We start from the raw sequence: 288,358 nt of genomic DNA on the forward strand, positions 1-288,358 counted from the left end.
AGATGGCGTGTCAGGGCATTCGACCATCTTCTTGTGCTGCTTTCATAAGCATGACCCCCACCATTTCCTATCCCATATTTTTCACAGGTGGACAAGCCTTGTCAGGCTTCTATTTTTGTTTAATTATTATTTAACAATAATGCTATACTTATCCTTTTTTGATGATCAAGAAAACCCCTCTAATTCATCCCTCAGGCCCATCGGCTTCGACTCAACCACCTAGAGTCCCTCCAACCAATAATTGAGGCCATGTTGCTGCTTGAGCATGTGAATGTTGAACTTATCGTTAGTTCAATTGCACCTGACGCTTTTCTGATCTTTTTTTGAAAGATAACATGGTTCGAATTAGTATTTTTTAAAGTTTCATTAGTTGTTTGATTGAATCAGCAAACACATCCCCATGATATTAAAAAAATAATTATAACTAATGATGCAAACAGATCCATATTGGCAAAGCATGAACATGGTCAGGATGACCTCCTCCAAATGTGTCGTGATGCCCACATTTTTCTTTTTCTAGGCTTGATTGACCAAGACTTTTTAATTCTTTTCGAGATATGTCATTAGATCTCAAAATCAAATGCATCAAAACCACCTTAGCATCTATAAATGAACTTGGTGTGCGTGCTTCTCCTTAGAAATTTTGAATACAATAATAAAAGGAAACTTATAGAACTTGCCATATGATGATATGATGATGATATTAGTAGTTTTGGGGTGTTACAATGTCAATTATCGATCCACCTTGGGGCTTAATATCTTCCTTATCGAGCCTATCTTGAGCATGATTGCTTGCTTTGGTCGACACCACCCACAAAATTTCAACTCTCCGCATCAAAAAATCACGATTTCTTTTTCCTGTTTTTTTCAATTACTCCCAATTCAAAACACGTAAAAAGTTATGAAATCTCAAAAAAAATTGACGTCTCAAGCAACTTAAAAATAAAAACACGGAATTCCGATACCATTGAAAATCTTCTACAAGTTATCCCAAATTAAAAAAAAAAGATTTAAAAAATGAATAGAAAAAGATACAGAAATCACCCGCCCATTACTCACTCCGACTCGTAACAAGACCCTAATTTCGATGATAAAAAGGGAGGAAATATGCGAATTTCATCAAAAAAGCCACCTAGAAATTCAGTGTATCGCATGATCTCGAGCACACATTCAAGAAACCAGGATCAAATCAACGCCGGAACACGCCGATTCCCGAAAACCCTAGTCCCTCTCAGCGATCGAAATCTTACGCTTGTAACAAAAGAAGGGAGAGAGTTTCACGGAAATCCGAAGGAAATATCACCGCAACCCCAGAAATGAATAACAGGAATTTACGACGATTTCAGATGCGGAAAGCAACAACGCAGGATCAGAGACGCACCAAAACCTCCGAGCTTGCGGAAGAGAGGATTTCCGAGAGGTTATAGGCGCCGGAAAACCACTTTCTAGTGTGGTAGATGGGGAAATGGTGATTTTCCGGCGACGCTTCGCGCTCTTTGTCCGGTTGGCCGCGGCGGGAATTTTGAGACAACGTATTTAAAGGAGAACGGAGCTCGTTGGGTCTGTGGAATTACCAAATGTTCATCATTCCATGGTCATGGACATACAAGGATTTCATGGGATGAATTTATGAAAGGGCAAGAGTTGGCCGTAAATAACGAACGTGTTCCTTAGTGGGTTCGGATTTCGGAACCTTGAAGCTGTCACAAATCTTGTCATCGGGATTTTTTTCGGCAAAATTTAAGAAAATATCTGCATATTTAAAATTTAAGAACATATAAAATATTTAAAAAATAAATATATAAAATATATAAAAATATAAAAAATATAAACGTCGCGTTAATACCAGATTAATATTGCCATAGAAACACTATTTAAAAAAAATAGATGATATTTGGAAAACGACACAATTTTTAAATTTTATTGGTTTTTGAAAACCTTATAATAAATAGTGAGATTTTAAAAAACTGATTGATATTTATGACCATGCCTTTGGAGTAGGATGGTGAGCCTCACATGGATACATATACGAAGAAAGATAAGACTTTATGATGCAGTGAACAATGAGATCGTTCCTAAACCCGATAAAGTTAATTGATACTCTAACTAAAACTATTTTTTCATGAAAATAGAAATAATGCAAAAATAAACCAAAAATCACCAATAACTCCTTCAGGAAGTTCTACTCATATTCTCTACACAATCAATATATATAGCAAACCCAAAGAAAACACTAGAAATCATAATCCTAATATGCATTCGAGGTAGATCACATACCAACTAAAATCTAAAACATGATGTATAACGCTCCAGATTTCCAAAACAATACTAAGTTGAAAATTCATGAATTTCTTTTTTCTTTTTTGCAACAAAACTTAAAAAATATTTTTAGTAACGAAAATAAACGATAATGAGTCATCAATTTTAGAAAACACCAGGCAAGTCACATGTATGTGGCTAAACACTTATTGACCACCAAAATGTTTCATTTATAAAAATGAGTTATTTATTACAAACATTACTGCTTAAAAAAAATAGTATTCTATAAAACTGGTTTTAATAAAAAAAGTAGTACAACATTGTTTGGAGAAATCCTAGAACTCGATGTCCTCTTGGTACACATATCACATCACGGGTTCAATACCTGTATTCTCCATTAAACGGGGTTAGAACTATCGTTGGTATATTTAGAAAGCATTCAAATCAAATCAAGTATAAACTCATGAAAATATACAAATCACTTTGGGTCGTAGTTCGCATCAACAACGCTCAAGTCTCTACGACTTAGAGTATATCATGAAAGCCTCATCAGGCCACGATTAGAACATTACACGCAAGTCTCCAAGACTTGGCATATATTACGTGAGTCTATTTAAGGCCTCAATTGAAACATCAAGCTCAAGTTCCCAAGAATTGGCACATTCGTATCTCACGAATCTAAGTGAGAGCTTCTTGAGCGTAGCTTAGTCGTGCAGATACAACATGGGTTTTTGCCCTATCGGTCTATTAGTATACTGAACTCAACACCTTCCATAAGGTTATGCAAGACTTATCAAAACAACACACATTCATTCATGTATTCATACATCACTGAACTTAGAACTAATGCATTGTTTCGATATTAATCGTTCACCCACTGATATACGGGAGAAGCTTGAACTTTGACATTAATGCGACATTCTGAATGTTTATTATTCTATATATTTTAGATACTTCAAAGGCCTAATGACCCTATCCATGGTAGGGAAGTAAAACTCATACCTGGGTAACCCTATTAGGTCATTTCAGATGCATCCTCTACTGTAATAGTGGGGTTCAATCATCAGATCTTAAGGATAACCTGACCCCCAAACCTCTTGAGTGACGGGAGGTCCCTTGAACTCTATCGGTTCATCATAAATACATGTCACTCGCGGTTGTACCATCATCGTATGCCATGGTGAGCAATAGTCTTGAAGAGGTTCGACAATATAATCGTTCTTTATAAAACATTTGAATGCCATTCAGGCAACCAAGAGAATATGTACCCCAACTCCATTCAATATTTTGAAGCACAATCCAACTGTGTGGTCTATGGACTATCATTAAATTTTATTCATATGCATGAATGACTCTGCTCTTTATATTTATAGCCTTCACGAGCACTTCACCTCTTTCGGGTGGACAACGAACTTCGACACTCTGGCCCTTACGAGTCTAGTTGTACAACAATATTTCATATGAGCATGCATATACCACGATCACATCAGATCGATTGCTCGGTGTATGTAGTCGCAACGAGCATTTGGCCTAATCAAGGCACAACAACTACTTTGACGCATCGACCCTTACGAGTAGTGTGCCCTTACAGGTGAAGGTAGAATGAGCCATTCCGGCAGCATTCCGACAGCAGGAGCATCATCGTGTCATTCAAACTAGTTCAGACAAGTATTTTGCCAAACATTTCAGCAACACTTTCTCTGCTTAACTGAGGAAGTGTGAAGACCCTTTCTACTTACAAAAAGTACTTGTCAGAAATTGGGCGACACCTCCTCTCTTTAACGAGTATGTGCTATGCTCTTTCAAAGCTTAGTTGAGCTTATTTCATAAATTATGGTAGCATTTTCTCTCTTTGACAGAGGAAATATTACGCTTAACTCGGGGATAGATGCACATCGTTGTACATACTTCACACCTATCATGGTTCGTTGGAACCTTAGGCCATATGTAAGTGACTTAGGTTTTTATGAAAAAGCAGTTTTGCGCAAGGACGAAGCCTTTCTAATAGGAGCTTCTTTCATCAATCAGAATCTTGATCGAGGAACAACATATAGAATCGTATTGGCAATAGGAGTTGAGCTCCATTTGAATGCTCATTTATGCACAACTATATATAATATAAGTAGGAGCCTCTGCGATATAACGCGGCAGCGTAAATGAAAGCATATGTAATGTTCGGTGAGAGAAACTGAACTAAATAACTTGCAGAAAGTAATTACATATATATTTGTAAAAAGTATGAGCCTTGGCATTATCGGCGCTACGACAATCTTAAAAGTATAAGCAAATACATATATATGTAATATGCGAAAAATAGGAGCATTGAAATCGTTCGACGTAACGACAATCTTAAATACATAAGCAAATTACAAAAAACTGGAGCCTTAGCATAGTGATTTATTTCATTTGATTTTCAAAATTCCAAAATCTACAAAAATTCTTTTAGAAAACCCTGATTTCAAGGTCATCATGGGCATTTTGGTCATTTTGACCCCAATTTCGAATTTTCAAGTTTATTTTCGAAATTTATTCATTATTTATCATGTTTATATTAAAGGGGGTATGAATTTGGGTTTATATCTGAATAATATCCGATAATTTCCAATATTTCTGGATAAATTCAAAAAAACCTACATTTTTGTGCTAACCTTGTTTTCTAGTTTTGCAGGACATTCAAGAAGAAGATTTTATTTTCTTATTTCATTTCAATTCAATGTAATATCAAATGTAATAATTTGGAATAAGAGTTACATTTTCTGCTTAGAATAGAGCTGCATTGCATATAGTTTAATTTCTGCAAATTTCAATATTTGATGTATGATTCATGTGCATTTATTTCGAATTCACTATGGTTGACACGAATGACACGTGCACAAGCTCTTATGGAGTTTATAAACTTGGTGGAATTTGTATTTTTGGCCATAGTCAGAATACGAATGAAACCTAGATTTATGATCTTCGTATTAGCCACATTCAGCCTAAACTCTTAGGATAACTTAAAAAATGCACTACATTTCTTAAAGTTTCAAAAGGATTTCTCAATTCCTCAATTGAAATTCCCTTTCAAATTCATATTCATTCATTCATTTCATTCAAATTGCATTATTTTTAAAATTCATTTTTCAATTTCAATTTCAAGAAAAATCCATTTTCTCAAGGATTTACCAAGTTTTTCTCAGGATTGGATTTTCTCAGAATTCTAAATGTTCAAATGAGATTTCAAAGCATTTCTTAAGTTCAAATAAAGATTTTCCAATGTTTTAAAATTCTCAAATTTCAAAAATCCCTAGTTTTTAGAAATTGATTTTCTCAGAGTTCCCATTTTCCTGAGAATCCATTTTCCATTTCAAGTAATTTTCCAATGAATTTCTTGATTTTCTCAGAATTCTCAAATCCATTTTTTTAGAAAAGAAAATTCCAAATCTCAAAAATCGATTTTCCCAAGATTCAAGTTTTCCTGAGAATTCATTTTCCAATCCACTTTTTGATTTCCAATGAAATTCAATGATTTTCCCAGGAATTCTAATTTCAAGCACTTTTCCAATCATTTTTCCAGCATATTTCAATTTTCCAAAGCAAACATCATATTTTCTCAAACTTGCATCTTTTCAAAATTTCATAGCACAAGCCCGATTCTTTGTGCATTATAGGAAAAATAGAGCATAATTTAGATATTTGAGTCAAGTTAAAACACGTAATTGATCCTTGGTTCAATTACCCCTGGTAAAGGCGTCAGGAACGGTTGAACCTCGTACCGACAGGCGGATCCCATTCCACGGAATTTTCCCACAAATTTTCAAAACAGAGGCGAGTAATTTTCAAAAACAATTTCAAAACTTTGGTCGAGTTTGACTCAAGAAATTCGTTTCTCTCTCGCAAAAGGGAGGAAAAATTTTGCGATGATAACATTGTTGTCCTGTTGAACCTTTTTCTTGCTGATCGTGACATGTTTCTTTACTGGCTTTCTCTTGATCTTGTTCTTAGAGGATTTATTCTTTGAATCTGCCCCAGCTTGTTCGAACATCATTTTTGCCATCATCTTTTGAAATATTTTGTACATTGCCGGGTCAACATCATCTTCCTCTGAATTATGTTTTCGGGACAATCTAGGAGAGTTCACTTCCTCCACCTCACTGTCAACGTGTTGCTGAGCTGCCCTTCTTCCGGCTCTCATTTGAACCATGATGGAATCTCGATATTTTTTGAAGAATAAATGAAGGGTTCAAATCAAAGAATTTTTTAAAGGAAGAGAGATAGTGAAAGAAAATTTTAAAAGATTCGAAAAGAGATCTCTCGATAAAAAAGGATTTTATATGAAGATAGAATATACGAAGAAGAGTATTTTGAAGATGGATGACAAGACCTTGAATACTTTGAAAAAAATGCAGGCAAGATCAAAAGAATTGAATAAATCAGAAGAGAAAAAAGGAAAATACGCCTGGACTTTTGAAAAGATAGAGGGAAAAACTTAAAAGAATGTCCAGGGTTTAAGAAAATTATGAAAGAATAAAGAAATGAGAAATATATAATCCTAGATTTTTGAGAAAATAAAAGAATTTTTTGTGAAATAAACATCTAGGGTTTTGAAAAATAAGAATTTTCAACATAATATCTACAAAAGAATCAAATTATACAAGCAATGATACACAGAATAGCACTCCTTAGAAGCTGACTTTAAATGCAATATTTGAAAAGGCTCGTAGGACCTTAATCCTAACTCTAAGATTCAAATCATCTGATTTCAATCAAGATACGCCGATATACTCAAGCCGAAGCTCGAAGTACGTGGCATAAGAATATTTCTCTGGTTCTAAGGTAATGGCTTCCCAACATCCTTGAGCACCTACCGATATACCTCGTACTATGACCCTTAGGTACGTGGTAGAGGGGCGCTAACCCAAATAAGTGGCCCAGTTGTGAGGCTCTCTCCCAAACTATGGTTCAGTGAGACAGCCCAGCAACATGAAGATCGGGATAATATAGGTAGGGATGTTTTAAAAAACATGTTCAACATGCAAGAAATCAGATGGCTCTAATGCAAGTCCTAAATAGATAGATTTAAAATGAAGAGAAGCATACACTTGCATGCATTGTTTGCATTCAATCCCTAGAATTGAGGAGAGTTGTATTTCAGACCTAAGTCTAATGTGAGCATGGAATAATCTCCTCAATATGGTCCTACAAAACCATACTTAGATCCTATATGCATTATGTCAGCTAGGACAGAGTCTAGGCTCCTAAGGTTTATATGAAAATGAAACTGACATTTTGAAGAATAAAGACTTAAATAATATCAAAGTAAAGCAAAAGGCACAAATTTGACCGGACGAAGACGAGTCTCATCTCGATCGTCAAAAGTGTGATCATCGCAAAAAATTTTCTCTTGTATTATTCTCTCTCTTCCTTCTTTTTTCCTTTCTAGCCTCTATTTCTCCCTTTTGAAAGGAAAAAGATAAAAGACAGAAAAGAAGAGAGAAGATAAAAGAAAAGAAAGAGAGAGAGAGAAACTCTTTTGCGAGGGGTCTCACTTGACCTTAATTTTGAAAAAGATTTTAAAGATTACTCGCCTCCGTTTTGAAATATTTACGGGAAAATTGGGAGACGGGGCTCGCTCGTCAGTACGAGGTTCGACCGTTCCTGGCGCCTTTACCAGGGGTAATCGAACCAAGGATCGAATTTATGCCTTTTTGCTTTGCCTTAATATTGTTTAAGAATTTATTCTAAGTCTAATAATGCACAAAGAATCATGCTTTGTGAAAATGCAAAAGATGTATGCACTCTTGAGAAGAATTTGAAAATTTTATCTAAGTGATTTATGAAGAATATGATGAAGAAATGGTTTTTGAAAGTTTGAAGACTTACTTGGAGAAGTTAGATCTTCTAACTTAAGATTTAGAATAGATCTTGAGTTTTGAAATAATCAAAGATTGAGATGAACCTGAATTTGAAGAATAAATATAGACTTAAAAAATGGATTGAAAAGTCAAGATAGAATTTTGAAAAATAAAGTGAAATTATAGATTTAAAGTTTGAAATCAGAGTGGAAGGTGGATAATATTTAAGAAATCTAAATGGGATTAGTTTCTTTGAAATACAGATTTGAACTTGAATTGGGATTTTAAATCTGGATTTGAAACTGGATTGGAATTCCTTATGGAATTTAGAAATGGAATTATCTAAAAGGATTTTGAGAATAAAATTGAATTTGAAATCTGACCTTCAAGATGACATTGGATTTTGAGTTGGGTTCGAGAAATTGAAAATGGGAGTGGATTTGAGGAATCCAGATAGGATTTGAAAAGTAGAATTGGATCTAATATCTAGAGTCCTAGATGGAGTTGGATCCGAAGTCTGGAGTCCAAGATGGAGTTGAATCCGGAATCTAGAATCCTAAATGGGATTGGATTCGAAGTCTGGGATCCAAGATAACGTTGTATTCAGAATCAAATATGGAATTAGAAGATGGATCTGGATTTTGAAAATCCAGATGAAATTTGAAGATGGATCTGGATGGGATTTGGTTTTTGGGAATCTAGATAGAACTTGAAATTAGATTTAAGAAATCCTAGATCAATTTTCCAAATTTGGGAAGAAGGATAGAGAATGAAACTTGATTTTGAAATCAGGAGATGAATCTGAAAATTGCAAAGTTAAATTAAATTTTGAACTGAAAGGTTGAATTGATTTTGAATTTGATATCTGAAGATGAATTTGGAATTTCAAAGTTGAATTCAACTTTGAAATTCGACTTAAATGGGAAATTGAATTTTTGAATATAAAAACGAATTTGAAATTTCAAAGTCAAATTGGACTTTGAAGTTGAAATTTGAATTTTAAAATGAGATAGAATTGAGAAAAGAATTTGAATTTATAAATGAGAATTGATTTAAGAAATGAAGAAGGTATTTGAAGAATTATTTCAAAATCACTTGGGTTTTGAAAAAGAATTTTGAAAACATGATGTGATTCTATGTTGAAATGAATTAAAGAATTTTGAAACTGGATTTGAAAAGTATATTTCATTCTTGAAGTGATTTAAAATAAGATTGAAGATATAATACATCCCTGACTATGGTCATTGAATGTATTATATAGTAATCATATTTAAATTCAGGTGAAGGATAAAACATATTTTGGTGCTTTTATAGAGTTTAAAATGAAATTAACTCTCAATATATCCTGACTATGACCATTGATATATATCTTCAGTTAATTTTTAAATTAGAATCTAATAAAGGAAGAAAATATTTGAAAATATGATGATTTTTGAAAGGAGATCTAGTGTGGATCAAGTGTTATTCCATAAAAGATAAAAATCCTAAGCATTGTCCACATTTTGACTATGGCCATCAATGTGGGTCATTTGCTTAAGATTAATTACCTCTTATTAGAATGGTGTATATCAAATTTTTGTAACAGTCAAACACAAATTGCACTAAAAAAATAAATCTGCAATACATATGCATACAAAGGAGATAACAAATAGATACAACAAAGCGAGTATATTATTGAATATGTTATGTTATCATACTAGTTGTTTGAGGTTTTTATCTGCTAAATATGTGTTTGTCATGAAATTGTATAACCTAAAGTCCATTTCTTTTATGTCAATTTCTCAAAGAACCTAGTGTTCGTTGCCCCAGTTGAACGGAATTAAGAGTATAACATAAATCTAGTTTAACGTCCGTGTGTACGTAAAAATTTATTTGTAAGCATGCAAAGTTGTGGCCAATGATACCTTATCAGTGTCAAGGAAATGATACCGCAAGTCATTGTTTTCCAAGCAAACAATTGCCCCACTTCACTGCCCTTTAGTTGCGACCATTTGTTATGAATGGATAAAGTTTACCAGTTAGTTCTTATTAATTGGTAGTAAAACAATATAAACATCACTTTTCAAACTCAGAGAGATATACGAGGTAAGGCAAAGGGTCTTCGGCAAATTATGTCTTTTTCTTTCTTTGTGGGCTAGTTGGGGTTTATCTATGAATCTTGCTAGATGCTATATAGTATATAAATCCATTGTGGTGACAAAAGAACAAACAAAATAACATACAAATGTAAAAAAAAAATATGCAAAACTAATATTTTACTTGTCAACAATGTTTTCTTTGCCAAACTCATACTCTTTTGGCTCTTTTGTGTTCTCTTGTATAACTTTTTCTTTCTCATTAACCTATTCTTAACAAAAAAATAAATTGTATACGATTAACATACATGTATAGTATATTAAATATACACACATGATTCAGGATATTGATTATACATGATATACCACAATTTGTTTCTTGTTCTTTGAAACTCAGAACAGTTTGGTTCCCCTTATGTTGCGAGAATGTGTACGGCTATACATCATGAACTATCTAAGATATACACATAAAGAAGTAATTCATTAAACATTACTAGATATACACACAAAGAAGCAAGTCATTAAACAACACTAGACATACACGCAAAGAAACAAGTCATTAAACAACATTAGATATACACACAAAAAAGTAAGTCATTAAACAACACTAGATATACATACTGTTATTTGTGCTTCTGCCTGTTGTGACCAACCTCGCCACATATATTGCACTTGTATGGCATAACATCCTTGTGCTCTGTTCTCTGTCTATTAACCTTAGGTCACCCTATTTTTTGAATCGCTTTTGGTAGATAAACAACTATAATAGTAGATGGAGCGTTATGTGGGATTTAACCACCATTAGGAAGAATGAATATTGATTATATGCACCTCGATATGATTCAACTATGAAGAACTTGTCGCAGTAATCCTCTGGTAGGTTGCTCTCATACAAAATGCATATGATCGTATATTCACAAGGAATCCTGCTAACCTGTCACTCATCACAAGAGCACAAGTGACTCAGAAGATCAACATTGTAATCGTGAGATTGGTCGCGGGCTTCATACTGTTGTCGGAAGCAATGCACTACTTGCACACATATTTGTTGTGCATTTTCTTCAGTTCTTTTAGCTTTTCTTTTACCTTCGACACCACAACACATGTCATATATTGTCTAACATTCTTTCTTTTCTTAAAAAGTTTCATCGACATGAGAAAAAGTTTTTTAATAAGAGAAATTAGGGGCTTGTCATGTATGTCAAGAATCTATGAATTGAAGCACTCTACTATATTAGATGTTAGCCATATCTTTTCGTTGGAAAGTGATTGTTAGCCCAATGTTCCAATTTCACGTCAGTCACAACATAATTGTATGCATCTTTGATTTGTTTCTTTATTTTGTCAAGAAAATAATTGCACTGTTCTTTCGTTGCACTCCACCAAAGTGCACTGAGTGGTGAACCAAATTTCTTTGAAAAGTTCTCAAATAAATGCTTTATGCAAAATCCAATATGACATATAGGCTATGTATGGAAGATAACATATTTTAAACCTTTATGCCTCTATGAGATAACTGTCAATACTTTTTTCTCTCTAAACTCATTGAAGTATATGAATTCATACTTTAGACGCTTTAAAAACCATACCCATGAATCATTGAACTCCTTGTCAACAACTGCAAATGCTACCAAAAATATCTCACCACATGGATTAATTCTATGGGCTGACAACAATATACCCGTGTATCTTTCTTTTAAGAATGTGACATCTACCATAAGAACTAGAGGGCATCATTTTAAAACCCCATCGATATTTAGCTGGAAGGATAATAACAAATACTGAAATCGATCTTAATATACACTAGCGATCCTCGATTAGCCTTCGTTAGATGATCTAAATAGGTAGAAAGCATCTTGAAGGATTCTTCGAATGAACCATATAATGCCGCCTTAATATATTCCTGTCCACACCATGCTTGTTTGTAAGTAACCTTCACGCCTTCCTTACGACTGATGTCATTCATAATTTCTCTTGGAATTATCTTCAGGTTATCATGCATGCATTTGTAAATAACACTTGAAATCCAATTTGAAGATACTTTCTCCACTTGAAGGTTACCCAGCGATCTTCATGTATGCTCACTTTCATACTTCTTTACTTAAAAGAAACTTGCTCTGCATACCTTTGTGTAATGGATCTTCTAGGAGCAATCAACCATCATATGTGAGTTTTTCTTTGTGCATATGACAATAACTCTGTTATTGCAGCTCTTTAAGAATTTTGCTTTATAGTTATTATTGATCACATAATCTTTCAAAAACTCGCGGCAATACTAGAGATCATTAAACCTTTTGCCCAAAGCATTTTTAATCGTTTGAATATGATGTTAGCCATTGGAATGATTCACAATCATTAAGATTTTCATTACGTAATTAGTCATATAAATGAGATGTCTCTACTTCAATGATTTTTAATTGCTCTTCATTATATTAGAACCTATGCAACCACTTCTCATTAGTGTAAAAACATAAACAAGTTGTATTGCCTAACGAATGTTCATATAATTATACAACATACCAAGGGTTCACATTCTCAACTCTTATTGACATGATATACTCATCATCATCGATATCATTTGATTTTTCACTGTCAACATGATCACTGCTACCACTAATTGACTGTTCAATTGCACAAACTAAATCAAAATCCATTATATCTATTGCTTCATTTGCTTTCATGCATGCATCATTCATGGATTTTCAACATTCAAGATTAACTATCAAATATCACAATTAGAAGTTTACCTACATCTCAACCATAAATCATATCAAAATCACTTGTACCAAGCATTGTCGTATGCCTGAAAAGACTGCATGGCATTCAAATTACTGCGATAAAGATCACTGACACTGGTTTGCCCACGTGGTTTCACATCCTTTGCAGTGATCCATTGATCATGTACAACATCAATATCATCTACTGTTTAGGACAGTTGGATAATCAACAAATGACTATGGTGTTTGAGATACATGCACATTTTTCATGAGATTCACATTATTTCATTTATCAACTACTTGTTTAATTGGGCCTTGATTAACTTTGCATACATCCAAGTAAACATCACTACTAAATAACATCGATTTTACATCATCATCGTCTCCAACATCTACCCACATTTCTTGGTTGTTTAAGTTTGGAGAATAACTATACTAGAGACTCAAAAAGTCTTTCGCATATCCAGTTTTACAAAATATCAAAGTTGTAAATTCCTTAAGGTAATGTTTTTGGACACCACTATACATCTCCAATTAATATAATCAAACTTACGATAGTGTATTTTAGCACTTTCAAACGCCATCATTGATTGCCTACAATAACAAGTATAGATCTTCAATGCTGAACCCTATACCCATTACACCAACACAAGAACAACAAATATTAACTAAAGAATAAACAAACAATCATAAATCATCTACAACAAAAACAAATATATATTTATATGAAAAAATAGTAAACATAGTAAACCCGAAACAAAAAATCTTGTGGCTAAGGAAGTCGATGACAACACAAGAAAACATTAAAAAAACATCGATAACAACAACCAAATAGAAATATGCATGAGAAAAATGATCACGAGTTGGATCAATTTGCATGCCTGATTATAGGCTACCATATTAAGCAAAAATACACATGGAGATATAGATGTATATATTGTATGAAACTCACCTTTTAAACCCGTAGATGTGAAAGTCAATGATAAGGATGATCCCGCAACCTCGAAACGCAAAGCTAAATTACACGAAAATCGCTACAAAGGTTATACAAGAAAGTTCTTTGCATACACAAATGAAAAGAAGAAATCCTAGGTAAAAAATGAATATATATATATATATATATATATGATTCGAAAACTCCATAAATATATTAATAAATTCATAAATATTTAAGTAGGATATTTGTGATTTTGTTGTTTTTCTTTAAATAAAGCTTTGCACATATATTTATGTGATTCGTAAAGTATATATGAAAAAGTATGATATTTGAGAGTGGGGGTTCATAAATATATTTATGCAATTTCATGAAATATATGCAGACAAATATGATATTTGCGATTTTTGTGGTTTCAATTCCACTAAAAATTCACAAATAAATTTATGCAAGTTCATGAAATCCGCATAAAAAAATGTGTAATTTTAGATTTAAGTGAAAGTTTGAACTAACCAACTAATAAGCCATCAATTTGTAGTTGTGAAGGGTAAAAGGGTCCTAACGATGTTGGATATTTATGAGTTTGGATATTAAGAGTATAAAAAATTAGAAGTTTTTAGAGAATCATGTCAAATTATTCATACAATATGGTTATTTTTTATAAAATATATACAGACTTCAAGTCCTTATATATTTTATGTAGACTTCCTTATCCTTGCATATATTCATTATTTGCATATTTACAAGAAACAATCTATCTTTCAGATGATATTTCTTCCCAACCGCTCATCAAATCAAGATGATCTTGATGATAGTAAAAGCTAACATCTCAATCTATCTCTTTCTTTTTTTTTTTGGATTTCAAGTGCAAGTGAGCAAAAAATAGCATAGGACGGATGAAAAATGCACAACCCTAGAGGATGCATGTTTCTATTCCGATTTTGAAACTATGAAATGGAAACCAAGAAGGGTTTTCCATTCTAACTCAAAACATATGTTGTAAGCTTGTGTCTCAGCTTTTCAACAAATGTAAAGACACAAGTTTTCGACATTTGATAAGAGAGATACGGATAAAAGAACAGATTTGTTCTACAAAAAACAATCACATATTTGAGAGGAAGTTCACCTATATAAGAGAAGTTCACATGTGCAAAGGGTAAAAAGGTCTCTTTATATCCAGATATTTGTGATTTTAGACATGAGGAGACTATAAAAAATTATAGTTTTTTTAGAAAAATACGTCAAATTACCCATATAGTACGTTCATTTTCTGTTTAATAAATCCATTGCAGGTATAACTTACTTGAAATCTCACTAGGTAAGTTGTTTTGACTCAATCTAAAGTTGTAGATGTGTTCATCATGCTTGATTTAGTGGGAATCGATCCTTGGATCAATCTTTTTTTGATGAAAAGACTTTTTAGTTGAAAAAAATCAATGCATTTACAACTGTTGATTTTTGCATTGCCGAAAAAACATGTACGCAGATCGGATTCCGGCAATTCAAAAGTCAGTTCTCACTAAAAACATGTACAACAACACATCCATGGAGTCAATTGGACCAAAAAAGCAAAAAATAAATGGAAATTGCTAAGTCGTTTGTACATGCAAACAATTGTAACAACTTTTAAGCCTTACATAATAAAGATACCTCAGATGAAAAAATATGAGTTTGCAGAGTTGCAGTTGGTGCAGACATCATTCATGCAGAAAATAAACCTGATGGCACCTCAACGTGGGGTAAGGTCGGGCATGGTACCACTGTGTAAATCGCTGCTAGAGACATCAGAAGATACATAGGGTTTTTTAGTTTTGGTAACTGATGATGGATTCAGACTTTCAGTGATTCCGGCATCAGTTTGCACTGACTTTGAAGGTGGGTACTGAGATTGTGGTGTCTTTTGCCAGATGTTTTCAAGCTCCCGAACTACTTCAGACACATGAGGGCGTTGGTCAGGTTCATCCTGACAGCATCTAATGGCCAACTCCACAAACTGTTCCACACATTCACACGGATAGGAACCCATCCGATTATCTATAATGGTCATCAGAAGCCCAGCTTGGTATGCATTGTTCACCTGTTGTTAAATCCGCCATGAGATTCAGACCATCAAAGAATAGTAACAGCAACTTCTAGAGAATAACAAAGAACATGAATCTTAAACAGTCCTACAAAAATTGAAAAATAAGCAGAAGAGGTCCTCATGTAAGATGCTTCCTCACAGACTTGGTGTTCCTTAAGGAATTCAAGATGATAGAGGGATTCCTAGAATAGAAAAGCACTTTATGCACTGCTAGTAGAATATCAAAGTGTGCCTCATGACATCAGTGAAAGCCTATGACGGACATCCTGGTCATTCCTTGTTCTACAATTCTGAAAATAATTGATAGTGCAACGATATGGAGAGAAGAAATTCCTTTCACATATGAAAGTAAATCGCAGACAAAAAGTATCATTGTCCAGAATCCAACGAACTAATTCTTCACTTCTTTTGCACCATATGAGAAGAGGCATATAACCCCGTTTGCCACGAGAGTTGGATTCAACTAGATCAAAGCTTCCTTAAGTTGGATTTCACTTTGGATATAAACTCAACATGTTGGACCTAAATGTCATGTAGATCACATCTGTAAGGTTGGTTTCATGAAAAACAACCAAAAAAATGAAAACAAAGGGGAATTTGTAGGCAATGTCGACAATAGCATATAAATCCCCAATATATATATATACATTTTAACAATGTCATCCATTAGCATCATGAATAAACTATTGAGCATAAGTATGATTGATCGTCCATTTGCAAGAAAATACAACAAATAATAAGAAAATAAGTGAAGATTAGATAGTGAAAAGAGATTACCTCACGGACAATGTTTTTACCGTGTGAGATGGGATGCATTCCTGTCAAGAGTTCAAGAAACACAACTCCAAGGCTGTAAACATCACTTTTATCTGTCAATTTGTGGGTTAAGAAGTACTCAGGATCAAGGTAACCCTGCAAAGGAAGAACGACTAAGATTAATGGGTGTCTCTTTTACAATATATTAAACATATTTACATTGAACTTATGAAGAAACAAGAATCACACACACACTATAACTATCCACATCAAAAATAAGAACCACAATCTATTTCCAGAAAATAAATTATCCCCCAAAAAGAATTCTGTAACGCTCGCTTACCGGAGTGCCTTTAACCACAGTAGACACATGACCTGGTTCAGTTCCCTCTAGTTCAGGAACAGGTGCAAGCCTTGAGAGCCCAAAATCAGCAACTTTGGCAATGAATTTGGAGTCCAGTAATATATTGCTGGCTTTAATATCACGATGGAATATTGGTGGATTTGCTTCATTGTGAAGGTACTGAATGCCCCTAGCAGCACCCAGTGCTATCTGCAATCTCATGCCAAAATTGGGAGGATCTTGTGCCTTAGCTGTAAAGAGAAGTCCACATTCAGCAATCGAATAATTAGTGCAAGCAAATATTCTGTAACTAGGTAAACAAAGTTTACATCATATTGCATGTGAAGTTCACTCTGTTTACTATAAGAAAGAGTAGATTGATATAAAAGTTTTTCCTGGGTCACTTAATGGGCCTGCCCCCTGTGAGGTAAACCCCGGGTGGGGTCACCGACCCAAGCACTTATGGAGCCCAGCAGTCAAAGGCACTCGCACACCCGGTGGGAGTCGAACCTAGGACCAAGGGGTCAGCACCTTCTCCTCAGACCCGCTGACACTCGGGTAACCCAAGCAGGTGTGATATCAAAAATTAAGAATAAGTAATTGCAAAAAAAAAATGACGCATGAAACACACCCATGCTGTTTTTGGCAAGAATTATCATTAAATAGTTAAACATGTTTCATAAAGAGGATGTATATTGCATTACAAGTGATGGATATGAGCTAAATCAGCAAAATGAGGTCAAGGATACCATTTCGCAGTTTTCTCAACGGATGGTGGATAATTTACACAATTTATCCCCTGAAGGACTTGGTTAAAAAGTCAGAAGACCTTGCATTGTTCGTTAACACCACAGAGAAAAGATTATCTATTAGCCCATGTTGATGACATGAACATAACTGGAGATCAATCCGGCTAGAAGGCACTTTGATTTTTTTATCTCTAGACATGAAATGGCTTATGCAAAAAAGGGGAAGAGAGAGAGAGAGAGAGGCTCATGTTTCCCAAGGCAAAAACTATGGACAAAAATCAAAATTTAATGGTGAAACCACCTTGTGAAAAAGAGAAGAGACCAGCAGATTATTGCCAACCTGAGTATAACAAATGATTTTAATATAAGAACGGTAAAAATCAGCAAGAAATGGTAGGTTTTACTCATTTAATGAGTTTATTGGTTTTTTATGTTGAAAATGGTAAACACAACAGCAATTATGAAGATGTTAGTAACTTGTCCCTGCATAGTCCTAAATAAATCAGATACTTAAAAGCTCACAAAATTACAATAACAAAAAGGAAAGAAATGCAAGAAAAATAAAAACTTCCTAAATTTTGGAACTAAAATTGGATTACAATCTTATTGAAAGTTGGGCGCACAAATCTAAAACTTAAGATCACAACCCATGAAGGCACAAACAGAAATTAAAAATAAAAATGTCATCTTATTATTTATGGGTAGTGTAGCCACATCAGGCACAAAAGCAAAATATATCTTATGATTTACACCCAAAGTGTAGCTACATCAAGAACAGAAGCAAAACTATAGAGCTCTAGTATAAAATCAGAAATTTTGTAGATTAATAACTTCTTTACACAATTTGAGAGCCCATGAAGCCAACATTTATTAAGATAACAAAAGTGTGTCGGATTTGGTTGTAAATTCAGTATTTAATGATAGATCTAAGCATGTTCAGATTGATTATCATTTTGTAAAACAAACAGCAGATTTCGAAGAAGTCAAGGCAGTAGGTGAAATTAGATGTGCAAGTGGCAAATATATTCACAAGAATCACAACAGTTCTCTAAAGACAGATTTAGATTATTGAGAGGCAAGTTGTGCATGTTGGAGATGAATGCACAACTTGAGGGGAAGTATTACGCCCAGCACATTATCAACACAAGGGCATTTTTGCCATTTTGTGTTATGAAGCACCTCAAGATGTGATCAGCAGTTACATATGGAATATTATATTGTTTTAGTTGCTTACTTGTATTGTATTAAATTGGTTTATTTCAATTTTGTACACGGTTTGTATGCTACTACTTAGAGTGGCATAATTGTAATACTTGTAATGATGTTGACTTTTATATACTTGTTAAAGGATCACATCTAGACAAGTATCCGTATCCAAATCCAAAGATGGATGGAGAAGATCCAAGATCGTTGAGCACTCTAGAAGCTCATGGATGAGCCTCAAGCAAGCAATTGATGGAGCAAAGGAAACTACTAAAAGACGTTGGGAAGTTGTGACTCTGGAGGAAAGTTTTCTCAAAATAAAGAATTTGTATCCAAATCAAAAGAAGAAACAAAGAGAGATTCTAAAATTGTAAACAAATCATTCATATAAGGTAACCTCTTCTTCACATTAGTGTTGAGAGAGGAAGAGAGTAAGTTGAGGGCCGTGTGAAATGAAATGGGGATCTTCGAAACACGAGCTTAGATTAACAAGAGCAAGTGTCAAAAATGACACTAAAGCATAACCCTTAAAAAGGGTATAACTGAAAACAAAATAAAAATAAAAATGTATTCTTTATTGATATGAAAAACCAATTGCTTAAGAAGCATTGGAGTAAAATACAAGAGGGGCTGCACCCCTTTATATACACAGCTGAAAGAGGACTCAATAGAGCTGTTGGGCACAGTCCAACAGCTCTATTTAGAGCTGTTGGAATGTGTCAGTCCAACAGCTCTATTAAGAGCTGTTGGAATGTGTCTGTCCAACAGCTCTATTGCTAGTCAAGTCTGGACAGGACTTGACTAGCAACAGTCATTCTAGTTTAATCTGAACTAGATGACATAAAGACAAAAAATAAAAATAAAGGAAAAAAATTACAGAAATGAAAAATATATTTATATATATAATAATATAATATTATTATATATACATATATGTACAGTTTTACATTTTAACACTACCCCTCAAACTTACGGTACAATGAGCGAAAGTTTGTCTAAGAGAAAGTGAAATCGGGGAGCAGCAAGAGGCTTTGTAAAGAAGTCTGCTAACTGATATTCTGAAGTGACATATGGCAGATCAATTATCCCGTGTAGATATTCCTCTCTGACGTAGTGACAATCCATTTCGATGTGTTTGGTGCGTTCGTGGAATGTTCTGTTACTGGCAATATAGATCGCACTTTTGTTGTCACAACACATTTGTGAAGCCTTTGTTGCTTCAACTCCCATGTCAGCAAGCAGTCGTCGGAGCCAAACTACTTCCATGGTCGTGGTTGCCATGGCTCTGTATTCAGCTTCGGTGGATGAGAGAGATACCTTCTGCTGCTTTTTACACCTCCACGAGATTAATGATTCCCCTAAAAAGACACAAAAGCCAGTGGTTGAGTGTCTGTTATTGGGATCACCTCCCCAATCAGCATCAGTATATGCAATTAAATCAAGAGAAGAGGAGGAAGATAAGAAAAGTCCTCGTGAAAGAGAGGACTTGATGTATCTGATAATACGCATGACTGCTCCCATATGAACAGAAGTAGGAGCATGTTGAAATTGACTTGCTGTATGAACAACATGTGCTATATCTGGTCTGGTAATGGATAGATAGGAAAGTGCCCCGACAAGCTGTCTGTAAGGAGTAGGGTCTGCAAGAAGTTCTCCATCATCAATCTTCATTTTAACATTAACAACTTCTGGAGTGTCGACTTTCTTATCATCAGTAATACCAGACCTGAAAACAATATCAAAAGCAAATTTAGTCTGAGATAATAAATATCCTCTAGGAGAATAAGCAACTTCAATGCCTAAAAAATATCTCAACAAACCCAAATCAGTCATTTCAAAATGAGATTTAAGAAGTGTTTTGATTGTTTCAACTCCCTGTTTATCGCTTCCGGTGATGATCATATCATCCACATAGAGAAGAAGCACAATGATCCCTGCATCAGAATTCTTAATAAACAAAGCAGTGTCAGTTAAACAGAATTGAAAACCAATATCAATCATAACACGACTAAACCTATCATACCAAGCTTTTGGTGCTTGTTTAAGTCCATAAAGAGCTTTTTCTAAGCGAAGGACTTTACCCTTAGGAATACTTAGACCAGGAGGGGATTCCATATATACTTTTTCAACTAGCTTTCCATTTAAAAAAGCATTTTTGACATCCATTTGAAAAATAGACCATTTTTTGATAGAAGCTAAGGCAATTAAGGTTCGGACAGTAGTCATACGAGCCACCGGAGCAAAGGTTTCTTCATAATCAATCCCATATTCTTGGGCATAACCTTTGGCTACTAAACGGGCTTTATATCTTTCAAGAGTACCATCACTCTTGGTTTTAATTTTATAAACCCATCGACATCCTATAGTTTTCTTCCCTGGAGGAAGATCTTGAATATTCCATGTAGAAGCCTTTTCAAGTGCATCTAATTCAGCTTTCATGGCTTCTATCCATTTGATATCATTTTTTGCTTGAAAATATGTGAATGGTTCTTCATATGAGTGAATTAATGCAATAACTGCCCTATATGTGGGTGAGAAAGACTCGTATGATACAAACTTTCCTGGAGGCCTCGAGATTCGGGTTGATTGTCTAGTTGGAATGTTAGAATATTTCTCAAGTGCACATGGAGGATTAGACTCTTGTCGCCTGGAATATTGAATACTAGTATCTCTATGAACTTCTTCATTTTCAACATTAAGATCAATAATTCTTTGATCATCATCAAAGTTACAGTCAAGGTCATATTCATCAGATGTTGATGTTAGATCTAGCAAAAAAGAGTACTCAGTGACGTCTTTTAATTTTCTAAAATCAAAGAAGCTCTCCTTTTCAAGAAAGGAAACATTTCTAGACACATATAGTTTATTATTTTTGAAGTCAAAACATCTATAACCTTTCTGGTTTTCAGCATATCCTAAAAAGGCACAGGGAATCGCACGAGGGGAAAGTTTATCATTTTTGTCAGTAAATATGAAACATTTGCACCCAAATATTCTTAGTCTAGAGTAGTCTGGAGAAATGTTCATAAGTTTTTCAATGGGAGTGATATTTTGTAACGAAGAAGATGACATCCTATTAATGAGATAGGTGGCAGTTAAGGCAGCTTCTGCCCAAAAGTCTTTCGGGACTTGATTTGCTATTAATAAAGTCCTAGTGGTTTCTATAATATGGCGATGTTTTCGTTCTGCCAGTCCATTTTGTTGAGGTGTATAAGGACAAGATCTTTGATGTGTGATGCCATGCAATTTAAGATAATTTTGAAAATCTGTGGATAAAAACTCTCCCCCTGAATCTGTGCGAAAAATAGTAATATCATTTTGAAACTTGTTTTTAACCATATTATGAAAAGTTTGAAAGTATGAAAATACTTCAGACTTATGTTTGAGAAAGTACATCCACGTATGTCGGGAGAAATCATCGACAAAAATAACATAGTAAACAAATCCTCCTTTAGAAATTACTGGTGCAGGACCCCAAACATCCGAGTGTATTAATTCAAGTGGTCTTGAAGAGAAAAAGGTTCTGTTCTGAAATGGTAATCTTTTCATTTTGCCGAGAATACAATCTTTACAATCAAATGATTCAGAGTTACAAAATTTCCCTAGATTTGGAAAATGTTGGATTTTGGCTATATGTGGGTGACCAAGTCTCTTATGCCACAGTTCCAACTCTATTTTTTGAATATTATAACAAAAAGCTTTCTTCGGCATTTCCAAAAAATCCATGTAATAGAGTCCTCCTTCTCTATGGCCTTCCCCAATCAGCTTGCCCGACTGGCGATCCTGTACCCAACAACCATGAGAAGAAAAAGAAATATTACACCCATAATCAGAAATTTGAGATACAGATAAAAGATTTAAATTTAATTTGGGAACATGTCTAATTTCTGGAATAAATTTTTTTTTTTGTTTTATAAATTTTTTCAAAATTTCCTATTCCTTCTATTTCAAGAGAAGTCCCATCAGCAGTAAAGACCTTTGACACACTTGTTTTATTTTTAACACATTTGGATAGACTTTGATTATTTGGGGTCATATGAAAAGATGCACCAGAGTCAAGAAGCCAAGAAATTCTACCTAGATCAGAAAAAGATGAGGCTGCTGCGCCGGTTGAAGCTTCAGATGAGGAAGAGGCACCTTTGATGAGAGGCTGAAGAATCTCCATTAGTTGGGTCAGGAAAACTGGTGCATCCTGATCTTTAGGCTCCGATCCAGCAATTGCAGCTCTTTTTTCTCTCAGCTCCTTAAGTTTGGGACATTGTGGCCTGTAGTGTCCCGGTTCATGAGAGTGATGACAAATAACTTTCTTCTTATCATAGTCACCATTTTGTCGGTTAAAGTGAGGAGGCTTATATGATCGAACATGATTCCCTGGTCTAGACACGGCTAAAACGGAATCATCTTCAATTTTTAAAGAACCTTTCCGGAGACGATTTTCTTCCATTGTTAACTCTTCAATAGTTTCAACAATAGAAGGAATTTTTCCCCGATGAAGTAGGGCCGATTTAGTGGTTTCAAATTCCGGCCTTAATCCAGTGATAAACTGGTAAAAATGTTCAACATCGAGTTGTTTCTGACGAAGCTCGATGTCTTCGGCACAATGCCACTTTGGTTCTAAAAGGGAAAGTTCTTCCCAAAGTTCGGACAACCCATTGTAATATTCACGAATAGTTTTGTCTCCTTGTGTCATCATTCGAACTTTTTCTTGGAGGTTGCACACGTGTGCAATATCTTTAAGGGAATACATATTCTTAAGGTATTCCCATGCCTTATCAGCATGATCAAATTTGGCAAGACTTGAGGATTTTTTAATGTCAACGCTATTGATAAGCCATGACATTATCTTCGCATGAGATATTCTCCATTCTTTCCATTTCTTCTCGTATGAGGCAATAGCCTTGATTTTCTCTTCTTCCGATAGAGGGACCTCTTTATCTCCCTCCTTTTTAGTAAGAGATAGCTTAGGTTCCGAATCGGAACCATCCACAATCCCCCATAAGCCTTTTCCCCATATATGGTGTTTCATGATTGAAGCCCATGTTACATAGTTCGTATCACTTAGTTTCATAGGCATGATGGTGACTTTATCATTGTCATCCATCGATTACAAGGAGAGAAAGAATAGGGATAGAAGAGAAACAAGAAGGAAAATGAAAAAGAAAGAAAAAAAAAACAATACAACAAGATGTGAAATCCTCTCCAATGAAGTGATAAAACACTTCTCTTCAAGTGGCGAACACTTTTGCAAACGGGCACGGAAACCGAGGCAGCTTTTCCTCAAGATTTAGTACTTCTGCGGCTTTGATACCATGAAATGAAATGGGGATCTTCGAAACACGAGCTTAGATTAACAAGAGCAAGTGTCAAGAATGACACTAAAGCATAACCCTTAAAAAGGGTATAACTGGAAACAAAATAAAAATAAAAATGTATTCTTTATTGATATGAAAAACCAATTGCTTAAGAAGCATTGGAGTAAAATACAAGAGGGGCTGCACCCCTTTATATACACAGCTGAAAGAGGACTCAATAGAGCTGTTGGGCACAGTCCAACAACTCTATTTAGAGCTGTTGGAATGTGTCAGTCCAACAGCTCTATTAAGAGCGGTTGGACTGTGTCTGTCCAACAGCTCTATTGCTAGTCAAGTCTGGACAGGACTTGACTAGCAACAATCATTCTAGTTCAATCTGAACTAGATGACATAAAGACAAAAAATAAAAATAAAGGAAAAAAATTACAGAAATGAAAGAAATGAAAAATGTATTTATATATATATAATAATATAATATTATTATATATACATATATGTACAGTTTTACATTTTAACACCGTGGACATAGGTATCTTTTGCCGAACCACATTAAACCAGTCTATGTCAGGCGATTGCATGTGTGATTTCTATCATGTGCATATGCTCTGATTTTAGCATGGTATCAGAGCTTTGGTTCTGATTTGTGTTAAGATTGTGTTTTTGGCTCTCCCCTTGACGTCAAGATTCGTCTTCTGGCCATAGTGCGGCAGACTGTCTATTGTGCATCAGTCTTGCTGTAGTTTGATCGCTTACAGCCTTGTTTTCAGCCATGTCATCTCAGCTAAGTGCCTCTTTAACTCTACTGCCAGCACCTACTAATTTGCAGTATTTTTTTAGCACTAAACTTACTGTGGACAACTACTTGTTGTGGGAATCACAGTTCACTCCCCTTCTCTTGTCTTACGGTCTCTATGTGTAAAACCCTCAAAAAATTTGTTGGACCCAGGTCGAATCCAGATTTGGACCCGACCCGGATCCAAACGGAGACAGGCGGTCGGGCACCGCCTCACCGCTCACTGCCTGCGTGTTTTAAAGATAAAACATGCAGGAGGAACAGTCGGCGAGCCCCTCCCCCATGCGTCGACCACTGCCCTCCCCCTGGCAGCGATCACCACTCCTCTCGCTCGTCTGCCAACGCACGTCGGCGACCTCCAGGTACGCTCCCCTCCTTTTCCTTTTGTCTCTGTCTCCCTCACTTCTCCGTTTGCGCAGGTAGGGATTGAGCCATCTCCCTGTCTCCCTCGATCGCAAGGGAGGGGCAAAGCCCCCTCCTTGCTGCCTTAAATCGCAGGGGAGGGGCAGAGCCCCCACCCTGCGATGTGTTTTGCGAGGGAGGGGCCCAACCCTCTCCCGATGCCTCTGTTTGCAGGGGAGGGGTCGAGCCCCTCCCTGCATGCCGTATTTGGCAGGGGAGGGGTCGGTCCCCCTCCCTGCGTCTCCTTTTGGCAGGGGAGGAGCCAAGCCCTCCCTGTGCTCCTTGTGGCCAAGGGAGGGGTCGAACCCCCTCCCTGCACCATCTTTAGCAGGGGAGGGGCCCAACCTTCTCCCTGCTCCCTGTTACGGCAGGGGAGGGGGTCGAGCCCCTCCCTGCTCCCCTTTTTTCGGCAAGGGAGGGGTCGAGCCCCCTCCCTGCTCCCTCTTCTCTGGCGTCAGGCAGGGGCTTCACCCCCTGCCTGTTCGCGTGTTTGTTAGGCAGGGATCAGGCTCATGCCTCTTTGCGTATTCGGCAGGCAGGGGTGAAGCCCCTTGCCTCCCCCTTTGTCGCTAACGGGCAGGGGCAGAGCCCCTTCCTCTTCCCCGGCATCAGGCAGGGAACAAGTCCCTACCTCCTTGCATGCTCGACAGACAGGGGCGAAGCCCCCTGCCTCTTTTCTGCTTTGTCAGGCAGGGGCGCAACCCTGCTTGCCCTCGCTTTCTGAGGGCAAGGGTGCAACCCCCTGCCTCCTCGTAGTTTGCTGACAGCAGGTCAGTAGGGGCTCGCAGCCCCTGCTTCTTGCGCTTATAGCAGGTGCGCAAGGGCACGATGCCCCTGCCTCTGCTTTCTTCACGTCAGGACAGCGACAGTGCCCCTGACCTTCTATTTTTGGCATTAGCTTGCTAAGACTGTCGCTTTTGTAGCTCGTCGGATCTGAAAATGTGTGTTTAGGGTCCTGATATTAAGACCCAAGTCCATTTTATGCACAATTTTTATTTTTTTCTCTTTCGGGTATGGACATTATACCAGACTCGGACCCATATTGTACACTTAAGTATATTAATACAATGTTTAGGTCACGATTTCATTTTAGAAATCGTGGCAGCCGCAACCTCTATTCTTCTCTTCCTTTCTCTTTTCACAAAACAGGTTCTCAGAAAAACTTTCATGGTATCAGAGCGGAGATCCACCTAGAGATTGAAGGGGCTTCAAAGAAGGGTACGACCAAAACTAGAGGTTTGAGGTTTCTATTCTTCACCCCTCTTGTGTTTTTCACTTTCGTTTCTTCATCTCTCGTTTCTCTTCTTTACTTCTTTTCTGGTGTATTCACGGTGTTAAGATTAGTCGACCTTTTGAGGTTTCAAGTATTATTTATTCTTAAAGGTGGTTATTTGATATTTTATATATAATGAGGGACCCATATGTAATTTTTCCCTTTTGGCTGACCTCTATTTAAACAAGAGGTGATTAGCCTAAATGAAATAACGAGTTACATTCTTTCTCAGCCGATCTCTCTCTCTCTCTGCCTCGGTTCCTGTGTACCCCATTACAACTTATCACATGGTATTAGAGCACCAGTACTAGAATAATATGGAATGGACTCCAAGAAAGTTACATCCGCACTGACATACTCTCGTCGAGAAATAGGATCATAACATCGATACCCCTTTTGATTTTTTGGATAACCTATAAACATACACTTAGTTGCTTGAGCAGCTAATTTATCACGATCAGGTTCAAGTTTGTGCACAAAGCAAACACACCTAAATACCGTGGGCGAGAGAGAGAAAAGCGGAGCATTAGGATTTAGGATATGTAAAGGAATTTGATCTCTCACAGATGATGAAGGCATGTGGTTGATCAGATAACAAGCTGTGATAATCGCATCACCCCAATATAAAGCAGAAACATTGGATTGAATCATAAGGGTACGTGCTACATCCAGAAGGTGCTTGTGTTTTCGCTCAGCCACCCCATTTTGTTGGGAAGAATAGGCACAAGAGGTTTGAGGTTGAATGCCACGGTCTTGATAAAATTGCAACAAAGCTTTGGTTTTAAACTCAAGTGCATTATCAGTGCGAACAATCTTGACAACAGATTCAATTTGAGTTTTTATTTCAATAACTAATGATTTGATAATACTAGAAACCTCATATCACCCAAGACAACTTAGAAAAATCATCAACAATAACAAGATAATATCGACACTGAGTCTTGGTAGGAATCTTACTAGGATCCCATACATCTGCATGAAGAAGTTCAAAGACCTTATGACTGGACTGACTCTGAATAGAAGGAAACGAACTCCGATGATGCTTGGCCAACTGACAAGCTTCACACTGAAATGATGTAGTAGACAAAATTTGAGGAAAGACATAACGAAGCTTTGACAATGAAGGGTGACCAAGACGACAATGCCACTGAACAGGACTGGAAGAGTAATCTACAGCAGCATAAATGCCCCCCATTGGATGATGCAAGTAGTAGACTCCATTTTCTTTATAGCCACCACCAATCTTCTTCCCAATCAGCAAATCCTGAAAATGACAACCCACAGGATCAAATATCACTCTACAGTTTAGCTCTTTTATAAGACAACTCACTTATAGTAAACTCTGAGGAAATGAAGGAGCATGAAGGATATTTTTCAACTGCAAAGAAGAAGATATAGAAATATTTCCCTGACCAACAACAGGAGAACTCCCATCTGCTAATGAGACTCCCCAATGAGCAGTAATATCCTTTAGATCTGAAAAGAAATTAGAATTTCTACACAAATGTCTGGAGGCACCAGAGTCAATAATCCACTTACTATCATTTTTATGAAGATGATCCCCTGTTGAGTAGGCAACACCAGCTACAGGAGAAGAGGAGCTTAAAGGCCGACGGGCTATCAGTTCATCATATTTTGCTCGCCTAAGAGTGATACAGTCGTTGGCAGGAGTAGTTTCATTTGCATTTGCGACCTCTAGTGTTGTAACATTAGCTTTTGGAACATTAGGCTTTGATGAAGAGAAGGTTGGCCGTCTATGTTTATCCTAGCAACGATCTTCTAAGTGTCTTGATTTTCCACAGAAAGTACATTGAAGTCTACCTCTACCTCCCATACCTCTTCCACGACCTCGTCCTCTAATATTTTGAGTATTTCCACGTTCATAACCCGATGAGACAACTAGAGCAGATGTCGGAGATATAGGATGAGATTGTGGAAGAGAAAAAATAAGTCTACTCAAGCGATTGTATGCATCAACAAGCATAGGTATATCAGATCCAGTCAACATTTGGACTTTAGCAACAGAGAATTCTGAAGACAAGCTTGTAAGAAACTGAGCAACCATAGTGTGTTCTTGATGATCCTTTTGCTTCGAACAACAAAGAGGCATGTGAGCATTAAGTCTTTCAAATGCTGCTTTGACGGAGGCATAGTACTGGGCCAAGGTTTGATCTCCCTGTTGCAAATTATATATCTCTTGTTCAACTTGCAGGATACGACTCACATTAGTCTCTTGAGAGTATGTATCTCAAATATTGTCCCACATCTGTTTAGTTGTATTATAGTAAATTACACCATCTGCAATATGGGGTTCGACACTATTCATGATCCATGACATAACAATGTCATTATCTTCATCCCAAGTGATATATTTTCCCACTTTATCATCTAGTTCAGTTTCCAATAACATGTGTTTTCTACGATGTCCAGATACCGACATCATAAAAGTTCTGGACCACCTGACATAATTTGTTTCATTCAATTTCACATAAGAGTCATACGAGAAGGGATTTGCAAATGCCTTATATTCCTCAATAGTCTCGTTCTTGGAATAGAGTTTCGAAGCTTCACCCATAATGAAAAAACACTAGCCGATAATACTGTTGCAATAAATGACAAAAGAAAACTTATCCCAGATTCACAAAACAAACAACGATCAGATTCTCTCTTTAGATCACTCAGAGTTCGAATCTGAATATTTCACAACCACACTAGGTTGTTCAACACATAGCAAAAAATGGTGATGAGTCACGACAGCAGATCTGAAAACAGATCTGAAATAGCCAGAACCACTTCAAACATGCCATCTAGGTCCACGACCAAAGCAAAACAAAGGATCATTAAATCTATGATCTGTGATAAGCACATCCCAGATAAGATATTTTCCACGAAACAGAAATCACGGCAGCATCAGATCAGTAAAAAAAATCCTCCTCATACCACAGGATTCACAGCAACCTCAGATAACACAAATATGTTTTTTTTTTTTGACATCCAGATTCTTGAATATCCAGATCTACGACTAAGCAGTATAATTTTTCTTCACTTCCACTTAGACCCATAATCAGAAAAGAAAATTTTTTGGCTTTTGCACATCACCCATGGCGGCCGATACTCGATCTTGTTGACAAAAAAATTATCGTGGCCTTTAGATCTGATTACAGATCTGTGTCATGACACTTGTCAGACATCAGATCTGTTATCAAATCTATGCAACTCTTAAAAAAACCAAAATACTCACACCTTTTTCCTTTACTCGAGCTTTGGTGCAGACAGCACGTGACGCACACCTTTGGTGCAGACAAAACACGTGCTCACGCTCCCAAGACCTACTGCTCTGATACCATGTGATAAGCTGTAATGGGGTACACAGGAACCGAGGCAGAGAGAGAGAGAGATCTGTCTGAGATAGTATACATGCAACAATCTCTTGGGTTCGAGATTGAGGGGGAGTGTCAGAAGGTGTGCAGATTAAGAAAGGCGATATATGGTCTGAAATAAAGTCCTCGTGCATGGTTTCAAAAGTTGTTTGAAGTGATGTCACAGTTTGGTTTCAATAGGTCAATGTCAGACCATACATTATTTATTAAGAAAACTAACTCAGGTCTAGTTGTTATGGTGGTATATGTGGACGACATCATCCTTACAGGAGATGACATGAAAGATATTACAGCTACAAAGGCTCATCTTCAAAAACACTTTGTTACAAAAGACCTTAGTCCACTTAGATATTTTCTGGGTATAGAAGTTGCCAGGAGCAGTGAAGGTGTGGTTTTATCTCAACGAAAGTATGTTCTGGACTTATTAAAAGAGACATGAATGTTGGGAGCTAAACCAACGAATATTCCCATGGATCATAAAGTTCAGTTGTTCGAAGAGGGGTCGAAACCTGTTGATAGCAAAAGCTATCGCTCACTGGTAGGAAAGCTACTATATGTGACTGTGACTAGACCGGATATTGCTTTAGCAGTAAGCAAGGTTAGCCAATTCATGGACAAACCGACTGAGGTACACTGGAATGCTGCAATAATGATACTCAGATACTTAAAATCTTCTCATGGAAAGGGGTTATTATTAAAGAAAGGAGGGACCCTAGAAATAGTTGTTTACTCTGATGCTGACTATGCTGGATCTGTAGAGGATAGAAAATCTACCACAGGATTCTGTGTTTGTGGGAGATAACTTAATTTCATGGAGAAGTAAGAAACAAAACATGGTTGCTAGGTCGAGTGCTGAATCAGAATATAGGGCTATGGCCCAAACAACAGTTGAATTGATATGGGTTCGAACTGTTCTAAATGATCTTAAAGTGAAGGTTTCATCCCCTATGGTAATGATGTGTGATAACAAGGCGGCTACATATATAGCAAATAATCCTGTATTTCATGAGAGGACAAAACATATTGAGGTTGACTGCCACTACGTAAGAGATATGGTTCAAGTTGGTCATATCGCTACCAAACATCTAAAGTCGGAGGACCAAGTTGCAAATATTTTTACAAAGCCTCTTGCTAGATCCAGTTTCTCAAAATGTTGCGGCAAGCTGAACATGATTGATATCTATGCTCTAGCTTGAGGGGGAGTGTTAAGATTAGTCGACCTTTTGAGGTTTCAAGTATTATTTATTCTTAAAGGTGGTTATTTGATATTTTATATATAATGAGGGACCCGTATGTAATTTTTCCTTTTTGGCTGACCTCTATTTAAACAAGAGGTGATTAGCCCTAAATGAAATAATGAGTTACATTCTTTCTCAACCGATCTCTCTCTCTCTCTCTCTTTCTGTCTCTCTCTCTGCCTCGGTTCCTGTGTACCCCATTACATCTTATCACACACGGCTCACGTAAAACCTTAATACCATCACGTCTAACGTGAATCTCTGAAATATCCAAAAAAAGGAGGAACTTTTCACGTGAATCCCTAAAGTCGATCCCTCTTGGTATGATCGTCTGGTATTGGAAATCACCTCAAATATTTTCCAATATTCGGTCCTTCTTCTTCTTTATCTGGTATATCCAGATCTGACCGTGTCTTTGCAGCAGATCTAGGGCACTTCCCTTCTACGTATTCTCTTTCTTCGACTGAAGCATAACTTCATTTCTATCCAGCGTCTCGATCTCCATTTTTAGTCTGCCTCTTCTGACTGTCGCAACTGACATTCAGATAACAATTGTCTGCCCACATTATTTTATCTGTGTTTTGTCTGAAAACACAATCAATTTAAAATTTTTGTTCAACATGTAAAAAAAAATCCTTATTACTTCAATCACAAACCTTATAAAAAGAGGAACAAAAAATTCTGATCTGATTCCTCTTTGGATCTGACAGTCTCAGACCATTAGTCTCTGACCAGTACTCTTCTCGGGCAACAAACTAAGCATTTCACTTCGTGAATATCCTTGTTTATTTTTTTTTCTCTTCTCATTTCCTTCATGGATTCTCATTCCTCTCAATCGAGTCTTTCTTCGAGTTTTCTCAATCAGCTTGTTTCCGAAAAGTTAACCACCTCAAACTTCTTGATTTGGAAGAGACAAGTCATCCTTTTATAAGGAGATAAGGTCTCTTGGGTCACCTAGATGAAACCACTCCAGTACCACTAGAATTTGTTACGAGAAAAGAAAAAGATGACAAAGGGGCAAGTTTAATTGTGTATGTCAAAATTGTAGAGTACCTCAACTGGGAAAGGAAAGATCAGTCAGTAGTTGCATATATCACTTCTACCATGTCCCAAGAGGTCCTTGTTGCAATTCCCGACAATTGTACAACCCTGCAACTTAGGGAGAGATTGGTTCAGACGTATTCACAAGTTTCACAGGCAAGGATGGTTTTTCTCAAAAGGGAATTTCAGTTGCTGAGAAAAGATTCCATGACCATCATGGAATATCTAAACAAGATGAAGACTATCACAAACCAACTTGCAGTTATAGGATGTGCGGTGAGTGACAGTGATATGGTGCAACAAACTCTGAGTGGATTGGGATCCGACTTCAATATGATCGTCACTTCACTATTGTGTATGTCTGCCCTTCCTACCTTTGATGAGTTACGAGCTAAATTAATTCAGTATGAAATGACTCTAAAGGATTTTTCTGAAGAAACTCATGTTCATACAAATTCCCAAGAAGTTTTTGCCACAGGGGTGACTTATGGTCGAGGACGAGGGGGACAAGGGCGAAGTGGACACGGAGGACGTGGATTGCTTCACACTCCAAATCTGTTGACTCATGCACAAGGACAAAGATCCCTCCCCACTTGCTTCCTTTGTAACAAAAAGAGGCATATCAAGGCGAATTGTTGGCGCAATCCAAAAATAAAGGAAATACTCCACAGACAGAACCCAAAAGAAAGCCCACCAATATCAGAGAGAGTGGAGAGATTAAAGATCTGTTGATATCCGTCTTGTCAGAATTGAAATTAAAGCAGAATGATCAAGGCACTTGGTTTGTTGACTCAGGGGCAGCAACTCACGTGACTGGTGATGCAGGTAAACTTTCTAACCCTATTCTTTTTTTTGGCAAAAGTAAAATTGTCACTGACGATGGATCCCACCATCATGTTTCCCATGTTGAAAAAATTGTCATTCCCATGTCGCATTTTACTCTTGAACATTCTGATGTCCTTCATGCTCCCAACATCAAGAAAAATATTGTCTCTGTTTCTAAACTTGTTAATGATAATCATGCTTCAGTCGAATTCACTCCCTTCTCTGTGCAGGTCAAGGACCTTCGCACGAGGAAAACGTTCGCTGAAGGAAAGAGACAAGGCAATATGTATGTCTTTCAAGAAGATCCATGTCATTCGGTCTGCTCTACTCATCTGGATTTGAAGTCTTTATTAGTTATGTTTTTTCTCTTTAGCAAATGTTTTTAGTATTTCTGAATGTAATAAGCCTCTCCTATGGCACAGTCGGTTAGGACATTGTGGGAGTCATTTGATTAAGAAACTTGTTTCTAATAATCTCATTCCAAAAGAAAGTCTCAATGTGGATGAGAGAAATCAAAAGTGTTTCAGTTGTCTTTTGTGCAAAAGTCATGTATTGCCTTTTCACTCTGTTAATAAGAGAGCTTCAAAGCCTTTTGAGATAATATGTTCTGATGTATGGGGGCCTGCCCCAGTTGCCTCTCGATCTGGAAGTAGATACTACTTAATTTTTGTTGACAACTACTCTCGATACACCTGGATATATTTCATAAAAAATAAGTCGGAAGTTTTCTTTAGTTTCAAAACTTTTCTTTCCTTAGTAAAAAATCAATTCTCTAAGTCCGTCCAATTTTTCCAATGTGATGGAGGAGGGGAGTTCTCATCTAGTGACTTCATTTCTTTTCTTCAAAATAATGGGATAGGAAGAAGGGTGTCCTATCCATACACCCCTCAACAAAATGGGATTGTTGAGCGAAAACATAGGCATATCGTTGAAAGTGCCATGAGTATGCTTCATGACAGTAACCTTCCCATCAATCTGTGGACAAAAGCTTTTCATTCGGCTGTACATGTGATAAATAGGCTGCCTATGGTTGTTCTGGAAAATAAGTCTCCTTATTACTGTCTTTTTGGAGCTCATCCTAGTTATCATGATTTGCGTGCCTTTGGATGTGTTTGTTATGTGCACATTGATCGGTCCCTGAGAAACAAGTTTCAGGACAAGGCTCAAAAGTGCAGATTTGTGGGATATGCAGACGACTACAAAGGATATAGGTGTTATGACCCTGCCAAAAGACGCATTAGAATCTCAAGAAATGTTGTCTTTGATGAGCAAAATTTTGATCATAGAGCTGGCACAACGAACATGTTCCCTAACACAACCGAAGTTTATTATCCTTGGCTGAATTCAGAACTTTTTGCTAGTTCCAATGAAGTCGGTCCTCCAGATTGTGTGCAGCAAGAAGAAGAAACGTTTGAGACCACTGAGACATCAGGATCACAGAATAGAGAAGTATCATCATCGGTACCGGGCAAATACAAGGGCATTTCCTATTCTAGACAGAGAACGACAGCGTCAAGCTTTCTAAATCGCGCCCCAGCAGCCGATCCTACTTCCTCTCATACTCTTGAGGTCAGAAGATCAAATCACATACGACATCCTATTGATAGGTGGGTCAGCTATAACTTCTCATTGGATTTTCAGCTCTTTTTAACTGTTCTCAATAAGGAAGATGAACCTATTATGTACTATCAGGCAACCACTTCTGCCAAATGGGTAGAAGCCATGAATGATGAAATGCAAGCCTTACATGAATGTGGAACCTGGGAAATTATTCCCAGACCACTTGACAAAAATGTTGTCGGATGCAAATGGGTCTACAAAATAAAGTATAAACCAGATGAAACCATTGAACGATACAAGACAAGACTGGTGGCAAAAGGGTTTACCCAAGAAGCAGGGCAAGACTATGATGAGACCTTCAGCCCGGTGGTGAGAATGAGAACGATTCGAATTATCCTTTCCTCGGCTGTTGAACATGGATGGAAGCTGAGTCAGCTTGATGTGAAAAATGCATTCCCGCATGGGGATTTGGAGGAAGTCTATATGGAACAACCCCTTGGATATCAAGAGCAAAATTGTAAAACCCATGTGTGCAGGCTAAAAAGAGCTATCTATGGTCTAAAACAAGCATCTCTTTCTTGGTTTGACAGCTTTTCGCTAGATTCAAAAGCATGGATCTTCACGTTCTCTACTCGATCACTGGTTATTCATTTTTAGAAGTCAGAATGTGATCACCCTACTATTAATTTATGTTTACATTGTCATCACAGGAAACTCTAAAGCTCACATCAAAGAAGTAAAAAACCTACTAGGTCAGAGGTTCAAAATGAAAGATCTTGGTGCCTTGCGCTATTTTCTTGGTGTAGAAGTTGACAACCAGGCTCATGACTTGACCCTTACTCAACACAAGTATACAGTAGCAAGGCAGGTATAAAAGACTGCAAGCCTCTAGGAACCCCAAGTGTGCTTCACCAAAAACTCAACACTCATGATGGAGATCTGTGTGAGGACCACACCAGGTATTGCAGTCTAATAGGGATGTTACATTATCTCACATTCACTCGTCCTGATATTGTTTATTCAGTCAAAGTGTCTCAGTTTATGCATGCTCCACGTACTGGACACATGGAAGCGGTTAAGAGGATTCTTAGATATTTGAAAGAGACCATTGGGGACGGGTTGATATATTCACCACAGTCGTTTGACAAGGATGAGCGTGAACTTACTGTATATTGTGATGCAAACTGGGCAAGGGATCTTGATGAACGAAGATCTACATCAGGATATTGCGTCTTTATTGGAACAATTTTAGTCGCTTGGAGTAGTAGAAAACAAAAGGATGTCGCTAGATCAAGCACTGAGGCTGAGTATAGATCCATGGTTGCCGCTATTGCCGAAGCCACGTGGGTCAGACATCTACTAACTGAAGTGGGAGAAACGATCTCTCACTCTACCTTGCTGTGTGACAATCAAAGTGCTCTCAACATGTCATTCAATCCAGTACACCACAGTCGTACTAAGCATATTGAGATCGACCAACATTTTGTAAGACAAAAGGTTGAACAAAAAGAGATCGAGCCTGAGTTTGTCAATACTGAAAGACAAGTTGCTGACATATTTACAAAGGGCTTGACAAAAGATTGTTTTTGGATGCTTAAAGGCAAGTTGTTTATGGTTCAAAACCATGATCAACTTGAGGGGGGGGGGGGGTGAAAAAGTGTGTTTAGGGTCCTGATATTAAGACCTGAGTCCATTTTATGTACAATTTTTATTTCTCTCTTTCAGGTCTGGACATTATACCAGACCTAGACCCATACTGTACACTTAAGTATATTAATACAATGTTTAGGTCACGATTTCATTTTAGAAATCGTGACAGCCACAACCTCTATTCTTCTCTTCCTTTCTCTTCTCACAAAACAGGTTCTCAGAAAAACTTTCAGGATCCCGCTCGCGCTCCGCGGCTCGAGCTGTCAATCGCCTACACTCGTAAACGCCAACAAGCTCGCAACTCCCCAAGGTAGGGGAAGATTGCACGTAGGACTTGGACAATTGAATTGAGTTCAATTAACTAAAAAGGATAATTAAATAAATATATATGTATAGATATATTTATACAAGTGCACATTTAACTCAAGGACGCGGTTTCGCGATCCTTGCCCTTTACTTTCTGTCATGTCTTTCCTTTGCCGTCGCGCTTTGCGCTCAGGCTCTTGCTTTTGCAAATGTTTCGTTATTGTCTGGCCATTGCAGATGACGCTCAGGTTTTCGCTCATTGCATGTGCTATAAAGGCATCCTCGTGGAGGATGCAAAGACATTTACCGCTCTCCCTCTTGCAACAAGAGTTAAGTCGAAAGCTTAACGATACATCCTCGTTTAAGAAGAGGGATACCTCGCAAGGATCCTGACTCTTCGAGTAAGCAGTCCTGCAGAGTAGACTTGAGAATTTAGGGAGTTGTGCAAAAGCATCAAAGACTGCCCAAATCAAAGTATTTGGAAGGATGTGATTTGGCTGGTTCTGTTCGTTTATCTGACATATCTTGGGTAACCTCGATTTGGGGCTTGAGCAAACTTTTTAGTGGGGGTTCTGTTGAGAAACTCGTATCCCGTCTATCGAGACCGGTATCGAGTCATGTGAGGCATGTAGATACCCCGATAGCGGATGACTTTCTAGAAAATCGCATGCCAAATGTTGGCACAAGTTGTTTGCTGTTTCAAAAGATAAAAAATGTTAAAAGTAAAGTTTGAGAAACATTACATCTTTGTGAAATACTTTTGTTGAGGCTCCTATTAAGGAGCTATACCCCTTTCATCCTAGAGTACTTGTAGTCGTGCACTACACGCTAGTATTGCGATGATCGGATTAGATGGTCGTACGACCTCGAACAGTACTAAATGCACAATGTTGTAAACACATAAAAATGGGATTGCCTTCATATGTAAGATGCTCATTTGGTCGAAAGACCAGAGCATATAAAATAAGTCGTCAGTTAATTTACCCCTGACGCACTCATTCGCTTCTTATAGTCTGTCAAGGGAGAGGACAGAGCGGTACACACTCCAATGGACAGGTTGTTAACAACCACCCCACGGGCAAAGACATGATTGATAAGTATCATGAATATTTGATTGAAATGTCTTGAAGATATATGCTTGAGTTACACGCTAGAAAGGTCGAATGCGATGTGCTTTGAGATAAGAATTGTGAATGCATATGATGATGCAATGATCTAAATATTTGCACAAATAACTTGAATCCTATGTGATTTGTTTTACCATGTGAAGTGATACGATGCATATTGCTGGTATACATGCTTGTGCCCATATTGGTGTCTACTGACCCCAAGAGCGGTCAATTGTTCGGAGCAATCGATTGTATTGATGCATGTATCACTGAGTATGGTATCTATTGAGGACCTGATCTCCAAAGGATTATCTACGAGGGTGTGTATGACAAAGATCAGGTGACCCGGCTAGGGTGGTAGATTCTCTGTGAGGATATACAGTGTCCAAGAGCGGGTAGTCGCAAAGACGGTGAACTCTTGTGAGGAAGTGTATTGTCCAAGACTAGGTATACCATCTAGGGCGGTAACTCCTTATGAGGTTGTACATTTCCTAGACCAGGTGATCCGACGTTGATCTTGTTAATTATAATAGTGGCTATCGACCCTAAGAGCGGTCATTTGTGTTGATGTGTGTATGACAATGATTTTTATTTAATATGGCATTTGTTGAGGACCGGGTTCCCAAAGGATTCTCTGTGAGGGTATGTATGTCCAAGACCTAGCAATCTGACTCAGAGTTATCGGAAGCACTCCTATAGTAGGGAAAGCGCGCTTTCTCGATACGCGCTTCGAAAGCGCGAAACAACATGATTCCAAAATGCGTGGGGAAGCGTCCCTTTTTTTGGGAAGCGTGCTTCCCTTTTATGGGAAGCGCTCTTCCCCCACGCTTCCCTCTTTTTTCCATTTTATTTTTTATTTTTTTTCTTCTTTTTTCGCTTCCCCCTCGCTTCCTAGGTCGCTTCCGATTCGCTTCCTAGGTCGCTTCCGGTTCGTGACTCGCTTTTAAGTAGTCCCACGCTTCTCGCTTCCTAAATTTTTGAAAGTGCCTCGCTTCCCGCTCCCGCTTCCTCGACTGACAACCATGATCTGACTAGAGTGGTAGAAGCTTTATGAGGATGTACATTGTTCAAGAGCGGGTAGCCGCAAAGATGGTGAACTCCTGTGAGAAAGTGTATTGTCTAAGACCAGGTATACCATCTAGGGCGGTAATTCTTTGTGAGGTACATTTCCCAGACAAGGTGATCCGACATGGAACTTGTGAATTTTGATTACCATAAAAAGTTATGGTGAGTTGTGATGATCTTCTGAGATTGATTGGGATAGCCAGTTATGAATCTATAGATTTGGCTTTCTGTTTTAGCATGATTATGTAATGAAAAGAGGCAGAAGCACCAATAGAGCAAAAGCACTCTTTAAGAGTGACCACAAGAGCCAAGAACACAAACACTAAAGGTGTACACACAAAACTCACAAAAGTAGAAAATGACTTAAAGTCATAAGTTGAATATTATTGAAGAAAGGAAGAGAAGGGTGAAAACCCCATTGCTTACAAGAGGAAAAACCTCCTCTATTTATAGAGGAGGGAGTCATAAGAAGGGGACCACAAGGGGCTCCCATGTAGTCGTTGGGAGCCCCAACGGTCATAAATCTGACCGTTGGGGCCCCAACGACTACATGGGTGGGGCCCTTGTGGTCTTATAAAAAGCTGAAAATAAAAAGAAAAAAAGAAAAAAGAAAAAGGAAGAAAAGAAAAAATATAAAAAGAAAAAAGATTACATGTGGTTTTACCAAAATACCCCTATCGGGTATTTTGAGGAAAGAAAAAGAAAAACTGTATATATATACATATATGTATATATATACTTATATATATACGTATGTATATATATATAAGTATATGTATATATATATATACATAATTTAACACGCCCCCTCAAACTTTACGGGGAGAAGACCGAAAGTTTGCCAAGAAGAAACATAAATCGTGGAGTTGGGAGTGCTTTGGTGAAGAAGTCAGCTAGTTGATATTCTGAAGTGACGTATGGTAATGTGATAGTTCCTCTGAGGAATTCATCTCAAACGTAGTGGCAATCCATCTCGATATGCTTGGTCCGTTCGTGAAACGTATGATTGCTTGCAATGTAGATCGCACTTTTGTTATCACAGCAGAGCTTGGTGGGTAAGGAGATGAGGACACCCATGTCCCCAAGGAGTCCTCTGAGTCACACGATTTCCATTGTTGTCATTGCCATAGCCCGATATTCAGCTTCAGTAGATGATAGAGAGACCTTTTGCTGCTTCTTACATCTCCATGAGATGAGGGATTCACCTAAAAAAATGCAAAGACCAGTAATTGAGATACGATCATTGGGATTTCCTCCCCAGTCAGCATCAGTAAAAGCAATTAATTCAAGAGATGATGAAGAGGATAAGAAGAGTCCCTTGGAGATGGTATTTTTGATGTATCGCACAATTCTCATTACGGCTGCCATATGAACCGAAGTAGGTGCATGCTGAAACTGGCTTGCTGTATGAACCGCATGAGCTATATCTGGACGTGTGATGGATAGATAGGTGAGGGATCCAATTAATTGACAGAAGGGGGTTGGATCCTCAAGAAAAATACTATATTCAAGTCTCAGTTTTGCATTGATAACTTCAGGAGTCTCAACTTTCTTTTCATCAGATATTCCTGATTTGGTACAAATTTCTGCAGCTAATTTCATTTGAGATAGGATATATCCTCGCGCAGAATAAGCCACTTCAATTCCTAAAAAATATCTCAAGTATCCAAGATCAGACATATCAAAAGTTTCTTTTAACATAGACTTTACATCATTTACCCCCTTTTTGTCATTCCCAGTGATGATCATATCATCAACATATAGCAGAAGCATAACAATGGAGTCACCTGTCTTCTTAACAAAAAGAGCAGTGTCAGTATAGCAAGAAGAAAATCCTAAATTGATTAATACATTACTAAACCTGTCATACCAAGCTTTAGGAGCTTGCTTAAGTCCATATAAGGCCTTTTTTAATTTCAAAATTTTTCCATTTAAATTCATACCTGGAGGAGGTTCCATATAAACTTCTTCATTTAAATTTTCATTCAAAAAGGCATTTTTTGACATCAAGTTGAAAGATTGGCCATTTTTTAACAGAGGCTATAGCAATAAGAGCTCAAACACTAGTCATTTGAGCAACTGGGGCAAAAGTTTCATCATAATCTACCCCATACTCTTGGGCATATCCTTTGGCTACTAACCTAGCCTTATATCTTTCTAATGAACCATCACTCTTAGTTTTTATTTTAAAAACCCATCTATATCCAATGGGTTTCTTGCCATTGGGAGGATAAATGATTTCCCAAGTTTGCGCCTTTTTAAGAGCATTAAGTTCTAGTTCCATAGCTTCAATCTAATGAGCATATTGTTTAGCATCATTGTAATGAGATGGTTCATGAAAGGAGTGAAGAGCAAGTAGACATGCTCGAAACTTTGGAGAAAAAGAATCATAAGAAACAAATCTATTAGGTACTTTGGAAATACGATTTGATCTTCTTTGAGAGGTTTCTTCGATCGACTCACTTTGAGAGAATTTTTCAAGGGCACAAGGAGGATTTCTTTCATTCCTTCTAGAGTAGACTTGTATTTGTCTTTGAAACATTTTCTTCTAAATTTTGATCATCATTTGGATGTTCAAAATGATCTTCAATAAGAGGTTCACTAGGATCAAATATGACCATCTGTGATGTTTTCTTGAGGCAACAAGTTAAATAAAAAGGAATAATCAATATTTTCATTTGGTTGGTGCGAAAAACCATTTTCTTCTTCTAGGAATGTGACATCTTTTGAGATATAAAGTTTGTTTTTTAGTATGTCAAAACATCGATAACCTTTTTGTTTTTCGCCTTATTCTTTTTATTAAAGTTAATTCTTTAAGTTTGCAACACCATATGCAAAAGTAAAGTGAAAACCCGCATCCTCCCTTGCGGGGACCCATTCGGGACTCCAGCCCGTATAAACCATTAGAACAGTGTAGTAATGTGCCAAACCATCTTATGTGGTTCAAGTGATGCATTTAAAAGCATATATGAAAGAAATCCAAACCCACGGCTCTTCAGGCCGATGATGTCCATTTAGGTCATCAATGCACCACATAATAAAACCAAATTAGTGTTTCATTCATAACACTAGGCCAAAGTGCCAAAAGCATGTGCACTTATGAAATCATAAACCCAAACATATGCATGTCATAATTCATTCATATGCATTTTCAATATGTGTGTGTTACCTACATCACATATGGGCATTAACCAAATCCATGGTTTCTTTAAGTGTGTGAGTGTACATGTACCATTTCACATATAAATCAAGCGTACATGTTCAAGAAGACTTACTAATAATTGAATCATGCTCACACTCATGCGTGCCATAATCATAACAGTCAAGTGAAAGCATAAACCTCCACGGCAAGTGTTTCCATACAATCCAATACACAAGCTTTTAAATAACACATGGACTCTAGACAAAAATATAATGTTCAGCTAGAGACATCCAAGCAAGATACATTCCATATATAATTTCAGTTTTATGTATCCATCCTCCCTAAACAGTGTAACATGAGCACTATTATACACAACTGAAAATTTTCAGTTTATGTTTCAATGATTCCACGCTGCATCTTACAAATAGGTGCTTAAGCCACACTCAAGAACCAACATGAGATACTTTAAAGCAATTTCGTGATTCAAATAATAATATGTTTAACCAAACCAGCTATATTCATGTGCTGCAAGAACAGAACAAAGAGAAAATCTCCAGCATAAGCAATAATTCCAGCTATTACCCATGAATAGATTTAGTGTCATGACCACCATATTTAGCTTAATGCGCAGCACGCATTCAAGCCGTTTACCTTCACAAATTCCACGTCAAAATAGCCCACATACATAGTAGTTTTATTTTCTGGTTAGCACTGAAATAGCCCACAGAAGGTGGGTACCTAACAAGTATTTGTTTTCTTTCAGTCAGCCATAGACTAACCACTATACAGATTCCTCCAAACCAAACTATTCAGGAAATACCCAAATCAAGAGTCTACTAAACACCCTAAAGTTTCAATTTACCATAACATGTAGATTTTAAACTATCTGTCTTCAATCTTTATATAAAAATGACAGTGAACATTTCTACTGAACTTCAGCAGCATCACATAAGAAAATAAATCTTTCCATAAGGGAAACAGCCTAACGTATCAATGTACTGGGCTAGTACAAATATTTTCAGAAACCTGTAATTTCATCTATTATTCTTCATCTCACAGAAAATAGATTACAAAAGTTATATTTCACAGCACAAGACTTTAACTTAAATACACCAATCTCACTAATATCATGCATAAAATGACAGAAATCAACAATGCATATCGATTATCATAAGGACCGTCAAACAAAACAAAAAGAAAAACCTTCATTCCCAATCCAATCGCTCAGGGTGACCAAAACAAGGAAAACCCCTGTTTCACGATTTCAGGGTATTTGTCCCCATCAGAAATCCGTAAGCCCTCTTAGTAAAAATCCAAAAACAAATACATTAACCGAGGTCTTAAGCCCTTTAACATACATCAAACCCCCCCTTCTATCAGGAAAACTGAAAATCCCCAAATCGAAAACCCTTAACCGAAAAATATTAAACCCCCAACAAATCAACTAGGGTTCCGAAATCCCCAAACTCTAAGGGTTAGGGATTTCCGACAGCATGAACCCCTCCTCTCAAATCACTACCCGAAATCGAACTCAGGTTCGATCCCTCACCCAAAATCCAAGAAGCACCGTACCTTATTTCGCTGGTTTTCCGGCGATCGGAGGTTGCAATCGCGTGGGTAGGGTCGGCTGGTGTTTCTCCTTGCTGCTGCCGTGACAGGGAGTTCGCTGGAGGTCGGCGATGGTGTATGTGGGTTGCCGCAGCTCGCCGGCGACCTCCTCCCCTCCGATGCACACCCAACTCGACAGAGAGAGATAGAGGGAGAGAGAGATCGAGTGAAAGAAAGAGAGAGACTGAGTGGAGAGGGCAAAACCCTCTCTCCACTCCCCCCTTTATCGGTGAGACGCAGGGTTGGTTATGCCTTGCGTAACCCCCCTCCCCCTTCTGTTTCCCCATTCTTGAAAACAAGAATCGGGCTTCTGTTTCACGCCCCCCCTTAATAAGTGAAATCGGGTCCGGGTCTGAGCCCGTGACCCGCGACGCTGGGTCCATTTTAATAATGGACCCGGTTTCGCCTACGAGTGCCGGATCCTCAGTTGGATCCGTGGATCCAATTGTGGGTCCGACCCTCTATACTAAACTTTATTTATTTTTATTTTTTTATAAATACTATTAATTATTTGTTTTAATTAAAAATTACTATTATAAGTATAATTTAACGCCCCATTGTGGGTTATTTACGCATTCTTTTATGGATCCGGTAACGGATCCGAGGCCCAAATTTAGAAAAACACCTGTTATTTTCCAATAAGCTTAAATAATTAGTTGTCAAAAATTGAGGTTATTACATCCCTACCCCCTTAAAAGAATTTCGTCAGCGAAATTAAAACGTACTAAATGTGAGTAGTATCAAAATATCACAAAGCCTAATGATTGACAACTAAGAGATACCTTAGACCAGATCTGTTTGATCGTCATGGGTGGTTGTCGTAACGGCATAGACTCTCCCGTTAGTCCTCCGCTGACCTTGTTGTGGCTGAGGTATCTGTCGCTGCTGCTGCTGTAGTTGTTGTCCTTCCTGAGCCGCTGGCTTGTTCGGACAAAAAGGAGCAATGTGCCCTGGCTGTTGGCACTGATAGCAATTTCCCTTGAACAACGGGCAAAAACCTAGTGGATGGTTCTTGCCACACTTGCGACATGCTGGCGGGGCCTTTCCTTGTTGTTGCCCATTATAGGTCCCCTGCTTCTTGCCACCCTGAGTCTTTCTGCCTGTAGGTGGATCCTTCCTCTTTCCGCCTGAAGCATCACCTCCATTTGTGCCTCCCTTTCGTGATATATTCCTAGACCTCTCCCAGTCCTTGGTCAGAACAGTGGCTGACTCAATCGCATCGGCCAAAGTAGGAGGTCGACCTCTCAGGACACGAGTTTGCAACCCATCCTTTAATCCGTGCACATACTTTGCCGCCCTAGCCTTCTCATTCTTGAAGAGGTTCGGACAATACTTCGCCGCCCTAGCCTTCTCATTCTAGAAGAGGTTCGGACAGCAGTGAGGCGGTAGGGGCTGAGCCCCTGCCGACCGCAACGAAACAGCAGGGGCTGAGCCCCTGCCAACAACCACGAAGCGGCAAGGGGGGCCAGCCCCTGCCGGCAGCATCGATGCGGCAGGGGGGGGGGGGGGGGGGGGCAGCCCCTGCCGTCAGTCGAGAGGCGGCAGGGGGCTAACCCCTGCCGACAGAGAGAGGGAGAGAGCTCGGGACGGGGGGGTGTCAGGGAGAGCAACTGACCTCCCGTCGGTTTCCCTATCACCCACAGGGGTGAGGGGGGGGGGGGGGGTGTCGCAGGGGCCTCGGTCCCCTGCCGACACTTCGGCGAATTCCCAGAGGGAAAAGGAAACGACAGGGCCCCCCGATGGGCATAGGGGAGGCCGCGACAGGGGCTGTGAGCCGCCTGTCGGCCTCCCGGCGAGGTGACAGAGAGGGGGGTGAGGAAGAGAAGAGGAAGGAGAAAAGTGAGGAGGAGTGACGTACCTGGGAGGCGGTGGCCGGCGTCGGTGGCGAGCGCAGCGACGACGGCGGTGGCGAGCGCAGAGAAGGAGGAGAGGAAGGTCGACACGAGGAGGAGGAAGCTCGAGAGGGGAGGCGTGCCTCCCCTCGCCCTCCTGTAATGCTCTTAAAGAGCATGGGGGACGATAAATGGGGAAACCCCGATGGGTTTCCCTTATCGGGTCACAGGCGCGGTGGAGGGTGCAGCGCACAGGGGAAAGGGTTTTAACAAAACCCTTTCTCCTGTGTCTGGTTATTAAAACCCTAAAGAAAAGGGTCCCGGGTCCAATCATTTTTTTTTTGAAACGTGGGTTTTACAGGCGGAGCCCCCTGCCTGCTAAAAAAAAAAAGAAGGCAAAGGGGGGCGGAGCCCCTTGCTTGACAGAGAAAAGGAAGGCAAGGGGGCAGAGCCCCTTGCCTGACGGAAAAAGGGAGGAGAAAGAAAAATGGGTGGGTGGGGGGGGGGGGGGGGAGGGGCCGATGGCCCCCTGCCGAAAGGTAAACAGAGGGAGGGAGAGTCGCAGGGGCCTTTGGCCCCTGCCTGCTGCTATCGAGAGGGAGACACAGAGAGGGAGAAAGGGTTACCTGGGCTGCCGGAGAGAGTGGGAGGTCGCCGGGAAGGGGGGGGATCGCTGGAGAGAGTGGTGCCGTGAAGAGGGGCTCGTCGGAGAGAGTGGTGCCGTGAAGGGGGGGGGTTGGCTGGCGTCGGCAAAGAGAGAGAGACGAGCGATAGAGTCGGGGAGAGAGAGAGAGCAGAGACAGAGGGGAGAGAGACGAGAGATGAGATAGAGTCGGGGGGTCGGGGGGAGGCTCGTAAGCCTTCCCCTCTCCCCTCTCGCCTTTTAATAGGGAGGGGGCACACACAGGGCCCGCCCCCTGTGTCGCCGGAGATCCCCCTCCCTCTGCGGGCTGCCAGCCCCTCTGAAAAAGGTTTTCGAGGGGCTGGGCATGCGTTGGATCCGGGTTGGGTCCGAGATTTTTTTTTTTATTTAAAACTGGGTTTTACAGATACCATGTCACGAACTGAAGTATATGCCTTGATGTTGTAATGAAATATGCGGAAAAGCAAAGAGTGCACTAAGCACTTACAACATCTACTAATGAACAAACAAAGAGGGGCTAATACCCAACCCACAAGAGACAACACAACATAAAAATATAAATGCCTCTTATTGAAAGAGAGAGAGCTCTCAAGAGTAAGTAATACAAGAGGGGAGCACCCCTATTTATACACAAGAGAAGGAGAGGGAGAGGGCCAAGAGGCCTTAAAAGGAGAGCCACCTAGGGGGCTCCCCATGTAGTCATTGGGAGCTCCCAACGGTCACTAATGTGACCGTTGGAGGCCCCATCGACTACATGGTGGGGCCCCTTTTGAGTGAGCAAAAAACAAAAAATAAAAAATACATTTTACAAAAAAATAAAGAGAAAAATAAACTAAGAAAAACAAGTACCCCTATCAGGTACTTGTGAAATGACAGAAATACCCCTATCGGGTATTATATATATATATATATATATATAAATATATATATATATATATATATATATATATTAATTACATATATTTTAACACCCTCCCTCAAGCTTTACGGGGATATAACCGAAAGCTTGTTAAGGAGAAACAAAAACCGAGGAGCCGCAAGAGCCTTAGTGAAGAAGTCCGCCAACTGGTACTCTGATGTGACGTAAGGAAGTGCTATAGTTCCTCTTAGGTATTCGTCCCGAACGTAATGGCAGTCCATCTCAATATGTTTAGTACGCTCATGGAAGGTGTGATTGCTTGCAATATAGATTGCGCTTTTGTTGTCACAACACATCTTCGAAAGAGTAGAGATGACAATGCCCATATCACTGAGGAGATTTCTTAGCCACACAAGTTCCATGGTTGTAGTGGCCATAGCACGATATTCTGCTTCCGTCGAGGACAATGATACTTTGTGTTGCTTCTTGCATCTCCACGAAATCATAGAGTCACCTAAGAAAACACAAAAACCGGTAGTTGAGACACGGTCATTGGGATTTCCTCCCCAATCTGCATCAGTATAAGCAATTAAATCAAGTGACGAGGCAGAAGAAAGAAAAACTCCCTTAGTTATGGTATTTTTGATATATCTGACAATCCTTAAGACTGCACTCATGTGCACGGTTGTAGGTGCATGTTGAAACTGACTGACAGAGTGGACAACATGAGCAATGTCTGGCCGTGTGATGGATAGGTAGGTTAGAGACCCAACAAGTTGCCGGTAGGGAGTAGGATCCTCGAGAGGTGTTCCATCTTCCAACCTTAATTTTGCATTGATGACTTCTGGGGTTTCTGTCTTCTTGTCATCGGAGATACCCGATTTGGAACAGATGTCAGCAGCAAGTTTCATCTGAGAGAGAATGTACCCTCGAGTAGAGTACGCCACTTCAATTCCTAAAAAATATATTAAGAAACCAAGGTCAGACATATCAAAATTTTCTTTCAAAACCTTTTTAATATCATTAATGCCTTGCTCATCACTTCCTGTGATGATCATATCATCAACATAAAGTAGTAAAATAACTACAGAAGACCCTGCACTTTTCACAAACAAAGCAGTGTCAGTATAACATGAACGAAAATGTAAACTTGTCATTACATTACTAAATCTATCATGCCAAGCCTTTGGAGCTTGTTTTAAACCATATAATGCCTTTCTAAGTTTAAGAATTTTATTTTTACCAATACATACTCCTGGTGGGGGATCCATGTAAACTTCTTCATTTAATTCGCCATTTAGAAATGCATTCTTAACATCAACTTGATAGATAGGCCATTTCTTTACAGACGCAATAGCAATAAGAGTCCTAACACTAGTCATTCTAGCAACAGGTGCGAAGGTTTCTTCATAATCTATACCATATTCCTGAGCATATCCTTTAGCTACTAATCGTGCTTTATAACGTTCTAATGAACCATCACTCTTGGTTTTAATTTTGAAGACCCATCTACATCCTATTGATTTCTTTCCAGTGGGTAACGAAGTTATTTCCCAAGTTTTTGCTTTTTCAAGGGAACTAAGCTCTAAGTTCATGGCTTCAACCCATTGGGGAATATTTTTGGCCTCATTATAGTGTGAAGGTTCATGAAATGAATGTAATGCAATTAGACATGCTCTATATCTAGGAGTTAGGGACTCATAGGAAACAAACCTATTTGGAGGATTGGAGATCCGACTGGATCTCCTTAAAGATGTTTCTTCAATGTCGGATCCTTGAGAGTATTTTTCTAAGGCACTTATCTGAGTTTGTTGACCACGCCTAACATATGTTTGGATTGGTCTATTATTCTCGTCTACAGCATTATCAAGAGGAATTTCCTCTAGGTCATTCAAAGACTCATTAGAGATTTCCTCTTCTTGAGGAGTCTCATCTTCTTGAGATAGAAGATCAAATAAAAAAGTATATTCACTTTCGTCAATATCTTTAGTTTTCACAAAACCATTTTCATTTTCCAAAAATGTTACATCTTTGGATACATAGAGTTTGTTATTTTTCAAGTCAAAACATCTAAAACCCTTTTGATTTTCTCCATAACCCAAGAAAACGCATTCAATAGCTTTAGGAGATATTTTGTCCCGTTTATGAGTAAGGACAAAACATTTCCATCCAAAAACTCTTAATCTATTGAAGTCAGGTGTTCTTTCAAATAGTTTTTCGTATGGAGATGTATTTTGTAGGGATGAAGATATCATTCTATTTATTAAATAAGTTGAGGTTAAGGCCGCTTCGGCCCAAAAATTCTTTGGAATTTCTTTGGAAATAAGGAGTGTCCTAGTGGTTTCCATGATATGTCTATGCTTTCTTTCGGCCAAGCCGTTTTGTTGAGGAGTCCTAGGACACGATCTTTGATGACAAATCCCATTTACTTCTAAATAGTTTTGAAATTCATTTGATAAATATTCTCCACCCGAATCGGATCTAAGAGTAGAGATATTACTTGAAAATTGATTTTTAACTATCATATGAAATTTTTTAAAAAACTCAAAGACTTCGGATTTTAATTTGAGAAAGTAGATCCATACATACCTAGTATAGTCATCGATGAAAGTGACATAATAGGAGTAACCTCCTTTAGACATGACGGGGGAAGGACCCCAAACGTCCGAATGGACTAACTCAAAAGGTCTTTTGGATACAAAAGTCCGGTTTGGAAAAGGAGTAGATTTCATTTTGCCAAAAATACAATTCTTGCAAACAAAATGTTTCTCATTACAAAATTTCTTTCCAAATGGAAAGGAGTACATTTTTGAGAAACTTGGATGTCCAAGTCTTTGATGCCAAATATCAATATTTTTATCTTGGACATGGTTACAAAAAGAGTTAATGGGGAGTTTCAAGTTGCTCATGTAATAGAGATCTCCCCTTCTATGGCCTTGCCCAATCAGCTTCCCGGACCGGAGATCCTGTATAGAGCAATCCTTAGTTGAGAAGGAGATTTTAATCCATGATCGCATATTTGAGCAACAGAGAGGAGATTTAAATTAAGTTGAGGTACAACTCTCACGTTTGGCACAAAGAAGTCTTTTGAAAAGTTTAAGGTTCCAAGACTTTTAACTTGTAAAGATGTACCATCGGCAGTTGAAACATAGGAGTTTTTAAAGTTATTACATAAATCGGAAAGCTCATTTTCAAGGGGGGTCATATGAAAGGAAGCTCCAGAGTCAAGGATCCAAGACGACATACCTGGAGGAGAGGAGGAAGCTACGGCGGCACCCGAAGTTGATGGAATCTTGAGTAGAGTTTGTAGTGCTTCCGATAGTTGAGCAAGAGAAAAAGAGTCCGTTCCTTTGATTGCTTCCTCTTTCTTTTGAGTAGCTTCTTCAACGGAAGCAACTTTATTTTTTGGTGCTTCATTCAACTTAGGGCAATTAGGTCTTATATGACCCGGTTCTTGACAATGATGGCAAATGGCTTTTCTATAGTTGCCATTATAGTTATTTTGTCTTCCAAAATGTGGAGGTTTGTAGGTTTTCATATGGTTGCCGGGTTTGGATACGGCCAAGACATCATTTCCTCCTTTAATCATGCCAAGACGGGTTTCTTCTTGGCATATTTCGGCTATGGCATCTTCCAAGGGAAGAGGCTTTGATCTATGTAGGAGGGAGGATCTAACTTGTTCATATTCGGGCCTAAGCCCATGTAAAAATTGGAAAAAGTGTTCTTTTTCCATTTGTTCTCTCCTTAATTCCACATCTATACTAGAAACCCATTTTGGTTCTAGTAAGGATAGCTCATCCCATAGAGGGCCAAGAGTGCTAAAGTAATCCCTAACACTCATTTCTCCTTGCTTGATAGTCCGGATTTTTTCTTGAAGAAAGAATTGACGAGCAAGGTCTTTTTGTGTAAACATACCTTTCATGAAGAACCATGCTTCATTTGCCATCCTAAATTTGGCAATGTTGGCGCAAATCTTGAGCTCTACATTATTCATGAACCAAGCAAGAATCTTGGCATGCTTACTCTCCCAATCTTCTATTTTAGATTGGTGATCTTCAATGGCCTTTATGCGGGCATCTCCTTCAAGAGCTTTTTCTTGATCGCCTTCCATCTTGGTTAGTTGGAGTTGTGGTTCCGGAATGGTGCCCATAACGTATCCCCAAAGTTTTTTCCCTTTGAGATTGTTTTCCATGGCGGCGGCCCACATCATGTAGTTGGAACCATTGAGCTTGAAGGAGAGATCAATCTTTTGTTCTCCTTCCATAACAACCACTTACAAGAGAATATCAAGGAGAGAGAAAACAACAAATATAGCTACACCACTAGCTATATTAAAAAGAAGAGCATACACAAGGCTCTGATACCATGTAATGAAATATGCGGAAAAGCAAAGAGTGCACTAAGCACTTACAACATCTACTAATGAACAAACAAAGAGGGGCTAATACCCAACCCACAAGAGACAACACAACATAAAAATATAAATGCCTCTTATTGAAAGAGAGAGAGCTCTCAAGAGTAAGTAATACAAGAGGGGAGCACCCCTATTTATACACAAGAGAAGGAGAGGGAGAGGGCCAAGAGGCCTTAAAAGGAGAGCCACCTAGGGGGCTCCCCATGTAGTCGTTGGGAGCCCCCAACGGTCACTAATGTGACCGTTGGAGGCCCCATCGACTACATGGTGGGGCCCCTTTTGAGTGAGCAAAAAACAAAAAATAAAAAATACATTTTACAAAAAAATAAAGAGAAAAATAAACTAAGAAAAACAAGTACCCCTATCGGGTACTTGTGAAATGACAGAAATACCCCTATCGGGTATTATATATATATAAATATATATATATATATATTAATTACATATATTTTAACAGATGTGCCACTTATGGGCAAGAGAACACTTAGAGAATATGACCTGGGTCAACGCATGAAAACACGAGAATGAGCCACTAAGGGCTGAGACCACACATTTTATAATAGTGGATATTATTGGGGAATAATCCCTTTGAGAATACATAACAAGAGAGAGGGGTGCCACCCCTTTATATACAAAGGAGAGGCACTAGAGAGCCGTTGGGATCTACCCAACAGCTAGAAATCTAGCCGTTGGTAGAGTCCCAACGACTCTATCCTAATTCTCAAAAAGCCCACATGGATGAGAATATTTACATTTTACAAAAAGAAAGAATAAAATAATAAAGAAAGATAAAATACATTAGTTCCGTAAAAGGACTAAAATACCTCCAACTAACATATGTACAAAAAATATATGTAAACGTATATGTTTACGTTAACAGCCTCCACAGTAAGACAAATAATTTTGCTGCTAGAGATTTCCTCTTCAAAAAGCTGTCACATGGATACTGCTGAAGATACAGGGATATGGCCATTTTTGTGAAGTCTTCAATGTAACTAGTATACAAGGGGATACAGAACAGCAGTCAAAATGGAGTACCCATGTGACAGCCAAAAAGCTTTCTCCTTCCTTTTCTCCATAACTAGAATTATTAATCAGTCCTCCCTCCATAATCAAATTGTCAATTGGCAAGGTCCACAACAGAGTGGACTTAGTGGAGTAATGAACTCAGTCAGAATTATTTTAACTCTTTGAATTCACCAAAAGTTTACACGACTAACAATACAAACTTTGCTAAGGAAAACAAAACTTGGTTATAATCTACATTTTATGAAACTATCCAACAACCTAACATAGATTGCACAGAACAAATAATGCTCAGTATCAACTAAACATAATGCAAAAGCAGTCTATGCATTAACCAAAAAGATTGAACCCAGGTGAAACCCAGAAAAGAAAAGAAAAAACTTCAGTGAAGAAATACTTCAATAAACTTTTTTATCTTGTCTGAAGTGCACCAGACCAAATACGAGCAAGACAAACAAGAAGACAAGCAGACCTATGTCACATGGACACAACAAAAGGAGACGGGACACAACATTTTTGTGTAATTTTCATTGAAAATAGTACCAAGGGCCATGATACCAGGGTAAGCTGGAGCATCTCTGTGACATAGCAGCAGACCAAATATAAAAGGTTCAGATATTGCTGCCGGTGGTAACCCAAAAACCGAAAAAAGAACAACACATACCTGTACAGAATGGCTTCTAACAATTCCAGTGATTGCCTTAAAATCCTCTTTAGAGGCACCTTAATGAGTGAACATGGTAACAGATAAGATGGGCTACATATAGCCAGGTTTGAGAAACATATCTTCAAATATAAACAAGAAAAAGAATTAAAGGGAAAATACAGACCTTACAACATTACAGGAACTATAAACTAAATTAAATAATGAGCCTATCGAGAAAAATAAACAAACAAAGAAGACAAACTAGCCTCAACGAATGCAATATATATACATTTAACAGTTATGATCATCTAAAGGTGTCTCATTGACAACAAACAGAAGGATGGGGACAAAGATGTAAAGTTAACAGCATTACCTGACAAGTGATCACGCAGTGTGCCATTTGGCATGAACTCATACACCAACATCTGCACGGTGGAAATAAAGGAACATAAAAGTGAACACTAATATCACCAAGATGACCATCTCCAATAACAGTCGAGTAAATAAAAGAATACAAGGGAGGGGAAAAAGATCGCTATATTGCTTGTCAATTGAAATGCTCCATAATCAAATCGGGGGATTGCAGATTTTGAAAAAAAGGTTCTCAATTGAGAATTTTCTTTTTAACAATAAATTGATTATTTATGTTTCCTAGGGAATAATCAGTGACATCAATAAACAAGAGTTATTCCCCTGTTTCTTCAGAGTGAATGGTAAGCTAGATGAACTCAAGAAATGATAAATTAGGTTATTGTAACAGAGTGAACAACCACATTTGTTTGTTCCTCCCTTAGTGCCATGTTGAACTAATACTGATTGACTTATGATAATCTGGTTTATTTTAGTCAGTCTTTCACATACAACATTTCTAAGATCACCAGTATCCATTACATGACTTTTACAAAACATCCAGGTTTATTAAAGTGCCGACCTTAATTTATAAGAAAGGTGAGACCATTTTTTCCAAATTAGACATCTGTAACTCTTTGAAACTTTTTTAAAAAACAATCTTGAACCAGATAAAGGTGTCACGAAATGGCACAGATCTCAATGCACTCCATAATGAACTCCAAGAATCAAAACATAATGCATTTGGACAAAAACATAAGAACTAAAATGAAACACAATAGAATGTGAGCTCTATTAAGGTCTCCCTCTATCTTGTATGTGTATAAATAAGGGCTTTTATCCCCTTTCATTTCTTAATGCTTCTCTTAAGCATTCATGCTCAATAAGATGAATATTTTTTATATTTTTATGTTCCTTTCTTTAGTTCTTTGATGCCTTGAATGCAGTTAGTGCTTGTGTAGTGCCTTTGTACTCGTGTATTGTCCCTTAGTTGGACTCGTGTATGTGCATGTGCATTTTGGGTTTATGATCTTATAAGCCCTTAGAGGCCCTCGTTTTGTATTTTCGCATATTTCATTACATGGTATCAAAGTAAATAAATATTTCTTGGTATTTTTCCTTTTCTAGGACTTGAGATTTTTTTGTTCGAGTTTGTGCTTCATGAAGGATTTATGATCGTTGTATAGCTTGGATTCAAGGGAAATCTTGACCCAATATGTATCTTATAGCTTTAGTGTTACTTGGGTTATCTATCTCATGCATTACGCATGAGAAAACACTTATTTTTCTTATCTTTGAAAAATTATTTATTATTTTTGTTAAAAATTAAAATCTTTAACTGTTTTTTAATTATTATTGAGTTTATTTTTATTAAATGTTTTATAAGGTTTATAATATTTGTTTGATCTTGTGAAATTTTATATGTGCATGATTTTATGAGATCTAGTTTGAATCTTAGTTTTTCAAACTTGCTTTATTTAATATGTATGTATATGATCTAGTATTTTTGAGCATGTATTGTTGGCATTTAGATGATTTATTTGAACACTTCATGGTTATAAATGTCTAATCATGTTCGTATTTATTATTCAATTTTATTTTGTTTCTTTTTGAAAAATTATCATATATTTTAAAATAATTTGAAATGGTACTATGTGTTATTCACAAGTATGATCTTATGAGATTTTGCTTAACTTGTGTTTGAATTTTTTTTCTTTCTTTACTCGATGTATTCTTATGTGAAATCTAAAATAGATTATGAAGTATTAAAAATTATATGTGGTTAGGATCTTAGTGATCATGGATACCTTGCTATTTTTGAATTTTGAATAAATAATTTTTATATTGATATATGATCATTGTGCACTTGTGATTGTCTTACATGATGAATGAGATTATCTATTCGTGCGAAAGGTATTGAGCATGATTTCTTATGGGAACCATTCACTTTTATAAATGCCTTTTAAATCTGTACTATTTTAAAAATAGTTATGTTATTGGGTGTTTTTCTTGTTAGCCCTTTTAGGGTCCTTGTGATTGTTTTATTTTCTTAGTCTCATGGCTTTTTAATGAACATTATCTTACATGTTTTGCATAAGATTTAAATATTATGTTTTCTTGCATATTTAATTTTAATAAAATATTAATTAGAGAATTATGAAAACCTTCTTTGTATTTTCCCTTTGTGGGTGTTATAAGTGTTTCCCTCGTAGTTCACTTTAGCAATTGTCCATTATTGATGGACATACGTGTTTGTAATTGAAGACTCTCGTTGGTGGACATTTTATCTTGTCATATAATTACATATTTTTACTAAAACGTATTTGCATCACAATACCTCACATGAGTTTTAAGTGTTATGTTTCTATTGCATACTTATGATATTCAATAAAATATTATTTTTTATATTGTGAGACTTCTTGTATAGCCCTTTGTGGGTTTTGTGAGAATGTTCCTTAGAGAATATTTTTTTTATCCACTAAATATTGGTGGACATTTTGGTTCATGATTGAAGGCTCTATAATTGCATTACTTGAGGACTTCCTTAACTTGATTTTTTTTTCTTTTCAGTTCTTGTTCCTTGGAATGTGTCTTTCAAGGTTTTTATTATTTGGCTTTGTAAGTTCATTACTCATCTTTCGATACATCCATCGTTATTTGTTTGGCCTTATCGAGGTGAGTATGCACTTCTATGTTGTAGGTGTAATATCACGTATTTTCATACTTAGTCATTTTCAGGATTTTCGAAAATTTAGCCAAGTATAGAAGAAAAATCGTTTGAACCTCGATATTAGACCAATGCTTTTGAGTCCGAGCTTGGCCCAGGTCTCATCAACTAGGTCTAAACGATCCACTTAAAACGTAAGAAAAAGTTTAATTTTCAACTTTTAAATTCAAGCGAAATTCAGGTTATTTTCGAACAAACTTCAGAAGCAAAATTCGAGTTATATATTATTAGATGCGTCTCGAAATTATGAGCGTAACGATGTTTTATTTTCTTTGATTCGGGCTACGGTTGGCCCGAAAATTACATTTTTTAAAAAATTGAGCAGTTTATCAGTTCGGATCCGGATTTGGATCGGACTGGATCTGATATATTTGATACAAATTAATATGAATTTGGACTCTATCCAATACGCATATTAATCTAGATTTGATCCAGCTCAAGACCCATTTAGATTTTTGAGATGGATTTGGACCTTGGATCCAGATCCAAATCCATGACCAACGATTTTTCCAACTCTAAATTCATCAAAAACCTTTAAATTGGGTTTATTAATGTTAAGAAACCTCCCAAGTTAATTTGATAATTTTTGGAAGCTTCTAGAAACTAATTTATTATTTAATATTAAATAAATAATTAATTAATATAATTCCAAAATTTTAATTTGACAATAGTTTAGGACTCTAAGTAGAGCCCTTAAACCCATATAAAATCACTTTAGAAGTGTTCTAGTTCAATAATATGATTTTTGAAAGCTTCTAGGTATTTATTTATTAATAACTAATATTTAATTAATTAATTAATTCCGAGATTTATTTTTAGAGAGTTTAGAACTCTTTATAGAGCCCTTGTTCATGCCTTAGAAGCTTTAAGAAAAACTTTTAAAAACACTCAAATTTGAAAAGTCAACACATGAAGAGTTTCAAAAAATTCAGGAAAGTGGGTGAAAGACTGGGGCTGCACTCTCTTCTCCGGCCCACCTAGAGCCCTATAAATAGATCAAAAAGGAAAGAGAAAGAAAAAGGGAAAAGAGACGAAGAAAGAGAAAAAGAAAGAAAGAGGGAAAAATAGAGGAAAAAAGAAGAAGAGAGCCTTCTTCTTCGATTATCCATTGTTTTCCACCATTGATCTTGTTATTTTTTCGATCTACGGTAAAGGTACGGGTCTTTCTTTTGAATCAAATGAGAAAAAGAGCATGGATTTGTATTTCATGCAATATTTTAGTGAAAATCCATGAGAAAATAGTAAATATGAATATTTACTCTAATATGGTGTTATGTTTCTCTTTTGGGGGTTTATTTTGGGGCAAATACATATGTCAATGCTTGTGTTCGAATATGTTTTTCGTTATGTGTGATGAATCCCTAAATTGAGACAGATTTGTTATGTTTGTATCATGTGCAAATCTGGTCCAGATTTAGTGCATGAGAAATCTTGGATACTTAATGCAAAAATCGGCATATGCATGTAGGTTTGAGAGAAAATCTGTTCATACATGGATAAGCATGTTTACCTGGCCATAAATCTGTGCAAACGTGAATGTATTTACCTATCCATGCACTTTTAAAATATGAATTCATAAATTCTTGTATTTCTAATCTCAGAGTCTTATAATCATTCTTACTTATGCGAAAAAGGGGCTGCATATACTTGGATGTGAATTTAGATACATATGTCTATGTGAAATTTACATGTTTGACATGCATGCAGTCTTGGACGTGGACTCTTTTAATATGCACATACATGCTGGATTTTAAATATGCACATACATGCATACGTGTGTGATAAACTTGCACACAAGCATACTAGAAAGCATATATATATATATATATATATATATATATATATATATATATATATATATATATATATATATATATATATATATGATAGTTTTGCTGGGCTTACGGGCAGGGTCAGCAGTCCCAGCAAAATCGGCTGGCAGGTACAGGCCTGGCCGACCTTGCGAGGCCCTGTTCATAATGTTCCTTTAAAAAAAAATGAGTTTATGTGTTATGGAAACAGAAAAAAATAATTTCTGGTTGAGTTTTTTTTTTAGCCAACTCAGTTGGCTGGACTGAACTGAGTTAGTACAGTTCCCAGCCAACTGGGTTTGGCTGGGCTGGTTCCTGTTCAACAGGACGCAGACCCAACTAGGTCGGCTGGGCCATGTTCATAAAAAAGAAAAGTTTTTGGGCTGACTGGCAGGTACTTAAAAAAAACAAAAGCTTTAATTTTTGCTAAGATGGTAAGCTTGAAGTATGCCCCATGGTGAGTTGTTTGTGTTGTCATTATGTGATATTTGAATATGAGAATAAGTATATGCGTGTATACTTATACATAACTTGTTTGTAAGTACATATCTAAATGGTAAGGGTGCAAATGCATGTTTATTGGATTTATGAAACCATGTATAGCTGAATGTAAACATGCTTATACCTGCATGCTTTTTTTTTATGAATTTGTATGCGCCTACATAGCTGAATCTTATGCAAGCATATCGGGTTGGTCAGTTTCCTATGAAAAAAAAAGAGAGGAAACTTCAGTTTGGTGCTAAAGTTTTTCTAAATTTGTTATGATATTAGATTTGATTCTATGCATGTTACGAATGAAAATGTCTACATGCTTGACTTGGTATATTATGCTTGATCAAGATACTGTTGCATAGTTGCTTTCACGTGCATATGCATACACGAAAGTTGATATGTTTTTGCATGTAAATAGTTGAATGGATGTTGTTGTTTACATGCTTGTGAGGAAACTGTCTACCTGTACATCTTGCTGTCATGTGCAAAGGTTCCAAATTTTTGGTTGTTTTACTTATATACAATTGCATGTTCATTTGCATTTGAACATGAAAGGACTCATGGAAGAGACATGTATCTTGCATGGATATGTAAGCACATGCATATGAAAGTGTTAACTATCCACATCCCTATTTAATATATGTGTGAATGTGCATCCCGAAAGCATCATGTATTTTTGCCAGTAAGCTGATAAGGCCCAGCCAAATTTGGGCAGCAAAAAAAAAAGAAAACTTGGGCTATATGCATGCAAGAGAATGTAATACTCTTGTGCTTAAATTTGCTACATTATGCTGACTCAAAGTGGTATTGCATAGTTGTATTTTCATGTGCATGTATATAATGAAATTGATATGCTCTTACATGTTCATAATGACGTGAGTGTTTGCATGTATTAATTAGATTACATTTGGTTTTATGCATGTAAGAAGGATGACATTGCACACATGTCTAGGTTTTGTATGACATGCATGTTCATGGTATTAGTGCCCAGTTGTTTCTTATGCATGTAAAGACCTGAAATTATCATGTCTTGCATGTAGTCAGTAGCACGAGTGTTCACATGTGTTGGTTTTAAATGATTCATGAATGAAAGCATACATTTGGCATGAATCTGTGAGCTCATGCATATGAATATTATTATTTCATGCATATCTTTAAATTGACATTCATGATTGTGCATCGAAAGGTATGTGATATGAAAATGATGCATTGACATGTTCCTTAAGATTTTTGCATATGAATGCATAGATGATCAAGATGAATCATCATAGGCTGTGTAAGCCTTGAGCCGGTGTGCTCCTTTACTTATTTATGCATTGCAAAAGTCATATTTGATATTGTGATTTTAATTGCATTGTTCTATTGCCACCACGGACGGTAGACCGTGAAGAGTTGCGCATACTGATTTGCGAGCTTATGTTTGCATGTTAATTTGCAAATTTATGGAATTGATATTAACAACAAGATAAGAAAAAGAACAGTGTAATTAATGTTCCCTTGATGTTCCTTGTACGAAAAGGTAATCTTGGGCTTAGCGGTTTGGGGACTGTGAGGATACTAAAACTCCGTGTGTGTTGTTGTTGTTAAAACATATGTAATAATACCATAATACCCGATAGGGGTATTTTGGTCATTTCACAAAGTACCCCATAGGGGTACTTATTTTGTTTCTCTTATTTCACTATTTTTTATTTTTATTTTTATTTTAAAATTTGTATTTTTTGGATACCGAAAAGGGGCCCCACAATGGAGTCGTTGGGGGCTCCCAACGACTCTATTGGGAGCCCCTTTGGTTTCCTTTTCTTATAAATAGGGGGAACCCCCCAGGTATGTTGTATTGCTCTTGAGAGCTCCTCTTCAATAATAGTGATATTATTTTTCATGTGTGTAGCCTTTTTATAAGGCCCTTTGTATATCCCTTAGTGGATTTTCTCTCTTGTGCTTGTTGCACTTGTCCGTGTGGGACATAGTGAATGCTTTAGCATTCTTGGTTTCTTCCGCTTATTTCATTACATGGTATCAGAGCCATAAGATCTACTAAAGGTAAAATCTTGTCTCTCTCTACTTCTTTTCTTTCTCACATCTTCATTGTGTAGCAATGGAAGTCAAGATCGATCTATCATTCAAACTCAATGGAAAAAATTACATGATGTGGGCATCCGCAATGGAGAATAATTTCAAAGGCAAGAAGCTTTGGGGTTATGTAATGGGAACCGTTCCGGAACCCCAACTTAAGCTCACAAAGATGGAAGGAGATCAAGAGAAAGCACTTGAAGGCGATGCTCGTCTCAAGGCCATTGAAGATTATAATCATCAAATGGAAGATTGGGAGAGCAACCATGCAAAAATACTAGCATGGTTTATGAATAATGTCGAACTTAAGGTATGTGCAAATATTGCAAAATTCCGCCGGGCAAATGAAGCTAAGTTTTTTATGAAGGGTATGTTTACCCAAAAGGATCTTGCAAGAGTTTATTTCTTGCAAGAAAAAGTAAGAACCACAAAACAAGGTGACATGAGCATACAAGATTACTATAGTGCTCTAAATCCTTTGTGGGATGAATTGGCTCTTTTAGAGCCTAAATGGGTATCTATAGAGGATGTGGTTCTAAGACAAAAACAAATGGAACAAGATAGATTGTTTCAATTTTTATTTGGGCTTCGTCCCGAATTTGAACAAGTGAGATCCTCACTTCTCCATAGATCCACGTTTCCTCCCTTAGAAGAAGCTATTGCCGAGATTACTCAAGAAGAGACTAGGCATAGCATGGGTAAAAGCATAGAGGAAGTTCTTGCCGTATCTAAACCCGACAATCATGTTAAAACATACAAACCACCTCATTTTGGTAAGCAAGGGAGTGGTGGAAGAAAAATGATTATATGTCACCATTGTTATGAGCCGGGACATATTAAACCCGTTTGCCCAAAGCTAAATGGGGCATTCAAGCCAAAGGTGGCTTCCGTTGAAGAATCCACCACCAAAGAAGATGACGGCAAGAACGGGGATCTCAAAGATACTCTTGGACAAATCTCCTTGGCTCTTCAACAAATTTTAAAGGTCACTTCTTCCACCTCCGGTGCCGCCATTGCCTCATCATCACCTCCCGGTACGTACTCTTGGATTTTAGACTCCGGAGCCTCTTTTCACATGACCCCTCATGAAAATGCATTAACCAATGTGCACACCAATTCAAAAATGTCTTGTGTCTCTACGGCTGATGGAACTTTTCTCAAAATAAATGGTGTTGGAACTCTTGATTCTAAAAATGTTCAAAATTTCCTTGTTCCAAAAGTTAGTATAGTTCCAAAATTAAATCTTAACCTCTTTTCCGTTTCTTAAATAGCCGACCATGGATGTGAAATATCTTTCTCATCCCAAGGGTGCTTTGTGCAGGATCTCCGGTCCGGGAAGCGGATTGGGCAAGGCCATAGGAAGGGAGAGCTTTATTTTATGGATAATTTAATGCTTCCAAATACCTCATTTTGTACTTATGTCCAAGACAAAAATATTGAATGGCATAAAAGGCATGGACATCCAAGTTACTCTAAAATGTATCTTTTTCCTTTTGGACATTGGTTGTTGATTTTCAATGTTCCGATAAATGGTGCTGATTCCTGATATCGGTCGAGGGCTAAGTTCGGAACCCATTAATAAAATACAACTTGTGTGCGAAGTTACCCTGAGAATCCTACTTGACCTCGAGAATTTTTACCCGTTTTGAGTATCCGCGGACAATGGTAATTAAAAAGATGAACTTAAATTATGCGCATTTAATAAGGACATGCATATGAAAAGAAAACTCTAATAAAAGATAATAGTAAATTATTCATGTGTTCTAATTTTTAACCATATCATAGTCCAAATATTGAAACCAATTTTTTTTTATAAGTACAAGTAAATCAGATTTTATAATGCGGAAACGATTTTTAAAAACGGTTAAGACTTTGGGCGCGGTTACACTAAAGATAACAATCAAATCAAAATATACGGGATATACACATTTCAAAACACGTACAATATAAGACTGAAATATGAAGAGTTTTAATTTCATTTCAAATCAGAGTATGAAAAAATACTTCAGTCTCTACATAATCAAGTACTTAAAACGAAAAAATCATGAATACAAAGATCGCAAGGTAAAAGTGGACCCTCGAGGATGCAGCTCAACCAGCCCTTCGCTCCGACTACTCATCATATTTTACCTGCATTACCTGTCCCCCATAAAACGGAGTCAGACTCGCTAAAGTCTAGTAAAGCAACTCAAACACAAACTTAAAGAAAACATATCAAGCATTTAAAGGTAAAGATATATTATTCATCCATCGTCAAGTGATAGACAAGGGAACAACGTCCTATAAGTCATTCATTTCAAGCATTCGAACATAAAGCATTTAAAAGCATTTCATCAATTAATATTCTATTCAACCTTAACTCATGTAATAAAGCATAATCTATATGCATACAAGTCATCGCATAAATATATATATATATATATATATTTATATTTATATTTATATATTTATGCATCTAAGACATTCAGTGTAACGACCCCAACTCATCCCCTTTGAAAATGCGTTTCTTTTTTTTAAACAGTGCAGAAAACTTCCCAGAGACCCGGGGTCCTCATAGTTCCAATTCCAACTGGATAGCCATAAACCACAAAAGAACTTGCAATTAACATTCATAAACTAACCAATACCTTTATTCATGAATTAAGAACTAATCTCAAAACAAAATGTTTGACTCAACAGAACGCAACGTAACCACTGATGAAAATAAGCAAATGTCAAGAATACTAGACTGAAAAACCAAAATAAAGAGCCACTATGTTCACAAAGAAGACTGTCAAAACTCATTGTGACTCATGCGCCCTCACAGTAGCTGTCGACTTCACTGATCACCTGTTCATGCGAAAAACCAATGAAGTAGGGTGTCAGAATCGAAATCCTGAGCACAGCTACTTCTTAATGAAACAAGTGAGATAAAGAGTTAAGATGAGATATCATGCAACAATTGAGGGAAATACATACAAGACGGTTTATAGCATTTGAGAATTTATTCATACAACAATCATAAATGCTAAACATGCAAAGACAGTAAAGCAGTAGCATGTACTAAAACTTCAACATGCAACAAGAAATAAACATTCAACACTTACCATCATGTATTGATTAAGGGAACCATTAAAGTATGCATGATCTAATGCATAACAGGAAAATGCATGTCTATTGTGCAATGCATGAATCATTTTATTATCTTCCATTTAAGTCTTTTGTTTCCTTATGCATGTCCTATTAAATACATACAGCTTTAAGTTTCTCTTTTTAATTACTGTTGCCCGCGGATACACCAAACGGGTACAAACCCCGAGGTCAAGTTAGGTTCCCAGGGTAGCTTAACACACAATTTGTATTTTATTACTGGGTTCCGAACTTAGCCCTCGACCGAATCACCTTCGGAACATTAGACCTCCGCATCTAATGTCGGGGACACAAAGGACACCCCACGCCCACAAGTGTCACTTCCTTGGTACAAAAAACAACAGCTGTGTCAAAACACACCACCCCCAGGTAAAGTGGCGGACTCTCCCTAAAACCGTGGCCAGGAGAAGGAACCTCAATATCGGGTTCAAGAGACTAAATTAAGCACACAGAGTTTTGTATCCTCACAGTCTCCCCAAGACCGGATTTCCAAGATCCCCATTCTCCAAATGGGTGATCCCAGAAGGTATATTACACTGTGCTTTATTATTATTTTTTATTAAAATTTAATTTCTTAAGTTTTGCAACCTCATATGCAAAAAAAGAAAGATAAAAGCTCGCCTCTATCTCGCGAGAGCCATCACAGGACTCCGGCCTGTGGAAACATATAGAACAGTGCAATAAAACATAAATATTAATAAAACATGATATTTGCGATGCATTGAAATGAATAAGGGAAAACAATTCCACAGCTCGGGTTTACCAAACCCTCGATGATTCATTATGATCACCGAAGCACTAATGCAAGGATCATAATTATATGTATGCAGTGGTATTAACATGCCTGCAAGGTATAGTCATATATGTACCAAATTAATCCATTGAAAATGAACATGAAATATGGCATCCCACGTCATACCCCCTTTCCTGTGCATATGCATGGTATGCGCATGCATGCATCTTTATGCTATCATTACCACATATACTTTTAGCCATGAATCGTATTGAGATGGACAAATGAGCATTCATGTATTTATGTAGATGCAACAACACATGTCAAGTTCATCAATGTGTAAGCATGTTCTAACAGGCATGTAAACCACTTCAACTCCTAACATATAGAGAAATAAAAATGTAGGTACATAATTCATGCTCAAAATTTATCATGCATCAAGAGATTAGAATTTCAACTGTATTAATCACCCAACCAGGCCCTGTTTTCATATGCTAACACACTTATGTTACTCACATGATACAATTTCCACATGAGAAAATTCTGTATTTAACACCCCAGCCCAGCCGACCCTGTCGGCTGGGTTTGACAGCATATACGCAGGCCCAAAACAGGGACTATGTATGCTGTCCGGCAACATACCACGAAAGGGGAACCATGTGTTCTTATATAATTTTTTTTTTGTAAAACATCCCCTACCACGCATGTCGGTACCCAGCCGATTGCCACGATCCTGCCATTAGCATGCCTAACTCCCAGCCAACTGGGTGCTGGGCCTGGCGCACTCTGCCAGCATGCTGGCAGCCAGCATGCTGGCAGCCAGTCGAGTGCTACTCGACTGGGTGCCAACCTGCCAACAGTAACCCAAAAAAAAGAAAAATTGTTGGGTATATATGTTTATATATATATATATATATATATATATATATGTGAAAAGATCAAACCCAGCCCAACCGACCCTGTCGGCTGGGTCTGACAGCATATTCACAGGCCCAGTTTGGGCCTGTGTATGCTGTCAAGAAACCCCCACCTATACAGAAAAATATATATATATTTTTTTCAATGCCCAAGGCTCCAAGCCAGCACCCAATCGACTGGGTCGACTGGGCCTGCCCCGGTCCTGCCAAAACCAACACCGCACCCAGCCAATCACTTGGCTGGGCCTGTCGGCTCGGCCAGCAGCTGGCAGTCAGCCGAGTGCCACTCGGCTGGCTGCCAGCCAACCAACCAATCAGCCGAACCCCAAAACCAAATAGATTTCACACATTTTTTTTTTCTGTTACAACCCTGCCAGCCCAGCCGACCTTGTTGGCTGGGCTTAACAACATATACACAGGTCCAGTGTGGGTCTGTGTATGCTGTCAACAACAACAACATAAAAAAAATATTTACGAAAAACTGCCTACTTGCAATATCATATATTTTTTTTTAAAGGGGAAAACACCCAGCCCAGCCGACCCTGTCGGCTGGGTCCAAAAGCATGCACACAGGTCCAGTTTGGACCTGTGTAGGCTGTCAAAAACGACAGCATAACAGATCACGCAAAAATTGATTTTTTTTTTGAAAGGAAAAATACCCAGCCCAGCCGACCCCGTCGGCTGGGTCCAACAGCATGTACACAGGTCCAGTTTGGACCTGTGTATGCTGTCAAAAACAACAACATACAGGTTGTGAAAAAAAAACTGTTTAATGGATCTATCCTCTACCTTTTTTTTTTTTGTTTATATTCCTTTTTTTTTTTTAAACAATAAAAATACAACATATATGAATGGGTAACAATGGAAATCGAGGGTCCACCGTTCCTCTATGGATTTCCATCAAAAGATGCATGGAAAATCCAATCTTTACCTTATTTCTCATTCGTTTCAAGGAGTATCCGTACCTTGACCACGATCGTGATAATGGAGGCTGCCAAAAGCTTGGGCTGAAGATCAATGGCCTCCTCTCCTTCTCTCCCTTTCTTTCTCCTCTCCTTCCCTGTTTCTCTCTTCCCTTTTTCCTGTTTCTTCTCTCTTTTTTTTTCTACAGCCAATTGAGGGAGAAGGGCTGCCCCCCCCCTTCCTTCTCTTATTAATAGCTGTAAACTCTTTAGAGAGTTTCCAGAATTGGGTCTCTCACTTTAGGGAGTTTCCAGATTTTTGGACTCCTTTACTTATTAATATTTGTTTGACTTTTTGACCTTCCTATCCTCAAAGGTATGGAAACCTCTATACCCTTTTTAATTAAGGAAGATGGTTAACCCTAAACTCTCTTAACCCAAATCCCGAAATTAATAAAAATCATTAAATTAATAAATTTATTTTTTTGAATTTACTTATTCTTAAATATTCAAAGGTTCCCAAAATTGGTCATGTTGACCAAGGAGACTTTTTATAATCTAATAACCCCAATTTAAAGCTCCTAGCTGAATTTAAAGTCATAAAAATGTTTAGCTTGGATTTGGATCCGTATTCGGATCCAAGATCCAAGATCCAAGATCCAAACCCATACTCATACAAAAATTTGGATTAAGACTTATATCAATTCCAAATTTTTATAGGACCTAACTAGGACCCAAATCCATAAAAATTTGGATCCTACACCTTGGATGCAATCCGATCCAATTTCGGATCCGCTTCGATAAACTGCTAAAATTTTAGAAAAACGTGATTTTTGAGCCAACCGGAACTCAAATCTGAAAAAGTAAAATACCATTGTGCTCAGAATTTCGAGGCGCATCCAATGATATATTACATGAATATCAAATTTCGAATTTCGCCTGAAAATAACCCGAATTTCGCTTGAATTTAAAGGTTGAAATTAAAACTCTTTGCCACACATCGATTGGCTTGTCTAGACCCTGATGATGAGACTTGGGTCAAACCAAAACTCTATGACCTTGGTCTAAAACTCGAGCCTCAAACGATTTTCTTACCAGACTTAGCCAAATTTCAAAATTTTCATGAATTGACTAAGATTCGAAAACACGAGATCTTAAATTCAGATCATTGCATCATTTTCATATGCATTCATAATTCTTAAAAACAATAAGTCAAATCATATTTGACCATTCTAACGTAAAACACACACACATACCTTATAAGTAATTTAGTTAGATATTCATGATACACATCAATCATGATACAAATGTGTATATATTTACTCAGACAATCATAATGCAATCATTTGCAATGAAACTATGTAGGCGTGATGTATCATTCATCTAATAAGTCAAAACTAGTCATTTGTAGGTGTGATATATCATTCACCTATACGCTAACATAAGCGTCACAATCATAACCCCATATCAAGATCTAAAATCAATAAGGATCTGATTATCATATCTGAGTTCAATATATAATCATGCTATAATAGAAAAGCCAAATCTATAGATTCATAACTGGCTATCTCAATCAACTCAGAAGATCATCACAATTCATCATAACATTTCATTTATTCATAATAAAGATTTACAAAATCCACGTCGGATCACCTGGTCGGGAAAATGTACACCCTCACAAGGAGCTACCGCCGTAGACGGACAGTCTGCCTGGTCTTGGACAATGCACTTCCTCACAAGAATATATCGTCTTCGCGAGCTACCCGCTCTTGGACAATCCACTTCCTCGCAGAGACTTACCGCGCTAGCCGGATTACCTGATCTGGTCATGCACACCCTTACAAAGAATCCTTTGGGAACAATTCCTCAATGGCTACCATATCCAGTGAAAACTATTGTGATACATGCATCAATACAATTGACTACTCTGAGGATCGATAGCCATCAACACGAGCATAACCATGTATACAATCAAAGCATCACATCATACATCACTTCATATGGCATTACAACAACAACAACAACAACAACAACAACAACAACAACAACAACAACAACAACAACAACTATGCCTTCATCCCAAACAATTAGGGTCGGTGATATGAACCAAAAAAGAAAATCATTCTGGGTCTTCCACATGAATCCTTCTCCTCCAATCATTTCTATCCAAGCCCATGTCCTCGGTGAGGTTCAAAGCATTCATATCCTTTCCTATCATCTCCATCCAAGTCTTCTTAGGCCTACCCCAACCTCTTTTAACTAATGTATTTTTCCATTTCTCCATCCTTCTAACTGGAGCATCATTAGGCCTTCGCCGAATAAGTCCAAACCACCATAAACGATTCTCTCTCATCTTATTTTCAATGGGTGCAACGCCTACCTTCTTACGTATCACCTCGTTCTGAATCTTATCTTTTATTGTATTTCCACACATCCATCTATGCATACGCATCTCAGCTACACTCATTTTTTTAATATGATGTCTCTTGGCAACCCAACATTTCGTACCATAAGTAAAACGAGCCTAATAGTCGTCCTATAAAACTTTCGCTTCAATCGCAATGGCATTCTACAATCGCACAACACTCCAGTTGCACTTTTCCATTTCATCCACCCAACCTTTATCCTATGATTTACAGCTCCATCAATTTCTCCGTACTTTTGAATAATAGATCCCAAATATTTGAAACAATCATCCACCGATATTTCTTGCTCACCAAGCTTCATTACACTCCCATCACTACTTCGTTGCTTACTAAACCGACATTCCATATATTTTGTCTTACTCTTACTCAACTTAAAACCTCTTGCTTCCAATGTCTGTCTCCATAATTCTAACTTAGCATCAACCTCAGCTCTAGACTCATCAATCAAAACAATATCATCAGCAAACAACATACACCACAGCACATTATCTTGAATTGATCTCGTAAGCTCATCTATCACTATAGCAAATAGGAAAGGGCTTAAAGCAGATCCTTGATGTAACCCAACCGTTATAGGAAAATTGGTTGTCACCCCTCCACAAGTGCGAACATTGGTTACTACTCCTTCATACATCTTCAAAGGCCGTCACGCATTAGGCATCCTATTCAGCGATGGGTGAGTTATGAGACATTTTCTCTTGATTTTCAGTTGTTTATGTCTCAACTCACAAAACAGGATGAGCCCACTTGTTTTAATCAAGCTGTTCAATCCCGTCATTGGATTGAGTCTATGAATGAAGAAATGGAAGCACTTCATGAGTGCCAGACTTGGGAAATAGTACCTCGGCCAGAAGGAAAGAATCTAGTTGGCTCAAAATGGGTTTATAAAACAAAGTATAAGCCCGAAGGAAGTATTGACAAATATAAGGCGCGACTTGTTGCTCGGGGATTCACACAACAATATGGTGAAGATTACGATGAAACTTTTAGTCCGGTAGTCAAAATGGGCACAATTCGTGTCATCATATCCTTAGCAGTCGACCGAGGATGGAGGCTTAGCCAGATGGATGTTAAAAATACATTCTTGCATGGAATTTTAAAGGAGGAAGTATATATGGAGCAACCTCCTGGGTGTGCCGAGAAGGATGCTACTGCCTGGGTGTGCAAACTAAGGAAATCTCTGTATGGATTGAAACAGGCGTCCCGTTCTTGGTTTGAAAGTTTCTCTATGCAAATTCAAGGCTATGGTTTTAGAAGATGCTCCTTGGATCACTCGCTCTTTATTTACCAGAAGACAGATATCGTTACACTTCTTATATATGTTGATGACATTGTGATCACTGGGAGTTCATATAGTCATGTGCAATACGTGAAGCAGTTTTTAATGAAAACTTTCAAGATGAAAGATTTAGGGGAGTTGAGGTACTTGGTGTGGAAGTTGACAGACAAAAAGACACATTGACACTCATGCAACAGAAATACACTCTTGATCTTCTGGAAAGAGCTAGGATGACGAATTGCAAACCAGTAACACTCCGAGTGTATTACATCAAAGGCTGAGTTCTGAAGATGGTCACCTTTGTGTCAACCCTACAACGTATAGAAGCCTTGTAGGGATGCTACAGTATTTGACTTTTAGCAGACCTGATATAGTTTATGTTGTCAATCAGGTATCCCAGTTTATGCATGCTCCAACGGAAGGTCATATGGAAGTTGTGAAGCGCATTCTACGCTATTTAAAAGGAACTATAGGAGACGGGCTTGTTTATCGCAAGAACGATAACCTAAATAAAGGACATGAAGGGCAGGGGATCCAGATGAGAGACGATCTGTCTCTAGATATTGTGTATATATTGGACACAATTTAGTGTCTTGGAGCAGTAGAAAACAAAAGGCAGTGGCACGATCGAGTACAAAGGCTGAATAGAGGTCAATGGTTGCAGGCACGACAGAAGTTACATGGATTAGACACTTATTGAGTGATCTTGGGGAGACAATTATTCGATCATTTCTTCTATGTGACAATCAAAGCACAATAAACATTGCATGTAACCCTATTCAACATAGCAGAACGAAGCATATTGAGATTGATCAACATTTTATATGACAGAAAGTCAAGATGAAAGAGATAGAACTACGTCATGTTCGAACAAAAGATCAAGTGGCAAACTTGTTTACCAAAGGGTTAACATCGCGTCAATTTTGGCTATTGAAGAGCAAGTTGTACATACTTCAAAACCATGTACAACTTGAGGGAGGGTGTTAAAATAGAGCATGCGTATGGATCTGGATCCAGATCCATACGCACGTCAATCCTTTTTAACTATTACATTTTATATATGCATGTTGTTGATGATGTGTTATTTCATTTGAAATACTTTTCTAAAATTCCTTGGGATATTATTTAAGCATAAATGTTTATCTCTTCTCGATGATTTATATGTCCTTTAGTGATCAAATTCTCTTATAATCAATATTGATGTTTTCTTGAAAAATAAGTTGATTTTGGGTTTATGATTTGATTTTATAAAAATTTATCGTTGAGGTATGCTCCACTTATCTTTCTTAATGATTATCTAATATTTCTCTTGTTCAAAAATATATTTGTTTTAAAACTATTGGGTTAGGATATTTTCTTTTGTGTAGTTGGAACCTTTGTTTTGTTCTCACTGTAGATTTTTAAAGATGTGATGAATTGAGAAAGGAATATCGTTGATGCATCATATCATGAAGATGGAGATAGCCGATAAAGGCGTTTGGAGATGATCACCGATGAAGACATTCTGAGACTTGTGTTTGCAAAATTCTCTGATGTGACATAAAGATGGAGACTTCCAATGAAGACACTTGAAGACTTTGATCCTTCTTGTTGATTCGTTTTGTATTTTCAAACTTTCAGTATATTACATTATAAGTTTAAGAGGGAGTGTTAAGTTGTATATATATATATTATTTATTTATAATGATGTAATAGGTAAATACCCATTACGGGTATTTTAGTCATTTTAGTCTTTGTAATAGGTTGTGCCCATTAGGGGGACATTAATACTTTTACTTTATTCTTCTTTTTGTCCTTTTTTGTTTTTATAAGGACTATTTGGTCAAATACCAAATAGAACTATTGTGTTCTTTTTTCACTAGTCAACATATAGTTGACTAGTCAATAGAGTTGTTGGAACAATCCAACAGCTTTATTGACGTCTCTCTCTCTCTCTCTCTCTCTCTTGTATGTGTATAAATAAGGGCTTTTATCTCCTTTCATTTCTTAATGCTTCTCTTAAGCATTTATGCGCAATAAGATAAATATTTTTTATATTTTTGTGTTTCTCTCTTTAGTTCTTTGATGCTTTAAATGCACTTAGTGCTTTTGTAATGCCTTTGTGCTCTTGTATTGTCCCTTAGTTGGACTTGTGTATGTGCATGTGCACTTTGTGCTTATGATCTTATAAGCCCTTAGAGGCCCTCCTTTTGTATTTTCGTATATTTCATTGCACAAGTAGTCATATTGAGTGGAAATAGTGAGGAAGTTCAAAATCCGACATACAAATCATAACAAGAGATATTTTGAAATTTGAAATAATGGCAAACAATGTCTCAAAGAGATGAAAAGACTTAAACTGATCATAACAATTTAAATCTCAACAATAGAAACAATATCTATAAATACATTCAAACTATAGCATCCTATGCAAGGCATACCATGATGTAAATCATGCAAGACAACCAATCATGGAACAGATCTAAATACAACAAGCAATTAAAGCATATTCAATGCACATAACAATGCATAAAAATATTTCAATGAATAAATATTTCAAGAAAAAACAACTTACAAAAAATATGAAGAGATTCACATTTTACAAAGCCTAAATTTTCTCATAGATAGAGTTTTTTTAAAGAATGAATCATTTTTACACATCGAAAGTTATAATAAATTATTCAAATCATTCAATAAAGATTAAGACAAATATGACAAACATGAATCAATTAAATATTATGTTTTAGAAACAATATTAACCATACAACTAATGCATATATGAGTGAATCATGCAATAGTTTAGAATCAATGAAAGAGTCACTTATGGATCAGTTACACAAAACTTTTCAAGAGAAAGCAACTTATAAGAGATTTAAAATTTCACAAATATCAACAAATGATATTTTGCAAATCTCAACAATAGTTCGACCACTACAAAAAATCACCTCAATACACCTCCAAACCTCAAAATTCAAGTGTATCAGCTACAAGAATAAGAGCACATTTAGAATGCTACTCGTGGGCTTAACAACACACAAATAGTGTGAATAACCACATTAACAAATAGGTGCACATAACTCACCACATTAACAAAACATCTCTTGACTACATAAAATGACATTTAAGTAAGAGACAAACCTCAATATTCAAGTGTATCAACTGCTAGAACAAGAGCATAATATAAACATACAAAAATGTGAGTAACCAAAGGGTACACATAACTCACCACATTAACAAAACATCTCTTGAATACATAAAATGACACTTAAATAAGAGGTACAATAGGAGAAAACACACGAGGTAAGAGGGTTTGTAATGAAAATGAACTAATATCATCAAGAAGAATAAGGATATCAATTTTAACAATCTTTCAAAACACCATGCTTTCAAAATAGATAGCTATTACAGATAAACATAATTATAAGCATCCAACATAATAATAATGGTCAAATAACCAAATGAGTGATACAACACGCTCATAAAACCAAAGATCAAACAACCATCAGTTAAAACTGAACTATAAGCCAACAGTCTGAACTGACAAAAAATGAAGTGCACACAACTCACACTAACAAGCATCTCTGGTTCAATAAAGGCAACATGAATCCAGAGGCCAAATAACTATCAATTAGATCTAAGACATGTGTCAACATGACACTCATAAACTTTGATAATTACAAATAGATAAGATGACTTGAGGTGCACACATAACTCATCTCCCAACAACAAGGCCAAAAGAAATGATGCATTATATAAAAATTTGTGATGGACAAAACTAATGCCATAAGGCAATAAATACTCACGAAAATCAATTTCCAAATAAGTGAGTTCATAAAAAAAAGAACCGGTTTGAAAAGACAAAATTTTAAATCCAATCCAATAAAGATAGATTAGGACTTAGAATGAATATAGTGCAATCATAAGCACAACAATATGTCAATTAGGGATGGCAGTGGACCGGGGGAAAGCGGGGCCCCGCCCCGCCTCGCCCCGTTTGGACCGGGGATGGAGGGTATGAAACGGGGATGGAGGCGGGGACGAAGGTTAAAATCCATCCCCGTCCGGGGGTGGAGGAGGGGATGGACGTGCACGTTCCCCCGCCCCGCCCCGCCCCGCCCCATCCCCGCCCCATCCCCGCCCCGGCCCATCCCCGCCCCGGCCCCGGCCCATCCCCGTCCCGGCCCCGCCCCGCCCCATCCCCGTCCCGGCCCCGCCCCATCCCCGCCCCCAACCCTTATACTCTTAGTTGTTTTATTTACTAACCCTAACTTCCTAATCCTAACCCTGGAGCCGCCGAGCAGGGCCATCGTCTCTTCCCCTTCCCCAATCCCCATCCGCACTGTCATTGGAGCCGGGCTGTCGCCGACCACCATTGGCCGTCGCCGACCACCGTTGGCCGTCGCCGACCATCTCCTCCCTCTTTTCTTTTTCCTTTCCCCGTCTGTAGCCTTGCATCGTCGGAGCAGCGTAAGTTCTCTTTTAGCTTGAATAGTTTAGAGCATAGCGCCCGCTTGATCATGAGTAGGTCAGGTGATAAGAGTAACTACTTGCTTGGCCTGGGTGGGATAGGTGATCAAGCGTTAGCCTTTGTTACTTTGCAAATTGAAAGGGGTTAAAATATGGTAGAGAGCAAGCATGTTTTTTTCTAGATTTGTTGTGAACAAAATGGCCTGATTTCACTGAGATACCCAAAAAAACTCTAACAACATGTTTTTTTCTAGTCAAGTTGGGTTTGTCACCCTTGGCGGTATTGTTGAGTTTCTGCTATTGTAGAGCTAAGGCCTGATTTCTCTGTTGGTGTTGGTTTGATACCATGAATTTCGTGGAAAGAGCTGTAGCAAGTTTATAGGTTATGCGTTATCTTGACTGTTTTCCATGTGGATGAATTCATTTATCATCAACTGGAATATTAACGTGAATGATTTGTAAGTAGGGATGCAATTTGACGGGGACGGGGACGGGGACGGGGACGGGGACGGGGACGGGGCGGGGACGGGGCGGGGACGGGGACGGGGACGGGGCGGGGGTGGAGGACATGAAACGGGGATGAAGGCGGGGGTGGAGGATAAAATCCATCCCCGCCGCGGAGGCGGGGCGGGGGTGGAGGATAAAATTTTGAGGCGGGGCGGGGGTGGAAACCTTGTCCCCCGCCCCGCCCCGCCCCACTGCCATCCCTAATGTCAATTGATGCAATCATTGTAATGAGATATTGCGGAAATATAAAGAGTGCATGCAAGCACTTACAACAATGAATAAAAGAGACAATATCACAAATCCACAAAGGGACAATACAAGCACAAGCCTTTAAGAAGGCAACAATATAAAGAGCCTCTTATTGAGAAGAGAGAAAAGCTCTCAAGGATAAGAATACACAAGGGGTTCACCCCTATTTATACAAGAGAAGAGGAGGAAAAAGGAGGGCCAAAGGGCCTCAAAAGGAGAGCCAAAAGGGGGCTCCCATAGAGTCGTTGGGAGCCCCCAACGGTCACATTTGTGACCGTTGGGGGCTCCAACGACTCTATGTTGGAGCCCCTTTAGGTCCTCAAAAAAGAATAAAAAAGAATTTTAAAAAAACAAAAATAAAAATTACATTTAGACAAAAAAGAAAAATAGTTGTTTTCTAAAACAACTATGTGAAATTACAAAAATACCCCTATCGGGTATTGATGTAATATATAGCATATATATATATATTAGATACATTTTAACAATCATATGCAACACGATGTCTCATGACAAATTTTACAAACTTGAACAAGCAAATAACGAACAAAAATCATGCCCAATATAAACATTCTACATAGAGGAGATGGAATTATGAAGTTAGAGTATCTTTCAAAAGATTGGAATCATGAATCCACCAATCAAGAAACAAGTGCACTAAGGCACATCACATACAAAAGATCCAATAAATCTCAATAAAGACACAAGAATATATGATTTTACTAAAGAAAAGCTTCTATATTATAAGTCTACTACGAGACAATTGATGACAAACATATAGAGATTCACAAAGAGCTATATAACTATCACCAACCATGAAGCCACATATATCATACAAGGAATTTTATCACAATGCAACAAATATAGAATCTCTAAGAAGCATGCAATGAAGTATCAATGTACAAGAAAGAAACCACTAAGGGGCAAACACTCAAATCACTAAGCCACCAAAAAACACATAAAACTACTAAGGGCTAAGCAACAATCATACAAGAGTCTTTTAAAAAATATAAGTTTTATTCATAAAATGCTCAAGAAGAAGCATAAATACAAGAACCCACTAAAAAATATAACGCATAATTCATGATGACAAATCATGCTTATGCCATCCAATAATAATCACAAAGGCTACATAATTAAAATCATGCATGGTCACATAATTAGAATCACCAAAGAAACAACATTATATATTAAAAATCCCAAAGATAACTTATGTAAATACATACGTTAAGAGACACACAAAAAAGATACAACATAAAAATTTAATATTTTGCAAAACATGACACATAAGATTTTAAGAAACCACATATTTTTGCAAAATACAATTTTTCATACATATCCATAATCTAAAACATATATTGAAAGACAATAATTTCTACATATTCTAATTTCAAAAGAAGACATTCATTTTTAATATAACCCTTTCAAAATACCTACCATACATATGAAGATAGAAAAACCAAAGATACGTACTGGAATGATAAATCCTTGAATCCATACCATTCATTAATACAAATATTTTTCAAGACCATGATGCTTTGCTTTGATACCATGTCACGAAATGGCATGGATCCCAATGCACTCCATGATGAACTCCAAGAATCAAAACATAATGCATTTGGACAAAAACATAAGAACTAAAATGAAACACAATAGAATGTGAATGAATAACTTCATTAATAAAGAACATTAAAAATACAAAGAAAAAATACATTTTAATCCTCACTACAAGAAGCCTAAAACTACCCATCACTCTCTTAACCCTTACAGATACACCACACCTTTAGAGAGGAGGAGAGAAGAGGGAAAAAAGGTCTCAATCTAGCCGTTGGAGAGGATCCAACGGCTAGATAAAGTCAACCTAGGTCGACTAAAAGTACATATATAATATATATTTATATATAAATATATACATGCACGTATATATATATATACACACATACGTATATACATATAAAAAATACATAAAAATAGTGCATTTATCTTAACAAAAGGAACCAAGAAAACTGGGACAGACATTCTGATCTAACGATTAGCAAACTCAGGTTCGAAAAGACAATCAACCACCCATTGCAAGTTTGAACTAAGTGAACAAAATAATTACCCATGTTACAATTGCATGTGAAGATATGATGCACACTAACTTGTTTGTAATGCATGTAGATGAATAATGCTTTTGCAAGTAAGGATGCAGACAACAGATGATATAGAAGAATAGAAATTGCAAAATATAGAAAGCTCCAGCAAACAAAGTGGTACTTTGGTGATTTCAAAATTTCAGTACTGAAATGTTATGCAGACAAAACTCAATTTTGACTAATAACTAAAAGGAAACAAACAGCTACTTATAATAACAAGATATGTAATCGGTCGTCAGGGTTGTGGGTTGCAGGTCATGGATTGCCAAGTCACCATAGATCCAAGTAGGGTAGGACCACTTGAACTAACATGACCCAGTATATCATGGGATTCTAGCCATTGGCTAGATCAAACCAAGGCAGAGAACCCGCTACATTAAACATGTGCAGTGAGTCACCCATGAGTGACCCAAGCTGCGGTTTTCACAGAAAATTAGTTCAGCAATCAAATTTACAACTGAAAGAATATCGGATAATACCTGTTCACCTTCTTCATTGCAATATCCAATAAGAGATACCAAGTTTCGATGATGTAACCGTGACAGCAACTCTATTTCTGTAAAAAATTCTCTTTGTCCTTGTAGAGATCCTTCCTGAGCACGTTTAATGGCAACAACTGACCCATCAGCCAAAGTGCCTTTGTAGACCTTCCCATAACCTCCTTGCCCAACTAGTGCTGAATGGATGAAATTGCTAGCAGCTAATGCCAGCTCTTCAAAAGTAAAGTCTTTCACACCGTCGACTTTGATGGGGATGTTAGAAACTGAAGAGGAATTTGAAAAACAAAAAACAACTATTATAATGAACACTGAGCTCTTAAGAGTCATGGTCTCATAATAATGAGTATCTAATTTTAGGATATTCCAACACATCCAATATATCCAAAGAAGTCTGTCTGACTGCAATAAAGTATAAGCGGATGCTTGCAATCTGGTTGTGGTTCATCATTATGGAGCAGTACTGCTCACAAATGCTAAAAGCAAAATAGGAAGTTCAAAAGCAAACATAGCATTTAAAGCATGTGACACTACCACAATATGTTCATATCAGTTACCAAGCAAATGTGACGAAAAAAGAAAGAGGGCATGGCATTCCAAAGCATTTATTTTATTACATAAATTCAACATTAATTGGAATTTCCAGCTTTATATTTGGTACATAACAAACCAAATAAAAGATGTAAGTCATGGTCTATCAAATTCAGAAAGTTCACTAGTTCCAGAGTAAAAAAAACCAAGAACATCTGATAAAGGACAATAGATTTTGGCAAGGCCTTTTTTATCAATAGGTTGTAGGAAAGCCTTCCAGTTGCAATTTTGATGAAAACTGTAGAAGAGAAGAAGAAAAGAGGAGAAAACAAACAAGCAGGTTGAAAATATTAATCATATATCCATTCCATAGTCAACATTACAAAATATAATAACCCTAAACGAGGATGCTATAAGGGATAAAAACTAACACGACTAAAAGGTCCTAACTATATACACAATATACATAAGAATAAAAAAATGACAAATATGTCCCTCCCACTATTTTCACACCTTCCTCAAACTTGCAACATTAAAGTGCCCTATTAGCAAGGATGATATATTCATGCAAACCCTGAAGGGCGTGGGAGATGAGTATATAGTGTTGATGTAAAATCACAAAAATAAATAAATAAAATAAAATTTGTTGAACCCGGGTCGGATCCAGATTTAGACCCGACCCGGATACAAAAGGTGAGGCGGTCGGGCATAGCCTCACCGCCTCCCTCGAGTCTTCTAAAGACAGCGAGACAGGGGGGGTTCAAATACGAAACCCCTTCCCCTCTCCTTAGGGATGACAGTGGACCGGGGGAAAGCGGGGCCCTGCCCCGCCTCGCCCCGTTCGGACCGAGGATGAAGGGTATGAAACGGGGATGGAGGCGGGGACGAAGGTTAAATCCCCGTCTGGGGGTGGAGGCGGGGATGGACGTACACTTTTCCCCGCCCCGCCCCCGCAACAATCCCCGCCTCATCCCCTCCCCGACCACTTTTCCCTGCAATATCCCCGCCCCGCCCCGCCTCATCCCCGTTTGAACCGGGGATGGAGGACATGAAACGGGGATGAAGGTGTTAAAATATGTGTACTCATACACATATGTTGAAATATAATCCTTAAATGTACATATATATATATAAAGATACATATACATATATATATGTATACGTATCTCTATTTATATATATATATATATATATATAAATATATATATTTTCTCTTCCTAAAATACCCTCAAGGGTATTCTTGTAATTTGTCATTTTACGCATATTCCAATTGGAATATGCATTGTAATATTTCCTTTAATTTTCTGTTTTTTATTTTTTGATTTTCGTATTCGTACCATATTGGGGGCCTCCCAATAGAGACGTTGGGAGCCCCCAACGGTCACAAATGTGACCATTGGGGGCTCTCCAACGTCTCCTTTGGGAGCCCCCAAGGTGGACCCTTTTGTGCTTATAAATAGGGGCTTGCCCCTTTGTATTCTTCTTTCCTTGGAGGAGCTTATGCTCCATTGTATAGGGTTTTTACCCTCTTCTTCCTTTTTCTTCAATAATATTCAACTTATGACTTTAAGTCATATTTACCCCTTTTATGGGTTTATGTATTAGCACATGATGTGCTTGTGTTGTTCCCTTTAGTGGGTATATTCGCACTCCATGTGCATGTGTATGGGTTCATTATTGAACCTAAAGTATTCAAAGCCACTTTCTAACATGGTATCAGAGCAAGGTCACGATGGGGTTGTCCTTTGATGCAACGGAAAGCGTGTTGATCAAGAAATGGTGAAGTATTCATTATCCTTCTCTTTTTCTTAAGTTTTTGGTATGTATCTCTTTTCTTAACATATTATGCATTATGAAACTATTTTTTGCATATGTAGTGTTTATAATAGTTGAATCACTTCTTTTCACATCTCGCATGTTCAAAATTTTTAAAATATCTCTTTTTAAATTTAGTAAACTTGTTTGCTATTCAAATATATAATTCTTGTTTATATGTTTATCGATTACTCATCACATATAAATAGTAATTTATGTTTTTTTAAATTTGTCTTCAATTATGTGGGATTTATGATGTTTACATAAGTATTTCATGATTGACCTATAAATTAACTTTTAAAAATTATATATGATTTCTTGATTAATGATCTTTGTTTAAAAACTCTTTTCTCTCATATAAAGTCTAATTTGTTTTGAGTTCCTCTCTTGTTTATGGTTTTTAGTGCATTTTTTTTGAAAATCTTGATATAATTCTTGTATAAGAATCTCTCACATCTAAATCTTTGTTATGAATCCTAAGTAGTTCTTGTTAATGATAACTATTTATAAGAACTCCTAAAGATGTTTCAATGTTTTTGAAGGATTTTTGAAAAATTGTTTGTGATAAATAGGTTGTCCGAACCATTGTAAAAGATCTTTTAAAAGAATTTCCCACACTATATAGAATGCATAGTGTATCTATTGCATCCTTTGGTATAAAGGATTTCATTTATTTTTTTTCTTCTAATGATGCAACTTTATAAACGTATTTGTTTGTATTTTTCACATAAGGTTTAAAAACTTCTTGATTGTATCTCTAAGGATGCCTACATTGGCCATAATATGGTCTTCTTTGTCTTAAATTGCATTTATCAAGCATATAATTGCATAATTAAAGCTTGAGAGTCTCAAGCATTTGCATCTTTTATGAAATACATGCATTATTGCATGTTTGATATTATTACGCTTTTTGCGTATTTTGTTCAAGTGTTGTGAGAGTGTCTTCGTACACTTCTTTTATAAAGTATTCATGCTTGTATGCGTATTGTCTATTCATAGACATTTTCACTGTGAAAGTATCTTCAACAAGATACTTTAATCTATAACGTAATAATCTTGAGGATAAATGTGTGAACATACACACACCAAGAACACTTGGAACACTTGTGCACAACACACAGAATCACAAATGTGCAAATGCACTCATAAGATTCATAAACAACTAAAAGGTTGGGCTATAATCCCAAAACCCTTAAGAAAATACAAGAGGAGCTGCCCATATTTATAGGGCATTTAGGAGGCCTTGGGAGGGGCTCCACATAGTCGTTGGAGCCCCTCCAACGGTTACAAATGTGACCGTTGGAGCCCCCCCAACGACTAGTGGGTTGGGCCCCTCCCAATGCAAGTACAATGCATTAATTAAGGAGAAAGAAAATAAAAAAGAAAAAAGGGAAAAATACAAACCATATTCACGAAAATGAATATGTGTAAAATGCCTAAACTACCCTTAGCAATATATATATAATAGGTAGATACATATACATATATAATATATGTATATGTATCACCTTATATATATAAAATATATATACGAAATTACAAGATTGTTTTATATATTTTAACACCCCACCTCAAACTTAGGGCAAGATGACCGATAGTTTGCCAAGAAGGAAGTTGAACCGCGAAGCGCACAAGGCTTCAGTAAAAAAGTCTGCCAACTGATATTCGGACGTGACATAAGGAAGATCAATGACTCCTCTGAGATATGCTTCACGAACATAGTGACAGTCCATTTCGATGTGTTTAGTCCGCTCATGAAAGGTGTGATTTTTCGCAATGTAGATTGCACTCTTGTTGTCACAACAAAGCTTAGTGGGCCCTTCTATTGCAATCCCCATGTCTTCTAGCAATTGATGAATCCAAACAATTTCCATTGTAGTAGTTGTCATGTCACGATATTCAGCTTCTGTGGAGGAGAGCGACACCTTTTGTTGCTTCTTGCATCTCCATGATATCAGTGAGTCTCCTAAGAATACACAAAAACCAGTGGTGGAGTGACGGTTATTTGGGTCACCTCCCCAATCAGAGTCAGTATAAGCAATCAATTTTAAGTCGGAAGAAGATGATAGAAAAACTCCCTTATTTAGAGTACCCTTTATGTATCTTACGACTCGTAAGATGACACTCATGTGAACTGATTGTAAACACACCAAATTTTTACCTTCATCCAGTGTTTGTCCATTTCATAAGTCATCACAGATCATTGCATGTCATTGCACGCATTCTGCATAGCATTGTATGACATTGCATCTCATTTTCGAGATCCAGCACTCCTATTTCAAAACATTCAATCCAAATTTGAATTTTAAAGCTTTATTTCAAAATCAATTTCAAAACCTGGGTTTTTATTCAATACTTTATCATTTTCCAACCCCAGGACTTTGTATTTTGAAATATTTTCTCAGAAAACAATCTGGATTCCTTTCAAATTCAAACTTTAATCGATTTCAATTCACAGATGAGACCCATTTAGATGGTGTCGCTTCTGAATGCCTCTATTCATCAAATTTCTCAAATTTTTGAAAGTTTCAGTCCGATCAGGACTCTATCTCAGAGTCCTAATCCGGTCAGAAGTTTGGTTTTTAAGTCTGTTTTACTTCCATTCTCAATCTTTTTCGTTTGTTTTCGAAATTTAGGTCATTTCACAGAGTCTAGTTAGTTCAGGACTCTATTTTAGAGTTCAGTCGAGTTGGGAGTCTAACCCTGACTGTGTTTTCTGACTTATTTCATCATTTCTTGATAAAATCTTTTGAAAATTCTTTCATTTGGCTTTTAAAATCTAAAATCTCAGAGTCCTAAGAGTTCAGGACTCTAACCCGGAGTTCCAGTTCGCTTGAGACCCTATTTTCAAAGATCTTGAATTTCAAATACTGATTTTAACCCCTTTTCAAAGCCATTTTCAGTGTTTATTTCAAAAATGTTCAAAATTCGATGTGGGCCCACTCAGTTGGCACCATATCCAGAGGAATTCTAACTCAGTTAGGACCTTATGCCATTTCAAAAATCCTAATTTTAAGTTTACTTTTGAAAATCTTTTGAAAACTCCTTCAATTTCAAGTTTTAAAATCGCTTTTTGAAAAAACTCAAGTAGGGCCCACCCGGGGTGGCGCCATATTCGAGTAAGTCAGGGCTAGACTAGGGTTAGTTGATGTCTTGGTTAGTGTTAGAGGTTTAGAAGAGTCAAAACCATTTTGAAAAACTCATTTTTGAAAGTTAGTTTTTAAAACTAGTGTTTTTAAAGGTTTTTAAAAGTGTTTTAAAAACCCAATGTGAGAGAATGCCAAGTGGCACCATATTTGGGGGATTCTTAGGTTTAGCTAGGGGTTAATTAGGAACTATTTAGGATAATTTAGACTAGGGGTAGTTAGGTAACTCCACCCCAAAATCGCCCCCCCTTTAGAGTCCAAAATTTTCAAAATTGTCAATTTTTAAACCTAATTTTTTTATTATAAATAGAGGCATAAGGGGGGTCGATTTTCCCATCTCTCTCTTATTGGATTCTTGGAGCTTCTCTCTCCTCTCCAGCCCTTCCTCCATTGCTGCAACTCCAAGGTATGAACTTTTTCACTTTTCTTATTTTATTTAATGCTTTTTAATGCTTTAAACCTAGATTTAGGCTTGGACACCCCTCCTTATGGAAGATCAACCATGGTTTCACATCAAGAACCATCAAGAACCAGCAAGAACAATCCAAGAAGGTGATCTAACCCTGTTTTGGATAATTTACAGAGATTTTAATCCATTAGAATTGATTTTAACATGATTCTTTGCATTATTAACCAATAAAATATATGATTTACCCTTTTTAATGGGTTAAATCTATGTTTTAAAGGTGATATCAAATTCCAGTCATTGATTCCCTGTTTTTAATTTATTTTCATGGTTTATTCATGTTTGTTTTACGTTCTACAACATAAAAATAATTTTTATTTACTATTTTATGGTTTATTTTATTTATTTACATTAGTTAATGCATGGTTTTTCAAGTTTCTTAAATTTCTGTGTGTTCTAGGTTTAGAACAGTAAAGATGATGTTATTTCGGATTGAAACACTCATTGTTTATTTCTGATTTTTTTATATGTGGTGCATGCATGAGTTATTGAGTTACTGTAGAAAAATCAAAGGTTTTGGATCTCGGGAACCCTGTCAAAAAAATCAGACATCAAATCGGGTTTTTAAAGCTTTAAAATCGTGGTTAAAATCAAGAAGGTAACTTGTTGTTATGATATTTCTCTCATCTTATATCCGATTTTAGATCTGTAAAGTGCTATGGATTCACATTGAATAGATCTGTCTTCTGTGAAATTTTCGGATTTTTTTATCACTGTTTAGTATTTTTCCCCTTTTAGAGAATCTGTTTTTAATTTTAAAACTCGTTAGGGTTTACCAAAACCCTAATCAGACTTGTGTTAGTCATAAATCCCAAACCACAGATCCGATTTTAGATCTGTAAAAAGTGAGTTGTTATTTTTCTGTCTACTGTTTACCACTAAAATTTCAGAGATTTTTGTTTAGAATTGCTATTTATGTCTGTATTTTCAATCTGGAATAGCTGTTTTAATCCCTGTTAAGAGTGATATATTTTAGCTCAGGTTGCCGGAAGGGTTTCTCCCTAACCGGAGATGATTTTTCCGATCTATAAATTGGGAAATCTCTGTTTTTCTTTCTAGTTAGTTTCTGTAAAATTTCATAAATTTCCATAGAGATTTGACCCCTGGTTCAGGTCTTGGACTGAGACTGGTTGGTGAATTAGGTCAAAAATAGCATATTTTTAGGGTTTAATGCAATTTTCGGATTAATTTAATGTCAAAAAATTATTTTTATAATTCCAATTCGATATTAGGGTTATAACAAGTGCAGGTACCAATTTTTATGGATTTTGGAATCCATTTGATGGCTGAATTAAGCAAATTGCAAAACCGGGTTCCTGAAAGATCCAAAAACACTGCAAAAATCACAAAATTTGTGATATTAGTGGATTTTCGTGTATAAGCATATGGTTTTAGGGTTTAATCATGTTCATAATTATATTAGGATGCTTTAGATTTAATTTTGTGCTCATTTGATTTCATTTAGTGCATAAAACCTAAGTTTTTACCAAAATCTATTTCTAAAAACCCTGATTTCAAGGCCATAGTCTTGCTATCAGGGGCAATTTGGTCATTTGACCTAAATTTCGAAATCCCTAACCCTAATTTCATATTTGTAATCATGTCATAGTATATTTGGTTTGAGTTTATTCCATTCAAATTTCAAAACTTGCATTTTATCAAAATATCTTTCTAAAAACCCTAATTTCAAGGCCATAATCTTGTTATTAGGGGTATTTTGGTCATTTTGACCCCAATTTCGAAATTTCATATTTTATCTTCCTTATTTATTCAATTTTATTTCATACTTTATCATTTTGATTTAAGGGAATCATGGCAAAAAGGCTTATATCTAGCAAAATCCCACAATTTCCTGATATTGTTGGATAAATCTAGAAAAGCCAACATATTTTCATTAACCAAGTTTTCTAGTTTTGCAGGTACATTGAAGACTTTATTTTTCATGTATTTAAATTTCAATAGTGATGTAATTTGTAATTAAACTTTGGAATAAGAATTTACATTTCCTGCTTAGCTTAGGTTGCATTGCATATAGCTTATTTTTATAATTTTAATGTGTGATGGATGATGATTCATGCATATTTTTACAAATTCACCATGGTCTACACGAATGGCACATGCACTAGCTTTTATGAAGTTTATAAACTTGGTGGAATTTGTATTTATGGCCATAGTCAGAATATGAATGATACTTAGATTTATGATCTTCACATTAGCCACATTCAGCCTACACTCTTAGGCTAACTTCAAAATGCACCGCATTTCTCAAAAATACAAAAAATATTTCTCAATTCCTTAAATCCATATTCATTCATTTCATGCATTTGCCAATTCCAATCTCAATTCAAAGAAGTTCATTTTTTTAAAAATCCCCTAAGTCTTATAGCAAAATCGATTTTCCCAAAAGCATTGAAGTTCAAAGAATATTTCAAGTGTTTTTCAAGTTCATAAACTCAATTTTCCAAGTTATGCATTCAATTTCCAAGTTTGAATTCAGAGAAACCAAGTCTCTCAGAATCGATTTTCACCAAATGTCAAGGATTCCTCAAAATCGATTTTTATTTCTTTCATAAGTATATTTGAAATCCCAACTCACGATTTTCCAAGATTTACATTTTATATTTCAATCATTCAAAGCAAACATCATGTTTTCAAATGTGCATTTTTCTGAAAATTCATAGCACATGCCTGATTCTATGTGCATTTAGAAATTAGAATATGATTTAGACAAGTTGAATAGAGTAGAGCATAAGATTGATCCTTGGTTCAATTACCCCTGTTAAAGGTGGCAGGAACGGTTGAACCTCGTACCGACAGGCGAGTCCCATTCTACGGAATTTTCCCGCATTTTAAAAACGGAGGCGAGTTATTTTCAAAAATCTTTTTCAAAGGTCAGTTTGATTTGCAAAAGTTAAAAATTTTGCGATGATAACACTGATGTAGGCGCAAGCTGAAACTGACTTGCAGTATGGACTGCATGGGATATATCTGGTCTGGTAATACTCAGATACATCAATGATCCTACAAGCTGTCTGTAGGGTGTAGGATCCAAAAGGAGAACCCCATCATCAATTTTCATCTTTGCCCCTACTATCGCAGGAGTTTGACAAAGTTTCTCATCTGTGATACCTGACTTGTCAATGATCTCAGAAGCAAGCTTAGTTTGAGATAAGAAATATCCTCTAAGAGAGTATGCTACTTCAATTCCCAAAAAATAAGTTAGAAAACCCAAGTCAGACATTTCAAATTTATCTTTTAAGATGGATTTTATACTCTTAACCCCGTTAGAGTCACTCCCGGTGATGAGCATGTCATCAACATACAGTAGTAAAATTACAATCCCTGCATTGGATTTTCTAACAAATAGAGCAGTGTCAGTAAAACAAGAGGAAAAACCATTCTCAATCATTACAGAGTTAAATCTATCATACCAAGCCTTGGGGGCTTGTTTTAGACCATAGAGTGCTTTTTGAAGACGAAACACATTTCCCTTAGGAGTCTCCATTCCAGGAGGAGCATCCATATAAACTTCTTCACTTAAATCGTCATTTAAAAAGGCATTTTTAACATCCATTTGATAGATGTTTCATTTGTTGATAGAGGCAACGGTTATAAGGCATCGGACAGTGACCATACGAGCTACAGGAGCAAAAGTTTCTTCATAGTCAATACCATATTATTGACTATATCCTTTTGCAACCAAGCGAGCTTTATACCTTTCAAGGGATCCATCACTTTTAGTTTTTACTTTGAAAACCAATCTGCACCCTATTGTTTTCTTGCCTTTAGGAAGATTTTGAAACTCCCAAGTTTTGGCTCTTCTCAGAGCCTCAAGTTCATTGTCCATTGCATTAATCCATTCAGAGCACTTACGTGCTTCTTCAAAATTTCTAGGTTCTATATAGGAGTGGATGGCACTAAGGCAGGCTCTATATCTTGGTGAAAGGAGTCATAGGAAATGAACTTAGAAGGAGGCCTTCTACTTCTTTCGGTTCTACGAGGGATTACTTCATTCTGAGAGGCACTGGGACTGGCATCATTATATCTGTCAAGAGCACTCCTAAAGTTGTTTCGATCTCTATGAGTATAGGTGATAGGGTCTCTAGGTAATTCTTCATCAATATGTTGATGTGACGAAGGAAGCAAGGAGATGTTTTACTCAGTTTCAAATTCATTTGGGTTACTTTGATCTGACTCATTATCACTAGTATCATCGTCTTTATTCAGTAAATCAAATAAAAATGAATAATCCACATTTTCATTATGAGGGTCACAACGTTCGAATCCACTAAGATTTTCCAAAAAACTCACATTTCTGGAAACATACAATTTATCACTTTTGATATCATAACAACGAAACCCCTTTTGGGTTTCAGAATAGCCAAGAAAGGCACAAGGAATGCTTTAGGAGAAAGTTTGTCATTCTTATCAGTAAGAACAAAACATTTACACCCAAAGACCCTTAACCTGCTATAATCAGGTTCCTTATCGTACAGTTTTTCAAAGGGAGAATTTTTGTTTAAGTTTTTCGATGGGAGTCTGTTTATGAGGTAAACAGAAGTAAGGGCTGCCTCAGCCCAGAGATTCTTTGGAATGTTTTGAGAAATGAGTAAAGTCCTAGTTGTTTCAATGATGTGCCTGTGCTTTCGTTCGGCTAACCCATTTTGTTGAGGGGTTTTCGGACAAGATTTTTGGTGAAGAATACCAAAATTTTCAAGATAACTTTTAAATTCATTTGAGAGGTATTCTCCTCCAGAGTCGGACCTAAAGATTTTTAAGCATCCATTGAATTGATTTGAAATCGTCATGTGAAAACTTTTAAAAGTTGAGAAAACTTCAGGTTTATGTTTAAGAAAATAAATCCAACAAAACCTAGTGTAGTCATCCACAAAAATCACATAATATGAAAATCCTCCTTTTGACATTACAGGAGCCGGTCCCCATACATCGGAATGGACAATTTCAAATGGTTTTGTCATAAACATGGATCTTTGAGGAAAAGGCAAACATTTCATTTTCCCAAGAATGCATTCATTACATAAAAAATCACTTTTACAAAGATGTTTAACAAAAGGCAAATAGGAGATTTTAACAATATTGGGATGACCCAATCTCTTATGCCATACATGAATATCTTTGTTTTGGACGACGCTGCAAAATTGACTCTTGGGAACTTGAAGAAAATCTACGTAGTAGAGGTCTCCTCTTCTAGAGCCTTCCCCAATCAATCTCTCGGACTGACGATCCTGTATCCAACATTTATTAGAAGAGAATTTTATATCGCAACCATGGTCCGAGAGTTGGGAGACGGAAAAAAGATTTAAATTAAGGTTTGGGATAAAACGAATTTTTGGAACAAAGAAGTCTTGTCTTTCAAAATTACCTATTCCTTTAATCTCAAGAGATGTTCCCTCCGCGGTTGAGACAAAGGATGGAAAAGAATTTTTAGAAAAATTTGAAAGAGAGCAAGAGCTAGGGGTCATGTGAAAGGATGCCCCAGAATCTAAAAGCCAAGATGTCTTACCGGGGGAAGAGGATGACATAGCGGCTCCGGAAGTGCCTCCCTTGAGAAGAGGTTGTAGTGCATCTACGATTTGTTGAAGGGAAAGAGACTCACTTGATGAAGAAGGTCGTTCTTCCGCTTGGGATGCCATAGCCGTTGCAATCAATTTCTTCCATTTAGGACACATAGGTTTGATATGTCCGGGTTCTTTACAATAGTAGCAATTCAATTTGCTATAGTCTCTTTTGTCATACCGATCATTTCCTCCTTGACCTTGGTTCTTGAAATGAGGAGGTTTATAGGTCTTCGTGTTATTTCCCGGTCTTGACACGGCATTAACCATTTCACCATCTTCTTGAGTAGAAGAAGTAACAAGAATGCTAGAATTATTCTTGCCAATCCCCATACGGGTTTCTTCACCACTTAGCTTGGTGATAACATCTTCAAGTGAGGGTGATGTGAAAGCGGAGAGAAGAGAGGACCAAACTTGTTCAAATTCGGGTCTAAGGCCATTTAGAAAATTGAAGAACTGGTCTTCCTCAAGTTGTTTGTGCCTTAATTCGATTGCTTCTCCACTCCATTTAGGTTCAAGAATTGCGAGCTCGTCCCAAATAGAGGATAATTCAGCAAAGTACTCCTGAATGGTCATGTCATTTTGTTGGAGGGTCAAAGCCCTTTTTTGGAGAAAGTACTTGTGGGATAGATCTCTTGAGGTGTACATTTTCTCAAGATACACCCAAGCTTCGGAAGCTTTTTTAAATTTGATGATATTGGCGTTTATCTTGGTCTCAACGGATGAGAAAATCCAAGATAAGATCTTGAAGTTCTTCATTTCCCAATCATCATGTTTTTTAGAATACTCTTCAAGAGTCTTTTGTCTTTCATCCCCTTCAAGGATCTTAATATCCCCTCCTTCAATGACGGTGATTTTGGGTTCCGGTTCCGGTATGGATCCATGAATGTAACCCCAAATCCCCTTTCCTTTAATATGGGCTTCCATATTACCGGCCCAAACATGATAGTTTGAGCCATTAAGCTTAAACCCAAGAGAGAAATGAGTCTTTTTCGCCCATTAGAGAGGAAAGAAGACAAGGAATAACACGTACCTCAAATACTTTTCGCGTCTTTCTTGACAAGAGAGACTCCTAAAATATTGCTCGAAGAAGATGATCCTCTTTGATTTCAAAAAACTTGAAGGCACGTTTTTCGAGGAATGCAAGAGAGGGCGAATCGCAATTCTTCTTTTTCAACGAGGCTCTGATACCATGTGAAAGTATCTTCAACAAGATACTTTAATCTATAACGCAATAATCTTGAGGATAAATGTGTGAACATACACACACCAAGAACACTTGTGCACAACACACAAAATCACAAATGCACTCATAATATTCATAAACAACTAAAAGGTTGGGCTATAATCCCAAAAACCTTAAGAAAATACAAGAGGAGCTGCCCATATTTATAGGGCATTTAGGAGGCCTTGGGAGGGGCTCCACATAGTCGTTGGAGCCCCTCCAACGGTCACAAATGTGACCGTTGGAGGGGTCCAACGACTAGTGGGTTGGGCCCCTCCCAATGCAAGTACAATGCATTAATTAAGGAGAAAGAAAATAAAAAAGAAAAAAGGGAAAAATACAAACCATATTCACGAAAATGAATATGTGTAAAATGCCTAAACTACCCTTAGCAATATATATATTTTATATATATAATAGGTAGATACATATACATATATAATATATGTATATGTATCACCTTATATATATATAAAATATATACGAAATTACAAGATTGTTTTACATATTTTAACATTCACATGGTACTATCTTTTCAATAAAAAGATGTTTTTATTGCCTTCTTTAGGGCTTGTGTAAGATTGTTTCTTTTATCATTCTGCAATATCTTGGTATATGTTGTCCTAAATTTGCACATTTAAGATTATTGCCATCTTACATCTTGATATACGTATAATTGCAAATTATAAAGGCTTGATTTGTTTCTTGGATTATTCCAATTCCTTTCTCACACATGACAGCTTAAATATTTCATGTTGTGTTTATTAAAGTCTTCTTTGATAATGATCATGATTGAACATAATTTCGTATATATGCAACATTATTGTTATATGGCATATTGTTGTGATTAATTATGTTGGACCTTTGAATCGGCCCTCTTTGTAAAATCACATATTTGGAAAATGTTTTCCCTAAGAGTTCATTGCCTTTTTATGGCATTTTATCTTCTATCCATCACATGTTATATGATACATCAATCGTTTTTTTTATGGCCTTATTATTATATTAGAGATGGTTGTTGAGGTGAGTTATGGGCACCTTGTGTTATGTCATTTTAGATTGTCCCTTGCCATATTATAGATGGTGATTGAGGTGAGTTATGGGCACCTTGGGACTCTAGAATGATTTGGTATATGATCTCTAATTATGAGTGTGTCACTCGTTTGTTTTTTGTCATTGATTTTATGGATGCTCTTATTTATATATAAATGTGATGGATATATGATGTTTGAAACCTTAAATGTTTTAAGGTATATTAAAGTCAAGGTTTTTGGGATTATTATCCAACCTTTTATTGTTTATGAATCTTATGAGTGCATTTGCACATTTGTGTTTTGTGCTTTTGTGCACAAGTATTCTTGGTGTGTGCATATTTACACATTTATTCCAAAATATTGTTGTTATGAGTATTCTTTTTGAAGAATATTGTTCTATTGATTCAAGGTTCTATTTATATGTTTGTCATTACAAGTTTTATTGCCTCAAAAGTCTTCTCCTTTTATAACTCTTATCTAAGTGTTATCATATGTAGACAAGAATTTTATTACACCTTTGTGTGTTGGTAGCCCTTTGTTGGCTTTGTTTCTCTTTGTCTAGTAGCTAAACACACTTGTCTTGAGTATTATCATTTGTAGACAAGGCACGTTGATTCACATCATGGTGTGTGATCTTTAGTCTATGTTGGCATTTGTGTCCTTGTTCTAGTCGCTGAGATGTATTTCCATGGTTGACTTCTTTCACTCAATTCAAGTGCCATTTTATGTAGACAAGAGATGTATTGTGTTTTTAGCCCATGGTTGGCTTGATACTCTTGTTCTAGTAGCTGAACATACTTGGTCTTGAGTGTATTTTTACGTAGACAAGAGATGCTTTTTGTCCATGTTGGCGTGTATTCTCTTGTTCTTATCGTTGATACACTCATTTCAAGTATTATTACATGTAAACAAGAGCTTCTTTTGCACACCTTTGTGTGTGTTATTTGGCCTTTAATGACATTATATTTATATTCTTGATCTAGTAGCTTATATACTTGATTTATGGGTTTTGGAGGACTAATGAGGCAGATGCTTGTAGTGGATGAACTACTATTGAAAATTGCAAAAATATCATTCATAACTTGTGTTTTTAAAGTGAATCATATCCATGATATGTTTTTAAATCAAATTGATATTATTGTTTCACCGCACTGTTCTATGTTGTCACGGGCTGTGGTCCCGTGAAAAGCTTAGCATGCTGATGTGCAAGCTTATGTTATTAATTCTGCATGTAAATTTGCAAATGTAAAAGAGATGAATTAATAACCAGATAAAAGAAAATAAAGAATAGTGTAATTCATCTTCTCCTTGATGTCCCTGTTTTAGCGTGGGAATCTTGGATGTTGCGGTTTGGGGAAAACCGTGAGGATACAAAAACTCCGTGTGCGTTGTTGCCCCTGAACCCGATATTGAGGTTCTTCTCCTGACCACGGTTTTAGGGAGAGTCCGCCACTTTTCTTAGGGGTGGTGTGTTTTGACACAGTTGTTATTGTTTTGGTATACCAATAAAGTGGCGCCAGTGGATGCTGTTTTCCCTGGTGTTCCCGACTTTGGATGTTGTTTTCCAAGGTTCCAATGGATGATGTTGTTTCCTGATATCGGTCGAGGGCTAAGTTTGGAACCCGGTAATAAAATACAAATTATGTGTTAAGCTACCCCGGGAACCTTACTTGACTTCGGAGACTGAACCCGTTTGGTGTATCCGCGGGCAATGGTAAATTAAAAAAAGAAATTTAAAGATTGTGTGCATTTAATAGGATATGCATATGGAAAGATGGGAGCTTAAATGAAAGATAATAAGTGTTCATGCATCACACATAAATCATGCATATTCTTGCTATGCAATAGTTCTTGCATGTTTGCCTATTCACTTGGTTGTTTTATGTTGATCATTGCATGATGTTGATCTCTTTTGCATTTAATTGCCTTATTGATTAAATTGTGATCAATGTTACTTACTTCATGTTCCCTCATGCTCAATGTTTAATTCTGCATGAATGGTTAATTGTCTTATGAATTGATTATAACCGTATTCCTCAAAATATTACATGGATCTTATTTATGTTTTTTTTTATTTGATTCATTAGGGAAACCTGTACGCAAAATTCTTCGGATTTCTGACCCTATTCTTCTATTGGTTTTTCCCAGACACAGGTGATCAATGAAATGGACTCGCTTCTGAGGGGATACGAGGGTCACATTTGCCTCAGACTGCTTCACTTACGGACAGAGTGGCTCTACTTTTTTTTTCTTTTAGTTCTTATTTCCTGCAAGTTGTTATTTCACTTTTGACATTGAGTATAAGACTCTTATTGACTCATTTATAAAAGAGTTTAGTTGGTTGGTTATGGATGATAAATGTAAGTTTGTTTGTGGTGTGTGGTTATCCAACTGAAATTGGAACTGCAGGGACCCCAGGTCTCTGGGAAGTTTTCCGCAACTCTTAGAAAAAAAAATATTCTGCATTTTCAAAGGGTATGGATTGGGGTCGTTACACATTTACATTGTCGTTACGCTGTAATGTGCATTGGCTCATGTTTTGATATACATGTACTATGATGTCGTGCTGTAATGTGCGCAACTTTAAAGACGCAGATTTGCACATGACTCTTCCAGTCTTTTAAATGGGGATTTCATACAAGATTTCAATGTTTGAAATATTCGTTGTTTCGAAAAGCAAAAACGGATATCTGGTGGTTGCCTATTCGTAACCAGGTCTTTTTCCACAACCCCACGTAGCCCTAAGAGGTATGTACAGCCTTTTGTTGCGATATCTGAATGACTCGGATATCCCCGGCCTAGAGCACGAGACTTGAGATTTCAAAATAATGTTGGCGTTTCTTGCTAAGAAATCGATACATCTTTCATCGTAGCGCTTCTATCAGACATGAACGGCATGTTAGTACTACGATGATTTGGATGAGAGGTTTATGGTAACCTCGTAGCTATGTCACATAGGTGCGGGTGCGGATGCGGATGCAGATGTGGGTGCGGGTGCGGGTGCGGATGCGGAACTTTAAAAAAACTTGGGTGCGTGGGTGCAGGGAGGATATATATATATATAATTTTTAACAGTTTTAAGTTAACACCATGTATTTGTGTTCATTTATCTATATATATATATATAAATAAAAATGGACTTTATTAGGGTTAACAAAATCTACTTTTTGGATAGAAATAGACCTCACGGATGCAGGTGTGGATGCAGCGATGCGACACTTTAGAAAAACTTGGGTGCGGGGATGATATATATAATTTTTAACAGTTTTAAGTTAACACCATGTATTTGTGTGCATTTATGTATTTATATATATAATATAGATAAAAATGGACTTTATTAGGGTTAACGGAATCTACTTTTTGGATAGAAATAGATCTTAGTGTGGTTGACTTCACCTAACACAAAGGAACTAAGGAAGTTGTGTCCAAGTGTCGCACCCGCCTGGGTGGGGGTGCGGTGCCATGTTAGAAGAGTCTGTGTGACATAGCCTCGTAGCATGCAAATACAAAATGATAAAAAGGAAATCACACAAATAGTGATAAACGAAACATTGAAATTTCTAAATGATATGGTTTCTTTCTGAGAAACTGATACCCTCTCATCGTAACGGTACTACCAGATATGCGCGGCATATTAGTACTATGATGATTTGATGAGAAATTTATAGTAACCTCATAACGTGCAAATGCACAATGATGAAAAAGAAATCACATAAATGGTGATCATCGCCTTCACAGGCAATATGCTCGAGTTGGTTTGAAAGATCAGAGCATGTAGAATGGGTCGTCAGTTAAAATAGAACCTGACATACCCATTCGCCGTTATGGTTTCATCAAAAGAGAAAATGGGACGGTACAAAAACCCTGATGGACAGGTTGTTAACAACTACACTTCTTGAGCAAATGACTCGGTGTCCCAAGTCATCGAAGTTAGGGGACTGGGCTACCAAAAATTATCCTAGGTGGCAGGTACCAATAACTTCTGCAAAAGTATGGATGCATCCCCTTTAACGAGTAGCCTCTGGGGAATTCTCTCTTGGTCATTGGTCTTCCCCTTAGGAGCAGGCTCAGCTAGTTGTTCAGGGTATCAAAATATATAGCACAACAAACTCCCGGGTAGTCTCAGTTGCTTCTACGTTTCTCCTGTGTGTACCCTCGGGACGGTTAATATCGAAACAAAGTTATCATGTTCATTCTTTTTTACTTGCACACCGCAAAAGGAACAACGTATATGTTAGTTTGGTTTTGAATTTTGTTAGCATGCTCATTTTGCTTATTCTGAACTGCATATCACGAAATGAGCAACGCATATGTTAGTCTTGTTCTGAATTGTTATATCTATGCACCTACAGATTTTTATAGATTTGACCCTGTTTCATGGGTTCAGGTAGTGATTATGTTGGTACGGCAAGCGATGGCACGATAGCGTGATGATATCAAGATGAGACTCTTTCCCTAACGTTTTGCTCCTAAAGATATTTTTGGTATAAGGGTTTCTTTGAAATTTCACTTTTCGTATAAACTATAAAAGCTCGTTTTGAATGTAACACTCGCTTTTTCAGAGAAAAAAAATGGTTTTTGATCCAGGTTGGATCTGAGTCTTACACCCCCCTGTGCATTCTATTTAAACGCAGGGGAGGGTTTCCCCTTTTACACAAAAAGGGAACCCCCCCCCCCCCCCCGTGCCTCGACTCTCCCGTCTCTCTCCCTAAGTTCCCCCTCTCCCGCCTCTCTCCCCGAGTTCTCTCGCTCCTCCCTCTTCTCTCTCCCTCGACTGGTCGGATCCAACTAGGGGGTTTGTCGGGGAGAGAGAGAGGTGCGGGAATTCTGCATTCGTTTTGTAAAAGAAAATCCCCTGGGGGGTTTAAATAAAAACACGGGGGGCTCGTGGACCTGGATCCGATCGGATCCAACCTGGATCCAAAATGATTTTTTTTTCTGGTTTTTACAATTAATATTCTTCAGAATGATTGATGTCATCCTTATTGAACAGGAATTGTATATCCTATCTATGATTATGTCTCATAAGTGAATGTTACATTTGCATAAACATGTATATGCAATGATAGAGATGATGTTATGAATGTTTTAGTTGTGTGTAAATATTGTGGGGTCATAGTTAACCTACCAAACTTGATGAGTCTGACCCCTTCTATTTTACCATTTTTAGGTGATGACTAGAGGCTACAGACGGTGGCGGGATGGTGAGATGGAGTCTAAGAACCACACTCTTGTCTTTTTTCGTTCTTGGTCTTGTTTTGATGTCTGAACCATTTCAATGTTTTGAGAATGTCAACTTTTGATGTTTGACAATTTTAATTCAATTATGGTTTGAGTTTGATTTGAAATGAATCATATTTGGATTCAGAGTTCTCTGTTAGACTCGGTGTGTGTGTGGGTTTGGACCTAAGTCTAACAAGTTTGGGATCCAAATAGTTATAGTTGTGTGTTTTCCTATAACTCGCCCAAGATTGGATAACTTAGATCAACCAAATATTTTCTGTTGTGCTATTGATTTGATTTAAAGGATCATTAATCATTTACAAAGAAAAAAATTTATTTAAAATTTTCAAGTAAGAAATTTTGGTGTGTTACATCCAGACCCAATCATGTCATAATAATATATATATACTTTTTAGATTGTAATAATAAGTTTTCTATGTGTTTTTATTTTTATCTTTTTTTTTCCTTTTGAGAGCATTTTAGTCTTTAGGATACCTAGCTGTTAGGCTAGCGTAACGGCTAGCTAAATTAGCCGTTAGGACTAATCTAACAGCAAAGCCCCTCTATGCTGCTATGCATATATTTTGTGCATTTTATGATTAATAAAAACAATTAATTTAATTGTGAGTATGTGTCATTAGTGGCTTTGTGACCTTAGTGGTGCATGCTTGTGATTGTGCCCTTAGTGGTTTTATGTGACTTCTTGTGAGCCTTATTGTGCTCTTGGACCCATGTCATTACATTAAATTAGATTTCAATATGGAAAATGCAAACTAAACTTTGACTAATTAATTAGTTTGCAATATGAAAAATTAAGCCTTCATTCATTAATTAGTTTTCAACATGAAGCTTGATGAAAAACTAAACGTTGATAAAATCAAATGGTCTATTTCATTGCTTTCAAAACAGTAGGGAAAAGCCATCCACATATCCAAAAACATCAATGAGAACAAAAATACTTACATAGACGTTTTTTGGAATTTGCATTTGGGTCTTTAGTGCGCCTTCTCATGAATAAAATTGCAATAAGAGAAGAAACTGACGCCAAAACAGCAACTCCCCCTAAGATGATTGCAGCCAAAATCCCCTTGTTCATTCCGTTTCTTGGAGGGAAAGGAATCACTGAAACAAATTGGAAGAATAAATACAACAGGCTCTGCAGTCTTTGTAATTCACACGAAACAGCAAAGTGTAAAATCTTAATTTATCAACAAAAGCCTGAACACAAAAGAAATAAGGGAAGATAACATTTTATCCTCTCTCTCCCTTTTTTTCTCCATGGAACTGACAAATAAGGAATGACACTGAAGAATGTCAGAAAAACATGCAGACTAACAGTTCAGATTTACACCAGTCGGAAGAGTTGCACTTCTCAGGCACAAGAACATGACTTTTGGAAAATAAGAAGACTATTTAACTTTTATAATACTAAATATGGATCTATTTGTCAAGAAAACTGTCCCCAATTAAAGGGTGTTTGCGTACTAAAAAAGGAATTTACAATCCCTTATCATCAGCTAAAAAATTTGCTCTTTTCTTAAGACAAAAAAAAGAACTTGGCTTGAAATTTCCCTTCTCATATCACAGCAGTGGTCCCATGATCATTGCAAAACCAAATATAAGGATGAGATCGAGCACATGCAAGCAATCATTTCATAGATGGAATTACAAAATAGGCTTCCAAGTCTTACCATTTTCATAAGGCCCTTCAAGAATGAAGTTGATTAGTTCATATGGCCCGAATATGTCATTGTCAGGGATTGTCCATCCTGTAAACATTCCCCTAATCCTTAGGATCTCACTCAGGTTGAAGATTTGGCTGCTGTTACTATTGTTTATCATAGGGAAAATTTTCAGATGCATCCTCAACCTTGGACCTTTTTCCCAGATAAAGGAACCAATGTACAATTGATAAAGGCCTAACTGAAGACCAGAAGTGAGATAATTCTCAAAGAGCACAAGGTATGGTGAAAAGTCAGAGATGCCAGGGCTTTTCAAACGATATACAACTTTAATGGGTGCAGCACAGAAGCATTGAACAGGTGAAAATGGGACATATTCAAAGAAATTTACAGTTGGACAAGACTGGATGGGACAAACAGTTGTAGAATTAGGTGCACTTCCAGAAGATTCCCCACTATCATCTTGGGATGCACAAAACTGTGATATGTTGAGCCGGTTGGCATTTGCACACAATGGATTCCCCGCAAACCTGAGCATCTCACAAGGGCAATCACATAAGCTATAATACATCACATTTGAAGTTTTCCTAAATGCAAGAACTAGAATACTTGAACCAAAAAAAAAGTAGAACAAATACATAGTATGAAGTATGAACTAATATACCAGGTTTATAACTTCATTGACCAAAAGTTTTTGCTCACTGGTCCTACCAAGAAAATACACATAATAAAATATTTCCATGGAAGAGCGCATAGGAGTAATGCAAAAAGAAACTTGGATATCTTTTACTCAAATTGCCAAGCCAACATTTTCACAAATGGTGATTCACCAACAAGGATACAAATGATCCAAGAAAACACATCATTACAGGGAGCCATCAGATTGGTCAAGTAAAAAACAACTCTTAGAAAAGTAGATGACCATAGAATGGTGAACTGACTTCAAGTTGAATATAGACATTGAAACAACAGAAGCACGCAGTGTTATTGCATGTCATTGCTAGGTAAGCTCGGCTGCCCACAAGCATGTTATAGCTCTTTTTATTGGATCTTGAGAAGAGAACAAGTAAACCACTTGGCTGTGATATGAATACATACACACAGGATTCTTCACGTATATACCCTTTTAGTTGAACATTAAGGACATTCAACTAGCCTAAATTATCAAAGGACCCGGAATGCAATAACACTTGTACTTTATATTACTTTTCAGGATAAAGCCATTTGTAGGTATCTTAAAACACCCTTCACACTTTAATAAAACACCATCACTGACTATTTTGACCCACAAAGTGAAAAGACAGTCTACCCATAAAGGAGGTAATAAATAAATTATATATATATAATGTATACACACACATACATATGCCACTGAGTAGTTTGCCAATTCAGGTAGTTGCATAATTTTAACACTAAAATAAAAGGGTGTGAACTAATCCCCACTACTCTCTTGTGTGACAACCAGAGTGCCATACAGATCGCGTTCAATCCCATTCATCACAGTCGCATGAAACATATAGAGATTGATCAGCACTTTGTTCGACAGAAAATTGAAGACAAAGAGGTTGAACCAAATTACATGCCGACAACAAATCAAGTCGCTGACTTGTTCACCAAACGGTCTCACAAGTGTAAAATTTTGGGTCTTAAAGAGCAAGTTGTCCATGGTGCAACACCATGCACAACTTGAGGGAGGGTATTGAGATCGGCATATTGTTTCCAATCGAGTTTGGGACCCGATCCATTCGTGTGTGTGTGTGTGTGTTAATTGTTGGGTCTGGTGGTCGGTCTAGGTCGTTTATTGTATTTGGGTTTGATGTAACATACCAGACCCGACCCACGTTATATATATTGAGAATATAGGGCACGAGACTGACTAAGAGAAAATATTATCAGTCAGTGCCTCTTTCATAACGATTCTTCTTCCTTTTCTAAGTGAACATATTCTGGTGTGATTTGTCACAACACATGCTTCTGACCCACATATCCTGTATGTGGTTTACATCTGACAACAAAAGCATCTCAAATGATATATGCATCTTATGCAAAGTTCCTAGTGAACATGCACACACTTGTTCAAAACATGTTCACAATGCACATTCCAATGCACATATAAAATAACCAAACATGCATATGATCATATTTACGCAAACATCAAAATAACTTTAGAATTTTCATGCATATAATATGCACATTTATGCAAACATGATCAAATTAGAATTAGTTTTGCATATCACCTCAAATGGATACGCACATGACTAAACTCATGCACTTAGACAACCATGCAGAAAAATTTCTTCTTTTTTTTTACATGTCCAACCATTAACGTTGACCCATATAAGTAACCATATTCATGCACATGGATTGGCCATTGCGGAAAAATATGCATTTCCAGCATGCTGGTTGATCCATGTACATGAACATAATCATGTACATGGGTCAGCCAGACCCCCGAAATACATGCGTGTATCCTAAACAATAAGTTGGTTGCATAACCGATAAAGCCAAAACATGAAAATATTCACAATTGCATGGACATGTAGTTCGATTAGCACATAGCAAAAAATAATGCATTCAGATGAATGAGCATAAACATTCAAGCCTGAATCAATGCCAAACAAAATCAGTTGTAAAGGCATGTAACAAGACAAGTTTTAAATCATAACATAAAGAACATGTACTTCGGCAAAATCAGCCCAGATTTACGACTTTATGCACATGGCAAATTTGATCTAGTCTGCATACATATATAATCAGCAGATCTGGATCAGATCTGCGCACTAACGAGACACGACAGATCTGTCGAGACTGCATACACCTATGTTGCAGCAGATCCGGTCCAGATCTACCCACACATATTACAACAGGTCTAGATCAAATCTGCACACAAATGGGATACGGCAGATCTGTCCATAATGCATACACATACATTATAGTAGATCTGGTCAGACTATACACCGCACATATATACATATTGGCAGCTGACATTTATAACAAAAAAAAATCATGCCCAACGACATGTCGTTGTTGCACTAGAGAGGGCAGCAACATGTTCATGTTGTTGCTGCATAGGTATGCGCAACAACATGCTGTCACCGCTCGAACATGCACAACTACATGTTATCACCATCATGTTGTGGTTGTATTCAAGTGCCCAACCACATGCTACTAACGACATGCTATTGCAGCACAAGTGCACAGAAATGTGCTGCCCTAAACAACCCTCCAAAAAAATGTGCAGAGTCAAAACTGATGACGATCATCAACATGACATATAATCATATGTGATATCAGACAACAAACCAGCATGCAACTGGATTCGATAACAGTCAAGAAAATGATACAGAGGTAAATTTGTTAACAGTCCACATGACAAAAAAATCAGATTTAATGATGTGAGATCAACTGATGCAAATCTTGCCAGCATAACAACATGACACAACAAGCAGTTTGAACACAGGAAAAACGGCAAAGCAAGGTATTTTCAGCAAGGACATCGATATTGTAATATCGTGTGTTTTTCATTCATGTTAAATTCTAAGATTTTTGAAAAATTTGGCTAAGTATTTTGAAAGTCGATATAAAATCTTCGATTTTAGGTGGCCTCAGCTGAGTGAGGGTGTGGCCCATATGTAATGAAGTATGCAGAAATATAACCCAAGAATGCAAAAGCATTAACAAAGTCCAATAATGGACAAGCACGATGACACAAGAGAAATATAAGTAAGAAGTCCACAATGGGACAACACAAAAGCCTTAAAAAGGTAACACAAGCAAGTAAAGAATAAAATCTTTATTAAAGAGAGCTTCAAAACACATGAGAAATACAAAGGAAGAGGTCCCCTATTTATACACAAAAAGGAGAGAGTAAGAGACCATTGGGGGCTCCCACATAGAGTCGTCGGGAGCCCCCAACCCTCATATTTATGACCGTTGGGGGTCCCAACGACTCTATGGTGGGACCCCCAATGAGTTTCAGAAAAAGAAATAAAAAAATAAAAATTACATTTAAGAAAAATCTAACCTAATAAAATAGTTGTTTCCATAAACAACTATGTTAAAAGACTAAAATGCCCCTATCAAGTATTTTAGACAAGACATGTATATATATACATATATTTTAACACCCTCCGTCAAACTTTACGGGGAGATAACCAAAGGTTTGTTAAGGAGAAAAACAAAACAAGGAGAAGGAAGAGCTTTGTGAAGAAATTTGCCAACTGGTACTCTGATGTGACATATGGCAAAGTAATAGTTCATCTCAGATATTCGTCACGTACATAGTAACAGTCCATCTCAATATGCTTAGTCTACTCATGGAAGGTGCGGTTGCTTACGATGTAAATTACACTTTTATTGTCGTAGCACATCTTCGAACGTGTGAAGATGACTATGCCCATATCACTGAGAAGGCTTTTAAGCCCCACAAGCTCCATAGTCGTAGTGGTCATTGCACGATATTCGGCTTTAGTTGAGGATAGTGATACTTTGTGTTGCTTCTTGCATCTCCATGAGATCATAGTCACCTAAAAACACACAGAAACATTCTTGATATATCTGATAATTCTTAAAACAACACTCATGTGCACGGTGGTAGGATCATGTTGGAACTGACTGACTGAATGAACAGAGTGAGCTATGTCTGGCCGAGTGATGGACAAGTATGTGACTGATCCAACAAGTTGGCGGTAAGGGGTAGGATCTTCGAGTAGAGTCTCATCTTCCAGCCCTAATTTTGTATTAATGACTTAAGGGGTTTCAATCTTCTTATCAACTGAAATACCACACTTAATACAAATGTCAGCAGCAAGATTCATTTGAGAAAGAATGTACCCTCTGAGAGAGTATGCAACTTCATTACCTAAGAAGTCTTTTAAGAATCCTAAATCAGACATATCAAAATTTTCTTTTAAAATATTTTTAATGTCATTGATTCCTTGCTTATCACTTCCAGTGATAATTATATCATCTATATAAAGTAGAAGAATAATCACCATAGAACTTGTACTTTTCACAAAAAGATCAGTGTCAGTATAACACGAATGAAAACCCATATGAGTCATCGCATTAATAAATTTATCATGCCAAGCTTTTGGAGCCTGTTTTAGACCATATAAGGCTTTGTTAAGTTTAAGAATTTTTCCTTTACCAATGCAAACCTCTGGCGGAGGATCCATGTAAACTTCTTCACTTAATTCACCATTTAAAAAAACATTTTCCACATCTAGTTGATAAATGTGGCCATTGTTTGATAGATACAACGGATATGAAGGTCCTAACACTAGTTATCCTGGCAACGGGGGCAAATGTTTCTTTGTAGTCAATATCGTACTCCTGAGAGTATCCCTTAGCCACTAGTCTAGCTTTATAACGCTCTAAACTTTTATTGAATAAGTGAGAGAGCTTTACAAAAGCATTCTTTTACAAAGGGGGGAATCCCCTATACATATGAGGACCCTTAGAGGGGCTCTCTCATGTAGACGTTGGAGCCCCTCCAATGGTCATATTATTGATCGTTGGAGGGGGGCAACATTTATATGATGTGGGCCCCTCTATGGTTAAAAGACAAAAAGTAAAAAATAAAAAGAAGAGAAATACAAAAAAGAAAAGAGCATATTCAAAAGGAATATGTGTGAAATAAAGAAGACTTTTTATCCCTAGTGGGTATTACACACACACACACACACATATATATATATATATATATATATATATATTACATTTTAACGGTTCATGCATTCTTGTTTTGTTTTACGTGAGAAATTGTCATTGCATGATACTTACTTTCAAGTGCTTGAATAGTATATGGCTTATGAGATCGTGGTTGTTATATTTCCTCTGAATACTTGCATAAATTTGATTTATGCTCTTTCTTGCCTATTTGAATTTTTAGAGAAATTCGTACAAAGAATCTTTGATTCTTACCCAGTATTTTCAATGTTTTTCACAGGACCTGGTGATGGGGATGACTGCCACAGGGAGCCTGCAAGATCGTGTAACTTGCTTCTATTATTTCTTGGACAGTGTGGCTCTGGGATTTTATACTTTAATTTAATTTTGTTCTCAAACATTGGTTTATTGATTAATAAAGTTAGTTATTTTGTTTGGTGGGTTCAATGTAAAGATCACTTGTGGTTTGGAAGTTGTTAAGTCTGTGAAGCCCCAAATCCTTAGGTTTTGGTTTCCGCAATTGTTTTAAAAAAAATCAACTTTTCACTGGGATGAGTTGGGGTCGTTATAGATATGCAGAAAATAACAACATATTACATCAGTCAATATTCCGTCCTTTTTTTTAACATGATAAACAATCGATATTTTATACATGAATCAGACTTTTACCTATTCCTTCCCCTAAAAACTTAGGGAGAAACCCCAACCTTAGTTGGAACCGAAAAACAGACCGGAGAATCGTCGGATAAAGGGTGGAAATCACAGATCGATTCCTCCTTCCACTTCTTCTTCTTCCTTCCTCTCTTCTTTCTTCGCTTTTTTTCTCTTTCTTTCTTTTCTTTTTTTTGTCGTTTTCCTTCTCTCTCTCTCTAGAAAACAAAATCTAGAGAGAGACAAGTTAGACTTATAATACACACACACACACACACACACACACATATATATATATATATATATATATATATATATATATATATTGGTCTTCTGGAGAGAGGGTGCGTCTCCTCTAGAGTCCTATCTTATTTAAGTGTCATTTTATGTAGACAAGAGATGTTTTTCAAATGTGGCAAGTGTGAGATTTTCACCAGAATCTGTTTTGTGAGAAAGAGAAATGAAGAGGAGATGCGGCTGTCACGATTTCAATAATAGAAATCGTGACCTAGAACATGTATTTATATGTTTTGATATACAATATGGGTCCGGGTCTGGTATAATGTCCAGACCCAGAATACATTATACATTTGGTATGACATATGTAATATACAAAACACTACTTTTTCACCTCCCCTCAAGTTGATCATGGTTTTGAATCATGAACAACTTGTCTTTAAGCATCCAAAAACGATCTTTTGTCAAGCCCTTTGTAAATATGTTTGCAACTTGTCTTTCAGTATTAACAAATGCAAGCTCAAACTCCTTTTCTTCAACTTTTTGTCTAACAAAATGGTGGTCTATCTCAATATGCTTAGCGCGATTGTGATGTACTGGATTGAATGACATGTTAAGAGCACTTTGATTGTCACACAGCAAGGTAGACCGAGAGATCATTTCTCCCACTTCAGTTAGTAAATGCCTGACCCATGTGACTTCAGCAGTAGCGGCAGCCATGGATCTATACTCGACCTCAGTGCTTAATCTAGCGATGGTTTTTTGTTTTCTACCACTCCAAGAGACTAAGTTTCTTCCAATGAAGACATAATATCCTGATGTAGACCTTCATTCATCTGGATCCTATGCCCAGTCTGCATCACAATATACAGTAAGCTCACACATATCCTTGTCAGACAATTTTGGAGAATATATCAATCCATCTCCAATTGTTCCTTTCAGATATCTGAGTATCATCTTAACAACCTCTATATGCTCAATACGTGGCACATGCATAAACTGAGACACTTGATTGACTGAATAAACAATATCAGGTCGAGTGAATGTGAGATATTGTAACATCCCTATTAGACTGCGATACCTGGTGAAATCCTCACACAGGTCTCCATCATAAGTACTTAGTTTTTGGTGAAACACACTTGGAGTTCCTAGAGGTTTACAGTCTTTCATACCTGGCTTGCCGATAACGTTTATCGTATACTTGTGCTGAGTGAGAGTCAAGCCATCAGCCCGACTATCGACTTCTACCCCAAGAAAATAACGCAAGGCACCCAGATCTTTCATTTTGAATCTCTGACCTAATAGGTTTTTCACTTCTTTGATGTGATCTTCAGAGTTTCATGTGATGATAATATTATCCACATAAATTAGTAACAAGGTGATCACATTCTGCCTTCTAAAAATGAATAATGAGTGATCTAGTAGAGAGCGGAAAAAATCATGTTTTTGAATCTCAAGTGAGAAGCTGTCAAACCAAGAACGAGATGCTTGTTTCAGGCCATAGATAGGTCTTTTTAGCCTGGATACATGTGTTTTACAATCTTGCTCGTAATATCCAGGTGGTTGTTCCATGTAAGCTTCCTCCTTCAAATCCCCATGCAAGAATGCATTTTTTTACATCAAGCTGGCTCAGCTTTCATCCATGTTCAACAGCTAAGAAAAGAATAATTTGAATCGTTCTCATTCTCACCACTGGGCTAAAGGTCTCATCACAGTCTTGCCCTGCTTCTTGGGTGAACCCTTTTGCCACTAGTCTTGCCTTGTATCGTTCAATGGTCCCATCTGGTTTATACTTTATTTCGTAGACCCATTTGCATCTGATAACATTTTTGCCATGTGGTCTGGAAACAATTTCCCGGGTTCCACATTCATGAAAGGCTTGCATTTCATCATTCATGACTTCTACCCATTTGGTAGAAGTGGTTGCCTGATAGTACATAATAGGTTCATCTTCCTTATTGAGAGCAGTTAAAAAGAACTGAAAATCCATGGAGAAGTTGTTATAGCTGACCCACCTATCAATAGGATGTCGCATGCGATTGGATCTTCTGACCTCAAGAACATGGGAGGAAGTAGGTGCAGCTGCTGGGGCACGATTTAAGAGACCTGACGCAGTCGTTCTTTGTCTAGTATAGGAAATGCCCTTGTATCTGCCCAGTACCAATGATGGTACTTCTTCCCCATTCGCTGATCCTGATGCACCAAGAGTCTCAAACATTTCTTCTTCCTGTTGCACGTAATCTGAAGAACAGACTTCATTGGGACTAGCAAAGAGTTTTGAGTTTAGCCAAGGATATTAAACTTCAGTTGTGATAGAGGACATATCTGTTGTGTCAGCTTTGTGATCAAAATTTTGTTCATCAAAAACAACATTTTTTGAGATTCTAATACGTCTGTTAGCGGGATCATAACATATGTATTTTTTGTAGTCGTCTGCATATCCCATAAATCTACACTTCTGAGCCTTGTCCTGAAACTTGTTTATCAAAGATCGATCAATGTGCACATAACAAACACATCCAAAGGTATGTAAATCATAATAACTAGTATGAACCCCAAAAAGACACTAATAAAGAGACTTATTTTCCAAAACAACCATAGGCAATCTATTTATCACATGTACGGCAGAATGAAAAGCTTCTGTCCACAGATTAATGTGAAGATTACTGTCATGGAGCATAGTCATTGCACTTTCGACGATATGCTTGTGTTTTCGCTCAACAATCCCATTTTGTTGAGGTGTGTGTGGACAGGACACCCTTCTTCCTATCCCATTATTTTGAAGAAAAGAAATAAAGTCACTAGATGAGAACTCCCCTCGTCCATCACATTGGAAAAATTGGACGGACTCAGAGAATTGATTTTTTACTAAGGAAAGAAAAGTTTTGAAACAAAAGAAAAACTTCCGACTTATTTTTTATGAAATATATCCAGGTGTATCGAGAGTAGCTGTCAACAAAAATTAAGCAGTATCTACTTCCAGATCCAGAGGCAACTGGGGCAGACCCCCATACATCATAACATATTATCTCAAAAGGCTTTGAAGCTCTCTTATTAACAAAGTGAAAAGGCAATACATGACTTTTGCTCAAAAGACAACTGAAACACTTTTGACTTTTCTCATCCACATTGAGACTTTCTTTTGGAATGAGATTATTATAAACAAGTTTCTTAATAAAATGACTCCCACAATGTCCTAACCGACTGTGCCATAGGAGAGGCTTATTACATTCAAAAATACTAAAAACATTTGCTGAAGAGAAAAAACATGACTCTAATAAAGACTTCAAATCCAGATGATTAGAGCAGACCGAATGACATGGATCTTCTTGAAAGACATACATATTGCCTTGTCTCTTTCATTCAGCGAACATTTCCCTCGTGCGAAGGTCCTTGACCTACACAGAGAAGGGAGTGAATTCGACTGAAGCATGATTATCATCAACAAGTTTAGAAACAGAGACAATATTTTTCTTGATATTTGGAGCATGAAGGACATCAGAAAGTTCAAGGGTAGAATGTGACATGGGATTGACAAATTTTTCAATGTGAGAAACAAGATGGCAGGATCCATCTCCAGTGACAATCTTACTTTTTCCAAAATAAGGAATAGGTTTAAAAAGTTTACCTGCATCACCAGTCACCTGAGTTGTTGCACCTGAGTCAACAAACCAAGTTCCTTGGTCATTCTGCTTTAAATTCAATTCTGACAAGGCGGATATCAACAAATCTCTAATCTCTCCACTGTCTCGCATGTTGTTGGACTTCCTTTTTTGTTCTGTCTGTGGAGGCTTTCCTTTATTTTCAGGATTGTGCCAACAATTCGCCTTGATATACCCCCCTTTTGTTACAAAGAAAGCAAGTGGGGATAGATCTTTGTCCCTGAGCATGGGTCAACATATTTGGAGTGGGAAGCAATCCACGTCCTTCGTGTCCATTTCGCCCTTGTCCTCCTCGCCCCCGTCCTTGACCATAAGTCACCCCTGTAGCAAAAACTTCTTGAGAATTTGTATGAGCATGGTTTTCTTCATAAAAGCCTTTCAGAGTCATTTCATATTGAATTATATTAGTCCGCAACTCATCAAAAGTAGGAAGAGCAGGCAAGCACAGTAGTGAAGTGATGATCATATTATAATCGGATCACAGTCCACTCAGAGTTTTTTGCACCATATCATTGTCGCTCACTGCACATCCTATAACTGCAAGTTGATCTGTGATAGTCTTCATGTTGTTTAGATATTCCATGATGGTCATGGAGTCTTTTCTCAGCAACTGAAATTCCCTCTTGAGAAAAAACATCATCGCCTGTGAAACTTGTGTATACGTCTGAATCAGTATCTCCCAAAGCTTCATGGTTGTACAATTGTCAGGGATTGCAACAAGAACCTCTTGAGACAATGTAGAGGTAATGTATACAACTACTGATTGGTTTTTCCTTTCCCAGTTGAGATATTCTACATTTTTGACATACACAATTGAAGTTGCCCCCTTATTATCTTTCTCTTCTCTCGTAACAAATTTTAGCGGGCCTGGAGTGGTTGTAATGAAATGGTGGTCTTCAACAAATGCACAAATAACTCACAAACAAGTGTCTATTGGAGACACTACAAGCATGACCCTTGAAAGGGTATAAAAGGAAGAACACTTTAAAAATAAATAATGCTTTATTCATGAACAAAATGCTTAAGAAGCATTGGAGTTTACATTAAAGGGGTTCACCCCTATATATACAAAAAAGTGGAAGAGAGAGGAGAGCTCATTTTGAGCTCTCCAAAAGAGACGTTGGATTCCAACATCTCTTAATATAGTTGTTGGACTACAGTCCAACAACATTTATTATTATAGCTGTTGGACTACAGTCCAACAGTTATTTGCACAGTCAAGTTCCAACAGGAACTTGACTGGATCAAATATCTAGTTTCTATTGAACTAGATGCTAAAAAAGAAAATAAAGAAAAATAAAAAACGAAAATAATAAAAGAAAATATAATAATATTAAAAAATATATATATGGTTACTTCTGGGATAAAAAAACTTTTGGATTGTTGAAGATTTTCAAAACATCCTATTCCTTTTACTTCAAGAGATGTGCCATCGGATGTAAAAACCTTTGACACACTTGAGTTATTTTTAAGACATTCAGATAGACTATTAACATTTTGGGTCATATGAAAAGAAGCACCAGAATCTAAAAGCCAAGGAAAGTTACCTGGACCGGAGAAAGATGCAACTGCCGCTTGAGGCTTCGGTTGAGGAGGATACCCCTTTGAGAAGAGGTTGAAGGATTTCCATCAATTGAGCCATAGACACAGGTGCATCTTGATCTTTTGACTCAGATACAACTCTTTTTTCTTCTCTTCTTTTTAACTTTGGACATTGAGGCCTATAGTGCCCCGGTTCATGACAATGATGACAAATAACTTTTCTTTTATCAAAGTCGCCATTTTGCCTTCCAAAATGAGGCGGCTTGTAAGTACGAGTATGATTCCACGGTCTAGATACAGCTAAAACGGAGTCATCATCAACTTTTGGAGTACTTTTTCTAAATCTATTTTCCTCCATAGTGAGCTCTTCTATAGTATCAACAATAGAAGGAATTTTTCCACGATGTAAAAGGGCCGATTTGGTGGATTCAAACTCCGGCCTTAGACCATTCACAAATTGATAGAAATGTTCCATATCGAGTTGCTTTTGGCGAAGCTCGATGTCTTCGGCACAATGCCATTTGGGCTCAAGAAGAGCCAACTCTTCCCAAAGTTCGGACAACTCATTATAATATTCTCGAATAGTTTTATCTTTTTGAGTCATTGTCCGAACTTTATCTTGTAAATTGCATACATGTGCAATATCTTTAAGGGAATGCATGTTTTTAAGGTATTCCCAAGCCTTATCGGCATGCTCAAACTTAGCTAGACTAGAGCATTTTTTAATGTCTATGCTATTGATGAGCCATGACATAATTTTTGCATGCCCTATCCTCCATTCTTTCCATTTCTTTTCATAAGTGGCTAACGCCTTACTCTTCTCTTCTTCCGTTAGAGGAACCTCTTTATCACCCTCTTTCTTGGTAAGAGATAGTTTAGGTTCCAAATCGGAACCATCTACTATACCCCATAAACCTTTTCCCCAAATGTGGTGCTTCATAATCGAAGCTCACATTACATAGTTAGTATCATTTAGCTTCATAGGTATGATGGTGATCTTATTATTGTCATCCATCTTTTACAAGGGTAAGAGAGGAATAAATAGGAGGAGAGAGAGAGAGAAAAATAAAAAGAAAAGAAAAATAGTAGACAAAAGAATAAGAGAGGATACAAAACCAAAATTTTTTTGTAGCACAAGTTTGCCTTTCTTCAAACAAATCTTCTTGAGCCAAGAACAAGGTGATGAAACACCTTTTGTAAATGTGGCACGGAAATCGAGGCGGAAGCACTTCAAGATCTAAGGATTTAGTAGCTCTGATACCATGTAATGAAATGGTGGTCTTTAACAAATGCACAAATAACTCACAAACAAGTGTCTATTGGAGACACTACAAGCATGACCCTTGAAAGGGTATAAAAGAAAGAACACTTGAAAAATAAATAATACTTTATTCATGAACAAAATGCTTAAGAAGCATTGTAGTTTACATTGAAGGGGTTCACCCCTATATATACAAAAAAGTGGAAGAGAGAGGAGAGCTCATTTTGAGATCTCCAAAAGAGACGTTGGATTCCAACGTCTCTTAATATAGCTGTTGGACTATAGTCCAACAACATTTATTATAGTTGGACTACAGTCCAACAGCTATTTGCACAGTCAAGTTCCAACGGGAACTTGACTGGATCCAATATCTAGTTTCTATTGAACTAGATGCTAAAAAAGAAAATAAAGAAAAATAATAAAAAGAAAATAATAAAAGAAAATATACTAATATTAAATAATATATATATACATATACATATATATATATATATATATATTACAGTTTACATTTTAATAGTGGTTCCATCCAAATGACCTAAGAGACCTTGACTCCTTATAAAAGAAATGATTTGTCTCTTCCAAATCAAGAAGTTTGAGGTGGTTAACTTTTCGAAAACAAGTTGATTGAGGAAACTCGAAGGAAGACTCGATTGAGAAGAATGGGAATCCATGATTGAAAATTTTTAACAAAGATATTCACGAAGTGCCCAGTCTACTGCTAGAGAAGTTTGTTGGTCGGCCCGTTTTTCTTTTTTTTTTGAAGTTGGGCAACCTTCAAGAAATTAGCGATCAGAAACTTTCAGATTCAAAGAGAGAACTAGATCTAAAAGTTTCCTTTCTCTTGTTATATTTATAAGGTTTGTGATTGACGCAGGAAGAAGTTCTGAACAACACACGTTGAACAGAATTTCAAACTGATTGCGTTTTCAGACAAAACGCAGATGGGCATTATTTGGACAGAGGGCAGAATGCGATATGAATATCAGATGTGACAACAAGAAGAAATAGACGGTAGACGCTTGATAGATTAGACTCAGATTGAAATCTGACGTCAAATATCAAGTCTGGACAAAAATGGGACACAGATTTAACTTTGGGTCTGGTGTATATAGGGCAAATATCAATCAGAAACTTAATATTTCAGATATAATACAACTTCACGCTCAGATCTGAATATTTTGGTTCAAGTAAAAGAAATGAAAATGCGCAAAGGTGGAGTATTTCAAATCTGATGCAGAAGCATGACCAGATCTGAATATTCTAGACGAAGAAGAAGGTGGGTCGATTTTAGGGATTCACGTGAAGCATGATCGTTCCAGACAGGAAGAGGGAAAAAAAATCCAAGACAGACTTACGAAAAGAAAGGAAGGGAAGAAATAAGAGAGTTTTAGGGATTCACGTGAGACGTGATGATTTTAGGGATTCACGTGAGACGTGAATCCTCCAGACAAGAGGAAAAAAATAAGACTTACGAAAAGAAAAGAGGGAAAGACATAAGAAACATCTCTTGATTAAAACAGTCAGGTCGGACCTTTTGGTAGCCGCTTCAAACCCTAGGTGGATCTCCGCTTTGATACCATGTGAGATTTTCACCAGAATCTGTTTTGTGAGAAAGAAAAATGAAGAGGAGAAGAAGGGTTGTAGCTGTCATGATTTCAATAATAGAAATTGTGACCTAGAACATGTATTTATATGTTTTGATATACAATATGGGTCCGGGTCTGGTATAATGTCCAAACCCGGTATAATGTCCAGACCCAGAATACATTATACATTTGGTATGACATATTAATATACAAAACACTACTTTTTCAGCGAGTTATGTGCACCCATTAGTTATTTACACTTTTTTTGTGTTTGTTTTGCCCATATATGGCATTGTGATTATGCACTTGTTCTAGTAGTTGATACACTTGTTTAAGCGTCATTTTATGTAGACAAGAGATGTTGGTTATTTATACTTTTTGTGTATTTTTTAGCCCATTAGTGGCATTGTGATTATACTCTTGTTCTAATAGCTGATACACTTGTTTAAGTGTCATTTTATGTAAACAATAAATGTTGTTAGTTATTCACACTTTTTGTGTATTTTTTAGCTCATTAGTGGCATTATGATTATGCTCTTGTTCTGGTAGCTGATACACTTGGTTTTTTAGGTTTGGAAGTCTAGTGAGATGATTATGCTCTTTTTGTTGTATGGGATTTTTAAAATCTGTCCATAAAATTTCTAAACTGTTTCTTGTATACAAAAATGTTTATTCATAAAATTTTATGCATCTTATGTGTGTATTTCATTAATAATATATATGTATATGTATATATATATATATATTAAGATTGATATTTGGTCATTTGTGCTTAAGCTCATTCTAGGTTGTGTGAATGAATCATAATGGGTTGTGATTTGTGAGATTGCTCTCATTCGTTATTATGTGCATTACATATGCTTTAATTGTATGTTGGATATATATATGTTTCAAATTAATTATTTTGTTCACATTGTTGTATGGATGAATTTAATTATCTCCTCTTTTCTTGAGGGCTCTTTTGAATTGTTATATTTTATATGCATTTTGTCGGTGATAATTTGTTATTTCATTTGAAATGCTTTTCTAAAAATTCTTTGGATATTATTTATGCATAATTTTTTATCTCTTCTTGATGATTTATATGTCCTTTAGTGATCAAATTCTCTTATGATCAATATTTATGTTTTTCTTTAAAAAAAATATGTTGATTTTGGGTTTATGATTTGATTTCAAAAAAAGTTATCCTTAAGGTATGCTCCTCTTATCTTTTTAATGATTATCTAATGTTTCTCTTGTTTAAAATTATATTTGTGTTAAAAACTTTATAACTATTGAGTTAGGATATTTTCCTTTTTGTAGTTGAAATCTTTGTTTTCTTCTCTCTGCATGTTCTTAAAAATGTGATGGATTGAGAAAAGAATATCTTTGATGCATCATATCAAGAAGATGAAGATAGTTGATGAAGGTGTTTGGGGCCGATCACCAATGAAGACATTTGGAGACTTGTATTTACAAAATTTTCTTATACGACATAAAGATGACTTCCAATAAAGACACTTGAAGACTTTGATCCTTCATGTTGATTCTTTTTGTATTCTCAAACTTTTGGTATATCACATCATAAGTTTGAGGGGGAGTGTTAAGTTGCACACACACACACACACACACACACACATATATATATATATATATATATATATATATATATATATATATATATATATATATATATAATAGGTAAATACCCATTAAAGGTATTTTCATCATTTCAGTAATTATAATAGGTTGCACCCATTAGGGGTGATATTAGTACTTTTACTTTATTCATTTCTTTTTGTCTTTTTCTGTTTTTATAGGGACCAGGTTCTTTTTTGACTAGTCAACGTAGAGTTGTTGGAACAGTCCAACAACTCTATTGAGGTCTATCTATCTTTTGTATGTGTATAAATAAGGGCTTTTATCCCCTTTCATTTCTTAATGCTTCTCTTAAGCATTCATGCTCAATAAAATGAATATTTTTATGTTTTGTGTTCTTCTCTTTATTTCTTTAATGTCTTGAATGCAGTTAGTGCTTGTGTTGTGCCTTTGTGCTCTTGTATTGTGCCTTAGTTGGACTTATGCACATACTTATGTATGTGCATGTACACTTTGTATTTATGATCTTGTAAACCCTTATTTTGTATTTTCACATATTTCATTACAATACCTTCAGTTATTTCCCCCTGACTAGCCTTTTAAGCTTCAATATTTCCAAGTCATTGTACCTATGTCCCATACCTTTATCCATGTGAAATTTATTAAAGCAAAATCCCATAACAAGGCAAGTCATTAATACAAAATCTTTCTCCAAAATAGAAGCATTGGTTATATGCAGGTGTATAAGTTCCCGTATGTGTACAATATAAATACATAATCAGAAGTGACGATAGGCTGAAGAGACAAACTGTTACCTTATGCTGACATTGGCAGTAGGGTTCAGAATTCCGGAAATATTAGAGAGTGAGTTGTTCTGAAAATCCCTGAAATACCCAAATGGACCAATTACATGTAAAACAAGAAATATTCATATAAAAAAACTTTATCTTATCAAATGGTATCACTGTAGCCAGTGTTGGAGAAATAATTGAACTTGTTCACTGGATGACATAATAAAACACACCCTATAAGCCAATAAAAAAAAATGAAATATCCAAATGGACCAATTAGAGAGTGAGTTCAGAAAATCCCTGAAATATCCAAATGGACCAATTACATGCAAACAATAAATATTCATATAAAAAACTTTATCCTATCAAATGGTATCACTGTAACCAGTGTTACTTGGAGAAATAATTGAACTTGTTCACTCGATAACATAATAAAACACACCCTATGAGCCAATAAAAAAAATGAAATCATGCATCAAGGTTTAAGCCACAGAACAACAAGAAAGGAAAACATAAAATACCAAATATGTAAAAAGAAGCACAACGTGGAAGGTTGAAAGCATACACTATGAGCTGATCTTTAGAGCCATAAGCCTTATTCTGCCAAATGGTAGTTGGAACAGAACCACTCAACCGGTTGTTTTCAAGAGACCTGCACAAGAAGCAGTCATATAAGTCACAGGACATGGTGGCTTTTCAGGGTAAAAAGCATATATTAGCAATTCTTTGATGTACATCCATTTGTAAAGCATGCTCCCATCATCTCAACATTCAAACTAAAAGAAGAAAACCCCAAGAAAGACAAGCACATATGCAGATATGTACGTACATGAGAGAGAGAGAGAAACTCACAATCTTTGCAGACGAGGAAGCCCAGAAAAATTCTGAGGAATAGTCCCAGTAAGGTTGTTGTTTGATAGATCACTGTAAACACCAAATCTGTAAAGTGAGATTACAACTTCAATAATGCAAGAACAGCAGCGATAGATGATTAAATAGGAGGAAGTGTGTTATACATACATTGTAGTGATATTTGCAGAGAGCTTACTTGTTGGTATTGCTCCAGTGAGGTGGTTCAAACTAAGATCTCTACATACACAAAAATTGATGAAATATATTTTGGAAGTAAATAGCACTCGATACTAACTCAATTTTAGAGAACTCACAAATAACCAAGTTCTGGTATGCTGCTCAGGTCAGGAACAGGTCCTTCCAAGTTACAGTTCCTAAGGCTCCTGCAACATTGAATAGCAGATCGTAACAGATGCATCTATATAAGTTATAAATGCATGTACAAATGAATAATGAGTCAAACAGTATAAGAAACCTTGTTTCCTTTTTACAGTACAAGAAATCTTTGAAAAAAAAACACCCACATGAGCTTCACAAATTTTACTTGGAACTAACAAAAATAATGACATGAACATGGAGTTACGTGATGACCCAATTGAAAAGCAACTTCAAGCAGCCTCAACTTGAACTTGCAATCTGAGTTGTTAAAAAAAGTATCAGATAACAATAACCAAATACTCAGCTCAACAGATGCCACAGTTCTAGAGGATGAAAATTATCCAAAGATTCTTGTAGAAAGAGCTCCTTCGGAACATTGTGCTCACCTTAATTTCCTTGTTTGCACTTTCATCTAGTGTAATCTTTTTAAATTTGTTTAGATTCTTATGACATTTGACAGTGTATTAATAATTAAAAGGAACCCTTTTTAGCAATGGGATAGATGGTGATTGCAAATTTGCAATCATACAATTATTATAATTTTTGAAATATCGCGTATTTTTAAATGATTTTTAAATTAAAAAAATATAATTTTTAAATTATATATTTAATTAAAAGGATAAAAATCATGAAAAATATAGTAAAATATAGTAAAAGAAAGTGGGTCTGAGCGTAGCCCAGAGCCCACTGAAAAGACCTAGTTGAGTTAATCATAGTTTGAGAAATTTTTTGTTTTTAACCTTTCAATTCAAGCAAAAATTGAGCGAAATTCAGGTTAAATTCGGAGGCGAAAATCAAATATGTACACTATTACATGTGTCTCGAAATATTGATCGTGTTGGTGGCCTGTTTTTCCGAAATTGGATTACGATCTGCCCAAAAATCACATTTTTCAAAAATGTCCCGCCTCTATTTTTTATTTTTTCGGGATTGAATCGGATTGGATTCGCCCTGTTTGATCCAAGTTAATATGGATCTAGACCCAATCCAAGATCCATATTGACTAGGGTCTGGTCCAAGTAGGATCCATATACATTTGGATATAGATTTGGATCTTGGATCTAGATCTGGATCCGAAATCCATCCATGGCCAATTTAAAACTTTAAAATCAACTTTAAATTAAAAGAGAGTGAGGTAGAGTTCTACCTGAGTCTTCCGGAGGGGGGCGACACCCTCTGTAATATTCTTTAGATATTAAATAAAATAAAATAATTAAATTAATTAATTAAAAGGATAATATAGGAGACAATGCAAAGTTCTACATGGAGTAGAACTCTACTTAATTAGGCCATATAGAGGGGACGTCATCCCCTTCTAGATTAAGTCAAATTAAAAATAATAAAATAAAATATCAAAAACCAATATAAGAGGGGTTCTTTTCTCTCTCTCTCTAGAACTCATGTTCTAGAGAGAGAGAGTGAGATAGAGAAAAGAGGAGATAACCAAAATCGTGTGAGAGAAAGAAAGAAAAAGAGAAAAGAAACGAGAGAAAAGAAAAGAAGAAAAAAATTTAGTTTTCATACATCCATCAATTTTTCTGGTCTTTTTCTACGCTACGATCAAGGTACGAGTTTCTCTCTAAGTTCTTACGGGAAGAAATGGGTATAAATATAATTTTATGTATAAGTTTTAGATGGAAAAAAGAAATCTGATTCAAAAAAATATATATACATATATTTCTTGAGATTTTCGATTTCCATAGAGTATCAAACCCAAAAAATATCTATGTTTTTTATTTCCATAGATGTCGATTTTCTTGATTCGATGTGAGCATGCTATATGGGTTAACAACTTTTTCCTGTTATGTATATAAATATACTATGTATATGAGCATGCTATATTATATCAGAAAATGCTTAAGATGATCTATGACTATTTATATGTCATGAGTGTGAGCTATGAAATTAATTATTTCATATGATATTCATCTAGTCATGACATGATACGTTATGGTCTTACAACCTGCTGATAATCCATAGAATTGTACATCCTTGTTACTTTGTACATATGCATAGACATAGTAATCCTACTGTTCACACTGGTTGTAGTCTGAGCCTACTATTTAAACATTTCAGGTGAGGAATAGACGATGCAGAGCGGTTGCGGGATGTTGTAGGAGCCTTGATGCATGAATTTTTTATATTCTCGGGGCAAGTTTTAGACAGTTTATCTGTTTTTGTTTCTATTCTTGTAATAAACTTAGATTTTTATCTGATGTTAGACTTTCTTAAAACTTGTGAAATAATATCTTTGGTATGAATGACCTCTGACGTGCCTCAGATGTTTGATCCGAAGTAAATTTAGTAGTTCCGTTGTATTTCAAAAAATAATAAAAAAAAATGATCACAAAAATTGGGTTAAAGTTTCGGGGTGTTATATATATATATATATATATATATATATATATGCTATGTCACAGGGATTCGGCTAGCAGGGTGCCGCACCCGCATCGACGCGACTCGACGCGGGTGCGGCACCGGGTGCGGTCAACCCAATCCTGGGTGCGTTGACCGCACCCAGGATCATTTAGGTCCATTTTTTTTTATTTTTTTAAAAAAAAAAAAATTTGTTGGGCTGCAGAATTTTTTTTAAAAAAAATTCTGCTGACAGTTGCTACTGCTCCTGCCTTTTCAATCCAGATCCTTCTTTTTCGTAAAGGATTTTCTCACTCCATAATAAATGATAATGATGGTGGTAGCCTTGCTGATCCTTTTTTTCGTAAAGGATTTTCTCTCTCCATAATAAATGATAATGATGGTGGTAGCCTTGCTGATCCATCTTTTTCGTAAAGGATTTTCTCTCTCCATAATAAATGATAATGATGGTGGTAGCCTTGCTGGCTATTAGTATTCACTGTTCTCCTGACGATGTTCTCCTGACGAGATGGGTGCTCTAGTTGTAGCCTTGTGTAGACCTCTCTTTTTCACATGTCCAATCCAATAAATTTCTTTTAGCTGTCGTGCAGCTGTATATAAAATGAAATTTGAAGAATCCTATGGACCAACAAAAAAAATTGGACCCCCAACCCGCGTCGGGGGAACCCCCGGACCCCCTTATATATATATATATATTTACATTTTTGCCCCTGCCTCACCCCCGCACCCGGGTTTTTTGGAAGTGCTAAATCCCCAAACCCGCACCCGCGCCCGCACCCATGTGACATAGTATATATGGATTGCGCGAGCATGTAAACTCATAACAGAATTTAATATACATAGAAATATATTCATATCCATAACAGGGAAAAATCGATTAACCTATATAACATGCTCGCATCAAATCAAGAAAATCGACATATATAGAAATAAAAAACATAGATATTTCAGGATTTGATACTCTAGAGAAATCGAAATCTCAAGAAATAATCATATATACGTATATATGCAAGAAATCATCACTTTCTATATATATATATATATATATATATATATATATATATATATATATATATATATATATATTTGAATCAGATTTCCCTTTTCCATCTAAACTTACACATAAAATTAGTTTACACGTATTTCTTACCGTACGAACTTAAAGAGAAACCCATACATTAATCGTAACGTAGAAAAAGACCGGAAAGAAACGATGGATGTATGAAAAACAGATTTTTTTTTCTTTTCTTTCTTTTTTTTTCTTCTTTCTCTGTCTCCCCACACAAGTTTGGGGTTCTTTCCTCTTTTTTTCTCTAGCTCACTCTCTCTAACTCTCTCCCTCTCTCTCTAGAACACAATTTTCTAGAGAGAGGGGAGACCAACCCCTTTTTATATCAATACTTTATCTTCTTATTTATTTTTCTTATTTTCGAATTAGATTTTTATCTAGAAGGTGGCATCCCCTTTAGAGAAGGCTTTATTAAGTAGAGTTCTATTTCATGTAGAACTATACATTATCCTCTACATTATCCTTTACTTAATTAGGTTATTTTATTTAATTATTAAATATTGTATTTAATATAATATTCAAAGAATATTCTAGAGGGTGTTGCCCCCCTGTGGAAGACTCCATAGAGTAGAGTTCTACCTTATCCAATTTAAATTTTAAATTGATTTTAAAGTTCTAAATTGGCTATGCATGAATTTTGGATCCAGATCTGGATCCAATATCCAAATCCATATGGATCCTACGTGAACCAGACCCTAGTTAATATAGATCATGGACTGGGTCTAGATCCATATTAACTTCAATTAAACAGAGCGGATCCAATCTGATCTAATCCAAAAAAAGGCAAAAATAGAAGTGGATCATTTTTTTTAAATGTGATTTTCGGGCCAACCGTAACCCGATTTCAGAAAAACAGGTCACCAACGTGCTCAGAATTATGAGGCACATCTAACGGTATATATACTTGATTTTTTCCTTCGAATTTCATTTGAATTTTACCTGAATTTTGCTCAATTTTCGCTTGAATTTAAAGGTTAAAAACAAAACATTTCTCAAATTATATTTGGCTCATCTAGGTCTTGTCAGTGGACTCTGGGTCATGCCCAGACCCAGCTGATGTCACCTATATTTTAATATATTTTTCATGTTTTTTATCAATTTAATTAAATAGTAAGTTTAAAATTCATTTTTTTAATTTAAAAATCATGAAAAAATACACGATATTACAACTAATCTTTTCCAAAAATTTCTCTATCATCTGCTAATTTTTGCTGCTGCTTAATCAGAATGAGATAACTCATCATCTCATAAGAAAATTGATTTATTTTTCTCAAAACTTACTACAGAGCCAATGGGAAATAGATACCTGCCAACATAGCATCTTTTACCAAAAAACAAGCAAATATGCAAATACTACATCAATCATAATTACTAAACAGCAGGATAGCAAGTCAACAATTTAGATGTTAGTGAATTTCCAGATTATATGTCAAAAGCAGAATGCATTCCAGCATACATCATGGGACATAATTCATACAACAAGTCATATAATACTGAGAGGTATGACTGATTGGTAACAGTTAATAAAAAATTTCATTTATGAATATTGTGCAATTTCTGGCACAAAAATTACAAAAGACTAGCAGCATGCAACTCATTGTAGAATTTCTGGGGCAAATGTTTACAAGGACTTTTTCGCAGATGACAGGAAGAAAAGATAGAAATTAAGAATAAAGACAACCTGATACAGATTAGACTACAGTTACCCTGATAAGTACTTACAATTTCAGCAATTTTGACATGTTACCATAGGAGGCTGGAATTGTTGCCCCAGTGAACTGATTGTTGTCCAACTGGCTGCAAAATTAAAAAGAAAAAGATAAAATTAGTATAACACAAATTTTCCTTGAGTTCCAAAAGTGATGAGGCATGAACAACTCGCAAATAAAAACAAATTAAAAAAAGGTGAACAAAAGAACCTAATCTAATGTCAACGCATCCCGTGGAAGCTTTGTGCACAGCTAAATGATACTTTTCATAGGGAAAAGAAAGATATTCTCAGTGAATTCCCCTCACCATACGCTATGAAATTGCTTGCCGATATCCAATAATAACAAACTAACATGGATAACATGAGGAAATGGTTTATTTCCAGTCTCTTTCACAGCTAGATGGAACAATCTTCACCTGCATGACAAAGAATCTAATATCCATTTCCAGTATGTTTTGACCTTGGTATCAAATTACACCTTGATTTCACATCTCAAATTCTGAATAAAGTAGAAGCCACACATGACGTGAAATGGACACGTTCATTAGAAGCAGAACATATTCAATGACAACAATCAGATCAGCATATTACTTTCTTCATATTTCATGTCCTGTTTGAACAACCTAAGTAGAACTCGGACCTTCTTAGAAAACTATTCCAGCACGAAGGGTGGGTGTTGGAATCCGTGAGTATAAACCAAGGGATTTTCTTTTCCAAATTTACACGTGAACAGCTTAATCACTCACATATATCCAATTGCAACTAGTTTTACCAACAGCACGAGTTCTAGTACACCATGGTCTTACCATTTTAGTATATAGTTATTTACACCATATCCATGTAAATTTGCATAAGTAGAGCTGGAATATGAAATGCAGCAACTAACAAACTGAAAAGAATGCACATATACAGGCAGCAGTTTGTCACATTTTCTCCCCACATTTTTTGGTTTTGGTCATTTCTCTAAAGGCAAACAGGGTAATCATCACCACATTAGAATACCTAATCGGCTAATCCTCAATAAGGAGACCATTCCCTTACTAAAAAGATTCTGACTACCACAAATTAGAATTTACCAAGTTATCCAGGTAAATGTTTCATTCGTCTATAGTTGTATAGGACTGAATCGTAAACAATTGTGAGTTGGCTTTCCACAGAAAAAGGTTCAAGAATTGAAACATTGCATGCCTCCATCATATTTCTCATTTTTGGCAACTTTTTAAGCATGTTGTTAACTCCACCTGTGTATAACTGTTTAGTTATACACTACCGGTCCCAAGCCCGGATAAAGGAAGAGGGTTACGGTAGGCCAATGACAGCCAGCATAAAAACTTAGTCACACCCTATGAATATGAACCAATATGAGAATTTCCTATTTGCTATAGTGATGGATGAGCTTACGAGATCAATTCAAGAAAATGTGTCGTGGTGTATGTTGTTTGTGATGATATTGTTTTGATTGATGAGTCTAGAGCTCGGGTTAATGCTAAGTTAGAATTATGAAGACAGACATTGGAAGCAAGAGGTTTTAAGTTGAGTAAGAGTAAGAAGAATATATGGAATGTCGGTTTAGTAAGCAACGAAGTAGTGATGGGAGTTTAGTGAAGCTTGGTGAGCAAGAAATACCGGTGGATGATTGTTTCAAATATTTGGGATCTATCATTCAAAAGTATGGAGAAATTGATGGCGATGTACATCATAGGATAAAGGTTGGGTGGATGAAATGGAAAAGTGCAACTGGAGTGTTGTGCGATCGTAGAATGCCATTGCGGTTGAAGGAAAAGTTTTATAGGATGACAATTAGGCCCGCTTTACTATATGGTACAGAATGTTGGGCTGCCAAGAGACATCATATTCAAAAAATGAGTGTAGTTGAGATGTGTATGCTTAGATGGATGTGTGGAAATACAATAAAAGATAAGACTCGAAAGGAGATACGTAAGAAGGTAGGCGTTGCATCCATTGAAAATAAGATGAGAGAGAATCGTTTACGGTGGTTTGGACATATTCGGCGAAGGCCTAATGATGCTCCAGTTAGAAGGATGGAAAAATGGGAAAATATATTAGTTAAAAGAGGTCGAGGTAGGCCTAAGAAGACTTGGATGGAGATGATAGGAAAGGATATGAATGCTTTGAACCTCACCGAGGACATGGCATTAGATAGAAATGATTGGAGGAGAAGGATCCATGTGGAAGACCCAGAATGATTTTCTTTTTTGGTTCATATCGCCGACCCCAATTGTTTTAGGATGAAGGCGTAGTTGTTGTTGTTTGTTTAAGCATGTTGTTACTAATGATCAATTGCTCGAGTGATACAAAACTTATCGTTTTGCTTATTGTCATGTTTTAGCTTTTTTACCGCTCTATTTTTATTCTATTATCCATTTTTTTGTTATTTCCTAAAATAATTAGACTTTTTACAGTTTTGTCTCCTCTTTCATTATGTGTAAAACCCAGTTAAAAAAGTTCCAATTCTGGCCCGAATTGCCCCCCCCCCCCCCCCCGTGTTTCTATTTAAACACGGGAGGGTGGAGATTCCCCTTTTACGCAAAAGGGAACCCCAACCCTCTCTCTGTCCTCCTGCTTGTTCCCCTCCCCCCCCCCCCCTTTGCCCACCTCGTCTGCCGGAGACCCACCTTCGCCGACAATCTCGTGCCGGAGACCGCCCCCACCCATAGTCGGCAAACCCGGACCGGCGACGCCTCTCCCGCTCGTGTACCGACCACCCGACACTGGCAGCCACACTCGAAGCCCTCTCTCTCCCTGAACCCTCTCTCGGGCTCCCTCAGTCGCCGGAGCCCCGTCTCACCGACGAGCCTCCCCTTCTTCGAGCCCTCTCTCCACCTCGACGTGTTCCAGCCGTCGACGTTGGAACCCTCGTCGCACCGGTGACCCCGTGCACCGTCTCTCGCAGGTGAAACCTTCCCCCTTTTTTCGGTCACCTCTCAGGTAACCCCTAACCATCTCTCTCTCAGTCTCCCGTTCTCTGTGTCCTCACTCAGAGGACGGGGAGGGCCACAACCGCTCCCATTGCGTTTTGATCGGAGGAGGGGTGTTGTCCCCCTCTCCGCTCCTTGTTTCCTCTCTCAGAGGATGGGGAGGGGCACAACCCCTCCCCTTGCGCGCTGAGGGGAGGGGGAGTGTTGTTTTCCCCCCTCCTCGTTTTCTTCATCTCCTTTTTCTTTTCTTCTTTTCTCCCTCTGATTGCGGCAAAGGGGAGGGCGCCTTTGCCCTCCCCCTCTCTCGCTCTAGGTTGGGTTCGCAATAGAGGGGCTTGGCCCCTCCCTGCACCCTCAGTTCGCAGAAGAACCTTTTAAGGAACCTTTTGAGGATTTTTTTTGAAGTTCGAGAATTGGACCAAAATAACCCTGGGTGCGGTCAACGCACCCAGGGTCGGGTTGACCACACCTGTGTCGAGTCGCATCGACGCGGGTGCGGCACCCTACAAGCCGAATCCCTGTGACATAGGGAATATGTTATTTGAGTATGGGATTGGCCCAGGTCTCATCAACAAGGTTTAGATGAGCCAATTGGAAGGTAATAAAAGTTTAATTTTCAACCTTTAAATTCAAGCAAAATTCGAGTTAAATTGAGGCGGAATTCGAATTACATATCGTTAGATGCGCCTCAAAAATTCGACTTCAAAGGATTTTACTTTTCCGAATTCGGGCTATGGTTAGCCCGAAAATCCCAATTTTTCAAAAAAAGCATTCCTCGACAGGCCGGGTCCGGATTTGGATCGGATTGGATCCAATACATATAATCCAAATTAATATGGATCTGGACTCAGTCCAAGATCCATATTAATAAGGAATTGATTCATCTCAGGATATAAATAAATTTTGGATATGGATTTGGATCTTGGATTTGAATTTAGATCCAAAATCTAGAACTAATTAAAATACAACTTTAAATTCAATAAATAGGTTTGAATTGAAGATATTTAGAGTTAGAAAGACTCTCAGAGAGATAAGGTACCCTCTGAAAGCTTATGGATATTTAATTATTAATAAATAATTAACAATTTATTTATTTATTATTAAATTATTATTAATTCCGAATTTCAAAAAGTTGCTAAATGGTAGGACTCTAGAAGAGTCCACACTTGCCAAAAGACAAGTGTAAATAAAAATGAGTATAAAAAAATGGAAAAAAAGGAAAGGTTTGAAAAAAGTTGGAATTTTTAGAAATTGGAAAGTAGGGCTGGAGATGAACACCCACATGGGAAGTCCAATCTCCAGCCACTATTAGAAGGTGATGAAAAGGGTGAGGGGGCGTCAGCCCCTATCCCATCTATATAAGCTCAAAAAAAAAAAGGGAAGAGAGAGGAAAAGAGAGAAAAATAGAGAAAGAGAGAAAAAGGAGAAGAGAAAGAAAAGAAGAAGGAAGAAGAGGAGACCCTCTTCCTCTCCAGATACCCAATGTTTCATCCATCTTTCTTTTCAAATGTCAAAAAGGTACGGGTGTTCTTTTTTTATTCGGATCAGGAAAAGAGCCTAAATAAGCTTTAGGCAATATTTTTGAAGGAAACCATGGATTTTATTTCAGTTTCACATGTTTCAATCCATAGAAATCGATGTATGCATTCTTAGAATACGTATTTTTGATTTGTATGCTCATGTTCATATATATATATATATATATATATATGGACAGATCTGTCCCATAAGATGAGCGGATAGATCTGGACAGATCTGACCATCGCAACGATGAGCAGATTTGGACCATTGTCCGTGCTGTCCGATCTGGACAGATCTGTCCACTAATACAGTGGACAGATCTGTCCGCTGTATTAGTGGACAGATCTGGACAGATTTAAAGAGGGACTGTGATACATGAAAATGAATAGAACTGTGATATATATATATATAAGACTTGCTATTTTTTTTGGGACGGGACGGACAGCTGTCCAGTCCTAGCTGACGAGCTGACGCAGTCAGCTGGGACAGAACAGACTGCTGTCCAGTCCCAGCTGACGCAGTCGGCTGGGACAGGACAGACTGTTGTCCAGTCCCAACCAACTGGGACTGAGTCCCTGTTATAAAAAATAAATAAATAAATAAATATATATATATATATATATATAAATTATGCTATTGACAGGCCCTGCCGACCTTTGTATTTCTACATGAATATTTTTACTTTGATACATGTTCTTTATATATTACTGGAGCCCTTGATTTGTAGCAACCAACTGCACTGTATCATACTGCGAGCACCCAACACATATGCGACATAGTTTAAAGGTCTACTTAGAGGACAATATGTTCAGTTAATAAACCTTGTCTTATATTTTTACATCGGCCAACGAATTAATGCCACGTAATTACCACATCAGGACTTGGAACTTCCAAATTCAACCAGATTAGTATAATGCAAGTGTAGAATAACTGGACATATTTGTTCTGTGCACAAGTGAAAATAGCATGGAAGAGTTATCCTACCAGTTTGAATATCTGTATTCTGCATATAAGGTTCTTGATTTTCCTTCTAATTATCATTTAAAAATAATAATATATGAGTCTCCAGCCAACTCAGTCGGCTGGTTCGGCTGAGCTGGGTCACTGTCAGAAAAAAAAAATAGAAATAATAATAATAATAATAATAATAATAAACAAAAATGTCGGCTGGGCAATTGGCCCAGATCAAACCCAGAAGACTGATCAGCTAGGCAGGATCTGAGCCCCAGCCGACTGGGTCGGTTGTGCTCAGTCTGGTCAAACTTAAAAAAAATAAATTGTTTTTGTTTGGCAGGTAGCCCAGACGATTCAGGTTCAGCTGGGCAGGCTTAATCCTGCCAGGCTCAGTCGACCTGGGATCGTCTGGGCAGGTGAGGGGCCTACCACGCCCAGCCGACCTGAGCTCGGCTGGGCATGTATGTGCAGTCTTACAGGCCCAGCCAAACTCGGTTCGACCGAACATGCTAGAAAAAAAAGAAGGGTTTACTGAGTTAAATATTCAGATGTTTCGCATATGATAAACATGCTAGTATGTACATGTTATATATCTCGATTCATGCAGATTCCTATATGATACATGCATCGGATTTCGTTATACATGTTACAACGCAGATTTTTACATGATAAATGCTTAGGTTATGCATGATCAAATGTACAGTTAGTGTATAGTTGATATTCAGATTTGTACATGACAAATATTCTGATTATGCACCTTGAATGCGCTGATTTGAGCTTGATTAAAATTCTGTTTGGTGCACTCATTTTCAAATTTGCTCATAATGAATGTTTAGACTTCATGCATGTCAAAAGTCTAGTTTTGCATGCTTATGACTGACGCATATTAAAATTCTGTTTGGTGTTTGTGTTCCTAAATCCAACTAGGTAGTTCAGCTCTCGGCCACGGTTTTAGGGAGATTCCGTCACTTTTTCTGAGGGTGGTGTGTAGACACAGCTGTCGTTATTGGTATATCAAGAAAGTGACATCAGTGGATGTTGATTTCCTTGTTATCTCGACATTAAATGTTGATTTCTAATGTTCCGATGGATGGTGTTGATTCTTGATATTGATCGAGGGTCAAGTGTGAAACCCAGTAATAAAATACAAATTATTTGTTAAACTACAACCAGGAACCTAACATGACCTCGAAAATTGTTGTGCCCATTTTTTAATATTTGTGAGTTTTAATAAATAGTGAAACTAAGATCATGTACATTTAATAAGAACATGCATATAAAAGAAAACTCTGATAAAATATAATAATTTACTTATGCTTGTGTATTAATATCATGCATATTCCTGTTATGCATTATGTAAAAGGTGAAAGAAAACAGTCCTTGTTCTTTAGCATAGGCCTGTCATCTACAGAGAGGGGAGAGAGAGAGAGAGATTCCAGAGGAAAGGGGGTTCGGTCCATCGTGACTGCCCTCTCATTCTATTAATATAATAAGTGTGTAAAACTAGGGTACGAAAATACCCTTAATAGTGTTAATTTACATTATACACGAATTGGGTCTGGACCCGATCCATTATATAAATGGATCGGGTCAGACATATACAAATGACGATAATGACGTCTTCTTTTCAGCCTCCCTCAAGTTGTGCATGGTGTTGGACCATGAACAACTTGTTCTTCAGAAACCAAAATCTATCCTTTGTCAACCCTTTAGTGAGGATGTCAGCAACTTGTTCTTCAGTTGGCACATACATAGGCTCAATCTCTTTGTCTTCAACCTTTTTCCTAATAAAATGTTGGTCTATTTCAATGTGCTTTGCTCGACTATGGTGGATGGGATTGAACGTCATGTTGATGGCACTTTGATTGTCACACAACAACAGTGACCGAGCAATCGGTTCTCCCATTTCTGTCAGGAAATGTCTTATCCATGTACCCTCGGCCATAGCAGTGGCCATCGATCTGTATTCAGCCTCAGTGCTTGATCTAGCAACCGCCTTTTGTTTTCTACTGCTCCAGGATACAAAGTTTGGCCCAATGAAGCTGCAATAACCGGATATTGATCGTCGTTCGTCTGGATCACCCGCCCAATCAGCATCAGCATAAGTGACGATCTCATGGCCCTCACCTGGATCTAATTCCTTTTTCTTGTATACCAGCCCATCACCAACTGTACCCTTCAGGTAGCGAAGTATACGTTTGACTGCCTCCATGTGTGACATACGAGGTTCATGCATAAACTGGGATACCTGATTAACCGAATATACTATGTCGGGTCTAGTAAAAGTCAGGTATTGCAACATGCCAACTAAACTGCGATACTTAATGGGATCTCCATATATATCCCCTTCCTGGGAACTCAATTTCTGATGAATGACACTTGGAGTTGTTAACGGCTTACAATCTGTCATGCCTGCTCTGCCGAGAATGTCCAACGTATATTTGTGTTGAGTAAGGGTAAGTGTATCATTTCTGTTATCAACTTCTACCCCAAGAAAATATCGCAGCTCTCCCAAATCTTTCATCTTAAATCTCTGATTTAATAACTTCTTCACCTGCTCAATGTGACTTTTACAGCTCCCGATGATAATGATGTCATCTACATAAATCAACAGAAGAGTAGTGACTCCTTGTTCATTGTGAATAAATAATGAGTGATCCAGAAGAGATCGAGAGAAGCCATGCCGTTGTATTTCTAGAGAAAAACTGTCGAACCAGGAACGAGAAGCTTGTTTCAAACCATAGAGTGCTCTCTTTAATTTGCATACATATTTTTTGGCGTCTCGTTCTGCATATCCAGTGGGTTGTTCCATGTATACCTCTTCTTTTAAATCCCCGTGCAGAAAAGCATTTTTTACATCCAGCTGGCTCAATGTCCATCCATGTTTAATGGCTAGACTCAACACAATGCGAATGGTCCCCATTTTAACTACAGGACTAAAGGTTTCATCAAAGTCTTGGCCCTCCTCTTGTGTGAATCCCTTGGCTACAAGTTGAGCCTTGTACCTTTCGATGCTCCCATCTGGTTTATACTTTATCTTATACACCCATTTTGACCCAACAACATTTCTGTTCAGTGGTCTAGGTACAATCTCCCATGTCCCACATTCATGTAAGGCCTCCATTTCTTCATTCATTGCTTCTACCCATCTTCTAGAGCTTGCAGCTTGATAGAACATGAGAGGGTCATCCTCTTTACTTATAGATGTTAAGAATATCTGAAAATCCAATAAAAATTTTTTATAACTTACCTACCTGTCAAGCGGATGTCGAATTCGTAAGGATCTTCTGATATCCATTTGCTGCGAATCGGATGATCCAGATGGATCCGTATTCGTACAAGGAATGAATGAGGGCTCTTTCTCTCGCCGGGTGTACACAATACCCTTATACCTTGTTGGCTCCAAGTCATATATAACAGTTTCCTCTGTTTGAGTCTCATTGGCCGAATCCTCATGTGGCTTCTTCTGACTGCAATTTTCTGGACAGCCTACTTTACCATTGGAGAAGAGTTCTGAATTTAACCATGGGTAGTATACCTCAATGCTGGAGCTTGAGTTATCAGTATCCACCATAGTTGAATTAGTATTCTGATCAGCAAAGTTCATTTCATCGAAAATTACATTCCTTGATATTTTGACACGCTTGCTCAGGGGATCATAACACCTGTACCCTTTGTAATCTTTTGCATATCCTATAAACCTGTATTTTAAAGCTTTATCTTGGAACTTGTGCCTGAGTGAGCTGTCAATGTGAACATAGCAAACAGACCCAAACACACGTAATTCATGATAATCAGGTTGTATGCCAAAAAGAGAGAAGCATGGTGACTTATTTTCTAAGATACTCATGGGCAATCGATTTATCACATGAACTGTGGTGTGGAAGGCCTCAGTCCATAATGATACAGGGAGATTGCTCCTGTGCATCATGCTCATTGCAGTCTCAACAATATGTCGATGCTTCCTCTCAGTAATCCCATTTTGTTGAGGTGTATGAGGGCAAGACACTCTTCTCTTTATCTCATTATGTTGAAGAAAATTAACAAAGTCACTCGAGGAGAATTCACCTCCTCCATCACACTGGAAATTAAGAATGTTGGTAGAGAAATGATTTTGAACAAAAGAGTGAAATTTCTGGAACAATCCAAAGACTTATGATTTGTGCTTCATAAAAAATATCCAAGTATAACGTGAGTAACTATCAATGAAAATAAGATAGTATTTACTGCCAGAAAAAAAAGTAATTGGGGCAAGACCCCAGACATCTGAACAAATGACCTCAAATGGCCTTGAAGCTCTTTTATTAATGGAAGCAAAAGGTAAAGCATGACTCTTACATAAATGACAACTAGAACATTTTGTATCAACGACTTCTAAACTCAGACTGGACTTAGGAATAAGATTATTCAAGACAAGTTTTTCAATGAAATGACAACCACAATGGCCAAGACGACTATGCCAAAGTCTTGGCTTATTACTTTCAGGAACAGTAAATATAAAATCAGAATAAAAAACTTGACGTTGGTGAGGCTTCAAGGATGAATGGTTGGAATGAATGGAGGAAGGATCTTCTTGAAAGATGTACATATTGCCCCCATCGTCTTCCTTCAGCGAATGTCTTCCTCGTGCGAAGATCCTTGACATAAACAGAAGAGGGAGTAAATTCAACTGAAGCATTAGCATCATCAACAAGTTTTGAGACAGAAACAATGTTCTTTTGAATATTAGGCGCATGGATGACACTTGGAAGTTTAAGAGAGGACTTTGACATGTGTATAATGGCATTTCCAGTATGTGAGATTGCATGATGGGATCCATCTCATGTGACTATGCTATTCTTTCCAACATAAGGTGTAAGAGTCAAGAGTTTACCTATATCACCCGTAACATGAGTAGCTGCTCCGGAGTCGACATATCAAATTCCTTTGTCATTTTGTTTCATATTCAATCCTGCCAAGGCTGCCAACAACAACTCTTTTACTTCTCCATCCTTCCTAGCCTCTGCTTGTGGAGCTTTTCCTTTGTTTTGAGGATTGAACCAACAATTTGCTTTAATGTGCCCTTTCTTGTTACATAGGAAACAGGTGGGAATGGGTCTTTGTCCGTGGATATTGGGTGTTGGAAGTATGCCACGACCTCCATAGTTATTTATCCCTTGGCCTCCTTTTCCTCGAAAGAATGTGTAAAAAGACTAAACTACCCCTATAACTAAACAATAGGAAAATATATGTTTTATATATATAATAAGTAGATACATATACATATATATTAATATATGTATATGTATTACCTTATATATAAAATATATATATATTAGATTACATGGTTGATTACATATAATTCAACACCCCCCCTCAAACTTAGGGCAGGATGACCAAGAGTTTGCTAAGGAGGAAGTTGAAGCGCGAAGCACACAAGCTTTAGTGAAGAAATCTGCCAACTGATATTCTGACGTGACATATGGAAGGTCAATACGACTCACGAACATAGTGACAGTCCATCTCGATGTGTTTAGTCCGCTCATGAAAAGTATGATTTTTCGCAATATAAATTGCACTTTTGTCGTCACAACACAGCTTGGTGGGCCCTTCTATTGTGATCCCCTTGTCTTCTAGCAACTGATGAATCCATACAATTTCTATGGTAGTAGTCGCCATGGCACGATACTCAGCTTCAGTCGAAGATAGAGAAACTTTTTGTTGCTTCTTACATCTCCACGAGATCAGTGAATCTCATAAGCACACACAAAAACCAATGGTGGAGTGACGGTTATTTGGGTCACCTCCCCAATCAGAGTCAGTATAAGCAATTAATTTTAAATTAGAAGAGGACAGAAAAACTCCTTTATTTAAAGTACCCTTTATGTATCTTATGGCTCGCAAGATGGCACTCATGTGGACAGAAGTTGGTGCATGTTGAAACTGACTTGCAGTATGAACTGCATGAGAGATATTTGGTCTGGTGATACTCAGATACATTAATGATCCAACAAGCTGTCTGTAAGGAGTGGGGTCCAAAAGGGGGAACACCATCATCAAACTTCATTTTTGCTCCTACTATAGCAGGAGTTTCACAAACTTTTTCATCGGTAATATTTGACCTGTCAATCATCTCAGAAGCAAGCTTAGTTTGAGATAGGAAATACCCTCTATGAGAGTATGCTACTTCAATACCCAAAAAATAAGTTAGAAAACCCAGATCAAACATTTCAAACTTATCTTTCAAAATTGATTTTATGCTCTTAACCCCTTTAGAATCACTACCGGTTATGAGCATGTCATCCACATACAACAGTAAGATGACAATTCCTGCACTGGATTTTCTAACAAACAAAGCAATATTAGTAAAACAGGATGAAAAACCATTTTCTATTATTACGGAATTAAACTTATCATACCAAGCCTTGGGGGTTTGTTTCAAACCATAAAGTTTTTTTCGAAGGTGAAACACCTTTCCTTTAGGAGTCTCCATTCCAGGAGGAGCATCCATATGCACTTCTTCAGTTAGATCTCTATTTAGAAAGGTATTCTTAATATCCATTTGATAGATGTTCAACTTGTTGATTGAGGCAACGGTTATAAGACATCGGACAGTGACCATTCGAGCCACCGAGGCAAAGGTCTCCTCATAATCAATCTCATATTCTTGACTATACCCCTTTGCAACCAGTCGGGCCTTATATCTCTCAAGGGATCCATCACTTTTAGTCTTAACCTTAAATACCCATCTACACCCTATTGTTTTCTTACCTTTAGGGAGGTCTTGAAATTCTCATGTTTTGGCTCTTCTCAGAGCTTCGAGTTCATTATCCATGGCAGTTATCCATTCAGGACATTTTCGTGCTTCCTCGAAGTTTCTAGGTTCTATGTAAGAATCAATGGCGCTTAGACAAGCTCTATGTTTAGGTGAAAAGGATTCATATGAGATGAACCTAGGAGTTTTTCTATGTCTTTCGGTCCTACGAAGGTTCTCCTCACTTTGATGAGCAGTTCTACTAGCATCATCATATCTTTCAAGAGCACTTCTGAAGGTATTTCTATCTCTATGCGTATAGGTGATGGAATATCTAGGAGGTTCTTCATCGACATGTTGATGAAATGGAGAGGACACATGATTGATTTCCCTAGTTTCATTATCACTTGAGTCATTCTGATTTGACTCATCATCACTAGTATCATCACTTTCAGCTAATAGGTCAAATAGAAAAGAATAATCTACGTTCTTGTCATTAGATTCAAGGTTTTCGAAACCACTAAGATTTTCCAAAAAGCATACATTTCTAGAAACATACAATTTGTCATCTGTAGAATGAGATGGGGTTGTACAGCCACCTGTGAGTGTAGAGAGAGAGAGAGACAGCTGCACAATAGAACTCGTTAATTGAGATTAGGGCGTCTCTCTATATTAAATAGAGAGAGGCAAAACAGAAAAATTACATCTAAGTCCTTATGAAAATAATATTTCAGAAAACCTCTAATATAGGAGAACTTAACCAAAAACCACCTATTCTCAACACTCCCCCTCAAGCTGGAGCATAGATATCTATTATGCTCAGCTTGTCACAACATCTGGAGAAATTTGGCCTAGCAAGAGGCTTTGTAAACATATCTGCAACTTGGTCTTCAGACTTTAGGTATTTTGTAGTGATATGACCAGCTTGAATCATATCTCTTACATAGTGGCAATCAACCTCAATGTGCTTTGTTCTCTCATGAAAGACAGGATTGTTTGCTATATATGTTGCCGCTTTGTTATCGCACATCATGGTCATTGGAGAGGAAACCTTCACCTGGAGATCATTAAGAACAGTGTGAACCCATATCAATTCAGCAGTTGTTTGGGCCATAGCCCGATATTCTGATTATGCACTCGACCTGGAAACCACATTTTGTTTCTTACTTCTCCATGAGATCAAGTTTTCTCCCAAAAACACAGAATCTTGTGGTAGACTTTCTATCTACTACAGATCCAGCATAGTCAGCATCAGAATAGGCTACTATCTCCAGAGTTCCACCTTTCTTGAACAGTAACCCCTTTCTAGGAGAGGATTTTAGATATCTGAGAATCATTATGGTTGCATTCCAGTGTACCTCAGTTGGTTTGTCCATGAACTGGCTAACTTTGCTTACTGCTAAAGCAATATCTGGTCTGGTCACAGTTACATATAATAACTTCCTTACTAGGGAGTGATAGCTTTTGCTATCAACAGGTTTTGACCTTTCTTCAAACAACTGAACTTTATGGTCCATGGGAATATTTGCTGGTTTAGCTCTCAACATGCCCGTTTCCATTAATAAGTCAAGAACATACTTTCGCTGAGACAAAACCATCCCTTCACGGCTTCTAGCAACTTCTATACCCAGAAAATACCTGAGTGAACCAAGGTCTTTTGTAACAAAGTGTTTTTGAAGATGAGCCTTTGTGGCTTCAATAGCTTTCACATCATCTCCTGTAAGAATGATGTCATCCACATATACCACCATAACAACTATGCCAGAGCTAGTTTTATTTATAAAAAGTGTATGATCTGCTGCCGATCTATTAAAGTCAAAGCTTGACATCACTTCAAACAACTTTTGAAACCATGCACGAGGACTTTGTTTCAAGCCATAAATCGCCTTTCTCAATCTGCACACCTTCTGACACTCCCCCTCAACCTCAAAACCTGGAGGTTGTTGCATGTAAACTGTCTCAGATAGATCCCCATAAAGAAATGCATTTTTCACATCTAATTGACACAAGCTCCAACCATGTTGAACAGCTACTGAGAGAACAAGACGGATGGTACCCATCCGTGCCACAGGAGAAAAAGTTTCAAAGAAGTCAATTCCATATGTCTGAGTATACCCTTTCACGACTAATCTAGCCTTGTACCTGTCAATAGAACCATCAGATTTGTACTTTATTGTATATACCCATTTACATCCAACAATGTCAGCATCTGCTGGGGAATCAACTAGATCCCAGGTATGCTGAGAGACCAAAGTTGTCATTTCTTCTTGCATAGCCAGCTTCCAGCGATTATCGAGTGCTGCCTGGTGATAGTTTAGAGGAATGGTTTCAGCAGACAAAGCTGAAATAAACGACTTCATTTGATGTCCAATTCTGGCATGGGAGACATAATGAGATATGGGATATAAGGTGCATTGTCTTGTCCCCTTTCGTAGAGCAATAGGCCTGCTATCATCATCCTGAAGATCACTATTGTCAGTAGAACTTACCTCAGGAGAAGAAGAAGATGAAGGCGCTTGCGGACATGGAGCTCTACGCACATATACCAATGGCGGATTATTAAATCTGGAAGAGGATAAAGTTTGGTTCAGTAAGGAGGGCACATATTCCAAAGGAAAAGGAGGGATAGGTAATGGAAAAGATTCAGCTGGATCAACCTCCAGCAGGGAACCGAAACTAGAGTTATTAAGATTGTATTATAAACTGGATCGGGTTTTCCAGTTTAATGTTGGGTTTTCTAATGTAACATATAACTTGACGTTTTGGGTATGGATCCAAGACATTTGGTCCAACCCAGTTACTATCTTGTATATACATATATACATGAAATAGGGCACGACTTGAAGGTTGAAGCCCTCTCTTTTACTGCCGCAGCTCTTTTTCTCTCTCTCTCTCTCGCCTCACCCTCACGTTCTTCATAGGGCCATTCTAACATGGTATCAGAGCAGGCTTCTACAACATGAGTCGACCCCAAACTGCATGTCCAGCGAGATCGACACTGCAGGTGCTGATTCGGCCAGGACTATCCAGCGAGATCAACGTTCGAGGTGTTGCTTCTTCCAGGTTCTCCCATCTGTCTTCCTTTCTATTACCGTGTCTCATTTTTTGTCCACATCTTCTCTTCTTCTCTCTGTTTAGTCGACCTTCTGTTTTCTTCAACTATCGGTTCAGATCTGATCGTAGATCTCTTCTACTGCGTGACTGCTGCTGCTCTCTTCTGTTTAGTCGACCTTCTGTTTTCTTCAACTACCGGTGCAGATCTGATCGTAGATCCCTTCCCCTGCGTGACTGTTGCACTCTCTACCTATTTTCTTTTGTTCATCACGTCTGATTTGGTTCAGACAGTCGGAACCAAAAACTATCTGAAGTTCGAATCTGCCGAGACGTGTGTTCTGATGTCAGGTTTTGTTGACAACAGTCATCGACTGTTTAGATCTGTTTTCTTAGTTGTTAAGTCTTCTTCGCCTGTCACGATTTGATCTGAGATCACTTCAGACCTGAAGCAAATCATTTCTTTTACTTCTTCGTGATCCAAATCCATCCCTTTATTTCTGATTTTGATTTCTGATTTCTGGTCATTCCTTATTCTTTATTCTTCATTCAGTCTGGTCTGATTTTATTTCATAATTAAAGCCATTCCTTAAGTGTTTGGCAGCAGTCAGATACATCCAGTTCACGTTCAGTTTTCATGGATTCTCCTACCCTGCCATCTAGTTTTCTAGGTCAACTTATCTCAGACAAACTGAGCAACAACAACTATTTGACCTGGAAGAGGCAGATACTGCCTTTCATTAAGTCTCGATCTCTATGGACACCTATATGGAACGATCTCTGCACCACCAGAATTTATTGTGCAGGAAATTGTGAACGATAAGGGACAGGCTTCTAACAGGTCGGTTCGAAATCTTGAATTCACTACTTGGAGAAAACGAGATCAAGCTGTCGTAGCCTACATTACCTCTACCTTTTCGCGAGAGGTTCTTGTAGGTATTCCAGATGAGTGTTCAGCAATGGAGTTGTGGGAACAACTTGCGAAGACCTATTCTCAGATGCAAGGATTATGCATTTGAAGAGGGAGTTTCAACTCCTAAAGAAAGAAAGCATGACTGTTACAGAGTATATGAACAAGGTGAAGATCATCACAGATCAATTGGCTATGGTGGCCTGTGTGATTTCTGATAAGGATAAAGTTCAACAAGCGCTAAACAGGCTTGGATCAGATTATCATATGTTGGTAACATCTCTCTTGTGTCTTCCTTCACTTCCTAACTTTGAGGACCTTCGGGCAAAATTACTACAATATGAAATTTCCATTAAAAGAGAAGATGTAGGCAACAATTCAGGAAGCCAAGAGGTATTGTTTACAGGGACAAATTCAGGGAGAGGACGTGGCCACTTTCGAGGAGGGCATGGACAAATAAGAAATAATCAAGGGGGGCGTGGATTGTTGCCCACGCCTAGCATGCCGTCAGGTAGTTTTTCGGGAAATCACAATTTAAAAAATGTTCCAACGTGCTATTTGTGCAACAAAAAGGGACATATCAAGGCAAATTGTTGGCACAACCCGCAAAACAAAGGGAAAATGAATGTCACAGGGTCGTCGAGCAAGGGAAAAGCTGGAGGAAATCAATGGGATAAAGACAATGTCAAGAGCCTTTTAATATCAGCTTTGTCAGGATTGAATTTCAAACAGGGTGATCAGGGAACTTGGTATGTTGATTCTGGAGCTGCAGCCCACGTGACAGGTGACATTGGTAAGATTTTGAAACCTATCCCTTATCATGGAAACGCAAGCATTATAACCGGAGATGGAGCTTTCCATCCTATAACTTACACTGGAAACGTGAATATTCCTCTTTCTGATGGTTCCCTAAAATTGTCCAATGTTTTTCATTCTCCTAATATTGTCAAAAACATCATTTCTGTTTCTAAATTGGTTGATGACATTCATTCTTGCGTCGAATTTACTCCTTCTGTCTGTGTCAAGGATCCACTCACGAAGAAGACGCTTGTTGAGGGAGAGCGAAAAAGAAATATGTATATCCTCAAAGAGACTCCTTCACCTGTTCGTAGAGCTGGATCAAAATCGTCCATTGGTCAACCATTCAAATTGGATTCATCTAAAGATTGTTTGAGTTTATCTTCACATAATAAGCCAAATATTTGGCATTATCGTTTAGGTCATTGTAATAATGCTTCTCTTGAGAAACTGGTGTCGAGCGGTTTTATTTCAAGGTTAAGTCCGCATAATAAGGTTGATGGTTTCCTTTGTTCTAGTTGTCAGTTGTGTAAGAGTCATGTACTTCCCTTCAATTCAATAAATGAAAGAGCTGACTTTCCTTTTGAACTTATTCATTCTGATGTTTGGGGACCTGCTCCCCAACCCTCTTTGTCTGGCAGTCGCTACTATGTCACGTTCATTGATAGTTATTCCAGATATACTTGGATTTATTTTATGAAATACAAATCTGAGGTGTTCAAATTCTTTCGTTTATTTCATGCTCTTGTTGTCAATCAATTCTCGACAAGTATTCAACAATTCCAGTGTGACGGAGGGGGAGAATATCTATCAAGGGAATTTACTGAATTTCTTCAAAACAACGGGATAAGGCGTAGAATATCTTGCCCACACACACCACAACAAAATGGGGTTGCGGAAAGAAAACATCGTCATATTGTTGAAAGTGCCCTAAGTATGTTGCATGACACTCATATTCCTTTAAGTCTTTGGATAGAAGCTTTCCACTCTGCGGTTTATGTAATAAATCGTTTACCGATGAAAATGTTGAATAATTTGACTCCTTATTTTGTGTTATTTGGAATCCAGCCTCAATACAGTCAACTACGAGTGTTTAGATGTGTATGCTATGTTCACATTGACAGTTCCCAACGTAACAAATTTCAAGATAAAGCTTGTAGATGCAGATTTGTTGGGTATGCTGAAGAGTATAAAGGATATCGATGCTATGATTCGGACACTCGACGCATTAAAATCTCACGAAACGTTGTTTTTTATGAGAGCAATGTTCAGATCTTGAACAAAGAGGCAAGGGTTACTAAGGAGGAAGAAAGCTATCAGTCGTGGCTAGCGAATGAATTGTTTGATCAGCTAGAGGTGGATAACTCTGCTCCATGTCACACAGTGATAGATGAGTGTGAGCCCATGGAAACCAATGCAGAACCTAGTGGGAGCATGTTGACAGTTGCTCAGGGATCTACTGTGCCTACCATCGCAGAAGAAACCTTGACATCTGGTACTGCTCGTCCAGATGACAGAAGATTCAAAGGTGCAGTATATGCCAGGAGAAGGGATACACCCCATATAACTGAGCAGGCTAGACGTTCGGAAAGGATCAGACACCCTATTGAAAGATGGGTAAGCTATGAGAATTTTTCCACAGAATTGCAGTTATTTGTTGCACAGATTGAGAAACATGAAGAACCCAGTGATTTTTCCCAAGCCTCCTTGTCATCAAAATGGGTAGATGCTATGAATGAAGAAATGGGAGCCTTGCATGAATGTAGGACCTGGGAAATAGTCCCTAGACCTCCAGATAAGAATGTTGTAGGGTCTAAGTGGGTATATAAAATAAAGTACAAACCTGACGGATCCATTGAAAGATATAAGGAAAGACTAGTTGCTAAAGGCTTCACACAAGCATATGGAGAAGACTATGACGAGACTTTTAGTCCAGTTGTAAAAATGGGAACCATTCGACTTGTGTTATCCTTGGCGGTTCAACATGGATGGTCTCTAAGCAAACTTAATGTTAAAAATGCATTCTTACATGGTGATCTAAAGGAGGAAGTTTATATGGAGCAGCCTCTGGGTTTTGTAGAAAGCAATCCGGAGACACACGTTTGCAGGTTGCGACGAGCTATTTATGGATTAAAACAAGCATCTCGGTCATGGTTTGACAGTTTCTCCATTGAAGTACAACGATATGGATTCGTCCGTTCTCAACTCGATCATTCATTGTTCATTTTTCGAGAACACCAGGTCAACACCTTACTTCTCATATATGTAGATGACATTATTATTACAGGAAGTTCTTGTAAGCATATAGAGGCTACAAAGATCCTATTGAGCCAGAAGTTCAAGATGAAGGACCTGGGTGTCCTACGATATTTCTTGGGAGTTGAAGTGGATCGACAAGATACTAGCCTCTTGTTGACCCAACACAAGTACGCTCTGGATCTTTTGGAGAAATCAGGAACGAAGAACTGCAAGCCATTGAATACTCCTAGCGTGTTAAACCATAAACTCAGTGCTCAAGATGGGGAGATCTATGAGGACCCGAAATATTATCGACGCTTAGTTGGGATGCTTCAATATCTTACTTTTACGAGGCCGGATATTGTATATGCAGTAAATCAAGTCTCTCAATTCATGCATGACCCACGTACAGAACACATGAATGCAGTTAAAAGAATTCTTAGGTACTTGAAGGGTACTCTTGGAGATGGGCTTGTTTATCGTCAATCAAAGGCAAAAGGAGAACATAGACAACTTGAAGTGTATGCAGATGCAGATTGGGCAGGAGATCCAGACGATAGAAAGTCCGTCTCTGGGTATTGTGTGTATATTGATGACAACTTAATAGCATGGAGTAGCCGGAAGCAACGTGTTGTTGCGCGTTCAACTACAGAAGCTGAATACCGATCCATGGCCTCTGCCACTGCCGAAGTTACGTGGTTAAGACATTTATTAACAGAGATAGGAGAAAAAGTGAAGGTTACAAATCTGTTTTGCGATAATCAAAGTGCCATTCAAATTGCTTTCAATCCTATCCACCATGGTCGAACGAAACACATAGAGATAGACCAACATTTTGTCCGGCAGAAGGTAGAAGACAAACAAGTTATTCCAGTCTATGTACCAACAGAAGATCAAGTTGCTGATCTACTTACCAAAGGACTTACGAGTGCGTGGTTTTGGTATCTCAAAGGCAAGTTGTCCATGGTACAAGACCATGCACAACTTGAGGGAGGGTATTAAGATTGTATTATAAACTGGATCGGGTTTTCCAGTTTAATGTTGGGTTTTCTAATGTAACATATAACTTGACATTTTGGGTATGGATCCAAGACATTTGGTCCAACCCAGTTACTATCTTGTATATACATATATACATGAAATAGGGCACGACTTGAAGGTTGAAGCCCTCTCTTTTACTGCCGCAGCTCTTTTTCTCTCTCTCTCTCTCTCTCGCCTCACCCTCACGTTCTTCATAGGGCCATTCTAACAAGAGTAATATGGAGAGGATTCCAATAAAGATACATCCGCACTGACATACTCTCGGCGAGAAATAGGATCATAACATCGATAGCCCTTTTGATTTTTTGGATAACCGATAAATATGCATTTTGTAGCTTGAGCGGCTAATTTATCACGGTCAGGGCCAAGTTTGTATACAAAACAAACACATCCAAATATTTTTGGTGATAAAGAAAAAAGTGGGGCATCAGGTTTTAGGATATGTAATGGAATTTGATCACCCACAGAAGACAAAGGCATGCGGTTGATCAGATAGCAAGCAATGGTAATCGCATCACCCCAGTATAAGGCAGGAACATTTGATTAAATCATAATGGTCCTAGCAACATCAAGGAGGTGCTGATGTTTTCGCTCAGCCACCCCATTTTGTTGAGATGAATAGGCACAGGAAGTTTGGGGTTGGATGTCATGATCTTGGTAAAATTGTAACAGACCTTTTGATTTAAACTCGAGAGCATTATCAGTGCGAACAATCTTGACAATAGATTCAAACTGAGTTTTTATTTCAAGAATTAGGGATTTGATAAAACTTGGAACTTCAGATCGTTCTTTTATTAAAAATACCCATGATAACTTAGAGAAATCATCAACAATAACAAGATAATAACGACACTGAGTCCTAGTAGGAATCTTACTAGGACCCCATACATCTGCACGAAGAAGTTCAAAAACTTTATTACTAGACTGACTCTGACTCGAAGGGAACGAGCTTCGATGATGCTTGCCCAACTGACATGCTTCACACTGAAATGATGTGGTGGAAGGAATATGAGGAAAGACCGACCGAAGCTTTGACAATGAAGGATGACCAAGACGACGATGCCACTGAACAGGACTGAATGAATGTTCCACTGCAGCATGAACAGAACCCATTGGATGATGTAGGTAGTAAAGTCCATTTTCTTCATAGCCTCCACCAATCTTCTTCCCCATCAGCAAATCCTGAAAATGACAACCCATTGGATCAAATATTACTCTACAGTTTTGTTCTTTTATAAGGCAACTAACAGAAAGTAAACTTTGAGGAAAGCTTGGAGTATGAAGAGAATTTTTCAACTGTAATGAGGAGGATATAGAAATATTTCCCTGACCAACAACCGGGGAGGAGCTCCTATCGGCTAATGAGACTCCAAGTTGAGCCTTAATGACCTTTAGATCTGAGAAAACACGTGAATTTCCACACAAATGTCTGGATGCACCAGAGTCAATAACTCACTTACTATCATTCGGATGGAGATGATTTCCGGTTGAAAAGGCAACCCCAGCTATAGGAGTGGGGGAACTCAAAGGTCGAAGAGCAATCAACTCATCATATTCCGCACGACTAAGGGTGATACTACTTTCATTTGCAGTGATAGTCTCTGGTGCATTTGTTGCCTCAATAGTAGTAACATTCGCTTTAGGGTTATATGACTTTGATGAAGAAGAGATTGGCTGACCATGCTTATCCCAGCAACGATCTTCTAAATGTCCAGATTTTCCACAGAATGTACATTGAAGCTTTCCTCTGCCTCCCATACCACGTCCACGTCCTCGTCCTCTGATATTCTGAATATTTTCACGCCCATAACTAGATGGGACAACAAGAGCAGATGACTGAGTCACAGGCTGAGATTGTGGCAGAGAGATCGCAAGTCTACTCAGACGATTGTAAGCATCAGCAAGAGTGGGAACATCAGAACCAGTCAACATTTGAACTTTTGCAACAGAGAAATCTGAAGAAAAACCTATAAGAAAACGAGCAACCATGGTTTGTTCTTGATGATCCGTTTGCTTCGAGCAACAAAGAGGCCTGTGAGCATTAAGTCTTTCAAACGCAGCTTTGACAGAGGCATAGTACTGGGCCAAGGTCTCATCTCCCTGTTGCAAGTTATATATTTCCTGTTCAACTTGCAGGATACGACTCACATTCGTTTCTTGTGAGTATGTATCACGAAGATTGTCCCACATTAGTTTGGCTGTATTATAGTAGATCAATCTATCGGCAATATGGGGTTCGACACTATTCATGATCCATGACATAACTATGTTATTATCTTCATCCCAAGTGACATATTTTCCCAATTTCTCAGTGGGTTCGCCTTCCAACAAAATATGTTTTCGACGATGTCCAGATACCGACATCATAAAAGTTCTGGACCACCTGGCATAGTTGGTTTCATTCAACCTTACGGAAGAGCCATATGAGAAGGGGTTGGCAAAAGCCTTATACTCCCCAATATGTTCCAGTTTGGAATCACATTTCGAAGTTTCAGCCATACTGAAAAAAAACAGAATACCTCACTTGAACAGCAAGTGTTCAAGAGGAATTTTTTTTTTCTTCAACTCAGCAGGAAACCACACCTGTTGTTTCCACAGCAAACAGCAGCCCACACACGAAATAAAATTCAGTCCAACAGGAAATCACACCTGCTACTTTCCACGACACAGAAGCTTAAGCTACCATGTTTCCTTAAAAAAAACTCGACACAGCAGCCACATTCTGAAATAAACCAACCCACTGAAACAACTAAATTTCAGTTGATGTTGATAGCACAGAAATCACGAACATTGATGGCCCAAACACATCACGATAAATGAGAGACTGCAGTTGCAAACCAAAGTATTCACTACACTTGTTGTTCTCCAACATATAAGGCACGACATCCAGTAAGTATCACAAGTAATCAGCACAGAAAAGGAAGTTGCATTCACGGCAGAATTCTGATAACACGCAATCAGCATAGGCGAGAACTCAGCAATCACGGCAACACAGAAAAAATAATTTATGCTGCTCCCAAACAGCAGGAACACACCTCGACAAGAACTCAGCAATCACAGCAACATAGAAAAAAAATTCTGTAACAGCAGGAACACACCTCGACAACTTACGAACAAAAAAAATAATCACGTCATAGTAGAAACAAGTCTCGGCAGCACTCGGTCGCAGTGGATCTTCTCCTTAGATCTGACGACAGATCTGGGTAACATCCCAGATCTGTGATCAGATCTTCCCCAGTCAACCCCACCGAACCTGATTTTAAAAAGTCGTAGGGTTGTTGCTCCTCGTTGATGAAAATCAATCCCTGTTGATGAAAATCACGCTCCCATGATCGAAGGCTCTGATACCATGTAGAATGAGATGGGGTTGTACAGCCACCTGTGAGTGTAGAGAGAGAGAGAGACGGTTGCACAATAGAACTCGTTAATTGAGATTAGGGATTCTCTCTATATTAAATAGAGAGAGGCAAAACAGAAAAATTACATCTAAGTCCTTATGAAAATAATATTTCAGAAAACCTCTAATATAGGAGAACTTAACCAAAAACCACCTATTCTCAACATCATCTTTAACATCATAACATCGAAAATCCTTTTGGGTTTCGGAATAACCAAGAAAGGCGCAAGGAATGGCATTTGAAAAAAGTTTGTCATTTTTATCAGTAAGAACAAAACATTTACATCCTAAAACCCTTAACCTGTTATAATCAGGTTCTTTCTCATACAATTTTTCAAATGGATAAATCTTGTTCAAATTTTTTTATGGAAGTCTATTTATGAGATAGACCGATGTAAGAGTTGCCTCAGCCCAGAGTTTCTTTGGAATATTTTGCGAAATGAGCAAGGTTCTAGTTGTTTCAATGATATGCCTATGCTTTCGTTCAGCTAACCCATTTTGTTGTGGGGTTTTAGGACAGGATTTTTTATAGACAATACCATAACTTTCGAGATAACTCTTGAATTCGTTCGAAAGGTATTCGCCACAAGAGTAGGATCTAAGAATTTTTAAACTTTCATTGAATTGATTTAAAACCATCATATGAAAAGTTTTAAATGTTGAAAAAACTTCATGTTTATGTTTAAAAAAATATATCCAACAAAATCTAGTGTAATCGTCTAGAAAAAATACATAGTATGAGAATCCTCCTTTAGATATCACAGGAGCCAGACCCCATACATCGGAATGAACAATTTCAAAGGGTTTTGTCGTAAACATGGATCTTTGAGTAAAAGGTAGACTTTTCATCTTCCCAAGAATACATTCATAACATAAAAAATCATCTTGACAACGATGTTTAATAAAAGGCAAATAAGAGATTTTAACAATGTTGAGATGTCCCAGTTTCTTATGCCATACATAAATATCTTTGTTTTGGCCAATGTTACAAAATTGATTCTTGAAAACTTGAAGAAAATCAACATAGTAGAGGTCTCCTCTCTTAGAGCCTTCCCCAATCAACCTCTCGGACCGACGATCTTGTATCCAACATTTGTTAGAAGAGAATTTTATATCGCAACCATGGTCCAAGAGTTGAGAGACCGAAAGTAAATTTTAATTTAGTTTTGGTATAAGACGAATTTTTGGAACAAAAAAATCTTGTTTTTCAAAATTGCAACAACAACTACGCCTTCATCCCAAAACAATTGGGGTCAGCGATATGAACCAAAAAAGAAATTCATTTTGGGTCTTCCACATGAATCCTTTTCCTCAAATCATTTCTATCCAATGCCATGTCCTCGATGAGGTTCAAAGCATTCATATCCTTTCCTATCATCTCCATCCAAGTCTTCCTAGGCCTACCCCGAGCTCTTTTAACTAATATATTTTCCCATTTCTCCAACCTTCTAACTGGAGCATCATTAGGCCTTCGCCGAATATGTCCAAACCACCGTAAACGATTCTCTCTCATCTTATTTTCAATGGGTGCAATGCCTACCTTCTTACGTATCTCCTCGTTCTGAATCTTATCTTTTATTGTATTTCCCACATCCATCTCAGCATACGCATCTCAGCTACACTCATTTTTTGAATATGATGTCTCTTGGCAGCCCAACATTCCGTACCATATAGTAAAGCGGGCCTAATAGTCGTCCTATAAAACTTTCCCTTCAACCGCAATGGCATTCTACGATCGCACAGCACTCCAGTTGCACTTTTCCATTTCATCCACCCAACCTTTATCCTATGATTTACATCTCCATCAATTTCTCCATACTTTTGAATAATGGATCCCAAATATTTGAAATACTCATTCACCGGTATTTCTTGCTCACCAAGCTTCACTATACTCCCATCACTACTTCGTTGCTTACTAAACCGACATTCCATATATTCAGTCTTACTCTTACTCAACTTAAAACCTCTAGCTTCCAATGTCTGTCTCCATAATTCTAACTTAGCATTAACCCCAGCTCTAGACTCATCAATCAAAACAATATCATCAGCAAACAACATACACCACGGTACATTTTCTTGAATTGATCTCGTAAGCTCATCCATAACTATCGCAAATAGGAAAGGGCTTAAAGCAGATCCTTGATGTAACCCAACCGTTATCGGAAAATTGGTTGTCACCCCTCCACAAGTGCGGACATTGGTTACTACTCCTTCATACATATCTTTAATTATACTAATGTACTTGAGAGAAACACCTTTCTTCATCATTGCCCAACAGAGAACGTCCCTAGGTACTTTATCGTAAGCCTTCTCCAAATCAATAAAAACCATATGCAAATCTTTGTTCCTCTCTCTATTTCTCTCAATAAGTTGTCTAAGAAGATGTATAGCTTCCATAGTAGATCTTCCAGGCATAAAACCAAATTGATTCTCCGATATCATGACAACCTTCCTCAACCGAGACTCAATCACCCTCTCTCAAAGTTTCATAGTATGACTCATGAGTTTTATACCACGATAGTTTGTGCAATCTTGTATATCACCCTTATTCTTATATAAAGGCACCATAGTACTCTTCCTCCACTCATTAGGCATCTTATTTGTTCGCCAAATCAAGTTAAAAAGATTTGTCAACCATTTTAAACCTTTCTCTCCCAAGCATTTCCAAGCCTCGATAGGTATACCATCTGGGCCAACTGCCCTTCTTTATTTCATTTTCTTCAAAGCCTCTGCAATTTCTTTCTTTTGAATCTTGCGCATAAAGTCACTATTTATCTCATGAAAAGGAATGGAGAAGTCTCCAAGATCTTGATCATGACTATCATTAAATAGCTTATCAAAATAATCTTTCCATCTCTCCTTAATCTCCTCATCTTTGACTAAAACCCTTCGCGTTTCATCTTTGATACATCTAACCATACCCAAATCCTTCGATTTCCTATCTCTCATCTTTGCAAGCCTATAAATATCATTCTCGCCTTCTTTGGTATCCAACTTGTCATAAACCTCCTTATATACATTAGCCCTCGCGTTTCGAACAACTTTTTTAGCTTCCTTCTTTGCTATCATATACTTCTCCAAATTCTCATTATCACGACTCTTACTTAGATTTCTATAACACTCTCTTTTAACCTTAATAGCTAATTTGACATCCTCGTTCCACCATGATGTATCCTTACCTAGTGGTGCACCGCCTTTAGACTCACCCAATACCTCCTTAGCCACTTTTCTCATGCCACCCGCTATCTTATTCCACATTGATTTTGAATCCTCCTCGAGACACCAATCAACTTCCTTAACTACCTGCTCTACAAACATTCCTTCTTTAGCTCCTTTCAGTGCCCACCACTTAATTCTAGGATCTATCCTACGTCTATCGCTTTTGTGGCATTGTCTAATTCTAAGATCTAAAATTAAGACTCTATGTTGTGTAGCTACACTTTCTCCCGGTATAACCTTACAATCGATGCAACAACCCCTATCTCTCTTTCTAAGTAGGAAAAAATCTATCTGACTCGTATTAACCCCACTTTTAAATGTTACTAGGTGAGACTCCCTCTTCCTAAACCAAGTGTTTGCTAAGATCATATCATAGGACAAACAAAAATCTAAAATCCTTTCTCCACTTTCATTTGTTTCTCCTATACCATAGCCTCCATGGATACTCTCAAATCCATCCCTACTAATGCCTACATGTCCATTAAGGTCACCGCCGATGAAAAGCTTTTTTCCATAAGATATCCCTTGTACTACTCCATCTAAATCTTCCCAAAATTGATGCTTAATGGAATCATCTAAACCTACTTGAGGTGCATAAACACTAATAATATTAATAATATCTGTACCTAATACTAATTTAATAAGTAAAATTCTATCACCCTTCCTACGGACCTCAACTACATTGTCTATAAACTGACGACTCATAACAATCCCTACTCCATTCCTATTCCTATTTATTCTTGTATACCAAATCTTATATCCCCAAGGTTCTATCACTTTAGCTTTCTCACCTACCCATTTGGTCTCTTGAAGACATAAAATATCAATCTTTCTCCTACACATAACATCTACTAACTCTACCAACTTACCAGTTAAAGACCCTATGTTCCAAGTGGCTAACCTAATTTTATGGTCTTGGACTAACTTCTTTACCCCCACCCGTCCAACAAAGTGAGGGAACCCTTGCCTATTTGACACCACACCCGGGCGCCGGTGTGACGCGTCGCTTCTGGGCGACGACCTAGCAACCCTTGCCCATTTATCACTGCCTCCGGGCCTAGAGAGTACAGCGCGTCGCTCAGTAGGGAACGCCCTAACGAAATTCTCATATTGGTTCATTTTCATAGGATATGACAAAGTTTTTATGTTGGCTGTCACAGGCCTACCGCAACCCTCCTCCTTTATCCGGGCTTGGGACCGACAGTGTATAACTAAACAGTTATACACAGGCGGAGTTCAAAATTGCCTATTCCTTTAATTTTAAGAGGTGTTCTATCCGCCGTTGAGATAAAGGATGAAAGAGAAATTTTAGAAAAATCGGAAAGAGAACAAGCATTTAAAGTCATGTGAAAAGATGCACCGGAATCTAGAAGCCAAGATGTCATATCGGGGGTGACGTAGACATAGCGGCTCCGGAAATGCCTCCCTTGAGAAGAGGTTGTAAAGCTTCTACGATTTGTTGAAGAGAAAGAGACCCATTAGATGATGATGGTCGTTCCTCCGGTAGTTTCTTCCATTTTCGGCAAATAGGCTTAATGTGCCCCGGCTCTTTACAAAAGTGGCATGTGCCCCGGCTCTTTCTTTGCTCCTTGACCACTTGAGTTCTGATTCTTGAAGTGAGGAGGCTTGTAGGTCTTTAAATTGCTCCCCCGGTCTTGAGACGGCATTAACACCTTCATTTTCTTCATTATTTGAAGGTGTAGCTAGAACACTTGGGTTGTTTTTGCTTATACTCATCCGAGCCTCTTTCCCACTAAGTTTAGTAATTACATCTTAAAGAGAGTGGGAAGTGAAGGACGACAAAAGAGAAGACTGGATTTGTTCAAATTCGGGCCTAAGCCCATTCAAAAAATTAAAAAAATCTATCTTCTTCCAATTGTTTATGGCGAAGCTCTATGGCTTCTCCACTCCACTTAGGTTCGAGCATAGCAAGTTCGTCTCAAATAGAAGAGAGCTCGACAAAGTACTCTCTTATAGACATCTCCCCTTGTTGAAGCGTAAGCACCCTTTTTTGGAGATAGTACTTATGGGACAAGTCCTCATAGGTGTACATCTTCTCAAGACATTCTCATGCTTGAGAAGCCTTCTTGAACTTGATGATATTTTCATTAATTCTCGTTTCTACGGATGAAAAAATCCAAGAGAGGATTTTAAAATTCCTCATATCTCATTCTTCATGCTTTTTCGCATATTCTTCAAGAGCTTTGGTTCTTTCATCACCTTCAAGAATTTTTATCTCTCCTTTCTCTAGCAAGGCTATCTTGGGTTCCGGTCCGGGAATCGAGCCTTGGACATAGTTCCAAAGCCCTTTTTCCTTTGATGTGAGCTTCCATGTTTCCGGCCTAAACATGATAGTTGGACCCATTGAGTTTGAAGCCAAGATAACAATGGAAGTCTTTTTCACCCATTAGAGATGAGAGATGATGAAAAGCAACATGTACCTCAAGAGCTTTTCAAGTCTTTCTTGATAAAGGAGGCTTCTAAAATATTGCCCAAAGAAGATGAAAGTGAAACACTCTAAAATTCAATAGCTTGAAGGCACATTTTTCGAGGCACTCAAAAATGAAGAAACGCACAATCCTTCTTCAAACGAGGCTCTGATACCATGTGAAAGTATCTCTAACAAGATACTATGATCAAGACCTTAATATTCTTGATAATAAACCCGGAACATATGCACAACAAGAACTCTTTAGAACACTTGTGCACAAAAGCACAACCCACTAAATCTCACAAATGCACAACGGCATAAAAAATATTGGAGAAACTTTATTGAGCACTTGGGCTTTGACTCAAAGCCATAAAAATACACAAGGAGAGAGCCCCTTTAAATAGAGGAAGTGGAGACCTTGGAGGGGCTCCACTTCTAGTCGTTGGAGTCCCTCCAACGGTCACAAATGTGAACGTTGGAAGGGGCCCAATGACTAGATGGCGGGCCCCTCCAAGGTACACACTACCTTTTACAAAAAAAATAATAAAATGAAAAAGAAAAAGAAAAAAATTATTACAAAACATATTCTAAAAAAAATGTGTAAAAAGACTAAATTACCCCTATGGTTAAATAATAGGAAAATATATATTTTATATATATAATAAGTAGATACATATACATATATATTAATATATGTATATGTATTACCTTATATATATATATATATATATATATATATTAGATTACATGGTTGATTACATATAATTTAAACTGGAGGTGGCATCCATACAGGCAACTCTATGCAACCGTTTTGATTTTTAAAGAAGTCATAAGTGGGTCCAATTTTAAGGAGCTTATAAGACTTTTTTAACTTGTATGTCCCTGGCAAATGTAATAACTTCAATTAAAATAGTGGCAAATATGACAACTTTAGGTTTAGTAACTCAAGCCCAACAATGAAGACAATCGTTATGCTAGCAAACATATAAACCCCAATGGATTTCAGACGCCAAGCCAATAAATAGGCAAAATATTTGGTTGCAAAAAACAGGTTCACTGTCTTTGAAGTTTCAACATCACATTAGAGTTATCTGTTTTTCTATTTACTGTTTATATTTCTAATACTAAAGTATGAATTCTTTGTTAAAAATAAAATTGTATCCAAATACCCAATAAGGGTATTTTTGTCTTTTATCATATAGTACAGTCCACTAAGGACTGAAATGTAATTTAATATTATAAATAAATAAATAAACTGTCATACAGTCAACAGTCATATTTATGACTGTTGTGACTGTTGTGCACAACAGTCAAAATATGACTGTTGGGCACAACAGTCAAAAATATGACTTGTGCACAACAGTCATAATAATGACTGTTGGAAGGCGAGCTGGACTGCCTCCCATGTGTTGGAGTGAGGCTCTATAAATAGAGCCTCACTCCCTTGTTATTCCTCAATGCTTTTAGAAGCATTTGAGGGTTTTCTCTAGAGTTTTTTTCCATCTTATAGGCTTGTATGCCTCTTGTGTTGTTTGGTATTTTTATCTCTTTTGAGATTGTATTTGGTCCATTAGTGACCAACTTTAAGTGAGTTTATTAAAGCCCTTTGTTGGCATTGTGTTTGTTTCCCTATTGTTCTATTGTACCTTGTTTCATTACATTCTTTGCTTAAATAAATTTGTCAAAACCTTCTAAGCATGCATAAGCAAGCAACGATGACAATCTTGTTATTGTTGAGAGTGCAAACATGCATCTTAATGTTAGTGCCTTACTAGATAAGACTGTCCGTTAAACCTATTTCATACTATCAAAGGGGTGTTATTTATATTTTTTTGGCTCAACATCAACCAAAACATCCATGTGGTAAGTCAACCGCACTAATTCCCGCAACAGTAGACATTGTTATACGCAGATCAAATGTCTCCATAGCACACCAATTGTTAATATATATATATATATATATATATACATACATACAACGGCTAGAAATTATAGCCGTTGGGAGGCTTCTCCCTGTTGGCTATTGAGAGGACTTCCTCTCCTTCTTTCTTTATAAATAAAGGTTGTGTATGAATGTGTAAGGTAGAGAGAGTGACGACCCCAACTTATACCCTTAAAAACGCGATTTTTTTTTAAGTAATTACGGAGATGGTATACCTATCGAGCCTTGGAAATGCTTGGGTGAGAAAGGTTTAGAATGGTTGACAAATATTTTTAACAAGATTTGGCAGACAAATAAGATGCCTAATGAGTGGAGGAAGAGTACTTTGGTGCCTTTATATAAGAATAAAGGTGATATACAAGATTGCACAAACTATCGTGGTATAAAACTCATGAGTCATACTATGAAACTTTGGGAGAGGGTGATTGAGTAAAGGTTGAGGAAGGTTGTCATGATATCAGAGAATCAATTTGGTTTTATGCCTGGAAGATCAACTATGGAAGCTATACATCTTCTTAGACAACTTATTGAGACATATAGTGAGAGGAACAAAGATTCACATATGGTTTTTATTGATTTGGAGAAGGCATACAATAGAGTACCTAAGGATGTTCTCCGGTGGACAATGATGAAGAAAGGTGTTTATCTCAAGTACATTAGTATAATTAAAGATATGTACGAAGGAGTAGTAACCAATGTCCGCACTTGTGGAGGGGTGACAACCAATTTTCCTATAACGGTTGGGTTACATCAAGGATCGGCAATAAGCCCTTTCCTATTTGCCATAGTGATGGATGAGCTTACGAGATCAATTCAAGAAAATGTGTCGTGGTGTATGTTGTTTGCTGATGATATTGTTTTGATTGATGAGTCTAGAGCTGGGGTTAATGCCAAGTTAGAATTATGGTGACAGACATTGGAAGCAAGAGGTTTTAAGTTGAGTAAGAGTAAGACAGAATATATGGAATGTCGGTTTAGTAAGCAACGAAGTAGTGATGGGAGTGTATTGAAGCTTGGTGAGCAAGAAATACCGATGGATGACTGTTTCAAATATTTGGGATCTATCATTCAAAAGTATGAAGCAGTGTTATTAAAAACGCGCCTCAAGGCGCAAAAAGCATGCCTCGCCTCAAGGCAAGGGGCTTTATGCCTTGAGGCGCAAGGATAAGGCGTAAAAGCCCCGAGGCGTGTGCCTTATAGGCCTTGAGGCGCACGCCTCGAGGCGAGGCGCACCTCAAGATGAGGTGCATATGCCTCATTGCTTTTGGTCAAATAAGGGTCAAAACCCTTATTTGACCAAAATTTAGTGCTTAAACCCTTTTATTTTGTTGGTAGATCTCTCACACAGCCTCTCTCTCTCTCGTCTCTCACTCAGCCTCTCTTTCTCGTCTCTCACGCAGCCTCTCTCTCTCTCTCGTCTCTTGCTCAACCTCTCTCTCTCGTCTCTCACGCAACCTCTCTCTCGTTTCTCACCGAAAACTGGTATTGTCTCTCTCTCATCTCTCTTTTTTTTCACACGCAGTCTTAGCGTAAGTTGATGATTTCAGAAACTTTGGAGAGAAGTTTTTTTTACAATTTTCAATGTTTAGAGTCTGCATGTGAAAAAAAAAAACATGTGAACTTCTCTCATTTTTTTTTCACACACATGATGATTGTGCTTTGCAATTTTGTTCTGAATCTGGTGCTCTGTAAATTTACCATATGCTTTTCCTTAAATATGAAATGATGCAACAAAAGCTTAAAGTTTCTAATGTTACACACTTGCAATTTAGTCAATATCACAAGAAAAATATGTATTAGACTGGTCAAAGCCTGTTCCATTCAAGAAAGTCATATTATGTGAACTGTATTGTGCGTGCTTGTGCACGTAAGTCTCAAGCTACCCTTATAACTCATTCTTTTGCCTTTCTATTCCTCCAAATTTTGAACTTTTTCTGTTGGCAATGCCAAATGAGAACTTGTCATTTGTCTGCCTTCATGCTGCTTAAGCAGTAAAAATGAGTCAGTTGATTGATGAAATACAAATTAGTATGCACTATTGAATATTTACTTTGCAGATTATTACAATTTATGTAGTATGGATTTAATGATTGATGAATATTATTGTGTTGTATGACTGACTATTTGTTCGTTTATTTTTTCCGAAACTATTATCACAGTTTAAACCTTTTTTTTTGGGGGGGGGGGGGGTAACTTTCAGTCATAGTCATGTCTTGGCTGTAGGTAAAATCTTTGTTCTTGGGATATTATAAGCTTTTAGATAAATCTTGGCAAAAATCTTTGTACTAAAAAATACAATATAACAATAATAGTAAAATAAGTAGGTTTCAGTAATTTTCTTTTCAATAACGTAAAGAGAACATGGAAAATCTCTTAAAAAATAGAAACTAAGAGTACTTGTATTTAAGATATAGAAAGCATAAGCAAGGAAATGTTTTTGTAAATATAGTGATAAATATCAGGGTATTTTAGAAATGTTTTTAACTTCTAAAAGTTGTAAGCTTTTAGAAGTGATAATTTTTTTATTTTTTTATAATTTGAGATATTTTTTATAGTTTTTTTAAGTTTTTTAAAAAAAAAATTGAGGCTTACGCTTTACGCCATGCCTCAGATTTTGGTGGAGCGCCTCGCTACGCCTCAACACTTTTCACAACACTGGCATGGAGAAAATGATGGAGATGTATATCATAGGATAAAGGTTGGGTGGATGAAATGAAAAAGTGCAACTGGAGTGTTGTGCGATCATAGAATGTCATTGCGGTTGAAGGAAAAGTTTTATAGGACGACAATTAGGCCTGCTTTACTATATGGTACGGAATGTTGGGCTGCCAAGAGACATCATATTCAAAAAATGAGTGTAGCTGAGATGTGTATGCTTAGATGGATGTGTGGAAATACAATAAAAGAATAGATTCGAAACGAGGAGACACGGAAGAGGGTAGGCGTTGCATCTATTGAAAATAAGATGAGAGAGAATCGTTTACGGTGGTTGGACATATTCAACGAAGGCCTAATGATGCTCCAGTTAGAAGGATGGAGAAATGGGAAAATATATTAGTTAAAAGAGGTTGGGGTAGGCCTAAGAAGACTTAGATGGAGATGATAGGAAAGGATATGAATGCTTTAAACTTCACCGACGACATGGCATTGGATAGAAATGATTGGAGGAGAAGGATTCATGTGGAAGACCCAGAATGATTTTCATTTTTGGTTCATATCGCCGACCCCAATTATTTTTGGATGAAGGCGTAGTTGTTGTTTGTTGTTGTTGCGGAAATCTTCCCAAAGACCCGAAGCCTTTACAGTTTTACTCCCAATTAGATAAAACAACCAACCACAAGAGCCCTTACATTTATCATCCACACCAAAGCAAACCAAATTTTATTAAATAAAAATAGTCTCGAGACAATTGTATAAGAAAAATCAAAGTGCAATAGCAATTAAATGTAAAGAAAACGAAAGAAAAGCAGAGTCACGTTGTCCATCTGTGATGTTGTCTAGCAAACCTATAGCACTCGTAGCTCTCCTAGAAGCGTGTCACTTCACTGATCCTCCGAAGATGTGAAAAACAACAAAAGTAGGGTGTCAAAATCTAAGAAATTCTGTGTACGAATCCTTCTAATGAAATAAATAAGCATAAAGAATACATATAAAAATTCATACAATAACGTAGAGGAATGCAATTATGACAATTTCATAATTTAGGCAAGCATGCAAGTAATATGGAACAACTACTAAACAAGAGAAAACATTTTATATCAACAGGGAACATTAACTAAACATTAAAGACATGCTAATAAGCAAAAGAACATACATATCATGCATTCATCCATACAGAATAAGTAAATATGCATGATATAATGCATAGCAGGAATATGCATAACTTCAGTGCAATGCATGAGTAAATTATTATCTTTTATTAGAGTTTTCTTTTCATATGCATGTCCCTATTAAATGAACTCAATTTAGATTACTCTTTTTAATTATCATTGCATGTGGATACACCAAACGGGTAAAATTTTCTAAGGTTAAGTAGGGACCTCAGGGTAACTTAGCACAAAGTTGGATTTTATTACTGGGTTTCAAACTTAGCCCTCGACCAAATCACCTTCGAAATATTAGACCTGCACATCTAATGTCGGGACACCAAGGACCTCCACATCCAATAGTGTCACTTTCTTGATATACCAAAACAACAGTTGTGTCTACATACCACCCCCAGGTAAAGTGACAGATTCTCCCTAAAACCGTGGCTAAGAGAAAGAACCTCAATATGGAGTTCAGCGGTAATCATTAGTGCACACGAAGTTTTTGTATTCATGTGGTCTCTCAAAACCGAAACTCTAATATTCTCATTGTTCCGACAAGAGATCTCAAAACGTATATTACAATGTTCTTTTATTTTTATTTGATTATTATTATCTCATTTCTTTAATTTGCAATTTAGCATGGAAACAAAAGCAATAACTCGCATATTCCTTTGCGAAAACCATCACGGGACCACCGTTCATGGAAAAAACATACAACAGTGTGAGGAATCATACTAGAATATGTTGTTGCAGTGGAGAGAGAAGAATCGTTGTGAAAGGGGGGCGCCGATAGATAAATTTGTTCTTTTTACGTTGTGCCCTATAGCCTCAATATATAATACCTAATGTATAGTGTGGGTCGGATCTGGTATGCTACATCAGACACAAATACCATAAGACCCAAGGAACATATACATGATATGGGTCGGATCCGGGACCCGTAAGGAAACAATACCCAATCTCAATAAACAGTGCAATACAAATAAATGTGATTTTTGTGATACATTAAAACAAGTAAAGAAAGAGCAAACCAACGCTCAAGGCTCTCGAGTCCTGCGATAATTCATTTAGACCATCGATGCACCATATGCGAAAACCACAACAATATGCCATATATGACACCATTTACATGTTCCAAATGCACATTCATATATGCAACTTTAATTATATGTATGGAACAAGAGTATTCATAAGCATGTCTTTATTCAATTTTTATGCACAATCTTGCTAAGTGCATACTTTCATTGCGTACACGTATCTGTAATGAAATATGCGGAAAAGAAATGTATGTCCTACAATGGACATTCACACATAGAAATCAAAGAACAAGTCCAAAAGAGGACATACACAAAAGCCAATAATGGCTAGAAAGCATAAAATCTTATAAATGCACAAAAGGGCTTGAAGAAGCCACACATTACAAAGGGGGCGACCCCACTTATTTATAGGCAAGAGAGGAGTGAGGGAGAGATAGAGAAAAGCAAGAGAGAGGGACCCAACAAGGAGTCGTTGGGCTCCCAACGGTCACAATTGTGACCGTTGGGGGCCCAACGACTCTTTGTTGGGGCCCCCAATGGCTGTGCATTAAATGCACAAAAAGAAATAAAAAAAGACAAAAAGAAAAAGGAAAAAATAGAAAAAGAAAAAGGAAAAAAGAAGAAAAGGAAAAAGTCTAAAATGCCCCTATTGGGCGAGATTACAAAACTACCCCTTATCGGGTAGTGAATGAGAACTATATTATATATATATATATATATATATATAGGTATTACATATATTTTAACAGTATCCACGCCAATGCATATTTCCTTTAGGTGCACATGCTCATGTAAATGCATATTCCCATCTAGTGTGCATATTCATGTCCATTGCATGATCTCAAAATTCGCATATATATATATGTGTGTTCTCATTAAATTGCATATACATAGTAATGCATGTTCTCATCAAATGTAAACATATATGTCAATGCACTGTTTTCCTCTTAAACAGACATACACATCAATACATTTTCTATTAATGCATTGTTTCTTTTTTAGATAAATATATACACATCAATGCACATAATTGTTAATGCATTGTTTCTTTTTAAGATAAACATATACACATCAATGCACATAATTGTTAATGCACTGTTTTCTTTTGAATATGCATATACCTGAAAATGCATGTTTTCATTAAGTTTGCATATACCTGAAAATGCATGTTTTCACTTATAAATTTCTCATGGGAACACTCAATAGTTGTACACATGTAAGCCCATATAAGTCTTATATACACTCATGCCCTGTGCACCCACTTTGTGCTTAGCATAATGCATATGCATGTCACCTTCCACCTAGTTACAAGCACAGTTATACTCATACTGTAAATCACAATTCAATGTACATGTTTGTTCAACTTCTATGATTAAAAACACGCACACCCAACTGTTTTTATTCATAATATCATATATATTATTTATATTTATATCCCTTGACCCAGCCGACCCAGTTCGGCTGGGTTTGACTGCCCAAAGGCTCAACTGACTGCAGGTCGGCTGGAGCCCATGGTTTTAAAAACAAACTTCTCTTCTTTTTTTTTACCTGAACTGGCTCAGCTAAACCCTGAGGCTTGGCAGGCCGGCTAGACCCAGTCCAACCGAGCCTGGCAGACCTGTCAAAACATTGACAGGTCTGGCCAGCCGAGCCATGCTTGGCTGGTCTGGTCGGCCAGACCGTAAGGTCCAAAAGCACATGGGTCCACTATTGACCCAATTTCCCTATTCATTGAAACAGTGCATGAACCAGAGTTACCAGTCGAGGAAGCGGGAGCGAGAAGCGAGGCACTTTCAAAAATTTAGGAAGCGGGAAGTGTGGGACCACTTAAAAGAAAATTGTGAACCGTCTTGGAAGCGACCTAGGAAGCGAACTGGAAGCGAGGGGGAAACGAAAAAAAATAAAAATAAAAAATAATAAATATGGGGGAAGCGAGGGGGAAGCGTGCTTCCCCTAAATGGGAAGTGTGTTTCCTATAAAAGGGAAACGTGCTTCCCAAAAAAGGGGGACACTTCTCCACGCATTTTGGAAGCGCGACATTTCGCGCTTCTGAAGCGCTTATCGGGGAAGCGCGCTTCCCCATATGCCTAGGCGTTTTCGGTAACTCTGGCATGAACTATGTGTCTCCGTATGATTGAAAAACATGTATTAAACATTATCATATTTGTATATGCATGCATTTGCAGATTGATGGCTAAATACGCATGTCTAAACAATGATCTCATTCACATAAGCTTACAAAACAAATTAAAACCTATGCATGTTCAGAAATATAAGATGAGCATTAAACTTACTCAAGAATACTCATTCAAGAATGCATGTATAATCAAGTTTCTTAATAAGCATACCATTATACACACTTTTTCTGGAAAAATATATGCATACATGTTTTCAACATATATTTTCATGCATCTAAACCACCCATATCAAGATCCATCCATGGAAATCAATACCCATCAAAGCGGTTTCTAAAAGAACCACTCCCACATCAAATAAAATTCTTTTATAACATGTACATAATTTTTTTCCAAGAAAAAGATAAAAGAAAAACAAGAAATTCAGCCATGGAGGGAGATCCATGGATCCTCCTCCATGCATTTTTGAGAAATCAACCATATAAACGTTTTTTCATGGATTTTAATCCAAGATATTGCATAGAATCTAACCGGCATTCGATTTGTCACTTGTATCCAAAAGAGGAGACTCGTACCTTTGTAATGATTGGAAGAGAACAAGAAAACAAAAGTTGAGCGGCTGGAGAAGAAGATCCTTCTTCTTCCTCTCTTTCCCTTTTTTCTTCTCTCTCTATCTCCTCTTCCCTTCTTTCTTTCTTTTCCCTTCTTTCCCTCTTTTTTTTTGTTTTAAATAAAGAGAGTGAGAGGGGGTGACGCCCCCGTTCTCCAGCCCTCTCTAAAAGGGCTGGAGAAGGAGAGTTTCCAATATGTGAAACTCTCGCTTTCTCTAGTTTCCAAAATTTTAAAAATTCCCATGACTTTTTTTCCTTTTTCAAAACTTTCCAAATCTTTTAGAAGTCCTTAATTCCTCTTGGAGCTTCTTAGGTAAGTAGGACTGTTTTAAGAAGTCCAACTCAGCCCTAAACCTAATTTTTTGGAATTAATAAAATTTAATTTAATAATTAATTAATAATTAATTAAATAAATTTTGAATTTCCAAAGTTAGTTTAATTACTCTAAGAGTCTTTTTAACCCCAACTAACTTTATTTTAAAGCTTTAAACTGAATTTAAAGCTAAAATGTTTTTGGACATGGATTTGGATCCAGATCTGGATCCAAAAATCCAAACCCATATCCAAAACGAAATTGGATTGAAATCTGGATCAGACCTAGATTAAAGTGGGTCTTGAATCAAATACAAACTCATATTAATTCGGATTATATGCATCGGATCCAACCCGATCCAACTCTAGATCCATTTCGACAAACTACTCAATTTTTGAAAAATTGCGATTTTCGGGCCAACCGGAACTCGTATTCGATAAAATAACATACCGTTGCGCTCGGCATTCCGAGATGCATCCAACGACATATCACATGAATATCAAATTCCAAACTTCGCCCGAAAATAATCCGAATTTTGCTTAAATTTAAAGATCGAAAATACCACTCTTTCTTATCCTTCGATTGGCTCGCCTCAACCTTGTCGATGAGACCTGGGCCAAGCCCAAAATCAAAAACATCAGTCTTAAAATCAAGGCTCAAACGATTTTTCTCTCAGACTTAGCCAAATTTTTTACAAGATCATAAAATAACTAAGTACATAAATATGCGACATTTCAGTGATGGGTAGTATTAGGGTATTTTTCTTTGAGGGCATTGTAGTAAGGCTTGATTGTAATTTTATTTTGTATTTTTTTAATGTTCATTATGAATAAAATTATTTATTTACATTTTGATGTGCATATTTTAATTCTTAAGTTTGTTGTTTAAATGTATAATGTTGGGAGTCTTGGAGATCATCATGGAGTGCATTGGAATACGCACCATTTTGTGACACATATATCATGTGTATGTATGTATATATGTATTAGGTATGTACATGTATTTATGTTTATAGTAGAATGTACTTAGGATAAATATGCATTTTTTATTTCTTTTAATTTTATTTTTTGTAATTTTAGTGCCCTTTGTAGGGCACTTTTGTCATTTAGTTGTGCTAGCCAACTAGCCGTTAGCACTACCTAACTGCTAGTTATTCGAGCCATTAGGATGCTCTAACGGCTAGCTCTCCTCTCTCCTTTGTATATAAATGGGACTAAGTCCCTTGTAATGTTATGCATTCTTTGTGCATTCAAACATTTAATAAATTATTTATTTTTTAACTGTTCTTGTGCTCTCTCTTTGGCCCTTAGTGGCTTGTACTTGTGTGCCCTTAGTGGCTTGTGCTTGTGCCCTTTGTGGGTTGTGTGGGCTCATTTCCTACTTCATTACACCGATAAACAAGAAAATATGACAGGAAATCAGTCTACTTTCTCAATGATGCTTTATATAAATTAAAATAAAATGATCAATGAACCACCCAGAATTAAAAGAGGGTTTGTCACTATAAACTTTTTTGCCATCCGTTCTGTCGTAGGCTTGTAGCTACTGAGTATGCAGCATCAATCTATTCAGGAAACCTAACATATTACTACAGTTTTTGGACACCATAAGTCAAACTGTTGTTTCCCAAATAGAAATCAACAGATTTTAATGAAAAGGCTTTGCGGAAACTGATGATTGAAGAATTTGAAATGAGCTCAAGCTTTTAGTATGAGAAGAAAGAAGAATTTTTTGTACCAATTTGACATAAAAAAATCCACGTCAAACATTCCTATCACACATAGGGTGTGCACCATACCAGGAAGAAGAAATCAAAGGATTTCCAAAATAATGAATAAATGCACCAAACAACTAAGCAAGTGAAGAAATATACAGAATAAGCAAGTTTGGCAACAAATAAAGTTCAGGTGGAAGAGTTCCAGACAAGTTATTATTGTCCAATAGCCTGCAAAAGACATGAAACATGGATCATTATTTGAAGACAATTTGAGAAAGAAAAACCGACAGAAGCATAATACAAATAACTTACAGGTGTACAAGCTTTGGCAGTCTGGAAAGTTCAACTGGAATTTGTCCACTGAGAGAATTATTGTTCATATGGCTGAAAAAAGAAGGGACTGAAAACTGAAACATGCATAATAAATGGCATTGCTGACCAAATTAATTAAAACAAAGATGAAACTCACAAGTGCTTTGTTTTGTTCAAGTTTGCGAACGATGTTGGTATAGGCCCACTAATCATATTTTGATCTATCTGTATTCTGTCCAAGTTAGGAAGAAAACCTATCTCTTCAGGCAACGTGCCGATTAGATTGTTACCATTCAAAAGCCTGCATATGTCAGAATCACAAAAAGATAACAGTGTCAGAAAGACAGCAGTTCCAGCAAGGCTGCCAACAGGGGAAACAGAAACAGGAAATGAGACCTTTTTAGGTTCATGTGCAACGGGAGATGCATATATATATATATATATATATATATATATATATATATATATATATATATATATATATATATATATATATATAGGGAAATGGAAACCTACTAAATGAAACATGATAGTGGATTTCAGGTTTGTTTTTTTTTAAATTCCAACCCCATAGATGTGTTCCACATGATTGATTTACTAAAAAATGACACTTTGATCGTGCATTTTGGATGGAAAAAATGGTTTTTGGAGCCTCAAAAATTTATGAAAATTGTAGGCTGTTGATTTTTGGAACCTTATAAAAACCTATCCATGCATCGGAATCAAATGTTCCAAGAAGTGATTCCAATAAAAATAACAATATAGATCACATTTCGCGTCTTTCAGAAAGGTGATTCAGGCAAGCCTCGTGAGGCGTGCAGGTGCACGTACCACATTTTGCGTCTTTCGGAAAGGTGCGAAATTGTGTATAGGCCTATGTCACAGGGATTCGCCTAGACAGGTGTCGCACCCTCATCGATGCGACGTGGGTGCGCGTGAGGCACCCGGTGCGGTCAACCCGACCCTGGGTGTGGTCAATGCACCCAGGGTCATTTTGGTCCATTCTTTGGATTAAAAAAATGTGCTTTGGAAAATAAAGAAAGGAGACCCTTGCTTTAAATTCATTCAAAATGCATTGAACAACATTATTTTCAAGTGAATAAATTTTCATTAAACACACTCTCTCATTTAATAGTAATAAAACTTCCTCTCATCCACCAAAAACATAAAAAGAGTTTCTCAACAAGGCAGCTTTGGAAAGTGTTGATAATAGAAAACAGTTTCCTAAAATCTATCTTGGAAACAAAAAGCTTTCACTGAGAATAGGAAAGGTCTCCTAAAGTCCAACGTGTAAATTAAACCCATATTTTGAAGTTTTAAATAATTTTATTTATGTAAATTCAACCCATATTTTGAAGTTTTAAATTATTTTATTTAGAAGTTTCAATTTTGGACCCCCTTCTATATATATATATATTTATTTATTTATTTTACACCCCCGCACCCAAGGTTTTTGAAAGTGTTGCATCCTCGCACCCATGTGACATAGGTACAGGCGCTACAAGCTCGAGAAGAGGTGCTTTCTTGTGCAAGGCCCGACTTCTCGAGCACAAACTCCTGTTTATAAAGCTTGTGTTCTATCTGTGCGTTGCTAGATGCAACTATTTGTACCCCAAGTCGGTTACTCGAAAGGAACGATTGGATCCACAGCGATCCCAAGACTTGTTTAAGATTTTCTATTTTGTAGTGATTGAGCATGCCAAGTATATTACTGCTTTTAAGTCATCCGAAGTACTTGTTGGGTTATCCATCGAGAGACCCATGACCTACTTTCGTGGTCGGACCTTTAGACAGGTACGGTATATACATTGCGATAGGTAGTATGAGAAGTCATTGAGCACCTCAAACTGTGCAATGAGCACTCTGTTGAAATAAATGAAAATAATGATATTCGCCTCCACAGGCTAAATGCTCAAAGAGCAATGCATGTCGAGTTTGAACTAAATGAATTGCAACATATTAAATGTTTACCCTCTCATCGTAGTCATACATTTAGACAGATACGATCGCACTTTTGGACAAGTACGTCACGTCGGTGTTACGATGTTTGGATGGTGAGGTTGTGGCAACCTCGAAGCGTGTACATAGCACAATGCTGAGATCACATAAATGGTGACAATTCGCCTTCACAGGCAAGATGCTTGAGTAGGTCTAGCAGATTAGAGCATGTAGAATGGGGTGGCGGTTAAGAAAACCCTCGTCGTGCCCATTCAACCTTCACGGTTCATCAAGAGAGATGATGGATGGTACAAAGACTCCGATGGACAGGTTATTTACAACCACCCCACGGGCAAAAGACTCGGTTTCCCAATCATCGGAGTTAGGAGAAATGGGACTACCATAAATTATCCTAGGTGGTAGCTCTCAGGTACTTTTGCAGAAGTTGGATGCATCCATGGGCCACGAATGCCTTTGGAGATTTACTCTCTTGGTCACTGACCGTCCCTTTAGGAGCGGACTCAATCAGTCATCCAGGTTAATGAAAAATACTTCACATAATAAACCCCCGGATCGGTCTCGGTTGTTTTTATGTTTCGCGTCTGTGTGTACCCACAGATCAGTTAATATCAGAACTTAGATAATATCTTCTTCATAATAGTTGTAGATTAATGAGATTCATACTGCTTATGATGTTGCTTATGTCTTGTGATGAATATCTATTTCGGTACAGTAGTTCTTTGCATATGTGCACATGTTATAATAGATTTACTTTCTCACATTTCAATTACACATTCTAATTACTGCTTCTAATTAAATACATTGCTTATCTTATGAATGTCCTAATTTATTTATTCTACATTGTTTATTCATGCACCTACTAGTTTCTTATGAAACAGACTCATTTCATGGGCAGGTGACGAGTAGGATCTTACAGACGGTCGATGGCGCGATGCAACTTGGCTCGAGATTTCCTACTTTCTGCTGGCGTCCTGGCTCTGTAGTTTGGGTTTTATTTAGATTTTTGGGATTGTGGAAAAAATACTTATTTTTGTAATAAGCTGCAAATTCTATTGATAATCTATGATTTTGTTCTTCACTTCCTTTGAGTAACTATTTTATGGATGATGATGACTTTAAAGCTAACGTGCCCAGAATTTGTTAACTTATTTTCCTTTCTAAATTGCTTTCCGTTGTCAATTTTAAAATTAAAAATCATAATCTTTGAAAGGTTTTTCATCAATGTTTTCAAAATCACAAGTTGAAATTTTGGGGCATTACAACTTGGTATCAGAGCAGTTCAGAAAGAGGTGAATCTTGACCATCGAGCATCCCATCGCGCTGTAAGTCTTTTGTGTTTGTTTTGCATGCTTAAACAAAAATTAATATTCTTGCTTTGTCTGTCTGTTGGTCCAAATGGTAGCCATGGTGGGAGCATACATGAGATGCGTGGCCGCTCAATCGAGGGTAGGGGTCCTGTCTTGTAAAGAGGCAGACATCTGTCCTAGTCAGACTTTTGGGTTAGTAGGCCACCCCCACCCACGTCCACTGATACTTGGGATTTTTGGTAAATACTTTGTAAAATAGATAAATGTTGTTTTATTTCCACGATCATTATAAATCTCGACTTACGCATCCTTTGGTGCGAATAAAGGATGGCACGGAGCATAAATGACGATTTGTCTAGCGAATGGTATGAGCAACGAGGATTCATTATGAATTCCCTTGGTACTTTGGCAGAGGCGATTCAGAGCCAGGTTCGCCCACAACGAAACCCGGCTCTCCTTATAGAGATGACCTCAATTGTGACTTACAAAAAGTTCTGAAGCTTGATCCTCCGGCCTTCACGAGCAAGGTTGACCTAGACAAGGCAGAAAGTTGGGTCAAGGAGGTGGAGCGAGTGTTCCAAGTTTTGTCTGTCCTTGACGATAAGAAGACCACATTTGGATCCTTTTGACTGAAGGACGATGCACGCGAGTGGTGAGACACGGCTCGGGACGTGCAATTCCCGGGTGTTGAGGTGATTCCTTGGGAAGACTTCAAGAGGGCTTTCCTAGGGAACTACTTTCCTCCTCATGCGAGGAAAAAGAAGAAAGTGGAATTCCTGGAGCTGTGTCAGGGCAGCTTGAGTTTGGGCGAGTACATCGCCAAATTTCAGCGGTTAGAACGCTATTGTCCTAACCTGTTCGGGGATGATGGCCAACGGACCAAAAAATTCATTTGAGGGCTGAAGGAAGGACTCTGTCAATGAGTCCTGACCAGTATGCCCTCAACGTTTTTCGTAGCAATTGCAGCAGCCACCCTATTAAATGATGATTGGGAGCGAATTAAGGGTGGACAGGATAGAAAGTCTGATGGGAATGGTGGAAACCACAAACGGCAACGTACGGACAGCAAAACGCAGAGGTCTCCATTCAAGAAGCAAAATTATGAGACGAATTGAGCCACAACAACCACCAAATCAGATGTCCAAAGTGCAATTATGTTCATCCTGGACAACCGTGTCCTCGACACTGGAGGTTGTCTATATTGAGGTAAGATAGGGCATTATGCTCGAAATTGTCGCAAGAAGGCAGCATATTGGTAGCGACGAACCGCAGTTGAAGGTCAACAACCATAAAAAGAAGGGTATGGCCATGTCTATGCCATTATGACTGAACAAATAGAAGATAGCAATTAGAAACTCTGATAGTCCTAGGTTAAGACTTTTTGTGATTCAATGCAAATTTTGTTAAGCAAAAGTTATCAATAAAATCATGCATGAATTTGATTAATCGAATTATTAACATAGAATTCTTCTCAAAAACTTAATATGAGTTGTCTTGATCATTTTAAAAGAAAATATATGTTTGGTATCACTCACACATATGGTGAGTCCCTATGTCACATAAGTGCGGGTGTGATGCCCCTTTAGAAGAGTCTGTGTGACATAGGTGCATCCTCATTAACACTGATTAACTAAGAACAGGATCTTTGCGGATAATCTTTAAAAGAAATTTCACGAACGAAATTCTTTTAAGAGGGGTAGGATGTAAAACCCATGCTATTAAAAAAAATTTGGACCTGGGTCGGAACCGGATCCGATAACCCATTTGGATTATAGCACCCGACGCAGGGGCGAAGGTTCTCTTACGCCCCTTGCGAAAACAGGAAACCCTTGCCCTGTTGGGCTTTTCCCCCGATCCCCTTTTAAAAGCACGAGAGGGGAGGGAGGGCTCCCATCGACTGCGCCTCCCTCCTCTTCCACCTCTCCTCCTCCGTCTCTCGTGCTGCTATGCCGACAATGCTGGCCTCCTCTCGCAAGTACGCCTCCTCTTCCCTCTGTCTTCTTCTTTTACATCTCCTTCGTCTTCCTCTTTTTTGGGCTCCTAAAGGGCCGACGGCCCCCTGCCGTGCCTTCCGCTTCTCCCCCTTTCTTTTGTGTATGTCCGGAGGCCGGTGGCTTCCTGTTGCGCCCCCCCTCTCTCTCTCCATACGCCGGGAGGCCGGCAGGACGCCGATGGCCCCCTGTCGCGCCTCCCCTCTCTCTACGTTCGTCAGGAGGCCGACAGGAGGCCAGTGGCCCCCTGCCGCTCCTCCCCTCTCTCTCTCTGCGTTTGTCGGGAGGCCGATAGGAGGCCGGCGGCCCCCTGCCGCACCTCCCCTCTCTCTCTATGTTCGCTTGAAGGCCGACAGGAGGCCGGCAGCCCCTTGTTGCGCCTTCCACCTCTCTCTCCCTTTCTATTGCCGGCAGGTAGGGGCGATGCCCCTGCTGGCTCTCAATTTATGGCAGACAGGGGCTCGCCCCTGCCTCCTTAATGTATTTATGGCTGGCAAGGGCTCGCCCCTGCCTCCTTTCTGTATTTTAGGCAGGCAGGAGACGCCTCTGAAAAAGGTGAAAAGGATCCGACCTGATCCACGTCGATCCATGGATTGTGTAATATCCATACTTATGTATTGTAATCCACTTAGACTGTCGGGTCTGGATACACCAGACTTGGATCCATATCTCTGTGTTATAACATTATAAAAACACCTTTTAGGTCACGATTCTAAGGATGAGAAAATAAAAAATCGTAACAGCCAAAAAGGCCTTGGGTTTCTTCTTCGTCTCTCTTTCTCTCTCTTCCTCTCTCTCTCTTTTCTCTATACAGGTGAAAAACTTTCATGGTATCTGAGCAAGTTCGTCTAAGGCTGAAAAGGATTCCGGCAAGAGCGAAGTTCGAAAAATCGAGTTTTTTTTTTCCTTTCTCCCTTTTCTTTTGTTCCTCCTCCCTTTTCTTCTGTTCCTCTCCATTTCCTCCCCTCTTTGCTCACTCGTCCCCTCTTTCTGAAATCTCCTGTGTACCCACACCTCACGTGGGTTTCTTTTCTTTGTGAAACCGTGATCCACGTGACCTCTATTCACGTGGGTTTCATATTTGGTGAATCTGCAATTCACGTGCACCCTGTTTACGTGAACACAGACTGTGGGTGACTGTTTCACGTGAATTGATTCACGTGAAACACCGAATCTCTGCTTAATTTTTTCTTGATCTTCCTTACGTAATCTCCTCTAAGTCTGTCTTTGCATATTCGAATTTTTTTTTATGATTCTTTACTGCTATGCTGTGAAACTTATTCCTTGATTATCTATTTCTATTCTTATAAAAAAAAAGGAGTTCTTTTAACGTGTGAAGGCATTCTTCATCAAGTCAATCTCAGTTTCTGGACTGCATAGAAAAGGTTCAGAAACTGAGTTCCCTGAATCCGACAGCCTGCGATTAAAAAAAAAAGGAAAGCAGGCTGAACTTTTTGTGAACACTCTGGTTGACATTCTCGTTGTTTTTCATTCTCAAATGGACCCTTATCTCTCTCGATCAAATCTTTCTTCAAGCTTCCTCAACCAACTCGTTTCTGAAAAGTTGAATACCTCAAATTTCTTGATTTGGAAGAGACAAATTATTCCTTTTATAAGGAGTCAAGGTCTCTTAGGTCACCTGGATGGAACCACCCTTGTTCCACCAGAATTTGTCCCGAGAGAAGAGAAAGATGATCAAGGGGCGAGTTCGATCGTGTATGTCAAAAATGTAGAATTTCTCAATTGGGAAAGGAAAGATCAATCAGTCGTCGCATACATCACCTCAACCCTGTCTCAAGAAGTTCTAGTTGTCATTCCCGACAATTGTACAATGCTACAACTCTGGGAGCGACTAGTTCAGACGTATTCGCAGGTTTCTCAAGCAAGGATGGTTTTCCTAAAAAGGGAATTTCATTTGTTAAGAAAAGAATCCATGACCATCATGGAATATTTGAACAAGATGAAGACCATCACAGATCAGCTTGCAGTTATAGGATCTGCTGTAAGCGACAATGACATGGTGCAACAAACTCTGAGTGGATTGGGATCTGACTACAATATGATAGTCACTTCACTATTGTGCCTTCTTGCTCTTCCTTCCTTCGATGCGTTACGGGCGAAATTGATTCAGTATGAAATGACTCTGAAGGTATTCTCTGAAGAAACTCACATCCACACAAATACTCAAGAAGTTTTTGCCACAGGAGTGACTTATGGTAGAGGACGAGGACGAGGAGGACAAGAACGAGGTGGATACGGAGGGCGTGGTCTGCTCCCCACTCCAAATATGTTTGCTCATGCGCAGGGACCAAGATCCATCCTCACTTGCTTCTTTTGTAACAAAAAGGGGCATATCAAGGCGAATTGTTGGCACAATCCAGAGAATAAAGGAAAGGGCCCACAGACATAAACGAAAAGAAAGTTTACAAATACCAGAGATAGTGGAGAGACTAAAGATCTACTAATATCTGTCTTGTCAGAGTTGAAATTGAAGCAAAGTGATGAAGGCACTTGGTTTGTTGACTCAGGAGCAGCGACTCATGTGACAGGTGATGCAGGTAAGATTCCTAATCCTATTCCTTATTTTGGAAAAAGTAAGATTGTTACTGGAGATGGATCCCACCATCCTGTTTCTCATGTTGGAAAAATTGTCATTCCCATGTCACATTCCACTCTTACTCTTTCTGAGGTTCTTCATGCTCTTGACATTAAGAAAAACATTGTCTCTGTCTCCAAGCTTATTGATGATAATAATGTTTCAGTTGAATTTACTCCCTTCTCTGTGCAGGTCAAGGACCTACGCACGAGGGAAACATTCGCTGAAGGAAAAAGACGAGGCAATATGTATGTCTTTAAAGAAGCTCCATGTCATGTTGTCCGCCCTGCTCATCTGAATTTGAAGCCTTCGTTAAAGTCGTGTTCATCTTCTTTTGCCAGTGTTTTTAGTATTTCTGAATGTAATAAGCCGTTCTTATGGCATAGTCGGTTAGGACATTGTGGGAGTCATTTCATTGAGAAACTTGTCTCTAATAATCTCATTTCAAAAGAAAGTCTCAATGGGAATGAGAGCAGTCATAAGTGTTCCAGTTGTCTTTCATGTAAGAGTCATGTATTGCCTTTCCATTCCATTAATAAGAGAGTTTCAAAAGCTTTTGAGATTATTTGTTCTGATGTATGGGGACCTGCCCTAATTGTCTCTGGATCTGGGAGCATATACTATCTAATCTTTGTTGATAGATATTCTCGATACACTTGGATATATTTCATAAAGAATAAGTCGGAAGTCTTCTCTTTGTTTCAAAATTTTCTTTCCTTGGTCAAAAATCAATTTTCTAAGTTCATTCAATTTTTCCAATGTGATGGAGGTGGAGAATTCTCATCCCGTGATTTTGTTTCTTTTCTTCGAAATAATGGAATAGGAAGAAGGGTGTCCTGCCCCCACACCCCTCAACAAAATGGGATTGCTGAACGAAAACATAGACATATTGTTGAAAGTGTCATGAGTATGCCTCATGACAGTAATCTCCCTATCAACCTATGGACAGAAGCCTTTCATTATGTCGTGCATGTGATAAATAGACTGCCCATGGTTGTTCTGGAAAATAAGTCTCCTTATCACTGTCTTTTTAGAGCTCATCCTAGTTATCATGATTTGCGTGTCTTTGGTTGTGTTTGCTATGTGCATATTGATCAGTCTCTGAGAAACAAGTTTCAGGACAAAGCCCAGAAATGTAGGTTTGTGGGATATGCAGATGACTACAAAGGATATAGGTGTTATGATCCCACCAACAAACGTATCAGAATCTCAAGAAATGTTGTCTTTGATGAACAAAATTTTGATGACGGAGCTAATGCAACGAATATGCCAAGTGAAGTTTACTATCCTTGGTTGAGTTCAGAACTTTTTGTTGACTCCAATGAAGCATGCTCCTCAGATTGCGTGCAGCAAGAAGAAGAGAGTTTTGAAGACATTGGGACATCGGGATCACAGAATACAGAAGAAGTACCAGGCAGATACAAACGCATCGTCTATTCTAAACAGAAACCGACAGCATCAAGCCATTCAGATCATATCTCAGATGGCAATCCGACTCCTTCTCATACTCTTGAGGTCAGAAAATCAAACCGCATACGACATCCCATTGACAAGTGGGTTAGCTACAACTTCTCATTGGATTTTAAACTCTTCTTAACTGCTCTCAATAAGGAAGATGAGCCCACCATGTACTACCAGGCAGCCACTTCTACCAAGTGGGTAGAAGCCATGAATGATGAAATGCAAGCCTTGCATGAATGTGGAACCTGGGAAGTTGTTACCAGACCACCTGACAAAAATGTTGTCGGATGTAAATGGGTCTACAAAATAAAGTACAAGCCAGATGGAATCATCGAACGATACAAGGCAAGGCTTGTGGCAAAATGATTCACTCAAGAAGCAGGGCAAGACTATGATGAGACCTTCAGTCCGGTTGTAAGAATGGGAACAATCTGAATTATTATTTCCCTGGCTATTGAACATGGATGGAAGTTGAGTCAGCTTGATGTGAAAAATACATTCTTACATGGGGACTTAAAGGAGGAAGTATACATGGAGCAACCCCCTGGGTATCAAGAACAAAATTGTAAAACTCATGTGTGCAGGTTAAAAAGAGCTATCTATGGTCTGAAGCAAGCATCTCGCTCATGGTTTGATAGCTTCTCGCTAGAGATTCAGAAACATGGATTTTCACGTTCCATGCTGGACCACTCATTATTTATCTTTAGAAGTCAGACTGTGAGCACTCTGTTATTAATTTATGTCGATGATATTGTCATCACAGGAAACTCTGCGACCCACATCCAAGAAGTAAAAGACTTACTAGGTCAGAGGTTCAAAATGAAAGATCTTGGAGTTCTACGTTATTTTCTTGGCGTAGAAGTTGATAACCAGGCTCATGGCTTGACACTCACTCAGCACAAGTACACCGTAGACGTTCTCAGCTAGGCAGGCATGCAAGACTGCAAACCTCTGGGAACTCCGAGTGTGCTTCATCAAAAACTTAGCGCTCAGGATGGAGATCTGTGTGATGACCCCACCAGGTATCGAAGCATAATAGGAATGTTATAGTACCTCATATTTACCATACCTGATATTGTTTATTCAGTAAATCAAGTGTCTCAATTTATGTATGCGCCACGTACTGGACATATGGAAGCGGTCAAGAGGATCCTTAGATATCTGAAAGGGACTATTGGGGATGGATTGATATATTCACCACAGTCATATGGCAAAGATGAGCACGGACTCACTGTATATTGTGATGCAGACTGGGCAGGAGATCCTGATGAACGAAGATCTACATCAGGATATCGTGTCTTCATCGGAAAAAATTTAGTCTCTTGGAGCAGTAGAAAACAAAAGGCCATCGCTAGATCAAGCACTGAGGCTGAGTATAGATCTATGGCTGCTGCTACTGCCGAAGTCACATGGATCAGGCATCTACTGACCGAAGTAGGAGAAAAGATTTCTCACACTACTTTACTATGTGACAACCAAAGTGCTATCAACATGTCATTCAATCCAGTACATCATAGTCGTGTCAAGCACATTGAGATCGACCAACACTTTGTGAGACAGAAGGTTGAAGAAAAAGAGATTGAGCCTGAGTTCGTCAATACTGAAAGATAAGTTGCAAATCTATTTATCAAAGGGTTAACAAAGGATCGTTTTTGGATGCTTAAAGGCAAGTTGTTCATGGTACAAAACCATGATCAACTTGAGGGGGGGTGAAAAAGGTGAAAAGGATTCGACCCGATCCACGTCGATCCATGGATTGTGTAATATCCATACTTATGTATTGTAATCCACTTAGACTGTCGGGTCTGGATACACCAGACCCGGATCCATATCTCTGTGTTGTAACATTATAAAAACACCTTTTAGGTCACAATTCTAAGGATGAGAAAATAAAAAATCGTAACAGCCAAAAAGGCCTTGGGTTTCTTCTTTGTCTCTCTTTCTCTCTCTTCCTCTCTCTCTTTTCTCTATACAGGTGAAAAACTTTCTGCCTCTACCGCCTCTCTGTTTGCAGCAGGCAGGGGATGCCTCTTAGTTCTCGACAGGCAGGGGCTCGCCCCCTGCCGCCCCTCTGTTTTTGGCAGGCAGGGGCTTGCCCCCTATCGTCCCTCTGTTTTCGGCAGGCAAGGGCTCTCCCCCTACCGCTTCTCTAATTTTAGCAGGCAAGGGCACGCCCCTGCCGCCTCCCTTTTCGATAGGACCAACGGGGGCTCCGCTTGTCTGGTAGGAGCAGCCAGTGCACGTCACCATGTGTTGGGACGTTGCAAGTTCAAAACCCTAAGGTATGTTGTATTTCGGGTTGGGATCAGCTTAACCCCGACCTTTGGGTTAGCCGGGAAAGATCGGGCTCAGCCAGGTTGTCGAGCCCACACATGTCGCCCCCTACTTCCATTGCATGGAGTCGACCCCAACTCAGTCAACGCTTCTTGAATTTTAATAAGCACTTTTAATTTTTTGCATTTCGCACGACGGATCCCACTCGTGCTCAACGGCCCGAGCTCTGCATCACCTACACTCGTAGGCACAAGCAGGGTAGCAACCCCCCGAGGTAGGGAAAATTCGCACAGGGACTTTGGATGAATTAAATAAAGCAGTTGAATCCTGAGATAAGAACAACTGATATTTTCATACATGTGTACATATAGATGAATGACTAGTGATAACATGTTCTTTACTTGTCTTTATTTCTCTGAAATTACATGTTTCATGTAACTGCCATGTCCTGCATGCATAGTATTAGTTCTGCAGTTAGTTTTCTGCCAGTAATCTCCTTTACTTGCTTCTTGTTGTCGTCATACTGCATATACTTAGATTTGCTATTACATTTCTATTCTAGTTGTTGCCCTCAGGCAAGCCTCGCGGGGCATGCAAGTGTGTGTACCACATTTTGCGCCTTTCGGAAAGGTGCGAAATTGTGTACAGGCGCTACAAGCTCGAGAAGAGGTGCTTTCTTGTGCAAGGCCCGACTTCTCGAGCACAAAATCTTGTTTATAAAGCTTGTGTTCTATCTATGTGTTGCTAGATGCAACTATTTGTACCCCAATTCGGTTACTCGGAAGGAACGATCGGATCCACGGTGATCCCAAGATTTGTTTGAGATTTTCTGTTTCATAGTGATTAAGCATGCCAAGTATATTACTGCCTTTAAATCATACGAAGCACTGTGTTGGGTTCTCCTTCGAGAGACCCATGACCTACTTTTGTGGCCGGACCTTTAAGCAGGTACGGTATATACATTACGATAGGTAGTATGAGAGGTCATTGAGCTCCTCGAAGTGTGCAATGAGCACTCTATTGAAATAAATGAAAATAATGTTCGCCTCCACAAGCTAAATGCTCAAAGAGCAATGCATGTCGAGTTTGAACTAAATGAATTGCAACATATTAAATGTTTACCCTCTCATCGTAGTCATACATTTAGAAAAATATGATCGCACTTTTGGACAAGTACGTCACGTCGGTGTTACGATGTTTGTGTAATGAGATATTGCGAAAATATAAAGAGTGCGTACAAGCACTTACAACAATGAATAAAAGAGACAATATCACAAGTCCACAAAGGGACAATACAAGCACAAGCCTTTAAGAAGGCAACAATATAAAAAGCCTCTTATTGAGACGAGAGAAAGCTCTCAAGGATGAAAAATATACAAGGGGATCACCCCTATTTATACACAAGGGAGAGGAGAGAAAGAGAGGCAAAAAGCCTCAAAAGGAGAGCCCAAAAGGGGGCTCCCATGGAGTCGTTGGGAGCCCCCAACGGTCACATTTTGTGATCGTTGGGGGCTCCAACGACTCTATGGTTGGAGCCCCTTTTGGCCTTTAAAAAATACAAAAATGAAATTAAAAAAATAAGAAAAGAAAAATACATTTAAACAAAAAACTGAAAATAGTTGTTTTCTAAAACAACTATGTGAAATTACAAAAATACCCCTATCGGGTATTGATGTAATATACAGTATATATATATATATATATATATATATATATATATATATATAAGATACATTTTAACACCCCCCCTCAAACTTTACGGGGAGATGACGGAAAGTTTGCCAAGAAGAAACATGAAGCGAGGAGCTGGAAGAGCTTTAGTGAAGAAGTCCGCCAACTGATATTCTGAAGTGACATATGGCAGAGCAATAGTTCCTCGTAAGAATTCGTCACGAACATAGTGGCAATCCATTTCGATATGTTTTGTACGCTCATGAAAAGTATGATTGCTCGCAATATAGATGGCGCTCTTGTTGTCGCAACATAGCTTTGAGGCTTCGGTAATATCAACTCACATGTCTTTAAGCAAACTGCGAAGCCATACAAGTTCCGTTGTCGTGGTTGCCATAGCCCGGTACTCAGCTTCAGTGGATGATAGTGAAACTTTTTGTTGCTTCTTGCATCGCCAGGCAATCAAAGAGTCCCCTAAAAAGACACAAAAACCAGTAGTAGAGACTCGATCATTGGGATTATCTCCCCAATCTGCATCAGTATAAGCAAGAAGATTCAAGGAAGAAGAGGAGGATAGAAATAGCCCTTTATTGATGGTATTCCGAATGTAGCGGATGATTCAGAGAACAGCACTCATATGCACAGTTGTAGGAGCATGCTGAAATTGGCTAACTGAGTGAACCGCATGAGTGATATCTGGTCTGATGATGGTTAAATAGGTAAGAGACCCAATGAGTTGTCTGTAAGGTGTGGGATCTTCCAGAAGAACCCCATCCTCCAACCGCAATTTGGCATTAATAACCTCGGGAGTCTCTACTTTCTTATCATCAGAAATCCCAGACTTAGAACATATATCTGCAGCAAGCTTCATCTGTGACAAAATATATCCTCTAGGAGAATATGCAACCTCAATTCCAAGAAAATATCTGAGAAAACCTAAGTCAGACATATCAAAATTATCTTTTAACATATTTTTAACATTAATACTACTACTTTGATCATTCCCAGTGATAATCATATCATCAACATAAAGCAACAAAATTACGATACTAGAACATGCATGTTTAACAAAAAGAGTAGTGTCAGTATAACAAGAGTGAAATCCTAACTTTATCATGAAATCACTGAAACGATCATACCAAGCCTTAGGGGCTTGTTTAAGACCATACAATGCCTTCAAAAGCCGAAGTGTTTGACCTTGCTTAATATTTATTCCGGGTGGCGGATCCATATAAACTTCTTCACTTAAACTTCCATTTAAAAAGGCATTTTTTACGTCAAGTTGATAAATAGGCCATTTTTTGGTTGATGCAACAGCTATTAATGTCCTGACACTAGTCGTTCGAGCTACGGGAGCGAATGTTTCTTCGTAATCAATGCCATATTCTTGGGAGTATCCCTTAGCAACTAATCTAGCTTTATATCGTTCTAAGGAGCCATCGCTTTTAGTTTTAACTTTGAAGACCCAGCGACAACCAATAGGTTTTTTGTGTGAGGGTAGATCAACTATTTCCCAAGTATTGGCCTTCTTTAAAGCATTTAGTTCAACTTGCATTGCTTCAACCCAATGAGGTATAGATTTAGCTTGATTATAGTGGGCCGGTTCAAAATAAGAATGTAGGGTTATTAAACATGCTCGATAGTTGGGAGTTAAGGAATCATAGGATACAAACCTATTTGGGGGTATTGATATTCTAGAAGAATGCCTAACTTGTGGTTCCTTAGTGGATTCAGAAATTTGAGAGTATTTTTCGAGGGCACTAATAGGATTTTCTTGATTTCTTCTTGAGTAAACATTTATATTGGTATCACTATCATGAACATTTATATTTGAATCACTATCATTTGAGGGTGTTATGTCAAGAGGGGATACCTCCCGAGTATCGTCTATGTTTTCAAGAAAATCTTCTTGTATGTCATCAATAAGATCATATAAGAATATATAATCAATTTCATTTGTTTCTTCTATTTTATCAAAACCGTTTTCTTCTTCTAGAAATGTTATATCTTTTGAAACATATAGTTTATTATTCTTAAAATCATAACATCTATACCCCTTTTTATTTTCACCATATCCTAAAAAAACACATTCAATTGCTTTTGAAGATAACTTATCCCTTTTATGTAGTAGGACCAAACATTTGCAACCAAAAATACGAAGACGATTGAAATCGGGTGAAAATTTAAAGAGTTTTTCATAGGGAGAAGCATTTTTTAACTTAGAAGAGGGCATTCTATTGATTAGATAAGTAGAGGTTAGAACGGCTTCGGCCCAAAACTTCTTTGGAATATTCCTAGAAACAAGTAATGTTCTAGCGGTTTTTATAATGTGCCTATGTTTCCTTTCCGCTAGGCCATTTTGTTGAGGGGTCCTAGGACATGACTTTTGGTGACAAATGCCATTTTGGGTTAAATAGTTTTGGAATTCGTGAGATAAGTATTCGCCACCGGAATCGGATCTTAAAATAGATATGTTACTTTGAAATTGATTTTGAACCTTTTTATAAAAATATTTAAAGGAAGTAAATACTTCCGACTTATGACTAAGGAAATAAATCCAAACATACCGAGTAAAGTCATCAATAAACGTAACATAATATGAATAGCCCCCTTTAGACATAACCGGAGAAGGTCCCCAAACATCCGAATGCACCAATTCAAAAGGCCTTGATGAGAAAAAAGTTCTAGTTGGAAATGGAATAGACTTCATTTTTCCAAAAATGCAATCTTTGCAATTAATTTCTTTTTCCTTACAAAATTTGTTTCCAAAAGGAAAGAGATACATTTTGGAATAACTTGGATGACCAAGTCTTTTATGCCAACTTTCCATGTTTTTTTCTTGGACATAAGAACAAAAAAAGTTTGTAGGGAGATCAAGATGGTCCATATAATAGAGGTCTCCCTTTCTATGGCCTTGCCCAATCCGCTTCCCGGACTGGAGATCCTGCACAAAGCAACCATTAGATGAGAAAGATATTTCACATCCATGGTCGGCAATTTAAGAAACCGAAAATAGGTTTAAATTTAGTTTGGGAACAACTCTTACTTTTGGAACACAAAAATTTTGTGAATCTTTAAAAGAGCCAATACTTGAAATTTTCAAAAAAGTTCCATCGATCGTAGAGACACAAGAGTCCTTTGAATTGGTGTAAACATCACTAAGTGCATTTTCATGAGGGGTCATATGAAAAGAAGCTCCGGAGTCAAGGATCCAAGAATACGTACCGGGTGATGATGTGGAAGCAATAGTCGCACCCGATGTGGAGGAAGAAACTTTTAGCATTTGTTGGAGAGCCATAGATATTTGTCCAAGAGTTTCTTTAATGTCATTGTTCTTGCCTTCATCTTCTTTGGTGGTGGTTTCTTCAAGAGAGGCCACTTTAAGCTTGAAGGTCCCAATAAGTTTTGGACAAGCGGGTCTAATGTGACCCGGCTCATTGCAATAATGACAAACAATCATTTTTCTTCCTCCATTGTAGTTTCCTTGTTTCCCAAAATGAGGAGGCTTATAGATTCTAACATTGTTACCCGGTTTTGATACAGCAAGGACTTCATCAACATGCTTACTCATGCCAAGCCTTGTCTCCTCTTGAGTGATTTCGGCAATAGCATCCTCAATAGGAGGAAAAATAGATCTATGGAGAAGTGAAGATCTCACTTGCTCAAATTCGGGCCGTAGCCCAAAAAGAAATTGAAACAATCGCTCTTGTTCCATTTGTTTTTGCCTTAAATCAATATCTTCCATAGAAACCCATTTTGGCTCCAAGAGAGCCAATTCATCCCATAGTGGGTTTAGGGCACTATAATAGTCTTGAATGCTAGAATCACCTTGCTTGGTGGTTCTAATCTTTTCTTGCAAGAAGTATGCTCTTGCAAGATCCTTTTGGGTATACATACACCTCATAAAGGACCAAGCCTCATTGGCTCTACGAAATTTAGCTATATTAGCACATACCTTAAGCTCCACATTGTTCATAAACCACGAAAGGATTTTTGCGTGATTGCTTTCCCAATCTTCCACTTCCTTTTGATGACTTTCAATGGCCTTGAGGTGAGCATCTCCCTCAAGAGCCTTTTCTTGACCTTCTTCCACCTTCATGAGCATGAGCTTAGGTTCCGGAACGGTCCCCATGACAAAACCCCAAAGCTTCTTTCCTTTGAGATTATTTTCCATTGCCGGTGCCCACATCATATAATTCTTTCCATTGAGCTTGAAAGATAGGTCAATCTTTGTCTTCATGATGTTGCCAAGAAGTGAGAAGATGTCCACTAAATATGAGATACACGAACCACACCTTTCCTTCAAGAATCGAGTGGCTCTGATACCATGTAATGAGATATTGCGGAAATATAAAGAGTGCATACAAGCACTTACAACAATGAATAAAAGAGACAATATCACAAGTCCACAAAGGGACAATACAAGCACAAGCCTTTAAGAAGGCAACAATATAAAAAGTCTCTTATTGAGAAGAGAGAAAGCTCTCAAGGATGAAAAATATACAAGGGGATCACCCCTATTTATACACAAGGGAGAGGAGAGAAAGAGAGGCAAAAAGCCTCAAAAGGAGAGCCCAAAAGGGGGCTCCCATGGAGTCGTTGGGAGCCCCCAACGGTCACATTTGTGACCGTTGGGGGCACCAACAACTCTATGGTTGGAGCCCCTTTTGGCCTTTAAAAAATACAAAAATGAAATTAAAAAAATAAGAAAAGAAAAATACATTTAAACAAAAAACTGAAAATAGTTGTTTTCTAAAACAACTATGTGAAATTACAAAAATACCCCTATCGGGTATTGATGTAATATACAGTATATATATATATATATATATATATTAGATATATTTTAACAGTTTGGATGGTGAGGTTGTGGCAACCTCGAAGCGTGTACATAGCACAATGTTGAGATCACATAAATGGTGACAATTCGCCTTCACAGGCAAGATGCTTGAGTAGGTCTAGCAGATTAGAGCATGTAGAATGGGGTGGCGGTTAAGAAAACCCCGTCGTGCCCATTCAACCTTCACGGTTCATCAAGAGAGATGATGGATGGTACAAAGACTCCGATGGACAGGTTATTTACAACCACCCCACGGGCAAAAGACTCGGTTTCCCAATCATCGGAGTTAGGAGAAATGGGACTACCATAAATTATCCTAGGTGGTAGCTCTCAGGTACTTTTGCAGAAGTTGGATGCATCCATGGGCCACAAATGCCTTTGGAGATTTACTCTCTTGGTCACTGACCGTCCCTTTAGGAGCGGACTCAATCAGTCATCCAGGTTAATGAAAAATACTTCACATAATAAACCCCCGGATCGGTCTCGGTTGTTTTTATGTTTCGCGTCTGTGTGTACCCACAGGCCAGTTAATATCAGAACTTAGATAATATCTTCTTCATAATAGTTGTAGATTAATGAGATTCATACTGCTTATGATACTGCTTATGTCTTGTGATGAATATCTATTTCGGTACAGTAGTTCTTTGCATATGTGCACATGCTATAATAGATTTACTTTCTCACATTTCAATTACACATTCTAATTACTGCTTCTAATTAAATACATTGCTTATCTTATGAATGTCCTAATTTATTTATTCTACATTGTCTATTCATGCACCTACTAGTTTCTTATGAAACAGACTCATTTCATGGGCAGGTGACGAGTAGGATCTTATAAACGGTCGATGGCGCGATGCAACTTGGCTCGAGATTTCCTACTTTCTGCTGGCGTCCTGGCTCTGTAGTTTGGGTTTTATTTAGATTTTTGGGATTGTGGAAAAAATACTTATTTTTGTAATAAGCTGCAAATTCTATTGATAATCTATGATTTTGTTCTTCACTTCCTTTGAGTAACTGTTTTATGGATGATGATGACTTTAAAGCTAACGTGCCCAGAATTTGTCAACTTATTTTTCTTTCTAAATTGCTTTCGCTGTCGATTTTAAAAGTAAAATTTCTAATGTTTGAAAGGTTTTTCATCAATGTTTTCGAAATCACAAGTCGAAATTTTAGGGCGTTACAGAATGAGAAAAAAAGATACAAACAAAGGGAGGCGCAGGGAGAGCAAAGAGAGATCGAGAGACGCAGGAAGAGCAAAGAGACGCAGGGAGACGAGAGAGAAAAATAGAGGAGGGAGAGAGAGAAGCATACCTTCTTCTTCTTCTTTGCCAGAGGTGCAGGAAGACCGAGAGAGCAGGGAGGGAGATAGCCCGAAGTCTGGGCTATTTAGCCCCAAAATTGAGTCAAATGGGGGATTTGACCCCATTTGACTCTATCAATGTGAGCCGCACGCCTCACCCTGAGGTGCATGCCTTATAGTGTATGAGGCGTACGCCTCAGGGAAAGTGCGCCTCAAGGCAAAAAGGCTTTCACCTTGAGGCGAGGCACGCTTTTTGCACCTTGAGGCGCGTTTTTAACAACATTGCTTACACTATTAATGACCTCCCCATGAGCCTAGGCTTCCAATCATAAACATGGTTTCTTCTTTCAGATTTGCAAGAATGAAGGTATGATATGTTGTACTTGGGCTACATTTGTTTGTAGAAAGATTTCAACAAGCATGAAACTCATTAGATGATGCCTCTGATAGGGTCGTGATAAAATCTTGATTTTTGGTTGGTTTTTACACCAGACAACCATTTGTCCCATTTTAAGGGATCTACAGTATAATGGGGCCAGATCAGCCATTAGATCTAGTTGTCTATAGAAAGGAAGTTTGAAATATCCAATGAGGCTTTGCTGCAAGCTGAAGGATATCACTTTTCATAAACAATGACAGAAATTAAATGCATATATAGTATGCATATATTCTTTACATTATATACTTTTTCCGTATGAAGCAAATAGGATGAAGAGAATAACTGGAGTTACATTTCTATACTCAGGGCATTCCAAAATATGCCACTTAGGTCTGGTAAGAATCTGTGACAACTAAATTTTCAAATAAATTCTGTACATATAGAACAAGATGAAGACATCAATAACGACCTCATTTTCATTTGCACTCCCTTGAGTGAATATGGGAAGATGTTGAGTCTCAGTTTTTCTTGTTTTTCTTACCATCATGACTTCAAATTTGAATATCTAGACCTATTATATTGTGCAAATCTCACCATTAGCATTTTGATCTATCCACAAAGTTCTCAGTTGACAATCAAACAATCAAAACTTTCTTGTGAGGCTTGTGCACACCTAGAGGTGCAAGATCCGAAACTGTCACTTTTTATTGGATATGGATCTTGAGAAAACATACATGAATACTAGAATTGGATTCAGAATTATGAGATTTAATTTTCTTTGTATTTGGATCAGAAATCAAAACAATATTTTTTGTGAAATGTGCTTTTGAATCTGGCTCAAATCTGATCTATTTGTATCTTTTACAAGTAAAACCATTGTCGCATACCTTTTTCTACAGGATGGCATTGCGATATAAAAATTGGCCCCAGTTAAACTTACCTTGTCAGATGTCGGACGTGGATATGGATTTGGATCATCTGCTTAAAAGTCAGATATGAACTCAGATGAACAACCATCACATTTCCAACTGGTTTTCACCCTTATGCAGTAGCACTATGCTAGCCATAAATATGTTTGAAAAAAATGTTCCAAACATTCTAAACAAGGTTGTTGCATCTGCCACATTTCTGTTTCATTTTTTATGAGAAAATAACAAGAGAACACGGTCAAGCATGTAACGCCCCAAAATTTCGAACCTTATAATTTCCTTGAAATAGTTGGGAAATTCCTTTTCTTTACAGAGTTTATTTCTAAAATCAGCGGAAACGATTTCTTTTAAAAGAAAGAGGACAAGTTTGACAACCTTGGGCACGTTAGCGAGAAAACAAAGATTTACCATGGACGATCTACAATAAAACTTAGGAAACCATTTCTTTTATTTAAAGAGAGTATCAAGTTTGTACAAAATTTGGGTTTCCTCAAGGGAAAACCGTATCAAAAACCAAAATGTCCAGGAGAAGAACTACGAGCAGAAACAGTGGATCCTTAAATCATCTCGCAGTCGCGCCATCGCCTGATGCACCTAATCGTCACCTGTACCCATGAGATGGGTTAGTTTTGCGAAAAAATAGCAGGAGAGTACAAAGACAGAAAGAACTAAATTAGGCATAGATAATTTATGCAGCAGGTAGTAACGAGCAAACTAAGCAGATAGATTGGAGGAATAAACCAAGTACAAACTGAAAAGGGGTGTGCATGCTCAATTTAGTTATTACTTGATAACCGGCCATGCGGGTACATACATGGCACGTGAGTCGAAACAATCGAGTCCAAGCCGAGTGTTCATTATGTAAAGTATTTTAATATACCTCGGTTGTCTGATTGAATCCTATTCCTATGGAGACGACCGATGGTCGAGAGAGTAAGTCCCCAAGGCCTGATAGGGATGCATCCAACTTCTGCAGAAGTGTTAGGCTAACTTATGTAGCCCCTATCCCTCCCCCCCTAACCTCCGATGACTGGGGAAAAACGGGTCTTTTGCCCTTCTTGAAAGCCATAAATGGACTGTCTATCGGAGTTGGTACCCTTCGTCCTCTCTCTTGACGCAGCCAGGTTGAATTGAGCGCGACGGGGTTTCTTAGCCGTTGCCTCATTCTTCATGCTCTGGTCCATTAGACCGAAACGAGCATCTTGCCTATGAAGGCGATCCCACTCTTATATGTGTTTTCAACAACCTGCACTAAGCATTAATCGAGGTCATAAGAGTCTCTCATTCAATCGTCGTAGTACTAACATGTCTCGTATGTTTAAGAAGTACACTTACGAGAAAAGTGATACAGGTCCTTAATAGGAGCCTCGGGAGTGTGTTTCGCAAAGATATAATGTTTTTAAAAACTATTTTAACATATCAAATCTTTCGAAACGACACACAACTTGCCAACATAAGGCATGTGATTTTCTCGAATCTGGTTTTGGTAATGGGCTTCACAAATGAACCCATCACCTAACAACTTGATCTTGCCCCAGATCAAGGGTTCTCCCAAAACATATCGGGTAGAAAGAGGAATAGGTATTCCTCCCGAGTACACTGAGTCTATGGCAAGGCAAAAACAAAAGACAATAATGCAAAAAAAAAAGTGCCTGGGCGCGAAGCGCGACGGCAAACAGGAACTGCGAAAGCAAGGGACAAGGATCGCGAAACTGCGTCCTTGAATTAAAAGACAGTAAGTAGTAACTATGAAAGCAAAAGCCTGGGCGCAAAGCGCGACGGCAACAGAAACAGAAAGTGCGTAAGCAAAGGACAAGGACCGCGAAACCGCATCCTTGAATTAAAAGACAATAAGCAGTAAATACGAAAGTAAAAGCCTGGGCGCAAAGCGCGACGGCAAACTGAAATGCGAAAGCAAAGGACAAGGATCGCGAAACCGCGTCCTTGATTTAAAAATGTACTTATATACATATAAGTATATAAATATATCATTAAGTCCTTTCGATCATCAATTATTTAAGCTTGATTTAATTATTTAAGTCCTTGTGCAACTTCTCCTACCTTGGAGTATTGCGAGAATGAAGCCGTCTACGAACGTAAGTGATCGTCGGTTTAGTTTGCGGGGCGCGAACGGGCTCCGTTGCGTAACACTGCAAAAGTACATAGTTTAGCATGTATAAAATGAATATAGGTAAGGAGAAAGCTCGGTTTCTCCGTAACTCAATGCAGGGGTCATCGGCCCCTACCGTTACGAAAGAGAACGGGGTAGGGTCCAATGACCCATGCCATTTAAAGGAGATGGGTGCAGGGGCCATCGGCCCCTGCCGGATATCTAAAGGAGGGCAGGGGCCATCGGCCCCTGCCGTGATAATAGTAAGAGGGGCAGGGGCCTTTGGCCCCTGCTAAGTCTTCAAAAGGAGGGGCAAGGGCCTTCGAGGCCCTTGCTGGGTTTTTAAAAGGAGGGGCAGGAGCCTTCGGCTCCTGCCAGCCTTCTTAAAAGAAAGGGGCAGGGGCCGAAGGCCCCTGCCAAGGGAATGCATATGGGGAGAGTGCAGGGGCCAAAGGCCCCTGCCGAGCCCTTGCTCGCCAGAAAAAGAGACAAGGGCCTCTGGCCCCTGACGGTTAAAAGAGGGGCAGGGGCCAAATGGCCCCTGCTTGGTTTCCGAGGGGTGGGGCAGGAGCCTTCGGCTCATGCCTCCTCTCTTAAGGAGAAGGGTAGGGGCCATCGGCCCCTACGTGGAAAGGGAAGGGCAGGGGCCATGGCCCCTGCCAAAAAATTAAAAGGGCAGGGGGCTCCGCCCCCTGCCTGCTAAGAAGAGGAAAGCAAGGGGGGCGGAGCCCCCTTGCTTGTCGAAAAAGATGAAGGCAAGGGGGCGGAGCCCCTTGCCTGTCGAGATAAGAGGAAGGCAAGGGGGCAAAGCCCCTTGCCTGTCGAGAAAAGGAGGAAGGCTCGGCAGGGGCCGCCGGCCACCTGCCGGCCTTCCGGCGAATCAGGGGGAGGAAAAAGGGGGGAAAAGAGGGGGCTACCTGGGCTGCCGTGAAGGGGGGGGGGGGGGGTCGCCGGAGAGGGTGGCGCCGTGAAGGGGGTTGGCCGGCGTCGGCAAAGAGAGAGAGAGAGAGAGAGAGAGAGTCGGGGGAAGAGAGAGCAGAGGGGAGAGAGACGAGAGATGAGAGAGAGAGTCGGGGGGTCGGGGGAGGCTCGTAAGCCTTCCCCTCTCCCCTCTCGCCTTTTAATAGGGAGGGGGCGCACACAGGGCCCGCCCCCTGTGTCGCCGGAGGTTCCCCTCCCTCTGCGGGCTGCCAGCCCCTCTGAAAAGGATTTTCGAGGGGCTGGCACGGGTTGGATCCGGGTCGGGTCTGGACCCGACCCGGGTCCGGTCTTTTTTAAATTTTTTTTTTACTGGTTTTTAGAAAGCAGCAGGAAGAATGTAATTGCTTTCCAGGAAACGACCACTAATCAATAGCAAGTAGTTTGATATTTTGGAGTTGCAAGTAGAATGAATCTCTACAATTTTGCAGAAGCCGACCATTAATTTACCGAATTTACCAACTAAACAAAGAACATAAAGCAACCACGAAAATTAATTAAGTTGACCTCAGTATTGGCTGTGAAACCATGCAATATGGGAAAAATCAAGAGCAGAGAAATTATGACTAGTTATATAGCACTAAATCTATATACAACCACAAGGATCAAAACTTGTGATATTTCAAATATACCAATGCATCATAGTTCAGGTACACATGCATCAGGTATTAGAATGACCAAACTTTCCTGAAGTCAGATATAGGTAAAAGAGTATAAGAATGCATGTTCAATTAAAAAATTTGAAGATATTGGAAATTCATACTTTCAATAAAACCACAAGAAAGTGTTACTATTGAGTTTGATAGATGAGGCAAGGTTTTGGTGTGACTCACAGTAGTTCCAGTGACTTTACACTTCCAATTTCCTTTGGTATGGAACCAGTTATTTGATTCCACATAACATCGCTTCATTGAGGAAAGAACACAGGCATTGCATGAAACAGGGAGAGGAGTTAGAAACATGATGTAATAAGTCTAGAAAGAAAATGAAGAAAGAAATATAAGCCAATAAATAAGCTAAAATTTGCACCCATATGCAAAGCATTATGCTTTATCCCTTCAAGTAGGAAACTTACAATATTTTCATATAAGACAGCTGATCAACATCTGGAGCCAAAGTTCCTGACAGATTCATCCTGAGCAGTTGACTATTGAAAAAGGGGTCACATGTCAGCATGAAATGATACAATGGATGCATATGTTTAGACAAAGTTTCAGAACCACCGATAGTAATTGCACAAACATGAAGCATGATTACAAGGTTCTCCAATTTGAGTCATGTGCTGAAAACCATAACCCAGCATGACATCGACATTTCTATAGCGAAAACCATCCAAACCTAATATAGCAGCATCTAGGGCTCCTAGTAACTTCCAACGTGCAAACCATGAGATCTGTGACTATGGTCAAAGAGATAGCTTTTGTACTTGTAATGGACCAAAGCATTACTAACCTATGGCTCATTCTTTCAATGGTTTAATACATATTTATGGTTCAGGCATAAAAAATGTTTCCTTGCATGAGATCCTAAAAGAAAAAGTGCAAATGAAGTGGCCATGAATGAGATACACAAAAACAAGTGTGTAAATTAAAGAAATCTCTTTATGATCGAAAATTATGGGTGGGTGCTGGGCCGCCCCTTCGGACCTTGACCAGGCCCATCTAACGGGCTGACCAGCCCAGTTCAAAATGGAATGGGGCCATGGCAGCCGCAAGTTGGATTGTGGCGCACCCACTTAGGCTGGGGTTTTGAACCTCAGTTCATCCTGTTGGTGGGGCGGACTTGACCAGGCTTGGCCCAATAATGGGTAAATCAGCCCATCCAATAATCAGGGCTGCGACAGACCAGCCAAACTGGGCCAGCAGATTGCCCAGCCCTATGTAAAATAAGGCATCTAGAACATGGTTCAAAAAGCTCTCCAAGAAAACAATATTTGATGGCTTCATGAAAAGTTTGATCAATTCTTTTCATTAACATTAGAAAAATATGGAAATGTAATCTTAGTTATGTAGATGGATATTGTTTAACCAGAAAATCTCCAAATTATTAGAATATGTACACTAATGGATCGGGGCGGTTTAGATCCAGATTGATACCATACCATACCATAAATACCATTATTACTTTTAACATAAGAGTCATATAAATAGAAAAACACGCCACCCACCTAGGGTGATGCCTCTTTTGGGATTCCTCACTTTCTCTTCCATCTTCTTCTTGTTTTGTTGTTTGTGCTGTGAATCTTATTCTGGATGCGTTATCACATGGTATTAGAGCCGACAACAAAGTCTCATTAAAAACGTGATTGCACATCCCTTCTCTCTTCTCAAGTAAATCTGCCCTCCAAGTCAGATCTGCGTCTTTTCCCTTCTCTTCTTTTCTAATCAGATCTGATTCATAAATTAGATCTGTTCATCTTCGTCAGCTTCTCTCTCTAGATCCGATATAAAAAAAAAATCAGATCTATTTCCTTTTTCTTCTCATCAAAAAGAAAATCGATAAGTTTATTTCTTCCAAATCTTTTTCGTTCTTTCTCAAAATCTTTTTCGCATCGGATCAGATCTGAATCATTTTCTTACTAAAAAAAAAGCAAAAGATGTCACCTTAAGTAGTGGTGGCAAAACTTGACACGACCCGCCAACCCGCCTCTTAGGGGTTTGGCTTAAACTAACCCGTTTAATAAACGGGTCGACCTGCCTAACCCGTTTATTAAACGGGTCGGGTTCGTGTTAGGGGTATGCCAACCCGGCTGACCCGTTTAATAAACGGGTTAGGCGGGCGGGTCAACCTGTTTACCCGAACCCGACCCGCTAACACGCCAACCCGTTTACCCGACCCAACCCGTTTATTAAATGGGTTAACCAGGTCGTGTCGGGTTACCCGTTTAATAAATGGGTCGGGTTCGTGTTTGCCATAGCCGACCCATTTAATAAACGGGTCGGGTTCGTGTTGAGGTATGCTGACCCAATTGCCAACCCGACCCAATTGCCACCCCTAACCTTAAGTTCAAAAAAAAAGGACGCCTTTCTTGCTGATCGCACCCTAATAAAAAAAGGGTCCTCTCTCTCTCTCTCTCTCTCTCTCTCTCTCTCTCTCTCTCTCTCTCTCTCTCTCTCTGTGTTGATTCCTCAAAAAAAATGGCAATATTATTATTTTATTCTTTTGCATCAAAATTTGCTTTTCTTTCTTATTAATCATCATTCTTCTGCTCATTTTAATATATATATATATATATATCTTTTCTTTTCGGTCTCGTGCCTTCTCTTCTTGATCTCCCGTCTTTATTTTTCAGTCCCGTGTTTTTCTTGCTATTCATCTTTTCTTTATTATTTCTTGATTATTGCAAATGGCTGAGCTAAATGCCTCTTTTCTCAGTGATCATGTCACTGAAAAACTCGACTCCACCAACTTCATTACCTGGAAAAAGCAAATTATTTCCCTCTTGTGCAATTGACACCTTGACAAATTGATCTGTCCCTTCGGAATATGTTTCCCACACAAGTTCTCAACAAGAGGGCAACTTAGAGAAGGTTGTGAATGTAATGAAATGGTGGTCTTTAACAAATGCACGAATAACTCACAAACAAGTGTCTATTGGAGACACTACAAGCATGACCCTTGAAAGGGTATAAAAGGAAGAACACTTTGAAAAATAAATAATACTTTATTCATGCACAAAATGCTTAAAAGCATAGTTCTTTACATTGAAGGGATTCACCCCTATATATACAAAAAAGTAGAAGAGAGAGGAGAGCTCATTTTGAGCTCTCCAAAAGAGACGTTGGACTCTAGTCCAACGACTCTTGTTATAGCTGTTGGACTAGAGTCCCACAGCTATTATTATAGTTGTTGGACTACAGTCCAACAACTATTTGCACAGTCAAGTTCCTGACTGGATCAAATATCTAGTTTCTATTGAACTAGATGGTAAAAAAGAAAATAAAGGAAAATCGAAAAAGAAAATAATAAAAGGAAAAATATAATAATATTAAATAATATATATGTATTACAGTTTACATTTTAATACTCCCCCTCAAACTTACGGTACAATGAACGAAAGTTTGTCTAAGAGGAAGTGAAATCTGGGAGCAACGAGAGGCTTGGTGAAGAAGTCTGCTAATTAATATTCTGATGTAACATTTGGCAGATCAATGATTCCATGTAAGTATTCATATCTGACATAGTGACAGTTCATCTCAATGTGTTTAGTGCGCTCATGGAATGTCGGGTTGCTTGCAATGTAGATCGCACTTTTATTGTCAGAGCACATCTTTGAAGCTTGCGTTGCTTCAGCTCCCATATCCGCTAGCAATCGTCTGAGCCAAACAACCTCCATAGTGGTGGTTGTCATGACTCTGTATTCAGCTTCGGTGGAGGAAAGAGAGACCTTCTGCTGCTTCTTGCACCTCCACAAAATTAGGATTTCACCTAGAAACACACAAAAAACAGTAGTTGAGTGCCTATTATTGGGATCACCTCCCTAGTCAGCATCAGTATATGCAATTAAATTTAATGAAGATGAAGCAGACAAGAAGAGTACTCATGAAAGAGAGGATTTTAAGTATCTAATAATAAGCGAAATTGCTCTCATATGCACGGAGGTGAGAGCATGTTGAAACTGACTGGCTGTAAGAACCGCATGAGCTATATCTGACCTAGTAATGAAAAGATAAGAAAGAGCTCCAATAAGTTGTCTGTAAGGAGTAGGATCATCAAGAAGTTCTTCATCATCAATTTTTATTTTAACATTGACAACTTCTGGAGTGTCCACTTTCTTATCATCTGTAATTCCAGACCTGGAAACAATATAAAGAGCAAATTTAGATTGAGATATCAAATACCCCCGAGGGAAATAAGCAACTTCAATGCCTAAAAAATATCTTAATAAACCTAAGTCAATCATTTCAAAGTGAGTTTTAAGAAGAGATTTGATATTTGCAACTCCCTGTTTGTCGCCTCCTGTGATGATCATATCATCCACATAGAGAAGAAGAATAATGATGCCTGCATCAGATTTCTTAACAAACAAAGCAGTGTCAGTTAAACAAGGTTGAAAACCAATATCAAGTATAACATAACTAAATCAGTCATATCAGGCTTTTGGCGCTTGTTTAAGACCATAAAGAGCTTTTTCTAGACGAAGAGTTTTACCCTTAGGGATACTAATGCCTGGTGGGGCTTCCATGTATACTTCTTCAACGAGATTTTCATTCAGAAAAGCATTTTTAACATCCAATTGAAAGATAGGTCATGTTCTAATGGAGGCCAAGGCTATTAAAGTTCTAACAATGGTCATACAAGCCACAGGAGCAAATGTTTCTTCATAATCAATGTCATACTCTTGGGCATATCATTTTGCCACTAAACGGGCCATATACCTTTCCAGGGTCCCATCACTTTTGGTTTTGACTTTGTATACCCACCTAGAGCCTATAGGTTTCTTACCTGGAGGGATATCTTGGATCGTCCAAGTGTTGTCCTTTTCTAGTGCATCAAATTCTATTTTCATGGCTTCTATCCATTCTATATGATTTTTGGCTTGAGAATAGGACAATGGTTCAACATATGATTGTATGAATGTAATGGTTGCCCTATATGTGGGTGAAAAAGATTCGTAAGACACAAATTTTTCAAGAGGTCTAGAGATTCTAGACGTTCTTCTGGGTGAAACTTTGGAGTATCTTTGTAATGCACATGAAAGTTTTTGCTCTCTATGTCTTGAATATTGTAGACTAACATCCCTATGGATTGGCTCTTCATTATTATCATTTTCAACAACAATAGGACTTTGATCATTGTTAAGGTCACATCCAACATCACATTCATTGGATTTTGAAGTTGGATCAATTAAAAACGAGTATTCAGTAACATCCTTGAATTTTTCAAATTCAAAGAACCTTTCTTTTTCCAAAAAGGATACATTTCTTGACACATAATTTGTCATTTTGAAAATCAAAACACATGTAGCCTTTTGATTATCAGCATATCCTAAAAAGGCACATGGGATTGCACGAGGAGAGAGTTTGTCATTTCTGTTGGTGAAAACAAAACATTTTCATCCAAATACTCTTAATCTAGAATAATCTGGAGTTAAATTAATAAGTTTTTTTATTGGAGTTGTATTCTTTAATAAGGAAGATGGCATCCTATTGATGAGGTAGGTGACAATTAGGACCGCTTCAGCCCAAAAACTTTTTGGAACCTGATTTGCAATTAGCAAGGTCCTAGCTACACAACATAGAGTCATAATTTTAGATCTTAGAATTAGAAAATGCCGCAAAAGGGATAGACATACGATAGATCCTAGAATTAAGTGGTGGGCACTGAAATGAACTAAAGAAGGAATGTTTGTAGAGCAGGTAGTTAAGGAAGTTGATTGATGTCTCAAGGAGGATTCAGAATCAATGTGGAATAAGATAGCGGGTGGCATGAGAAAGGTAGCTAAGGAGGTATTGGGTGAGTCTAAAGGTGGTGCACCGCTAGGTAAGGATATATCATGGTGGAACGAGGATGTCAAATTAGCTATTAAGGTTAAAAGAGAGTTATAAAAATCTAAGAGTCGTGATAATGAGAATTTGGAAAAGTATATGATAGCAAAGAAGGAAGCTAAAAAAGTAGTTCCAAACACGAGGGATAAGGTATATAAGGAGGTTTATGACAAGTTGGATACCAAAGAGGGTGAGAAGGATATTTATAGGCTTGCAAAGATGAGAGATAGGAAATCGATGGATCTGGGTATGGTTAGATGTATCAAAGATGAAACATAAAGGGTTTTAGTCAAAGATGAGGAGATTAAGGAGAGATGGAAAGATTATTTTGATAAGCTATTTAATTGAAGTCATGCACAGGATCTTGGAGACTTCTCCATTCTTTTTCATGAGATGAATCGTGACTTCATGCGCAAGATTCAAAAGAAAGAAATTGCAGAGGCTTTGAAGAAAATGAAATCAAGAAGGGCAGTTGGCTCATATGGTACACCTATCGAGGCTTGGAAATTCTTGGGTGAGAAAGGTTTAAAATGGTTGACAAATCTTTTTAACTAGATTTGGCGAACAAATAAGATGCTTAATGAGTTGAGGAAGAGTACTTTGGTGACTCTATATAAGAATAAGGGTGATATACAACATTACACAAATTATCGTGGTATAAAACTCATGAGTCATACTATGAAACTTTGGGAGAGGGTGATTGAGTATAGGTTGAGGAAGGTTGTCATGATATCAGAGAATCAATTTGGTTTTATGCCTGGAAGATCAACTATGGAAGCTATACATCTTCTTAGACAACTTATTGAGACATATAGTGAGAGGAACAAAGATTCACATATGGTTTTTATTGATTTGGAGAAGGCATACGATAGAGTACCTAAGGATGTTCTCTGGTGGACAATGATGAAGAAAGGTGTTTATCTCAAGTACATTAATATAATTAAAGATATGTATAAAGGAGTAGTAACCAATGTCCGCACTTGTGGAAGGGTGACAATCAATGTTCCTATAACGGTTGAGTTACATCAAGGATCTGCATTAAGATTTTTCCTATTTGCTATAGTGATGGATGAGCTTACGAGATCAATTCAAGAAAATGTGTCGTGGTGTATGTTGTTTGTTGATGATATTGTTTTGATTGATGAGTCTAGAGCTGGGGTTAATGCTAAGTTAGAATTATGGAGACAAACATTGGAAGCGAGAGGTTTTAAGTTGAGTAAGAGTAAGACAAAATATATGGAATGTCGGTTTAGTAAGCAACAAAGTAGTGATGGGAGTGTAGTGAAGCTTGGTGAGCAAGAAATATCAGTGGATGACTGTTTCAAATATTTGGGATCTATCATTCAAAAGTATGGAGAAATTGATGGAGATGTAAATCATAGGATAAAGGTTGGGTGGATGGAATGGAAAAGTGCAACTGGAGTGTTGTATGATCGTAGAATACCATTGCGGTTGAAGGGAAAGTTTTATAGGATGACAATTAGGTCCGCTTTACTATATGGTACAGAATATTGGGCTGCCAAGAGACATCATATTCAAAAAATGAGTGAAGCTGAGATGTGTATGCTTAGATAGATATGTGGAAATACAATAAAAGATAAGATTCGAAATGAGGAGATACGTAAGGTAGGTGTTGCATCTATTGAAAATAAGATGAGAGAGAATCGTTTACGGTGGTTTGGACATATTCGACGAAGGCCTAATGATGCTCTAGTTAGAAGGATGGAGAAATGAAAAAATATATTAGTTAAAAGAGGTCGGGGTAGGCCTAAGAAGACTTTGATAGAGATGATAGGAAAGGATATAAATGCTTTGAACCTCACCGAGGACATGGCATTGGATAGAAATGATTGGAGGAGAAGGATTCATGTGGAAGACCCAGAATGATTTTCTTTTTTGGTTCATATCGCCGACCCCAATTGTTTTGGGATGAAGGCGTAGTTGTTGATGTTGTTGTAAGGTCCTAGTAGTTTTCATAATGTGACAATGTTTGCGTTCGGCTAGGCCATTCTGTGGTGGAGTGTGTAGACATGATCTTTGATGTGTAATACCATGTAAATTGAGATAGTCTTTGAATTCTTTGGACATAAACTCTCCTCCTGAATCAGTGCGAAAAACGAAAATATCATTTTGAAACTTATTTTTAACCATTTTATGAAATATTTGGAAGTTAGCAAAGACTTGAGATTTATGTTTAAGAAAATAAATCCAAATATGTCTAGAAAAGTCATCAACAAAAATGACATAATATGTATAACCACCTTTGAAAATAACTGGTGCGAGCCCCAAACATCTGAATATATTAACTCAAATGGTCGTGAGGAAACAAAAGTTCTACTAAGAAATGGTAACCTTTTCATTTTGCCAAGAATGCAGTCTTTACAAGAAAAATTTTCATAATTACAAAATTTTCCCAAACTTGGAAAATATTGAATTTTAGACATGAGTGTGGCCAAGTCTTTTGTGCCATAAATCCAATTCTAATTTATGAATATTATAACAAAATGCATTCTTGGGTAATTCCAAAAAGTCCATGTAATAGAGTCCTCCTTCTCTATAGCCTTCCCTAATGAGCTTCCCTAACTGGCGATCATGTGCCCAACAACCATGAGAAGAGAAAGAGATATTACATCCATAGTCAGATATTTGCGAGACAGATAATAGGGATATATCTAACTTCTGGGATAAAAAAAACTGGATTTTTGAAGATTTTCAAAACATCCTATTCCTTTTACTTCAATGTGCCATCGACTGTAAAAACCTTTGACACACTTGAGTTATTTTTAAGACATTCGGATAGACTATTAACATTTCGGGTCACATGAAAAGAAGCACCAAAATCTAAAAGCCAAGGAAAGATACTTGGACCGGAGAAAGATGCAATCCAGTTGAGGCTTCGACTGAGGAGGATACTCCTTTAAAAGAGGTTGAAGGATTTTCATCAGTTGAGCCATAAATACAAATGCATCTTGATCTTTTGACTCGGATTCAACAGATGCAACTCTTTTTTTTCTCTTGTTTTCAACTTTGGACATTGAGGCATGTAGTGCCCCGATTCATGACAATGATGACAAATGACTTTTCTTTTATCAAAGTCACCGTTTTTCCTTCCAAAATGAGGCAGCTTATAAGTACGAGTATGATTCCCCGGTCTAGACAGCTAAAACTCAGTCATCAACAACTTTTGGAGTATTTTTTCTAAGTCTATTTTCCTCCATAGTGAGCTCTTCTATAGTATCTGTAACGCCCCAAAATTTCCAACTTGCAAACCTTTCAGAAGAACAGACAAGAGACTAAAAAGATATCTCTTTATCTCAAAGATGGTTTATGAAATCAGCGGAAGACTATTCTTTTGTTAATTTCAGAAAGGCAAGCTGACAACTTTGGGCGCGTTAGCTAAAAGAACCAAAACGCACAACCCATGCTACTTGCAAACACTTGGAAAAGCCACTTTCATTTAAGAAGTTCTCCAAATAATACAAAATTCGAATATCCCAAGGAAAATCCGTTACAAAACCCCAAACAACAGGACGCGGGCTAAGAGCAGGAAGAAGAACGTTTTGGAGCCATCTTACAATCACCTGTGGTGTACCTAATCATCACTTGTACCCATAGAATGGGTTAGTTTCGCGAAAAAACTAGTAGGTGCACAAGAGAGACTATAAGGAACTGAATTATGTAAATTTAATTCAGTAGGTTACGCAGTTTAAAGCAGATATACAGTTAAACAGGTAAGCAATGCACGCAGATAACTAGTGCAAACGCGTAAGTAGTGCAAGCGAAGCGAATCAGTAGTGCAAGCGAAGCAGTAGTGCAAGCGAAGCGAATCTCACTACTCAACAACCAGTGTGAACAGACTTTATGTTTCGATATTACTGGCCTGCGGGTACGCGCAGGCAAAACGTAGAAACAACTGAGACTAGTTCGGGCGTCTGTTATTCTATGTATTTTGAATAACCCGAATAGCTAGTTGAGTCCGCTCCTAAAGGGACGGCTTTACCCAAGAGAGGATTCCCCAAAGGCTGAAAAGCAGTGCCACGGATGCATCCAACTTCTGCAGAAGTGTTGAGCTAACTAATGTAGCCCCATTCCCCTAACTCCAATGACTGGGGAGGCCGGATCATTGCCCATGAGGTGGTTGTTAACAACCTGTCCATTGGAGTTTTGTACCGCTTTGTCCTCTCCCTTGAGAGACAACAAGAAGCGAATGGGTGCGTTAGGGGTTGCTTAACTAACCACCTATTCTATGTTGTGGTCTTTAAACCACTCGAGCATCTTGCCTGTGAAGGCGAATCAGTCACAATTTAAGTGATTACAACATTATGCATTTAGCACTATTCGAGGTCGCACGACCTGTCAGATTTTGAATCTCCAGGTCCTTCCACGCGTGAGAGCTGAAAAACAGAGAGAGAGAGATAGAGAAAGGGAGAGAGAAGTTGGGAGAAACCGATGCCCTCTTGTGTTAGGGTCGGTTGCTGTGTATATTCCTCTATATTAACATGTGATTACAAAATTAGGGTACTAAAATACCCTCATTCCAATAACTTATATTACATAATGCCATTAATGAATAAGTGGATGTCACGGGTCTGGATCTTCAGATCCATGACCCGTAACCAAAGAAAACACTTCTTTTCACCCTCCCTCAAGTTGTGCATGATCTTGAATCATGAACAACTTGCCTTTTAACGTCCAAAATCTGTCTTTTGTCAATCCTTTTGTAAATATATCCGCCACTTGATCTGTAGTTCGAACAAATTCAGGCTCAATCTCTTTCTCTTCTACCTTTTGTCTCACAAAATGCTGGTCTATTTCAATATGTTTGGCACGACTGTGATGGATTGGATTAAAGGACATACTAATGGCGCTCTGGTTGTCACACAAAAGAAGTGGTCGAGATATCGATTCTCCGACTTCTGTCAGTAGATGTCTAACCCAAGTAGCCTCAGCAGTGGCGGCTGCCATTGACCTGTATTCAGCCTCTGTACTGGATCTGGCAACAGCCTTTTGTTTCTTACTACTCCAAGAAACCAAATTCATCCCAACAAATACACAATAGCCGGATACTGATCTGCGTTCATCTGAATCTCCCGCCTAGTCCGCATCAGAATAAATAGTGATCTCATGTGCATTTTACCCATTTGTCTTTCGCTTATATATGAGACCATCCCCAACTGTTCCCTTCAGATATCGTAGTATCCGTTTAACTGCTTCCATATGCCCTTCACATGGTGCATGCATAAACTGAGAAACTTGATTCACCGAGTAGACTATATCAGGGCGAGTAAAAGTGAGGTATTGTAACATACCCACTATGCTACGGTACTGTGTGGGATTATCAAATGGATCTCTGTCTTGAGAGCTAAGCCTTTGATAAAGAACGCTAGGAGTGCTCAAAGGCTTGTAGTCTTTTATACCCGCTTTATTGAGAACATCAATGGCATACTTATGTTGAGTGAGAGTCATTTCTTCAGAGGTACTGTCGACTTCAACTCCAAGAAAGTACCGTAGTTTGCCAAGGTCCTTCATTTTGAACCTCTGATTCAAGAGATGTTTGACTTCTTCAATGTGCTCATTGGAATTGCCAGTGATGATGATATCATCCACATATATCAACAACAGAGTAATTGTGTCTTGGTTCTTAAATATAAATAAGGAGTGGTCAAGAAGAGATTTCTTAAAACCATATTTTTGTATTTCAAGAGAAAAGTTGTCGAACCAAGATCGAGATGCCTGCTTCAATCCATATATCGCTCTTTTTAGTCTGCAGACATGTTTTGTAGGATTACCTTCTGCGTAACCAGTGGGTTGTTCCATGTAAACTTCTTCTCTTAAATCTCCATGAAGAAAAGCATTCTTCACATCAAGTTGGCTAATAGTCCATTGGTGTTCAATAGCTAAAGAAAGTATGACTCTGATTGTCCCCATCCTCACCACTGGACTAAAGGTTTCATCATAATCCTGTCCTTGCTCTTGTGTAAAACCTTTGGCTACAAGTCTCACCTTGTATCGCTCTATAGTCCCATCTGATCTATACTTTATTTTGTACACCCATTTCGAACCAACAACGTTTCTGTCAGGTGGTCTTGATACGACATCCCACGTACCACATTCATGTAGAGCTTCTATCTCCTCATTCATTGCTTCAATCCATCTTCTGGAATTTGATGCTTGAGAGAACGTTGTGGGTTCATCTTCTTTATTCAAGGCTGTTAGAAAGAGTTGAAAATCTAATGATAAATTTTCATAACTGCCCCACCTTTCAATTGGATGGCGAGAACGTGTGGATCTTCTAGTATCAACAATGTTGGATGTAGAGGATGTGTCCATGCCTGAATCAACTATGGTGGGTGACTCTCTTTCTCGTCGAGTGTAGACAAGGCCTTTATACCTTCCTGGATTCAAAGTTGGGTCTGTATTTTCATGAGCAATCATTCCATCAGTAGACACAGGTTTCTTATCCTTTTGAGTGCAATTTGAGCAAGCATCACTAGCTCCTGAGAGAAGTTCATAATTCAACCAAGGATAATAAGCCTCAACTTTAGGTTTTGATTCTGAAGAACTAGTACATCGACAATCAAAATTCAATTCATCGAAGATGACATTTCTTGATATTTTGATGCGCATGCTCACCGGATCATAGCACCTGTACCCTTTATAGTCATCAGCATAACCCACAAACCTGCACTTCAAAGCCTTGTCTTGAAACTTATGTCTCCTTGAACTGTCAACATGAACATAGCATAAACAACCAAACACATGCAAATCATAGTAGTTGGGGTGTATACCAAAAAGAGACAAGTAAGGAGACTTGTTTTCCAAAATAGTCATGGGCAATCGATTTATCACATGAACTGCAGAATGAAAAGTCTCTGTCCATAAAGTGATCGGAAGATTACTGTCATGCATCATGCTCATCGCACTCTCAACAATATGGCGATGCTTCCTTTCAGCAATCCCATTCTGCGGAGGCGTGTGTGGGCAAGACACCTTTTTCCTTATCCCGTTACTTTGAAGAAAGTTAGTAAAGTCAATGGAAGAGAATTCACCTCCTCCGTCACATTGGAAACTTAGGATGTTTTCAGAAAATTGGTTTTGGACAAAGGAATGGAAGTTACGGAACAACTTAAAAGTCTCAGATTTATGTTTCATGAAAAATATCCAAGAATAGCGAGAATAACTGTCAACAAATAATAGATAATATCTAGTTCCAGATATGGAAGCAACTGGAGCAGGCCCTCAAACATCAGAACAAATAGTCTCAAAAGGTCTTGAAGCTCTTTTATTGATAGAATGAAATGGTAAAACATGACTCTTACATAAGAGACAACTAGAACATTTGTTGTCATTGACACTTATTCCTAAACTTGACTTGGGAATGAGGTTATTTGAAACAAGCTTTTCAATGAAACTACTACTGCAGTGACCTAGACGACCATGCCAAAGGTTTGGCTTATTGATTTTAGAGCTACTAAAAATGCAGGTAGGATTTTCAGAAGGCAACGATGATTGGAGCTTCAAGTTTGGGTCTACAAAGTGAATATGTGCTGAAGGATCTTCTTGAAAAACATACATATTGCCTTGCCGTTTTCCTCTAGCGAGCATCTCCTTCGTGCAGAGATCCTTAACAAGAACAGAAGAGGAAGTAAATTCAACTGAGGCTTTGATATCATCAACAAGTTTAGAAACTGAAACGATGTTTTTCTTGATATTAGGAGCATAAAGAACCTTTGAAAGGTTGATGGAAGATTCGGGCAAGGGTATAATGGAGTTTCCAATATGCGAGACAGAGTGGTGTGATCCATCTCCACTAACTATACTACTTCTACCAATGTAAGGAACAAGTTTTAGGAGCTTACCTGCATCACCAGTAACGTGAGTCGCTGCGCCAGAGTCCACATACCAAGTACCTTGCTCATTTTGTTTCAGATTCAAATCTGCTAAGACTGACAACAACTCTTTTACTTCTCCGTTGGTCCTTGTACTGTATGTGCCTCTTTTTGCTTCAGTTTGTGTTGATTTTCCTTTATTTAGGGGATTGAACCAGCAGTTAGCTTTGATATGCCCCTTTTTATTACACAAAAAGCAGGTAGGAATTGGCCTTTGTCTTTGTGGATTGGTATATGAGTTGAGTGTAGGCAATAATCCACGACCTCCATGACCACTTCTCCCTTGTGCTCCCTTTCCCTTGATATCATAGCTTCCTCGTCCTCGTGCATAAGTAACCCCTTAGCAAGAACTTCTTGTGCCCCAGTATGCATAGATGATTCTTCAGAAAATCCCTTTAGATTCATCTCATATTGTAACAATTTTGCGCGCAGATCTTCAAAGTTGGGCAGCTCAGGTAAACATAACAGGGAAGTGACAATCATATGATAGTTGTGTCCCAATCCACTGAGGGTTTGCTGTACCAAATCTTTATCAGAAACTGTACTTCCAGCAACTGCTAGCTGATCTGTGATAACCTTCATTTTGTTCAAATATTCCATGATGGTCATGGAATCCTTTGTTAACTTTTGAAATTATCTTTTAAGAAACATAATCCTGGCCTGAGAAACCTGTGAGTATGTCTGAACAAGTCTGTTCCAAAGTTGCATGGCAGTGCAGTCATCTGGAATGGCAACAAGAACCTCTTGTGACAGTGTTGATGTAATATAAGCAACTAGCGCTTGGTCTCTTTTCATCCAAGCCACAAATTCAGGATTTCTAACATATACTGTAGTAGATTCCCCTTTGTTGTCCCTTTCTTCTCGTGATATGAACTCAGGAGGAACTGGAATAGATCCATCCAGATGTCCAGAAAGATCCTGACTCCTAATGAAAGATATGATTTGCCTCTTCCAAGTCAAGAAGTTACCATTATTTAATTTTTCAGACATGAGTTGGCTGAGGAAACTTGAAGAAAGAACTGACTGGCTAGGAAGTGAATCCATGTTTCACAGAATTAAGAGTGTGTTCAGCACAATCTGCCTACGCCTGCAGTTTCTGTAACTTTTTTTTTTGCAGAAACTAATTCAGATCAATGGCTATCAGATTACAGAAACTAATTCAGATTGCTAATATGAAACAGAAATTGAATGTCTATCAGATTTCTGATTTGTATATGAAATGGAATATCGGATATGAAAATCACCAAAAAAAATGTGAATATGAATTCCTACTATGTATTGACACAATGCTTTCAAGCTAAAGGAGGTAAAATAGAAGAAATGAGAGTGTATCGGCTTGATCAGATCTGATCAAGGATGCAGCTGAATCAAAATAGGGCCCTGCGTGATTAGATCACGCTGCTATCAAGGGAGATAAACTAGGTATGTTAGAGACAGAATGAGGAAATGAACGAGGAAAGTGTAGGGATGAAGAAAAGGTATTTTCAACAAGGGATTTGGGTCGAAAATCTGGGTTGAGTCACTCAGTCCTCTTTGAGTTGACTTAGATTAGGTAGGGAGATGGTTTGATCAGATCTCATCAACGTCAGATCTGATCAAGTTCAAGAGACAGAAAGAAAACTGTAGGGAGAAGAAGTCAGATCTGATTATCGTCAGATCTGATTGATATCAAGTCTGATTGAGAAGAAAAAAATTGGATGGGTCAGCCGTGAACCAGAAAAAAAAAATGAAATAAGGGGACTGAAGAAGAATATTTTCTTGACTTAGAAGAGGAAATAGAGAAGGGATAGATCTATCAGACGTACCTTTGAGATCGATTCCAGTTTCAACTGAAGCGTGGCTCTGATACCATGTCAGAGTTTGAATCTCCAGGTCCTTTCACACGTGAGAGCTGAAAAACAGAGAGAGATAGAGAAAGGGAGAGAGAAGTTGGGAGAAACTGATGCCCTCTTGTGTTAGGGTCGGCTGTTGTGTATATTCCTCTATATTAACATGTGATTACAAAATTAGGGTACTAAAATACCGTTATTACAATAACTTATATTACATAATGCCATTAATGAAGAAGTGGATGTCACGGGTCTGGATCTTCAGATCCATGACCCGTAACCAGAGAAAACACTTCTTTTCACGACCGTCTCATCCGATCATCGCAGTACTAGACGTGTCGTGCACGACTACAAGTACTATAGGATGAAGGGGGTATAGCCCCTCAATAGAAGCCTCAACAGGAGTGTTTCACAAAGATGTAAAGTTTATCAACTTTACTCTATCTTTTGGAATAGCAGTACCTTGTGTCAACATTATGCATGTGATTATCTTGAACCACATCCGCTATCGGGGTATCTACATGTCTCGCATGACTCGATACCGGCCTCGATAGGCGGGATACAGGTTTCTCAACAGGACCTCAGCTAAGTAGCTCGCTCGAACCCCAACTCCTCTGCAGGACTGCATACTCGAAGAGTTAGGATCCTTGCAAGGTATCCCTCTCCTTAGACGAGGATGTAACGCTAACTCCCAACTCAACTATCATCGCAAGAGAGAAAGTGGTAAATGCCCCTTGCATCCTCCACGAGGATGCCCTTATGGCATACGCAAAGAGCAAGGACCTGCATGTCATCTGCAATAGCAAGGCAATACCAACACATGTGCAAAAGCAAGAGCTTAGGCGCAGAGCGTGACTTAATGTAAAGGCGGTAAGCAGAAGTGCAACGCTAAACCTCGACGCGATGCGTGACGGCAAGTAAAAACTGATAGAAGGTAAAGGGAAAGGATTGCGAAACCGTATCCTTGAGTGAAGTGCATACTCGTATAAATATATATATTTGTATATATATATATATTCATTTAATGGTCGTTTTTATTTTAATTGAACTTAATTCAATTATTCAAGTCTTTTGTGCAATCTTCTCCTACCTTGGAGAGTTACGAGCTTGCTGGCGTCTGCGGACGTACACGATTGACGGCTCGGGTTGCGGAGCGCGAGTGGGATCCGTCGTAGCTGCAAATATGTGATATTAACATGCAAACCCAGAGAAAAGCAAAAGCAAGGCAAAGACTCGACTTCTCTGATACATAGGGCTTGGGCCAACCGTCCCAATTGACTCGAAAAAGGGATGGGGCAGGGCCAAATGACCCTTGCTGCCAAAAGAGGAATGTAGTCAATGCGAGTAGATAACTCACGTTTACTAGGAATTCCTCGCTGGAGACCAACAATTGTAATAATCTGTCCCCATCACGATATAGCTTCCAAAGATTTCCCGGCCTGTCGGCCAAGGGTATAGGCTCGCACACAAAGGGCAGGAGGCCATCGGCCCTGCTGGCAAACAAAAAGGCAGGGGCCGATGGCCCCTGCTGGCACAACAAAAAGGGGCAGGCAGAACAGCCCAAAAGAGGCAGGGCCTTCAGCCCCTGCTGAAATAAACAAGGCAGGAAAAAAGGGGCAGGGAGGAGGGGCTCAGCCCCTCCCCTGCCGTAGCAGAGAGTAGGGAGGAGGGGCTCGGCCCCTGCCCTGCCGTACGAAAGCAGGGAGGGGGCTCCGCTCCTCCCCTGCCGTAACAGAGAGCAGGGAGGAGGGGCTCGGCCGCTCCCCTGCCATACGGAAGCAGGGAGGGGGCTCCGCCCCTCCCCTGTCGTAACAGAGAGTAGGGAGGAGGGGCTCGGCCCCTCCCCTACCGTACGGAAGCAGGGAGGGGGCTCCGCCCCCTCCCTCGCAAAAAAAGGGGGTCGCAGGGAGGTGGCTCAGCCCTCCCCTCCCTGCGTAACGGAGAAACGAGGTGGAAGGAATGAGAGAGAGAGAGACGGAAGAGGAGAAGAAGAAGAAGAAGAAGAAGAAGAACGTACCTGGGGAGGTTGTCGGTGAGAAGCCCGCTGGAGTACGCGTGTCGCCGATGGCCGCGGGTCATCACGGGTCACCTGCGTCGGCGACAGTGGACGAGCGAGAGAGAGAGTCGAGAAAGGGCGAGAGGCGGTGAGGGGGGTTTCGTAACCCTCTTCTCGCCTGCCTCGTTGTCTTTTAATGACAGCGAGGGGCGGTGGCCCAGGTCGGGTCCAGATCCGGCCCAAACCAATTTTTTTTTGTGATATTACATCCTACCCTCCTTAAAATAATTTTGTCCGTGAAATTTCTATAGCATAAATTGGTCAAAATACAAGTCACGGTATTTTTCCCTGATATCTGACTCAGGCTCCCATGTACATTCATTAATTCCATGGTGTTGCCAACATACTTTTACAAGAGAAATCGTCTTCGATCTGAGGACTTGGTCTCGACGGTCAACGATTGCCACTGGTCTTTCCTCGAACGTCAAGTCTTTTTGGATATCCACATCATCATAATGAATGATGTGTGATGGGTCATGAACGTATCTTCTCAACATAAATACGTGAAAGACGTCGTGGATCTGAGCGTACTGAGGAGGCAGCGCAACACGGTAAGCTAGCTCAGTGATCCGATCCAGGATCTCAAAAGGTCCGACGAATCGCGGACTCAACTTTCCCTTCTTCTCGAACCGGAAAACGCTCTTTGTAGGAGATACCTTAACAAAAACCATATCTCCCGTTGAGAACACGAGCTCTCTACGTCGACGATCGACGTAACACTTCTGCCGACTTTGCGCGGTACGCAGACGTTCCCTGATCATCTGCACTTGCTGAGTATAGTGTTGTAGCACTATAGGTGAATCTAGCATCCGTTCACCAACCTCATCCCAGTAAACAGGTGACCGACAAGGCTTTCCGTACAAGGCTTCGTAAGGGGCCATACCGATACTCGCATGATAACTATTATTGTACGCGAATTCCGCCAACCCGGTATGAGAGTCTCATTCTCCCTTCCAGTCTAACATGCACGCTCGCAGCATGTCCTCCAAAGTCTGAATCGTGCGTTCAGATTGCCCGTCGGTCTGAGGGTGGAAGGCGGTGCTGAATTTCAGTTTTGTGCCCAAGGCCAACTGCAGCTGCCCCCAAAACCGGGAGGTGAACCTCGGGTCACGATCGGAGACGATTGACACAGGAACACCGTGCAATCTCACAATCTCCCTGACATAGAGGTCTACCAAGTTGTCCAGTGACTGACTAAGCCGTATAGGGAGGAAATGCGCCGATTTAGTGAGTCGATCCACGATCACCCAAATCGCATCGTGTTTCCTCCACGTCCTCGGCAAACCGACGATGAAGTTCATCGTGATGTCTTCCCACTTCCATTGTGGAATCTCCATCCGCTGCATCACTCCGCCTGGTCGCTGGTGCTCGATCTTAACCTGTTGGCAAGTCAAGCACTTTGAAACGTACTCGGCTACGTCCTGCTTCATTCCACTCCACCAGTATCTGCGCTGCAAATCTTTGAACATCTTCGTGTCGCTCGGGTGAATCGTGTACTTAGACTTGTGGGCTTCAGCAAGAATCTCATCTCTCAAAATAGGATCTTTTGGCACCCAGAGACGATCCCTATGCCATACACCTCATTCCTCACTCAGACGGAGGGGGTATCGGCCCGCTGTGCTAGAGCATTCAGCTTTTCGTACTGCGCATCGATCTTCTGACTGACAAATATCTTTGACAATAGCTCAGGTTGAGCTACCATGCTAGAAAGACTGATCGAAACTGGAGTGACCGCAAACGGTTCCCACGATATCAGATCCCCGATCAGCTTCCACCCCGCAAATAATAAATTAACGGAAACGCTGAGAGACTTGCGGCTCAGAACGTCGGCCACAACGTTCGCTTTTACTGGGTGGTAGGACAAGGTAAAGTCGTAATCCTTGAGGAATTCCAGCCAACGCCAACGCCTCATATTCAGCTCCTTCTGCGAGAACAAAAAATTTAGGCTCTTATGATCTGTAAAAGCCTCGAACCGCTACCCATACAAATAGTGTCGTCATATCTTCAATGTGAAAACCACCGCTACTAACTCCAAATCATGAGTCGGATAATTCTTCTCATGCATTTTAAGTTGGCGCGATGCATAGGCAATCACTCTATTGTTCTGCATTAAGACGCAACCCAAGCATGTCCCGGAAGCGTCGGTGTAAATCACGAAGCCGCCTTGACCCGAAGGTAAGGCCAAAATAGGAGCAGTGGTAAGACGTTCCTTTAACATCTGAAAACTGCTCTCGCACATGTCGTCCCACACGAACTTAGCTTCTTTCTTCAGGAGCTGCGTCAAGGGTAGAGAGATCTTAGAAAAGTCCTGGATAAATCTTCGGTAATACCTAGCTAATCCAAGAAAACTCCGAATGTCACGAACATTCCTCGGTTGCTGCCAACTGCGTACAGCCTCGACTTTCGCTTGATCCACAGACACACCTTCCTTGGAGATGACATGCCCCAAAAACATGATCTCCTCGAGTCAAAACTCGCACTTAGAGTACTTAGCGAACAAACGCTCCTTTCGCAAGGTTTCGAGAATAACTCTCAAGTGCTCACGATGTTGCTCCCAGCTATCTGAATACACCAAGATGTCGTCGATGAACACGATCACGAAGGTGTCCAAGAAGGGTTTGAACACCCTATTCATGAGATCCATGAACGCTGCAGGAGCGTTAGTGAGTCAAAAGGGCATGACCATAAATTCGTAATGCCCATACCTGGTCCGGAAGGCCGTCTTGGAGATATCATCTCCCTTAATTCTAAGTTGATGGTACCCAGATCTAAGGTCGATCTTTGAGAAGATCTTGGCACTCTGCAACTTATCGAACAGATCCTCGATGCGTGGCAACGGATACTTATTCTTTATTGTCGCCTGGTTGAGCATCCGATAGTCGATGCACAACCGCAATGATCTGCCCTTCTTTTTCACGAACAAGACGGGAGCTCCCCAGGGCGAGACACTGGGGCGGATGAATCCCTGATCCATCAACTCCTGCAACTGCTTCTTGAGCTCCTCGAGCTCGGCTGGCGCCATCTGATATGGAGCCTTAGAAATTGGCGCAGTACCCGGCAACAACTCGATGCTGAACTGCACCTCGCGAGGTGGAGGAAGGCCTGGCAGTTCCTCCGGGAAGACGTCTGGAAAATCTCGAACAATCTCCAAGTCTCCCATCGGGGCCCGCGTCGGCTCGGACTGGATGACACTAACCAAGAAAGCAGTGCGTCATTTCCTCAAGTAGCTTTGCGCCTTTAGCGACGAAATCAACTTGCTCGCCCGAATGGGTTTCACGATCTTGAATTTCACCTTGGGCATTCCTGGTGGAGACAAAACAATCCTGCTATCTCGACAGAAAATCTTGGCATGGTACTTGTGCAACCAATCCATGCCTAGGATGACATCAAATTCCGTTATCACTAGCAAGATAGCACAAGCCGGTAGATGTCGATCTGCCAAGACTACGTCCAACTCTGGTACGTAGGCCGCACAAATGGTGTTTTTCCCAATCGGGTTATACACTTCAAGGGTATTATGCAAGGGTTTTACAGGTATGTGCAAAAACTCGGCAAAATTTACCGAAATAAAAGAGTGTGTGGCACCACAATCAAAAAGCATAAAAGTCGCTTGGTTAGCGACAAGAAGGGTACCTTGCACTAGGTCGCCCTTGGTCAACTGCTCGGCCTTGGCTGAGTAGACGCATCCTGGCGCCCTCCTTTGACCGCTCGTCTGCGGTGGTGGCGACTGATACTGTTGTTGCTGCTGGGGTGGCCGAGGGAGCAGAGGTGCTCCGTTGTTTTGTCTGGAGTCGTCAGTCGCCTTTTTGCGGCAATCGCGAACGTGGTAGCCCATCTTGCCACAATACAGGCATCCGCCTGTCTCTAGCGAGCACGCCTGCCCAAAGTGAGACCGTCGACATCTGGGCATACATAGTCAGTCTGCTGCCTGACTGGAGGGTTGCCCTGAGGCCGCTGACGTTTCGAAGGAGGATACTGTTTCCTTCCTCCTTTGGTCTTCACAGGAAGAAACGATTGTTTGCCTGGGTCGCCGGAAGGTGTCTTCGGCTCACCACCTGTAGCGGGTGACCTCCTGCTCTAAGTACTCTTGGTGCGCTCCCAGGCTTCACTCAGGAGGGTGGCGGCAGCAACTGCCGCAGAGAAGGTCGAGGGCATGCTCGTTAGGACCCGATACATGAGTCACTCCTTCAGCCCCCGAATAAACTTCTTTGCTCGCTCACGATCATCCGTGAACAGGTTGGGACAATAGGGTTCTAAACTCTGGAATTTGGCGATGTAATCCGTCAAACTCGAATTGCCCTGGCAGAGCTCCAAGAACTCCACTTTCTTCTTCTCCCTCGCATGAGGCGGGAAGTAGTTCTCCAAGAAAGCCTTTCTGAAAGCTTCCCAAGGAATGGGCGAAATTCCTGAAAACTGCACACCCCGAGCCATGTCCCACCAACTGCAGGCATTCGCCTAAAGCCTGAAGGTCCCGAATAGCGTCTTCTTGTCATCGGGCACTGACAAGACCTCGAACACTCGTTCCACCTCCTTCACCCAGTTATCGACCATGTCTGGGTCGGGCTTGCCGTCGAAGGTTGGGGGGTCAAGCTTCAGAAATTTCTCATACGTCACTCCGGTATGCGGGATCGGCTCAGGAATGGGCGTTGGTTCCCTTTGGGAACGAATCTGGTCTCGCATAGCCGCTGCCTGAGAACTTAGGGAATCCATCACGAATCCCCGCTGATCTGACCATTCGTCAGTAGACCCTTCGTTCGAGTTTCTTGTCATCCTTGGAGAAAACAAGGAATACCAATAATTAGAAACCTCAGGAAGCTCAAGATAAGCCAAAACATAAGTATCATTCATGTTTAACATGAGTAGTTTATGTAAACCCAGCAATGTTGGTACATAAGCAGAAACGTGTCAAGTCACTTAACTTAACAATACAAAGTGCACCTACTAAGCAAAAGGAAAAGTATACTCACAGCGCGATGCAGATGCTCAATGGTCAAGAATCCTTGCTTCCCTTAGCTCTGATACCAAGTTGTAACGCCCCAAAATTTCCAACTTGCAAACCTTTCAGAAGAACAGACAAGAGACTAAAAAGATATCTCTTTATCTCAAAGATGGTTTATGAAATCAGCGGAAGACTATTCTTTTGTTAATTTCAGAAAGACAAGCTGACAACTTCGGGCGCGTTAGCTAAAAGAACCAAAACGCACAACTCATGCTACTTGCAAACACTTGGAAAAGCCACTTTCATTTAAGAAGTTCTCCAAATAGTACAAAATTCGAATATCCCAAGGAAAATCCGTTACAAAACCCCAAACAACAGGACGCGGGCTAAGAGCAGGAAGAAGAACGTTTTGGAGCCATCTTGCCATCGCCTGTGGTGTACCTAATCATCACTTGTACCCATAGAATGGGTTAGTTTCGCGAAAAAACTAGTAGGTGCACAAGAGAGACTATAAGGAACTGAATTATGTAAATTTAATTCAGTAGGTTACGCAGTTTAAAGCAGATATACAGTTAAACAGGTAAGCAATGCACGCAGATAACTAGTGCAAACGCGTAAGTAGTGCAAGCGAAGCGAATCAGTAGTGCACGCGAATCAGTAGTGCAAGCGAAGCAGTAGTGCAAACGAAGCGAATCTCACTACTCAACAACCAGTGTGAACAGACTTTATGTTTCGATATTACTGGCCTGCGGGTACGCGCAGGCAAAACGTAGAAACAACTGAGACTAGTTCGGGCGTCTGTTATTCTATGTATTTTGAATAACCCGAATAGCTAGTTGAGTCTGTTCATAAAGGGACGGCTTTAGCCAAGAGAGGATTCCCCAAAGGCTGAAAAGCAGTGCCACGGATGCATCCAACTTCTGCAGAAGTATTGAGCTAACTAATGTAGCCCCATTCCCCTAACTCCAATGACTGGGGAGGCCGGATCATTGCCCATGAGGTGGTTGTTAACAACCTGTCCATTGGAGTTTTGTACCGCTTTGTCCTCTCCCTTGACAGACAACAAGAAGCGAATGGGTGCGTTAGGGGTTGCTTAACTAACCACCCATTCTATGCTGTGGTTTTTAAACCACTCGAGCATCTTGCCTGTGAAGGCGAATCAGTCACAACTTAAGTGATTACAGCATTGTGCCTTTAGCACTATTCGAGGTGGCACGACCGTCTCATCCGATCATCGCAGTACTAGACGTGTCGTGCACGACTACAAGTACTCTAGGATGAAGGGGTATAGCTCCTCAATAAAAGCTTCAACAGGAGTGTTTCACAAAGATGTAAAGTTTATCAACTTTACTCTATCTTTTGGAACAGCAGTACCTTGTGCCAACATTATGTATGTGATTATCTTGAATCACATCCGCTATCGGGGTATCTACATGTCTCGCATGACTCGATACCGGCCTCGATAGGCGGGATACAGATTTCTCAACAGGACCTCAGCTAAGTAGCTCGCTCGAACCCCAACTCCTCTGCAGGACTGCATACTCGAAGAGTCAGGATCCTTGCAAGGTATCCCTCTCCTTAGACGAGGATGTAACGCTAACTCCCAACTCAACTATCATCGCAAGAGAGAAAGTGGTAAATGCCCCTTGCATCCTCCACGAGGATGCCCTTAAGGCATACGCAAAGAGCAAGAACCTGCATGTCATCTGCAATAGCAAGGCAATACCAACACATGTGCAAAAGCAAGAGCTTAGGCGCAGAGCGTGACTTAAGGTAAAGGCGGTAAGCAGAAGTGCAACGCTAAACCTCGACGTGATGCGTGACCGCAAGTAAAAATTGATAGAAGGTAAAGGGCAATGATTGTGAAACCGCATCCTTGAGTGAAGTGCATACTCGTATAAATATATATATATATATATATATATATATATATATTCATTTAATGGTTGTTTTTAGTTTAATTGAACTTAATTCAATTATCCAAGTCTTCCATGCAATCTTTCCCTACCTTGGAGAGTTACGAGCTTGTTGGCGTCTGCGGACGTACACGATTGACGGCTCGGGCCGCGGAGCGCGAGTGGGATCCGTCGTAGCTGCAAATATGTGATACTAACATGCAAACCCAGACAAAAGCAAAAGCAAGGCAAAGACTCGACTTCTCCGATACATAGGGTTGGGCCAACCGTCCCAATTGACTCGAAAAAGGGATGGGGCAGGGCCAATTGACCCTTGCTGCCAAAAGAGGAATGTAGTCAATGCGACCAGATGACTCACGTTTACTAGGAATTCCTCGCTGAAGACCAACAATTGTAATAATCTGTCCCCATCACGATGTAGCTTCCAAAGATTTCCCGGCTTGTCGGCCAAGGGTATAGGCTCGCGCACAAAGGGCAAGTGGCCATCGGCCCCTGCTGGCACAACAAAAAGGGGCAGGCAGAACAGCCCAAAAGGGGCAAGGGCCTTCAGCCCCTGCTGAAATAAACAAGGCAAGCAAAAAGGGGCAGGGAGGAGGGGCTCGGCCCCTCCCCTGCCATACGGAAGCAGGTCACCTGCATCGGCGACAGTGGACGAGCGATAGAGAGAGTCGGGAAGAGACGAGAGAGGGCGAGAGGCGGTGAGGGGGGTTTTGTAACCCTCCTCCCGCCTGCCTCGCTGTCTTTTAATGACAGTGAGGGGCGGTGGCCCGAGTCGGGTCCGGATCCAGCCCAAACCAAATTTATTTATTTTTTGTGATATTACAGTATAAACAATAAAAGGAATTTTTCCACGATGTAAAAGAGCCGATTTGGTGGATTCAAACTCTGGTCTTAGACCATTCACAAATTGATAGAAATGTTCCATATCGAGTTGCTTTTGACGAAGCTCGATATCTTCAACACAATGCCATTTGGACTCAAGAAGAGCCAACTCTTCCCAAAGTTCGGACAACTCATTGTAATATTCTTGAATAGTTTTATCTTTTTGAGTCATTGTCCGAATTTGTCTTGTAAATTGCACACATGTGCAATATCTTTAAGGGAATACATGTTTTTGAGGTATTCTCAAGCCTTATCGGCATGCTCAAACTTAGCTAGACTAGAGCATTTTTTAATGTCTATGCTATTGATAAGCCATGACAGAATTTTTGCATGCCCTATCCTCAACTCTTTCCATTTCTTTTCATAAGTGGCTAACGCCTTACTCTTCTCGTCCTCCGTTAGAGGAACCTCTTTATCACCATCTTTCTTGGTAAGAGATAGTTAAAGTTCCGAATCGGAACCATCCACTATACCCCATAAACCTTTTCCCCAAATGTGGTGCTTCATAATCGAATCCCACATTCCATAGTTAGTATCATTTAGCTTCATAGGAATGATTGTGATCTTATCATTGTCATCCATCTTTTACAAGGGTAAAAGAGGAATAGATAGGAGGAGAGAGAGAGAGAAAAAGAAAAAGAAAAAGAGTAGACAAGGGAATAAGAGAGAGGATACAAAACCAATTTTTTTGTAGCACAAGTTTGCTTTTCTTCAATCAAATCTTCTTGAACCAAGAACAAGGTGATGAAACACCTTTTGTAAATGTGGCACGGAAATTGAGATAGAAGCACTTCAAGATCTAAGGATTCCGTAGCTCTGATACCATGTAATGAAATGGTGGTCTTCAAAAAATACACGATTAACACACAAACAAGTGTCTATTGGAGACACTACAAGCACGACCCTTGAAAGGGTATAAAAGGAAGAACACTTGAAAAATAAATAATACTTTATTCATGCACAAAATGCTTAAGAAGCATAGTTCTTTACATTGACGGGGTTCACTCCTATATATACAAAAAAAGTGGAAGAGGGAGGAGAGCTCATTTTGAGCTCTCCAAAAGAGACGTTGGACTCTAATATAGCTGTTGGACTACAGTCTAACAGCTATTTGCACAGTCAAGTTCCAACAGGAACTTGACTAGATCAAATATCTAGTTTCTATTGAACTAGATGCTAAAAAAGAAAATAAAGGAAAATAGAAAAATATAATAATAAAAGGAAAAATATAATAATATTAAATAATATATATGTATTACAGTTTACATTTTAACAATGAAATCCCAGATCCGCAACCTTGATTTTCTTGTTTGGCAGAAGAATGATCAGACCACAGTTGCACTTATCCTGGCCACTCTCTCGCGTGAAGTCCTGCTCCATATTCCATTTGGTATTCCTGCGAAAAAGTGTAGGACGTTCTGCGTCACTGGTATGAGGAAATCTCCATCCCGAAAGTCTATCAACCGAAGGCTGAATTTGCAGATCTCAAGAGAGGTGATTCTTTGGTAGCCGATTATCTCTCAAAAGTCAAAGTTATTGTGAATCAACTAGCAGCCATTGGTTTACCTTTATCAGATGAGGACATATGCACAAAAATCATTCGTGGATTGGGGGCGGAGTACAACATGTTTATTACCGTGTATACAAGCACAACACCTTGTCCGCATTTGGAACATTTGCGTACCATGTTGTTAGAGCATGAGGCGATGTTTGGTCTGTCCACTAAGTCTCAAAAGAATGAAACTAATCATGATGTATTAGTTGTTGCCCAAGGATATTCTGGACCCTCTATGCCTAGAGGAAGAGGCAGGGGGCAAGGCCGAAATTTTGGTGGTGGTGGTGGTCGAGATGCTGGTATCTTCTTGCCCACACCTCAAGGCAATACGAACCTTGTAGCCCGCCTATAGGTGGACAACGACCTCGTGTTCCAGCTTACTTTCTTCAAAGTCCTTCCATAGCACCTTCAGCTGCTTCGTCACTTGGATCACCTTATAATATGGATACTCTCAGTGTTGGTTTTGGTTAGATGAATATTCAGCAACCAGGGAATCCTTGGTTAGCCAACTTAGGCATGCCACCTCCACCAGGACATCGTCAGGGCTGGTTCTTAGACTCTGGAGCAGCCAATCATGTTACAAGAGACTCAGGTAAACTCGCTAACTCTGAACCTTAATATGAAAATGGGCATGTAATCACTGGCGATGGAAAACATCACCACATAGCTCGTGTGGGCACTACCAATGTTCCTATCAATAGAGGTCCACTTCCTTTATCAAATGTTTTTTTTTGTTCCTAATCTTCAGAAAAATTTAATTTATGTTTCTCAATTATGTCAAGATTCTAATTCTTCTGTCACCTTCTCTCCATCTTCTATTTTTGTGAAGGTCATTCACACGAATCAGACACTTACTGAGGGGAGGGGATATGGGAATTTGTACCTACTTAATGAAGCCCCAGTTGCGTCGTCCATCTTGTCGTCTAGCTCTTCTTTAGTCACCCATGTGTTATTTTCGTCATCGAAGTTCATTGTTGCTTCCCAGGATCCTAGTATATGGCATCGTAGATTAGGTCATTACAATTTCAGTTTTCTTAATCATTTATGTAATAAAGGTCTTATTGATGTTAAAAATCAAAGTGTCTTCTCTTCTTATTGTGTCAGTTGTCAGGTTTGTAAGAGCCATGAATTATCTTTCTTTATATAAAATAAAAGGGCTTCTTTTCCTTTTGAACTTATTCATTCTGATATGTGGGGTCCTTCTCCTATGGTGTCTTTATCAAAGTTTAAGTATTATTTAATCTTTGTTGATGATTATAGTTGTTTCACTTGGATATTCTTTTTAAAATCAAAAGATCAAGTTTTCCCTATATTTTGTTAAGATGTCGTATATGGAAACCCAATTTTCGAGAAAATTTCTTTCCCAACGAAGTGATAGTGGTGGTGAATACATGTCGAATGAATTCACATGTTTCCTCCATGATAATGGCATTCGGCATGAGTTGAGTTGCCCTCGGACCTCTCAACAGAATGGGATCGTTGAACGTAAGCATCGACATGTGGTCGAATTTGTAAGAAAGTGAAAAATACGCTACAACAAATGTCTCTCAACAAGTTCTCACAAATACATCATAAGAACCACAAAGGTTCACAAAGAGAACTTAAGAATACACACAACCCGAAACGAGTATAAAAATGAAAAATAAACAATTTTATTGATTTGAGATAAAAACCCAAAACAAGAGTAAGTCTTTACAAGGGGAATAGCCCCATATTTATAGAGAGGTAGAGAGAAGCCTTAAGAGAGTTGTTGGACTCTCCAACGGCTCTAATAGAGCTTTTGGGGAGTCCAACAGCTCTTTTTGGATTTACCTTTTTTACTTGGTCAAAAAGGTACCTTTTTTACTTGGTCAAAAAGGTAAAGGCCAAATCAGTCCAATGATGGACTGGTTTGGCTAATTCTAGTTGTATTTTAACTAGAATTAATTAAACGAAAAATCCTAACTAGAAAAGAGATAAAACATTACATGTCTATGAGATTACATATGAGATATTATATGAGATTACATATTTTAACACTCCCCCTCAAACTTACGGTTGGATAACCGAAAGTTTGCCTAAGAGAAAGTGAAACCTAGGAGCAGCGAGAGGCTTGGTGAAGAAATCGGCCAGCTAATATTCTGAAGCAACATAGGGAAGATTGATGGTGCCACGCAAAAATTCCTCTCGAACATAATGGCAATCCATTTCTATATGCTTGGTGCGTTCATGAAATGTCTGATTGCTTGCAATATAGATAAAGCTCTTGTTGTCACAACACAGATTTGATGTTTTTAGACTTTCAACTCCCATATCGGAAAGTAGATGTCGAATCCAGACTAATTTCATAGTAGTTGTAGCCATTGCCCTATATTCAACTTCGGTTGATGAGAGAGAGACCTTTTGTTGCTTCTTACATCGCCAAGACACCAAGGATTCTCCTAAAAAGACACAAAAACCTGTAGTTGAGTGGCGGTCATTTGGATCACCACCCCAATCTGCATCAGTATAAGCAAGCAATTCTAAGTTAGAGGAAGCGGATAAAAATAATCCTCGAGAAACAGAATTTTTGATACATCTAATAATACGCAAAACTGCTCCCATATGAATAGAAGTTGGAGCATGTTGAAATTGACTGGTTGTATGGACCGCATGTGTAATGGCAGGTCTTGTGATAGATAGATACGATAGATCCCCAACAAGTTGCCTATACGGAGTCGGATTCTCGAGTGGCTCTCCATCATCAATCTTCATTTTGACATTCACAATCTCAGGAGTATCAACATGTCTTTCATCTGAAATACCTGACCTGGCAACAATATCTAATGCAAACTTAGATTGAGTTAGCAAGTAACATCTAGGTGAGTAGGCAACTTCTATACCAAGAAAATATTTCAAAAAACCCAAATCACTCATTTCAAAATGTGTTTTGAGAAATTTTTTAATATCATAAACTCCCTGTTTATCACTTCCAGTGATGATCATGTCGTCAACATAGAGTAAAAGGATGATAATACTTGCATCAGAATTCTTAACAAACAAAGTTGTGTCAGTAAGACAAAATCGAAAACCAAAATCAAGCATAACCTTACTAAACTTACCATACCAAGCTTTTGGAGCTTGCTTGAGACCATATAAAGCCTTGTTTAGGCGAAGTGTTTTCCCTTTAGGTATATTCATTCCTGGTGGTGGGTCCATGTATACTTCTTCAGCTAAAGTTTCATTTAGAAAAGCATTTTTAACATCCATTTGAAAGATATGACATCCCTTTATTGATGCAAGAGCTATTAGGATTCTAACAGTGGTCATTCTAGCTACTGGGGCAAAGGTCTCTTCATAGTCTATTCCATATTCTTGAGAATAGCCTTTTGCCACCAACCGGGCCTTGAATCTTTCAAGAGTGCCATCACTCTTGGTTTTCACCTTGTACACCTAGCGACAACCAATAGGTTTCTTGTTGTTTGGAGGATGGTCTTGAATGGTCCAAGTATTTGCTTTTTCTAAGGCTTCTAATTCGACTTTCATAGCCTTGACCCATTCTGGTTGATCCTTGGCTATATCATAACTGGGAGGTTCTTCATAGGAATGAATTAGAGCAATAAAGGCTTGATGTTTTGGTGAAAAAGACTGATATGACACAAACTTTGCAGGAACCCTCGAGATCCTAGTGGATTTTCTAGATGAAGAGGCAGATTGATATTCCCTTGTGTATTTATCCAGGGCACACTGTTTTTCTAAATTTCCTCGTCTAGAGTATTGAATACAATCTTGACTATTTCTATGAGGATCAGAATCAATCACATCCATCTGATCATCTAGATCAATTTCTCTTTCACTATCCTTTGGGACTAGATCCAACAAGAAGGAATACTCATCTATTTCAGTAGAATTTTTGTTTTCAAAAAAACTTTCATTTTCTAGAAAGGATACATTCCTTGAAACGTATAACTTGTTGTTTTTAGGGTCAAAACATTTGTATCCTTTTTTATTATTTGCATATCCTAAAAAAGTACAGGGTATAGCACGGGGAGAGAATTTATCATTCTTATCTGTAAAAACAAAGCACTTGCACCCAAACACCCTCAGTGTAGAATAATCAGGTTTTTGTTTATAAAGCTTTTCAGTAGGAGAAATATTCTTTATTGAGGATGAGGGCATCCTATTAATAAGATACACAGCAGTTAAAATAGCTTCGGCCCAAAAAACTTTAGGAACTTGATGTGTGATAAGTAGTGTTCTAGTTGTTTCTATAATGTGTCTGTGTTTTCTCTCAGCTAACCCATTTTGTTGAGGGGTATAGGGACAAGATTTTTGGTGTGAAATTCCATGTGAGTTCAAATATTCTTTAAATTCAGTTGATAAAAATTCTCCCCCTGAATCAGTGCGAAATATTGAAATATCATTCTTAAATTGATTTTTGACCATATTATAAAATATTTGAAAAAAAAGAGAACACTTCAAATTTGTGTTTGAGAAAGTAAATCCAGGTATATCGTGTAAAGTCATCCACGAAAATTACATAGTATAAAAACCCACCTTTTGACGTAACTGGTGCAGGACCCCAAACATCAGAGTGAATTAATTCAAGTGGTCGAGTGGAGACAAAAGTTCTTTCTTGAAATGCTAGTCGTTTCATTTTTCCAAGAATACATTTTTCACAAGTGAAAGTTTCAAAATTACAAATTTTTCCCATGTTTGGAAAGTACTGAAGCTTGGATATACAAGGGTGACCAAATCTTTGGTGTAAAAGATCCAAGCCTACTTTTTGAACATTGCAGCATAATGTTTTCTTGGGTAATTCCAAAAAATCCATGTAATATAAGCCTCCTTCTCTATGGCCTTCCCCAATCAGCTTCCTTGACTGGTGATCTTGTACTTGACAATCATGAGAAGAGAAGGAAACATTACACCCATGATCAGTTAATTGAGAAACAGATAAGAGATTTAGATTAAGTTTGGGGATATATCTAATCTTTGGAACACAAAATCCTTTTGAGTTTTGAGAGTTATTTTCGAAATTTCCTATTCCTTTTATCTCAAGGGATGTTCCATCCGCAGTAAAAACACTCGATCCACTTGAGTCATAACAATGCGACAGTAATTTTAAATTTGGTGTCATGTGAAAAGAAGCACCAGAGTCAAGAAGCCATAGGGGTTTACCTGGATCGGAGGTGCCAACAGAAGAGATCGCAACTCCAGCTGAGGGAGAAGTTCCTTTAAGAAGAGGTTGTAGAACCTCCACCAGCTGAGACAGGGACATGTTTCCAATGGATGTCTCATTTGATTTTTTTGATTCAACAACAGCTACCTTCTTCTCATAAGATTTTTTCAACTTTGGACAGTAAGTTTTAACATGTCCGGGTTCATGACAGTAATAACAAATAACTTTTCTCCTTTCAAAATCGCCTCCTTGCCTTTCATTATTTATTCTCCCAATATGTGGAGGTTTGTATGTGTGAATGTGATTACCTGGTCTAGATACAGTTAAAACTGTATCATCATCGCTTTTGTCGACTCGTTTCTTGAGTCTATTTTCTTCCATACTTAGCTCTTCAATGGTATCTTCAATAGAGGGAACATTTCCCCGATGTAGAAGAGCGGACTTGGTTGATTCAAAATCGGGTCTCAACCCATTTATAAATTGAAAAAAATGCTCCGCATTTACTTGATTTTGGCGAAACTCAATGTCTTGTGGACAATGCCACTTTGGTTCAAGAAGAGTCAACTCTTCACATAGTTCGGATAAGCTAGTGTAGTATTCTCTAATACTTCTCTCTCCTTGAACCATATTCCGAACCTTTTCTTGTAAGTTACATATATGAGCAATATCTTTAAGAGAATACATTCTCTTAAGATATTCTCACGCATCATTAGCATGTTCAAATTTTGCGAGACATGAACACTTCTTTATGTCTACACTAGAAATTAGCCAAGACATGATCTTGGCGTGACCCATTCTCCATTGTTTTCATTCCTTTTCATATGTGGAGATGGCCTTAGTTTTTTCCACCTCCGAAAGATGTACTTCTCTTCCACCTTCTTCTTTAGTGAGCGTTAGTTTAGGTTCCTTATCGGTTCCATCAACTAAGCCCCATAGACCCTTTCCCCAAATAAGATGCTTCATGATTGAAGCCCATGTTACATAGTTTGAATCGTTGAGTTTTATGGACTTAATGGTGACATTATCATTGTCATCCATTTTACAAGCTTGGGAATGAGAGGGGAAGAAGAAAAGCAAGTGGGAAGAGGAATATTTTAACCACAAAGATCGAAAATAAGTAGCCTTCCACGCCCTTCAAGGCTACACACGAGCACTCCTTCAAAGAGACTTCACTTTCTTGAAGAGTAGTTGCATGGCACGCTTCCCAATACACGTCCACCGACCTTGCTTTGATACCATGTAAGAAAGTGAAAAATACGCTACAACAAATGTCTCTCAACAAGTTCTCACAAATACATCATAAGAACCACAAAGGTTCACAAAGAGAACTTAAGAATACACACAACCCGAAACGGGTATAAAAATGAAAAATAAACAATTTTTTTTATTTGAGATAAAAACCCAAAACAAGAGTAAGTCTTTACAAGGGGAATAGCCCCATATTTATAGAGAGGTAGAGAGAAGCCTTAAGAGAGCTGTTGGACTCTCCAACGGCTCTAATAGAGCTGTTGGGGAGTCGAACAGCTCTTTTTGGATTTACCTTTTTGACTTGGTCAAAAAGGTACCTTTTTTACTAGTGAAAAAGGTAAAGGCCACATCAGTCCAATGATGGACTGGTTTGGCTAATTCTAGTTGTATTTTAACTAGAATTAATTAAACGAAAAATCCTAACTAGAAAGGAGATAAAACATTACATGTCTATGAGATTACATATGAGATTACATATGAGATATTATATGAGATTACATATTTAACAGAAACAACCTTGATGATGATGTATGATATAAAATTAAAAGAGGGTCTATGGACTGAAGCTTTTCACACAGTTGTTTACCTAATAAACAGAATGCCCTTGTCAAATCTTGGTGAAGAGTTAGCTTATTCTCTGCTCTATGGTGTGTACCCGGATTACTCACATTTGAAAGCCTATGGATGTCGGTGTTTTGTTCATATAGAACAAACCTTGAGAGACAAGTTGTCTCCAAGGGCCACTGTGTGTCAATTTATTGGATATGATGATGAATTCTTAGGATATCGTTGTTTCGACCATGCAGCCAATAAAGTTATCATCTTACGGTATGTTATTTTTTATGAGAATGTATGTGGCAGCCAGCATAAATCCTCCAGTGCTAATTTTATGCATTCCTATTAGTCTTCCTCACTTGTTAAGAGTGCAGCAAATGATAATCTTGATGTCTCCTCCTCACTTGGTCAGGTTGCTACCCCAGTTCTTCATGATTCAAAGATATTTAATTTTCCTCGCTTTGACCAAGTCTATCGCAAACGGGTGCCAACAAATGCACCCAGCAATACCGTTCCAACACAAACTCAAGGTGCTGCAGTTCCTCCTGTTTTGGATCAGCCAGAACAACTATCAATGGAGCCTACCTCTGATCATGCGATTGTAGCCTCAGTTCCTCGTGTGAGCACTCGGATCAAGAATCCGTCGTCCAGATGGGTGAGCTATGAATGCTTCTTCGTTGATTTCTTCACGTATGTTGCAGCCCTAGAACATATTCAAGAGCCCAAGTCTTTTGCTGAGGCCAGCCTTGATTCCCGCTAGACAAAGGCTATGAATGATGAGATTGCAGCACTTCATGAAGGCTACACATGGGAAGTAGTTCCCAAGCCACCAGATAAAAAAGTAGTTGGGTGCCAATGGGTGTATAAAATAAAGCACAGATTGGATGGCATCATGGAGCGTTTTAAGGCTAGACTTGTGGCAAAAGGGTACAAAGAAGAGCATGGCTTAGATTTTGATGAGACATTCGGTCCCGTGGTTCAGACGAAGACTATTTGCATTATCCTATCTTTGGCAGTGTTACATGGGTGGCACCTCTTTCAGTTAGATGTTAAAAATGCTTTCTTACATGAAAGCTTATATAAAGAAGTGTACATGGAGCATCCTTTTGGGTACTCAGACTGATAAAGGCTATCTACGGTCTCAAGAAGGCTTCTCGGGACCTTCAGTACAGTAGCAAAAACATTGGGTTTTGAAAGGAGTCACTGCGACTACTTTTTATTCGTTCAAAAGGTATATTTGAATATCACAGTCATCCTTGTTTATGTTGATGACATTATCATTACAAGAAATAATCCTGTAAAGATTGATGAGAAAAAGCCATTGTTGCACAAAGCCTTCCACATGAAAGAATTGGGACTTCTTCAGTTTTTCCTTGACGTGCAAGTGGACTAGCAATCAGATAGACTCATTCTTTCCCAGCAAAAATATGCCAGAGATATTTTGCATCAAAATGGTATGCTACAATGCAAACCCACAGACACTCCAATGGCTGCTAATACGCTTATAACTACAGATTCAGCTGATAATACCTACTTAGAAGACCCCAGCAAATACAGAAGTATAGTTGGATCTCTTCAATATCTCACTGTCACTAGGCCTGACCTAATTTTTGTTGTGAATTGTGTTTCTTGATTCATGCATAAGCCTCAAACAAAGCACCTTGAAGCAGTTAAGTGTATCCTAAGGTACATTAAAGGTACTCTTTCTGATGGGCTAGTCTATATGAAATCACCTCATACGCCTACCCACCATTCGATGAAGGTGATAGCATATTCGGATGTTGATTGGGCCCATGATCCAACTACAAGAAGACATGTTATAGGTTATGAGGTTTATGCTATGAGTCTACCTAACAAAACTGGAAGTGGAAATTGTAAAGGTATGAACCACAAATTGAAATGTGATGATCACGACAAAATACAAGAGCTTATAGAAGTGTTGTAGGTTCACTGTCATACATGAACTTTTTCAATTAAAACCATTATTTTTGCAAAATATTAAGATATCCCAGCTTACAAACAATCCTCGTATGAATTTATTAGAGGTAGTCACATCCATATCAAGATATACCAAGTATACTTAACTTCTGGCCATTGCACACAATGCAAGATACGCATCTGCTCATCAAACTTGATTTTTCTGAATTAGAATGGATGAGAAACTGATAAAATTAGGTTTGCTTCAATTTCATGTTTCATGTAGTCCCCAAAAGCAAGGACAATTGCAAGGTTTCTTCTCTTGCTACAGAAATGACTTGGCTTCTATGTCACATGGGTGCGGGTGCAGGTGCGGGGATTCGGCACTTCCAAAAAACTCTGGTGCGGGGGTGCGGCAGGGGCACAAATGTATATATATATATATATATATATATATATATATATATATATATATATATATATATATATATATATATATATATATACTATGTCACAGGGACTCGGCAAAACAGGTGCCGCACCCGCGTCGACGCGACGCGACGCGGGATCGCATGCGGGTGCGGCACCGGGTGCGGTCAACACGACCCTGGGTGCGGTCAACGCACCCAGGGTCATTTTTGTCCAAATTTTTGGGCGAAAAAAAATCCCCCCCCCCGATGAAAAGGAGGAGGATTAGGGCAAAAAAAAAATTGCCCTAATCTCTCCTCTCTCTCCCCCTGAGCTCGAGCTCTCCCATCGCCGCCCCAGCTCTGTCGCCCCCAGCTCCGCCTCCCAGACTCCTCCTCTCGGCTCCTCCTCTCGGCTGGCAGGTATGTCTCTCGTCTTCTTGGGTCGGCTGGGGAGGGGCCGAGCACCCCCCCCCCCCTCTCGGTCTCTTGTTGGGTCGGCAGGGGAGGGGCTGAGCCTCCCCTGCTCCCTCATTTTTCGGCACAGGAGGGGCCGAGCCCCTCCCCCATCTACCTCTTTTTTTTTGGGTCGACAGGGGAGGGGCCGAGCCCCTCCCCCATCTTTTTTTTTTTTTGGGTGACAGGGAAGGGGCCGAGCCCCTCCCCCATCTTTTTTTTTTGGGGGTCGACAGGGGAGGGGCCGAGCCCCTCCCCCATCATTTTTTTTTTTTTGGGTCGACAGGGGAGGGGCCGAACCCCTCCCCCATCTGTTTTTTTTTTTTTGGGTCGACAGGGGAGGGGCCGAGCCCCTCCCCCATCTTTTTTTTTTTTGGGGGGGTCGACAGGGGAGGGGTCGAGCCCCTCCCCCATCAGTTTTTTTTTTTTGGGTCGACAGGGGAGGGGCCGAGCCCCTCCCCCATCAGTTTTTTTTTTTTGGGTCGACAGGGGAGGGGCCGAGCCCCTCCCCCATCTTTTTTTTTTTTGGGTCGACAGGGGAGGGGCCGAGCCCCTCCCCCATCAGTTTTTTTTTTTTTGGGTCGACAGGGGAGGGGCCGAGCCCCTCCCCCATCTTTTTTTTTGGGGGGGTCGACAGGGGAGGGGCCGAGCCCCTCCCCCATCAGTTTTTTTTTTTTTGGGGTCGACAGGGGAGGGGCCGAGCCCCTCCCCCATCTGTTTTTTTTTGGGGGGGTCGACAGGGGAGGGGCCGAGCCCCCCTCGCTCTCGCTCTCTTGTTGGGTTGGCAGAGGAGGGGCTGAGCCCCCCCTTCTCCCTGTATTTTCGAATTGATTTGAAAATTGTAATGTATTTTTTTTGTGTTTTCAGGATAAAAATGACGGATAAAGGGAAAGGACTTGCGTCATCCTCATCCCAACATGTGAGTTCTACTGCTAGTTTTGCTGATAGTTGCAGTGGGATTGATGATGTGGGGCCACTATGGGTACATGTAGATAAACTTGCAAAAACTGGAGAAGGAGGTGGTGGAAACAAAAGATTTCGATGCAAGCTCTGCGAAAAAGATTTTGTTGGGTCTTACACAAGAGTGAAGGCTCATTTGTTGAAGATACCAGGACATGGCATTTCAGCTTGCAGAAAAGTTGATGAGGCAATGCGAAGGCAATACAAGAAAATACAAGAAGAATATGAGAAGAGAAAGGCAATGGCCGATTCTTCTGCACTCAGTGTGCCATTTGCAAGCCACCAAGAAGATGCTGAAAAAAAAAAGAAAAGTCAATCTAGGAGGTAGAGGAACGATACAAGCAGCATTCAATACATATGGAAGAGAAGAATTGGATAGAAAAGTTGGGAGGTACTTTTATTCTGGTTCACTCCCATTTAATGCGGCTAGAAATCCTTATTGGAAGGATTTAGTAACATCCTTGGCAAATTGTAATTTGAGTGGTTATGTGCCTCCAAGTTCAGAAAAAATACGAACCACACTTCTTGCAGAAGAGAGGACAAACGTGGAGAGGTTGCTAGAAATTAAAAAATATTCATGGGAGCAAAATGGAGTTTCCATTGTGTCTGATGGATGGACAGATATTCAAAGGCGTCCATTAATCAATTTCATTGCTTGTTCGCTTGGTGGCCCAATATTCTTGAAAGCAGTTGATGCATCTGGGGAATATAAAAATGCAGAGTATTTGAAGGGATTGTTTATAGAAGTGATAAAAGAAGTGGGTGATCAGAAAGTGGTACAAATCATTACAGACAACGCTCCGGTTTGTAAAAGTGCAGCCTTGAGTTTGGAGAGTGAGTACCCTCATATTTTTTGGACTCCCTGTGTAGCACACAGCTTAAATCTAACCCTAAAGAGCATATGCAACCCCAAAGAAGAAGAAAATTCACAAGCATATGCTTTATGTTCATGGATTGAAGATTTAGAAAGAAATGTCAAAAGCATTAGGAATTTTGTTGTTAACCACCATCGTGCTAATGCTATATTTAATAGGCATTCTGATTTGAAATTGTTGAAGGTCGCTGAAACACGTTTTGCGTCCATCATTGTGATGATGAAGAGGATTAAAAGAGTGAAGAATGCTTTGATTAACTTAGTGACTGATGAAAATTGGACATTCTATCGTATTGATGATGATATGAAGGCTCAAGAAATTAAGAAATTCATTCTTGATGATGAGTTTTGGGACAGAGTGGTATACTTCCTTCAATTTACGCAACCTATTTGGGAAATGTTAAGAGAAGTTGATAAGGATGAGCCCATGCTTCACAGAGTTTATGAAATGTGGGATAATATGATTGAAAAAATACAAGCTATAGTTTTCATGCATGAAGAAAAAAATCCTGCATTGGATGATTCAGATTTTTTTAATCATATTCATTCAATTTTAGTCAGAAGATGGGATAAGAGCAACACTCCTTTGCATTGCATGGCACATTCTCTTAATCCAAAATATTATGCAAATAAGTGACGGGCTGGTGGTATTGGTCGTGTCCCTCCAAATTTAGACCCAGAGCTATCAAGACATAGAAATATGTGTATGACAAGACTTTTTCCAGAAGCACATCTTCTACATCAAGTCACACAAGAGTTTGGAAAATTTTCATCTTCGAGATTATATGCACCGGCATTATTCGCGAGAGAAGAAGATAATATAGATCCTATCACATGGTGGTCAACATTTGGATCGGAAACACCTCTTCTGCAACGTCTTGCATTAAGATTGCTATCGCAGCCTGCTAGTTCATCTTGTTGTGAAAGAAATTGGAGCACATATTCTCAAATCCACAACATGAAGAGAAATAAACTCACCAGCAAGCGTGCAGAGGATTTAGTATATGTTCATTCAAATCTTCGATTACTTTCGCGAAGCAATGATGAATACAGGTACTAATTTGCTCTCTTAGTTATTTGATTATTTCTTAGTTTTCATTTAAATATACTTGTATTGAATTTATCATTTTCAAATTGGGTTTATAATGCAGACAAGGAACATCCAAATTTTGGGATGTAAACCCAGAAGAGTGTGACTTTGAGGGAGAACATGAATTCAACGTAACAAACATGGATTTAGCTGAGCCCAGTATTCCTTCTAATGATGCATTTGATGATGAAGAAGAAAATTATTAGCATCCATTACTTCATCAGGATATACTTTGGTATGTAATTTAGTTCTTTTATGCATACTTATTTGATTGATATTTAGGTCGATTTATGTAATTGCTTTACTTATTTGATTGATAATTTGATATTTAGGTTGATATACTGCATGCATGATGAATCATATTATGAGTTTATGACAATGTTTACTGTTAAATGTTAAACTGTTAAAACTTCAAAATTTTATATATATATATATATATATTTATTTATTTTTTACATTTTTGCCCCTGCCGCACCCCTGCACCCGGGTTTTTTGGAAGTGCCGAATCCCCGCACCCGCTCCCGCACCCATGTGACAGTATATATATATATATATATATATATATATATATATATATATATATATATATATATAAGGGGGGTCTGGGGGTTCCCACCAGCGCGGGTCCCATGGGCAACAAAAGCACAAGCATTCCTTGAAGAATGGTTGTTGACCGAGTCATCGATGAACCAAGTCCTTGGCATCGACGATTTAGCTAGACAGCGCACAATGGTTTGGTCATGGATCGACCAACTTGGGAATGTGCGTGTCACAAGTTCCTGCCCTTATGAGGATGGTGTTTGTGGGACTCGCATGAGGAGTTGAAGTGGCCAACTATGGTGCTCAAAATCCAAGCCCTGTTAAAAAGGCAAATACCCACCCCGCGTAACCTTGGTGACTTCTGAGTGGGTCAACAGTCACCCCGCCTTGAATACGCACTATGTAGGTTCGACTAACTTGTTTCAAATGCTCGACTAACTTATTAAAAGCAAGTCATACTCAAGAGTCGCCCAAAAGAACCAGTTATAGACTATAGTCGAGTCGAGTGAGTCTGCCATGATAAAACAAAGAGCTATTTTGAGTGTGATTGGAGACTGTTGAACTGAAATGAAAGGCTCGGAGCCCGTGACAGCCTGGCACTTTATGGCTTTTTCGTTTCAAAAAGCTGGAAGCGTCGCCCAAAAGCAAAAGCAAAAACAAAAACAAAAAGGAGGGACTTCCCATACATACAACCAGTGACTAGTTGTCGTGTTACGCCTGTCAGTCTCCCAAGCGTCGAACAAAAAACGTTTCTTTGAAAATGAAAGGTCACATCGACACTTCACGTAAGTCCAAAGACATATGAGGACGATGAAATGATCATTATCCTGGGCCTGGGCCTGGGCAAATTTTTTTTTAAATTCTGCAGCCCATTTCATAGGGCGAAGTTTAAAAAAAACCAAAAAAAATGGACGAAAATGACCCTGGGTGTGGTCAACGCACCTAGGGTCGGGTTGATCGCACCCGCATCGAGTCGCGTTGACGCGGGTGCGGCACCCTGCTAGCCGAATCCCTGTGACATAGCTTGGCATTGTCATTTGTCATTTCACTATATCAAGGTTAACATGATATATCATATGCATGATAATCAGAGTGCGATGGAAATTGTACTTAATCACAGTTACCATGGAAAGACACGATATATAGAAATGCATCAAAATTTTGTTGGGATTTTGTCTCAAAACTATTCGGTTAGAACCTAGGTTTGCCTACCTATTACCTTATATTTACCTAAGTGGGTTTTCATATCTTTCTAAAAGTTTAATCCTAGATTGAAGAGTTGAGGGATCACATGGGTTTATATAGTAGGGAGTAGCACTTATGGGCAAGGCCCATTGGGGGAATGTCAGTTGAACTTTGTACCTTGGACTTTGTGTAAAACCCACGTTTTTAAGAGAAAAAAATTCAGACCTGGGTTGGATCCGGATCCATACCCGGCTACCCCACTTAAACCCCCCCCCCCTGTCTATTTAAGGCACGCAGAGGAAAGGGTTTTGCATTACGCAAAACCCTTCCCCCCCCCCCCTCACTGTTGCTCCTCATTCCAGCGATCGCCTCCCTCTCCAACAACTTTGTCGGTGCCACCTCGTCGGGCATCTGACCCCGGTCGGCACCACCTACCCCCCCCCCCCTCGCACTCTTTCTCTCATCTCGTTCGCCTGACACCCCCCTCTCGCCTTCATCGTCTTCAGTTCGTCGGCGACCCCACCCCGCGTCCGGCCACCCGTCGCCGACAGCCCACTATTGTCCCCCGTGCTCTCTTTCTCTCACCTTGTTCGCCTGACACCCCCCTCTCTCGTTCGTCCTCTTCAGCTCGTCGAAGCCCTACGCTGGCGACACCACGTCTGGCCACCTACCGCTGACAATCCACTGTCGTCCCGCTGACGCCTGTCACCTGCTCCTCTCTCTCCCTCGACCTTTTCGGTTCGTCGAAGGGGACGCCAGCGAGTTTTACTCGTTCGTCCCTCTCTCTCCTTGCACACCACGGCCACCCCGACGTCAGCAACCCCCTTTCTTCTCGCAGGTAACCTCTCTTTCGCTTCGTTGTCTTTCTTCTTCTGCACTTTCTTCTTTGTCTTCTCTTCTTCAATTTTCCAGCAGGCTGGCGGGGGCGATGCCCCTGCCGCCTGGTGTTTTTCGACAGGCAGGGACAGAGCCCCTACCTCCTTGCTTTTCCAGCAGGCAGGGGCGAAGCCCCTGCCTCTGCCTCCTCAGTTGTCCAACAGGCAAGGACGATGCCCTTGCCTCCCTATGTACGTTCGTGAAGCAGGGACGATGTATGTATGTTCGTCAGGCAGGGGCGACGTTCGTCAGGCAGGGGCTTTGACCCTGCCTCTGTATTTTCTGTCAGGAAGGGGCAAAACCCATGCCTCCCTCCTCGTCTTCCTTTGTCAGGCTCGGCCTGACAGCCGAACCCAACCCTCGCCCCTTTGTTTTTGCGAGCTGGGTTGGGCTCGGCTTGACAGCCGAACCCATCCCTTGGTTGTGACTGCTCGAGCCAAGGTCGAGCTCGGCCTGACAATCGAGCCCACCCTCACTCCCCCTCGGATGCTTTCAGGCCAAGGTCGGGCCTGGCTCGTCAGCCGAGCCCGCCCCCCTTCTTGCACTTTCTTAGGTCAACCCCTAACGCGGGTCGACATTTCCTTTTTATTTTTGAGTTCTCACTTTTATTTCTTTGTAGTTTGCGCAACGGAGCCCACTCACGCCCCGCGGCCCTAGACGTTCATCACTTACACTCAAAGACGTGTGCAACACCGCGACTCCCCAAGGTAGGAGAAAGTTGCATAAAAGACAATGGACAAACTAAAATAAAGCAATTGAAATTAAAATGAAAAATAAAGGACAAAAACAATATATATGTATACGTTATGTCATAGGGATTCAGCCAACCAAGTGTCGCACCCGCGTCGACGCGACGTGGTTGCGCGTGCGGGTGTAGCACCCAATGCGGTCAACCCAACCCTGGGTGCGGTCAATGCACCCAGGGTTATTTATGTCCAACTTTTGAACTTTATATTTATATAACTTTTTACATTTTTGCCGCACCCCCGCACCCAAGTTTTTTTAAAGTGTCGCACCCCCGCACCCATGTGACATAGTGTATACGTATATCTATATATGTATGTCTTTAACTCAAGGACGCGGTTTTGTGAACCTTGTCCTTTTTTATTTTGTCTTTTCTAATTTCTGTTGTCGCCGCGTTTTTTGTTCATAGGCTTTTACTTTTGCATTTATTTTCTGTCTTTATTGTTTCTGTCTTTACTTCGCCGCCACACTTCAGTGCACAGACTTTTACTTTCGCATTTACTTTCTGCCTTTATTGTTTCTGTCTTTACTTTGTCGTCGTGCTTCAGTGCCCAGGCTTTTGCTTTTGCTTTCGCAGTTACTTTCTGTTCTTTACTGATTTCTGTCTTTTCTGCTTACTGTCTTTACTTTGCCGCCACACTTCAGTGAACAAGCTTGTTTTTTTGCATTTACTATTTTTGTATTTGCTTTGTTGTCGCGCTTTAGTGCACAGGCTGTTGCTTTCGCATTACTGCTCTTTGTCTTTTCTGGCCGCCGCACTTAGCGCGCAGACTTATATTTTTAGCACTTGTGACTATTTAATGAAAGTCTCGCAGGGCGTGCAGGAGCGCGTAACATTTTTGCTCTCTCGAAAAGACGTGAATTTGCGTACAGGTGCTACAGTCTTGAGAAGAGGATTCCTTGCACGGATCTCGGCTTCTCAAGTACGCAATCTTGCAAAATAAAGTTAGAAAATGTTGTGAGTTGCGAGATAGCAACTAAGTTCTTCCAAGTCAGCATATTTGGGAGTAGTGTTCAGATCCATGGCGATCTTATATCGTGCAAATTTCCCAAAGTTATGCTTCTGTTTCAAAAGATTAAACGTGTTAAAATAAGTTAGTTTACTACATCATGTTTTTTTGAAACATTGAGTTGGGGTTTCTTTTGAGAAAACTGTAAAACCCACGATTTTACAACAACAACAAAATTTATCGGACCCGAGTTGGATCTGGATCAAGACCCGAGTCAGTCCTGACCGCCCCCCGCGTTCTTTATAAGAACAAAGAGGAGGGGTCACCCTTTTGCAAAAAGGGAAAACTTCTCCAGCCGCTCTCTCTCCCTTCTCGCCAAACCTCCCTGCCAGAAAACCCCCACACCGACGAGCCTTGCCGGAGTCCTCTGCAACCCCGCTCTCCCCTTGACTCTCTCTCCCTGATAAACCCTCAACTCCCCCTCCCCCCCCTGTCGAGCGTCATCCCCCCGCGTCCTCTTTTGTTCGTCAGAGCCCCATGCTGGCATCTCCCTATCCCCCGCTCCTCGGGTCGCCGGAGGCCCCCCACGACGGCAGCCACCCCCAGTCGTTGATCCCTTTCCTACGACCCCCCTTACAAGTAAATGTCTCCCCCCTTCGTCTTCTTCGACTTCGTTGTCTTCTTCTTCTTCTCCCTCTGTTTGCGGCAGAGGAGAGGGTGTCGCTGCCCTCCCCCTCGCTCGCTTTGGGTCGAGCTCGCAGGGGAGGGGCTCAGCCCCTCCCTGCACCCCCTTTTCGCATGGGAGGGGTTTGACCCCTCCCTGCACCCCTTTTTTTGCAGGGGAGGGGTTCGATCCCTCCCTACATTCCCTTTTTCAAAGGGGAGGGATCGGGGCCCTCCCTGCTTCATCTATTAGCAGGAGAGGGGTGCCGCCCCTCCCTGCTCCCTTTTCAGGCATGCAAACAGATAGGGGAGGGGAGGGGGGCGACACCCCCTGCCTCCTCCTTTTCCAGTCTAAGGGCAGAGGCGCGACCCCTGCCACCTTTCCTACTTCAATCAAGCCAGCGGGCAGGGGCAATGGACAAACTAAATTAAGCAATTAATACTAAAATGAAAAATGTACAAAAACATATATATATATACGCTTTTAACTCAAAGACGCAGTTTCGCGATCCTTATCCTTTTCCTTTTGTCATTTACTGCTTCTGCTTTTACTTGTCCACCGCGCTTTAGTGCACAGGCTTCTGCTTTCTGTTGTTTACTACTTTTGTCATTTACTGTTATTGTCTTTACTTTGTCATCGCGCTTTAGTGCACAGGCTTTTGCTTTCTGTCAATTATTGTTTTTGTCTTTACTTTGTCGCCGCGCTTTAGTGCACAGGCTTTTGCATTTACTGTTTTCTGTCTTTGCTTTGCCGTCGCGCTATTACGTGCGCATGCTATTGTTTACGCAGTTTATTTGGCCGATATATGGTTTCTTTTAACGTATATGGTTTTTTAAATGTTTTGCGAGGATTCAATTTAGTGTGAAATGGAGGTTTTTACGCTAGCGCGCCCAAGGTTGTCGGCTTGTCTATTTTCTTTTCGAAAAAATTGTTTTCGTTGATTTACTAAAACAAAAAACTCGAAAAATAAAAGATTTTCTAGCCTGTTTCAAATATTTTGAAAGATTTACAAGTTCGAATTCTCGCATCATGGCAACTAGATCATTGATCTTGTTGTTCTATTCATCCATTTGGTGTTGGGTATCAGTCCTCAATGATTCCACAAGTTCCTAGGCTCTGCAAGTCACCATTGTGTCAAATCAGGGTGGTATGTCCGCAAGACAGGGTGCTGTTGTCAAGGATAAGCTATCGGTTCAGGTGTCTAGGTGAGGTTTCGGGTCAAGTAAAAGGGTTGGCCTTGTTGTCTGATGTCTGAGTATGGTGCAAGTAACTTTTTTTAGATTTTAGAACGATTTTAGAGGCTGGAAAATGACTACACTACAGCCGGTAGTTCTATGACAGATTTAGGATTCATCAGTCACAAGCTAGTAGGGTTTGGTATTTCGACTATATCTTAGGACTGGGATGAGATTTTTACAAACCGTAACTTGGGTCTAATTCGGGACAGTCAAGGCTATTTTGTCCTAAATTTTCAGATTTTTTTACAATAGGGTCTCTGGATGGCAGCGATCAAAAATCGGGTTTGGAATTGGCATCCGGTTCGGGACTGGTTCAGTGAACAGGTATGACCTATCTGCAATGCGGAGGGACTTGGGCTCGATGGGTTTCATATTTGAGTCTTAAATTTTTACCCACGGTTCGACAGAGCCTGATGAGATCACAATGATTTTTTGACAATCTTTAGGCCTTTGATTTGTCCAAAAAAAAATTAATCTGGGAACAAGAACCAGTTCCTGTCTAGATCTACAATAAATCTGGCAAAACATAACTTGACTTGGGATAGGCAAATCAGGGCCTATACTACTCTGATCGAGGCGAAACAAAAATTGATTTTGGAGTTCGGGATGTGAAGAATATTTGCCCAAAATTTTTGCTTCTATTTTGTTTGTTGTAGATGAAGGTGGATCAAACATGTGCAGGTGTTCAGACATGGCTGGATCTGAACAATTATTGCAGCTACTATAGTTTTGGACACCGAGCTTGTGTCTGGATGATCGTAGCCTTACACCTTATGTAGATTAGGGGTTCGTATGAATTGGAATGACCACGAAAAAATGGATCTGACCTTGAAGAAGATCAGATGACAGATCAGTTGTTGTGGTTCATAGATCAAGGCTTATAGGACTACTTCAGGTAGATCCGATGGTGGAATTACTGGATCTAATGGTGGGGCAAACAGATCTTGCTTCAATCTTCGGTCCAGCAGCCGAAGATGGCTTGCTCTGATACCAAATGGTAGCAGCTCAGGGTTTGGAGAAGAGAGAGAGGTTGAGGGAGGCGTGAATGAGAGAGGAAGAGGGAGAGAGAGATATAGGAAGGGTTTCTCAAATTTGGAAAGGAGAAAAAAAAGGAATTTCCATTAGAAAGGATCCAAGGGAGTCAATCTATTCCAAAAAGGAAGAGTCAATCCTACTAAACATTCAGTAGGCCAAATTGAGAAATTCTCAATTGAAATTAAATTCAGAATAGGATGGTTACACTACCATACAAGTACTTATAGGCCTCCAAGCCACTTGGTCGTTTCCAGCTTGGAAATCGATTTTGGAGAGATTGACTCTTCAGCCAAAGGATGGCAATACCCCTAGGAGGCATTAAGTTTGGTAGAAGAACCACCTTGCCCCTGGTGGGCCGTTGAGCCAAATAAAAGGACTTTATTGCCCTTTAACAAATCAAATATTCTCCATGCAGCTCTTATTGACCCTAAAAGACCTTTGTATCCCTCTCAGTAACCCCTAATACTCCATACACCCACATGGATCATCAGATCCATAAGAGCCTAATGAGAGAGATATCAAAACCCGACCCAAACAGAAAATACAATAGAAAATAAAGTAAATCACAAGGGAAATCACAAAGGTGGTGCCAAGCTACTATCAGGGTATGAGGTGAGATGTGACTTCTAATCCCATAAAATTCTTTTTTACCAAACCTGCATCAGCCCTAAAAATTTTAACTAGACTGAGTATCATAGCAAGGGAAAAGAAAAGTAGCATCTTGCATTAGCTTCAAATGAATGTATATGTGGATGCATTTATGTATGAATACATGCATGCATATGTATGTTTGTGTGTGTGTGTGCATAATTTTCAAAGTTCAAAAAACAAAAAGATAAGCAACTTTTGTTTTAGCGAAAAAGACAAACTGAATAAGTAGAAATAAAACACATACAGTTCACGAACATGGAGGTATCCATCACTTCCAGTTGCGTTGAAGCAAAAAACTCCAGTCCAATTTGATGTACATGGATCACCACTGTCCCAGTTTGTAAGCTTTTTAAAAGGGTCAACCAAGTTCTTCCTGATTGCTCGCAAGGCAGAGACTGCATCACCAGAATTATCTATAGTCAAAGAACTTCCCAATAACGAATTTTGTGACAGATTAGTCAATGTTTGCATTATTTTACTTGTGGTGGTTCATCAGCATTCTTTTATTGTACAAGAGATGTAATCTTAAAAACCATGTTTTGACTACCATGGGAAGAAACGTGAGATGTCACTCTTAGGCAGTTTTAGAGTTTGGTCAAGATGGTGTTGGCTCAAGCTCAATTCAATTAAGTACCAATAAAATAGTGCATTGTGATAACCAGATCCATAGGTTCAAGGAATCTTGAGTCAAGCAATGGGTGTTCACTTGCATGTAAAAATAATGATAATCGTTAGATGATTGTTTCAAATGTTATTATCATGGTCATAAAGATCACAAGTATTCCCATATATCATGATATTTTCAGGAGACTTTCATGAAACAATAATAAAGATATCTTGCCTATCATGACTCGAAAGTAAATATTAACATTTTTCAATTTATAAATTTTTTTTGAACTTGTTTTTTATGACGAAGGAAAATCCTTACTGAGAACCGGGACACTTAATGGGCCCGCCTCCCTTCGAGGTAAAACTCTGGGTTGAGGACACGACCACCCAGCCTTACGTGCCCCAACCATGCTAAAGCAACGGCAGCCCCCATATGCCAGCAGAATTTGATCCTGGGCCTTCAGCTTGACACAGGACTCCGCTGACCACACGGGTAACCATCGCGGTGGTAGAAATTTTTTTGAAATTGAATGGGATTTTTCATAACAAAGTTTTTCTGCCTTTTCTTTTCGACAGATTTTTTATGGCAAAACTCTTTCTTCCTTTTCTGTTTACTATTATTCAGTTTTTCCTTTGCAAACATATACAGATCTCTCTAAGGAAAAATATGTTTTGAAATTCTCAAGAGTCTAACTATCCAAGAAATCGCTAGTACCAATATTATTTTCTACACTTATGCCCTGAATATGAACCAATATGAGAATTTCATTGGGGCGTTCCCTACTGAGCGACGCGCTGTACTCTATAGGCCCGAAGGCAGTGATAAATGGGCAAGGGTTGCTAGGTCGTCGCCCGGAAGCGACGCGTCACACCGGCGCCCGGGTGTGGTGTCAAATAGGCAAGGGTTCCCTCACTTTGTTGGACGGGTGGGGGTAAAGAAGTTAGTCCAAAACCATAAAATTAGGTTAGCCACTTGGAACATAGGGTCTTTAACTGGTAAGTTGGTAGAGTTAGTAGATGTTATGTGTAGGAGAAAGATTGATATTTTATGTCTACAAGAGACCAAATGGGTAGGTGAGAAAGCAAAAGTGATAGAACCTTGGGGATATAAGATTTGGTATACAGGAATAAATAGGAATAGGAATGGAGTAGGGATTGTTATGAGTCGTGAGTTTATAGATAATATAGTTGAGGTCCGTAGGAAGGGTGATAGGATTTTACTTATTAAATTAGTATTAGGTACGGATATTATTAATATTATTAGTGTTTATGCACCTCAAGTAGGTTTAGATGATTCCACTAAGCGTCAATTTTGGGAAGATTTAGATGGAGTGGTACAAGGGATATCTTATGGAGAAAGGCTTTTCAGCGGCGGTGACCTTAATGGGCATGTAGGCATTAGTAGGGATGGATTTGAGAGTATCCATGGAGGCTATGGTATAGGAGAAAGAAACGATAGTGGAGAAAGGATTTTAGATTTTGGTTTGTCCTATGATATGATCTTAGCAAACACTTGGTTTAGGAAGAGGGAGTCTCACCTAGTAACATTTAAAAGTGGGGTTAATACGAGTCAAATAGATTTTTTCCTACTTAGAAAGAGAGATAGGGGTTGTTGCATCGATTGTAAGGTTATACCGGGAGAAAGTGTAGCTACACAACATAGAGTCTTAATTTTAGATCTTAGAATTAGACAATGCCGCAAAAGGGATAGACATAGGATAGATCCTAGAATTAAGTGGTGGGCACTGAAAGGAGCTAAAGAAGGAATGTTTGTAGAGCGAGTAGTTAAGGAAGTTGATTGGTGTCTCGAGGAGGATTCAGAATCTATGTGGAATAAGATAGCGGGTGGCATGAGAAAGGTGGCTAAGGAGGTATTGGGTGAGTCTAAAGGCGGTGCACCGCTAGGTAAGGATACATCGTGGTGGAACGAGGATGTCAAATTAGCTATTAAGGTTAAAAGAGAGTGTTATAGAAATCTAAGTGAAAGTCATGATAATGAGAATTTGGAGAAGTATATGATAGCAAAGAAGAAAGCTAAAAAAGTAGTTCGGAACGCGAGGGATAAGGTATATAAGGAGGTTTATGACAAGTTGGATACCAAAGATGGTGAGAAGGATATTTATAGGATTGCAAAAATGAGAGATAGAAAATCGAGGGATCTGGGTATGGTTAGATGTATCAAAGATGAAACGCAAAGGGTTTTAGTCAAAGATGAGGAGATTAAGGAGAGATGGAAAGATTATTTTGATAAGCTATTTAATGAAAGTCATGCTCAGGATCTTGGAGACTTTTCCATTCCTTTTCATGAGATGAATCGTGACTTCATGCGCAAGATTCAAAAGAAAGAAATTACAGAGGCTTTGAAGAAAATGAAATCAAGAAGGGCAGTTGGCCCAGATGGTATACCTATCGAGGCTTGGAAATGCTTGGGAGAGAAAGGTTTAGAATGGTTGACAAATCTTTTTAACAAGATTTGGCGGACAAATAAGATGCCTAATGAGTGGAGGAAGAGTACTTTGGTGCCTCTATATAAGAATAAGGGTGATATACAAGATTGCACAAACTATCGTGGTATAAAACTCATGAGTCATACTATGAAACTTTGAGAGAGGGTGATTGAGTCTAGGTTGAGGAAGGTTGTCATGATATCGGAGAATCAATTTGGTTTTATGCCTGGAAGATCTACTGTGGAAGCTATACATCTTCTTAGACAACTTATTGAGAGAAATAGAGAGAGGAACAAAGATTTGCATATGGTTTTTATTGATTTGGAGAAGGCTTACGATAGAGTACCTAGGGACGTTCTCTGGTGGGCAATGATGAAGAAAGGTGTTTCTCTCAAGTACATTAGTATAATTAAAGATATGTATGAAGGAGTAGTAACCAATGTCCGCACTTGTGGAGGGGTGACAACCAATTTTCCTATAACGGTTGGGTTACATCAACGATCTGCTTTAAGCCCTTTCCTATTTGCTATAGTGATGGATGAGCTTACAAGATCAATTCAAGAAAATGTGTCGTGGTGTATGTTGTTTGCTGATGATATTGTTTTGATTGATGAGTCTAGAGCTGGGGTTAATGCTAAGTTAGAATTATGGAGACAGACATTGGAAGCAAGAGGTTTTAAGTTGAGTAAGAGTAAGACAGAATACATGGAATGTCGATTTAGTAAGCAACAAAATAAAGATGGGAGTGTAGTGAAGCTTGGTGAGCAAGAAATACCGGTGGATGATTCTTTCAAATATTTGGGATCTATCATTCAAAAGTATGGAGAAATTGATGGAGATGTAAATCATAGGATAAAGGTTGGGTGGATGAAATGGAAGAGTGCAACTGGAGTGTTGTGCGATCGTAGAATGCCATTGCGGTTGAAGGGAAAGTTTTATAGGACGACTATTAGGCCCGCTTTACTATATGGTACGGAATGTTGGGCTGCCAAGAGACATCATATTCAAAAAATGAGTGTAGCTGAGATGCGTATGCTGAGATGGATGTGGGAAATACAATAAAAGATAAGATTCGGAACGAGGAGATACGTAAGAAGGTAGGCATTGCACCCATTGAAAATAAGATGAGAGAGAATCGTTTACGGTGGTTTGGACATATTCGACGAAGGCCTAATGATGCCCCAGTTAGAAGGATGGAGAAATGGGAAAATATATTAGTTAAAAGAGGTCGGGGTAGGCCTAGGAAGACATGGATGGAGGTGATAGGAAAGGATATGAATGCTTTGAACCTCACCGAGGACATGGCATTGGATAGAAATGAATGGAGGAGAAGGATTCATGTGGAAGACCCAGAATGATTTCCTTTGTTGGTTCATATCGCCGACCCCAATTGTTTTGGGATGAAGGCGTAGTTGTTGTTGTTGTTGTTGTTGTATGCCCTGAAGTGCTTTGAGATTGCAACAATTCACACTTGCTTAATAATTTAGTGCCCTTTAAGCAATGACTGTCTTCAGTCTAAATGAAGTCGTAATTGTTGTTAAGTAGCATGTTCATTGCTCTGCACCTTAAACAAGGCATGGTAAACGGGCAACTACATAACTACTCAGACTCAGCAAGCGACAAGTTCGCATAACACATACAAAAAACACACACTGACTGTACAAGAAACTCAAGATCGGACACACACAGAAATTGAAGAACAATCTAAAGATCGGATACACACAAACAAACAAATTGGAGAAGAAACTAAAGATCGGAAGCCCTGTAGAGAGTCTCCTACCTTCTGAGGGACGAGTAACCTGCGCGCGAACCTTAACGATGAAAATCCCGAAAATTAGGGCAATGATCACCGCCTGCTCCTTCCTTCCCGGCATCTCTGAACGCCGGAAACCCGTAGGTGGGCGCCGAAACCGGAAGCGGAGGCGGGATTCTTCGGGGAAGCGCGCCAGTGGTCCGAAGAAGGAGGACGAGGCGTGATGATGATAGGGCGGCAAGTCTTCGGAAGCCCCCACCTCTTCTCCCTGATTTAATTAATGGCAGTTGAGAGAGCGACGTCATGACTTTAGGGTTTGAATTTTCGCAGGGGGATGAGAAGAGGGAAGAATTCGAAGTAAGCAAGAGAGAGAGAGTCGGTTGGATGGAGATCGGATTGGTTGATGGCGTCCCCCGTTGAATTTGAATAAGGCGATCCATCAGATTTGGTGAAAGATCGAGACACAGAAGAAAGAGAAAAAAAGGATGACGGATCGGATTCGGATGGAAAAAGACAAAACCGAATAGGATCCGACCTAATTGGATTCAGATTCAGATCCGGAGTCAGATGAAAAGAGTCAAAACCGAATACAGATCCGACTAGCTTAAAACCCAATGTTTACACTTAATCAGCTTCGGGTTTAGTGGGGTTTCAATGAAAAACTCAATACTGAACCCGAAGCCAATTTCTAATCGGATCCAGATTTGGCTACCAAATCAGGCTAATCGGTTGGATTCAGATTCTTGTTGGATGTCGGGTTACATCATATAGATATTGAATCAGGTCAGCTGTATGTTCGCTTTGATGTGGGGCCCAATTCAGGCCCCTACAAAATCGACCGATTGAGGCCTAGTTCAGTTGTATCGAGCCACATCGGCTCGGCTCAGTATAGCCCGATTCTAGTATAAATCTGCCCTTTTGCATGTATAAGGTTTTTTTTCTGATTTTTATTTAAAAGTCATAGAGCTTGTCTTTGCGCCATTCACATGAAACTTAAAAACTTTGAAAAACCCAAAAAGAGTGTTGAATGAAACAAAGCTATGGATAACGAACTTGAAGCTCTTACGAAAGCTAAGATATGAGAATTTCAAAATCTTTTTAGAGGAAATAACACTATAGGGCGTAGATGAGTTTTCAAAGTTAAGACTAAGTGTAAGACCCATAATTTTTTAGACAACTTCTGAATAAAATTCATAAGGCATTTTTGGGTGAAAATAGCATTTATACTCAAAATGCGAATTAAACTGGTTCCTACGAGTCAGATATACTTAGGGTATTCGTATCTTCGCGAATATATGCTCAAACCGTTAGGGAGTCATAACTTCGTCCCTGAATAAAATCAAGAGATTTGTACAAGCCAACTTTCTTAGTTACGTCAATACGAAGAGAATGAAGTATTAAAAAAAAATCGAAAAAAAATATTACCGGAAACCCAAATTTTTTGCGGGACCCGCAGAAATGTTGGTAGGACCCATAGAAATATTCCTCAAAAAATATCCGGTGGGACCCACAAAATATCTCATGAAATTTTCATGTGGGCCCCACACCAAAGAGGAACCTTCTGAAAAATTATGGAAAATGTAAGAAGGGAAAGGAATGCTCTTCATTTTTCTAGCTTTTTCTAAAAAAATCCAGAAAGAGGAGGTTGCTTAGGGGCCAAGTAACCTTGCCTATAAAAGGAGGTGACCCCCCTTTCAAAAATTTGACCCCCCCCTCATTTGCCTTCTCTCTCTCTCCTAAACCTCTTCTACCTAGCCTAGCCTGCCTGAGTGGGTCTGAGCCTGCCTGACATGGTCTTTGCTCACCTAACCTGGTACAAACCCAATTGACTTGACTTGAACTTAGTTGGGTTTGAAGTCAAAGTCAAAGTCTATTTTTGTCCCAAACCCTTGTTTGATTTTCTAAACCCAGACTCAGCCAACTTGAGCTAGTCTGAACCTGCTGAACCCAGTTGACTTGGACCGAACCTAGTTTGGTTCAAACCACTTGGGTTGAGCAGGTTGACCTGCTCTTCCTCTTTCTCAACTAGGTTGATCTCATCTAACCTAGTCTCACCTTTCGAAGGAATGTTTGAACCACGTTTGAAGCAATCGAAGCGTTTCAGAGTCGTTTCTTTCGTAATTTGAATTAAGTTCACTTCGTTGACCCATCTCTCTCAAGTATTTGTTTGTTTGTATATAGCATATACCTTCTGAAGTAGTATCTCACCCTAGTTATTGGTTGAGTCCTCTAGGACACTTCTATGTCCACCCGCTTGCCTTATGACTATCGTCGGATATATATGTTTGAATGCGGAGTATATGAGTTCTTAAAAATAGTATTTCGCCCTAATTCTTGGTTGAGCCATTTAGAACACTTCGGTGTTCACATGCTCGCCTTGTAACTATCATTGGATGTCGATTCTCGCATATATTGTCTTGAGATTGATGTCGCATCTTATTGTGAACACCACAAATTTTTTCAAAAATTCAAAAATTTTCTTTTTGCGTCTGATCTTCAACTTTTGAATAAATTGGGTTAATCTTTGATAAAATTCCATTTATTTCTCGGATTCACTGAAATTCAAATTTAAATTCTATATCTGACCCAATTCTGGATCCAGATCCAATTCTGAATCTGAATCCCTTATTCTTGAAAACATCAAAAAAATTAATTTGTAGTATTTTCTCAGATATTTTATCTGAATCCAATCTCAATTCGATATCCAAAATCAATACAACAACAACAACAATATGAACCAACAAAGAAAATCATTATGGGTCTTCCACATGAATCCTTCTCCTCCATTCATTTCTATCCAATGCCATGTCCTCGGTGAGGTTCAAAGCATTCGTATCTTTTTTTATCACCTCCATCCATGTCTTCCTAGGCCTACCCCGACCTCTTTTAACTAATATATTTTCTCATTTCTCCATCCTTCTAACTGAAGCATCATTAGGCCTTCGTCGAATATGTCCAACCACTGTAAACGATTCTCTCTCATCTTGTTTTCAATGGGTGCAACGCGTACCTTCTTACGTATCTCCTTGTTCTGAATCTTATCTTTTATTGTATTTCCACACATCCATCTCAGCATACGCATCTCAGCTACACTCATTTTTTGAATATGATATCTCTTGGCAGCCCAACATTCCGTACTATATAGTAAAGTGGGCCTAATAGTCATCCTATAAAACTTTCCATTCAACCACAATGGCATTCTACGATCGCACAACACTCCAGTTGCACTCTTCCATTTCATCCACCCAACCTTTATCCTTTGATTTACATCTCTATCAATTTCTCCATACTTTTGAATGATAGATCCCAAATATTTGAAAGAATCATCCACCGGTATTTCGTGCTCACCAAGCTTCACTACACTCCCATCACTACTTCGTTGCTTACTAAATCGACATTCCATGTATTCTGTCTTACTCTTACTCAACTTAAAACTTCTTGCTTCCAATGTATGTATCCATAATTCTAACTTAGCATTAACCCCAACTCTAGACTCATCAATCAAAACAATATCATCAGCAAACAACATACACCACAGCACATTTTCTTGAATTGATCTCGTAAGCTCATCCATCACTATAGCAAATAGGAAAGGGCTTAAAGCAGATCCTTGATATAACCCAATCGTTATAGGAAAATTGGTTGTCACCCCTCCACAAGTGCGGACATTGGTTACTACTCCTTCATACATATCTTTAATTATACTAATATACTTGAGAGAAACACCTATTTCATCGCAAAATCCATGATTCAAATCCATTTTGGGGTTCATTTTCTGAAATAAATCATATATTTTGTAAAAAACCCTATTTCAGAAAAAACTTACAATTTCAAAGCGAATATTTTATAAAAACCTTTCAAAACCTCATATGAATCCCATCTTTTAAAAATCCTCAGGTTTTCCTCGTATTTTCTCATGTTTTTAGAATTTTCTCAAAAATGTATAGAAGATTTCAAAGAATGATAGCTTTACACCATTTTGAAGAAAGATTTTTTTTATAAGACCTCTTTGTTAAAATTCCTAAAATTAAGGGATCATTTTTTAGAAGTAGCCTAATGGCTTCCTTCTATTTAACCAACCGCAAGGGTTCTCCAATTTCTCATCGCCTTCACCTCCCCATGTTCGATGCTTCTTCCCCTTCTCCTTCTTCTCTTCTTCTTCCCCTTTCTTTCTCATTTTTCCGATTTTTCTCCTCTCGAGTGGTGAAGGAGCATCACTCTGTAGCAGTATATAGGAGCAACACCTCTTCCCTCTCAATCAAAGCCTCCATCACGGTAAGTATTCCCCTCCCCTTCTGTTTTTCCAAATTTTCTTGTGTTTTTCTTATTTCTGCCCCATCAAAGCATCCATGGTAGCATTGATTTGCCTATAGCAAATCAAATTACCTCAAGTGCTACAGCAAAGGAATGAATCATTCCAACATTTTAATGGTAGATGATCCTCTTTGTAAGGGTTTGGCCCCAGGATTATATGCCAAACATGTTAAGAGGATGAGCTTGTTTGAAACCCTTTAATCATGTACACTAACTTTTATGTGATCACATTTTGGTAATAAAGATATGATTATCTTTCTTTCTTTTGTTGGTTGTGCATCAAGATTGCTCATGATGTTTAAGAGTTTAGCATAACAACAAATTTGGATTGATAAAGTGGACTTAAGAACTATCCACATGAACTTTCACATACTCGGGTCAAGTGGGAGAATGTTGAGAAATAAAGTATCCCTTCGCATGTGTCTCTCCCCATGCATCGTACCTTTTGTTATGATGCATGGCGACCTTTCAGAGGTAGCCCTTGGATACCTATATATACCACATGATGGGTTGTGGTCTATGATAGGTGAATGAAGGCTTACAGAGATCAGTCCCTGCTCACCCACGACTTGAAGGCTCGTACTCATCAACAGGAGCAGTTCGACTGAGGAGATCGTTTGTCTCTCACATTAGCGCCATGGCAGGGACAGGTATATGGCACTATCCCTTTCAAAACAAATGTGTCATACACAATGTGTACGCTCATCCGATACTCCACATACCTAACAAACAAACCATGTTGAACTCAATCTAGTTACATGAGTTGATACAGTTCACACCTATGATTTCAAGCTCAATAGTGCAATAACTTTAAGGTGGTTATGTACCATGATACCTTATGGTGATACACACTCTTGTATGTATGTATCCAAACACAAAATGGCAGATGTAACCTTATGTGTTTAACAAGTTTTTTTACTATTTTAGAAGGTTTTTATTATGTCTAATATATCATATGATCATATTTTTTAAATAACAAAAATCAATCACTCACAGTTCATGAAAATAAGAGTGGTCTAGAAATTATATATATATATAGGAGAATGAAAACCTATCCACTAAGAAACATTTTATCAGATTTTCGATATTTTTTCAAAATTTTGACCTTCTAAACGAATTTAACATGATTGATTTACTAGAAATTGATACTTGGTTCATACATTTTGGATGAAAAAAATGGTATTTGGAGCATTGAAAATTTATGAAAATTGTAAGCCATGGAGTTTTTGTAAGACCCTCAAATTTTCTGAGAAAGTTATTCAATGTATGAAGAAATTCCAAAGTATATATATATATACACACACACACACACACACGAGCTTCGGTATACGTATCTATATATGTGAATGTATGTATATATAGTCGCGTATGTATGTATATATATATATATATATAAAAAAAAACCCTAGAACAAATATATATATATATATATATTCATTGGATTCAAACTTTTAAAATGTTTTAGGATTTTTATTTCCAACAATTTTACATTAAAAGAGTTTTTCTTTCTTTCTAAATGGTTAAGAATGACAGAAAATTTGGAAACGTATTTCAAACTTTAAGTTGAATTTCAAAAAAAAGAGAAAAGAAGAGGTTTTGTGAAAAGAGTCAAAATGAAATTTAATAAAACTAAAAAACGGTTTTTGAATTATTAGAGAGGTTGGCACACAACCAACGTCTCCCTAGGGCATGGGTGCACCCTAGGGTGCATCCCATGTCACTTTGAAAAGATTAAAAAAAAAAAGATGAAAAGTCAAAAAGCCTTAAAATGGGCCCAAATTCAAGAAGGAAAGGGGGGGGGGGGGGTAGCGTTTAATGTGGGTCTTTCAAAGGTCAAGAGGAGGGGGGGCATGTTCAACATGGACTGTCCATCCCTCTCCCTTAATCCCAGCCATCCAATAGCCTTATAAGGCTTTGGACAAAGGGGAAGAGAGAGAAACCCAAAACCGATTTGGTCTCTCTCTCTCTTCTCTTCTTTTCTCTCATCTCCTCTCTTCTCTTCTCTTTCTCTGTCCCTCTACCAAAATTTCTGTGGGAGTGTGTGTGGTGGAGTTCCATTCCTAGAAGAAGTGCAACAACTTCTTCTCCTTCCTCCTTTCCGAAAGCAAGGTGAGTTTATCTTCCACCCTTCTTTGCACGCACCACATCTATTCGTTCCTTTTTGTTCTTTTTGTTTTGTTTCTTCCGCTTTCCCCGTTGTGGCTGGGTTCACACAACCTCTTCATGGCTGTGTAGAACCCTAGCTAGAAGAAAAGAGTAGAGTAGGTGGCTGGAACACACCCTTGCTGCTGGAAGCAAGGGGCTGTTGTTCCAGCACCCCCACTTTTTTGCACTCTCGTTGGGTGGCAGCCGGCTGGGAGGGGGGAGACCGAGCCTCCTCTCTCCATTCTTTTTCCCCTTCCACTATAGATGCACCTTTTTCCGGGGCTGTGAAGGAGGTTCAGACCAGAGTCTGAACCACTAGGTTCAGACCTGGTCTGCCTGCAGCAGGTGACCCAAGATGACCACACCTTGGTCAGCCCGTGCCCCCTCTTCCTCTCTCTTTTTCCTGCCTTCTGCCCCTTCCTCTTTTCTTTTGCACGCAGCAACATCTAGTTGCATGCCAGAAGGGTGCTTGGGACTGGCCAACACCCTGTGCAGGTGTTGTGTTCAGGTCCCTAGCACCCAGACTCCCTCCTCCCTACAGTTACAACAGCCCATGTGCAATGGGCGCCCTGCTATAGTTGCAACAGGCAGGGTGGTCCAGCCCAGCACGGCACCAGCATCGCCCTTGGTCCAAGCCACCCTGACTCAGACCAGGGTGTGGTCCTTTGCAGACCAGAGCAGGTCTGGTCCCATCTGGACCGGACCCAACTCGCCTGGTCTTGAGCTTGGGCACCCGGACAGGTGTTGTCTGGGGCAGCCTCTTCCAGGCCGCACGACAGTAGCATGCCTGCTCTTCACCCATGCCCCTCTTCCCTATTCGTGTGGCAGCACCACCCTTGGTCCGAGCCACCCTGGATCAGATCAGAGTGTGGTCATTTTTCAGACCCGAGCTGGTCTGGTCCCACCTGGACCAGACCTAGCAGCACCCGGTCTCACGGTTAAGCGCTCGTACAGTCACTGTCCTGGGCAATCTTTTGCAGGCCGCAAGGCAGCACTGTGCTGGCCCTGCACCTGCTCTATACTCGCGCCCTTTTCACTTCTGTTGGGCGGTCTGTCGGGCTGTTACTATGCAGTCTACCGCAGGCCCGATCCCTAGCATCAGGATAACATTCTAGCTGCAAGTAGAGTTACAGTCTCTACCATTGCAAGCCAGCCGTGGGCAGCCCCATTCCGCAACCCTGTGGACTACGATGTGAACTGCCTTAGCACCAATTTTTTTGCCGTTATGGGAGCGGGTTGCTTGTGTCCCGTGGCAGCCCAATGCTGCCCCACTTTCCTCAGTCTTGGCAATATGTTTGGTGGCTCCGTTTCCCGCACAAGTGTTGCATGTGTGAGGCACTTTCGTTGGGTTCATTGCGCTTGTTACGACATGAACCAACACGTAGAATGAATGCATAATGTTTGCAAATGTTTGGCTGCGTATATTTCCAGCCACCGTGGCTGCGACATGTGGACCCTCATATCGATATTAGCGTATGTATGATGAATCACAATTGCCACTATGCGAGTTCTCACAAGAAAGGCGTGCTAAAGTAATTCCCGTAAGTAGGTTATGCAAGGTTATCACACATCACTCGCACACCATGACACGTGCATGAGAATCCTTAGTTAAATGGAGTATGAATGATGGCAAAATGAAATAAATGCGTTGCAAGTAGGTAAACGACCTTCACACTTAATTGCATCAAATGCTATGCAAAAAGGCATGTGACGTGACACAAAATTATAAATGTTTATTTGGCCACAATTGCAAAATAATATGTAATAATGTGTAGATGGCTCATGTATTGGATATTGTTGCTTACTTACACATCGCACTTGCACATCTTGACACAAATGAGATATGAAATGTATGTGACATGCGTGGTTAATACGATTTACATGTGTGCAAAAATGATCAAAACATGTTTGAGTAAAGTTAGAAACTCCACACACTTTGGCACATCATGTCACTGAACCAAAATGTGTTGAATTAAGTTAGTTTGTATATCAAGTGTCTGATTATGTAAAAAGTTTCTGTTATGCGATAGATGTTTAATGGAATTGCGTGCATTTATAGTTGACACACGATGCACACTTGACACTTGGTTCATCCTGAATGATAAGGGGACATGGACATCACAGTAGGGTTATGACACTTATTTTGCATATGTGAATGCTTGTTTGAAACTCTATGGTGAGTTGTGTTGGGCATTGGGCCCTGATTGTGAGTAGAGCTTACTTGTGCTCGTTGTGTCATAAACCCCTAAATAATGAATATGTGACGACTTCACAGGCGAAGAGCTCTTTTGAGGCTGTGTGAGGCTAGAGCACGTGAATGGATGGGCTAGACCATGAGTGTTGTTCGTGTTGCCATACGAGGAACATAAGGCCAGATGAGATTAAGTACCTTAAGATGTGGAAAAGTTTACTAACTGAAGCCCTAATATGATAAATTGTTCTGTTACCCATTCACAAAACAGTTCATCTTGGAGAGGGTGGATGGTACAACCCTGAGTGATCGGTCAATTTTATGACACATGTAAGGAGCAAAGGCATCCTTTGACCTTCAGTCACTCAGAGTTAGGGAGGTCGAGGTGACCTATTGAGGTGCGTTAGCTACTGCAATAGTGTGGATTGCAATCCGTTACCTATGCAAGGTTTTCTCTCCACTGCGAGCCGCCCGCATGAAGTTTACTCGGTCTGTAGGTACCTCGGTTATCACATAACATCGAATAATAAACATCGATGGTATTTTTCATAGAATGTGAGGTTCCTTCGCCTACCCGAAGGAGTAATCAAGACAGAACAATTAAATCGACTTGCTAACTACTAATTTAGGAATAAATGCTTATGTCATAGTTTAATTCCCCCGTTGGTTAACTGGTGAGTTGTTTAGATACTTAATTCACTGTCTTGCTTATCATTTTTTACTTGCTACTATTGCACTTAGTTGGTTATTTTAAATGTTTCTTACTGTTCCATCGTGCTAAAGTTAAGTATGTTGTTATGATAGTTAGTCTTGTTGATATTTGCATGCATGTTACTATTGCTTTGTATTCATAAAGGTATGGTAGAAGATATCACCTCACCAACTCGCAAGAGATTTTATGAGGATACAAGTGATGACTGCTAGGGTGCGATCACGATAACTACGCGTAAGAGGCTTAGGACCCACACTTTTGGACTTACGCGGTCTTGGCAATTGTTTCGGGAAATCCTCATTTTTGGTTTTTGAGAGACTCTTTTGTAAATGAATTAATGTATATCCTCGGTCTCATTTTGTAAATCAAATGTGGAATGAAGTGTTTCTTTTTGTTGTTCATCCTGTAACCCGCTTAAATTTTCTGACTGATTTCCCTTATGGTTTTTCCGTTTGTATAATGTTTAAAAAAAATCCTCTAAAAATCTAAGGATTTTACAAGTTGGGATTTTAGGGCATTATAGATCTTGGTATTAGAGCCTGTCTAAATGTTTGGTTCAAGACTCTACGTGCATCGTCCATCGCATTGTAAGAATGATTAATTTAGCAATTTCTGTTGTTTAGTGTTGATTTCTTCTTTAATCAGTTCTGCATGCATAATTAGACATATGATTTGTTAGATGTCGTTGGATCCGAGACATGAAAGGATTCTTGAAGCCCTACATGACTTGGTTCGAGGCGTAGAAGCCCTGGACCGAGTCGTTCAACAGATAGTACGAAGTGCTCAAGTGATTGCACATCTGGAACCTCTGTGTGCAAGATGCGAGTTGTACCATGTGGGACAAATTTGTCCACGTGAACTGAGTGATTGCCCTTACTATGGCCTTAGAGGGCATATCGATATTGAGTGCCAGCGTAAACTGGGCGACGAACTCACAAAAGGTAATGCTGAGACCATGAGAGATATAGATTCTGAGATCGGTCAAACACTGCTAGAAGTTGACCCTATGGGAGATTCACACACTTCGCCAAATTCTCCCCAATACACGCCTGCTTCCTACTCTTACTCTATTTCCCCTCAGTTCTTGCCAGATCATCCTCTGTCTCTAGTGCGAAATGAAGCTCCTGACGTATGCTCTGAGATAGCTCAACGTACTTCATCGAATTTTCCTAAGTACACACCATCATCTCCACCTCGTTCGAAGCGAAGACAGTATGGAAATCAGAACGATTACCGAGACAGTTACACCAGTAGGAAGTAAAGATGATTGCTTGATGTGAACTTTTTGTTGGAACACTAAGTCAGTGTTCGTTTTTATTTTTCAAACGTGGTTAGATATGCTTTGTGTAATCCTGTCATAGTAAAGAGGGTATTTTGGCTTGATATGTTATGAAATATATACATCTTTTGTTCTATGAATAGAAATCATGTTTTGGACTTGTTCTCTCGCTTATACGAGCTTTTTTTTTGTTCAATATGGTGTGGCGAGGTCGATGTGATGACCTGATAGACTCACTCAGCAACCTTGCAGAGGTTGTTGGCCGTCAAGCGGAAACCATGCGTGCTATGGGTGACAACCCTCAGCAAGCCACCCAGGGATGAGACTCCTACTTCAACTCTTGAAGCTTTTGATTCCAACACATGGGTGGGCTTTTATAAAGTTTGAAACGGTCCAAAATCTTTGTAAAATTTTTAGGCTCCAAACAACATTTTTTTTCACCGAAAACACATGATCCAGGTGTGGATTCTTAGTAAATCAACCATGGCCAACACATTTATGGGGCAAAAATAGCATAAAAAGCACCAGAGAAGCCCAAAAAACCCATTTAGCAGACAATTTTGCACCAAACGGGTTTAGCACCGACCCATTTTCAATCAACAATGGCCAACACATTCATGGGGCCAAAACCACATAAAAAGCACCAGAGAAGCCCAAAAACCCATTTAGCAAGCAGTTTAGCACCAAATGGGTTTAGCACGGACCCATTTTCCTTCGCGCGCACACACACACACATATATATATATATTTATATATATGAGTAATGCACTCTTTTTACACTATTAAAATCCTTCAAACATCATAGTTTTTAGTATTTTTTCCCACATCTAACACCATAGATGTGATCTATAGGTTTTATTTAGAGGGAATCGACTTTTGGATCACGGAGATCTGACCTATATACAGTTTTTTTCTGTGATCCAAAATCAATGGCTATGAAGGTACCAGTTTTTACCGGCTCATAAAAAACATGATCCTAGAGTCGATTCCCACTAAATCTAGCATGCTAAACACATCTAACAGTTCAGATTTATCATAAAACACTTAAAACCTATGGGTAATGGGGCCTAATATGTTCAGTTCTCTTTCTCTCTCTCTCTCTCTCTCTCTATATATATATATATAGAGAGAGAGAGTAGGTGCTTGAACAATACGTACTTGACACATACAACGTCAACCACAAGTTTTTCTGCCAAACGAGCAATAACGGCCACAAAAGTCCCGCTAAAGAACAATAGAGGCGATTGTTGTCTTTGCTATTGCTTGTTTAGCTGGGTTTTGATGTTAATTTTTTTTTAAGCAATGGACGGCCAGCATGTTCATGTGTCAGGTACCTATGGTGCTGGATCTAATAGAGTAGTTAGCCGCAATATGTTACCGACAATGTGCAAAAGTAGGTCGGCCAATCACATAATTGGGTTAGGTGTGCCAGACTGAATTGTAGGACACACTTAAGAAGTAGGTCCGTTGGATTTTTATTATGTTAGATGTAAGGGACCACGGCTGCTCATTGAGATTTGACCCTGGTTGGGAATCTGTAATATAGATCTGGACCTGGTCCACAGTCGGACTTACACAACTGGAAGTGAAATGGGATCCACCTTGAGAATGGACAATTGGAATCCTACACGATAGCATGCCTCAGGTCCAAACATGGAATGCTGATTGAAGAAGACATTTAAGTTTGAGCCCATCTTGGTTTCGGGTCTGATCCAAATAACAAGAGTAACAAGTGAGTTGGATCTGATCTAGATCCACTAAGTTTGAGTGACAATTTGGATCTAGATCCATACCTAGGGAGACAAGTAAGGTTCATATCCAAATAGTTTGGTCACAACTTGGGTCCAGATCTATACCAATGACGACAAGTGAGGATTGGATGGCAACTTAGACTGGATCTAGGTCCAAATTCAGACCCAAATAGGGTAAAAAACCTTGTTTTAGCCATAACTTTTGATTTCGATGACTGTTTGAGTTGATTTTTGGTGTGTTTGAAAGCTTATGATGTCCTCTTTAACTTTTTTTTTAAAAAAAGCTTAAAATATCATTTTCTAAACAAAAAATGCATTTAAAGTATTGAATACAAGACATCGGTGATTTGAGAAAACAACATTTGGATAAAAACCCATGAAATAATGATTAGTCAAAATTGAGGTGTCTACAACTTTCTAACAAGTCCAGTACTATCATATACAATTTGAAGCGAGTTAATTTAACTATATTTCATCAGATCCGGTTCAAAAATTATGGGACAATGACATAGATGACACTATTTTTTAGCACAATACTACTGCCCACAAACAATAAAATATAACAAACATGACCAATTTATTGCTTTCTTCAAAATTTTGCTCTTTTGTTTGGTCAAAATTATGATGCCTGATTATTTTACATAGCTAGTCTAAGAGGTTTAAAAAATGCAACAGGCTGGATCCAATTTGGATCACGGTTCAGACCCAATGGCCAGGAGGAGCTAAAAACATTTGGCTCTATAAACAGGTTAGGGGTGGAGTTTTATACTGTGGACACCGATGCAGGACTAGGGTTGACGTAGCACCTCAGGACCTCCAAATCATAATGGTAGTTTCTCTTAGTTATCGAAAAACTCTGACTGTATTGGATAGATAATCTTTTTCTACTATCCGCACAAGGACATGCTAGTTTGAGTTCCTTTGTCTAAATGCCATGACACGAGACATTGACACGCCAAGTTACACTTTATGACATTCTAACATAATTTATATATTATAATCATTTTAATTTTACTATTTGGAAATATATTTATATATTAAAATATCACAAATGTGTTTGCATATATTAATAGTAATTATTCAAAAAGATGTGTAATAGGAATCATGTATTGGTAACCCCAAGGGTTTTGGTGCATTGGAGGGGGGCTTGGGTGGTCAGGGTTTTATCCCCATGAGTGTCAAGCCCCTTGCATTAATGAGGGTAAGGGATAAACCCTTGCTCAGCAGAAACCCGGCGGCTCCTTGGTGGGCAAGAGATGCACCATGGGTTTATGGCAGGCTTAACCATCGCAATTAGGTCTCTGATCCCTAGGATGATTTCCCCATTCTTTAATAATAATAATAATAAAAAATGTATTTGTGTCTCCAGTCTATATTGCATCTAAGCGTGCCAACAAATGCTGATTGATAAATTTGAACCTGGATCAGGCTAAAAAAAAGAAAAAAGAAAGAACCCTGATTTTTTTTTTGGATCAGAGTCTGGTGAACAAATATGTTTAGATCAGGTTCATAATTGGATCAAACTCGACCAGCTTTAACATTCCAATTTGGCAATCAACAGATTTCACCTGTTGTCATTGGACCCAGTACCACTGGGACCCAAAGCACAAATGGGATCGGAGGGTATACTTTGAATTTCAAGACAAATCCAGATCCAAAAGCAAACCCATTCTTCAAAAGTTGGGTCATGCATCAGTCAATCCATATCCAACCGATTTATGTGAGCAGGGATCAGGTGCCATGTAATTGCACAAAAAACAAAGTGCTGTTCTTTCAGGCTGCCCAACACGTATCCGATTCAGATTCTGTGCCCCATAGAAGTTAACTCATTCTTGTCAGGTTTTCTAGGCCCCAGCAACAGATTTCATCCTTAGTTACTCAGAGAAACAGCTTCCAGGACTAGAGACCTAGTTGCGCTGGCTCTTTCTACCACACTTGTGGTCATTGTTCTGGCAGGGTAAAACTATGTGGGCTTATCGTCGCCTTCATGGAGTCGCCAAGCTCAGGCTTACGCAGTGGATTAGGGTGACGCCCATGACATATGAACATAGACTGCCCACCCGTCTAGCGGCCAAGGCCCCATCCCACTAAGAGTGACACCCATGAGATTTGAACCTCAACTGCCCATCTATCTGCCTAGGCCCCATCTCACTAAGCCAAACCCCTTGGGAGCTGCAAGTCAATCTTCCTTGCATGTGAAAGTTGGTGAACCAAATTATCTCCGCATTGAAGTGCAAAGTTCCAAAGCATGCTTGTAAATAGTAATTGTAGATGACATACAGGATGGTAAATTTGACTTTCATGAATAAATAAACCAAAGTTTGTACTTAATGATCCTAACCATGGGTATTGGCAATTATCACATTGTGAAATGAAAGGGATTGATAGATGATAGGTTAAAATGAAGTTGATGTCATTAATGTCACAAAAGTCAATGGCTATGATCATTATTTATCAATTATTATATTGTTTGTCGGGTGAAAATGACTTTATGGTTTGGGTGAAATATGGTGCCGGTTTAAATGAGAGGGTGGTGTATGTTCCCCCAATGATTCATTGAATCCCACGTCTGTATTCTGGGGTTTGAATGAGCACCACTTATACAAGGACATGGGACTCGTATTCCCGTGTATGTTGATATCACTTAGCATTGGAGTCTGGTGTGGTCGCAAAGACTTCAGTACCCTTTCTTGCTATTCATCTCATAAAGCGATGGTTTGAGAAAATGATAAAAATGCTCTTTATTCAAAAAAGAAAAAACAAACAGTTAAAAAAAAAGACAAACATGTTCTCCATCCAAAAAGTCGAGGATGATGTTGACTCTTCAAAGTCTTCTTCTTCTTTCTCCGTAAAACACTATAAAACCCTCACTCTTTTTAGAGAAGAAATCAAGGGAGGCAAAGAGTTCTCCCTTGAGAAGGCCATGAACATCAACCCTCTTACTCTCTACTTCTGTGCACATCCAACAGACGATCCTATATTGCTCCATCAAACACCGACTGACCTGCACACTGACTGTAGCATCGTTCAACTTGATGAGTTGTAAAGCCTGATTTAAAGTTTTTTCCCTTACAGAAGGGGGGTCCGGGGGCTCCCCCCAGCGCGAATCCCGGGATTTGTAGTGTTATCCGGCTTAAAAATGAATGAAGCATCGTGGGGCCGCCCCTGGCGAGGGGGGGGAGGGCTCGGGGGGCAGCACCCTCCGGACCAAATTTTTTTGGGGCCTTTCAACAACGATTTGTAGTATTATCGGGCTTTCCTACAACGATTTGTAGTATTTTCGGGTCTTCAATGAGCCCCACAACGATTTTTAATGTGTTTACTCAGGCGCCTAATTTTTAGGAGACAAAGGGGTAAACACATTAAAAAAAAAATCCAAGTTTTATCATGTTTTTTGGATTTTGGCCACAGCAGAGAATGGTGCCAAAAGTGAGTGCCACCTGCATATTTGTGGTATTTAAAATTCATACTCATTGCTGCATCCAGATTGATCTTGATCCAACCCATTATTTCAAATAATCTATAGCTAGTCCAAGTGGTTGTAAAAATACAACAGGCCGGATCCAATTTGGATCACGGTTCAGACCCAATGGCCAGTAGGAGCTAAAAACATTTGGCTCTGTTTGAGAGCCGTTGTTAGGAGCGGTGATGAAATGGGTGGATTTGGAAACACCATCTCCCCTCCCAACACCGCTCTCATCTTCTTCTCCCCTCTCAAAATGGTGACTGCAATCAACGGAGACACTTGGGATTCGGTGAATCCCCATCACCTCTCCCAGCTACAGCTCCCAAACCGAGTGTTATTATTTTTCCAACATTTTGGTAGATGTTTGCATCGGGCACATGGGTCGCGAATGGCAGCGACCCGTGATTACTGCTGTTCTTACAATCAAACACCCAGTGCATAATCGTTTTTTTTTAAGGCAAGCTGGGGTTAGGCAAACCCCTCAGTTACACAACTATACCATTGGGTTTTGAACCTACAACTTCCCAACACAAGGTAACGCGCACTAGCTACTCCTACCAGACAAGCTGACACGCTCCAATTTATAATCTTAATCATGTATCATGCCATGCCAACCAACCAGTACATTCAGATAAAAATGGCAGATGTCTGGTGACATATCCCATAGTAAGTTGGGCATGTGTCGTTCCTGCAAGGTGAAAGCCGATTGAGAGCTATTTCACTCAGGCAGGAGAGTACGAGCCAGGATTAGGTGCCATCACATGACACACTGTGAGTGTACCTTTGTAACTGGCTGCCCTCCATCTGCTTTTGGGCCCACGGTCAGCCATAGATGGAGGCATCAGGTGCAGCGGCACACTTCAAAGTAATGACATGTGATGACACCTGATCCTGACTCGGGTAGTACTCATGGAGTTTTATAGTGTGGACACCGATGCAGGACTAGTCTTGACATAGCACCTCAGTCTATAAACAAAACCTCCAAATCATAATGGTACTTTCTCTTAGTTATCGAAAAACTCTGAGTGTATTGGATAGATAATCTTTTTCTACTATCCGCACAAGGACATGCTAGTTTGAGTTAATTTGTCTAAAGGCCATGACACGAAACATTGACACGCCAAGTTACACTTTATGACATGTTTAACATAATTTATATATTATTATCATTTTAGTTTTACTATTTGGAAATATATTTATATATTAAAATATGACAAATGTGTTGGCATGTATTAATTGTAATTATTCAAAAAGATGTGTATTAAAAATCATGTATTGGCAACTCGAAGCAGGTTATATGTCCCCCCCCCCCTCCCCGAAGACGTTGGTGCGTGTTCGGGGGTCCAAATGAGCGCCACATATATAAGCATGTGGGGGCACTTTTCCCCGTGTGTGTCGACATCACTTAGCATCAGAGTCTGGTGTAATTGCAAAGACTTAAGTACTCTTTTCCGTCATTCCCATCATGAAACGATGGTTCGAGAAAAAGACAAAAATGTCCTCCATCCAAAAAAGGGAGAATGATCATAACTCTTCAAAGTCCAAACGTTCGGTTTTTGCCCTAAGCAATAAACTTCTATGCTTTCGTTGGATCACCCTTTGACGAAGCACCATCTGCTGTAACAGGAGCTCCCTTTGATGACGCACCATCTACTGTAACAGAAGCTCCCTTTGACGATACACCATTTGCCATTGTATGTTTCTGTCGAAACACCATTTGCCATCGTCTGCTACTGCCGAAGCACCCTTTGTCGTCATCTGTGCAGTGGGAGCATCGTTGCCACCTTCGATTGCATCTACCTTCTCGGTGTTTCTCCTCCATTATTGGATTACAAAAACTCTTGTCATTTCGGTGAGTTTCGTGTAAGGTTTTGTTATGTAAACAAATCGATTTGTAAATCTGAATGCTAAATCTTACAACTGGTTGTACTATTCATGCTAAACAATATCTATTTTCATACTGAAACAAATCGATTTGTACTTATCCACCTTCTGGGCGTCGAAAAACATTTACCACAATTTGTTCTTACGAAGGCCAAATATTACAACGATATGTACTTATGAAGGCAAAATTTCTATAACGATTTGTACATTTGAATGCAACAATGATTTATACATTTAATACAATAGTGATTTGTACGTTTGATGCAACAACGATTTATACATTTAAAGCAGTAGCGATGTGTATTTATAATTTATGAAGTTACCACGATTTGTACTTAAGTTTGTTAAATCGTACAATGATGTTTACTTATGAAACCCAAACGTTACAACGATATGTATTTATGAAGGGTGCGATTTCTACAACGATTTATACGTTTGAAGCATAAACGATTTATACATTTAAATGAGTAGCGATTTGTACGTTTGATGCAGTAGCGATGTGTATTTACGAAGTTAGCTCAATTTGTACTTAAGTTTGCTAAATCTTACAATGATGTTTACTTATGAAGCCAAATATTGCGATGATTTGTAATGTTGGTGATTGTGTAACATGTAATGATGCATTTAAATTTATGTGTTGTGCAGGTTAGCAATGACTAAACTTCATAAGACAAGAAAGCCCCCGCCATTCGAGGGGATGACTACTGAAAAAATTATCCACCAGTCCAATATGTATGAGCGTTATGAAACATACCAAAATATAATGAAGATTGAGAATGATAAAGACAGAGACAAAGCGTTGGAATTTTAATATGTGGAGCCTGATCCATCATATATTGAAGATGAAGAGCAAAGGAAGAAGGATGAGAAAGAACTAAAGATGATGAAGAAGAAGAAGGATGACGAAGAGAAAGAAAAGCAAAGGAAGAAGGAGGAGGAGAATGAAAAGCAAAGGAAGAAAAGGCAAATGAAGAAGGAGGAGGAAGATGAGAGGGAAAGGCAAATGAAGAATAATCAGAAGAAGAAAGAGAAAGAAAGACAATTGAAGAAGGAGAAGGAGGAGGAGGAGGAGGAAGAGTGTGAAAGGTAAAGGAAGAATAAGGAAAAAGAGAAGGACAGGATGTAACATTATGCATTCAATCATACAAGGCATGTAGAGAAGCAGATAAATATGCATGATCTAATGCATAACAAGAAAATGCATGATGTTTGTACACATGCATGAATATTTTATTATCTTTGATCAAATTATCTTATTATATGCATGCCCCTATTAGAATGCCCACAATTTAAGTTTCTCTTTTTAATTACTGTTGCCCGCGGATACACCAAACGGGTAAAATTCTTGAGGTCAAGTAGGGTTCCCAGGGTAACTCAGCACACAAGTTGTATTTTATTACTGGGTTCCAAACTTAGCCCTCGACCAAATCACCTTCGAAACATTAGACCTTCACATCTAATGTGACGCCCCCAGAATTCCCGACTTGAAAATCAAAATCCTTTGAATTTTTGGGTAAATTTTTTTTTTTTTGAAAACAAATGCGCAAATGCAGAAATACCAAAAAAGAAAACAAGTGGCGAACTCTGGGCGGGTCGCAGGGGTGAAACAACACTGATTAGAAACAACTTTATTTAATACATTTTACAAAATTGTACATCCATTCCCTTTTTACAAAAACTGTCAATATCCTTGATGGTTCAGAAGTGTGGGTTCATGTCCGCTGCCACACATCGAGCTCCATCGCACGCCTAAGCAAACACTTGTATCCCCATAAAACGGGGTCAGTACTCTTTCGAGCTGGTGAGACAAACCAAAACACAATATACCCATGTGTGAAAAATCGAGAGCACAATTTATCATTAAATACATATCATGCTTATTTACACTAATTGAACAGTTACAACATGAGCAAGCATACAAGAGTGACAAATCTACACATGTAGTAATAAGTAACAATTACTATCATTATCATGCTTTTAGAAACGTAATTAGACAAATCATGAGAAAATAATTACAACTATCCGTTACACAGTTCATAGCGTTAGTAACATGGTATACATCACAAAACATAAACAACTAATGTAACAACATAAGAGAAATGTGTCATGCAAAACAGATAAGTTGCCTTGAATAGTACACAGATACAAGTGTGCATATGTGCATCGTGCCTCAAGTATGTGAACCAGCAATGAAGTGATATAAAACATCGTGCATTACGATGAGATAGTTAGAAACATTTTTCCACGGTAAGGCATTTCTAGAACAAAGCACGAGACGTGCAAAAGCACACAAAACTTATATCTTTAACATAAGCGAGCTCATCTCGCAAGGTGGGGCCCTCACCCGCACCCAAAACTCGCCATGGAGTTTCAAACTCATATAAGTCTCATAAGACCATAATTTCCATACGTGTGCCTCAAACTCCCTTCGTACTTTAGGGAAATTGCATTCAATTGACAAGGCGATTCATACACTCAATTATAACAAGTATGAATATGAGACTGCATTAATTTTGTGCGCTAGCTTACGTGATAAAGTGTGTGTGGCTGTGTACATGCCATTCAAAAACCATAAAAAAGCCATGCCACAAACACATGTTAATACTCTTAAATAAATATATAATTTGTGTCGTGCCTTGTAAGACGAGGGAAGTGCCATATTCATTTATTTCTTTTGACCTACGTCATAGGTTCCTCAATTATGCCAAAACCTTATTTTTATAAAAATGCATTTAACGAGGTATCATTTGCAAGCATTTGCGTTCTTATTGCGAAAATGGACACCCGCACAAAAGATGGATCCACACTACTATATTGACGGCTTCATCATTCATCATGCATATACATCAATCTTTACGTAAGTTTGCATTGGACAACACGCCCTCGTCGTACAATTCATAACGAGTCAAAATTAATTATGAAGTTATTGGGATATTTGAAACCGGTGTCATAAGCACCCATGCAGCCCCATAGGCTGCAGCTCGGAGGTTCGCTAACAAGCTCAAAGTGCGGCGAGTAAAATGGAAAAATACATATATTCCAGTTGCTGTGACCATCGACCACCCGGTGCCATGGGGCACCATGCGCACACAGCAGGCTCGACTTGGGCAGCGCTGCTGAACTGAAGAGGAGACAACCAGCTATGTTGTCGTAAAGTCACTGGAACCGATCCAAAGATGAAAACAGCAGGTTGTGCTGTCACGCAACCCGCAAGAGCCGAACACCTTGGACCGAATGGGTCCGGTCCAAGGAAGGGCCACAGTGCAGATCTCAGCAAATGAAGGACAGCCCCGGGTCTGAACTGCTTAGTCCAAACACATGTCGGGCTGGCCCAAATAGCAAGGAGGTCTGGACTGGGCGTCCAGACCAGATGTGGCTCAGCCACCCAAAACCCGGTCCAGGTCTGGACCGATGGGTTCAGACCATGGAAGGTGTGCTCAAGCTGGAGCATGGTCTGGACCGAGTGTCCAGACCCTGGCTGAACTCAGCCAACACCAAAAGGGGAGGGGTGCAGGCCCGCTGCCTGCACCCAACTGCAACCCAACAGCAGCACAAGGCTGCAGCAGACCTGAACGGAAAACGGATGGCGTGCAGGGCATGACGCCCAACCAAACAAGCTGGGACAGCCTTTTGACAGGTCTGGACCCTATTCGGTCCAGACCCTATCAGACCAGAGGGAAAACGGCCCACACCCACCCGAGTTGGTGGGTTCGGTCAGGGTTCTCGCTGAACCAAAAAGAAAGGGAAAGGAGAGGCACCCACGTTGAGGTAGGTCTGGGTTAATCACTGCTGGACACGTCCAGCATGCCTGAACCGTTCCAGCCGAAATCAAAAAGCAATGGCCCAACGTCTATGGCCAAACGAAAATAGCAACATTATGAGATAAAAAGAAAAGAATCAATGGTGCTCTCCACCATTGGCTCGATCGATTTAGCCTAAGCCAGCAGCACCCAAAGAGGGGCTAACCCGAATAGGTGGGTTTGCTGGGCTTGTGCCAAACCGTGGCCTCCTAGCCAACCGAAGAAAATAAGAAAAAATAATGCCTTGGCAAAGCCTTGGCTGCTACAAATCAAGCCATGCAAGAAGAAAACTAGAATTTTGGAGGAAAACGCAAGGAAATAACGTATTCTTGCAGTCCACCATTTACCAATGCTTAAACAAAATTTAAAACTTACCAATAAGTGTGAAATCATGAAAAACCGAATTGCTTAAGCCAACAATGCCAATATTACATGGAGAAAACACCTAAAAGCATGCTTAACCGAAAACCACATTCATGGAGATGTGTAGAGGCTTCTCACCTTCGAGGCTTTAGTGAAGATGGAGAGTGTGCTACGGTTGGAGCTGCAACTAGGTACTCATTCACACTCACAATCTCTCTCTCTCACGTTTTGGAGAAGAAGAGAAGGGGAGAGAGAGTCTCCAAGGAAAATCGCCCAAGAGAATGCTCTATTTCTCTCTCTTAAAGCCTTAAATAGTTAGGTTTAACAAAATGGATGGCTAAGATTGAATGAGGGTAGATGGAGGGCTGGGGTGCTCCACACCCCCCCATAGCCGCCCAACTATCCAATGCATGTCTTTCTTTTGAAATTTTTGAAAAGGTTTACAAAAATGCCATTGAGGTGGGTTTTAAAATGCCTTTATTGTTTGTAAAAATTGCAAGGGCTGCCCAAGGCTAGCCGCCCAAACCAGCCTATCGAATTTTGTTGTTTGAAAACCTTCAAAATAATTACTAAGAAGCCATGGGGCGCCAGCCACATGCCTCCTTCTTAGGGAAACCACCCCTCATGATAAAGCCTTAAGCTTCATCATGAGCTTTGAAATGAGACAATGACCAATCGTGGCCCTCTTTTTTCACCCCATGCAATCTTTTGCAAGAGTGTCATCCAGCTGGTCAACCCTTGACCAGATGGTCCACCAAGGCTTAAAAACGTCCTCCTAGAGGGGCGCCACTTAGGTTTGGGCCACCTCTAGTCGATCCGGATCCAAATCCAAATTCGCCAAATGCACTAAATTCAAAACAATGCTTATTTTATGCGTTTAAATATTAAATTGAATTCAATAAATCATTTAGTTATTTTCATAATCTTAATTGACATAGAATGTTCATTGCTTTATAAGAAAATTCTCTTTTGTTTGCAAGAATTAGGCTTATTACGACTCGTGTCTAATCGTTAAGCGAATCTCGTAATTCACATGCACTGACGGGGTTTTTACCTCGTATCGGTCCCAAATTCGAGGATAAACTAAACAAATACAATATAAACTTACCCTTAAATTTTTAAGGGTCAATTCATTCAGAATTAAGCTCTTCTTACTTACATAGTGTATTTACGCGATTTTTGGGTCGCGCGCACAAAGCTAAAACACAAGGCATAGTCAATTTATACTTAATTACGTGCTATAGCCTCATAAACACACGAAAGCATACATATCAACTCAAAGCAAACAGTAGATTCCTCAAAAAATTTCACGGGTCTTACATCTAATGTCAGGACAATAAAGACCTCCACATCCAATAGTGTCACTTTCTTGATATACCAAAACAACAGTTGTGTCTACACACCACCCTCAGGTAAAGTGGCAGGCTCTCCTTAAAACCGTGGCCAAGAGAAAAAACCTCAATATCGGGTTTAGGGGTAATCAATAATGCACACATAGTTTCTATATCCTCGTGGTCCCCCAAAACTGAAACTCTAAGATTCTCATTCTAACGACGGGAGATCTAAGAACATATATTACACTGTTCATTTTTTTCTTTATCTTATTATTAAAGGCCAATTATTTAGTTTGCAATTCAGTATGCAAAAGTACATGCACAAGCTCGCATATTCTTCTGCAAGAACCATCACGGGACCACCACCCACAGAAAAGCATAGAACAATGTAATACAATGCAAAAATATTAATGTGATTTTTGTGATGCATTTAAAATAAATAAAGAAGCAACAAACCAAAGCTTGAGGCCCACTAGGTTCACAATGATCCATTATGTGATCATCGATGCATCATATGTAAAGATCATGATTAACATACCACAATGCATTACTCTTGAATGCTTCACAATTGCACATTCATATATGCCATGTAAAGATGTGCATAAAACAATAATATGCATATGCATGTGCATTGGTTCACCACTTCATATTCATTGCATGCTTTCATTTGATTCACATACTCTTGTCAAATGCATGACTTCATTTAATACTTGTATTCATGTCAAATGCATACTTTCAATCATGACCCCTTTCAAATAAAATATGTGAATACAACATGCAATCACTTACATGTAAACCCGTATCAATTCCATGTATGCTCATGCATAAGAAAACAATCATATGATTAACACATTTACCCCAGCATAGGATATTCAGTTTAAGCATTTGAAATAGCTTGTACGACGACAACAAAAAATAATTACATGTTTAGCCAAATCATGGTAGCACCCATAATCTGTTTATGTCACATTGCTAACATAGATGCATGCCTAACCATCTTTCATAACAAAGGTATTTTGATCACATTGTAACTAGGCATGACAGGATACATAAACATTCATCAAATATGCTTCTAAACAAATCATCATATACAAACCCATTGAACACTTAAACATGAATATGTACATAAAAAAATTAGTGTAACTTGTGCATATTTATCTAATATGTATCTTTTTTTTTCTTTTTTTTTAGAACTAATGGCCCAACACCTAAATTTGTTTTTTTTGTAAGCACCCAGTCCACCCGATCAGTGTTATCATCATAAATTTTTACTTTTGCAAGTCAAACTAACCTTTTGAACAAGTTTTGAAAATAACTTGCCTCCGTTTTAAAATGCATAAAAATTTTGTAGAATGGGACTCTCCTGTCGATACGAGGTTCAACCGTTCTTGGCGCCATAACCAGAGGTAATCGAACCAAGGATCAATCATGTGCTTTGCTTTGCTCAACTGTATAAATCGTTAATCTATTCTTAAGTGCATGAAGAAGCAGACATGTGCTATGACTTAGACAAATACAGATTGAAAATATGATGTATACTTCAAATATGTTGAAAATACTTGGAAAAGGAGATGTTTTGGAAATCGTGATTCAGACTTGGAAAAAATTCTTTTAAAGAAAAGAAAACTTGTAAAATCATGACTTGGACTTAGAAAATATTTGGAAATTTCTTAAGAACTAAATTTTTTGAGAAAATTAATTTTGAGGAAAAGGACTCAGAAGATGATGCTGACTAACTTATATGATGAATGAAATGTGGTTTTATAAAATCATATTTGGAAAAGAAAATTTAATTTTTTTTAGAGAAATCCTCGTTCTTTCATAAATTGAATTTGTTATAAAGGGGTCTTATGTGCCTTATAGAATTTGAATGAAATAAATTCGCTACATATCCCTGACTATGGTCACGAATACACTTTGAATATATCCCATTAAATCCTAAAAGGAGGGTTTTTAAAAGCTTTTGAAAAGCTTTTGAAAATATGAAATGATCTTTTTAAGATATCCTAAGAGTGTAGGCTGTTTGTAGCTTAAAAGAAGATGATAAATAAGAGTTTCATTCGTATTCTGATTATAGCCATAAATACAAACTCCACTGAGTTTATCAACTCCTTAGAAGCAGGTGCATGTGCCATTTGTGTTGACCATTATGGATTTAAAATATGTGCATGAATGACAAGCAATAACAGTTATATATATCAAAATCAAACTATATGTAAATGCATCCTAAGTTAAACAGGAAAGAAAATGTTCTTATTCCAATATTACAATTACAATTTACATCATTAATTGAATAATAAATTGAAGAAAGAAAAAAGAAAGAAAATTAAAATCTTGAGCTTTCTTACAAAATTAGCAAACTTGTTAGTAGAAAAATATAGGCATTTTTGAATTTATCCAACAATATCTAAAAATTGAGAGATTTATCCAGATATAAGCCTTTTTCTCATGCTTCTATAAAATAAAGTCTTTAAATAACATGATGTATAATGCATAACTAAATAAATAATAAAAGTAAAAAAATTAAAAATTCGGAATTAAGGGGAAAATGACCAAAATACCCTTGAAAATTGATGTTATTTGCAAAATAGAGTTAAAATTAGGGTTTTTTAGAAAAGATATTTAAAATACACTTAATCCAGGGATCAAACAAATTCAGAATGATGCCAAATCGGGTAGAGAGCACCCTGATATGATTATAAAGATGATCAAATCCTAAAAATATAATACTTTTCATGAAAAATATAAAATAATAAAAAATTAATAATTTTTTACTCTGTTTCAGTTGAATCAGGACCCTGCAAGCATCCTATTTTTATAAAATGACTAAGTAAACTATAAAACGACCTTTAAAAATCATAAAAATTGATCTGGAACCTGCTAACAATCCTAAAAATAGTATATAATCGAAAAACAAATTTTTGTGATTATTTTGGATATAAATATTAAATAAAAAAGAGGAAAATATGCTATATTACCTGCTATTCTATACCTATCACGGTGTCATACTAGAACGACATATCAAATAGAGATGAAAATTTATGAATTTTTACAAAGATAAACTAGACATTTCAATGAAAATGACCTTTTTATGGATTGGAAATACAATCTTTGGTTAGGGAGATATGATTTCGACAAGTTGCACTTGATTCTAGCCAACGTATAACAGTTCAAGAAAAGCAAGTTCTGATTTTGGGTTAAAGAAAAATAGTAGACAGACTTCAAAAATCACCAAAATCACATTACAGAAACTAGACATGTAGACGAACACTACACTTTTTACGGATCAGAGAGATCATCTCTGATTAGTAAGAAATGACTCTAGTAAGATAACCCAGGGCTTGAACAATGCCTAACGGTTTTAGAGAAATAGGTTTTGATTTTGGATGAAATAAAAATAGTAAATGATTGTCCAAAATTCTAAAAATCACACAGAATAGGCACATAGACAAGCACATTGATTTTTATGGATCTGAAATATGATCTTCGGTGAGGGAGATATGACCATGACAAGTAGCTCCTGATTCTACACAGCGTTTTAACGGTGCAGAAAATAGGCTTTGGTTTTTATTTTTGAAAATGAGTTTACAGAGCTTGGAAAAATCTGTTTTTTTTATTGGAAGGAATAGACATATGCATGATTTCACCATAAAAAATTCAAATTTAAATGATAAATAAAAATAGATGAAACTATGTCACTATCAAATATCTATAATCAAATACCTCAAAAACAAAACCCTGATCATGATATATTCTAATTTGTGCATGCAAAAATCATAAAAATGTGAGATCAAGGGTTCTTGATCATGCTTGAACATGTAGATAATGAAAATAACATAAACACAATATAAAGAATTAAATAAAAAATTACTGGAGCACAAATTGAATTTAATGTAGCAGAAAAAGAGAGATTCGATCCATAAAAAGATTGAATCTCCTTTTTTTAGGCATTTATGAAATAAATCTAATCTAAGCATTATTCATTGATTAAAATCATGTAAAGATCAATAAATACTCAGTAGATCATGTTCTTAAATCATAAACTTGGTTCTTGCATGAAAAAGAATGAAAAAAATCCAATCAAGAAGGGCGGCAATGGTGATTTTAATGGAAAATAAATAAAAAAACAAATAAACAAAAGAAAGAAGGTTTACCTTGGGTCTTTGTAAACACCCCAATTTTTTTCACCTTCGCTCACAAACCTTTTCCTCTTGCCACTGGGACCCACTCTCTGAAGCCTTCAGAAAATCAGTTGGTCGACACCCGAGTCAGGGCTATTTAGAGCCCAAATTTTGCACCAAATTTCAATATTTCATCTGTTATCAAGATTAATATCTATTTTGGCTTGATTTCAACTGTTATCATTGCAAAATTTTACTTCTGCAAGTCAAACTGACCTTTGAAAAAGTTTTTGAAAATAACTCGCCTCCGTTTTAAAATGCAAGATAATTCCAAAGAATGAGACTCGCTTGTCGGTACGAGGTTCAATCGTTCCTGCCACCTTTACCAGAGGTAATTGAACCAAGGATCAATCATTGCTTTGCTTTACTCAACTGTCTAAATCATGTTCTATTTTCTAAATACACAAAGAATCAGGTATGTGCTATGACTTGAAAAAATTTTAACTGAAAATCATGATGTATGCTTCAAATATTTGAAATACTTGGAAAATTCTTGAAAAAAATGACCCTTTGAAAATCGTGAATCATGGTTGGGAAAGTATTTCTAAAGAAAAGGAAAACCGATTTCTGAAGAAATCTTTGATGCTTTGTGAAAATCGACTTCTGAGGAAAACTTGAATAATTCTGAGAAAAGTTTGTTTTCTATGAACTTGAACTTTGAAATTGGGAATATAACTCAGAAAATCATGAATTGAGTTTGAAAGATACTTGAAAAATCTTTAAAAAACCAAAGGTTTTTAAGAAAATCGATTTTTAGGAAAGTCAGGACCGATTTAAGAAAAATCGATTTTTTTTAAATGAAGTTGAGAAATAAATCAAAAGAAGGGGCATGTAGCCCTGTAAAACTTTTATTTTCATGATGAATCTAGACTTAAATGATGTATGAAGATGATTTTGAGAAAAGACTTTTGAAGATTTTTGAGAAAATTGTTTGGAAAAGAGAGTTTATGTGCCTTATAGAACTTTAATGAAGTAAATTCGCCTCATATCTCTGATTATGGCCAAAAATGGAGTGAATATATCTCCTTTGATTCTAAAAGGAGAAGAGTATTTATAAAAGATAGAAATATGCAATGGTTTTTGAAGATAGCCTAAGAGTGTAGGTTGATTATGGCTTAAAAGAAGGTAATAAATCTGGAATTTGTTCTTACTCTGACTATGGCCATAAATACGAACTCAATCGAATTTATCAACTCCTTAGAAGCTAGTGCATGTGTTATTCGTGTAGCCCTGACTCGGGTGGTAAAACACTCAAATCAACACCAATTTAGATGTGTAAATGGTCAATTTCGATGACTTCAAAATGAGAAACGCCAAGGTTGACCTCGATCTAATAGGTGAGCCACCAATTGTCCAAAATTTTTGTCAAAACAATAATAATGTTGTTCAGAGTGTCTGACCCTATGGGTCCAATCTAATGAGATTGAATCCAAATATCCTGAGTTATATCAAATTCAATCCATCCCTAGTTAGATCCAAATGTTATGGATTATATCCAACTTAATTGGGTTGAATCTAAATACCATTAGTTAAATCTACTACCTAATTTAAGGTTCAAATCCATATTAATCCAAATCTGAATTGGATCCAAATATAAACTTAATTGGGAGGAAGCTTCTTGTAGTCTTGTGCGATAAAAAAATGTTGGTGCTTTTAGTGGACGACTTCGATCGGGTTCGATTGACCTGCTGTATCGGTTGCCGAAAAAAAATAGGTAGATCAGAAACGAGTTTACAAATGACAGGTGCACAGACTTTCAGATCTCTGTTTGGATCTCCGAAAAATAGAAAAAAAAATGTTTCACACGATGAGAAACACGTTGTTCAATCTATCGGTTGGATGGCCAAAAAAGAAAAAAACAACGATTTGAGATGGTGAGAAACATGTCGTTCGATTTGCCAAAAAATGGGTGATGGCGACAAGAATAAAGAAAAAATGCAGGTATATTTTTCCATTTTTTTTTGTTTTTGTTTATTGTAGTTGTAGCGAGGTTGCCGAATGTCGACGACCTCCTGTAAAGTATTTTTCGGTGAAGAGGGAGAGAGGTCGCCAGTTACTGGCAACCCTCTAAGAAAAAAAGTTCCTATGAGGCTAAACAACAAACAAAAAAAATTATTTTTTTTGTTTTGTTTTCTTTTTTTGTTTTGTTTCTTCTTTCCCCTGTTGCAGGCCCCGATTCGAGGCCCCTTCTTCCGTTTTCTTTGTTGTGTTTTTTTTTTATGGACAAGGGTCCCTCATATCGACCCACTGTCTTTCCATGTTTTTTATATTTTTTTAATTTTTTAAAGGTTTCTCGACGCTGACAACCTTCTAAAACAAAAGAAGAAGGTCGCTGGTTACTGGCGACCCTAAAAAAACTTTCAGTTTTTCTTTTTCTTTTTTTTTCTTCCACCTCCCTTTTATGTATTGAGGTTGCCTCATGCTGATGACCTTCAAAAATTGACCCTATGAAAAAAAGACAGATCCCATATGGGTTCTCTTGGTTCTCTGTTTTTTTTTTTGTTATTTAACAGTAGAGTAAAAAAAATAATTGAGAGTTCTACTGGCAGGGGTTTTTCCCCCCAAAACAAATTCTTGTAACGGGCAAAACCGAATTGCAGATCTGTAACCTCTTTTAAATATAGAGGCAGAGGTTGCTGAAATCTGGCGACCTGACTAATAAACCAAATAAACAGAAATTACTAACCTCTATTTTCTATTTTGATATTTTGTGTTCGTCTGACAAATGATAAACGATGGCTCCAAGCAGTGAACCCCAGTGACAGGTCTCTGCACGCAACAAGAACTTGGCTCTGATACCACTAATAGAGTGATAATCCAATAACATGCAAATGAAGATGAGGAGAATGTAGATTCTGTAGATGACCTTCTTCAGAAGGGGATGTGCTTCCTCGTGTTGCTTTTGTTTTTTCACATTCTTCTGAGTAAACCCTATCCCTTTAAATAAGGGAGAAAGGGTGCTGGAGATTTTCACCTTCCTGGGTAGCCGATAACCCAGCGTAAGTGGGACTTACTGATTTTCACTTCAAGAAGAGAAAATCGGCAACTGTCTCACCACTCTGAGCTTATCCAAAATGAAGCACACATCGTTTGGATAAGGCCATATTCTGGGTGGTTTCACACCTTTCACCTCAATGCGTGAGACTTTCCGTGAAAACATGGCCATGAAGGTCATGTATGACTACATGATTATAATTTCCTATCATCTGCTTTCAAACTCATTGTTTGTACTTCAAATACTTTCTAGCTACATGACTACAAGAATATCCTCTCAAAATCAATGAAATAAAATATCCTTAAAAACCCAATGAACTTACCCTATAATACATATTAAAAAAGTATTTTAAAAACATTTGCTTACATAGCATCAACTTTGTTACAATGAAATTTTTCATTATAAGTTGCATCTCTTGTGATAAGGAATGGTCTAGGGACTCAATGACTAAGATAAACTAAGACTTAGAGGATCTCTCTTCTAACAAAAAGTCTATGATTCTACTCTTCTCAAGGGGACGAAGACTTGGGAAATTTTTTGTTTTAGGTGTCTTGGCTACGAATCAAATAAGAAAAACCAAATATCATGAGGTTTTACGATCTGATTTTGAGAGAGAGACTCCCACTTTGTCAAAGGGAGTGGAGCAGAGAGGGAAAAGGGAAAGAGTGAGCAATCGACAGAGGAAGAGGGAGCTTGGGTGCATTGTCGCATGAGAAAGGTGGTGCCATCATTGCCATCTTCGCTAGATGCATCCTTACTAGAGAGAAAAGGAGAGCGAGAGGAGTGTGACGGGAAAGAGGGTTTGGGTTGTACCAGGTTTGTCATCTTGAGAGGAAGGTGGTGCCATCATAGCCGGGTGCATAATCACCCAAAGGAGGGGGAGAGAGGGAGAGGAGGAAGACGTAAAGGGTGAAGGAAGAAGGGAGAGCCTGTAATTTTTATTTAAATACCTTATTTGCTGGCGGTTGGATCTTATTTAAATCCAACCGCCAGCAATCTTGCACTGATCAGCTACTCGTTTCTCTCTTTATATATAAATGGAGAGAGAGAGAGAGAGAGAGAGTCGTGCTTAGTGGGAACTGCACCCATACTCGACCAGAAAGCCACTCGCGACCAGACCACACCTGCCGATTGTTTCTTCAACGTCACGAAAGGATCAGATTCATGAAGCCTCGTTATTTGTAGCTCTTTTTCTTTTTAAAGTCCAAAAAAATAAGTACCAAGCATGCTTGGAAATCATGTAAAAATAATATAATAAACAAAAGTTTGGCTTTTAATCTTTCTACCGAGAACAAGCGTCGTATGCACCTCCCTTTCCCTCTTTAGTTTTCCCTTTCCCATTTTTCAAGATCTTTTTCTTGGTCCTGTTCCTTTGATTTTCATAAAATGACCACTATACCCTTCATTCACAAGGTTGGCAAAGCAAGGATAAATTTGGCATTTGCAAATAGCGACGTAAACTGTAAACTTATGTCACAAGGACACGTGAACACAAGAAGCGTGACGCGGGTTTGACTTGCTTTGAACATTCTTTTGGAAAACAGAACCCGAGGATGCAATTTTTAAATTTTATCAATAAAAACTATTTTTTGTTATTTTAATATTAAAAATATTTTTATACAAAACTTTAAAGCATTAAAAAATAATACATTAATATTAAAATATTATCCACATGTGTCAGTGTCGGTATCCACGAGTCTCCAAAAACACCCAACAAAATACCAAAATGGCATGTCCATGTGACATAGGTGTAAAAGGTTCTAATTCGAGAAAGATCCAATTAATACATGATCCAACTAGTTGGATATTGGTTAATCCCATTGAAATTCTGTATAAAAGGACTAAGATGATTAAAGAGTCAGCTTGGGTATTGCAAATGAAGACCTGAATCCGTTTAAACCTAACTCATTTATACTCGACTCAAATGGTCTCAAATGGTTCTCCATATTGTAAAACCAAACTGAGCCGAACCTGACCTGATTATATTCTCCAATCCATTTTATTCTTGAACCGACCCGAACCCGCTTCATTCCTACTCGAACTGACCCAAACCTGAACCAATCATATATACCCAAGCCCATTTTATATGTGAATGAACCCAAACTGAACCCCGAACTAGACCTCAATCAAAATGGGGTTATTAAATACCCAACCCAATACATACCCAAACCCGTTAAACCATATAAGTCTACAATGTTTAACTGCACCAGAGCCCAAATTAGATCAGATTGGATTTGGTTCTTCTTTTAATAGCAGACCCAAAACCGAACCAGACCCGGTTACACCCCTAACTGACCGGCTCCCAAATGGCGTCTTTAAGTTATGTACTGTTTTTAAAATAAAATCATACACAAACGACGTGTCCCGTGTTTGTATGCGTGTCCATGTGAGAACATACGTAAAGGGAAGACAAGCAATTGTAAGGGCATTTTCGTCTTTTAAAGTTATGTTCTTCTGATCATTCCCTGTTCTAGAGTACAATACAATGAAATGAAAACAGGTAATAATTGTAGGGGGAACTGTTTTGCTTTTTCAGTAACGTCCAATAAAATAAGAGAAAATAACGGCACGTCCTTGTTCATGAGCCTCGGCATTCAGTGCATGAGATGAACACCCTCAAATTTTTAGGAAATAACACTTCTGCCATTCTCAAATTTCTCAATGAGACAACACCGTCAGGCAGGGATGCAAATGGGTCGGATCCAGTGTTGTGATTTTGTGATTTTTGGCTGTATTGATTCGATCTGGATCTGACTTTCTCACGTATTTAGCTGATCCGGATTTGACCCGATTGCATCCCTACCGTTACGCTTTGTTTGGGAACTGTAGTCTGATGGAGTTTATGTACTTGGCAGCTGTCCTTAATGAGTCCGGATACAAAATTTGTGCATCAAGCACCTGATCGCACTCCATCAAGCCTTGGCCCCCTCGAACTGACAGGCCTGTCTTCAAGATGAAGGTGATCAGGTGCTTAGTGCACAAATATTTGTGCAATGATATTGCACCTGATCTTTTGGCGTCGTTAATAGCCTGTAATATCTGCTGCATCCGTGGGTAAGAAATTTTTTAGTGAAAAAATGTAATATTATTATTTTTTAGTTCTTTTGCACATCTGACCAGAAAAACGAGACCATCAGCTCGCCCTTAGGCTTGACCCGGCTTGAAAATTAAGCTTGGTGAGCCGAGCTACCAGCTAAGTTGTTTAGATAAATGTGCTAAGCGCTAACATGGCAAGCTCAGCTCAGCTGGTATTGTAAAACCCAATAAAAGAAACGACAACAAAAAAAGTTTGTGGACCTGGGTCGGATATGGATCCGACCTGGATCCAAGCCCGTCATGGGCTGACGGTGGGCCACCTGGGGCCTATCGAGCCCCCCCCCCCCCTTCGTCTTTAAAAAGATGCAAGGGGGGAAGGGGGAAGCATTTGAAGCTTCCCCTGTCTTCTCTCTCTTTCCTGCTCGGCTCCCCCGATTTCCCCTCTCCCCCCTTTTTTCCTTCTCTGCTCCCCCTCTCCAGTGAGCTTCCACTCCGACGACCTCCCCCTTTTCCTTCTCTGCTCCCCCTCTTGCTCGTCTAACGACACCGACGCCAGCGACCACAGCCCGACGACCTCCCTCCTCTCCGACAACCTCCCCAAGTAATGCTCTCTGTCTCTCCTCCCTTCCCTTCTTCTTTCCCCTCATCTCTCTCTCTCTCTCTCTTTCTCTCTCTCTCTCAGCGGGCCAACAAAAGGGGTCAGGACCCCCCCTGTTTTGGAGTTTCCGACAAGGCGGCCTCTCTGCTTCATTTTGTTTTCAGGCTTCGGCAGGGGCCAATGGCCCCTACCTCTTCCTTTTCAAGAGCAGCAGGGGCCTTTGCCCCCCCCCCCCTTCCTTCTTGATCCAGCAGGGGCCATCGACCCCTGCCCCTTTTTTATTTTTGGCAGAGGTCGATGCCCCTACCCTCTTTTATTTCCGGCAAGGGCCGATGCCCCTACCCCTCTTTACGATCCGACAGGGGCCAGCCCCTGACCCTCCTTTTAAAAAGAACCGACAGGGGACTTCGGCCCCTACCCCCTCTTTTACAAACTGGCAGGAGCCAATGGATTGGCTCCTGCCCCGTCCCTTTTCAAAAATCGGCAGGAGGCCATCGGCCCCTACCCTGTTCTTTTTCAAAGTCGGCACGGACCATTGGCCCCTGCCTTGTATTTTTGAGAGACCGAGCCTTCTCACAGTTCTCTGTTTCTCATTTCCAAGATTGCTAGTCTTCGCGCACTTGCAGTTGCACAACGAAGCCCATTTGCACCACACGACCGAACCGGCAATCGCTTACGCTCGCAGACATCTTCTTTCTCACGATACCCTAAGGTAGGGAAAGTTGCATAAGGACTTAAATAATTGAATTGAGCTTAAATAATTAAAGATCGAAAGGAATTAATTATATATTTATATACATATTCATATATAAGTACACATTTAATTCAAGGATGCAGTTTCACGATCATTGTCCTTTGCTTTCGCATTTCCTGTTTCCTGTTTGTCATTGCGCTTTGTGCCCAGGCTTTTGTTTTTTCATTTACTTCCTTTTGTCTTATGCTCAAGGACGCGGTTTCACGATTCTTGTCATTTGCTTTTGTATTTCTTGTTTCTTGTTTGTCTCCGCGCTTTGCGCCCAGTCTTTTGCTTTCATATTTACTGCTTTTTGTCTTTTGCTTAAGGACGCGATTTCACGATCCTTATCCTTTGCTTTCGTATTTACTGCTTTATGTCTTTTGCTCAAGAACACAATTTCACGATCCTTGTCATTTGCTTTCGCATTTTCTGTTTTTGTCATTTTGTTTTGTCATCGCGCTTCGCGCCCAGGCTCTTACTTTTCATATTATTATCTTTCATTTTTGCCTTGCCATCACACATGTTTTTCCTTGTTGCATTCTTCATGTAGAATTCCATGGTTATGATCTCATGGCATGTGCTTCGGCCTCCACCACTCTCGCTTTTGCAACCGTGGTGGATTTAAGGCTTAAACGATGCAACCTTGAAGTTAATTGGGTCATTTGCGAGGTTTCAAGTTCTTCGATTGCGCAGTTCCGTCGATAAAGTTTGAGCCCTTTTTTGTGTGATGCGCTATTGCATCTAAGCCTCCCCTACTCAGCATATTCGGGAGGAGTACCTTTTCTGCTAGTTTGTATACCCGATATGTTTCGAGAAATCCTTGATCTGGGGCAAGATCAAATTGATGGGCAGAGGGTTCTTTTGTGAAACCCATTTACTGAGACCAATGTCGAGACTTGCGTAGCATGCAAACATTGCGTTATCGGAGGCGAGATTTGAGAAAATTGTATGCCATATGTAGGCAAGTTGTTGATCATTTTGAAAGATTTAGAATGTTAAAATAAGTTTTTAAAACATTATATCTTGACGAAACACACTGTTGAGGCTCCTATTGAGGACCTATATCCCTTTCCTCGTAGCATACACTTGGACATGTGAGGCATGTTAGTACTACGAGGATTGGAGAAGATGGTCTTATGACCTCGATTAGTGCTTTGTGTATATTACTGAAAACGCATAAAATGGGATCACCTTCACAGGAAAGATGCTTATTTGGTCAAATGACCAGAGCATATAGAATGAGTCGTTAGTTAATTTACCCCTGACGCACTTATTCGCTTCTTGTAGTCTGTCAAGGGAGATGACAGATCGATACACACACACACCAATAGACAGGTTGTTAACAACCACCCACGGGCAAAGATCCAGCTTTCCCAATCATTGGAGTTAGGGGATGGGACTACCAGACATTATTCTAAGTGGTACATCACATAGACTTCTGCAGAAGTAGGATGCATCTGTTGTCACTTTCCAGCCTTTGGGGAATCCTCTCTCGACTGAAAGTTGTCCCCTTTGGAACAGACTCAACTAGCTATTCGGGTTATTTAAAATATATAGAATAACAGATGGCCGAACTAGTCTCAGTTGTTTCTACGATTCACGTTTGCGCATACCGCAGACCAGCTAATATCGAAACTTAAATTAACCTGTTTACTTTTCTTGATTAATTATATTGTGTTAATTTTAGCACAAGACTTGCTAGTTGTTCAGTAGTTTTCAGCTTATTACCTGATTATGATAAATCCTGCATATTCTTGCTCGTTTTTCACCTGATATGTATAATGTCTATATTAGTCTTAGATATTTAACTGCTTAGTTACTACTTGTTGCATTAATTATTTATGCCTTATTGAGATCTTTCTGTTCATGTGCTCACCTACTAGTTTTTCATGAAACTAACCTATTTCATGGGTACATGTGATAAATAGGTATATAACATGCGATTGCGCGACTACGAGATGGCTTCAGGATCTACTGTTTCTGCTTGTAGTTCTTCTCCTGGACATTTTGGGTTTTTGTTACGGTTTTTCTAGAGAAATTCATATTTTGTACAAACTTGATACTTTCTTTTAATAGAAGAAATGGTTTCCTAAGTATAATTGCAGATCGTCCATGGTAAATCTTTTTTCTTTCACTAACGTGCCCAAAGTTGTCAAACTTGCCCTTTTTTCTTTTAAAAAAATCATTTCCGATGATTTTAGAAATAAACTCTGTAAAGAAAAAGAATTTTTCAACTATTTCAAAGGTTTATAAAGTTCAAAAATTTTGGGCGTTATAACTTGGTATCAGAGCAGAAAGAAATAGTAATTCTTGGTCATCGAGCATCCACATCGCGCTGTAAGTAAATTAATTTCCTATTTTGTGTCTTTACTTTACTATTAAACTATAACATACCTTACATGGGTATTTAGAGTTTTATTTCTTAAAAAATATGGACCCTTCAGATGGTGCAAAATTGGGACGAAGAAGAGGCACCTGGAGAATGTGTTGTCGCTCTGTCAGGGGTAGGGGTCCTATGGTGGAAAGACATGGTCGTCTGATTACTTGGTCAGAATACTGGACAAACAGGCTACCCACACCCACCTTCACTGATTCTTAGGGCTTTACACTTCCAGATGCTTACCAGGCACCACTAGCCACGACTTGGGTAGTAGTGCACTTTGAGAGGATGGTCGAGTACCATCACATGTATTGATTAACCAGCATGCCACACTGGAATCCTCTGAGGCAGAGTCTCCCTAGCAAGACCAGATGGAGTGTATTTTTTATGACGAAGAAGGGCACACAATGAGTAACTGTCAACTCAAGGAATCATATGACAGAAAGGTGTCTGCATCACAAGATCTGAAAGACACAACTTCCTCAGTGCAGGTTGCTTTAGGCGCACCAATGTTTGATGAGCAGTTACTTCCCTCAGAGGGTGTTTAGGACATTGCTCTGCCCACTTACTCACCCTCACCCGACTCACCAATATATACACCAACCCCAGACTCGTCGCAGTACATACCGGATTCTCCGGTGTACACTCCGGCTTTGCCGCCTTATGCGCCAAATGCCTCACCACATTACACCCCTACGACCCCTCTTCACGGGCAAGGAGTCCCGAATGAAGACTTGCATTCTTCTCTCCCTCTGCGCGAGATAAGGCACACTGGTATTGCAAGAGAGTACTTTAAAAAGTACTCTCGCCGTCCCTAAAAAGGGATAGAGCTTGTTGGTTTTTGTACCTAAAGTTTGCTTGTTCTTTTACTTTTTGCAAGTATTTTCCTTGTACCAGCACTGCTGGGTTTTTATAATCTTTAATACACGGAGATACGATAATATCTTGGACACTTCTCTTTTTCTTTAATTCTGACTTATGTATCATCATGTCATTTTAAGGATGGTTCGAGGTTCGAACAAAGGTTCATCTGACGAATGGTCAGATCAGTGAGGATTCGTCATGGATTCCCTGGGCACCTTGGTTGATGCTATTTGAAGTCAAGTGCTAATCAAGCACCGACCCCAGAACCAAGCTATCATACGAAAATATCGTATGAAAAATTCTTGAAGCTCGATCCTTCGATCTTCGCAGGCAAGCCCGACCTAGATATGACTGAAAACTGGGTTTTGGAAGTGAAATGAATATTTCAAGTTTTGCCAGTCCCAGACAACAAGAAGACACTTTATGGGACTTTCAGACTAAAGAATGATGCCCGCCACTGGTGGGACACGACCTGGGACATGCAGTTCTCGACAACTTTGATTATTCCTTGAGAGACCTTCAAAAGAGCTTTCTTGGGGAACTACTGTCCTCCTCATGTGAGGGAGAAGAACAAGGTAGAGTTTTTGGAACTCTGCCAAGGCACATCAAGTTTGGCAGATTACATCACCAAATTTTAGAAGTTGGAGCGATATTGTCCCAACTTATTCGAGGATGATCGTGAGCGGGCGAGGAAATTCATCTGCGGATTGAAAGAAGGACTCCGACCAAGGGTCCTTACCAGCATGCCATCGACCCTCTTCGCAGCCATTGCTGCAGCCACTCTCTTGAGTGAGGACTGAGAGCGCTCCAAGAGCACCCAAAGCAAGAAGCCACCTTCTATGGGTGGTGATCAAAAGAAAAAACCCTTTGGCGACCAAGTCAGCGGTCGAAGGGCAACCCTCCCACTAGGTAGCAGACGGGTGATATCTAGCCCAAATGCGGACAATCTCACCTCAGGCAGGCATGCCCTCTTGATACAGGCGGATACCTGTACTGTGGCAAAATGGGCCATTTCGCATGCGAGTCCCGCAAGAAGGCGGTCGACGACCTCAGACAAAATGGCGGAGCACCTCTGCTCTCCCGACCACCGCCGCAGCTACAATAATAGCAATATTCCTACCAGTCTCAACAACCATAGTCCAGCAGCCAGAAGAAGGCATCAGGATGCGTCTACACCACCATAGTCGAACAACTGACCAAAGGCGAGCTTGTGCAAGGTACCATCTTGATTGCTAACCAAGCAACTTTCGTACTCTTTGATTGCGGTGCCACTTATTCTTTTATTTTTGTAAAATTTGTTGAACTCTTGCACATACCTGTAAGTTCGTTGAATAATGCCCTGGACGTGTATAACCCGATTGGAAAAAACACGGTTTGTGCTACCTACGTGCCAAAGTTGGACGTAGTCTTGGCAGACCAACATCTGCCTTCTTGTGCAATCCTGCTTAGTATGATCGAATTTGATGTCATCTTTAGGCATGGATTGGTTGTACAAATATCACGCAAAGGTCTTTTGCCATGATGGGAAAATCGTTTTGTCTCCACCAGGATTGCCTAGGGTAATTTTCAAGCTCGCAAAGCCTCTTTGTGTGAGCAGAATTATTTCATCGCTAAAGGCGCAAAACTACTTAAGGAAGGGATGCACTGGCTTCTTGGTTAGTGTCATCCAGTCCAAACCAATGCGAGTCCCTATCAGAGATCTGAACGTGGTTCGTGAGTTTTCAGATATTTTCTCAGAAGAGTTGTCAGGACTTTCCCCACCCCGAGAGGTAGAATTCAACATTGAATTGCTACCGGGTACCACACCGATTTCCAAAGCACCTTATAGGATGGTGTCAGTCGAGCTTGAGGAGCTCAAAAAGCAGTTATAGGAGTTAATGGATCAGGAATTGATTCGCTCTAGTGTTTTGCACTAGGGAACGACTGTTTTGTTCATGAAAAAGAAGGACAAATCATTACGGTTGTGCATCGACTATCAGATGCTCAACCAAGTCATAATAAAGAATAAGTATATGTTGCCACACATCGATGATCTGTTTGAGCAGCTGCAGAAGGCTAAGATCTTTTCTAAGATCGACCTTAGATCTGGGTACCATCAACTTAGAATTAAGGAAGATGATATTTTCAAGACGACTTTTCAGACCAGATACGGGCACTACGAGTTTACCGTTATGCCTTTCAGACTCACCAATGCACCCGCAACTTTCATGGATCTCATGAATCAAGTGTTCAAGCCATGTTTTGACACCTTCATAATAGTATTCATCGACGACATCCTGGTTTATTCTAAAAGTTGGGAGCAACGTCGCAAACATTTGGGCATCATCTTGGAAACCTTGCGAAGTGAACACTTATTCACTAAGTTCTCCAAATGCGAGTTTTGGCTCGAGGAGGTTATGTTCCTTGGACACATAATTTCTAAGGAAGGAGTGTCCATAGACCCCGCTAAGGTAGAGGCTGTATTGAACTGGCAGCAACCGAAGAATGTTCATGACATCCAGAGTTTTCTTAGATTAGCTGGATATTACCGAAGGTTTATCCAAGACTTTTCTAAGATCACTCTACCTATGACAAAGTTGTTGAAGAAAGAGGCAAAGTTTGTATGGGATAATAAGTGTGAGAAAAGTTTCCAGATGTTGAAGGAGCGACTCACCACTGCTCCTATCTTAGCCTTACCCTCGGGTCAAGGCGATTTTGTAATCTACACTGACGCTTTTGGGACAGGCTTAGGTTGTGTCGTAATGCAAAACAGAAAAGTGATTGCCTATGCCTCACGTCAACTTAAAGTTTATGAGAAAAATTATCCGACTCATGATTTGGAGTTGGCAATGATAGTCTTTGTATTGAAGATATGACAACACTACTTATACAGAGAATAGTTCGAGGCTTTTACAGATCACAAGAGCCTCAAGTACTTATTCTTGCAGAAAGAGTTGAATATGAGGCAACGACGTTGGTTAGAATTTCTCAAGGATTACGACTTCACCCTTTCCTACCACCCAAGAAAGGTAAACATGGTGGTTGACGCCCTCAACCGCAAGACTTTCAGTGTTTTGATCAATCTGTTATACGCTAGATGGAAGTTGATTGAAGATCTGGTTTCATGGGAACCATTTACAATCACGCAAGGTTCAATTAGTCTGTCCAACCTAGTAGCTCAAACCGAGCTACTAGCTAGGATCGATGTCAGACAAAAGATGGATGTGTGTTAGGAGAAGCTGAAGGCTTAAGCGTTGTCGGCTGATACCCCCTTCCATCTGAAAGAAGAAGGAAGTGTATGGCTTAAGGATCGCCTTTGGGTTCCAGACGATCTAGTTTTGAGAGAGGAAATACTCACAGAGGCTCACAAGTCAAGATACATGATTCACCCAAAAGGCACAAAGATGTTCAAGGATTTGCAACGGAAATACTGGTGGAGCAAAATGAAGCGAGACATATTCGAGTATGTTTCAAAGTGTTTGACCTGGCAGCAAATCAAGATCGAACACCAAAGGCCAGGCAGAGTAATGCAGCGGATGGAAATCCCATAATGAAAATGGGAGGACATCACTATAGACTTCATAGTTGGGTTACCAAGGACGCGGAGGAAACACAATGTTATTTAGGTGATCGTCAATAGACTCACCAAGACGGCTCATTTCCTTTCCATTTGCCTCAGTCAGTCACTAGACAATTTGGCAGACCTTTATGTCAAGAAAATCGTGAGACTACACGGTGTTTCGGTCTCGATTATTTCTGACTGTGACCCAAGATTCACTTCAATATTTTGGGGACAACTTCAATTGGCTTTAAGCACGAAGTTGAAGTTCAACACGGCTTTCCACCCTCAAATTGATAGGCAGTCTGAATGCACCATTCAGACCCTAGAGAACATGTTGCGGGCTTGCATGATGGACTGGAAGGGAGAATGAGATTCTCAAACCAGTCTTACAGAATTCATGTATAATAACAATTATCATGCTAGCATCGAGATAGCTTCTTACGAGGCCTTGCACGAGAGACCTTGCTGATTACCAGTTTATTGGGACGAGATTAGTGGGCAAAAGTTGGATTCACCGATAGTGCTCCATCACTACACTCAGCAAGTGAGGATGATTCGAGAGCGACTCTGTACTGCTCAAAGTCGACAGAAGAGTTACGCAGATCATTGTCATCGAGAGCTCACGTTCTCGATAGGAGATATGGTTTTTGTTAAGGTATCTCCCACAAAGAGCATATTTCAGTTTGAGAAAAAGGGAAAGCTAAGCCCTAAATTTGTCGGACCTTTCGAGATCCTGAATCGGATTGGTGAAGCAACTTATCGTGTGGTTTTACCCCCTCAATACACTCATATTCATAATATTTTCCATGTATCCATGCTGGGGAGATACATTCACGATCCATCGCACATCATCAATTATGATGATGTGGACATTCAGAAGGATTTAACTTTCGAGGAAAGACCAATCGAGATTGTTGATCATCGAGATTAAGTGCTTAGATCAAAGACGATATCTCTTGTAAAGGTGCATGGGAAGCACCATAGGATAGAGAAATATACTTGGGAGCCTGATTCTGATATAAGGGAAAAATACCCTGACTTGTACTTTAAATAATGAATCTAATTAAATTTCGAGGATGAAATTATTTTAAAGAGGGTAGGATGTAAAACCCAGTAAAAGAAACAAAAAAAAATTATGGACCCGTGTCAGATCCAGATCTGACTCAGATCCAAGCCCATCATGGGCTGACGGTGTGCTCCCCGGGGCCTATCGGGGGGCGCCTGCCCCCCCTTCATCTTTAAAAAGATGCAAGGGGGGAAGGGGGAAGCATTTAAAGCTTCCCCCCGTCTTCTCTCTCTTTCCCGCTCGGCTTTCCCAATTTCCCCACTCTCCCCTTTTTTCTTTCTCTGCTCCCCCTATCCGATGAGCTTCCACTCTGGCGACCTCCCCTTTTTTCTTTCTCTATTCCCGTCTCCCTCTCCTTCCCTCTTGCTCGTCTGACGATGTCAACACCAACGACCACAGCCCAACGACCTCCCTCCTCTCCGACAACCTCCCCAGGTAATGCTCTCTGTCTCTCCTCCCTTCCCTTCATCTTTCCCCTCATCTCTCTCTCTCGTTCTGCCCTCTATCACACAGTGGGCCGACGGAAGGGGTCGGAACCCCCCCTCCCCCCCCTTATGCTTGTTTTGGGGTTTTTGGCAGAGAGGACCCTGCTCCATTTTTTCTTTAGGCTTCGACAAGGGCCAATGGCCCTTGCTCCGATTTTCTTTAAAGTCGGTAGGGGCCATTGGCCCCTGCTCTGATTCATTTCAAGGATGAGAGGGACCATTGGCTTTCGCCTCCTCCTTTTCAAGAACCGCAGAGGCCTTTGGCCCATGCGCCCCCCATTCCTTCTCGATCTGGCAGGGGCCATCGGCCCTTGCCCCTTTTTTATTTTCGGCATGGGTTAATGCATTTGTCCCTCTTTTATTTTTGGCAGGGGCCAGCCCTTGCCCTCTTTTTAAAAAAGCCGGCAGGGGCCATCGGCCCCTGCCCCCTCTTTTACAAACTGGCAGGAGCCATCAGCTCCTGCCTCGTCCCTTTTCAAAAACTGACAAGGGGACATCGACCCCTACCCCATTCTTTTTCAAAGTCGACAGGGACCATTGGCCCTTGCCTTGTATTTTTAAGAGGCTCAGCCTTCTTACAACTCTCTATTTCCCGTTTCCTAGATTGCTAATCTTCGTGCATTTGTAGTTGCGCAATAGAGCCCGTTCGTGCCCCGCAACCCGAACCGACAATCACTTACGCTCGCAGATGTCTTCTTTCTCGTGATACCCCGAGGTAGGGGAAGTTGCACAAGGACGTAAATAATTGAATCAAGCTTAAATAATTAAAGACCGAAAGGACTTAATTATATATTTATATACATATACGCATATAAGTACGCATTTAATTCAAGGATAGCTTTGCGATCCTTGTCCTTTGCTTTCGCATTTTCTGTTTCCTATTTGCTGTCACGCTTTGTGCCCAGGCTTTTGCTTTCGTATTTACTGCTTTCTGTCTTTTGCTCAAGGACACGGTTTTACAATCCTTGTCATTTGCTTTCGCATTTCTTGTTTTCTGTTTGTCGTAGTGCTTTGCGCTCAGGCTTTTGCTTTCGCATTTACTGCTTTCTGTCTTTTGCTCAAGGATGCGGTTTCATGATCCTTGTCCTTTGCTTTCGTATTTACTGTTTTCTGTCTTTTGCTCAAAGACGCAGTTTCGCAATCTTTGTCCTTTGCTTTTGCATTTCTTGTTTCTGTCATTTTGCTTTGCCATCGTGCTTCGTGCCCAGACTCTTGCTTTTCGTATTAGTGTCTTTCATTTTCTTCTTGCCATCACACATGTTTTTCCCTGTTGCATTCTTCACGTAGAATTCCATAGTTATGACCTCATGGAATGTGCTTCGACCTCCACCACTCTCACTCTTACAACCGTGGTGGATTTAAGACTTAAATGATGCAACCTCGAAGTTAATTGGGTCCTTTGTGAGGTTCCCAGATCTTCGATTATGCAGTTCTGCTAGTAAAGTTTGACCCCCCTTTTTGTGTGATGCGCTATTGCATCTAAGCCTCCCCTACTCAGCATATTCGAGAGGAGTACCTTTTCTGCTAGTTCGTATACCTGATATGTTTCGAGAAACCTTGATCTAGGGCAAGATCAAATTGATGGGGAGGGGGTTCTTTTAGGAAACCCATTTACCAAGACCAATGTCGAGACTTGCGTAGAATGCAGACATTGCGTTATCAAAGGCGAGATTCGAGAAAATCGCATGCCATATGCAGGCAAGTTGTTGATCATTTTGAAAGATTTAGAATGTTAAAATAAGTTTTTAAAACATTATATCTTTGTGAAACACACTGTTGGGGCCCCTATTGAGGACCTATATCCCTTTTCTTGTAGAATACTCTTGGACATGCGAGACATGTTAGTACTACGACGATTGGAGGAGATGGTCTGATGACTTCGATTAGAGCTTTGTGCACATTGCTGAAAATGCATAAAATAGGATCGCCTTCACAGGCAAGATGCTCATTTGGTCAAATGACCAGAGCATATAGAGTGGGTCATCAGTTAATTTACCCCTGACACACTCATTTGCTTCTTATAGTCTGTCAAGAGAGATGATGGATCGGTACACACACTCCAATAGACAGGTTGTTAACAACCACCCATGGGCAAAGATCTAGCTTTCCCAGTCATTGGAGTTAAGGGGTGAGACTACCAGACATTATCCTAGGTGGTAGATCACATAAACTTCTATAGACGTAGGATGCATCTGGTACCACTTTACAGCCTTTGGGGAATCCTCTCTCGGCTGAAAGCCGTCCCCTTTGGAGCGGACTCAACTAGCTATTCGGGTTATTCAAAATACATGGAATAATAGACGCCCGAACTGATCTCAGTTGTTTCTGTGATTCATGTCTACGCGTATCGCAGACTAGCTAATATCGAAACTTAAATTAACCTGTTTACTCTTCTTGATAAATTATGTTTTTTGATAACATTAGAACACATATAAGCATGATTTCATCACTATGAAAGTTTTTTACTGTCGTATATCATATATATGCATGATTGAATCACTATGAATTTTTTTTGACAATATTAGAACACATATAAGCATGATTCCATCACTATAAAAGTTTTTTTACTGCCTTATAACACATATATGCATGATTGAATCACTATGAAAGTTTTTTGACAACCTTTGAACACATATCTGCATCATTGAATCACTATGGGAGTTTTTTGACAACATTAAAATACATATAAGCATGATTTCATCACTATAAAAGTTTTTGACAATCTTAGAATACAAATATGCATGCTTGAAGCACTATGAGAGTTTTTTTACAACATTAGAACACATATAAGCATGATTTCATCACTATAAAAGTTTTTGTTTGCTTTATAACACATATATGCATGATTGAATCACTATGAAAGTTTTTTTACAACATTAGAACACAAATAAGCATGATTCCATCACTATGAAAGTTTTTTGACTGCCTTATAACACATATATACATGATTGAATCACTATGAAAGTTTTTGACAACCTTAGAACACATATATATGCATGATTGAATCGCTATGAAAGTTTTTTGACAACCTTAAAACAAATATTTAAGCATGATTTCATCGCTATGAAATTGTTTTACTGCCTTAGAACACATATATGCTTGTTTGAATCACTAAGAAAGTTTTTTGACAACCTTAGAACACATATATGCATAATTGAATCACTGTGAGAGTTTTTTGACAATATTAGAACACATATAAGCATGATTGTGATACAGAAGACATTTATTTGACAACCTTATAACACATATGCATGCTTGAATCACTATGATATTTTTTTGACAACCTTAGAACACATATCTGTATGATTGAATCACTATAATTTTTTTTCTGTCAGCCTTAGAACACATATCTGAATTATGTTAATGTCCTTCACTTTGTTGCTAACTAGTCTATGTGTAATTCATTCATGTGACTTTGATTGCCTTAGATTAGGTGCATTGCATATAATTTATTTCATTATATTTTATTTATCAATACTAACTTTTTTTTCTCTTGTAGGATGCTGAAGATAATTAGCGTAGAGGAGCTGATGGAGGCATGAATGAAGGGGCAAATTGAGACAATGAAGAAGATGATGCTCAGAATCTTGGCAATGATTAGATTCATGTGTTGAATTTGTTGCACCTTCTTGTTGTTTCAAACGAAACTCTTTGTAAATGTTCACTTGTAAATAATTAGAACTTGGCGAGGATTATAGTGGATCGATAAATTTTTTCAACTTGTATCTTGTGTTAAATTTGTTTCAGTTGCTTTGTATATGTATTTTTTATGTGTACTATGTTTTTTATACACAGGATATATAAATTGTATAATGAAAAAAAATTTCTTGATATTTATATTTCAATTTTTTTTTGTGACAGATTAGCGATAGATAATATCCGTCACTAATTAGTATCGTCCTTCAATTTAGCAACAGATTTAGGACAAATATTTATCCATCGTAAAACTGAATCGACCGATGTTTTGTGATAGATTGTATCTGTCGCTACAATAGCGACATAATTAGCGATGGATGTGTATCTGTCGCAAAGACAAATCTCTGTGGATTAATGAATCATGACATTCACTAATTTGTCGCAAATTAGCGACGAAAGTAACGACAAATATTTTTCGTCGCTAATTAGCGACTAGAAAATTACGATGAAAGTTATTTGTTGCTAACCCGTCGTTAAAATGTTCAACGATGGATTAGTGAAGGATTACGACCATCGCTAATCCCCAGATTTCTTGTAGTGTATAGCCAATATATATATATATATATATATATATATATATATATATATATATATATATATATATATATATATATATATATATATAAGGTAAATATTGGCTATTAATGAAGGTACCAAACTAATGAGTTAGAAATCATAGGAGAAAGTTGCATTGACCCAATCTAACTTAGTGTGTGTGTGGGGTGAATTTTTTGAAACTTAATGGCATACGACAATCAATTAAAATATTAAAAAGAAAAATACAGTTTTTCATTAGGAGGTTCCTTAAACCTTTCCCGTAGTGCAGCCCATACTATCCCTGTTAATACAGCGTGACCTACAAGAAAAAAAAACACATGAACAGGTGTTTCTACGTGAGAGTATGTCACAAGCAAAGGTAATAAATATCAAGCTTTATTTGTAGATATTTGTTATTTGTTTCTAATAACCTACGGAAAATACTAGCGCTACGGAAAATACTAGCGCTACCTACAAGAACGTGCACTTTGAGCCAAATTAACACATTATGGATTGTTGACTTTTGAATTGATTAAAGATTGCAGGACGCTATCAGCGATGGTGCTATTGTCCTATCATCTTCGCTGGCAGCGTCCTGGACACCAGAGTCCACGTGTGACACTTGGATAGCGCTGTCAATGGGTCGGTTCAGGGTTGATCGGGACCCGCTCATATAACTAACTGGTTCCGTAATTTTAGGGTTAAGCATAAAAAAACCATATCCGATTAAATAACTTTTTTCAAAATCTCGAATTGCATTTAACTTATTAACGGGTCAGGTCGGTGTAAAGTCAGGTTGATTTCGAAATATAAGTGTAGAAATATCATTTCTTTTCCAACATTGACAGTCAATTACCCGATATGGTGCTTCTTTCACCGTGTCAGTTACATGTTTAAAAACAAAAACCAAACCCGGACTCAAATTGAGTCGAGTTTAAAAAAGCATAAACCCACTAAAAATTAATACAGATCTCAAATTTTTGGATCAAACCTGGCAACAGAGACCTGGGTCGGGATGAGTATAAGAAAAAAACCTGACCCGTTGACAGCCCCACTCTTGGACACAAGTTGCACTTGCATCTCGGTTTGGCGATGACATTCATGTCCATCCTGCATTTGGTGAAAAATTGAGAGGCCCACGTTTGATACACGGGACTCGCCAGGGTGGGACAGACCTGTCCCTCCCTGTTCCGTCTCCTATGTTTGATACACACATATAATGTGCGTGGAGCAGCACCAGCTGCATCCTGCACAGTTGAACCTGGCGGGACGCGTCAGTCGCGACTCACACCCCTAGGTGTGCAACTGGTGCGTTCTGGACAAACGTTGCTTATCCTGCCCATACAACGTTTATCCCATGCATCAAACGTGTCCTTAGGGTCCGTTTG

At 38.8% G+C, this 288,358-nt stretch overlaps 1 protein-coding gene across 2 annotated transcripts; it reads right to left on the reverse strand.

Annotated features, from left to right (window-relative positions):
* Positions 1–15,374: 15,374 nt before the first annotated feature.
* LOC149843998 (putative LRR receptor-like serine/threonine-protein kinase At1g06840) lies at positions 15,375–240,034 on the reverse strand. 2 transcript variants are annotated; one of them, XM_090000227.1, is made up of 20 exons: positions 239,644–240,034; positions 235,052–235,202; positions 187,799–187,870; positions 187,557–187,628; positions 163,083–163,226; positions 162,926–162,997; positions 162,770–162,841; positions 121,829–121,903; positions 116,598–116,666; positions 116,452–116,520; positions 116,284–116,355; positions 115,997–116,083; positions 115,456–115,524; positions 98,460–98,980; positions 97,732–97,890; positions 77,735–78,018; positions 53,451–53,502; positions 17,002–17,252; positions 16,680–16,814; positions 15,375–15,896 (listed from the first exon to the last, which is right to left on the reverse strand). In XM_090000227.1, the coding sequence occupies exons 1-20, from the start codon at positions 239,735–239,737 to the stop codon at positions 15,549–15,551; spliced, it is 2,868 nt and encodes a 955-aa protein (XP_089856353.1). In that variant the 5' UTR covers positions 239,738–240,034; the 3' UTR covers positions 15,375–15,548. The 2 variants fall into 2 exon arrangements, with proteins under 2 accessions (XP_089856353.1, XP_089856352.1); XM_090000226.1 differs by having other exon boundaries at positions 116,284–116,370.
* Between the last annotated feature and the right edge of the window lie 48,324 nt (positions 240,035–288,358).

The sequence above is a fragment of the Nuphar pumila genome, chromosome 3 (genome assembly GCF_984573655.1).
Source record: "Nuphar pumila chromosome 3, dmNupPumi1.hap1.1, whole genome shotgun sequence".
NCBI lineage: Eukaryota > Viridiplantae > Streptophyta > Magnoliopsida > Nymphaeales > Nymphaeaceae > Nuphar > Nuphar pumila.

What these genes read in the sequence shown, in the direction of transcription:
- LOC149843998 (XM_090000226.1), bottom strand. Translation starts at nt 239,737, where the DNA reads ATGCCGGGAAGGAAGGAGCAGGCGGTGATCATTGCCCTAATTTTCGGG. An exon ending in CTGCCAAAGCTTGTACACCT is followed by an intron (nt 162,842 to 162,925) that starts GTAAGTTATTTG and finishes TGTCTTTTGCAG; the next exon opens with GCTATTGGACAATAATAACT. An exon ending in ATACCAGAACTTGGTTATTT is followed by an intron (nt 116,521 to 116,597) that starts GTGAGTTCTCTA and finishes TTGTGTATGTAG; the next exon opens with AGATCTTAGTTTGAACCACC.